Raw genomic sequence first — 288,358 nt, 5'->3', positions numbered from 1 at the left:
ACAACTCCACGAGATAGAAGAGCAAGGATTATACTACCCCATTTTTCAGAAGAGGAAGTTTAGTCTCAGAGAGGAAAAGTGGTTTGTCCTCAAAGGTCAAATGTATTGAGAAAGGATGCATGGAAGTTTCACAGGAAAGAACATTGTATTAGAAATTGAAAAACCTGCCAACAACTTGGTATATGACCTTGAATAATTATATTCCTTCATTTCCTCTTTTTAAAAAAATAGTATTTTTTTCCTAATTTCATGTAAAGACAATTTTTAACATTCATTTAAAATTTTTTCTTGATTTCCAAATTTTTTCCCTTCTTCCTCTCTCCCCTCCTTGAGACAGTAAGCAATTGGATATGTTATATATGTGCAATCATGTAAAATATGTCCATATTAGTCATGTCCTGTCATTTCATTTTAAGAAGTTCTCTTACCCTGACACATGATTAAGTCTTTGCTTCAAGTAGGAAGTAGCCTCTTTTAGGAGAAAGACTTGGATTTCAAATCAAGCAGATCTTGGCTGCTCTTTGTTGTGTGTGACAGGAAGTCAGTTCATCTATCATCTATCCAGGTTTGAGTTTGCTCATCTGAAAAATGAGGGAACTAGACTAGATTGGTGGTTCCCATTTAGTAGATCTCAAACCCATGATGATTCACACTAATGTTCTAAAGGGATTATATAGCAGTAAATAATTGCCCAATTATGTCATAATCATATTTTTCCTCTGTGACAGCAAGGTAGAGCAAATTTGAAGCATTATTTTAGACTTGTAAATTTTAATTTGGAATTTTTTGGGGGTAAAAGTTGTCATTATAGTTATTGTAAAAGATTGAGGAATCAATTTAAAAGATTATTATAAGTAGAATATTAATTCATCCTCAGAGTTCACAAAACTTTTTTTGTCAAAACAGGTTCACAGTACCAAAAAAATTGATGAAAATCACTGGGCTATATATGGACCCGTCCAGCTGCAAATCATAAAGTAATCTATTCATTAAATGCAATTCATGTCTCTACAAGGCAGCCCATTACATCCTAGACAAATTATAATTAGAAAATTCTTCCTTTTATTGAATCATAGTTTGCTTCCCTCTAACTTCTGCCATTGGTCCTACTTCAATTCTCTGGAGTTTATTAGTTTCAGCCAATTAAGACCTTTTTTGAATTATTTCTGTAATCTCAGCTATTAACTTTTTGTTAATTGTAAGTTTGATGAACGTCTCCTATGTCTTTTTGCAAATTACTGATTAAAAATAATTAAACAGTATAATTTTCTAACCTGTTAAAATGATGGGGTGTTAGCATTTTATTATTGTCATTGAGTTGTATTCAGCCCTTTTTGACTCCATTTGGGGTTTTCTTGGATATTAGAATGGTTTGCCATTTTTGTCTTCTGCTCATTTTCCAGATAAGAAAACTGAGACAAATAAGGATAAATGACTTGTCCAGAGTCACACAGCTGGTAAGTATCTGTGGCTGAATTTGAACCCATGAAGATGAGGCTCAGCCTGGGGATCTATCCACCGCTTCACTAAACTGTGGTTTTGCTGAATGGATTCTAAAGTCTCTTCTAGATCTTATGATCCTAAATTTCACAATTTATTTTGATCACTGGTATTTTATTATTCAGGGGTGATCCATTTCCTATAGAAAAAAAAAGATTTCATTAGTTATTCCCTCTTCTGGATTATTGATTTTAATTTACTCACTTATTTGTTTATTCATTCATTCATTTATTTGTGTTTTTAATCATTGATTTAGGAGAAGGAGGTTTGAGAAATAACTCCGATGCTTGGGATCCTCCCCTGAGAATCCTGGACAAGTAACTGAATTTTCTCCAAAAACTCCCTTTCCTCATCTTTAAAAAAGGGATAATAAGACTTTCATTATCTGTGCAGGGCTTGGGGATTGGGAGGCTTGCAAGCTTGCAAGGTCAGCTGTGAAGTTAAAGAGGGCCAGCCGCATTCTGTGTCAAGCTAACATTTATGCTTATCAAGCAAGAATCCCTAAGAGACCTAAGGTCAACAGGATCTGTCTGCTCTTGTGTAAATGTCAGGTAAAAGCTCAAAGGGGTTCACTTTAAAGGGTCTCGCGGCAAGGCTTAGTTGGGGCGGCTGCAGTGTGTGTGAGGAAGCTAATTTGTGTGCTTACTGGGAAAGGATTCCTGTGAGATGTCAGGCTACAAGCCTTCCCTTTCCTGTGCAAATGGCCAGTGTCAATCAGGAGGTCCACGGGGTGGCCACAGAGCCTGACCAAAGCGTTTTAGTTACTGGAATCCTCTTAATATCTCTACAAAGATCTGGGGCATTCAACATAACACGCAGATTTCCTTTGGTTATCTCCAGGTATATCTCCCCAGGGAAACCGGGGGCCAGTTTTCCTGCACAAGAAAGGGGAAGGGAGTTTCTGATTTGGATTTTAAACAGTAATTATGGATTAGCGATGGTGATGGGGGTGAGGGGAAGTGATTTAAAGGTGTGGTACAAATAATATCTGACATATAGGTTAGATTAGCTTTTTTCCTAAAAGCAGACCTTGAGACTTAATTGGCTCAGACTGTTGCTATAGTTTCCTGATGGCCCCAATACAAAACCGGTTCATGTGTAGGCAGGTTTCTGACTTGTGGCCCACCATGGCCCACACAGACAATGAAGCTCAATCGATATATCCTTGCTGAATAGCTTTCTCCTGCTATAACTGAGTAAACTTTGTTTTGTTAATTGTTAGAGAGTCTAGGAGGATCTTACTTTCTTCCATTTCCTAACCCAAAGCACCAGACTGGCCTGAATCAAACTAATTCTGGAAGGCTTTGTGAGGGAGGGATTAAGAGTTATAAATGTTATTTCCAGAGCTTTTTACTCAAGAGAGATGATGGATTCAGAATGCAGAATGACATCTTTTAAAAAAATCAACCAGTGAAAGAATTTGTTTTACTTAATTATACATATTTGTTAAAAATATTTTTCCCAATATGGGACAAGAAGAAGAAAAAATAGGTTTCTGTTTATTTAAAAATAAAATTTAATTTATAAAAAACCAAAGTTTATGTATTTAATGATATATATTACATACACATGTGTGTGTGTATGTGTGAGCATGTATGTGTGAATGTGTGTGTGTATTGAAGCAACTAAGTAGACAGAGATTTGGAAACCTGAGTTCAAATACAATCTCAGATATGTAATGGTGAGTAAGTCACTTAACTTCCATTTGCCTTGATTTTCTCATCTGTAAGATGAGGATAATAATAGCCCCTACCTCCCAAGGTTGTTGTAAGGATCAAATGAGATATCAATCAAACCTTAAAGCACTGCATAAATGCTATTATTATTGTTGTTGTTGTAATATATTAATAGATTTAAAGTTCTGTTGTTCAGAATCCATCTGAGCTTCACAACAAGATGTTATTATCTTCCCTTTATAGTTGGGAAAACTGAGGCAGACAAAGGTTAAATATTTGCCCAAGGTCACACACCTGTTAAGTGCCTCAGGCCATATTTGAACTTGGATCTTCCTGATTTTGGAGTCTCTCTTTATCCACTGTACTGATCATGGAATCACCAGAACCCCACTAATAAGTGTTTCAGGATTTCTTCCAGACCTTCATAGCTACCACATGGTATCTGGGGCAGCGATCATGTTCCGGGAATGCAATCCTCTCAAAGCATCTTGGCTGGCGTTCCCTTGTGTTTCTATTTTTCTCTCCCAGTTTACTCACTATTACCTACAAATGTGCTCATCTCTCTCCTATCCTGAAAAAAATCTTCACCTGATCCTTCCAGTTCTATTCATTATAGTGCTATTTCTCTTCTGCTCTTTGAAACTAAACTCCTCAAAAAAAATCTACAAATGGTTCCACCACTTTCTCTCCTCTCACTCTCTTCTTAATCCCTTACAATCTGGTCTCTGACTTTTATCATTTCACCAGAACTGTTCTCTCTGAAGTTATTAATGATCCGTTAGTTGCCAAATCCAGTGCCTTTTCTAAATCCTCATTCTCCTTGATCTCTCTTAGAAAGTGTGGGTTAAAGAGTAGACACCAACTTGCATTGGAAGAAGTTTCCTCATCTGAAATCACCATAAATCAATGAAAGCATAGGTCTAATCCCTTTGACAATGTGTCTACCTGTTTGTCCATCTTTTAATATTATCATTTACTATCAGTATGTTCAGGGACCCCTGCATTAAACTATCAATCACTATCAACAGGGATGAATCTTTAATGATGGAATTTCAATCACTTTGGCAAATCAGTGGAAGAAATATTTGTCATCACCAGTTCTGCCTCCACTAACCTTGGATGGCATCTCAATAAGCTATTCTTGGTATATCGTCACTCTTTGAATATGGAAACCTATGCAAACAGAAGCAGGGGGAAGACTTAAAAGACTGGTTATTAATTGCTTGACCACAGAGAAAATGAGATGACTCTGAAAGAGAAAAGTCTTGAAATAGATCCTAAGGAGAGCCGAGCCAGCGATTAAATTTTGCAATAAATAAATGGGAAACTGTTGGAGATAGCAACAAAGACCCAGTTAATTTTAAGTTGCCATTGAGGAATGTGTTGCCCTTGTAACTACAGCAGAGCATTATTAATAGGGTTGGTTGGAACAGTGTCAATTGGCTTGAGGCTCTCAGCTAAGGAATACTTTAGCTGTCAGTAACTTATGAGATCAGTTTTGATTAGGTTTTTTCCACACTCTATTGTTGTTAGAGTTTATTTCCCTTTGGTCTTTAGAAATGTCATCAGTCATCAGGTAAAGCAAAGGAGTGAACATCTGTCTTTCAGCTAGTCCTCTTTATTAAAATATATTCAAAATATAAATAGAATAATAAAATAAGTATATAATATATAAAATATAATATAATTATAATTAATGGAACAAAAAAGAAAAATGTTTTAGATCAGCCTTCTTGTATACTAATCTCAAATATTTAAATGGACTCCTGATCTCATTGATTTTTGGAAGGGCTTTCCAGTGGTGTAGATTGCACCTTTCCTATGTGTCTTTTTGTCAGACGATCCATCCAATGACAAGAACTTTCTTTGCATTCTTATGATGTCATCGGGGTACCAGTGGAATGCTCTCATTGTCTCCCTATCGTCCCTCAGCTTTGTCACATCACCAGAACATGTTTCCTTCCTATTGTACAACTCTTTGATGATATTTATAATCCTTTTATCGTTCGCAGCTCCTCATGAGCTATATGTTGCAGACTACTCAAATTAACAGTGTAAATGTTCATTGTTCTCTGCATAAAATGACTTTTTTAATTCTTTAGAGACTGTCATATTCCACATCTCCCTGCCATATAGCAAAATCAGTATAATGTTGGTGTTTTACAAAGGGTGTTTGCTTCCATGGGAAATTTGGAATCCCTAAAGGAACTTTGTAATTTTACAAAGTCAATATAGCTTATTTTCTTCTGAAAATAACCATGGTTCCCTCTGGTCACCCCCTCAATACCATCTGTCCATCACAGAACTACTGACAGATAAACTCTATAGATTGACACTATAAATGTATGACTGACTAATTGATATTTGATTTATCCACTTGGTCTTTCCTTTCTGGATGGTCAAGCCAAAGTTCTTTGAGAGATTCAGACCTCTTCTAGGTTCTAGGACTTGGTGCAACCATTACAGTCACTTTCACCAAGAGCATCTAGAAGACTTTTTACCATTCACAGGAAATCTTTCTTCAAATTTGGACTCTGTATAGGAAAACCTTGAGTGAGAATACAGCTCCCTCTCTAATGCCTGACCTGATTTTAATAGGATCATAGGGCTTAAGCCAGGGTCCTCAAACTTTTTAAATAGGGGGCCAGTTCACTGTTCCCTTAGACTGTTGGAGAGCTGGACTATAGTAAAAACAAAAACTTTATTTTGTGGGCTTTTAAATAAAGAAACTTCATAGCCTTGGGTGAGGGGGATAAACGTCCTCAGCTGCTGCATCTGGCCCACAGGCCGTAGCTTGAGGACCCTGGCTTAAGCCGTCATAACTAATTAACTAATTGTTTCAAATAATGTTGATAATTTTGAATTTTATTTTTTAGATTTTTAGATTTAGATTTTAGTTTGGCAATATGGGTAAAAAAAGAGTTAATAATAATGATGATATAACTACTATTTAAATAGCATCTACTATGTGCTATGTATTTTGGTAGATAACTTATAAATATTATCTTATGTGATCCTCACAATAACCTTGTGAAATAAAAGCTATTATAGTCCCCATTTTACAAGTGAAGCAAATAGCATATGAGTTGCTCAAAGTCTGTAGTAAATCTCTAAGAATGGATTTGACTTCTCTTCCTGACTCCAGACTCAGCACTAGCCTTTACACCACCTATGGAAGGAGGGAAGTGCCAGCTCTGCCATTTTTCTTCTTGTTTGCTCAAGCTAGTATTATTGATATTTTCTCAGGTCTTTAATTTCTTTGCAGGGATCTTTAAAAACTACTTACCTATTTTGTATGATTAAAACTAGATAGTATAATCTGTAATTCCATTTCATTGGGCACAAGCAAATTGTATTGAGCTGTAATACAATAAAAGGAGAGAGGGTACCATTCTCAGAGCTAGATGTATTTGCCTGCTCTTCCACCCAGGAATTCTTACTTTTTCCCCAGTACACCATATATGTACACCATATATGATTTTCTGAGAGGACATCTTTGAAAATCCACATGTTAAATACTGGTAAAGTTTAGTTTCTTCTTTTTTAATAAAAAATAAATAGGAATAGAAGTTCTAACATTTTGTTCCTGAACAGTGGATTTTGTGACCCCTGTGTTCAATATATCCTGCTCTAGTGGTCACTGTTCATATATATATATATATATGTATACATATATATATATATACACCTGCAAACCCTAACCTCTATAGCAAAGGTCATGAATGTGGGAGTCATGAAATTATGATTATCACTAAATTATTTTATATATCTATATATCTGGGATCATGTAAAAATTTCTCCAGTGAATGGAAAAAGCTTAAGCTCTGTTCTATAGGATGTAGTAGAAGGAAAGGATGATTGGAAGACATTTGAGAGCCATCACAGGATCTGGATCAGAGTAAACCCCAAATTTTCTAGGAAGGAATCTGGTTAGCTGCAGACTGGATACCTTCACCATTGTTTTTGACTCAGGCCAAAATCTGGAAAGTTTTATTGAAAAAAAAAGTCTTTGGAAATTGATAGAACACTTTATAAAAATCTGGGACCCAAGAGGGAGGTGCTTGGAAAAAACTCAGATGAATAATTGGTTACTTAAGTTCCAAAAAGAAGTTCTATAAATAAGAAAAAAATGTGTTCTCTTATAGACCCTAATGGAGAGGGATCATGCTTTGTAAGCTATGACATTGGACCTCTGAGAACAGAGCTTGGGTTAAGGAACATTTTCTAGCTCTGGCTAGAAACACGTCAGCTGGGTATGAAGGACTCTGGGAATAATCATAAGAGCACATAGGGAAAAATGTTTATGTTAATATTGGGATCTGGAAGTGGGTCGTCCAGTTATACCTGAGCTTTACACAGCAGGCTTCAAAATGCCAGCAGTCAATGAAAGGCGGCAGAAAAGAAAGAAGTTATCTGGCTTTCAACTAAGTCGGCATAATTAGCAAAAATGTGAAAAGTGACTTTAAACTGCATGAGTTTTATTTCAAAAGATCTAAGAAATAGACAGAAGCTCACAAATTGTTACTACATTTATCATGCTAGGACACCAGCTATCTGTACATATATAAGTATATGCATGCATATATATGTATAGTATAGGTATATTATATCCATATATGTATATATATGTGTGTATATTATATATATATTTACATATATAGTTTTTCAAAGGACCTGGGTTGCCTTTCTGAAAGCAAATAATTACTTTAATAGTTCTATGGTACAGAATTAAATAGATGCTTTTGCATCTATGCTCCCATGTGTATCTGTGTTTTGAATACATATTAGCTAGTGTATGGAGGGTTAATTTGTTTGGAGCAAATACTATATCTTTCAGTAGAGGCAAAGTGGGATTGTGTGAGTATTCTCTAAACACTTCTCATGTGTCCATATAGTTTATCATGAGTATTGAAATCATATTAGTGAGTAACTTCCAGGAAGCAGAATGAAAAAAAAAAAAAAAACTTTCATGAAATTAAAGCACAACAAGAGTGAACTTGTTTGGGAATTAGCAAATTTTAGCAGATTTATCTTTTTCATAGTTAAATGTAGAAAGATAAATTTTAGGCCCTAAATTAATTACAGTGAAAAGCTGCACGGATTTAGTAAATTTGTGCATTAGGAGGTGAGTTTTTCCATGAGAAGGACTTTTCTGCACTAAGAACAAAACATAGATACTAAAATCCTGCTTTCTAAGGGAAGAAGGGCCTGGTAAATATCTGTGTTCCTTCTAACCTCTTTCAATGATTGGCGGTATGATTTTATTAATTGGGATTCCTTACAGGTACAGTTTGGTGATACAAGGATTTGCTGGATTATATAGGGATGGAAGTTGGGTTTTTCTATGATAATTGGAACAATTTAATTATTTGGGGATTAAATTAATTCACTCTAGCATATTGAATGATTATCATTGATGAATGGAAGGGGGAACCCTCCGTGCAGATGTACTTCATATTGGATAGGATGGTAGTCTTTGTAGGGATTTCTGGAGGTATCTGCCATGGATTATCATACTGGAGAAAACTGGCATGGGTAATCCATATAAATAATTTGGATCTTTGGATTGATAATTCAGTGGAATTCAGAATGAGTTATTAATAGGATAATTATGAATTAATAGACGGAGGGTTGAAAGAAAATGCCAGGTACTATGGTAAGTAGTTTATAAATATTACGTCTTTATCTCCACTTTCTAATTGAGGAAACTGAGGTAGACAAAAGTTAAATGAGTGGTCTGTAGCTAGTAAGTGCCTGAGGGAAGAGTTTGAATTCAGGTGAGCTTGATTACAGGTTCAGCACTGACCAGTGAGCCACCAACAGCCCCTACCTAGGAGGGATTTTAGAGATAATCTAATACAACCCTACATTTTATAGCTAAGGATACTGACCTTTCATATTGCTTTTAAGTAGCAAGGCCACTATTCTAACCAAGGTTTATATCTATTTTTAATGGATTTAAATATGTTAATAATAAGTCCCTTGAGAGGAGACAGGGTGGGGGCAAAGATTGTTTCATTATTGTCTATATATTCCCAGTGATTTGCACAGTACCTGGCTCACAGTAGGTTTTTAATAAATCTTTGCTGGGCATTTATGAGTGTGGGGTACTCAGTAAAAACCACAAACTTTTAAACTTGTGTTCCCACTTTGGGCTTTTCTGTATCATATCTCCTAGACGGTCAAGGTCACAAATAATGAATGTAGGAATTAATTGTATAAAATTTAATTGTGTGAGAATCTTTACTGTCTACTTGCTTCAGAAGAGTGAAATATTTGGTACCTGGTAATGCCCTCAAGAATAATAAAGACGTTTGTAAGAGAGTTGAGTTTGGAGCATCAGTCAGGTCAGTCAACAAACTTAAAACACCTACTATGTGCCAGTTTTTATGCTAGGTTCTGTGTACACAAAAAGAGGCAAAAGACAGTCCCTACCCTCAAAGAGCTTACAATTTAATGGCGACAACAAGCAAACAAAAAACAGGAAATAAGTAAAAGAGGGAAGGTACAAGAATTAAAAGGCTCTGTTTAGGACATTAGGCTTATTAGTTTAATTCTTCACAATTCTTTCCAGAAGAGCATAAGAATTAGCCTAAAAGCGATTCATATTGTTGATACCCATTTGATCAAATTATACACAAAATGGAAGGAATTAGTGGCTCTTAGCCCTCCAGTTACCCATATTGTAAAGTTAAACCAAAGTCTAGTGTTTTCCTCATCTGCAAAAAGAGGTGATTGAACTAGATAATCTCTAAAGTCCCTTCTAGGTCTGAATCTATGTATGACCCTATGGATATTGAAAGTACTTTAATATATATTAACTTTGTTAATCCTTGGGAGAAAAGCAGAGCTGGCATTTTTATCCCCATGTGATACTTGAGTATCTTATCTGGTTTAATGCCCAGTTTAAAGGAAGATTTAGGAAAAGGTTCAAAGAGAGCAAAGAAAATGACTTAAGGATTGGAATGTAAAATATAGCTTTATAAAATAAATATATAGGTGTATGAAAAGCAGCATGGCATGGGGAGGGAGAGCCAACTTTAAAAATCAGAAAGAGCTAAATTCAAATCCTGACCCACATACTAAGTGTGTGACCATAAGCAACTCCAGCCTCACAGTGTCCCAGAAAACTATTAAAGAATATAAATTACAATTGAGTGACCAGCCTGCATTGGTGGAAGGAGTTGCCATATTAAGGATTCTTGTTAAACTCACATATCATATTGGATTATTTGCCATCTAGGGAGGGGGTGGAGGAAAGGGGGAAATTTGGAATAAAAGGTTTTACAAGAGTTAATCTTGAAGAATTATCCATGTATATGCTTTGAAAATAAAAAACTTTAATTTTAAAAAAGTAAAAAATCAAATCAAATCAAATACCTAGATTTAACACCCTCTAATTAATTTTATGACTATTTTCCCTCTTTCCTATCTACCTGTACACATTTTTTATCTCTTTACCTAATGCTTTCCTTTAACTACCATCTTTGACTATTTATCTTTTGACTTATTCTCTCCTTCTTTCTCTGTCTCTTTTCATCCTCTCTTTTTCCCTGCTCTCTCTCTCTCTCCCCCCCTCTCTCTCTCTCTCAGCTCATAATCTAAGAGAGATACAACAATCAAAGAAACAAATAAATGCAAATAAGATATATGAGGAATGTATTGGAGATAATCTGAGAGGGGAGGCACCCACTTAATTGGGAAAGATTTTTTGTAGAAGGCAGAATTTCAGTTAGGATTGAGGGAAGCCGGGAGGTGGAAATCAGGAGGAAGGGTATCCCAGACCTGGAAATAATGTATGGAAAACACTTTGTAAATTTTAAAGTGCTATTTAAGTGAAAGGATAATTACAAATACAAAACATAATACAAAAAAAAAGTGATATGAGGGAAGAGGAGTAGCATCCTCAAATTTATGTGAAGGAGAGGTATGAATATAAATCTTTATAAAGGTAGGTATCATGCATGATCCAAGACAATTTTAAAGGATTCATGATGAAAAATGCTATTCACCTCTTGAGTAAGAACTAATGGAGTCTGAATGCAGATCGAAGCATACTATTTTTCACATTCTGTATTTTTTGTGGGTTTTTTTGTTTGTGTTTTCTTAATATGTTTTGCATGATTGCACATGTATAACCCATATCAAATTGTTTACTATTTTAGGGAAGGAGGAGGAGAAAGAGGGAAGGAGAGAATTTGAAACTCAAAATTTTAAAAAAGTGTTAAAATTGTTTTTATATGTTATTGAAAAAATATTATTCAATTAAAAAATAAAGATGGGACATCAGTGTATCAGTGGTTTCCAGATAGGATTTCATGATCCCCTCAACTTCTATTTCCTTCTCTTTCCCCCAACGCTGCTCTGAAGTTCACTAGCAGTGTTTCCATTAAAGTGGGAAAGATTTTAGTTTCCTTGTTCTCACCTGACTCCAGTAGAAATGGCCACATTCTCTGCTTCTTAATCAATGTCTTCTCCCCAGAGTCATCAGAACAGGGCCAACAACCACTGACAGAGGAACAATAAGGAATTCTGCTTATCGCAGATAGACAAATTACTATCTATTGGAAATACAACATTCATAGAGGAACAGCTGGGGTTTTGGGTCCATTGAGAACTGAATAAAAAGAGATGGACTTAAAATTCACCTGGAGGGATAAAAGACTAATATATAAAGGGACTTGCTGATGGTGGGGACTGTGAAATGGGAGATATGTGATTGAGAGAGATTATAGAATCACCTTCCCTGGAGGTCCTTTTAAAATAGCATGGCTACTGATCAGTTCTGTCTGAAGACTAGAAACTTGGCAAGGTGACCTCTCAAAGTCCCTTTCAGCATTAGGATTTTATTATTCTAGTTGAAGCTATCCTTAGCTGCTGTTGTAATTGTTGCTATTTAAATGCTTTTTAAAAATCAGTATCTATGCTTAAAAAAAATCTGAATCTGAAAAAAAAAATTATTCCTGGATGTTTCGTTTTCATTTAAGATATTTTCTTCATTTTATTTTTGTGACTTAGGCTATTTTGCATGAAAACTGGATCTCAGTAGTTTCACAGTTCAACTGCTCCTGCTGTTTCTGCCTCAAGTCTTATTTCTTATCCATTTGTGACATGACGATTAGTTGCTGGGGATAAGTCTGTGAGTGTCAGGAACAGAGGAATTCACAATTTCAGGTGTGGGATGACTTTCAGCATTCTTTCTTGAGAGACATGCTGCCTATTCATCTGCTCCTGTAAAAGACAGATTTCATTTTGCAAATAATTTTCCAGATGTTGTCCCAAATAACCTCCAGGTTTTCGTTATATCCTTGCTTTTAAAATTGTAATTGTTCATTTGTTCATTCATTAAACGGAGCAACTACTGTTTGCACAGAATTGTGCTAGGCTCCAAGGGATGTGTAAAATTTAGATCACATTTAGATCTACGTCCTCCTGGAACTTAGAGCCCAGTGAGGGGGAAGACACCAATAGTACATAAGCAATATTCCCTAACAATTTTATAAGAGAGTTTCAAAACAAAGTTTTATAGGAAATTTAAGAGGGAGAGTTACTATTGACTAGAAAAGGAAAAATTTCCTGGAACAAGATGACATTTGAGTTGGACAATGATAGTGACAATGAGGATGACAGTTCACATTTATGTAGCACTCACTGTTTTCCAGGCACTGTTAAGTGGTTTACAATCTCTTTACATCATCCTTTTGAGATAGGGGCTATTATCACCCCGATTTTACAGATGAGAGAAACGAAGCAATGAACAGTTAAGTGACTTGCTCAGGGTCATACAGCTAGGAAAATTATGAGGCTAGATTTGACTAGAGACCTGGCACTCTATTGACTACGAGCCTAGGTGTTTTAGAGGCCAGTTAGGAATTAAATAGTTAAAGAAGAAAAGAAAAAAATATCATAGGAATAGAAAGAACATGCTCAAAGGTAGAGAAATAGGAGATCACAGGATATATTTGGGAAAGATTGTCCATGCTGACTGAAAGAAAATTCATAGAAGGGATTAATATGTGAAAAGGCTGGTTGGATAGAGTGGAACAGATTGTAGGGAGCTTAAAAACCAGAGAAAATTTGAGCTTTATTTGATCTTTATTCAGTAGGTAGTAGAAAATTAAAAATTGTTGAGTGATATGGGTAGGTCTATGTGTAAGGAAGATGATGCTGACATTAGTGTGAGGGACACATGGAAAGGGGAGGTAGAATAGTGAGGGGGGAAGACCAGAAAGTGAGTTATTATAATAGGTCATGCAAGTGGTAGTGAACATCTGTTTTATGCTGGTTGTAATGGGAATAAGGAGGCAGGAACAGATGCCAGAGATGTTGTAGAAATGGAATCAACAGGATTTCATAATGAATTGGATATGAGAGGGGAGAAGGAGGGAAGAGTTAAAGATAACTCCAAGGTTTTTAGCACGGGACATGGAGTGAATGATGGTTCCAAAGAGAAAAATAAGAGTCAGAAGGAAGAGAAAAATAGTAAGTTCGGTTTGAGACATGCTAAATGTGTAGGTTGTGACTTCAAGGTAGAGAGAACCTGCAGATGAGGGATAGAGAGCATTGTACCAGATGTACCAGATCTCATTAGCAATGAGCTCTAATGACTCAGTTTTGCTTTTTTGTTTGGTGATTGAATCACTTCACTCTAACCAACATCTTCCAAGTGTGTGCTATTAGTCACAATGAAAACTAGATGAGATGGTATGTCTCACAGGATCATATACTTCAAACTAGAAAGGATCTTAAAGTGTATTTTATGCAATTCTCTTCTCACTTTGTGTCAGAGGAAACTGAGGCTTAAAACAATGTAAGTGACTTACCTCAAATAATAAGGGAAGTCAGGATTTTAACCAGTCTTCTGACACTACTTCACCCTATTTGTCTCAGTTTCCCCATCTGTAAAATAAGCTGGAGAAGAAAATGGCAAACCAGTCCAGTATCTCTGCCAACAAAACCCCAAATGGGGTCATGAAGAATCAGACAGGACTGAAAAATGACTGACCACGCACACGAACACACTTCTGACTCCAACCCACTTGACCTCTGCAATCAACTCAAATGTATTCCCATAGACACAGGCCTTCAAAATATGGGAATCATTTGTGGAAAAAAAAAAAAAAGACAATTTGCTTTGTTGATTAGAAAAGTTTTGTTTATGGATAAGACCAGGTTGATGGATTGATTAGAAATTAAAAGGATGGCTTAAAAACTGAGACTCTGAAGTGGGCTTGATGGTGATAACAATCACTTTGTTTTATAGAGCTATGTACCTTTCTAAGGGGGAATAGAGGTAGAGATATCATTATTATGTACTCTCTCTGCCTCTCTCTTTATTAAAACCTGTGCCTTTTTTCCAGGTCTAACTCAGGTGCCACCTTCTAGGTTCATAGCTTTGGAACTGCGAGGAAACTTAGAGTTCACCTTCTAGTCCAATTCCCTCATTTTACAGATGAGGAAACTGAGTCCATAAGTAGCAGCACTAGAATTTGAATCCAGGTTCTCTGACTTCATTTGACACTTGTATTGGATATTGGAAATGAGTGATAGTAAAGAATTGAGAATTACCCCTGGGTTGTAAATCTGTGTGACTGGGAAAAAAGAAAAAGAAAAATAACACACACAAAAAGCACAACACAGTACCCTAGAATTTTAAATAGCAAATTTAAATTTTAACTTAGGCTAACAGAGTTATCATCTCACATATCAGTGATACTGAAATGAAAACTGTTCCTCTCATCTGAATTTTTTTTAATGGAGATGTTCAGTCTTGTTCAATGACTCATGACCCCATTTGGGGTTTCTTGGCAAAGATACTAGATGGCTTGTCATTTCCTTTTCCAGTTCATTTTACAGATAAGGAAACTGAGGCAAAAAGAGTTAAATGACTTGCCCCAAGCTCACACAGCTAGTGAGTGTCTGAGATTTGAACTCAGGAAGATGAATCTTCTTAACTCTACGCTTCACACTCTATCCACTGCGCCACCCAATATACCATAGAAAGACACAAATATGAAGCTTTGGGTGAATTCCACAGCTTTCCCTCCTCTCCTTCTAGTTCCTCATACAACCCTGGACATTTCCTATATATCATACCATAATTATCCCTTCTCACTAGTGCCTCGCCCTCTCAGATTACCTTCTATTGCCTCTGTTTATATTTTTTATGTACCTACTTATTTATGTATTGTCTCCTTAGGAAGCACATTAGAATGTGCTTCCTGTGGTGGGTACTATTTTCTCCCTTTGCATTCCCAGCACTTAGCACTGTGCCTAGAACAGTGCTGAATAAATGTTGACTAGCTGACTGACTCATTTGATTTCCAAGGAGCATGAGTAGGGATTATGGTAACACCTTCTTATATTCATAGTGCCTATTGTAATAATCTGTACTCAGTAAGTGCCTAATAAATGTTAGATGAATTAGTGAATTTGTTGAATTGCTTAAAGTCAAAAAACTAAGGACCAGAGCTAGAAAAGCCCCTTCCCCCCAAAACCTGACAATTCCAATTGCTGAATCTGTGCAATTGATACCTCTTTCAATCCTGTAAATTAATAAAAAGCATGAGTTTTAATAATTGGCAATTGGGCTTTTTGACAAAGAAAGTACTGGAGTTGCTGGAGTTACTGGCCACTGATCAGAATGGCCACATAAAAGGCCTTAAGAATTAAGTCTTAGGTATATGAACAACACACTTTTCCTGCAGCCTTTTTCATAGCTATAAAATTACATTTTTTCATCTCTGCAGACACTTGAGGAAGGTCAAAAACAAGGAAGGCTAAGGATAGAGATGAGTGGAGGGGGGAGGAACACCATCCCTCATTACACTAGAATTTTAAACAGCAAATCTAAATTTTAACTTGAGCTGGCAAAGTCACATTCTCACAGATTAGTGATGCAGAAACATATTCTTTGCTCCTGTCATCTTGAACTGCACACTGACACAATGGGGGTCTAGTGCAGTGGTTCTTCAAAAATCATAGAAAAGAAGGAAAGCAGAAGGATTGGGGGAATACCTCCTAGGTCTACTCCAGACCTTCTCACTAGGCAAGAAATTCAACTTAAAATATATTACTGCATTCTTACCGGATGCACTACACTGATTCTGGATGTTGTGGTAGATTTTTTTTTTTCCTATTTGGGATCTGTAATTTAGAGCTAAAGGACCTTGGATGCCATTCTCTTCAATGCTCTTATTTTATATAGATCAGGCCAAAAAAGTTAAATGATTTCCTCAAGATCACATGAGGAGTGAGAGAGGGGAGACTTGAACCCAGTTTAAAACCCTGAAGTTCATAATGGCCTTTTCTACTCTACCATACTGCTTTTTTTTAAATGATTTTGAATTATATTTTTTGCTTTTACATCATCTAAATTTTCTCCTGTATCCTCTCCCTTCTCTTCATCCAGAGAACCAGCCCATAACAAAGAATTTATTTTTAAAAGAAGTATTGCATGTGTCTATCTCAACAAATATTTATTAAGTGCCTACTAGGTATCAGACACTATTCTAAATGCTGGGAATACAAAGAAAGGCAAAAGATCCTGCTCTTGTGGAGCTTCAAAGATTAAATACATACAAGATATGTACAGGTTATTAATTGGAAATAACCCATAGAGGAAAGGCATTAACATTAAGAGAGATCAGGAAAAGTTTCATTAAAAAAGTAGAATTTTATCTGGGACTTGAAGGAAGCCAGGAGGCTTACAAAGGTGGCCTTAGTAAATGAACTGGACAACAGCAAGAGTCCAGCCCCTATGTACTGGCCCATCCTTGCTTATAATATGTCCAAGTGACTGTGAACATCATTAATGTTCTCTCCAGACTTGTAGCACCATCACATCTGACTGCATCCTCATCCAGAAAATAAATGTGCCTATGAGCCCTTTTTTTTTCTTCCAGGGCATCTCAGAATGCTATTAGCAATATTTATTAGCCTTCTTTATTGTTATAATTCAGCATCTTTATACCATCATTTGGGGAGCTGGGGCTCAGTAAATTACAAAGGTAATCCCAGATACTCTGCAGCAGAAGGAAAGGAGAAATTCACAGACCAGAACGATAGCCAAACAAGATCAGAGATTTTGTTCACTATTAAATTCATTCCTCTAGCCTTTCCTCTCACTTTCATTTCACTCTATTGTACTATTTCTTTTATCTGTTGAGTTAGCTGCATGCCCAATGTGCCAGTTGGGTTTAACAGCTGGGACAATTTTTTATGCTTTTTTAAACTGGGCAACAAGAAGCTGCTCTGTTCTCAAGCTGTATCCCTGTTCCTGGGAATGTAGAATCTCTTTAGTCAATTCAGACCACATCTGGAATGTTATGTGTTCAGTTCTGGGCACCACACTTCTGGAAGGACATTGGTAATCTGGAGTACATCCAGAGGAGGCAGCCAGGGAAGGGTCACAGATCATACAAATGAGGGATGATTGAAGGAAATGGAAATATTGTCCAGAGAAAAGAACACATTAGAAGGGGAGAACAGCAGCCATCCTCAAACATTTGAAAGGTTGTCATTTGGAAAAGGGATTAGAATTGTTTTCTTTGGCCACAGAGAAATGGGTGGAAATTGCAAGAGACAGTTAGAGGCTTGGTATAAAGAAACTAGCTTCCCAACAATTACAGTTATCCAAATATTGAATACATCATCTGGAAGCAATGAGTCCCCTTCACAAAAAGTTTACAAACAAAGGCTGAATGACTACCCACCGGATATGGTATATTGTAGATGGAATTCTTGGCCCAGTACACATAGGACTAGATGTTTCCTGGGGTGCCTTCTATTCCCAAAATTCTTTTACTCTATGGAAAATTAGAAAAAGAACTGGATTGGCTACTCGCTACCAGCAATACATGTAGGACAAAGTCCTGGAGATGGAAAGTCATGTTTGAGGAACAGAGAAGAAATCTGAAGTTGTAAGGTCACCATCACAACGTTCCATCCTACCTTAGCTTCTGCCCTCATACTTGGGAGTTTTCATGCATGCTGATATGTCCCATTTCCTCGTTCATCAACTTCGCCATCTCCCATGACCTTCATCTTTGGTCTACATCAGCAATAATAGATATGATCATACACATAATCTTACCATCAGCCATAACTGATCATGCTTCCCTGTGTTGATTCAAGCATTGGGAAAATGGTAACAAAGGGGAAGAGAAAGCAGTGAAAAAGGGAAAGAAGGAACAACAACAAGAGAAGACAGGAGTCTTTTTTTTATTTTAATACACATTGTTTTATGAATCATGTTGGGAGAGAAAAATCAGAACAAAAGGGAAAAACTTTGGGAGAGAAGAAAAAAAAAACAGAAAAAAGAAGTGAACATAGTATGTGTTGAGTTACATTCAGTCTCCATAGTTCTTTTTCTGAATACAGATGACATTTTCTGTCCAAACCCTATTGATTGCTTTGGGTCACTGAACTACTGAGAAGAACCAAGTCTTTCATAGTTGATCATCACACACTCTTGCTGTTATTGTGAATAATTTATTCCTGGTTTTGGTTATTTCGCTCAGCATCAGTTCATGTAAATGATTTCCAAGCCTTTCTAAAATCAGCTTATCATCTTTAATAGAACAATAACATTTCATTATTTGCATACACTACAACTTGTTCAGCCATTCCCCAATTGTTGGGCATCTTCTCATTTTCTACTTCTTTGTTACCACAAAGAGCTGCTATAAACATTTTTGCACATGTGGGTCCTTTTCCCTCCTTTATGATTTCCTCAGGATACAAATCCAGTAGTGCTGTGTCAAAGGGTATGCACAGTTTTGTAGCTCTTTGGGCATATTTCTAAATTGCTCTCCAGAATGGTTGAATCATGTCACAATTCTACCAACAATTAGTATTAGTCTCCCAGGTTTCCCACATCCTCTCCAACATTTATCATTACATTTTCCTGTTATCTTAGCCAATCTAAAAAGTGTGAGGTGATATCTCAGAGCTATTTTAATTTGAATATCTCTAATTAATAGTGATTTAGAACATTTTTAATATGAGCATAGATGACTTTAATTTCATCATTTGAAAATTGTCTATTCATATTCTTTAACCATTTATCAATTGAGGAATGACTTGTATCCTTATAAATTTGACACAGTTCTTTATATATTTTAAAAATAAGACCGTTAACAGAAACACTGACTGTAAAGACTTTTTTCCCAGCTTTTTAAATCTTGTTTCATTTGGCTTTGCTTGTGCAATAATTTTTTTATTGAAATCAAAGTTGCCCATTTTGCCTTTTATAATGTTCTCTAGCTCTTCTTTGGTCATAAATTTCTCCCCTTTTCAAAGATCTGATAGGATAACAAGGGATAATTTACCTATTTTGTTTATGGTACCATCCTTAATACCCAAATCATGTATTCATTTTGACCTTATTTTGGTATGGGATGTGAGATGTAGGTCTATGCCAAGTTTCTGACATATTATTTTCCAGTTTCCCCAACAATTTTTGTCAAATAGTTTGTTCTTATTCCAGAAGCTGGAGTTTGGGGATTATCAACTACTAGATTGCTATAGGACTTGATTATCATGTCCTATGTAGCTAATCTAATCTATTCCACTGATCCACCACTCTATTTCTTAGCCAATATCAAATGGTTTTGATGCCTGTTGATTTATAATATAGTTTTAGGTTTGGTACAGCTAAGCCACCATCCACTGTACTTTTTTTTCATTAATTCCCTTGATATTTTTGACCTTTTGTTCTTCCAGATGAATTTTGTTATGATTTTTTCTAGTTCTATAAAATACTTTTTTTTGGCATTTTGATTGGGATGGCACTGAACAAGTAGGCCAATTTAGGCAGAACTGTCATTTTTTTATTATATTAGTTTGGCCTACCCATGAGCAATTGATATTTTTCCAACTGTTTACATCTGATTTTATTTGTGTGAGCAGTGTTTTGTAATTGTGTTCATATAGTTCTTGGGTTTATTTTAGGTGATAGATCCCCCAAAATTTTATTTTGTCTATAATTATTTTAAATGAAATTTCTCTATCTCTTGCTGATGGGCTTTGTCAGTAATATTCAGAAATGCTGATGTTCTGTGTGGTTTTATTTTATATCCTATAATTTTGCTAAAGCTGTGAATTGTTTCCAGTAAGTTTTTGGATGATTTTCTAGGATTCTCTAAGTAGATCATCATATCATCTGCAAAGAGTCATAGTTTTATTTCCACATATTCTAATTCCTATAATTTCTTTTTCTTTTCTTATTGCTAAAGAAATCCAACATTTTTAGTACAATGTTGAATAATAATGGTGGTAATGGTCATCTTTATTTAATCCCTGATTTTATTGGGAATGCATCCAGCTTCTCTCCATTACAGATAATGCTTACTGGTGGTTTTACATAGATATTGCTATTATTTTTAAGGAAAGCTCCCTTTATCCATATGCTCTCTAGTATTTTTTAATTGGAATGGCTAATGTATTTTGTCAAAAGCTTTTTCTGTATCTATTGAGATTATCACATGATTTCTGTTGGTTTTGTTATTGATAAGGTTGATTATGGTAATAGTTTTCCTGATATTGAACCAGTCCTGCATTCCTGGTATAAATCCCACTTGGTCATAGTATATTATCCTGCTGATAAGTTGCTGTAATCTCTTTGCTAATATTTTATTTTAAAATTTTGCATCAATATTTGTTAGGGAACTAGGAGTGTCTTGAAGTAATTTGCACTTGCTAAGAATGAATGGGTCTACTTAAAATTACTAAAAGAGGAATCAACACCATTCCTACTACCCCCTACACCTAAAGTTCTGAATTTTTATTATCTATATGAAGAGATTCAGACCTTTGGAGCTGATTGTCTACTCTATGTTTTATGTGTCATCTTACTGTGTTTCATCCCCTAACACCATGGGATGAGTCTTTAGAAAAAATAGGAAGATAGGATTTACATAGATCATCATCATTTTCCTCTCACTCATGAACCAGGGACTCAGAACTATAAGAGATCCTGACCATCTGAGAGTCAGCAGCTTTGAAGGTCCACAGTGATGTTTTGTGTTTTGTCATCATAGCACCCCAAAGAATGGGTAATCCATTTTGATGAATAATTTCTCATCTTATGACTGGCAGATTTCCAGTTCTTTGATACCTGTGCTTCAAAGTCAACATCTATAAAGATAAAAATGCTCTTTTATTCCTATCTGTCCTTGTTCTTTCATCCCTAATTATCTCAGTCTTACTTCCCCACATGCCAAATCCTCCTCTGCCCTCCCATTCCATTATACTGTCTGGAAATCTTGATATATTGTTAACAAGCTCATCTTTATTCTAGTTCTCATTATTTCATTTCCTTTTCTCTCAATATGTTAGCAATAAAGTTGTCTCCTTCTAAAAAATGTCATCTCTGCTCCCTCTTTACTCTACTCATATCCCCTCCATCAAGGAGACAAGAGGAAGAGTGGGAACACTCCTTGATCTTCACTTCTTCTTCTATATGGTCCTTTTGTCACCATCATTCAGCTTTTTCTTTGAGTCTCTTTCCCTCCATCTTTATTACCTTGCCTAACTCTTATTCAGTGTTATTTATCTGCCTCCGGGTCATTTTCTCTCTTTTTCTGAATCAATCAACAATCAACAATAAACATTTAATAAGTGTTTACCATGTACCAGATACTGTACTAATAGTGGCCATGTAAAGAAAGACAAAAATGATCCCTGTTCTCAAGGACCTCACATTCAAATAGGGAGAGAAAATATAAATAAGCACATACAAGATACATACAGACTGAAGAGTAATCTCAGAAGGGAAGGTTCTAGCAGCTAAGAAGAGGTAAGGCATCTTATAGAAGATCAGATTTAAGCTGAATCTTGACTTCTAGAAGAAAAAGGTGAGGAGGGAGAGCATTCTAAGAACGGAGAGCTAAAACAAAGACATGGAAGCAAAATGTCATATGACAGAGAGGGAAGTAGAATTGAAGTCTCAAGGAGTTCAGTACATGGATTGTAATGTTCCATCCCACCTTATCCCTTCCTATGAATCTGGGGATTTTAACATACCTGTTGATGTTCCCTCAGATATCCTGGCTTCCCAACTCATCAGCCTTCTCAGTTCCCATGGCCTTGATATATTTTCCAAATCAACATCAATAAAGAGGAATGGTCATATACTTGATCCGACATCCCTCATAACTGTGCTGCCTCAGTGGCCCAGAAATTCCTCTTTACAACCATAGACTCCTTTTCTTGTCTCTCCTTCCTCAACCACACTCCTCCAAATCATTTATAAGGACTTCCATTCCCTCCACCCTTTCCTGTTTTCTCAGTCCAGCTTTTCTATCGACTCTATAGTTGATCAAATGCTATCAGCTGTCCTTGAGATTCCTTGCCCAATTGTCCTGTCATATCTCATCAATCCTAACCCTAAGTCCATCATATCTTTTTTTAATTTCTACTAATGTACTGTTGAATATTTCTGGGAAAAAAAGTCATGTAACCATGCTGAATGGGTTTGCATAATGATCTTATTATTAAATACTTCCTTAATTGACTATTATAATCTCCTAAGCAGCTATTCTCAAACTTCTCCTTTCTGTTCAGAGTTCCTATACAATTTCCTTCCCCATCTCTCCTACTTTTTTTTGTCATTTTGAATATTTATTTTTGATTGTTTTGTGGGTTATTCTTCCCATCAGTGATCTTTTACCTGCTAAATTCTATGCCTCCTCTTTTTTTTCCCATTCTTTAGCTTTCTGGTTCTCTCTGTTACTTAAATTTTTTTAAAAATAGTATTCTATTTTTCCAATTACATGTAAAAACAATTTTTAGCATTCATTTTTTATAAAATGTTGAATTCCAAGTTTTCTCCCTCCTTCTTTTCCTTCTCACCTAAGACAGTGAGCAATCTGATATAAATTATATATGTGCGATTACAAAAAAAAATTACATATTAGTCATACTGTGAAAGAAGATACAACAGTTTGTAAAAAAAAATTATATTTTGCAAATAGAAAAAAAACACAAGAAATAAAGTGGAAACAGTATGCTTCAGTTTGCAGTTAGACTCAGTAATTCTTTCTCTGGACACATAACATTTTCCATCATAAATCATTTGGAATTATCTTGGATCATTGTATTGCTGAAGAGATCTGCAACTTGAAATAGTATTAATTTCTGTTTACACACTCTCTTCCATTTGCTTTTTATGACAATATTTTTTCTTAGTTCTCCTACCTGTCTGATCTCTCTTTCACAGTCATCTTTGCTGGATTGTCCTCTGTCTTCAGGTTCCCAGGTACGGGCATCTGCCAAGGCTCTCCTCTGGGATCTTATTTCTTTTTCTAAACTCTTTTCCTTGGTCAACTCATCACTTCTCACACATTCTTTATTTAGATGACTCTCAAATCTAAACAGCCAGCCTCAATTCCTCTCTTGAACTTCAGTCCCAGTATATTATAATCTTGGGTTCCTCCATCAGGATGGATGATACTTAATGGATATCTTGTCCTGGATATTTCAAAGGCATCACAACTCAACATTTCCAAAACAGAATGGATTATATTTTCCTAAAAACTTATCCTTCTTACAAACGTCCCCATTCAGTTGCCTTTAGGTTTGCTACCTTCTCGTCATCCTTTTCCCTCAATTCTTATGTCAATCTTAGACTTGCTAAGTCTCTTCTATCCTGCTTCTATAACATTTCTTAATTTGTCCTCAAACAGTTTATATGCTAGTTCATGCTCTCATCATCTCTCACCTGGACTTTTGAAATAGTTACTTAATTGGTGTCCTTGCCCTAGATTTTCCTCACCTCATCCATCCTCCATGTAGCTGCCAAAGCATTATTCCTAAAATGTAGATCTGACCAAATTGCTTCCCATCTACCACCATATGCAAAAGACAAAAATAAATAAATAAGTAAAACCTTCAATGGCTCCCTATTAATTCTAGGAGAAAATATAAAATCCTTAGGCTAGCATTTAATCTCCACAGTGTGACTTCCATCTATATTTTTCAGTGATTCCATGTCATTTCCCTTTAAGCAGTATTCTTTCATCAATGCTGAGTGAAGTGAGCAGACCCAGGAGAATATTTTACACAGTAACAGCAACATCATGCGATGATCAGTTATGACAGACTTAGCTCTTGTCAGTAATACAGTGATAGGAGACAATTTCCAAAAAACTAATAATAGAAAATGATATCCATATCCAGAAAAAGAACTATGGAGTCTGACTGCAGATTGAAACATACCATTCTCATTTTTTTGTTTGTTTTTTCTTTCTCATGGTTTTTCCTTTTTGTTCTGATTCAAATATGGTTAATATGATTGTAAATGTATAATCTATATCAGAATGCTTGCCATCTTGAGGAAGGGAGGGAGAAAAAAATTTGGAACTCAAAATCTTATAAAAGTGAATGTTGAAAATTATTTTTACATGTAATTAAAAAAATAAAATATTGTTAAATGGAGAAAAACAAACACATTATTCATTCTAGTCAAACTGCTTTGCCTGGGGTTTTTACATTCATGATGTTCCATCTCCCACCACTACACCTTTGATGAATTTAATATCTGGAAGGTACTCCATCCTCAAATCTACTTTATAAATTTACTGCCCATATATGGTGAAAGTCTTAAATGTGGTGATTTTTAAACCAGTGGAGAATGGATTAAAAATCTTGATGCTTAGTTTGACTTGATGATAATGACTGAAAACGCTCTTTTGCAACTTTATGTGTAACATCCAAATAATTCCAACTCTTCTAAAGCACCCCATATTTTATCATTCACAGGGGAGGCATAGGGGAGACTTTAGAGCCATTTTAAGAATCCATTGTGTAATCCAAAATGAAAACATTCGAGGACTGGGGAGAGGGTATATAAGAAGAAAACAGATACGAATACACACACACACACACACGTATATAAAGATAATTTGGGGGAAGATAAAAAACACTGACTAGTAGAGAAATCAGGAAAAATCCCATGAAGGAGATAACACTTAAACCTCATTTTATGGATGAGAAATCAGAGGAATTAGATAACCTGTGGATGTTGAGATAGCTAGTATCAAAGCAGGGATTTAAATATAAATCTTCCTCATACCAAGTCTAGTTCACTATGCAAGAAACACTAATTAAGTCCTTACTCTGAAGTGAAGAGCTTGCTTGTAACTAGGGAGAGAAAATGACATAATCCTTGTCTTCAGAGAGTTTATAGTCTAATCACTATTTTTTTTTAAAATGAGAATTTCCTTTTATTCTTCCCCAAGGCACCACTACATCAAGGGGCTCTCAGGTTCAATGACCAACTATCTTGTTCTCAAAGTAGTCACTGGAAAGCCTGTGACTGTGGTCTGAGATGATTGCCCCAAATTTGATTAATTTTAATTCAGCTTTCAAATGGGAAAATTAAGACAAGATAATTACTTCAATACCTTGAGAAATAAATATGTGGATATTACCTCCATTTAAGCAGATCTAGAGATATTTCTTATGGAGGTCACTTTTCTGATACCAAACCTCTTTTCCACTTAGCTAGGTGAGTTTCTGTGAAGCTTCAGGGACTCTTAATCTACCTAAATTGAACACTTAGCTGAATTAGTTAGATACATTTAGTTTTTGCAAAGAAAGGGTGGAGAATTTTTGATACTCTAGGATCCTAAATACATAGTCTACCATAGCTCATGTTAACAGTAATAGTATTTTAAGGTTATAAAGAGTTTTCTTTACATATGACATCTCATTTGACTCTCACAACCATTCTGTGAATAGATGCTAGCTATTAACATCTTACATCCCCTTTTTTTTTAACAGGTGAGTTTGAATGACTTGAACTCAATTTACTAGCCACAAAAAGAGTCTGTGGCAAGATTTAAACTCAAGTTTTCTTATCTCTGAATGCCAAACTCTATGCAAATCACCAGTCACCTCCTTGTTGCCTGTGTGAGAAAATCTAACAAAATTCCTGTTTTGCTGGTGTAGCCTTCAAGAAATGAGGGACATTTTCATCCCACAATGCTGCAGATGAAAGTGGTAACTATTTTCTAATGTATTGCAAAGCTTCAGGGACTCCTACTCTACCTAAATTGAACACTTAGCTGAATTAGATATATTTAGTTAATGCAAGAAAGGGTAAAGATTTTTTGGTAATCTAGGATTCTAGAATGGAAAAAGAGCTTAAGAGTCATTTAATTTATATCCCTCATTTTACAGATAAGAAAACTGAGGTCCAGATTGACTTAAGCAAGGTCACATAGATTACAAGGAATAAAGCCAGTGTTTGAACCCAAATCGGTGACTCCAAAACCAGGACGCTTTCCACTATACCTTATTGAGGTGTCCTATAAGATGCCCTATGCCTCCTGTGTCCCTAAAAGGGCAGAATCAAGATTGTTATGAGAAATCTACAAAATGTTATGAAGATTTTAAAATTTTTCTTTATTGGATCTTATTTTGGAAGGTCAATCCTCCTGCAATATTTAGTTGAAGCCTATTTTCTATTAACATTCACTTCATCTAGCTGAAACCTGACTCCTGGAATGCTAATATGAAGGGAAGATTTTTTGACATTCCTTAGATAAGAAGCTGGAGGGGAGTTTTGAATTTATTTAGCAAACTATTTGCAAAGGAATTCGTCTGACACGACTTTGTGGGCATGTAAATCTCCCCTCTCAATCTGCTCATTGTGAACCCTTTAAATGTAGTTTAATCTGTAACCTAACTTAGTTTACCTATAGAATCATTTAAACTAGATATGTTTCCTTAAGGGAAATACGAGATAATGATTCTGTTTAACTAAATTTGTTCAATTTCTATGGCATTGACGGAAGCATGGGATTATCAATCTGTCTTGTAACTTTTATAGCCTAAAAGAATGTACAAGATTACATTTGTAAAAGAAATTATTTCTCTGTCTCTCTGATGTAATTTTGTCTATAAAAAGCCTTGTTAGAATCCTAATCTTTTTTCAGAGTTATTTCTCTGCCTCCTAAATTTGTGCTTAAATATAATAAATCCTAGGTTTTTGCCTCCATAATTTCTATGCGGGAAAGATTTACTTTATCAGCACATGAACTCAAAGAAGAGGTATTTCTCCACAACAGAACCCTACTTTTAAGAGGGACCATCTCCCCCATATTACTCCTAGTTCTAGCCAAATTCGGGAAGTCTGGAAATGTGTAAAAAGAAAGAAGAAAAGCTTTGCTAGTTCTAACTCTCACCCAGAGCTCATAACTCCATCAAACCAAATAGCAACGAAGCCCATCCAGCGTCGCCGGCTTGCCAGGGCCATCTGACAAGTGACCCACAAGCCCCCCGAGTGTGTTTGCAGTGGCTTATGCCAGGTCATGACATATTAACTGAGGATTTGCAGCACATGGGCTTGATTACCCCAGACGCAGTGTGGATTTAATGGGCTTGAGGACAGCTGGTGGCACACATGGCCTGCTTCTTCAGCAAAGCCAGAGAGGATCACTTAAAAGTCTGAAATTTACTGTGCAGGCGATCTCGGGGGGCTCCTGCAAACTCCTCCTGGCTCCAGTGACAGAGGTGGCAGGATGGGCCTTCTGAATGAAGGAAGACCAGAGCGAGCTGGGGACCTAGGAGAGGGAGCTGGGAAAAGCCAACTTCTAAGGACCGGCCCCCCAGCCACTCCTCTCGGACTTAGGGGCCCTCCTGCAAGCAGCTGGGACTTATAGACAGTCATGCAGGCAACCTAAAAGTCTGCTTTAGAGCAAAACACGTGAACTCTGCTTTTATCTTCCACCTTGTCACAAGGGGAGTTTTATAAATTCCACAAAATAGAATTTTATAAAGCAAAATGAATAAAGGAAATTTATAAGTAAGGGAGATATAGGTGCATGTGCACAGAGCCCAGATCTAGTGCACTTGGTTCACTTTTTCTATGTATGAACAAAGATCATAGATTTAGAGCTGGAAAAAACAAAGATTTTTAACCTTTTCTCTGTAATGAATCCCTTTGCTAGTCTGCTGAAATCTATAGAGGCCTTCCCAGAAAAATGTTTTAAAGAAGAATGCTTATAGGTTTTTTAAAAAGAAGAATGTTTTAAAATACATAGAATAAAAAGGACTGCAAAGGAAATCAATTATATTCAAACAAAACTGACAAAATATTTTTTAAAAATTTTTAAAAAGTTAGTGGATTTGGGATTAAGAACCCTGTTCTAATCCAGTCCCGTTCTACAAATGAAGAAATGGAGCCTTATCAAGTTAATATGAACTGCCTAACATTACACTTAATAATAACTAGCATTCATATAATGTTTTAAGGTTTGCAAAATGTTTTACAAATATTATTTCATTTGATATGTATGACATAATATAATATATAATAATAATAGCACCTAGTTCCCAAGATTGTTGTGAAGATCAAATGAAATAATATGCTATTATTACCTCCATTTTGATATTAATAATTTTGATAATTGGATAATAATAATAGCTAACATTATATAGTACCTACCATATGCCAGATACTACACTAAGTACTTTAGAATTATTATTACACTTGATCCTTATAACAGCCTTAGAAACAGATGCTATTATTACCCCAATTTTACAGTGATAATAACAATAATAATAATAGCTAACATTTATATAGTCCCTACTATGTGCCAGATACTGCACAAAATACTTTAGAGTTATTATTATACTTGATTCTTATAACAACCTTAGAAACAGATGCTATTATTACCTAATTTTACAGTGATAATAACAACAACAATAATAATAGCTAACATTTATATAATGCTTACAATGTGCCAGTCACTGTGCTAAGTATTTTACAAGTATTATTTCATTTGATCCTCACAACAATCCTGGGAAATCCTGCTATTATTATACCCATTTTATTAATAATAATAACTAATATTTATATAGTACCTACTATGTTCCAAACACTTTGTTAAGTGTTTTAAAATCAATGTTTTGCTTGATCCTCACAACAACCCTGGGAGGTGGGTGCTATTATTATTATCCCCATTTTAAAGATGAGAAAACAGAGAAATGACTTGCCTAAAGTGACACAGCTACTTGGTGCCAGAGCTGGGATTCAAATCCACCCCTTTCAATGCCAGATCTTATACATTTTCCACCATAAAACACCACCTTCCAGGTGACCTGAGTGTGGCTGTTGTATATAATAACAAATGAATTGGGCACGGAAGGGGGATGCAGCAGGAATGTGCCCTGCAGTAGTCCTAAGTATCTTCTTGACTTTTGGAAGCTTCCTAGCCATTTACAAGGCCCTGGAGCTAGCAGTCCAAAGGCAGGACCTGAAGCTAAAGGAACTTATACCACTTTCAATATCAAGAGAATCCCCACTGTATGGCTGGAGAAATCTTGACTCTTGAAGTCCTTCTCTGTGCCAACCAAATATGGCTATTGACTTAAGATGAAAAATAAAAATATGTTGATTAGGGAAAGACTTACATGAACTAATTCTGAATAAAGAAAATAAAACCAGAAAATAATATACATGATGGTTACAAAATATAAATAGAAAGAATACCAACCCCCCAAATAAAAAAATGAATGTTGTAAAATTTTAAATTAAAAATTTTGCCCACCACCCCAAAAAAAGGGAGATATTAGAAGACATCTCTTTTGTAGAGGTGGGGATCCATGGATGTGGAAATTATATATATTGTCAAGTGTTTTTTTTTATGTATTTATCAGTTTTTCTCTTTTTTTTTCTTTAAAGAATTCTATTTTTTGCCATCTAGAGGAGGGGATGGGACGAAGAGAGGGGAAAAAAATTGGAACACAAGAATTTTCAAGAGTGAATGTTGAAAATTATCTATGTATATATTTTGAAATAATATGGGATAGTTCTCTGGGAAGGGTTAGGGGAGAAATACAGAAGAACATTTAGGCAATGTAAAAACAATAGAAATTTTAAAAATGTATTTTAAAAAATGTGTTGATTAGTCCTAGGCATGTTTTGCCAAGACAGTCTCCACAGAACTGCAAACTGCAATACTCTTTTTGAGAAAGAAGCCCCAGCAGTGAAAGATGGTTCTAGCAGATGTCAGAGGCTCAGGGGAAAACTAACCCTCCGGTTTTGAGGAGAAACAGAAAGTGACAGCTTCAGAAGCAGAAAGGAGTGGCCCTTGTGGAAGCAGAGTGGAAACTTAATGAAGTAACAGCCAACTGGTAGAAGTCACAGCCAAGAGAAGTATTAAGAATGCAATCCTAAGAGTGTGAGTTGTCTGGGTAACGTTCCCTCTCTCCCTGATGGAGTAAGCATCTATAGATAGTCAAGTGTACTCTTTTGTAAATTGGGAATTTTCCCTTGCTATTTTGTCCTAATTAAAGGCTTTGCTATTTAATTTGCCGTTCTGGTTCTGTTGGTAGAGAATTCAATGGATAGAGTTTCAAGCTGCATTTTGCTAAACTGATTATCCACACCCTTGTCCCCAAATGCTCCTCAAGGAAATTGGGGTAGCAAGGAGTTTCAAAGTCATATGGGACCTATGCTGAATATACAGGATTCTCTGAGGTCTCCCATATGGAGAAGAGCCATGATGTATTTTTTTTTAAATATACTTATCACAAGGCAGTTTGGAGTGGGGAAAAATATAAAGCTTTCGAGGAGGAAGAGAAGTTGTAGAATTAGGGAATAATCAAGGGAGTAAAGTAAGGAGGAATTTGGATAAAGGATAATAGGATTTAGTCCTTGATATTCTTACATAGCTCTCAAAATATTGTTTATTCTGTCTCTTTTCCTGATAATAAAATTATCTAAAATTCAGATTGGTTTTGAGTTGTGGAAGAAAAAGAAGGGAAAGAAGGGGAAAAATGCACAGTAGGGTGAATTCGAAATAGAAGCTGCCTCTCAAAGTCTGAGTAACATCTGGTTGAACGATAGCTTAACAGAAGGCTTTTCCAGAGGCTGGGTTAGGGTGAACTCCCCAACATGCTTGGGATGTTTCCTTGCCATCCCCAAGTGGTTTAGCAGAAGGCTCCAGAGCCTTGGTCTTCGGCATGCAATCTGAGACAGCTGATTAGATCACCTTACATCAAGGTCCTTCTTCAATTCCTGTAGGGGACAGTAAACTTCACACAGAGAAAAACCAGAGACTGCCCTGCTCACCCTAGTCTTGTAAATGGGTGACATTATCAAGAGAGGGAAAACAAGAGAGACTGAAGATGGCTTCAGGTCATGAACACAAAGCAGATGTCCAATTGGGGAGAGGCAGATACCCCAGAACAACCCCTCACCTTCAAGGGGGTTTAACTTATGAGCCTGCTGACCTGGGAAGTGCTTTACAAGCTGACTGCATAAAGGATGGGCTTGGATAATCTCCGAAAACTGTCACTTGAATTTTATGTGTAATGTCTGCATTTCATTTCAACTTAGCCCTAGTTTTCCTGATCTGATCAAATAAGCAAAAATTATTTATCAAGCACCTGTTTTGTGCTAAGTATTATGTTAAATGTTGAGTATAAAAAGGGGGAGTATGATGATATAGTTATTAACATATTTATTAAATTTGGGTTAGAGAATAAAACTACGTTTGGAGGAGGCAAAAAAGTGCCTGTCCCAAGGAGCTTACATTCTAATATATGTATATATAGGACAAGAACTTAAAAAGTGCCCTCCTATGAGGGAGGGCACTCACAAAAGTGAGGAATCAAAAAAGGCTTCATTTGGAAAGTATAAGCTTATCCCTGAAGGAAACTAGAAATTCCATGACTGCTCCTTTGGCTCGCCTATTAATCTCTCACAGAAATCAGTGACAACCATACACTCGACTGAGGTTATAATAATAAAAATTAATAGCTAGCATTTATGTAGCCTTTTAAGATTTGCAAAGCAATTCACATGTATAATTAGCTTTAATCTAATTTCTCAAAGACAGAAGAACTGCTCATTTAACTGAGACTGGCCTCTGCAAGCTTCACTAAATCATCAGGACCACCATTTCTACTATAAAACGTATAATTTAAGCTGGAGACTCAGACCTCCTTGTGCCTGAATAACCATTTATGATCTCCTAGCTGCACTCTCCAATACTACTATCTCACTCTACTGCAGTTCTCCAGTGGATCTATAATCTCATCACTATTCCTTCCAACAATACCTGTCTATCTTGGGCAATTCTGTTCTATCCCTCCCATAAATTTGCTGTAGAGTATCCATCCAATGTGCAGAGGGTCTTCCTTTTATTCTCCTGCCATCATCTATCATTATATGGCTGGCTCATTTTTTTTAAATTTCCTAGTCATAGAATTCTTTGAGAATCCTACTTTCTTCAAAATTCAATTCAGGTGCCACCTTCTGCATAAGCTTATTCTGATGCCCTCATTTGTACGTGCTCTCCCCCCTTGCCATTACCTGAGCATATTCTATGACTTCTCTTAACCAGAGCTCTAGCTTTTCTCATCCTTCTTTATCCTGTCCATTTGTTAAGACTCAGTTCATGTCCTCTTTGCTTCTAAGAAATCTTTCCTGATCCTCTCAGTCAGAGGTGATCCTTCCCTTATCACAATTTATATAATATTTAGTATATAATACTCTTCTATTTTATATAATAGTTATGTGTTTATAAATCTGACAACTAATAGGCATTTACTGAGTGCCAACTATATACCAATCATTGTGCTATAGGCTGAGGCTATAAACACAAATATAAGACCATCCCTGACTTCAAGAAATTTATATTTTATATCAGGAAAACAAAATGTTCACAAATGAATGAATACCAGATATATGCAAAATAAACACAGACTCATTTTGGCAGGCCCTTGTAAGAGGAGGAGCAAAGTAGTGAAACCAAAAACAATAATAATCAGAAAAGGCCTCATGAAAAAGTTATTATTTAACCTTAACTTTAAAGGGAATGAGCAAGAGATTCCAAGTGATAGGACATAAGGAGACAGAGCATCCTGGGTATGGATTTCTCCAAATAAATTGCAAGCTCTTTGATTGAGACGAGGGACCCTATCTTTGTTTATTTTTGAGTATTCAATTATTAAATGTTTAATTGAATTGAATTGGTGACATACTAGGCTAGGGTCCCACTGAGAACAGAAATGGAATTGGAATACACTATCTCTGCCTTTCCATCCTACTGCTTTGTTAAATTCTCCAAAGAACCCATGATAGAGTTCAGCAGATATGAGAAGAGCTGAATCAAGGTATTGATCTAAGGCAGCAGTCCTCAAACATTTTGGTCTCAGAAGCCCTAAACAGTATCCTTTTAAAAATTATCAAGCACCCCCTTACACTAAATCATTTCATCCAAAAGAGTTTTAATTTATATCAGTTATCTCTCTTCATATTTACCATATCAGAAGTGAAAAATCAATAAAATGTTAAAATATGTATTAGTTGAAAATGACAATAATAAATTCATTCCATTAACATGATTTGCATATTTTTATGAAAATAATTTTCCAAAAGAAAAAATTTCAATGAGAAGAGAAGCATTATTTTACATATTTTTGCAAATATCTTTAGTGTCTCATTTAATAAAAGACAGCTAGATTCTCATATTTGTTTTTTCTAAGATACACTGTTTTGGTTGAAACAGATGGAGAAAATCTGACCTAACAAGAGAAAAAGGGAATATTTTGGCCAGCAAATAATGTATTTGTATTATTATTAAAATAGTTTTGGCCTTGAAGACCCTCCCAAAAGGTCTTGGAATCCCTAATAGTACTTCAGCTGTACTTTGAGAAACTGATCTAAGGAATGATAAATGGGAATGGGAGTAGGGTGGATTAGGGAAGGGTAGCAATGAGTGAGTTGATATCGCTTACACTCTCCAGCAATATCTCCAGAGTGACAATAACTCTATAAGAGCAGTGGGTATGGATGCCTTTCAGTCCCTGGGAAGAGACTGATGATTACTTTCCAGCAACAGTCACCATCTATCCGGCCAAATGCACAGCAACTCCCCAGCTGTTCTCTGAATATTATCCTTATATTACCTGGAATACAGTATTAGCAAGCAGTTGAAACATGAAGATATACAATTGTTTCTAAGTCCCTGTGCAGTAGAAGTTTAGGGGGAAATGGACAAAGGAATTCTTAGAAATTTTAAAATATCTACTTCTCTCAAAAATATCTTCTGATTTCAGCCTGTTTCTTCCTCTTTCATCCTTCATTTGAACTCTACTAACAAACATTAAGTATGTGTATATGCATATACAAGAAAGATCTGTAATTTGGGGGACAGGAATTTCAGATATGAGATTGCAACCAATTAATTGTCACCCACACAAATTAGTACAGTTGTTGTTTGAGAGAGACACAGAAGTTAAGGGATTTGCCCAAGTTCGGGTAGTTAATGTCAGAGGTATAATGGGAACCCAGCTCTTCTAGACCCTAAGCCTAGCTATCCATTATGCCATAGCTAAATCTTGGGTGTTTTTGCATAGAAACACATATGGACTTTTTGTGATTGCCAAATTATCAGCAAACGATGATATACAGCACGCGATTTTTCTAAATTCACATTTTACAAATTCAACTTTATATAAAGAATTCCGAAGGAAATCTACACTCCAAAAAAAAAATCCCCAAACACCCACCATTGTTAATTTTACTATACAGTAATGTGATCTCTTTCTCTCTGTGGCTTTCCACCCACTCCCCACCAAAAAAAAAAAAAAAAAAAAAAAAAAAAAGCACCGAAACCTTAAGTGAAAATAGAATGGATTTTTGCTCAAACCACCACAACTGTCATCACCGCCAGGGCAGAGAGGTCCACTTATGTAGGGTGATGAGTGTCTGTAATGAAATCTTGCAATGTTCACCCTTCTGAGTCAATTGTATAATTCTAAATATGTGGTCTCCTTTAGGATATCGTTTGCAAGAACCTATTTTTCCTTTCTTATGTATTCATGAAGGATGTCCTGTTTACATATATATAATCATTCTCATAAAAATTCTATAAAAATGGGAAAATAAGCATGTTAAATATTGATATTTTTAGGACAACTAATAGAGAAGGTTCCTCTGTGTATGTTTGCCTGTGTGCATACATGTGTGTGTATATGGGTTGGACACTATGGTCAGTGAAGTGGGCTCAGAATTGTATTTGAGGAGGAAAAGAAATAGATTACATTAGAATACATTGGAAAATTATACCACGCTTTTTTAATGACTCCAAGTTTTTTTCCTGAAACAAAGGTTCGTCTTTTAAAAATCAGTATTATCCCAATGGCTTTATAATGATTGGGAATTATAGTCTGTGAAGAATTAAATATGCAGATTATGAAAAGTAATGGAGAGGCTCAAGGTATGTATGAGTTGGCTTCTGTGTATTATAATCAAACAATATGCAGGACAAGTAATATAAGGGATGTATAATGAGAATAGGAGGATCACTTATTTCGTGAAAGCAAGGAATAACTAATGCAGGGGTCCTCAAACTTTTTAAATAGGGGGCCAGTTCACTGTTCCTCAGACTGTTGGAGGGCCGGACTATAATAAAAACAAAAACTCTGTTTTGTGGGCCTTTAGATAAAGAAACTTCATAGCCCTGGGCGAAGGGGATAATGTCCTCAGCTGCCCCATCTGGCCTGCTGGCCATAGTTTGAGGACCCCTGAACTAATGGATAGCCCATACACTCCCCACTGGGGGAGACAGACAGGCAGTCAGAGACAGAGACAGAGAGAGAGACAGAGATAGAGAGACAGACACAGAGAGAGACAGAGAGAAAGAGAGAGAAACAGACACAGAGAGAGACAGAGAGAAAGAGAGAGATAGAGAGAAACAGACACAGAGACAGAAAGAGACACACACAGAGAAAAACAGACACAGAGAGAGACAGAAAGAGACAGAGAGAGAGAGAAAAGCACATAGAGAGACAGAGAGAGAAAGAAAAACAGACAGAGACAGAGAGAGACAGAAAGAGACGGAGAGAAAGAGAAACAGAGAGAGAGAGGAGAGAGAGAGAGAGAGAGACAGAGAGAGACAGAGAGAGACAGAGAGAGAAACAGACACAGAGAGAGAGAGAGAGAGAGAGAGAGAAACAGACACACAGAGAGAGACAGAGAAAGACACAGAAAAACAGAGGCAGAGATACAGAGAGACTGAGAAGAGACAGAGAGCCAAACGAGAATAGATCCCTGTAGAAAATTTATGAGAGGACATAGAGAAAATCACATAGGAGTAAAGGACATGAATGGGTTACACCATTGGAGGGAGTAGTCACATTAAGAAGATCACAGATTTATCAAATATCAAAGTATGTTAATTGTTAACATCATTACTGAGTAACTGATAAAAGTATCTCTGGGGCTTTTAAAATTCTGCTTGAGTTAAAACACTTTGAAGATACAAATTATTCAAAACTATCTAAATCCAAGGAAATCTTGAGACTATGTATAGGATTTTTTTTTCATTTAACAATCATATCTCAATTAAACTATAATGAATCTCTGAGAGCATCATTATAAAACCAAAGAAATAGACATAATTACCATTGTATCTATACCTGTACAATCATGGCTATTCATATGGATATATAATACTTTATATAATTGAAATTCATTGATTGAGAGTGCATTCAAGATTGGGGACAGTGTTTTTCCAAATCCAAACCCAGAGGACTTAAATTGTCAAGTTTAATCTGAACCCATTTTCTATTCAAGAGAATTCACCTTAAATTCAATGTGCTTTCCATTGTTTATATGGAAAAGAGCACATTGATATGGGTGACATCACTTCTAAGAGTGAATAGTATATAGGTAATGACAAGAAAAACACAAGAAATGTTTAATATGCTTTATATTAAGTGTGTGTAGACCAAAATATTTGCTATTTATTTCTTCTTATTACTTCCAAGAGTTTCTATCAGCATCTAGTAATAATTCCTTCTAATGACAGACAAGACACTTGTGAGTCAATTGTGTACTACTATAAATATGTGATCTTCTATAGAATATCATTTGCAAAAATGTCTATTTTCCCTTCTTACATATTCATCAAGGATGTCCTGTTTATGTGTATAAATCATTCTGTAAAAATGGGAGAACAGTTATATAAATTAGTACTTACTGATAATTTTGTGAATAACCAATAAAGTACAATAGTATGTATATGAATACACATATATATGTATACACACATATGTGAACACATATAAATACAACAAATATTCACACATATGCACATTTATGTATGTAGATGTAGATGTGTATGCCCTAGCTATATAGCTGAAAATAAATGGATTGGCATAAGGAATAGTAACACTAAAAGGGCTTTTTGGGAGGACAAAAGAAGCTCTAGGTTTCTGCTAACTTCCCCTCTCTATCTGGAATCGTTCAGGTCCCCAAGTAAACATTTGTAATGATTGAATGTGCTGTCATGATTCAATATTTGTCAAGTGAATGATAAAGCTATCTCATAACATTGCTAGAATCAATTCCTTAAACAGAAAAGTATCTTTCTAACTGATCCCTAAATATTCTTGAAACAACTTAGATACTGTTACTGTAGAATGTGAATCTTTTGAAAATATAAATCAAGGATTCTTAATTTGGCTTTTATAGACCCTCAACACAGGGCTTGATTCCAGAGGGTTCATGAATTTGGGTAGGAAAAAATGCATCTTTATTTTCACTAACTGCTAATTGAAATTTGTCATTTCCCTTAATTATGAATTTTTCATAAAAAACAAAAGAATTATTTTGAGAAGTCCCTAAGTTTTGCCTTACTGCCCCAAAACAAAAATGCTTAAGAACCCCTAGTATAAATGAACATTTGTTATGAACATGAGAAAGCTATATTACTTGAGTATGATAGGATTGAGAATTATGGAATCTTTGGAGATTATCTAGTCTAGAAGTTCTTAATTTGGGGTCTGGCAGGAAAGGATAATGATAAATGTTGGAGGGGATATGGGAAATCGAACACTAATGCATTATTGGTGGAATTGAGAATTGATCTAACCAATTCTGGAGGGCAATTTGGAATTATGCTCAAAGGACTATCAAACTGTGCATACCCTTTTATTCAGCATTGTTTCTCCTAGGTCTGTATCCCAAAGAGATCATTAAAAAGGGAAAAGGACTCATATGTACAAAAGTGTTTGTAGCAGCCCTTGTTATAGTGGCAAGAAACTGGAAATTGAGTGGTCCCCATCAATTGGGGAATGGCTGAATAAGCTATGATGTATGAATGTTATGGAATATTATTGTTCTTACCAACAGGATGATTTTAGAGAGGCCTGGAGAGACTTACATGAACTGATGCTGAGTGAAATGAGCAGAACCAGGAGATCATTGTACATAACATTAATATTATATGATGATCAATTCTGATGAACATTATTCTTTCCAACAATGAGATGACTGAGGCCAGTTCCAATGATCTTGTGACAAAGAGAGCCATCTACCCCCAGAGAGAAGATTGTGGGAACTGAATGAGGATCACAACATAACATTCTCATTCTTTTTATTGTTGTTTATTTGCATTTTGCTTTCTTATTCATTTACTTTCCTTTTTGATCTGATTTTTTCTTGTTCAGCAAGAGAATTGTATAAATATGTTTACACACATTGGATTTAACATATATTTTAACATGTATAACATATATTGGATTGCTTGTCATCTAGGGAAGGGGTTGGGGGGGAAAGAGGGGAAAATTTGGAACACAAGGTTTTGTAAGGGTCAATGTTGAAAAATTATCTCTACATATGTTTTGAAAATAAAAAGCTTTAAAAATAAAAAATAAAAACTTTGTGTTTCAAATTTTTCTCCCTTCCTCCCTTACTTCCTCCCTCCCCAAGACAGTAAGCAATCAGATATAGATTAAATATGTGCAATTCTTTTAAACATATTTCCATATTTGTCATACTGTACGAGAGAAATCCGATCAAAATGGCAAAAAACCACAAGAAAGGAAAAACAATAACAACAAAAAGTGACAATACTATGCTTCGGTCCAGTCAGTCTCCATAGTTCAAAGAGAACATTTGTTGAAAAAAAATCTTGGTATATACAGATATTACATCATTTGCAAACATAACCCATACACACAGAACAGATTCATGGGCTGCAAAAAACCTTGAGTGGTCATTAAGCCCCTTCACCTAACTCCAAGGAGAATTAAATTTAAATGTGAGCCCTGTGTGAGACACTCAGATCCTTGAAGTTTAATACCACCATTTTGTTGGTAGGAGTACCTTACCAAAGATAGCAAGCCCTCCCTCTGCACCACAGTAGACAGTTTTGATGAATGGTTATGGCTGAAAATTTACCATGCTGTGAATAACTTGGTGATGAGTCTCTCTGAATCATTAGGCTGGTCTCCAGGTGACAGGCAGATAATCTGTCACTAGGTCCATTCTTGAAGCTTTTCCATCTCAGTAGGAGCTAACAGAACTTGCTCTCCTTCTAAATCCCAAGATCATTTCTATGACAAGATGAAGCATTGTAAAACTATACTCTCTAGGTTAATGTCCCCAGATGCCTTTATACTCAAGGATTGAGTGCACTGGTATTTCAGGTTCTAAAAGCAAGAGTATAGTTGAACACTCTTACTAATGATACTCATAAGCTCCCATTGGTTTGCTTCTCGTTAACAATCGGACAATAGGTACAATTAACCCTTAAGGACTAAATAAAAACAATAGTCACAAAACAGTCCCCTCATAAAATTGCCACATTTCTCCACAAATATACACAGTGTCCATGGAAAGAATATGCTCAAATTTGACTTGCAATAGTAGTGGTGGACACATGTAAGATGCAAAAGCAATTCACTGCTCCTAGAGCTACATGTTCCCCTTGTGTGTCGTACATCAGCTGAGTAAGTTGCTCAGGTAGGTTCCCAGGGTGTGTTCCTCTCCATTGCCAGAGTTAGGTCTCTTGAGTTCCTAGCTAGCTTTCTTCTCGTATTGCTTGAAGCTGCTTTATTCTGTCTCTGCATCCATTAGGAGTATATGCCTTTGATTCCTCACCTGTACTTTGAACTCTCTCAAACAAGGATCTCTTGTTTCCTGAATGCATTGTCTTTCTTTTGACAAAGACATTGCTACATGTTATGGACCCCAAAAAAGAGAAAGAATTCCTCCCTCCAACTTGCTCCCCCTTCCACGGATTTCCTCCACAGAGCTTTCTCCATAGCCCATAAACTGTCTTTTAAAAGACGCTAGGGGTATAACCATTTTCTGTCAGCCAATAGGACTGTTTCTTCTGATTCAATTGAAGAAAAATATTCATGCTTCATAAAGAGATCTAGTTTGGAAGTACCTTCATAGTTAATTTAACACTTCATTAACATCTTGTAATTACATTCAGAGCTTTCAGAGTGAGGAATTATCAAATTTCAACTCCCCTACACATTGAATTCTAGGATTACAGAGCTAGAGACAGATAGAACATCAAAGGAAATCTAGCCCAAGTCTTTTTTTGTTTGTTGTTTTTATACCTGAAGACACAGAAATCCAAGAAGATTTAAATTACTTGCCCAATGTCACATGGGTAATGCCAGAGGCTGGATTTGAATTCAGGTCCTGAGCCAGTGTTCTTTCAATAAACATATAAAACTGCATGTTATTCCCTAATATTTCAAGCATATATGTCTCATCTCATCAATAAAATTGTAAATAATTTAAAGGCAGAGGTCAGAGCCCTTGTGTTTTCTTGTTCCCCACCAGAATTTGACACACAAATGATTGCTGAATTAAATAGAATAGTCCAGAGTCATATTCTTAAGAACCTCAATTTGGGAACTGTCTAATGGTTAGTTCCCCTCCCTGCTGTGTCTAACTTCAGTTTCTTACCTTGAAGTATTTTAATCTTTCCTCTTACTCAGTCTTTTTAAGAAATTGAAGCTTAATAACTGTCTTTAAGTCTTGCCTCCCATTTCTTTTTATGTTTTCCTCAAAGGCCCTATTTTCCCCCTTTAATTATATTTGTTGCTTTCCCCTGGATCTTCTCCAAGTTCATCATGTTCCTTTTCATATGAGAAACCAAGAAGGGAATTCAATAAAAGTTGAACGAAGGTCAAATAGGAGAATTGCTTTTATATTATTATACTGACTTTCAATTAATTGACCTTTTAATTAATTAATTTAATCAATTAATTGATTGATTGACATTGATCCTATTATTGACTTTTATAATATTTCTGACTCAAGTTCAGTTATCATTTAGTTTGACCTCAAGACCTTGGAATGAAATTTGAGTCTTGTTTTTGACATTATCTGTGTTACCCCAGGCAAATCACTTTTTCCTTTGAGGGATCACTTTCCTCATCTGTAAAATGGGTAAGATATTCATTGCCACTTTTGTAGAATTGATCTCAGGATCAATTGAAATAATAGAGGCATCTAGTTGGTATAGTAGATAGAATGATAAACATTTCCCTAACTAATTTATATATTCAATTACATCCCAATTAAATTACCAAAATATTATTTTACTGAGTTAGAAAAAAATAACAATGTTATTAATTTGTTCTGAAAGAACAAAAGGTAAATATCAAAGGAACTAATTTTTTTAATGTAAAGGAAAGAGGTTTAGCAGTAATAGATCTTAAACTATTATAAGAGAGTGATTATCAAAACTATCTGCTACTGACTAAGAAATAAAAAGGTAGATCAGTGGAACAAAGTAGACATATAATTTACAGCTGCAAATGACTATAGCAACCTTGTATCTGATAAGTGTAAAGACTTAATTTTTGATATAAAAAATTCATTATTTGGAGAAAAGTGTTGGGAAAGCTGGAAAGCAGTCCAGCTGAAATTGGGAAGAGACTAATATCTTACACCTTTTACCAAGAGAAGATGCTGAACAAGACACTTAACTTCTGCCTGCCTCAATTTCCTCATCTGTAAAATGGGGATGATGGTACCTCCAGGCATGTTGTGAGGATAAAATGAAATAATGTTTGTAAAGCACTATGCAAATATTAAAATGTGTTTTGTTAGCTTTTATCATGTATACAGAGCACTTTGTAAGTTTTAAAGTGAGAAAAACTATTGCGATTTTCCTAGATTCAACATTGGAAGTTATAGTTATATCTTTCATTTCTATACTTTCCTCCTAATTTTATCATCTTGTTAATCTCCCACTCTATATCTTTCCAATATATCAAGGCCACTTTGAATTTGATTTCTTTTTTTTTTTTATTTTATTTAATAGCCTTTTATTTACAGGATATATGCATGGGTAACTTTACAGCATTAACAATTGCCAAACCTCTTGTTCCAATTTTTTACCTCTTACCCCCCCACCCTCTCCCCTAGATGGCAGGATGATCAGTAGATATTAAATATATTAAAATATAAATTAGATACACAATAAGTATACATGAACAAAACGTTATTTTGCTGTACAAAGAGAATCAGACTCTGAAATATTGTACAATTAGTTTGTGAAGGAAATCAAAAATACAGGTGTGCATAAATATAGGGATTGGGAATTCAATGTAATGGTTTTTTGTCATCTCCCAGATTTCTTTTTCTGGGCATAGCTGGTTCAGTTCATTACTGCTCCATTGGAAATGATTTGGTTGATCTCGTTGCTGAGGATGGCCTGGTCCATCAGAACTGGTCATCATATAGTATTGTTGTTGAAGTATATAATGATCTCCTGGTCCTGCTCATTTCACTCAGCATCAGTTCGTGTAAGTCTCTCCAGGCCTTTCTGAAATCATCCTGTGGGTCATTTCTTACAGAACAGTAATATTCCATAATATTCATATACCACAATTTATTCAGCCATTCTCCAACTGATGGACATCCATTCAGTTTCCAGTTTTTAGCCACTACAAAAAGGGCTGCCACAAACATTCGTGCACATACAGGTCCCTTTCCCTTCTTTATAATCTCTTTGGGATATAATCCCAGTAGTAACACTGCTGGATCAAAGAGTATGCACAGTTTGATATGAATTTGATTTCTATATAAGATGTCCCAAAAGCTTTAGTGCAGCTATTATAGTTTCCAACACTATTAAAAATGGTAACTGAATAAATATGTTCCACAGCACTTCAAGAAGGGATAGTTTGGGGGTCAGTAAGGAGAAGGATATTTGCTTACACATCCAGAATCCCTTCCTGGATTAATATATTTTCTTGATTGGGTAAAAGAGGTCTAGCCTTAGTCACCTATTGAGCATTCCTTCAGCTAAATTTGAGACCAGTTAAAGATCTTGGCTTTAAAAAGGAAAGGTTTCCTAATGCATCCAAGATCATCTCCAGTCATCCTGATCTATAACTTGCCACTAAACCAGATGATTCAAGGGATAAAGTGAGGTTGGTGCTTTGGCACAACCTGATGAGGTCCTGAGTGGTGGATGTGGTTGACAGAGAGACATTGGAGCATCGATACAATTGTTCCCTGGGGCAGGCAGAGAGAAGGCTCTGATGGAGATCAGTTTAACTCTGTGGAAGTTGTCCAGTCAGAAATCCAAGTAATATCAAATCCCTGAGGTCCATCCTCTGTGGAAGTCATGGGCAGCCTCACCTTGCTAAGTCCTGTCAGAAATCCCAGTCATGTCCCTGAGGTGCTACATCATTTTTAGGATTTAGGATTCCTGCCAACTAAGGACATACTCCATCCTCATAGGGTGTTTCCTTTCTCTTGGCTAATTGCAAGTTCCACTAAGGAACTTGCCCTTTCCATCATTAATTTTTAAAACCTCTTTACTTGCTATGTGTTCTCCCACTCTATTTCACATTGACCATCCTGGTATCTCTTGTATCTCTTCATTTTATCTGTAATAAATCTATTTTTTTTTTGCCAAAAAGAATGTCCATTGTAAATTCTTTACATGACCAAACCCCAACATTTGGTGTTTTTCCTAGAGCACATTACTTGGTACCATATTTGCTACATCAGTTACATCAAGCCTTCCCTCACTCAAATCTAATTCACTTATATGCTATGGTATCACCCCCTCGATGTCATGAGCCTCTTTGAAAATGTAAGGCAAACAATAACAAGTCCCAAAGTACATTTGAACTTACTTTAAACATAATACTTGAAAAGAAGAAAAGCAATAATATATTTATATGACACTCAAAATTTTGCAGAGTATCTTCTTCACAAGAACCTGGCCATTTTGAAATTATTATTATCCTCATTCTACAGATGAAGAAACTGTTTTTCAGAGATGTTATATGATTTGCCCAGGGTCACACAACCAATAAATCATAGTTTTAGGACTTGGAAGAAGTGTTACCCCCAATGCACTTTTCATAAAACCATACTGCTGCCCAAATATAATGCATCAGAAAGTGATAAGCTTAAGATAAGGAAGTATAATTAATTACTAGACCAAAAGTTCCATGAGAGCAGAGAGCATGTCTAGTATTATTGAGGTTGGGAAAGGGGACCCCCAAAATTGTGAGGTGTCTCAAAAAGAATTTGCTCATTTCCTAGTCAAGGAGCAAAGTTTGATTGTAATTGTAACGCCATTATAAGCAGGCTAAGTTCCAAAAGAAATCAGCAAAGTCCTAAGGGAGAAGAGACCCCTTTATCCAGCTTTCTATCATTGACATGCTAATTCTATGGCCCAGAGGAGTGGTCTCCGGAATTTGGTTATCACTGACCAGATTATCACTGACCAGATCATCAGTCAGCAATGTATTGAGGAGTGGTCTATTCAGAATCACACAGATTGTTGTTCTTAGTTTGGGAGTGTGGGAAGTACCTGAGGCAGACCCCAAACCAGAAGATTTAGCATTTGTTCACTTATTGTTAGAACAGAAGCCTCCCCACTAAAATGAGGGGACCACAAAATCATATTACATCATTATAATGTTATGTACTAAATAGGGAACAAGTACTATTGAATAAATGAACTAAAGTGTTCATAATCTGGTTTTTAAAAGATCAAAACATATTTGTAATTTTTCTTCTATATTCCCTCTGCAATAGGTGGGCTACTTTCCTCATACAAGTTGTCCACCAAAATTCTTACTGTAGTTTTAAGGTATGACAGCTTAAAGCTACACTAAGACTTTTGGGACTCACCTGTATGTAGTCAGACTTCACAGGTGAATTCCATCTATGAGACCCCTCAACTAGCTCAGAGCTTTGATAAAGATGGGACGGGAAAGAAGGAAAGAAAAGCACAAGAAACACAGACAAGACAAAGTGAAAAGCATCCAAACCTCAGGAGTATTGGTTTAAATGTTAGTGTTATTCAGAGACTGCCTGCTCATTTTACAAAACACAGGGAGGAGGGAAGATGTATTTGATATTCTTAAAAGCCACAAGTCAAGGAATGCAAATGTGCCCTCTTTGACAAAACCAAATGAAAAAAATTGTTGGGAATTCTTTGCATAGTCAAGTAGAACCAGTTTGTTTTTTTCCTCCACCTTTTAATGGCATATTTGCTTTCTAGAAATCACATATCCTTAAGCCCAGGAACATACATAGATCATTTTTAGCAGCAGCCGCAGCATATTGCATTACTACCGCAGTGTTCTTCCAAGGAAAAAATGCAAAATCCATCATACCAAGGACAGCTTCTACTAAGAGAGAGCTGAGAACTGGGAGAAAGGACTCTTAGGTTTAGAATAGGAAGGAATCCCAAGGAGTCTTTCTTTGACTTTGTAGAATCAGGAACCATAACAAGATTGGCTGTGTGCTTAGTTTCTTCAAAAAGATCAGGACTAGAAAAAGAAGGAGATGTTCCTTTGTTAACCAAAAAAAAAAAAAAAAAAAAGGTTCCTTAGTTTATCTGGGGACCAGATCTAAAGAGAAGATCTTTTTGTTTACCTGGACCCTGAATAACTTAAATTTGCATATTTTTTTGAGGGGAACCTCCAGAATTTATATTTGCTATTGTTTGGTAAGTTAAAAAAAATCCTAAATTTAAACTACGTACTTTTGTTGTACCTTTCTATAGAATTTTGCCTTTTCTTTCACAATTACAAGAAAATATAAGGCAGAAATTGGTTGGGTAGAATGAATTGTGCTGTTCTGAATCCCTGCAGAAATGCTTGTGTGTTAATAAGAAGAAGAAACTGGGTTTCAGGGAGCTGTCCAGGATATAGGCAATAATTAGCAGACCCAGAAATCAAACTTGGATTCTCTGATTCCAAATACAACACTCATTCCACTTGACCATCTGCATTGAAACTAACAAAAGGTAACATCTCCATTCACTGGGCATCTTTTGATGTTTGGTGATGGTAATCCTCTATATATCACATTTGATTTGTTGTTTGAGATAGTTCCTGTTATTATACATCGAGGATATGTCCTCCCTAGTCATAGGGTCCCTTTCTAGATCTGGAAGAGCCCCCAGAAGACATCTTAGTTCAGTTTCTTCATTTTACAGATAAAGAAAATGAAACTCAGATAAATTAAAAGTCTTATCCAAAGTCACCCAGATAGTAAACATCAGTAGTGGGATTTGAGTCCAGAATTAAAGAAAAATAAGTAAATTTTGATAGCTAGCTTTCTCTCCATAGTTCAAATAATAAATCAGGAGTTCACATTTATATTGCATAGTTGTATTGGAATAGAAACAATGACCATATCTTGAACATAACTGTTACTTTGAATAATACTGATGTGATTAAGAACAATTTCAACCCCAAATGAAGTTTTTGGAGTTCAACACCAAATGTTGAGGTTCAATCAAGTGAAGAATTCACAGTGGCCATGCTCCTTTGGCAAAAGGTAGATTTATTTAGGAGAAGGGGTTACAGGTAAAATGAAGGGATACAATAGACACCAGGAATAATAAATGTGAAATGAGTTGGGAGAGCATATAACAAATTAACAATGGAAAAAACAAGTTCTCTAGTAGAATACACAATCAAGAGAAAGGGAATATACCATGAGGTGGGAGTATGCCTTCAGCATAACATCAGATTAAATTGACAGAGGAGTTTAGCACCCTAAAAGAATTAGTTAGCTATATGAAGGAGAAAGATACCATGAGGCAAAATGGGAGAGGCAGAATGCTATGATGGGCTACAACTCTAAAAAGGATTTAGCAAAGAGGTTGACGGTCAAGGACAGATTTAAAAGAAAAATTTAACCTTAGTGGCTTGACATAACTCAGATTTCTAACTGAACATAGCATGAGTGGAGCTACTCATGATCTCCAGAGGGTAGGAATATAAGGTTAAACTGATCTCTATCAATGTTCTTCACTGCTTGACTCAGGGAGTAATATTGTCAATATTTCAGGCTTTCTCTGCTAATCTCACCTAGTTACTCCGGACCACACAATTTCCAAATCAAATACATGTGACTATTTTGTGGATTCATTATTCTGTGATGGAAATGGATAAAAGTTGTGTGCTGTGAATTCAAGGGGACACATCTCAGAAACAGTAACCTTACAGATCAAGTAAAGGAAAACATGGTGACCCAACTCTTACCTTACCTTATTTTCTCCTTTGCCCTCTTTGAGCTTTTGTAACTTGTCCTAGGTAATAGTTTCTGCCTAAAGCCTCTTGTCTCCACTATGGTTTGGTGGAGGAAAACCCTGTTTTTTTGGAGTCATATTATCTAAACTCAAATCCCCAAAATGCTATTTTCTACTTGTGTGATCTTGGACCTTGGTTTCATCCTATGTAAAGTGAGGGATTTGGACTAGTTAATCTTTAAGGTCTTAAATAAGAAGTTTGGGTTAAATAATATCTTAAAACCATCCTGGTTCTAACATTTTGTAGTTTCTTCAGTGAGTTCTTGACCAAAACAACATTCTTTCCCTGATGTGCATTTTCTTTGGCCCTAGGGGATTTTTGAAAGTATTGCTTCACACTCCATCTAGTGGTGTCTTTTTCCTATTCCTGGACTCTAGTTGAATGTCAGACCCCTGCATATTATTGTTATTGTTGTTACTATTAACAAAAATATCAGATTTTTAAATGAATAGATTGTCCACTTATTGCTAGTGCTTGGGTCATTGTGCCAGGGAAGGGCACAGGCTAGTCTAGATTACCTCTTGCCCATTTATGCCTGTTTTCCTTTACTTAACTCAACATTTGCATTTTCTTTTCTGCTTGTCAGCATGAAAAACTGTAATGTAGTGATGCCTTAAAGGTCAGCATGATACCTTCACAAAGACTGATGAGACTATTTTCTCAGAAGATGAATCTGTTGTGCTACATTTGATAGTGAACTTTGAGAGCAGATTTTCCTACCCTCTCTCTACCCCCTTCATTATCTGGAATAGCTCCCTTGTGTTCTCACCCATGACTGGCTCTCTCCATTTCCCCCCTCCTATATTTTTATGTTAAGCTTTTCTTATATCATGTTAGTAATTCCTAATTATCAATACTTGTGCCTGGGTACTGCTCTGACTTTTCTTTCTGTTTAGGATTTGATAAGCCTTAAGAGAGGCACTAGTGATACACTTGTAACAGGAGAGAAAGAAAGAAGGGGGGGAGGAGAACAGAGGAAGGAAGGAAGGAAGGAAGGAAGGAAGGAAGGAAGGAAGGAAGGAAGGAAGGAAGGAAGGAAGGAAGGAAGGAGGAAGGGAGGGAGGAAAGGAGAAAGGGAGGGAAGGAGGAAAGATGGAAGGAAGGGAAGGAGGAAGGAAGAGAGGGAGTGAGGAAAAAAGAAAAGGAGGGAAGGAGGAAGGGAGGGAGGAAGGAAGGGAGGGAGGGAGAGAGGAAGGGAGGGAAGATGGAAGGAAGGGAGGGAGGGAGGGAGGAAAGATGGAATGAAGGGAGGGAGGGAGGAGGGAAGGAAGAAAGGGAGGGAGGGAGGAAAGATGGAAGGAAGGAAGGAAGGAAGGAAGGAAGGAAGGAAGGAAGGAAGGAAGAAAGGAAGGAAGGAAAGAAGGAAGGAAAGAAGGAAGGAAGGAAGGAAGAAAGGAAGGAAGGAGGAAGGAAGGAAGGAAGGAAGGAAGGAAGGAAGGAAGGAAGGAAGGAAGGAAGTGTTGTATCCGGACTTGCTCTCTGGAGGATCTTGGTACCAGCCCTGAGTCCTTAGTCTTAGAAGAGGAGTGAAGATGTAGGACTCAAGTGGATGGTCAAACATGGAGTCCATTTATTCCAAATTTTCTCAGCCTTATACATCTTTAGTACCCTTATATAACCATAGCACAATGCTCATGTGGGACCACATAAACAACTTGCTATTGTATGTAGTTTACCACCTGGTATCACTCTTCCACCTGATATCACTCTGCTTCAGTCTCCACACAGATGGTCACCACCCCTTGACTTCTCAGGAAGGCTGAGAGCCCTTAGGGGAGATGGGGAGCCGAATCAGAAGTTGGCAGCAGGTTCCCTCTGGGCTGAAGGGTCTTATACCTTACCCAGAGTTCCCCCACTGTCTGTGACCCTCTACAAGAAGGGAAGGAAAGTAAAGAAAAAAGAAAGGGAGAGAAGAAACAGGATAAGGATGCTGAATCCAAGTAATCTGGAACATAATTTGTAGGTGGGTTGTTCTTTTTTTTTTTTTTTTTTTTTTTTTTTTTTGGTGAGCATCTTCTTTCCCACCCATAGTTCAATGTCTTCCCTACTCAAAAAAGGGAAGTTTATCCTTGTTTTTTTTCCTGTGAAGAAAGAGAAGTCCCACTGAGCCTCTTGGTATCTGACTGAGCCATAGGTAATTGGAAATTTTAGATCTAATTTTTGCCTTAATTGATATGCTATTTAAACCATGGTTAAATGTTAAAAATTGTTAAATTAATAAAAACAAAAAATAAAAATAAATTGTTAAATATTCTAGTGTTTGGATGCAGAATTAAGGGAGGAAAAGATGAGTGAAAAACCCATGAGGGAAATATATATACTACCATTTTACAAATATTTACAGTCTAGGGGCTCATTTTTTAAAAAAGAAAAAAATTAATTCATTTTATTTATCATAAATAAAAATTATAAATAAATTATTGATTATTTTAACAACTTCTCTGAGTAGAGGGAATACTTTCATTGGAATTATTTCTAAGATAAAAGAAGTCAGTAATCATTGAAAGTAGTTGGTTAAATGAGTAAGTTTATTTCTAGTGGTTATGGCTGAAGGAAACCATCTTCCAAAAAAGTAGGGAGCAAAGGGATTAGCTAGAATCAAAGTGATGCTCTAAAGGAGGAGTGAGTACCACGTACCCCTGCCCATACAGAAGTAGGGAAAGGGAAGTGACTGGTAGCTAGCTCTGCCTACCTGTTCATCAGTGGTCATCCAGTATTATGCAAAGTCAACTGTAAGTTAGACAAGATTGTCTATATCTTGGGCAGATACTGTATCAGAACCCACCTAAGTAATACATATATCTTGCACTTTCCCCTCAGCTAGTAACAAAAGCTACTTATAATTTTAGCTCTCTTATGCCTTAGCCAGTCGCAGACAATCCACTACTCTTATCTCTGAACTTACCCTTGGATACCATTTTAGAAAACAAAATTCAGTGTTATTGTTTAGAACTTAGGAGATATTTTCCCATAGAAATTATGCAATTAAAGACTATTAAGTTTATCAGTCAGTTAAAAAAAAAGCATAGTTAATTTTAATGTGGCTGAAAAATTGAATATTTGTAATGGAAATAATTGTGATACAAACAAGATATGAGAACCAAACAAAATATCAAACAAAATATTAAAATGATTAGTGAGTAGTCAGATATCTCTCTGATTATATATTTCCATGAGGATAGGAACCTAGAAGCCCAAAACTGGGATCTGAGCCAAATGTATCTCAGCCATTTCCAGTTTCCTTAAAAGATCTGTGGTTCCACTGATGTGTCTAATTTTCCATAAGACAGATTTTGTTTTCTTTTGTTTTTACGTTACAAACATTTACAGATCACCACTACTTCCTGAGAGTTCTTTTGTAATAAAGAAAAACAATTAATTAAAACCAATAATACATCATCTGAAAGTTGCCTACAATTTTCTATATCTATAGCACATCCCCACCTCTTTATTTTGTTTAACATAGGTGTATTCTCCCTCTCTCCCCTTCTGTCTGACTCTATTTGTCCCTCTCTATAACACATACACACAGACACACAGATACACACACACACACACACACACACACAGCATTGGGGAAAAAAGAAAAATAAACTTCTTGTAAGAAACATGGCTAAATAGAGCCATTAAGGGAAATTTTCACATGTACATATTTACACACACATGCATGTACGCACATGTGTATATATACACACATACATGTAACATGCATATGTTTTATCAGAAATGTTTTTAAAGTTAAGAAATAAAATTTTAGAATTTTAGAAGTTAAAATTTTAAATTTAGAGAAATTTAGAAATAAAATTAAAATATTCACATATATATGGGAGGAAAGAAAGAAAGAAAATAGAGTTCTATTAATTAAAAAATAAAAAAGGTGGAGGTGTGTGACATATAAAAGATTATAGGCAACTTTCAAATAATGCCATTGTATTACTGGTTTTAATTAATTGTTTTACTTTGTTATAAGAGTAGTCTCACGGAGTGGGGATGATCTGTAAATATTATACATACATAGATATACATACAAACACATATATAAACATACATATATATATACATATACATACATACATACACACACACATATATATATAAAGCTGTACTCTAAGTTCATCAGCTCTATCATGGATAGCATATTTTATCACCAATTCTGTGGAATCTTGAATGGTTATTATATTTATATTCCATTATAATCCATATATTTATTATTGTTCCTAAGGCACTTAGAGATCTTTGCTTTTACAATATTATTATCAGTTTACAAGTCCTCAAAATTACCCATTTTTGTTTTATTTTCACCAATAAACACAAAAACTTTTGAAAGAATTGGATTGTGATATGAAAGAAATTAGATTTAAATTAGCTTAGAAATCAGATTAAAATCCTTTTCAATTTTAGTAGATAATTTCATAAGCCGCTGTGGCCAAAACCAAAATCCACTAATGGTCAATCTTCTGGTGAGGAACTTCTCCAAATTTAGCTTTGAATACAGAAAGGATCCATTGGCAGGTCCATACTTTTATCCTTTCCAACTTAGTAGAATCTATCAGAAAGTGTGTTCATTGGCAGAGCCTTCAAAAACCCAAGGTCATAGCCTCCCAACATCAAAGCCTGCCTCTTTCTCTTTCTCTCTCTCTCTCTCTCTCTCTCTCTCTCTCTCTCTCTCTTTCTCTCTCTCTCTCTCTCTCTTCCCTCTCCCTCCCTCCCTCCCTCTACCTTCTCTTTTCTATAGTCTATCAGGGAGATAGCATGTACTTATATAAATATTTACAAAGTATATATAAACAAGAGGACATTTTTGCAGGGGAGATGCTGCAGATTAAGGGATTCAAGAAAGGCTTCATGTAAAAGGTAACATATAAAATGAGTCTGAGCTAACCTAGCCATGTAATGAAGAGGATGCTTCTTGCAGGACCATGGATTGATTCCCTTAATCCTTCTTCTGTATCCTAAAGATCATGTCACCTGAGGCTAAGAATATGGCTGGTGGATTATAAAATCATAGTTTTAGAACTGAAAGACACTTCAAAGCCATCTTCCCTTCATTCTGCAGATAAGGATTATGCTACATTCTCCACTCTCTAATGATTGGAATTCGCACATATCCATGTCTGTTCTCTTCTTGACCCATATTCCATGCCCAGTGGAGCTCCCAATTTCATATGGCAATTGAAAAGGAAAATTGTTGGTGACTAGATAACAATTAGACTGGATCTGTTAATTGGACCCAGGAGTTTGGGTGAGTCACTAGGAGAATTGTACCCATTTATTTGATACATTTACATTACGGCCTCTCTGTTTTACACACATGACAGTTCTTTTGTTTCTGTCTGGTTTATCCTTTTTCCTTACCTTAATCTCTTACAATTCCCTTCTTCCTTCAAGGTTCAGCTAAAATACTGCTTTTTACAACTCATTTCCCCAGATCCTCCAATGATTAATGCTCTTCTTTCCATACCACCTTGTATTATACTAATTTATTTTTACAGTATATACTTTGATATATGTATTTCTCCATGAGAATGTAAGCTCCTTGAGAATAGGTGTTGTTTCGTTTATTTTTTGTCAATGCTATAATACCTGGTACAGAGTAGGTACTTAATAACTGTTCCTTGATTGATTGGTTGGCAGACAGAAAAAAGAATAATTTCCTAATTTCTGATGATTTAGAGTAGTAGAATAGGAAGTGGTATCAAATTCAAATGTAAATAAAGGCCATGCATAAGGATCTCTGAAGACTATGTATTAATTTAAGTAAAGCATAAATTAATATTTACTAAGTCCTTTTTTTAAACTTTATTTTGTCACATATTTTCCAATTATATTTTAATTTGATTTGGGAGTGGACCATATATCAAGTGGGCTATATGTTTAGACTCCTAATCTAAGCAATTTAAAAATCTATCTTTAAAGTCTTATTTATGCTGTTGACAATAGGTGAGTTGACAATCTGCCTCCATGGACAAACTTGTCATCCTCCAGAAACTGAATCTAACCATTAATCTTTATTAAATACCACTTTCCAAATATATAATTCAGTTACAACTCTAGGTTCACTTATTTAAAATGTGAACATACCCTGCTGTTTGTGATTATGAAATAACTTATTTATTAAACAGAGGGCCTTGCCTTAGGATCATGAATGTTGGGAATGGATAATATGTGACATCTATGCTACAGGTTAAACAAGATTTTGATGCAAATTTCCTTTCTGGGCACCTAACCAATATAGTTTTTAATTCTAAATGGTTACAAGTGGGATTCAAGGCCAATCATGTAGACAATCATAATTGACAAATCAGATAGAAAATTATTCATTCAAGCTTTGCCATTTACCTTTAACTGAAATTCTATGCTTCAATTCCTGGGATAAGTGGGAACAGGAAAAAATGCAAATATGTATATTGTAATCATGTAAAATGTAGAACCCAGGTAAATGAGCCTAATTCTTCCCCTTCAAAAGCATATTGTCTAAGTACATGCATACTGCCTTCTTCATCAAATTAATGAACTCTGCAGTGTTGGATGAAGGAACAGAAAAATAAACTTTGATTAGGAAGAAAGAAAAGGAGGGGAAGTTACTTTATCATCCTCAATTAATTATGAAGGTCTGCAGCTGGTATCTAGCATAAGTTCAATTAATGGTTTTTGAGGAGGCTATTTCTTATAGGCACTGAAATTCCTGTCCACATATTATTTCAAGTTGAATATGCTCAGTTCATATATGTGGTTTGGTAATAGGAGAGGAAATGATCAAGACAGAGGTGCTATATACTCTGAATGAATGAACTCTGGATTCCTTGACTTAATTTATATATGTTCCACCATTAAGTGCCTCTATAAAAGAAATAGAACAGAGCATAAAAGAGTTTCCTTAAAAAAGAGAGAGAGAGAGATCAGATGGATTTACAGGTGAATTCTACCAAATATTTAAAAATTAATTAATTCCAATATTAAATAAATTATTTGGCATGATAGACAAAGGAGTCCTATCAAACCTTTTATGAAACAAATATATCTAATATAAATATAATACTAATATAAACATATCTGATACTTAAACCAGGAAGAACAAAAAACAGAAAGAAAATTATAGATCAATTTCACTAATGAATATGGATGCAAAAATGCTAAATAAAATACTAGCTAGGAGATTAAAGCAATACGTCACAAAGGTTATAAATTGTGACCAATTGGGAATTAGACCAGGAATGTAATGATGGTTTAACATAAGGAAAACTATTAGCATAATTGATTATATTAATAACAAAAGTATCAAAAATCATATGATTATATCAATAGATGCAAAAAAGCTTTTGATAAATCATAACACTCATTCCTATTAAAAACAACAACAACAACAACAACAACCAAACAAACAAACCCAACAACACTTGAAAGCACAGGTATGGATGAATTTTTACTTAAAATACTAAGAAGCATCTAATCTAAAACTATCAATGAGTATCATCTGTAACAGGGAAAAGCTAGAAACTTTCCCAATAAGATGAGAAGTGAAACAAGGATGCTCAATTATTGGATTAGAAATTTCAGCAATAGCAATAAGAAAGGAAAAAGGAAGGGGAAGAATCAAAATGATCAATGAGGTAATAAAACTCTCTCTTTTATAGACAACATGATGATATACCGGGAAAATACTAGATATTCACCTAAAAAGGTAGTTGTAACAATTAACTATTTTAGAAAAGTTACAGGATATAAAATAAATCCACATAAATATCAGCATTTCTATACATCATCAACAAAAGCCCCACAAGAGACAGTAATAGATGCCTATTTAAAATAATCATAGACAGCATAAAATACCTGAAGTATAACTGCTAAGATAAACTTAGGAACTACATGAAGATAATTATAAAACATTTTTATATAAATAAAGTCAGATTTAAATAATTAGAGAAAATTTAATTTGGTTTGGATAGGCAGAGTCAATATAATAAAATGACAATTCTGCTTAAACTAATCCACTTATTCAATGCCATCCCAATTAAATTATCAAAAAATTAATTTATTAAGCTAGGAAAAAAAACAACAAAATTCATTTGGAAAAATAAAAGGTCAGGAATATCAAAGAAATTAATGAAAAAATGTAAAAGAAGATCTATTAATGACATATCTTAAATTGTATTATAAGGTGGTAATTATTAAACCCATCTGGTACTGGCTAAGAAATAAAAAGGTAGATTAGTGGAACAGAATAGATAGACAATTTATAATACCAAATGACTATACTAACCTTTTGTTTGACAAATGTAAAGATTTAAGCTTTTGGGATAAAAATTCACTATTTGATAAAAATTGTGGGAAAATGGAAAGCAGTCTGGCAGAATTTAGATCTATGTCTTACATCATTTACCAAGATAAGGTCAAAATGGATGCATAATTTAGCTATAAAGGGAGATATCATAAGTAAATTACAAGATCATGTAACATATTACCTATGAGACATGGATAATAGGAGAAGAATTTGTGAATAATCAAGAGATAGAAAGCATTGTGAGATATAAAATGGATAATCTTGATACACTAAATTTGACAATTTTTGCACAGATGAAAAACCAATTTAGTCAAGATGAAAAGGAAAGCAGAAAATTGGGAACGGGGAATTAATAGGCAGTTTCTTGGGAAAAGATTTCATATCTCAAATATATAGAGAACTTTGTCAAATTTATAAGAATATGATTTATTCCCCAACTGATAAATGATCAAAGGAGGGAGTAGGCACTTTGGGAATGAACAAATTAAAGATATATGTCTATATATAGTCATATTAAAAAATACTCTAAATAATTAGTGATTAGAGAAATGTAAATTAAAACAGCTTTGCAATGTCTTACACCTAACAGATTGGCTAAAATGATAGAAAAGGAAAATGATAAATATTGGAGATGTGGAAAAATTGGGACTAATACACTGTTGGTGGAAATGTGAGCTGATCCAATCATTTTGGAGCTCAATATGGAATTATACTCAAAGAATTATAAAACTGCATATACCCTTTGACCTAGCAATGCCATTATTAGGTCTGTTGCCCAAGATGATCAGGAAAAAAGAAAAAGAACTAATATGGTCTAAGAACTAATAATAACTCTCTTTGTGATAGTGAAAAACTGAAAACTGAGGGGATGGCTATCAATTGGGGAAATGACTAAACAAATTGTGGTATATGATTGTGATGGAACACTACTGTGCTATAAGAAATGATGAAAAACGGGGCAGCTAGGAGGCCGTGGATAGAGCACCAGCCCTGAAGTCAGGAGGACCTGAATTCAAATCTGGTCTCAGACACTTAACACTTCCTAGCTGTGTGACCCTGGGCAAGTCACTTAACCCCAATTGCCTCAACAAAAAAAAAAAAAAAAAAAAAGGAAAGAAAGAGAGAAAAGAAAGAGAAAAAAGAAACAATGAGCAGATTCATTTTAGGAAAACATGGAAAGACATGCATGAAATAATGATGAGTGAAATGAGTAGAACCAAGAGAATGTTGCATATGGTAATAGCAACATTGTTCAAAGAATAACTGTGAAGAACTAAGCTATTCTGAATGTTGTAATTATTCAAATCAGCTACAAAGAATCTATGAAGGAAGATGCTATCCACTTCCAGAGGAAGAACTGATAACTAAAAGTACACATAGAATAATTTTATACATATTTATGCATATATATTTACATCTATATTTAAATATGTTTATATGTATTTATATACATATATGTTTAATATAGACAGATGTAGCTCTGTATAACTGTATCTGTGTTAAATAGTGGCTTTCTTGAGGACAGGGGAGGGGAAAGGGAAGGAAGGAAGGAGGGACAGAGTTCAGATCGTAAAATGTAACAAAGATTAATTTAATTTTAATCTACAAAATGCATTCCTATTGACAAAAATGGCTTGAAAATATCAATCTGAACTTATACAGAGTTGGATCTTCAAAGAAAAGAATGTCAATTTCCAAGATTTTTAATATCTAAGAAAGACCTGTATTCTTATCCTAAGGTACCCATATCCCAGGCAATGGAAGGTATGCTTTGAGCCTTCTAATATTGTAAGCTGTGCTGGTACCACCCTTGACAAATGCTGCCATGGTTAATCTATTCTTGTGCTCTCTTGGTCAAGTAGTTCACTCTCAGTCAAATGAACTACTCAGATCTCTGCCTGCCCCTGTACAAGTGAATGGAAAATAATGAATTCATTCCTAGGACCACTTGCATGTTGAATGCCTTAACTTTTCTACTGAGTTTCACTTGTAAAGACTTTAATTAGACCATATCTAAGACTATGTTTTCATATTATTATCAGGTTGGTGGTTCTATGTTTGTCAATAATAAGTATATATTAAATACATATTAGATAATAATAAATATACATTACAGACTCTCATGTTACAAAAGCTTCAAGGAGACTCTACCTCACTTTTCTGAATTTCTCATCTTAACCAAGCCTTTTTTAAACATTTACCATGTACTAGGTTCTGACTGGGTGCTAGAAATTCCTTGCCTCCTTCTTTCCTTTTTCTTCCTTTTTTCTTTTCTTCATTTAAACACCACAAATTTTTCTCCTTTATATGAGCTAGTTGCTATGTAGCAAAAATACTAACAGATGGCTCCCAGCCGTTGCTGATTATTTCTTCCACCAACCAAGTCATTTCAGCTTACAAAGATATTAAAAGTAGAATCACAAGACTTTACATTTGAAAGGGGCTTTAGAGATCATATACTCCTGGCTGCATAATATCTCCTAGGTAACCAAGACCAACACTGTAGTCATCAGCAAGCCATTCATAATATTACAGAAGAAAATTGTATTAAAAGGAGAAAGAAAATAAAACATAGACCCGTGAAATATGATGTAAAGGCAAATAGTCTTGGGCAAGTTATTTCATTTATAGGTGTGTTGCACTAAAATTGAATGGGATAACAGAGGCAATGTAGTTGAAAACAATCATTGTATAATACAGGAAGGGGAAAAGAAAGAGAAAAAGCATTTATGTAACACCTACTATGTTCCAGGCATTATGCTAATGCTAGTGCTTTTATAAATATTATCTCATTTGAGACTTATAACAACTCCAAAAAGTAGGTACTATATTGTCTCAATTTGATATTGAGGAAATGCCCAGGGTCGCATATCTATTGTCAGATTTTAATTCAGAATTTCCTTACTCCAGATCCAGCATTTTATCCTCATACCACCAGCTGCTCTTAAGAGGTAACTGAGATCCTCTCTCCCATAACATATTTTTTACAGAAAAGAAACTGAAGCCCTTTAGTCCAACCCCCTTATTTTAGAGATGAAAAGACTGAAGTCCTCAGAATTTAATTGACTTGGCCAAATTGAAAGAAATTGCAGTTATCAGGAATAAGTCAGGAAGACCTTTCTGAGTTCAAATACAGCTTCAGACATTAACTGTGTGAATCTAGGTAAGTCACTTAAGCCTGTTTGCCTCAATTTCCTCATCTATAAAACAAGCTGGAGAAGGAAATGGCAAACCCCTCCAGTAACTTTGCCAAGAAAATCCCACAAAGATTCATGAAGAATTGAACATGATTAAAAAACTACTGAACAACAATTATCAAGAGACAGGGTTTGAACACAGCTCTCTGATTCCACAGGCAGGACTCTTTACACTGTATCATATGTGGGTTTATTACCTCACCTGTAAAAGAAATGGATTAGACTAAAGAATTTATTTTTTGCTCCATGATCCCAAGTCTTTGAAATCATAGAGATGCTACCTATCTGAAGAAAGTATACAGCAGCACCCAGCAAATAATGTTCTGAGAGAAAGAGCCTTGAAAAGAGCATTGAGAAGAAAGAAGGAAGAAGAGAAGCAAGGGCTCTGTTCTTGTGCTGTCCCATGGTAATTGAAAAATGAAGGCTTTTACCTTTCATTTTTAGTGTCAGACTTTGGATAACTGAGGTAGCAATAGTGTCTGGACATCATCATTGTCCCCAAGCCCACTAAGGAAATATTTTCAACTCAATGAGAAAGTTTCCCAGACTTCACTCCATCTGCCTAAAACCGCAGATTGTCTAAAAGCAATAGATTCCTGGCCATCCCACAATACTTGAGGCAATTAGCACAATGACTCCTTCCAGCATTGTAAGTATCAAGATATGGCTTCTTGATGCACATCAAGGCCTTATTATTCATCAACTCTCTCCCGCTCCAATGGACAAAGGATTTCAGGTTTGGATTCTATTTTATTTCCCTGGAAATTTGGTGGTTTGGTTTGGCTTCTGGATATTGGGAGTATTTGCTGTTGATGAGTATTCTTGATTTTACTGTGCTATTCAATTTTAAGTAAATTATCTAGTTTAACCTACTGTTTAACTACTGAACTGGTGGAGTTGGCTCTAACACCAACAATCTCTTATTTCAGACTTGATTTTGAAACAAAATGAGGCACTTGCAAATCACTGAACGGTTAACAAAAGGGAGGTTACTTTGTCTTCCCAATACAAAATAAGGATATGGTAGCAATTTGTTTTTCTGAATTCAGGTCTCCTTTATTTCCATATGGAAACATAATAGGTCATGGTAACTCAGAAATCTACCAATATGAAGAGACGTCTACTAAATGTAGGTGCATCTTTTTTTTTTCTTTTTTTATTGTTAATGCTATTTGGTGATCAGAAAGTTAGATCAGGAAGAGGGACCAATTTAGGTCTAAGGGTGTCTCCTTTTTAGGGAAAACTATTATCCATTCTGGAGGGAAGAGGTGAGCCTAACCCCTGTTGTAGGGAAATGCTGATAGATATTAATTATATCATGCATGTGATGCCTTGTAATTGCTGATAAAAATGGCTTAATCTTTTAAGACATTCAGAGGGATGGAAGACTCTTGAATATTAATTTAAGTAAATTAGATTCAAACCTGGCCTTGAAGGTTTAGATGTATTAAATGGGTATTATGAAAAGTGTCTTTCAAGTATAAAATCTTAGAAGATTAGTATAAGGCAATAGCTAGGGTAGTTTTAACATTGTACTATGGAAGGGACATTTGAAAAGAAAGTCACCATGCTTTTTGGAGGAGCCCAGCAACCTAGAAATACAAGAGAAATAGAGAGCCACCATGATTACATATAGCTATGTGCTAGTCTAATGACTCCAAAATATAGGACACACAGTGGTAGACCCCAAGATGGGTGTAGACCTTGAAATCCCCAATGTCCATGAATTATCCTATAAATGAGTATCTTTGATTTCAAAGACGTGTATCATTAAGTCCTGAAGGTGAGTTTTCTCATGGCAGGTCCCACCCCTACACCCAAGTCCTATCTTCATTTACCAGTTGAAGTTAAAGGAGAAAGGAAATTCCTTTTCTCTATCCCTTTCCCTTCTGTTATTTTCCATAGTTCTCCCCAACTTTGTAGTCTACATAGTTTCTCATGCAAGGTGAGATGAAATCTCTGGGGTTTCCTCAACTTTCAGTGGCAGCTCCCTGAACTTCCCCAGCCTATGCTATAATCAAATGAAAATTGTAGCTAATTTTAGTTTCCTGGCAATAAACAAACCTGTAGAGCAAACCTTTTGAAATTTTAGCATAATCTCTAATTCCAGTTCTAGTCAGATTGCCTTTAGGGATCCTAACCAGAGGAACGATAATAAAAATGACAGCCTTTAAGTAACATACCTAATCTAGTTCTATCAGATTATGAAACAAGAACCAATTGAAGATCACATTGTTCCCATCACCAGTGGCAGAAATCCCAATTACCTAGAATTAGAGGCAGGAAGGAGTTGGCTGGAACATATATAGATTTTCATGGTTTTATTTACTGCATCTAGATTATTCTTTTAATCCAAGACTCATTTGGCTCCAAAGAGCAAACAGGAAAATGAAATAGAAATTGCAAAGAGGCAATTTTTAGTTTGAGGTGAGGAAAAAATTCCCAATAATTACAGCTGTTCAAAAGTGGAATGGGTTATCTGGAGGGGAGTAGTTTTTCTCTTCTAGAGTTCTTCAAGCAAAGTTTAGATGACCATTTAACAAAATTGTTTTAATGGGCACACAGAAACTAGGTAGTGCTAGAGCACTGGATCTGGAGTCAGGAAGGTCTAGTTCAAATCTAATTTCAGACACACACTAGCTGTGTGACCCCCTGATCAACCCTTAACCTCTGTTTTATTCTTTTAGGAACGACTCCAAAGTATGGGACACACAGTAGTAATAAACCCCAAATTAAGTCTAGACCTTGAAACCTCCAATGTCCATGAGCTATCATATAAATAAGCATTTTAATCACTAAGAGATGTGCATTGAATCCTAAATATGAACCTGTTCCAGGAGGGAAGAATTTATCCATGTAGTAGGGAAATGTTGATAGATTAGTCCTATCATGCATGTGATGTTTTGTGATTACTAATAAAATCTTAATCTTTTGAGAAAGAAATTCAAATGGATTGAAAACTCTTGAGTATTAATTTGAGTAAATTAGATTCCTCATCTATGAAACAGAGATGATAACTGTATCTACTTACCAGAGTAGTCGTGATAATGAAATCAGGTAATGTTAATAAAATACTTTACAAACCTTAAAATAATGTATACATACTAGCTAGCATTATTGTCGTTGTAGTAGTTGTTGCTACTGGACACCTCAGATGGCCTCTGGGGAACCTTACAATCCAGAGATGCTAGGATCCTGAAGTTTCTTCAGTTTCTCCCGTTTTTTGGCAAATCTCTGCAACCTAGAAAAGTAATAGTAATTGTTGTAGTAGCAGCAGTGGAAGGAGTGGTAGTAGATGGAAGAGGAGAAGAAGGAGGAAAAGGAGAAGAAAGAGAAAGGAAGAAGAAGAGAAGGCATACCAGTTGTTTTTATTATTCTGAATTCTAAGGAATTTTCTTAGATATATTGTTAGTATAGCAGATTAAATGAGAATAAAATGTTCTCAATGAGAAGTTCTATATTCTAATTTTAATTAAGTATCTCATTTTCCCTATCTGCTAAAGGAATGAAGAAGAATGATAATCAAGCTCACAGAGCTACAAAAAATATAATGTTGTTTAAAGGAAATATGTTGTAAACAGCGTCACACATGCAGACGTCTAGCAACAGGCTTCTGTTCTGCATACAGTACATTTCCCCTAAATTGTTCTCATTTTGAAGGTGCCTCAGAGATGGATAGTGTGGAGGCAACAGAGCCTTAGCAGATTAACATACATGGAGTGCCTCAAGTCATTCTAATGATGTGGTACAAACTGGACATTTTAAAAGAAAGTCACCCGAGTTTACTGAATCACCATCAGAGATATTAACAATGCATGAAGCCAGGAAGAAGACAGAGTTCTATGTTTAATCATGCTCCTTTCTGGGGATGGAGTTTCCAGAGACTACACCAGACTATGGAAGAATACACATTAGCCCACATGGGCTTGTTTTTTTTTTGTTTTTTGTTTTTTGTTTTGTTTTTTTTGCCAGTTGTCAGACAGGATTTAGAAGTCATTGCTACAGGGATCAAAGTAAATGAATGTTATCAGTCACACACAAAAAAGAAAAAAGTAAAATGATTTAATTAAGATCTACATATTCTCTGTCTCCAAACACAAATCCTTCCATTTTGTTGTTGTTGCTGCTACTGCTATCTTAAAATTTTTATCATTTATCTTTTATTAATTAGTTTGTTTATTGTTTACTACTATTATATTTTTCATTCATTTGTTTTGTTATTCATTTTATTATTTATTTATTTTAGCAGTTACAATAAATTTGAGTTCTAAGTTCTCTCTCCCTTATGTCCCTCCCCCATCTATTAAGAAGGCAAGAGATGTGATATTAATTATACATGTGAAATCATGCAAAACACATTGATATATTAGCCACCAAACAGATCTTTGCACTATACTAAGCTGCTTCTACTAATGTATATCTGATTGACTGAAATGTAGTCATTTCAATTAATCTAATTCAGCAAATATTTATTAAATATTCACTATGTTCAAGACATAATACTATATAGTGGAGAAAGAAAATAAAAGTCTTTGCCCTCAAGGAGATTATATTGTACTGGGGAGATACAACTTGTATACAGAGAAGCAAAAATAGGAAACATTTGCAATGTGTCAAGAAAAAGCAATGGAAGCATCCAGCATTTTGGATGGAGCCCCTTGTGGTGAATTTCTAGGGGGACATGGACTAGAGTTACCCCGGCATAGTTGGGGTACAGTGTACATTATTGGAGGAAACTCCCAATTACAGATGCACTTAAGTATTTGCAGATACAAAGTAATTCCAAGAGGTAGCATCCTAATAGTTGGGTATAATAGTGGTTTTAGATCTATAGTATCATGATTATTTGTAGTTGCTCAGTCATGTCCAATTCTTTGTGATCTCATTTGGAGTCTTCTTGGCAAAGAGTGGTTTGCCATTTTCTTCTCCAGCTCATTTTACAAATGAGTAAACTAAGACCAACAGAGTTAAATGTCTTAGGCTGAATTCGAACTTATCAGATGGGTCTTTCTGACTCCAGCCCAGCACTCTATCCACTGAGTCACCTATTATCAAGTCATCATATCAATCAGGAATTTACATGTTAATTCATTGATCTCCAATTAATTCAGAAATAGAAGGATGGTTAAAAGTCAGGTAGTCCAACCTCACAAGCTAAGACAAGAATTGTCCTCACAACATCCCAGACAAATACTGGTCTAGCCCAGTCATACACCTAGTGACCAGGAGCTCAATGGAATGACCATTCCATTATCGAACAGCTCCAATTAGCTTTTTCCTTATGTTAAAGTGAAATCTGCCTCATCGTTTCCAATCATTTGTTTTTTGTTCTGAACTCTATAGCAACTCAGAATAAATCTAACAACCTTCCAAATATTTGGAGATAGTTACTATATCACCTCATATCTTCCCTAGGCTTAAACATCCCCAGATCTTTCAATCATTCCTCATGGGATATAGTCATCTAACTAAGAATAACAGCTCTTTGTAGTTGGAAGACCTTAAAGATAATTAAATTTAAGTGACAGAGTGGATAGTGACTTGGAATCAGGAAGATCTGAGTTTGAATGTGTACTCAGATATTTTTGGGCTGGATTACTCCAGACAAATCATTTAATCTCTCTCTAGTTCAGTTTCCTTACCTGTACAATAAGATAACATCCCTTTCCCCCAATGTTGTTGAGAGAATACATGAGATGTGAAAAGCACTTTGCAACCCCAAAGCTAACAATTAAATCTAGCCCTCTCGTTTTATAGGTAAGGAAATTGGACCTCAGAGAATCTGAGATCATGCCAAAAGCACACAAGTAGGTAGAAAGAGAGCGGAGGTTAAAATCTGGATCTCCCAATGGCCAGTCCAGTGCTTTCTGTATTCTGTACCGTACCAATTATCTGTTTTCTGGTCACGCTCAAGTTTGTCTAGTGTGGAATGCCAATAACTGGAGTCAGTATTCTAGATATGATCTGACCACTGCAGAGTTCATGATACCATTAGCTCTGTTGATCTGGGCATTGTATTTTTGTGAATTTTATGTGTGACTGAATTAGCCCTTTTAGCAGCTGCATTTTGTTGTTCTTTTCCAATGAACTTGTGATCAACTGCATACTCTTGGCTGGATTTCACATTAATTGCCATCCAATCAGACCTCCTCCCACCTCAACCTATACTTGACTAATTTATAGCTATACATATATATATATATATATATATATATATATATATATATATATAAACTTAGGACTTTACATGCATATCTCATTTTATTACACTTTGTTTTATTAAGTTTCATAGGTACTCTGTTTTTGTTATTTTTAAACAAATTGAATGTTTGTGTCTAGCAAGTCTATCAGTGCCCATTTTTGCAAAAAGATGTGCTCCTGTTGTATTTCTGTGTCACAGTTTGATAATTTTCATAATATATCAATTTTAAAAAATTATTATTATGAGTGTTGTGGTGATCTGTGATCCTTGATCATTGATAATACTATTCTAATTGTTTTGGAGCACCACAAACACTATTAAGATGCAAGCTTAGGATAAATATTGTGTGTGTTCTGATGTTCCTCTTACTGGCTGTTCCCTGTCTCTCTCCTTCACGAGACTTCCTATTCCCTGAGACACAAAAATATTGAAATTAGATCAATTAATAGCACTACAATGATCTCTAAGTATTCAAATGAAAGGAAGAGCTTGTTAATGAGACAAATTTCATTGTTGTCTTATTTTAAGAAACTGTTATAGCCAACCCAATCTTCAGCAACCTCCACCCTGATCAGTTAGCAGCCATAAACATCAAACCAAGAACCTCTACCAGCAAAAAAATAAATAAATAAAAAATTTAAAAATATGACTTGTATATAAATGTTATGGGATATTATTGTTTTATAAGAAATGATTAGCAGGATGGTTTTGGAAAGGCCTGGAGAGACTTCCATGAATTGCTTCTAAGTAAAGTGAGCAGAACCAGGAAATTATTGTACACCGCAACAATATTATATGACGATCAATTATGCTGGGCCTGGCTCTTTTCAACAATGAGATGACTGAGGCCAGTTTCAATGATTTAGTGATAAGAGAGCCCTCTACACCCAGAGAAAGGACTGTAGGAACTGAATGTGGGTCATAACATATCATTCTCACTCTTTTTTGTTGTTATTTGCATTTTGTTTTCTTATTCATTTTCTTTCTTTTTTGATCTGATCTTTCTTGTGCAGCAAGAGAACTGTATGAATATGGTTACATATTTTGGATTTAATATATATTTTAGCTTTTATAATTATATATTGGATTACTTGCCATCTAGATGGGGGGCGGGGTGGGAAGAAGGGGAAAATTTGGAACACAAGGCTATGCAAGGATCAATGTTGAAAAATTATTCATGCATATGTTTTGAAAATAAAAAGCTTGAATAATAAAAATATGACTTGCTGATGGTTCAGATAATAATTAGAATGAGTAGCAATTTTTAAGCAATAAAGTATTTTTAAATTAAGGTATGTATACTTTTTTTTGACATAGTACTATTGCACATGTAATAGACTATAATATAGTATAAACATAACTTTTATATGTACTGGGAAACCAAAAAATTCATGTGACTTGCTTTATTGAGATATTTGCTTTATTGCACTGGTCCAAAACAGAACCCACAATATGCCTGAGGTATACCTGTACATGAATTGTCATTACATTTCATCATATGATTTCAGGCCATCATTTCAACCTGCTGAAGTGATTTTGCATTTTGATTAGGACATCCTGTATATTGACTTTGCCAGTGATGTGGTCATCTGAAAATCTGATAAGCATGCCTCCTATTCCATCCAATTTACTGATAAAATTGTTGAACAGAAGAGGATCAAGTGACTCCTGTGAAATGATTCTACAGACCTCCCTCGAGACTGGCATTAATCAAAAAAATTTTTGAAGATTTTATTAATAGGCTTATTCCCCAAAGACAGCATTATACTTCACATAGTGTAGATGCTTAATAAATATTTTTGACCAATAATAAGAAAAAAGTCCTATACACTAAAATATTTATAGCAGCAATTTTTTTTAAAATAATGAAGAATCAAAGTAAATACCCATCAACTAGGAAATGGCTAAACAAATAGTAGTACAAGAATAATAATGGAATATTCTTGTGTATAAAAAATAATGAATATAATGAATTCAGGAAGGCATTGAAAAGATTTGCACGAACAAATGCAAACTAAAGAAGAATCAGAAAACATATTCATAATAACAATAATGTAAATTAAAAGAACAATCACAAGGAAAAAACCAAAAACAAATATTGCAAAATTATAAAGAACAAATATGGCTTGAAAGAAAAGCTATGAGAAGATACTTCTGGCTCACTGTTTTGTAGAAGTGGGAAATACACAAGTGTTGTACTCTAATGGTCATCCTGGCATCTGGGGGAGGGGGTGGGGGGTAAGAGGTGAAAAATTGGAACAAGAGGTTTGGCAATTGTTAATGCTGTAAAGTTACCCATGTATATATCCTGTAAATAAAAGACTATTAAAAAAAAAAACTATAATCACCCTGCTATTGATATGTAAAAAAAAAAAAAAACAAGTGTTGTACATTACACATATTTTTAGATTTTTCAAAAAAATATACTTATTAGTTATGTTGATTTTTTTCTTCTTTTTGTCTTAAAATACTATTTGTTGTATAGAATGGTTATCTGGGATGGGGTAGTGAGTAAGAGGCAGAAATTGTAGTAATGTAAAAAAAGGCTATCAATAAAAATTTATTTAAAAAAAGCTTTTGATATGTTTTTTTTAACCTATAACTATGATGTTCAAGCAACAAATTTTCTTAGCTGTACTTTTACCTAGCATACATATTTCTAGTTTGAGAAAAGGATCTCATGAGACTTGATCAAATGTTTTACTGATATCATCAGACTTTGTGCTATTTCTCTTTTATATTTGTAAAGTAACTTTATTTTTAAAAGAAATTCTAGTATGTTAGAATGAATTATCTTTAGTGAACCCCAGAGAGGACTTCTCTCCTTTCTAAGTGATTCCAAACCAAATAATACCTTGAACCTCTGAAATAATACTACACATACTCAGCTCACCTTAAATGAAAATATCATTTTCTTCTTTTAGGATGATGATGGGGATGTCAAAAATGGAGGACTTGATTTCCAAAGCCAACTCTGCCATGCATATGACACACAGGACCAATGACCCTCCCTGCTCTTTAGTTTCTTCATATGAAAAATGAAAGTCATTCACTGTATCCTGGTCCATCATCAGTCATCTTGATTTTTATCTTGTCACTGGACTTCAATAACTGGAAAGAGGGAGGGAGACTAATGACTCTGCTTGACTTAAATCCAATTCACTCCAAAAATCAAGACATTACCCATCACAACATGATGTCATTGGTCTTCTTTGAAAACAAAAGGCAAACATCAACAAAAAAATCTTCAACTCAGCTGCTAAAACCTGACCTTGTGATTTCTGAAATTTCAATAGCTCTTAAGAGCTATTCAATAGAATGAAACAATATAGAATATTCAATCAATTAGCAATTATTAATAAATGCTTCCTACTATGTACTGCTCCCTTCTCTATGTAAGTTTATTATTCTCACAGCCTTTTTCCTTACCAATCGTCTTCTAGATATCCCCTTGATACTCTAGGAAGGACCCAGTTGAGATTTCTAGAGGCTTAGTGTTCAGAATTGCTGGGAGTTTTTGGCCCTAGCTTCTTCTAAGACCTTAATCTAGCACAGGTCTACTGATTTTCCCACTCTCTCAACTCTCAGTGATTAACCTTAAACCAAATTCCACTGAGCTCCTCTGCCTTAACTCCTAAACAGAAGTTGGCTACTTAATGATTTTCTTTTTTTATTATAAGATGCCTTATTTAGATTCTGGAACATATCCCTATGGCACATCTACCTCTGCTTATAAAATTTTTGACAAAGAAATATGTCACTGGAATTTGTTCTCTTTGTTAATAGAGATGTTACTGACATGAAAATTCTTTGGAAAATCTAAAGTAAAAATGTAAGATGGTATGATTATTGGAATATAATTGGAACTTTCAGTTGACAGTTACCATGTCTCCAATGGCAACAGGGAATTTAAACTTAGATAATATAAAAGAAAAAAAGTTTGGAAGTCTTTGCAAAAACTCCTAGTCTTTAGGCACTACTCTTATACAAAGCTCAGGTTGAAAGATCTAAATTGGATAGCAAAGGGCAGCTGGTTCGCGCAGTGGATAGAGCACCATCCATGAAATCAGGAGGACCTGAGTTCAAATCTCACCTCAGACACTTAATACTTCCTAGCTGTGTGACTCTGGGCAAGTTACTTAACCCCAATTGCCTCAACAAATAAATAAATAAATAAATGGATGGATGGCTGAATGAATGAATAAATAAATTGATTAGCAAGAGAGTACACAATTGGCAAGAGCAGTGAGAAAAAGGCTAGAAAACTTCAACCATAGTTCTCAAATTCACTGCCCTTCCTTATCCCCAGTAAAATGATACATTATCATAATAACTCTCTGCAGATTATATCATCAGATTCTGTGGGATCAACTATCATCTCTGCACAAGAGTGGGACATAGAAGCAAACCCTGTAATTTGTTAGGACAGGAATTCCCAGGTGAAGAACTCCCCTCTCCCAATGCAGGCCAGTGCCTTCTCTGCAGCCTATAATCTTAGAGAGTTGCCTATTGTTGTTGACATGACTCTTTGTAACCCCATTTGAGGTTTCCTTGACAAAAATACTGGAATGATTTGTCATTTCTTTCTCCAGCTCATTTTACAGATTAGAGAACTGAGCCAAACAGGGTTAAATGACATGCCCAGGGTCACACAGCCAATAATGTCTAAAGCAAGATTGGAACTCATTGAAGATGAGTCTTCCTGGCTCTAAATAACATACTCTCTGTATTGCACCATCTAACTTATGACAGAGGTATCAAAAAGACAGCCTGAAGGCTACATTACTCCCAAGTGTGGCTAGAATTAGATTAAAATATAATTAGGAAATATTTACCATAATAAAATTTAAAATACAGTAAAACACAGAAACATTAATATATGGTTTTCTAACTCAATATATGGCCTTTAGTAGTGCCCTATCTCTGAGTTTCTGGCCACATGATGTAGGAAAATGATTTAAATTCTCTGGGCATATTAAGCAGATGATCTATTCTAAATGGAGAATCCTATGATCATTTCTCACCTGGACCATTTTATCCTTTAATTGACCTCCTTGTTTCTTGTCTTTGTCCATTCCAATCCATCTTTCACTTATGCTTGGAGTAGAAATCTTTCCATCTGGAAGGGGGAGGGGAGATAAGAATAATTTGCTCCAAGAGCCATGAAGGCATCTGAAGCAGGTGTTGTGGATCTCTTAGATCTTGGTCAGACATCAAAAACGCCAACATCATTCACTGCCTCCGGGTCATTATCAGTTACCTTGATTTTGGTCTTGCCACTGGACTTCAATAACTGGAGGCTCTACGATTTTGCATAATTTTTCCTCACTTAAATCCAGTTCACTCAAAAGTGAAGACATCACCCATCACACCATGATGTCTTTGAAAACAAAAGACAAACATCAACAAAAAAGTTCCACTCAGCTGACCTTGTTATTTCTGTGTTCAAGAAATTCCAAGAGTTCCCAAGAGCTACTGAATAGGATGAAATATCAGCTCCTCGGGTTGAAATTTAAAATCTTTCCCAGTCTGGCTCCAGCCAACCCTTCTACATTAACTTCTTATTGCTCCTCTAGGCTCTGTGTTTAAGTCAAAAATCGTTCTATCTGCAATTCTGCAAATTTAACATTCCATCTCCTAACTCCCCACAGCTTTCCTCCTTTTCCTTCTTCATTTCTGCCTCATATAATCCTTGACTTACCAAAGTTCCTGTGAGAATTCTTTCCTCATCTGCCTAGTTTCTCCCTTTTCAAATGATTTTATATTTATTTATTTCTGTACATGATGTCCTCTGCCTAGTATAACATAACCTTGGAGGATCTTTCTTTTGATCTTTCCATCTTTAGTGCTTAGTATAGCGTCCTACAAATGGTAGAGACTGAATAAATGTTTGTTTAAATAAACCCTGAGCACTTCACTACCTGCCCCTTAACATTTTTGATACCAGATTATCAAGATAAGAGTGTAACAATGTACTGCCAAGTAAATGAGGCATGTCTTCTCAATTTCTTGTGAATACATGCTTCCCTCTGTAGGTAGAAAGTTCTCTAGGAACAAACTTTTCTGTTTTTCTTTAGTTAGTCTTCCTACCAAGGCCTAGAACAAACAGGTTAATGGAACTTAAGACTGTCAGAAGTATTTTGAAAAAGACCACTTTTCAGCATCTGTTCCTATTTATTTTAGTCAAAATTTAGTCAAAATAATCAAAAAGTCAAAAAGAATGCTATGGTTTCAATATGGACTAGGAATGAGTCACTTTTCTATTTGTAATAGATGTATAGCCAGTTATTGGAAAGGCCACCACACTGTCAGAGGCATATTAGACTTTGATCAATCAACATTTATTAAGCACCTACTATATGCCACATATTATGCTAAGTGTTCTGACTACAAAAAGAGAAAAGGATAGTATTTGCCTTCAAAGAACTCACAGTCTAGAAAGGGACTATACAAACAAATTTTAAATGGGATAAATAGAAATAATTAGCACAGGGAAAGCACTAGAATTAAGAGAGATTAGTAAAGGCTTCTTGTAGAAGGTGGGACTTTAGCTGGAACTTAAAGCCAGGGAGGTCAGTAGTAAGAGGAAAGGAGGGAAAGCACTACAGGTATGAGAGACAGCCAGAGAAAATGCCTCAAATCGAAAGCTAGGAAAGGAAGTGTCATTGGGTGTAATTGTTCTGCATCCTGCATCCTGGGCCACCATCTTGATTTTTATCTTGCCATTGGACTTCAATAACTGAGGGGAGGGAGGGAGGCTGATAACTTTGCCTGACTTAAATCCAATTTATTTAAAAGTCAAGACATTACCCATCACAACAAAATGTCATTGGTTTTCTTTGAAAATAAGACAAAACATCAATAAAAATCTTCAACTCAGCTGCTAAAACCTGACCTTGTGACTTCTGTGTTCAAGAAATTTCAATGGCCCCCAAGAGCTACTGAATAAAATGAAATATCAGCTCTGTATGGGGATAACGAGGTGACCTAGTGGATAGAGCACCAGCTCTGGAGTCAGAAGTTCAATTCTGACCTTAGACACTTACTAGCTTAAACCCAATTACCTCTCCCCTCAAAAGTTCTTTTGCATTTATGCTCCTCCATAAATTCCAGAATCAAGTCAAATGGAAAAAGAACCAAACAAACAAACAAACAAAAAAAACCAATGAGAAGTTATTTCAAAGACTGAGACCCAGAACACTTGACCTGGACTAATAATAACCATTATTTCCATGGTACCTGCTGAGTTCCAGGCACTATGTTGCTAAGTGCTACACAAATGTTATTCCCAAGAGAACTTAGGTTTGAATCCAGACCTTTATACCTATATGGCCTTGGGAAAGTCAACAGGCTTCAATTTCATTATATGTAAAGTAAGGAACTGGACAAGATGACTTCTGAGTTATCCTCTAGCTCTAAATCTGTCATCAGATCACTATACATGGCAACAACAACACTATAAGATGATAAGATCTGATGGACATGGCTCTCTTCAACAATGAGATGATTCAAACCAGTTCCACTTGTGCAATGATAAAGAGAGCCATCTACACCCAGAGAGAGGACTGTGGGAACTGAATGTGGATCACAACATAGCATTCTTACTCTGTTGTTGTTCACTTGCATTTTGTTTTCTTACTTATTTTTTTCTTTTTGATCAGATTTTTCTTGTGCAGCAAGATTATTGTATAAATATGTATACACATATTGGATTTAACATATATTTTAACATGTATAACAAAAAAAACAGAGTTGGTGGGGCTGGTTTCATCATGTGCCCAAAGTTAATAAAGAACTCAAGTTTTGTTTTTCCTCAGTCAGAATGACAGCAGAGACTGTTTTGCTTTTTTATTTGTATCCCCAGCATTTAGCAAAGGGCTTTGTACAGTGTAAGTCCTTAACAAATGCTTTATTCATTCATTCAGATCGAGAAAAGAAGCATTGATAGTAACCATGAAACATTCCAAGATCCAGAAGATGTCTTTCAGCATGTTGGTTGGAAACATGATGCAGGATTTATGAGAATTTGGATGAATCACAAAGGATTAGAAGCATTGATTTAAATCTCTATCATTGAAGGTGACAAATACATTGGTGCAATCTTGATACAAAAAAGTTTTCAAATACATAAGTGCAATAAATTCTCTTGTCACATTGACATATCCTTGGACCACATCATCAAACTCAACCTGAAACAGTGTAGTGGATTTAAATCAGGGGAAAGAAGATGGCAGCAGATTGGTTTGAGCTGGAATGTCCAAGCAGAATAGACTGGCTATGGCTAACTGGGGAGCTTGAACAGTGGTGGAAATAGATTTACCCTATAGTTAGCCAACTTCTAAATTTGCAAAATGACCTATTTTGCAGTGGCTTTGGAGATAAGCTTGATGTAGAGATTTGTGGTAAATTGTTGGTCTCCAGTCTGAAGTCAGGACTGTTTAGGTGTGAATATTGAGAAACCATTTGCTAAATTTGGAATTCTGAAAAAAGCAACTATGCATGATGATTGGTCTGGCCAGGGCTTATGGATAGCAGATGTGTAATTTCACTGAACAGCAGATGCTTTGAATGATATCAGATAATAGTATAACGGCATCCCTAATAAATATTCAGTCTGTTATATCAAGATTGATGTACAGAATGTAAAGAGATGACTAGAAATTTTAGCATAGAGGTGGGGTAGAGTTGGCATATGGAAAATCAGTTGGAAAGCAGTTGAGAACAAGGGAAAGAAATTTGAAACCAGAGCTTTCAGCAGAAAAAATAGTAGCATAGTTGGATGCTTATAATGCCAGGATGGATGTCAGTCAAACTAACCAACATATTTTTTATATGAAATAGGACCCAAGTATATCATTCTTTACTCTTCTCACTGGAGAACCAAATTATGGCTCTGCTATGGATGGATTTGTTTCTTTTATGTTTCAAAACTGGATTTAAAACTCATATTTGCTTGTTTGCTTTTTTAATTTGAAAAAGATCTATTTTGTACCAAGTAGTGTGGAGAAAAATTTTACTAGCTATTGCAGAGAAAGTGGCCTTTTCACCTGCCATAATCAAATAGAAAAGTCTGTTTAAAAAAAATGGAGAGGATAGGCAGACAAAAAATCTGGCTGTGATATCTTACTCTGGATTTCATGGAGATGACCTTAGATGATGAATGCTCATTTCATTCAGCATCAGTTCATGTAAGTCTCTCCAGGCCTCTCTGAAATTTTCCTGCTAATCATTTCTTACAGAATGATAATATTCCATAATATTCATATATCATAACTTATTCAGCCATTCTCCAATTGATGGGCATTCACTCAGTTGTCAGTTTCTAGCCACTACAAAGAGACCTGCCACAAACATTTTTGCACATGTGGGTCCTTTTCCCTCCTTTGAGATCTCTTTGGGATATAAGCTCAGTAAAGACACTTCTGGATCAAAGGGCATGCATAGTTTGATAATTCTTTGAGCATACTTCCAAATCACTCTCCAGAATGGTTAGATCCATTCACAACTCCACCAACAATGTATCAGTGTCCCAGTTTTCCCACATCCTCTCCAATATCCATCATTACCTTTCCTGTCATCCTAGCCAATCTGAGAAGTATGTAGTGATATCTCAGAGTCGTCTTAATTTGTATTTCTCTGATCAATAATGATTTACAGCATATTTTCATATGACTAGAAATGATTTTAATTTCTTTATTTGAAAATTGTTCATATCCTTTAACCATTAATCATTTGGAGAATTACTTGAATTATTTTTTTTATTATAGCTTTTTATTTACAAGATATATGCATGGGTAATTTTTCAGCATTGACAGTTGCAGATCCTTATGTTCCAACTTTTTCCCTCCTTTCTCCCACCTCCTCCCCCAGATGGCAGGTTGACCAATACATGTTAAATATGTTGAAGTATAAGTTAAATACAATATATGTATACATGTCCAAACAGTTATTTTGCTGTACAAAAAGAATTGGACTTTGAATAGTATATAATTAGCCTGTGAAGGAAATAAAAAATGCAGGTGGACAAAAATAGAAGGACTGGGAATTCTATATAATGGTTCATAGGCATCTCCCAGAGTTCTTTCACTGGGTATAGCTGGTTCAGTTCATTACTGGTCCATTGGAAATGATTCGGTTCATCTCATTATTGAAGAGGGCCACGTCCATCAGAATTGATCATCATATAGTATTGTTGTTGAAGTGTATAATGATCTCCTGCTCCTGCTCGTTTCACTCAGCATCAGTTCATATAAGTCTCTCCAGGCCTTTTTGAAATCATCCTGCTGATCATTTCTTACAGAACAATAATATTCCATAATATTCATATACCACAATTTATTCAGCCATTCTCCAGTTGATGGGCATCCACTCAGTTTCCAGTTTCTGGCCACTACAAACAGGGCTGCCACAAACATTCTTACACATACAGGTCCCTTTCCCTTCTTTAAAATCTCTTTGGGATATAAGCCCAGTAGTAACACTGCTGGGTCAAAGGGTATGCACAGTTTGATAGTTTTTTTGAGCATAGTTCTAAATTGCTCTCCAGAATGGCTGGATGTATTCACAACTCCACCAACAATGTTATCAGTGTCCCTGTTTTCCCACATCCCCTCCAACATTCTGCATTATTTTTCCCTGTCATTCTAGCCAATCTGACAGGTGTGTAATTGCTTGAATTCTTATAAATTTGAGTCAATTCTCTATGTATTTTAGAAATGAGACCTTTTTCAGAACCCTTAAATGTAAAAATGTTTTCAGGATTTATTGCTTCCCTTCTGATCTTGTCTGCATTAGTTTTGTTAGTACAAAAACTTTTTAACTTAATATAATCAGAATTATCTATTTGGTATTCAATAATGAGCTCCAGTTCTTTTTGGTCACAAATTCCTTCCTTCTCCACAGATCGGAGAGGTAAACTAGCCTATGTTCTTCTATTTGATTATATCATTCTTAATTTTGACCTTATTTTGGTATATGGTATTAGGTGTGGGTTTCTTCTTCTTTAGGGAAAAGTTTTAATGGGAAAGTAGAAACAGATATTTTTTGTGACTATCAGAGAAGCTGATTTCAGTTTAGTAAAGGCCAAACTTTCTAACAGACAGTTTGAGGGCCCTTTATCTTGTAACTTTATTTGAAAGCTATTTTTAGACCTACTACAATTCACTAAACTTAGCAATTTGCAATTCTATTTACCTAAAAATTAATTCAGTTATGAGACAACCTTTTTCAAAGTCTCTTACAATCTGTTCCAAAAAGAAAAAAAATCTACTAACAGCAAAGAAACAAACTCCTCATGACTAGGATAGTTTGATCAAAGCAAGCATGTTTAAAAGGTAGATAATTTTTTGTTTAAAATTCTGCTTCAGCAGACATACAATGATACTACAATAAAGGGAAGCAGATACTAGATTACTTTTGATCATATCTCTTTGGCATATTTGCAAGTAAAAATATGGTAAGGAAATTATTTCTGTCCTCATTGTTTGTTGTTCAGTCATATCTGATTCTTCGTGACTCCATTTGGGGTTTCCCTGGCAAAGATATTGGAGTGGTTTGCCATTTCCTGCTCCAGTTCATTTTACAGATGAGGAAACTGAGGCAAACAAGTTTTAGTGGCACAAAGCTAATAAATATGTGAGGACAGATTTAAACACAATAAGAAAAGTCTAATTCCAAGCCCTGCACTTTAGTGATATACCACCCACCTATTCTATTTCTGTCTTTGAACAGAACTAATTTGCCCATTTATGAACAAGTATCAAAGAATTTTTATCACCTCTGGCCAAAAATATCCAAAAATCTACTCAAATCTGCTACTAAACTATATTCTCTGAGGTGAGCAGGAAGCCTTTCTTATCTAAATTTTATTCCTCCTCCAGGTCTGGGATCTATTTCTACAACTGACATTTAATAAATGTTTCTGGATATCTATTGAATCTATTAAATTGAGGTTGTGTCAATAACTCAAGGATGCTCTTCTCTTTTTGCTGTCATGGTAAAACTTAGACACTAGGCTGTTTCAGGAGAATGGTTTTAGATGCATAAAGCAAGAATATTTGAGATTTCAAAAAAAATCAATTATATCAAAATACTGTTATCCAAACAATTTTTTAAAAATTCTCTGGTTGACTCTCAAGTTAAGAACCTGACTGAATTGTAGTTGTGATTGTCATGATACTTACATAGAAGCAACATGATATGATGGAAAGGCTTTGACCTTCCTGAGAGCCTGAATTTGTATCTTCCAATTATATAGTTTTGGGTAAAACCCTTAATTTCTTTTAAGTCTCATTGCTCTCAAATGCAAAGAGAGGAAAATAATTCTTCCACTATGCATAAGTGTTAAAGAGGGGAGAAGTTCTTATGAGGAAAGGATGCAAGGGAATTTTATATGAATGAGAACCATTTTTATCTTGTTCTATGACACAGGATTCCCTAATAAGGTCGGCCTGAGATTTTGGAAATAATTTAATTCATACCAAGTACTCTTGATTATAATTTAATTTATATCAAGTATTCTTTACCTATGTTATAAACATGAATAGAAAGCACCAATATAAAACTAAAGACTTGCACCAAGGGCCTATTCTTTAATATATTCTATATTCTCTAAGGATTTTTTTTCTTTTTTGCAAAGGCGTTAGCTAAATCATACGCCAATTTAAAGCCTTTCTTATCTAAATTTTAAAGTATGACTTTAGATAACCAGACAGTATGTGGTTAATGCACAGTCATAAAATATTTTTGAGGGTTCTCTGGTAGGAATGTGCCATAGGTATGAAATTATAATACATTAGTATTATAGATTTCTTTTCATTACTCTCTGCTATATTTCCTGGGACTAAGCTAAATAATTCTTATCCTGCTGACTATTTACATCCTCCAGATATTAGCAGACAGTCCCAAAGCTCTCCCTTAGTCATCATTTAGTCCAGCTGTATTTATTCAGCTCTTTTAATCTTTCTTCATAAATCAATGTGCTCTCCTTCATCATTTTTGTGTCTCTTCTTGCAACTCTGCTCCCATTTGTCTATACTTTGCTGGTAATTAGGTGTTCAGTGCTCAAAGCAGTATTTCAGGTCATTGTGAAATAGAAAAGGGTCCTTGATTGGAGTCAAGAGATGTAGCAGTGGGTTACAGTGGGAAAAAAAAAAACAAAACCCACCAGTGGTTCTCAAGTTGGAGAACCTAGATTCAAATACTGCCACTGCCGTGTACTATTTATGTGACCTTGGATAGAGCTCTCAACTTCCCTGTGCCTCAGTTTCCTCAGCTGTAAAATGAGGGAGTTACACTAGATGACTGCTAAGGTCATCTCTTTTAGTTCTAAGATCCTATGACTGGGGTTAAAATCCTAGCTCAAATTCTTTGTTATAAGGAATGGCTCTCTGGGAAGTGAATGAAGGATAGAAATAGGAGGAACCTAGGAGATTTAAAAACCAATGATATCAATAAAAAATCAATTTTTAAAAAAAGAAAAAAAAACCAGTTCATTTATTTACAATGCATGATTTCAGGAAAATAATTTCCTCTCCCTAAGCCTCAGTCTCCTCATCTGTAAAATCAAAGGATATGACTAGGTGATTTCTAAGGTACTTTCTAAGTCGGAATTCTATCATTCTTAAGGTATTGATGGAGATTCTGGGAAGATGGAGGAGTAGGTTGGTAAATTTCAAGCTCTCCAGATTTCCCCCATAAATAGAACAAATTTGCACTTCAGACAAACATACACGGGTGAAAAATCAAGAATTAACCTAGAAAGGAGATCTTCCTGATACAGATCCAAGATCCAAAGAAAGACCCTGCGCTGTGTGAAGCGCAAACACTTCTGCTCTACAGAAACACCAAGTAGGGAGCCCTGGGGTGAGCTGGAGGAGGTTGGAGCCTCGGTAGGAATCACAGAGACTTTTCCTTGCAGGACTGCTTATGGAATCTGGGTCTGAGTCTGGTAAGACAAGGGAATATCGGCTGATTAGGAACACCAGGCCCTGCTGTACTGCTGAGAGCGGCCCTGGGTAAGAAGGAACCAGCACCTGGTGAGTGCAGCCGAGGGGCACGGACGCTGCTGGCTACAGGCACTTGCTGGACAGTGTAAGCTTTTGATTTGGGGTTCCTGGACTGAGATGGGAGCTGAAATGAAGGCAGAGATACTATCTCCCCCACCCCAGGATTAGAGATGCTTACACTAATATCTTTTATTTAAAAAAAATTTTTTTAAAAAAGAGCCGGTGAAGAAGAAAAAAAACCCACCATAGAAACATACTAAAGGAAAAGAGAAGACCCGGGTTTATCTTCAGAGCAGCACACTGAAATAAAAAAAAAGCTTCCACCCCAAAGAATTATGTGAAATGGCTCACTTCCCAGAGAGAATTTATCGAAGAACTCAAAAAAGAATTTAGAAGTCAAACAAGAGATATTGAGGAAAAACTAAAAATAAATAAATAAAAGCCATCCAAGAAAAACAAAAATGTATGCTTTGAATAATGTATGAATGTATGAGTAAAAAGTTAACCATGTAGAAAAGGAGATACAGAGTCTCGAAGACAAAAATATAACTCTTTGAAAATTAGAATTGGGCAAGGGGAAGCCAGTGAAGCTACGAGAGGCCAAGAAATAGCAAAACAGATTATCAAAAATGAAAAAATAGAACAGAATGGGAAATATCTTATAAGAAAAATGACAGATCTAGAGAATAGATCAAGAAGAGAAAATAGAAGAATAATTGGATTGCAAGAAAATTTTGACCAAAAAAGGACCTTGACACAATAATGCAAAAAACAGTGCAAGAAAATTGTTCTAGAGGAATAGAACATGACGGGAAAATAGAAATAGAAAAAATCCATTGATTACCACTTAACGAGATCGTTTGTGGAAAACACATGGGAACATTATTGCCAAATTTTGAAACCCCCAGATCAAAGAGAATATTTTGCAAAGAAACAAACAAACAAACAAAAAACAATTCAAATACACTGGAGCTACAATCAGAATTATACAGGACTTATCAGCATCTACAATAAAAGATTGCAGGTCCTGGAATCATATCTACCAACAATCAAAAGAATTAGGCCTGTGTCCAAAAATATCATATCCAGCAAAATTATCTATAATATTGAAAGAGAAAAATGGATATTCAATGAACTTGCAGATTTTCAGGATTTCATATCAACCAAAACTAAATTTTATAGAAAATTTAACACTAAGAGCCAATATCAAAGAGCAATTTCAAGGAACTCAACACAAATAAATTGTTTATGGTTTTTTTTTTAACATGGGGAATTTATAACATATGTTTAAGATTGATTATCAACAACATGACAATTCAAAAGAAAGATTGGGGCAGAATTAAAATAAAAATAGTAATTATGTCATATAAATGTAGTACAGAGGAAGAATAGACAGAGAGGCATTAGAGGAGAAGAGGGGCTTATAGTTCTGAAAACCTACTCACTTGGGTAATAATGGGTTCAATAGGCAGCACTGCATATATACTATGAAGAGTGTAACACTATCTAAAATCTATAAAGAAATAAGGGAGAAGGGATGAGTGAGGGAAGAAGGAAAGAGTGAGGGAAGAAGACAAGGGAAGGATCTATGGGTGGGGGAGGTTAAGTAATAGTAAGGCAATTAGGAGTAGAATTAAAGCAAAGAGTCAGCAAGGATAGGAAAGATGTGTATGTATTTGTGGGGCTATACATAATGTGTATGTATAGATCTACATATATATATATATATCCTTTCTTAACTATAACTTGCTGGGGGTAGGGGGCGATGAAAGCGAGAAAAAAAAAATAGAGTAAAAAAGATAAGCAGCAGGGAACAAGAGAGTAAAGAAAAGATGGACTCATGAATATAATTTCTTCTACTAATTTAGATACTTTCTTGCACTGGTAATTTGTTGTTAAATATTTTGAATTCTCCCTAATGTTCTGCCGGACACATGAAAAATATTCTCTTTTGTTTTGTTTCATTTTGCTTTGTATTCCTTTTCTGTTTTTTTTTTTTTTAAATAAAATAAATTTGAGAGAAAAAAAAGGTGGAATGGTGTGCTGTTCTAAGAAGTGGTTTGCTAAGTCATTTTAATTTCCTCCACAGCCTACCCATGCTTTACACAAGCAAATGCTAACTCAACACTACTATGTTCCCCTATTATGATAGGGAAACAGCAGCAAGAAAAAATACACAAGATTAAAAAATAAAGCCTAAGAGGAAAGAAGCTATGTTCAGGTATGTTCTATGTAGAGCCAAGAAATGTCTTGGATACAATAGTATCCCCACTTATATACATTCACTGAGAGGAAGTGCATTCTCACTGATCTCACACTCAGAATTCTAAGTTCACTTGTCTCTCTAGGGCTCTTTTCCCATGATTCAAAAAAGTACAGAAAACTCAGGAATTTGACATGCAGATATATACAATCTGATCAGAGGCTCCTTATCATTGCTCTCTGGTACTAGTTTTACTTCCTGCAGAAGATCATAAGACCCCATCTCTAACAGGCTGTTCATCTTGCTTCAGAGTTCAGTGTCAGGGGCATATTAACTACCAAACTTGCCCCAGTATTCCCTTCTTCTCCTACATAAAGAGTCATCAGCAGGGTTCTAAGCTTCTAGATAGTCTCTGACTATCTCTGTCATACAGGCTTCCTCCTCTAACTCTAAACCTATACACAAACTGCCACAATTTCAAATTTAGAAACATTTTCTCTCTCTTGGACAGCTTCTCTCCCTGCCATTCACACCATCGTGTTATCTTTATCAATTCAATCTTCCTAACTCATTTACTCTTTGAAACTCTCAGAATTCATGCTCACCAGGATGTCAATAACCACATTTTCTCTAATAATAGAATCAGTGGTTCATCCTGCCCCCTTAAATAAGCCTGGGGCACCATTAGGTCCTGCAGCTTCCTAAACACAGCTGTTCTTCCTTGATGTTCTATCCCCCAAATCCCAACTCTAGGATGGTCAAAAATGACTTGAATAAATTATAGAAAGATTTTATTTATATAATAATGAATATATTTATCCTCTATTAATAGTCTATGATACTGGGGTAGAAAATACTCTAAGGCAGGATTATTGTATAATTATCATTTCCAACAGTAATTTTCTATATATTAAGTAGAACCATATTGAGAGTTAGGGGGTTACCAACTATTTTATTTTAAAAATAAATTCAGAAAAGATAAATTACTTTCTAAGTATCATATGGACAGAAAATATCTGAGATGCAATTTAAACACTTTGTCCTTCCTCCAAATCCAGGATCTATATACTTTATCACACCTCTAGTCCAACTCCTAAAATCTGGAAAAGTAAATCCCACCAAAGTACAAAGGGGAAGAAAGATTGAGTTTATGTAAGCATTACCACCATTTTACTAATCATTTATTTTATGATACATTTTACTATAGTAACCTCCCAAAATAGATAATAACACTAATTTTACAAATGGACTAACAGAAGTAAAGAAAGATCACGCCAAGGATGGCATCATAACACCTAAGATATGTACTATTGGCAATTGTTTCATGAGTGTCTCTAGTTTCCCCAACTGCATAATAGGTTCCTTGAGGAAAGAATCTTAATGTCCTACTGATACATTGTTGGTGGAATTGTGAACACATCCAGCCATTCTGGAGAACAATTTGGAACTATGCTCAAAAAGTTACCAAACTGTGCATACCCTTTGATCCAGCAGTGTTTCTACTGAGCTTGTATCCCAAAGAGATACTAAAGAAGGGAAAGGGACCTGTATGTGCCAAAATGTTTGTGGCAGCCCTGTTTATAGTGGCTAGAAGCTAGAAAATGAATGGATGCCCATCAGTTAGAGAATGGTTGAGTAAACTGTGGTATATGAATGTTATGGAATATGATTGTTCTGTAAGAAACAACCAGCAGGATGGATACAGAGAGGATTGGCGAGACTTACATGAACTGATGGTGAGTGAAATGAGCAGAACCAGGAGATCATTATATACCTCAACAACGATACTGTAGGAGGATGTATTCTGATGAAAGTGGATTTCTTCAACAAAGAGAAGATCTAACTCTGTTTCAATTGATCAAGGAGGGACAGAAGCAGCTACACCCAAAGAAAGAACACTGGGAAATGAATGTAAACTGTTTGCATTTTTGTTTTTCTTTCCGGGTTATTTATCCCTTCTGAATTCAATTCTCCCTGTGCAACAAGAGAACTGTTCTGTTCTGCACACATATATTATATCCAGGATATACTGTAACCTATTTAACATGTATAGGACTGCTTGCCATCTGGGGGAAGGGGTGGAGGGAGGGAGGGGAAAAATCGGAACAGAAGTGAGTGCAAGGGATAATGTTGTAAAAAATTACCCTGGCATGGGTTCTCTCAATAAAAAGTTATTAATAAAAAAAAAGAATCTTAATGTCTTTCTCCTTGCATTTTCCCACTGTGCCAAGTATAATGCTTGGAACATAGTAGGCAATTAATAAATATTTACTTAACTGCAGAATAAAGATTAACTCTGGTCAAACAGAAAATCACTGCTTCAACATTTTTGTTAGTTTCTATTAAGGGAAAACTTAAGGGGGAAAGTAGGTGGGATTGAAGAATAAAGTCAGTTCAAACTAAGCCCTTGGCAATAAGAAAGTACAAGTTCATAACCTTACTTTGATCAGCATTTCAGAGGGAGGAAGCTACAAATACTTGAGGGATCATTTCTTCCTCTGGATATAATGTTCTCACTTAACTCCCATTAACATTAACAGGCATAATGAGTCTGCAGCCAAGGGGAAATAGACCCTCTAGTGCTTAATGAACTCAAAATAAAACATTTCCTTTTATCTTAGACATCTATTAGGGTAATTTAAATAATGATATTCATTCATGGAGCACAATATCCTTTCATCCTATTAATATTGTCTTAAAGACTCCCATGAAACTCCACTAGCTACACTGGGACCATCATGATTCATTTTGGGAATGGAAGATGTATCTACTGATGAATTACTACATTTATGGGTCCAGTAACTTAAACAGATACAATAGTCTGTCTCCATTCTAATGGATGGTATTGGATGACCTTGAAATGATAATCTCACTACTAATCACAAAAATAACAATTGGGTGAGCTGAGACACAGACCTAATGAAAAGCAAAATAGTTGTTGTTTGTCCCTCATTTTTTTTTTTTAATTTAATAGCCTTTTATTTACAGGATATATACATGGGTAACTTTACAGCATTAACAATTGCCAAACCTCTTGTTCCAATTTTTCACCTCTTACCCCCCCCCCACCCCCTCCCCTAGATGGCAGGATGACCATTAGATGTTAAATATATTAAAATATAAATTAGATACACAATAAGTATACCTGACCAAAACGTTATTTTGCTGTAGAAAAAGAATCACACTCTGAAATATTGTACAATTAGCTTGTGAAGGAAATCAAAAATGCAGGTGTGCATAAATATAGGGATTGGGAATTCAATGTAATGGTTTTTAGTCATCTCCCAGAGTTCTTTTTCTGTGTCCCTCATTTTTGAAGAGCTCCATGACATTGGGGAATCATGATACCATGGCATGCAAGTAAATTGGTTTTAAGTGAGGGAGAGCTGTGCAAGGTTACCTGCCTCACTTTCCCCTCCAGAGCCATCTAGGTCCAGTGACAAGATACAGATCAGGATGACTGGAGATAATCCTAGATGAAATGGGAGATCTTGACCTTTCTAAACTAAGGTCTTCAACAGGTCTCAGTTTGACCTGAGCAAAGTAATTCATCATGATGCAGACTCACTCCCTCAAATAGGAGAGGCTATATTTAACCAATTGTGCTGAAAGGATATGAGAGAGACTTGTGATTTCCTTGGTAGATGGAACTCCTGGTGAGAAAATTCATTCTACCCAAACTGGTAGGCTTCTTGTCTGTAATTCATTATCTTAGAGAATTCATGGAGCACTGAGAAATAAAGTGACATTCCTAGGTCACATTTCCAGCTTGTATGTATCAAACAGAAGACAAACTCAGGTCTTCTTAGTTTTAAGGCCAGCTCTCAAACCATTATGTCATGCTAATTTTTCATTGTATCTGAAAAGCTCATTAAAAAATGAAATAATATGTTGATCATATCATAACTTCAAATTGAGTATTTGGAAAAATAAACTGAGGCAATGCTTTCTTGAGGGAATTTAGATATCTCTTTTCCTCAAAGGGAAAAATGTCTGAAGGACACAAAGATCAGTTCTCAAGATTTAAAGCCCCCTTTTCTATAAAGGGAAGAAAACCATGAGAAGATGACAGAGAAATTAAAGAAGGATTTTTATTTATCAGGGAAGAAAAAAAATAACATGTTCATGTGCTGAATAGGATGCCAGGTAATAGATGAGCATCTTTTAAACAAAGGAAGGTAAGAAATTTGTTGGAAAAGTGAATCAGTGGGCCCCATCCATAAGGTTGTGTGTATGTGTGTGTGTGAATGCAAATCTAGGTGTTAAAACTGTGACCCTTTGATACACAAGTCAGAATAAGCAGTCTATAATTCAAGGTTAATAAGATATCTCCAAAAATAGGATAATTCCAAGAGCCCTCTAACTAAAGTTAGGGAGTCTCTGGAAATAAGATTGTCTCCAAAACCCATAGAGTTTTTGAAGGCAGAGATGTCTCTTGAAGGTCCATCAACTACCAAATGACTCGGGGTCTTCTTCAAGGGTGGAATATTTAACTGGCTTCAGAATTGCTGATTTTCTGCACATTCAGCTGGGTTGACTCTCAGTCACCACAAAGGATTGTTGGTGTGTTGAATCGATACAGGCAGTCCTCATACAGTTCTTTAGCTTCTGTGGATAATTGGCGGGGGGGGGGGGGGGGGGGGGGGGGGGAGGGCTCAAACAAACCAAAATATTCATGTTCACAGAGTTTTCTACATGGAAGCCTTGAAACTACCAGAAAAACAGACCCTTTTAGAACATTTAAAAAAAAATTCTTGTGACTTTTGTATTCTCTTTTGGCCCAGAAGACATCCACAAACATAGAATAAGGAATGGAGACAGAGAGTAATGCATTTCTGCAATCTCCCATTCATAGCAGAATGAATAAGATAAGCTTGAGGTAGAGATAGGGACACAAATACTTGGATTCAGATCTTTTTCCTGGATCACCCCTGAATTTGCACTTAACTAAAATTTAGCAATATCATTCCACTGGACCTCCAAGTAGTAATCATGTCTCTTTCCCATTAATTAACTCCATCACCTCCTTGTGAGTATCTTCTTACCCATTTTCTGGAACCAAGAAATTTCAGAAAGATGTTTTTCTAGTCCAGATGGGAACAGTATAAGGGACTGCTATTCCCTGAAAGCAATTTTCTTGAATGATGTGGTACCCTGACTAGGGGAAAGGAATTCTTCCACATGTTAAACTTTGTATCAGATCTATAATTAAGAGTTGGTTTTTCTTTGACCTAGAGCAAATTCATTTAAGTTGGTGGAAAAGCATGATAACCGGGGGACAGCTGTAATGCACAGGTGAGTCACAAACAGCAGTTGTGACAGAGAGGAAGTGTGATTTCCTACTGCCCATACCTGCCAATAAATCCCTGGTTGCCTATATTAATTGTGTCTTTGCAAAAAGAGTTCCAGGCTAGCTCCCTGTATTTCCATTTTCTTTCTTTGACTATTAATACCACCAGTACTTACACCACAATTACCACCTTGGAGAAGACAAAATAGCACAGTAGATGGAATGCTTATTATGAACTCAAAAATCCTAAGTTCAAACACAGCCTTATGACCTCGGACAAAGCACTTAATGGCTCTGGCTCAGTTTCTTCATCTGTAAAATGCTATAAATTCTGTTTCTTTCTTCCATCCTGGGACCTTTTCACTCAAAATACCTATGAATGAAATCATAGGTTTTTAACTCTTGCCTTATACTATTATTTCGTTAAAAATGTTTATTGTTTTAAAAAAATGTGCTCTTTGTTCTTGAAATTTTCACAATTAATAGGTGTTGGGAAACATGCAAAGTTTTAAAAATAATAAAATAGAAAGGTTACAAAATAATAGCAAGTCTTAAGTCCCTAAAATAATAGTTAAGATAGCCTTTATTTTCAATTAAAAATATGATGGGGATAAAATGTAAAGTTGCAAGAGATTCCAGAGGCCATCTATTTTTGGAGGGAGGGGGGATTTTTCAACAAATTTAATTTAATTTATTTTCATTATTCTTTAAAGCTTTTTATTTTCAAAATATATGCATGGTTTTCAACATTTACCTTGCAAAACCTTGTGTTCCAAATTTTTTTCCTCCCTCCCTTCCCCCTGCTCCCTCCCCTGAAGAGCAAGTAATGGAATATATGTTAAACATGTGCAATTCTTCTATATATATTTCCACAATTATCACAAGGCACAAGAAAAATCAGATCAAAAAGGGAAAAATGAGAAAGAAAACAAAAAGCAAGAAGACAACGACAACAAAAAAGTGAAAAAACTATGTTGTGATCTACATTTAGTCTTCACAGTTCTTTCTCTGGGTGCATATGGCTCTCTCCATTACAAGTCCATTGAAATGAGACCATCTATTTTTATTCTCTCATTTTATCAATGAAGAAACTAAGGCTGAAGGAAGGTAAATGTCTTGCCCAAAATCACACAGATAGTAAATGTCACAAGTGCAATTTGAACCTAGGTACTCTGAGCCAGGGCTCTTTCCACTATCCCATACAATTCACTCTGCTCATTCATTTATTCCTTCTTCTTGTCAGTTAGCAGAGTACTAGTCCTCCACCCTTAGATTGCTAAACCAAGCCTTTACAATTCTCCCCTGAGTTAAATTCAGTTTGATAAGAATGTTGGTGCTCTCAACTGATAGGATCATGAAATCATAGATTTAGAGTTGGAAGGGACCTTAAAGTCATTAAGATCAACCCCTTCATTTTACAACTGAGAAAACTGAGACAGAAGCATTAAATGACCTGCCTATGGCCACCCAGCTAATGTTGGAGTCAAGTTTCAAATTCAAATTTTCCTGAGTCCAAACTACACTGAGACACTTAGTTTACTTGAAATACTAGAGTAGTATTATCTCGTTAGCCCAATAATAATCTTGAGAAATAGATATTATTATTGATCCTAAATGTTATTATTTATCCTAACTTATAAAGAGGTTAAATGACCCAAAGTTGCAAAGCTAGTGTCTAAAACAGGATTAGAACTCAAAATCTTCCAGACTCAGTCCACAGCTCTACATATATTGATTCTTGGTCTTACTTCTTGGTCTATTTGGGGCAGATACCATCTAATATTGAAAGAGTGCTTCCACAGACTTTAGAAAAGTTAAAAAATAATGGCAAAAGTTTTTAATTGTTGCCCTGGATCTAAAAGCTAAAAGGCCAAGTTAGTCCCCACCCCACCCTCCAACTTATGACAGCCACCTTCACTCAAGGCTGTTCCTTTCTTCCTAACCCAAGGGTGGCTAACCATGGTGAGAAGCCTCTTAAATAGTATCTTCTAGTAGAGCTTTCAGATAGGTCATATGGCATAGATACTCAATAAGTTCTAAAATCTCAAGATTCTATGTTATAATACATATACCTGACTTAGCCAAGTCTCTAGTAGTTCTGAATTTTAGCTACATTGATTCCCTGAACTGGGGAACACATCTCTAGCAGAGTAGTGGGATCCTTTATGGCAGATTTATGGAAAGGCATGAATACAAATCATAGAGAATGGAGGAGGCATTTACACAGATGTAAACACACTTAAGTAGAGAGATAGTATCTTTATCAATTAAAGGAGATAAGTCTAGGAGATCTCTAAAACAGAGATTGTCAGCTAGAGCATCAGTTCTAGAACCTATATCTTAGAATTCTAGGTGATATCTGTTGAGATTAGATGAGAATAGAGAATTTTTAGCAGGTAAAGTGCATGAAATATATGGTGGTGTAAAGGATAGAAAATGGACATCAGAGCCAGGAAGACATGGATTCAAGTCTTGCCTATGACACATAGTAGCTATGTGACCATAAGTTATTCCAACTTTTACAGCTATAGGCAATTCTATAATGTGAAGCCTAGACTTTAACAAAAAAGCAAGTAGAGGCAATTATCTAAGAGAGGTATTCCTTATCAACAGGATCATGGTAAATAGATATGTTTTATTGACACCATTTTCTGCTAGAAGTTAAGAGCTGGTGGAAGAAGGAAGAGAAAGGTGTTAATTCCTAGGTATACCTTCTTTCTGCTCCCCTACCAATCCCAATTGGTTGACATCTTAATGAAGAGGAACTAAGAGTTAGAAGAACTTCTGAGAAGAACAGATTCCTACAGCTTCACTACACCTAGAGAAAATGGCTTTCAAATAATCCAACCATTCTAGAGAGCAATCTAGAACTATGCTCAAAGAGCTATAAAACTGCACATACCCTTTGACCCAGAAGTGCCATTACGGAATCTGTATTCCAAGGAAATCATAAAAGAGGAAAAAGAATCCACATGTGCAAAAATGTTTATAGCAGCTCTTTTGTGCTATATATATATATATATATATATTATATAGTAGCAAAGAATTGGAAAATTAATAGATGTCCATCAATGGGGGAATGATTGAATAAGTTGTGGTTTATGGAGGTAATGGAATATTATTGTTCTATTAAAAATGATGAACAAGCTGATTTTAGAAAGCTTTACATGAACCGATGCTCAGCAAAACAAGCAGAACCAGGCATACATTGTACACAATAACAAGAATGTGCAATGATCAATTATGAAAGGCTTGGTTCTTCTCAGTGGTTCAGTTATCCAAAGCAATCCCAATAGATTTTGGACAAAAAATGCCATCTACATGCAGAAAAAGAACTAAGGAGACTGAATGTAAATCAGCACATGCTATGTTCTCTTCTTTTTTCTGTTTTTTTTTTTCCTCTCCCATGGTTTTTCCCTTTTGCTCTGATTTTTCTCTCCTAAAATGATTCATAAACAATGTGTATTAAAAAGAAAAAAAAATGGCTTTTAAATTTGGCTGCCTTGTTCCTCTCTAGCACTTAAGAAATAGTATGTTAGCTGGTTTATGAAACCCATTTTCCTCTAGCAATCTTTGATTAGAAAACATAAGCCATCTCAGCCAGGCTTTTATTTTACTATCTTGGTCTCCCTTTTCTAGAGCAGATCACTCCAAATATTAAGGAGAACAGTAGCAAGGACTAACTGACATGTCTCACCAAAAATATCTAGCTGAGACTAGCTTTTGTTTATAGGGCAAACAAAAGGTCCCTGCCCTTACTTTTGCTTCTAAGTTAAACAAAAATAAGGGTCCCTGCCCAGATAGAGGTCTTGGAGTTTGGGAATAAATTACATTCCTCAACAAGAATGTTCCAGGAGGGGTTTCTCTTTAAGATAACAGAAGAAAATGGCCTTTTGAACAGAGATGGGAATATTACAAATTAATATTAATAATCAAATGATACAGCATTAAAATTAATTCTCTTCTCTAAGAAGTTAGAAAGGGATGATTAGCAATAGTAGAGGAAATTTCTTTACCCAGAAATTCCCTACAGTAATGAAATAACAGTTGTAGTCCCTATCCTTAAAAGATCTATCTATCTATAGATATAAATAAACCAAGAATAAGGCCACTGTTTAATTATTATGTATCCATAACATATATAGGTTGTACATAATCTTCATGTGTTATGGATACATAATAATTAAAGTGACCTTATGCTTGGTTTATTTTTCATAAACTAATCCATGGGCAGAGAAAGAAGTTATGGGAAAAAGATACTGTTCTACCATGGTTTTGAAAGTTAAAACTCAGAACTAATGAGGTCAAGATCTGGGACCAAATTTTCCACAAGCCAACTAGCTTGATTCTATTTCATATTTGGTCATCTGTCTCACTGGCCACAAGGAGAAACCTGGCAAAAGTGTGGTTGAATTAGGGTACACCAATTATCAAAAGAAACCAGAGTCAAAGAACATTCATTAAAACATCCATGGATCAGTAGTGTCTTTGGTTATACTAACTTAATGCCTTAAAAATGGGAAGGGAATTGAACCTTTGAAGAACCAATCTTTTGCTTTAAGTATTATGTTACGCAAAGGAATCAGAAACAAAATCAGTACAAAAGTACTATAGATGTATGCCCTGTTCTCAGAAGATAATCAAGTTAACATTTTTTAAATTAAGAAAATGTAATAGGAGCATCATTATTTAATATTTAGATTTACTACTTCAAGTAAGGGTTTATCTATAAGGAACAAGAAAAAAAATCTCCAAAGGGTTAAATACACTTCGAATATTCAAAATTAGATGCCTAATTCCCACTCCCTGGTTTTCAGTTTAACAGGTTTTTTAAATAATTAAAGTATTATGAAATTTAAATAATAAAACAGCTCAACTGAACCTTCATTTATAACTAGTCATTAAAGTATTCAACTATCATCTTGGTTTTTTTCCCCATAAAAGGGGAATAATAAAGGCATATAGGCTAAAGACTTGTAATGTTTAAAAAAAGAGTTTTTTCCCTGTCAAGACTCCAGGGGAAAATTGAGTAGCAGAGAAGAAATTTTTCTTTGAATAATATCCTTGAAGAAATTGCATTTAGAAATTTTCTGGGATGTTATTTGTATCTTACCTATGAAATAAGAAATACTTTTTTTTTCTTTATAATAATACCCAAATTTTATTTATATATTTCCTTTCTTGTGCACAGTTCAAAGTGCTTTGTAACAACATCTGTATAATAGAATTAGAAGGAGAAAATCATTCACATTTTATAGCTATGGAAAAGCAGTTAAAACAAATTAGGTAACTAATCTTTAGAGCTGTCAACCATAAGGGACATATCTTGTACTATTTCATAAGGCTTATTATTCCTTAATATTTTAATCAATATCTTAGGCAATGGATTTGAGGAAAGGAATAGTATCTTTGGGGTTGATGACCCCCAAAGTCTAGGTAGGTTGAAACTATATGCAAAAATGACATATTAAAAAAGCATTCAGTCAAACCAATTTTGACAAATTAGAGAAATGGTCCATTGAAAACAAAACTCATTTCAATTGGGACAAGTATGATTTCTCCTATCTATAGATATAACTAAACCAAGAATAAGGTCACTGCTTAATTATTATGTAGCCATAACATATATAGGTTATATATAATCTTCATGTGTTATGGATACATAATAATTAAAGTGACCTTTAATTATTTAATTATCTAATTAATTTAAACTCACTACTACCTTGGACCCCTTCAGAGACTATGTCTTGGAGATTTTACCCCTTTCATTTCTGGAACATCTGCCTAAGGGCTCTGCTGCCCTCAATGGTAACTGCCCCACCTGGTCCATAATTTCAGGCAAGTCCCAGCTATGTGATTTTATTTCCTGCTCCACCTTTTTCTCCTACCATGCCTTGCTGCTGAGCACAAACTCTGGTACAAGCAGTACCCCTGCTTCAGCTAAAGAACCACGATCAAATTAATTCTATCACTGCTGCTGAAATGGATGTATTAAACAAACCCACATCACCCCAGTAAATTTCTGGACCAAGATGCTCTTCCCTGACAACTGTCCCCTTATATTGACTCTCTCTTCTAATAAAATGTAAGCTCCATAAATATGAGAACTATCTTTGATTTGTGTGTTTGTGTCCCTACCTCTTAGCACAATGCTTGAAGCTGCATAAGAAATGCTTTTTCAATCACAAGGGGCTCCAAATGCAATCTGTTTGTACAAATTATGCAGTATCAAAAAAATCATTCAGCATCTAAGGAGTAGAAGAAACTTCTGAGATCATTTTGTTCAACTCATAAGTGACCCAAAATCCTTTTTTACGACATCCCAGAAGTGGTCATCCCAGATCTTCTTCAAGACTTCTATTGAGGATGAACCCATTGCCCAACTTCTGGATAACTCAAATTGTTAGAAACTTTTCCCTTATATAGCAAGTAGGTGGCATAGTGGTAGAGCAAGGGATCTGGAGTCAAGAATGCCCGAGTTCAAATCTAATCTCAGACTTTATATGACCCTGGCCAAATCCTTCATCTCTATTTGTAAAATAGGAAAAACAATACCACCTACCCCCTGGAGTTTTGTGAGGATCAAATGAGATAATTTTTACAAAACATTTTGCAAATTTTCAGGTACTATATGAATTCTAGTTGTTATCATCATCATCATCATCATCATCATCATCATTCTTAAACCTGCCTCTTTATTTATTCCAACCATTGCTATTAGACCTGCCCCTTAGGGATAAGAAGAAGGAGTTTAATCACCATTCTATAGGACAACCCTCTCACTATTTGAAGATAATTACCATGTTTCCCCCCTGACTTTTCTTCTCCAAGCTGAACATCCTTGATCCTTTAAATCAGTTACTTATATGATTTGTCTTCCAGTCCACTCATCATTTTGGTTACTCTTATCAGTTTCTCTTATCCTTTCTAAAATTTGATGACCTAAACTGAATATAGTTCTGCAAATTGTCTTCTGGTAGAATTACCACCTTCCTCCTTATAGACATTATTTTTCTCAGTTAAAGTCTCCTACTACAACTGGCACCACCTCCAGTCATCCTGAATTGTATTTTGCCACTGGACCCAGATGATTCCAGAGGAGAAAATGAGGCTAATGAGTTTGCACAGCCCTCTCTCACTTAAATGTAATTCATTTTCATATGGTAGCATCACCTCCCTAATGTCAAGGTACTCTTTGAGAATGAAGAACAAACAATAACAACAACAATTTTTCTCAGTGTAGCAAATGATAACAATAACTTTTGTGCCTGCCATATCAATTACACTATTGACTTATAATGAGCTTCCAGTCTACTAACACCCTCATATCCTGCTCAAATTAATTGTCATCTAGCCATGAATCCTTCATCTTGTAATGGCAAAGTTCTATGCTTGGTTAAAAAATATCACTTTTTAATTTATTCCTATTAAATTTCATTCTATTAAATTCAACCCACCATCCTTTTTTTTAATTTAACTTGTAAAATTTAATTTTAATTTAAACTTTATTTTTTAATTAGCAAGCAGTTTAAAAATTAATCTGTCAAATGACTGAATTACTATAGTTGTCTGATTTATGGTAGGTTAAACTGGTCACTCAGGATTTTGCTCTTCACCATGTGACTACTTATTGGTTAATAGAGGTATGGACTCATGGCGACTCAGTCTCTTAATTTTGTTTTACTCACAAAAACATAGCCATCTTTAACACTCTTACTTAAAGTAGAAAAGAAAGAAACCACAGTGACAGAAGCAAAGCAGGGCCATAAACTCTCAGTTTCATGACAGCTCTGGGTGCTTCAGAAAAAACTGAAGTGGCTAGGGCCCTTGGGCCCTCAGAAAAATCTGAATTCAAGACACTTAGTATGTGATCCTGAACAAGTCATTTGAACTCTATTTGCCTTGGCTTTTTCAACTATTATATAGGGATAATAAAAGCTCATACCTCACAGGTTCATTTGAGAATTAAGATATTTGTAAAGTTCTGGCATAGAGTAAGCACTTAATAAATGCTTATTTCCTTCCCTCCTTCCTTTCTGCTGGATAAGAAAGGGCACAAGACCCTTTCCCCACTCAGTGGCAAACTGAAGTTTCTGCCTCCTTACTCAGATATGTCAGTCAGGAAAGAGGTCTTTTGAGTCCTTTTAGTGTCCTTTTGAATGTTGGTTGTTGCTCTTCATTCTTGAAGAGGATCACAATGACATCCTTATGTTAGAGTCGACTTACAGTGTGTCTGACTGTGGCTGATCAGACTAGTACAAGCTTAGAGTGCTCTGCTACAGATTGGATACCAATGGTCCATATGAACATTTGGGGTGACTTCTCTAATTTTGAGTATTTCACATTTCTTCTGGATTAATTCAATTCTACTTGCTCATAGAGTATAGCACCTTCCCTGATAAGGGTATGCCATACTAGGTGGTCCTATGCTAGTATCTCAACATCATAAAATAGATTCAAAAGTTCTTGAGAGACCTTGAGAGTGTCCTTGTGTTGCTTTTTCTGACCACATTGTGAGTGAGTTCTCCATGAAAACTTTTTTTGGGGGGCAAGCATACATTTGGCATTAGAATAATGTGGTCATCTCATGGAGTTGTGCTCTCTGCAGTAGAGTTGGAATGCTTGGCAGTTGAGTTCGAGAAAGGACCTCAATGTCCAGGACCTTCTCCTACCAGGTGATCTTCAGAATCTTCGTAACACAATTCAAATGGAAGTGATTCAGTTTCCTGGCATGGTGCTGGTATACTCTCCAGGGTTCACAGGCATACAACAACGGGGTCAGTGCAACAGCTCTATAGACCTTCAGTTTGGTAGTCAGTAAAATGCCTCTGCTCTCCTATACTTTCCTGTGGAGTTTCCCAAACACTGAGCTAGCTTTGGCAATGCATGTGTCAATCTTATTATCAATATGAACATTCCTGGAAAGTATACTGCCAAGGTAAGAGAACTTATCCACAGCATTCAGAACTCTACAATCTACTGTAATTGATGGTTTCGCCTATGGCTGATGGAAGACCTATGTTTTCTTGGTGTTAATTGTTAGACCAAAATTACCACAAACATCAGAGAAATGATCTGTACTTTGTTGCATCTCAGCTTCAGAGACTGCAATGAGCACACAATCATCTGCAAACAAAAAATCATGCACAATACTCCTTCACTTTAGTTTTGGCTTGTAGTTTTTCATGTTGAAGAAATTACCATCAGTGTGGTAGCTGACTTTGATTTCATGCTTGTTCTCATTGAAGGCATTTGACAACGTGGCTGAAAACATCATGGTAAAAAGCATGGGAACAAACACACAGCTTTATTTCATTCCACTGGTGACTGGGAAACCTCAAGAGCATTGCCCATTGTCTAAAATCCAGGGAAACACACATTCATGAAGTTGATGTATTATACCTTGGGCAACCGAATTTTGACATTATTTTCCATAAGTCCTCACAACTTATAGTATCAAAAGCCTTGCTCAGATCTACAAATGATGTATACAGATCTCTGTTCTGCTCCTGGAATTTCTTCTAGAGTTGTCAGGCAGTAAACACCATATTGACTATTCTTCAGCCCCTTCTGAAGCTGCACTGGCTCTCAAGTGGATGACTTTTTTTAGGTGGAGGTCAGCCTATTAAGGAGACTCTGGCAGGAATCTTGCCAGCAATGACTAAAAGAAAGAGATTTCCCACTGCCACTCATTATTATCACAAGGCAATCTATTCCCTTCACTTGTATAAAGATGGACAATGGAGGCAACCTTGAACTCCCAAGGCATAACTTCCTCTTAGAAAACTTCAGTCAGCTTTTATATGAGCAATGGATCACCCACCTTGTAAATCTCAGTTGAAACACAATCAGCATCTGGTCCTTTATCACACAAAAGTGACCTAATAGCCATCAAAACCTTTTCTTCAATTGGAATTTCAGCTAGGGAGTGATTGATTTCAAGTTGAGGTAAATAGTTAATAGCTTCAGCATTGATTTATGATGGTCTGTTGAGAACATATGGAAGTGTTCAGCTCATCCCTTCAGGATCATTTCTTTATCATTAGATGAGATGCACCATAGGTTTGTGGCCCATAAATAGCCTTTAGTTTATCATAAAAAAATGCTTTGGATTGTTTCTATCAGCATAAAATTGAATTTCATCTGCCTTTTTACTGAGTCAAGAATCCTGCATTTCTCTAAGTTTCAATAGTATTTTATTTTGATGGAATTGAATGTTACCTTCTTAGAGATGAATAGTTCCAGTGCACCTACTGGTAAACACTGTAGAGTTCTAATTTTTCACTTACCAGCTTCTGAATTTCCTCATGATCTTCATCAAACCAGTCTTTTTTTTTTTTTTTTTTTTGATTTTTTTTTAAAATTTAATAGCCTTTTATTTACAGGATATATGCATGGGTAACTTTACAGCATTAAAATTGCCAAACCTCTTGTTCCAATTTTTCACCTCTTACCCCCACTCTCTCCCTAGATGGCAGGATGACCAGTAGATGTTAAATATATAAAAATATAAATTAGATATACAATAAGTATACATGACCAAAACGTTATTTTGCTGTACAAAAAGAATCAGACTCTGAAATATTGTACAATTAGCTTGTGAAGGAAATCAAAAATGCAGGTGTGCATAAATATAGGGATTGGGAATTCAATGTAATGGTTTTTAGTCATTTCCCAGAGTTCTTTTTCTGGGCATAGCTGGTTCAGTTCATTACTGTTCCATTGGAAATGATTTGGTTGATCTCGTTGCTGAGGATGGCCTGGTCCATCAGAACTGGTCATCATATAGTATTGTTGTTGAAGTATATAATGATCTCCTGGTCCTGCTCATTTCACTCAGCATCAGTTCGTGTAAGTCTCTCCAGGCCTTTCTGAAATCATCCTGTTGGTCATTTCTTACAGAACAGTAATATTCCATAATATTCATATACCACAATTTATTCAGCCATTCTCCAATTGATGGGCATCCATTCAGTTTCCAGTTTTTAGCCACTACAAAAGGGCTGCCACAAACATTCGTGCACATACAGGTCCCTTTCCTTCTTTATAATCTCTTTGGGATATAATCCCAGTAGTAACACTGCTGGATCAAAGGGTATGCACAGTTTGATAACTTTTTGAGCATAATTCCAAACTACTCTCCAAAATGGTTGGATTCATTTGTGGGGAGCTGGCACTAATCTACAGCCACATAAGGCCAACTTTGAATAGGTTGGAATCTCCTAATCACATTATACCAAAGACTTCCTGAATAGGAATCTCCTAATCACATCCTAACTTTGAATAGGCAGATATCTAGGCATCCCCTAATCACATCATAGAGCTTCCTGCCACCAGAAACATCTGAGCAGCTCATCCTTGGGCGGGATACCAACCCTTTGTACTGTGTTTGTACAACCCTGCCTTCTTTTCTACTGTTATATATATCTGTACTATTGCACCCATTAAAATGAGGCTTGATCAGATGGATTTGACTTGCCTCCATTTTGCGTGTCCCCTCTCTCTTGCCCTTATCTCTCTTCTTCCAGGGTCCACACACTCTACCTGGCGGGCTCAGGCAAATGGCGCCCAAACATGGGGCCCAGAAATTTGGAGAAAGGAGTAGCCATTGCTAGATTGAACCTCTCAACAAGAAGACTGCACAGTCCCGGAGAATTTGAAGAATTTAGAGAATAAGGTCGCCATGGGTCCACCTGGCCCGAGGAACAGAGACCTGGGTATGGTAATTGGTTTCAATACCAAGAGGGGGAAGAAATTAGTGTATATGATACATTTATTGGGGGTTTCAAAGATTTATTAAGGACGTGTAGAGTAAATTTTAAGAAAAAAGAATATGTAAAATTTTTACGTTTTTAGAAGATGTCTGCCCATGGATCCCACAGGAAGGAACCATTGATGAGAAAAGGTGAAAAAGAGTTGGAGATTGCTTTAATGATTTTTATGTTAACAAAGTAATTCAGGACAATGCCTCTTAAAAGTTGCCCTTAAGCACACCAATTCTAGGCTCAAATTAGGCTCCCAAAAACAATGAAAAGGATTCTGTATGACCCTCCTCCCAAAGCTTCAATGGCTTTTCTTCAGCTTCCCCAAGTGAGAGCCTTTAGCTTTGCTGACTTGAAGGAAGTGGTTCTTCAGCTTCAATCAGGCCTACAGTGGACAATGATATTGATTGGGCATTTGGGAGAGTAAGTCTGTCTGAGTGCTTTTGGCGTACCCATCTGGTTCTGGTTCTGGTTCTGGTTATTCTGGTTCTGTTCTGGGTAAAGTTCTGAAATGGGTATTTTCTGGGACGCTGGAAAATATCCTTTGGGTATGTGTTATATGTTTAATGTTGTAACTGTGTGTTCTATGTTCTGTGTGATTTGTCTTGTTTTGTTGGTTGAAAAAATTTTAAGTACACCGTTGCAACTGTGCTTAGTAAAATGGAGCTCCATGTGTGTCTGTGTGTGTCTGTGTTAAAAGTTAGCAAGTTTGTAAAAGATAAGAATTCAGCCTCTGTGTTGCAGGCTTAGAAAATATCAAGAAGTTTGAAAAATCTCTCTCTCTCTCTCTCTCTCTCTCGTGTGTGTGTGTGTGTGTGTGTGTGTTTGTTTCTCTGGCTGACTGCAGTAGCCTGAGAAAAGGGAGAGAAGGGAAGAAATTAAAAAAATAAATAAATGAATGAATAAATGAATGAATGAATGAATAAATAAATGAATAAAATAAAAAAATAAATGAATAAAATAAAAGTAAATAAATAAATAAAATAAAATTTAAAAAAAGGATTTGAAAGTTTGGAAAGTTAAAAAAAATCTAGAAGAGCAGTGTGCTAACATTTAAAGAAAAGAAGTTTAAATGGAATATCTAGGCCTTCTCTGTGAAGGCAGAGAAAAGCACAAAGTCTTGTTTGCTGATGTAAAAGATTTGTTATGTTTTAAGAACAATGATTAAGGGATTTGGGAATTTGTTATTTGAAAATCTGCTTGTGATTTTAAAACTTTTAACCTGATGTACTAATTTTGTAAGTAAATGGAATTTGGATATTTTAAACAGACAGGAAAGTTTTTTTCCCCTTGAAACAGAGCCCGGCCCAAAGGAGCGTCTGAGTGTTCAGGTATATAGCTAGGGAGAAAGAGAAAACTGGAACTGGGTGGATTTGGGAAGAAAGTAAATAAAATTGATGGGCTAAATCTTGAAAAAGATCCCTATGTAGGACACTGAGTGGAGAACCTGAGAAGGTTTTTCCTAGGAGACAGGAGTGGGGGAAGGGAGTCCTCTCCTCTCTCTCCCCACAGTGCAGCAAACTGATTTAAAGGAACATGCTTACTTTTAGGTTACTTGATTGAATATTTGTTTCTTGATACATAAGTTTTCTTGGTTGAGGAATATGGTCATAAATGTGATCCATTCTTTGGTAAGAATATTTCTAAAAGTTAAATTACTAATTTTAAGAAACTTCTTGAATTCTTATAATGGAATTGGGTATTCTGTATAAGTTTGAATGTATTGGGTCATCCTGAGATTATTTAAAGGGCCTCTGAAAATTTTTTCTTTGTCCTTTTAGAAATATTTCTGTATTGGACAATATGTGATTTGGGATAATGTTCATTTATGTAACATCTACCTAGATATGATAATTTTTAAGTTGTGAACTTAGACAAAATTTCTTCCTGTTATTACTATAAGGTTATGATAAGTCTTTTAAGATTTATCAGAAATTTGATTAATGGAATTTGTTATTGCAAGTAAAATTTCTTGGAATTATAATTAGTTAATGCTATTTGGGAGTTTTAAAGCTCCACCCTCTGACAGTTACTGGGACAATTGATTGGAATAAAACTGGGTTAAGGCTATTTTATCCTATATGTGCTAAAGTTTGAGTTTTAACTGCTTATGTTATGTTATACTTTTTCCTCCTGTAACTGATCTCTATGATCAGAGCAATGGTCAATAGAAACTGTTAATTCACTTATGTCATACCTTGCTATTTTCAGTCTGGTTATATGTAATCATTGTATCCTAAATGCTTGGGCAACTAAGTATTTTGCCTGGTCATCTCTCTGTTACTGGATATTTGTGTTTTGTTTCTTCTTTTAAGATTTCTACATGATGAGAGGACAATTAACAGGGGACTATAAGACAGCAGCTGTTTGCCTGGTCTGTAAAGCAAACTCATCTCTTCACATAGGAAACAATTTATTTCGGCCTCCTCACATTTTGCAGCAGTCTGGTGAACTGAGTCTTTCCATCTGAGACTGATCTAAATTGGTCAAATTACAGATATTGGCTTGCTTTTGGAACCTTGATCAGCTTTGATTGTCAGCATGGCATACCCAGTCTGCATGGAATGAGAGCCTCTTATCACTTCACAGCCTGAAGCAGTAGTTTTTAAAATGAGACCATGGACTGGACCCTGCATCTACTGTACTTTGGACTGATATGAGGGACTTTGGGAATGTTTGATGACTGACTGACTGTTGAACCTTGCCTGGATCATCTATCACTCTGTGTTTAAAATTTTGGGATGGGATTTGTTAAAACTGTGTAATTATTGCTGTTATGTTTGAGGGATTTTTAGGAAATGCCACTTCCTTGGTTCTCTAAGGAAAAAGAATTAGATCTAGACACATGGAAATTAGTAGGAGAACAATTATGGGACTACTACAATGATAATGATACTGATTCAATTTCTAAAGAAACATTTTGTACATATAACATAATGCAATTGGCTTTAGGAAATTATATAAGTTATAGAATAAGGAAAAAGAAGAAAGTGCAGAAATGGGAGGACACTCACAAGTTAGGTGAAAAGGATGAAGAATTAGACAAGAATGGAGTTAAGTACAATTCTGATGAAATTAAGGAGTGTAGTGCTTTACAGCAGGAGCCATTAGGGCACTCTTCAACCCTTGACCTACCCCCTTCAATTAACCCTTCATGGGTGGAGGGAGAAGGAGAGAGAGGGGTAGTGACACAATCAGCACCATCTATAAAGCAGCTTATGACAAGATTACAAAAGACACTAGTTAAAGCTAAAAAAGAAGGACCGGATATATCTGATTTGATAAATGCATACCCTGTTATTGAAGAGTTTGATTCTTCAGGTCAAGCCAAGAGAAGATGTACTCCTTATTGATCTGGAAAAAAATCAAGGATTTGAAAAAGAGTTGTACTCTTTATGAGGCTACTACTTATGTTAAGTTGACATTAGAGAATTTGGCTTATGAAATTTTAACCTCTAGTGATTGGAAATCTATAGCAAGGACATATTTAGAACCTGGACAAAACTTGTTGTGGCTTTCAGAGTATAGTGAACTATGTAGGATGCAACCCCAATGAAATAGGCAAACTGGAGTTAATATACAAACCACCTTTGACCAACTACCAGGTAAAGGTCACAATGCAGACACTTCAGTACAGATTAATTACCCCATAGCAGCATATGAGCAAATTGCTGCTGCTGCTGCTATAAAAGCATGGGGCTCCCTCCCAGGAAAGCAAAATTGAGGGGAAGCCTTCATGAAAATAGAGCAAGGTTCAAATGAACCTTTTGCTGATTTTATGGAATGTCTGCAAACAGCTGTCATATGAACAATTGGAGAAAATGCAGCTACAGGATTATGGTAAGACAACTGGCTAAGGAAGAGGCTAATGAGGTTTGTAGAAGAATTATATGGGGATTACACAAAGATGCTCCTTTAGAGGAGTTCATAAGATGCTATGCTACAGTGGGCACAAATGCCTTTTATACCCAGTCTATAATGCAGAACATGGGAAGACAGGGTCCCTCTGGAAGCTCAATGTAGGCAGAGAGACAGAGTGAGAAGACAGGATTACTCTACTGAAAAGAAGGCTACCCCAGAGACCTCTAGAAAATGAACTAAGAACACTACATGTGACTATAGCTCCCAGTGTATCAATATCTGCTGCTTCCTCATGCACTCATTGCCACAGGACTTTAAGGGTTAAAATGGCAAAAATGGTATGTGTTGTCTTTTAATTCATGGATAAATTGGATATAAGTGTGGCAGAGTTACATGAAATTGTCAGCCTCACTCTCTCATTTAAAGCCACCGCTATCTGTTGGCAGGACAAAGTCAAGACAACTGGTGATGATTTGAGATACAGTGGATGACTCTGATGTCTTCAATGTCTAATAAAGCTCTAAGCACCTGTTTCACTTGTCTTTACGGCTATTGGAACAAATTGTTCTCATCTGTCCAAACTACCAGGGAAGTCTTTACATGCTTGGGATAGAGACCCCCTAACTCATCCTTTGGTTACCCTCAACCTGGTTTAACTCATCTGCCGAAATGGTTTACCAGGATGTGGCTGTTATTCATGCTAGTTTCTTGGAGCTAACTTGAAAGTTAGGTGGATCTGGTGGACAACAAAGGTGAAAAGCAGTCCTATAAAGGACTCAGCAGCCTTCACTGGAGGTACTAATCCTCCTTGAATATACTCTAAACTCTTTACTCAGACATGCCTGTCTTTTTGACTCTTTTAGTGCCTTTTTGAACATGCAGTTGTCCAGCTCAACAAGCAACAATACTTCTATTTACCATTCATTAGCTGACTGTAGGCAATTATGTACTCTCTAGTAAGCTTCAAAGAAGAAAGCAATACCTTTCTGTCCATATATTATCATGCATCTTCCAGAGCCACTGTATAGTCTCACCCATTCCATTACACTCTCCTCTCTGCTAAAAAAATTTTCCAACCTCAGCAAATTGGTCACAATACATTTTGAACATTACCCAGGTTCTCAATAAAAAACAATTTCTTGGCTCCCTGGTGTCATAATTATTGACTTTTTACTTGCTTCTCCAATGCCATAGACAAAAGTTTCTGAACCTAAAGTGGCACAGATCTTTGTACAGTTCCCACATAGGTCAAATTCACAATTTCTCCCAAATACCAAGTCATGTAGATTCAACTGAGAAGGAACTCTTTGCAAGGTTTATCAAAATTTACTGTTGATTTAGACTTCAACAAGTGCTTCTCTTGATATCATTTTTATTTTTTTTTTGGATCATAAATGATATTCTTTTTCAGTTACATGTAAAGATAGTTTTAAACATTCTTTTGTTTTCAAATATATAAGATTTTGACTTCCAATTTTTTTTCCTTCCCTCTCTTTCCCCTCCCCAGTAAGAAATCTGATATAGGTTATACAAGTGCAATCATGTTAAAAAAAAGTTTTCAAATTAGTAACATTATGAAAGAAGAAACAGAAACTTTTCCTTACAAAAAGGAAAAACTACCAAAAAAATTTTAAAAAGTGAAAATAGTATGGCTTGATCTGTATTCAGATTCCATAGTTCTTTGGATATGGATAGGATTTTCAATCTTGAGTGTTTTGGAATTGTCTTGGATATTGCTGAGAACAGGTAAGTCTCTTCTTGAAATTATCTTTCCCAAAACAAAGGCAAAAAAAGAGAAATAAACAAAACAAAACAAAAAAAAAAAACCCTAGAATAATCAGTTTTCTATTTCAGAAGAAGATCTAGTCACTATAAATCTTTTCTCTGAAAACCTTAAGCTTTCCCTGAAGGGATTTAGAATTTGAAATCAACCTTGGAGTCGCCCATTAACTTTCAGCTCAGCAACCAAACTGGTTGGGTACTTTCTCTGTGGAATGCTTCAGAGCAAGGTTGGGAAGGACACTACAGATTTTTTGCCTCAATTACTATCTAGCCTTAATCACTGAATGAGTACAACCTCAATCAAACTGAGACCTGATGAAGAGTTTAGCTTAAAAAGGCCAAGGTTTCCAGCCATTGCATCCAGGCCATCTCCAGTTGTCCTGATATGTATCTGGTCACTGAATCCAAATGACTCTGGAGGGGAAAGTGAGATAAGTGACCTTGCATAGCCAGCACTTCCTCACTTAAATCCAACTCACTTTTATTGTCATGGCATCATCTCTCTGATTTAATGGTCTTCTTCCAGAATGAAGGTTGTTAGCAACAACCCCTTCTACTAAATACCCTCTGTACTGGACTTACACTTAAGGAACAAGTTTAAAACCTGAATAACCTCAAGAAGAAAAGAACATAAAGTTTCCCTCTCAAAAAGAAACCATAAAATCTACAGCAAACCCAGAATTTGGGATTCTCCCCATGGGGAACTCCCCTAGAGCAGGACTTCTTAAACTTTTCTCACTCATAATCCTTTTATATCAGAGAAATTTTTACATGACCCCCAATAACTAGGTCCTGAATGGTGGTGTGGACAAAGAGAAACTAAAGAATTGATCCCTGAGGCAAGCAGGGAGAAGGCACTGATAAAGATCAGTTTAGCTCCATGATTTTACCCTGTGGGGAGATGTTCATTCTGAAATCCAAGTTATGTCAAATCCCTGAGACCCACCTCTGTAGGGGTTTTAGCAATCTGATCTTCCACACACTCTCAGAAATTCAATTCATGTCCCTGAGGTTAAATTTCCATGCTGCAACTCTCGTTTGGTCAGTCAGCCACAGCATTCTACCTTGTGATGTCTTTCTCCTTATCCCTCCTCCCTCGTGCCACATGATAACTCCCCTAACTCCACTATGCTTCTCATCCCCACTTCTCTCCTTTATAGCTAAGTCTTTCAGGGTGCTTTATTCTTTTCAGAAAAACTCCTTTCTATGGTCTAGGGTGAGAGCACCCTATTTCATATTTACCATTCTCGGTCTATCGTTTTTTCTTCATTTTGTCTTAAGAGAGTTTCCTGGAAAACATTAATCATCTAGCCAATATGAGTTAGAGGCAGGTATTAAACTCAGAACTTCTAATTCTAAGGCTAGCTTTCTATCCACAATACTATGTTGCCTCTCTTTCATAAGTATGCATATATGTGTAGATTAAATGATATACTTGCCACAAAAAAAAAAAAAAATACTACAGTGATTGATACATAGTGGGAGCTTATATAAATGCTTTATTCCCTTATTTTTACATACATATACACAAATATAGTCAATACATGCATGTAATACTTATGACCAAAATATAATGGATTGAACGTGAGTACTTAATCCCTATAGAAATTCTGGAGTTTGGGATTTCCTGCTCCAATTCAGAAGTGGATCACTAATTGGAGAACAAGTAAAGCCTCTAGGACAGTCTCAACTCATTTATTACTTTGGGTGATAATGATTCAGTCAATCAATAGATATTTATTAAGTACCTACTATATACTAGGCACTATATAAAGCAATAAGAATGCACCAAAAGGCAAAAACAGCACCTGCTTTCAGGGAACTCATAGTCTAATGGAAGAGATGATATACAGACAGTTATGTACAAACACTCTATGAACAGGCTCAATCTAAAATAATCATGAAAGAAGGTGATGGAATTAAGATTGAGAAAAAAATTTTGCAGAAAATGGGACTTTCAGAAAACTAGATTACCCTGCCATGGGTTCTGTCAATAAAAAGTTATTTAAACTAGAGAAACCAGAAGGTAGGGATGAGGATGAAGCAATTCCACAAAAGGGACAGTCAGTAAAAATGCTAAAATAGTTCAGATGTGAGGTGATAAAGGCTTATAACAGGGTGGTAGAAGTTTCAGAAGAGAAGGGGAATATGCTAGATATGTAATGAAAGTAAATCAACAGACATTGACAACAAATGAGATATAGGGGTTGAGGTGTAAAAGAGTGAGAAGTTAAGGATGACACCTAGGTTGTAAATATGGTGACTGGGAAGATGGGTAATCTCAACAGTAATAAAGAAGTAAGGAAGAAATGAGGGCTTTAGAAGAAAGATAATGGGTTCTGTTTTAGACTGGTTCAATATAAGTTGTCTGTGGGACATCTAGTTCAAAAATATAAACAGAAAGACAGATGACAAGGTAGAAATGAATATGTATGTATTTTTATTTATATATGTATATACACATCTAATAGGATTCCTTTCATTTCCAAATGAAAAAACTAAGATTCAGAAACATTAGTTGCTTAGGTCATACAAATGAGGTTTATGTGAAAAGGTATGCAAGAGTTCCTATGGACACAGATTCAATCTAAAAGGAATTTATTGAACCCCTTTTATGTATCAGATCCTATCCTATAAGATACTTAGCCTGGGGTACTATGCATGACATTTGGCCCTTAGCTGAGTTTGGTGGATCATAATAGGTATTACTAAAGAATTGTTACACTGTCATTGAATACAAAAGACTAGAACTAAGATCGGCAGCAATGTTAAAGGTCACTTTTAATGGGGTGATCAATTCCTCCATTTGTCCTATTTCGTATTCTGCCTTAAGGTTATGACTATCCCCTCTTAATGCTTGAGATAAAGATGTTATAGACATTCCTTAATGTCATTAGAATATCAGTAACCTCCATCTATGAGGCTATCCCCACCTAGGTATCTGCATTATGTCATTGTTAATGTTATTTCATATGAGGCTTACTGTCCCGATACTCAATACTCGGGGCTAGACCCTTTGAGATGATAGTCTCGTCTAGCCCTGGGATCCATTGGTCCCAGTATTTCTCTCCATTTAATAAACTATTGAATTGGTCTCTAATCTCTGTCTTGCTCAGTTTCTTTTAACATTACACAAGTATAGTGATATCTTCCACATTTGGGGAATTAGGGGCATAGCACCGCCTTGACTGGAAAATCTACATAAGAATTTTTGACCCTTTCTTCATACCAGAAAAGAAGTGAATTATGATGATGTTAAAACAGAAAATGTTGGTATTATATAATAATATGCATATATGTTCTGCATTTCTGAGTTTTTAAACTTTTCCTTTATCATCTGTTGATCTTTGCATGTCATCTGTGACTTCCACAAAACTCCTCCCAAACTCCCATTTAGTACAAATCTGTGATGGGGCAAAGATGTGGAAGGTATAATTCTACTCAGAAGCTGTTATAAGGAAGGTAGCCGTAAGATTGGTCAATCACTGTCTATCTGCTGGTATCAATAACCAAAAGAAATTATGTTTGGCAGAGACTATATAACAAATACTTGTGTAATGACATTACCACAACACATTTTTGATAGCTCTGCTTTGTCTTGGTAGTAAGTTGTTCATATGCCCCAGATAACGTGTCTTCACTAAATATGTTTTCTCTTATACCATTCCCAAATTAAAACACATCAAATGCAATCTAATTAGTCTATTCTGAAGCAATGTAATAATAGGTTTATTTTTAAAGATTGTTGAGGAAAATGGGGGGGGGAGAGGGGGAAGGGGAGATTGGGCAAGAATTAGCCGGAGTTTCCGGGAGAGAGAGGTGTCCCAATCAAGTGACACTAGTAGTAAGATCCATTTGATAGCAGGTTTACTTGCCTCAGAATTTTCTCTCCTTTGTGCTGGCAAACTCTAGGTCTTTCACCTGATTATTAACATCTGGGTGGATCTCATCACACACTTAGCCTACGGCTCAGGCAGGGAGTATAAAGGCAGGGAGTGTAATTGCGATTGGCCCCAGGCGGGATGTCTGAACCTTTGAATCCAATTATATTAACAATTCACACAATAATTAGCGAAAGTTTTGTTTGTTTTGTTTTCTAGTCTTAAAACACTAAAAACATAGGAATAGCAAAAATGAACGTCGTATTTGTACTCATTTGATCCTCAAAACAATCACATGAATTAGGTCATTCTTACTGCCAAGAGAGGTATTAGGAGCTTTTTTAACAGCAGCGCTTTTCCTCACTACTCCAAAGACTCTTCGAATATAGCATAAAAAGGAAAAGAGCATAGATTTAGAGTTGGAAGGAGTATTTAAAAATGTCGTCCAACTTCATTATTTTATGGTTGAGAATAGATGTCTCCAAAAATTGAAATCATACTACAAATATTGCTCATTCTTATTGCCTAACTAACGCAAATTTTCATTTGCAGAATAGACTTAAAAGCTGTCCTGTCTTTTCTCAAAAACTCATATAAGTTCCTAAATACCTTGAAGGAAACACAAGACATAACTTGTCTAATAAGAGCCATAATAGCAACCCTCTCTCTTCACTGTGTCATGGAAAGTGGGCCATATTTGGACTCATAAGAACCGAGTATAATTCTAGCCTTAGTACTAATTAGTTGTGTATTTGCCAAGGAACACTCTTCTCCAAATTTTAGTTTGCGTATTTGTATTTATTTTTAATTTATTTAATAGCCTTTTATTTACAGGTTATATGTATGGGTAACTTTACAGCATTGACAATTGCCAAACCTCTTGTTCCAATTTTTCACCTCTTACCCCCCACCCCCTCCCCCAGATGGCAGGATGACCAGTAGATGTTAAATACATTAAAATATAAATTAGATACACAATAAGTATACATGCCCAAACTGTTATTTTGCTGTACAAAAAGAATCAGACTCTGCAAAATAACGGTTTGGTCATGTATACTTATTGTGTATCTAATTTATATTTTAATATATTTAACATCTAATGGTCATCCTGCCATCTAGGGGAGGGGGTGGGGGGGGGTAAGAGGTGAAAAATTGGAACAAGGGGTTTGGCAATTGTCAATGCTGTAAAGTTACCCATGTATATATCCTGTAAATAAAAGGCTATTAAATAAAAAAAAAAAAGAATCAGACTCTGAAATATTGTACAATTAGCTTGTGAAGGAAATAAAAAATGCATGTGGGCAAAAATATAGAGATTTTGCGTATTTGTAGGATGAGTGAATGATAACCTCATAGGACTGTTTTTAAAAATGAATAGGAGCTGTAATTAAATCCCTGAAAAAAACTGCAAGTTGACCGAGTTTAGCCCAGGGATACTACCTGGCATACTTAGGTGCTTAATAAAATGCTTATTGGCTTGGGCTGTTTGTTGCTACTATAGCTCCTTCAAATGGACAGTTTTGCGGCAGATTTCTCTTAGCAATCAACAGCTGAATCCAACAAGGTCTTCCGCCCAGAGTGACAGTAGTGGGACTTCAAATCCCAGCAAGCGCAGTTCTCGAAGAGGCTCACGGCCCCGGCGTCTTCTCCAGAGGGCTAGTTCCACGTGGTATCACGTTCAGCATTCTGGGAGTTGTAGTCCCGCCCCTCTCAGCGAGCCCCCTTTTTTGAATGGGGACGGGGTAGCCTCGGAACTACAGCTCCTCGCGAGGAGCTAGAAGCCGGAGCTGCCTCAGGAGCCCTGGGAGGGGATGTTCTTGGTGGAGGCGGACCCGGCAGCCCGGTGCCCAGGGACAGCGGCTTAGGCATCCCGCCCCGGCCGTCCCCACCAGAGTCACCATGCACGCGGCCTGCGCCGTTGGCCTGGTGTTCGCCGGCTGTTGCAGTAACGTGATCTTCCTGGAGCTGCTGGCCAGGTGAGAGACCTCGGGCGAGGTAGATGGGCGCGGCCTGGGCGCTCGGGGAACAGGCGCGCGCGCCCCTGGCCGGCCGTTACATTCGGGGGGCCGGAGGGGGCAGGGGACGGGGAGAAGGGCCACGGGGGTAGAAGGGGATCCGGGGAGGGGACAGACGTAGGGGGGTCCGCAGAGGGGAAGAGGGGGCAGGCGGGGAGCCCGGAAAGCAAAAGGAGGGAAGGGGTGTCCCGGGAGGCAGATGAAGTTGGGGGGAGGGGAAGGGAAAAAGAGATGGGCGAAGCGGGGGTGGGGGGTAGGGATGGGAAGGAGGGGGGCAGAGGAAGCACTGTGGGTATCAGCCATTGAGAGTAAAGGAGGTTAATGGTAGGCACCCTCTTGAGGCTATCATCATCATCCCCATTACCACCACCCTGGGCATTTATAGATGGCTTTGAGGCTTGAAAAGCCCTCTAGCTTTGGCTCCTCTCTTGGTGCTGGCGACCACCTGGGGAAGTGGGTGCTGCCATAATCACAGCGCAGGAAACTTCGGTCGGGGTCCCGCGGGGCCATCCCCAAGAGTGGCTCACCATCCATTACATTGCCTCGCTTGGCCAGCTTCGTTTCCCAAATGGGGAGAAACCCCCAAAACCAGAGACCCGCCTTTTTAGAGTGGGAAGGGACCTCAGAAAGGCCGCTCGCCTTCATTTATCAGGTGTGAAAACTCAGACCCAGAGACTTGACATATAGTCAGTCCATAAGCATTTACAAAGTGTCACACACGCCAAAAAGGCAAAAACGGGAACCTCGTTAAAGAGTGTATATTTTAGTGGGAGAGGCAGTCTGCAAATAACAAAGTACATACATTGTATATACAGAGCAAATAGAAAGTAGTGTTAGAGGGAAGGAAGGGGTCGGGAAAGGTCAATTTCAGAAGGCATAATTTGAGCTGAATCTTTTTTTTTTTTTTAATAGCTTTTTATTTACAAGATATATGCATAAGTAATTTTTCAGCATTGACAATTGCGAAACCTTTTTTTCCGACTTTTCCCACTTCCCCCAGATAGCAGGTTGACTTGAGCTGAATCTTAAAGGAACTTAGAAACCCAAAAATGGAGATGAGGGAATATATTCCAGTTGTGAGGAACAGCCAGTGCAAAGTCATGGAGGTGGGAGATTGCAATCTCCTGTTGGAGGAATAGCATGTAGACCAGAGTATGGGTAGGGATGAGTCACTGTAAGAATGGGGGAGAAGAGGGAAAGAAAGGTGGGGATGTTAGAGCAGGGATTTGAATAGTTTCTTTGACTGGGAAAAGAACATGGGGAGTAGATAAGTGTCTGCTTGGTAGCCAGAAAGACCCGGATTCCAGTCTTGCTCTGACTCTGGAACATTGTGTAAATCACTTAACTTTTCAGGGCTCTAAGGAACTCTCTTAATAAGACTTTAAGTTGTAGAGGTGTTGAGTTTCTGTTAGGGAATTTCCTCAACCTAAAAAAGCTCCTATTTCAAAGTAGCCACAGGTATTGCCCTTTATCTTTGATTTCACTTCCAATCTTTGGTCCCTGGTATTTGGACTTTAGGAATTGTCAAAACTAGAAATAGACTCTCTTTGGTTGTATATATGTATATATGGCGGATTCTTTTGGCAGTGAAGCCTGTGGATGGATTTTCAGAATGATGAGTTGCTTGTTTCTCAGTCTGCAGTCCTGTACAGCCACCTCTTGACCATCTATTATTCAAAAACTTTACTTTTCCTTGTTAGTCCTAGAAATTTCTTTGGCTGGTCTATTGCTTTGATAGGCTTGTAATCGAATAGGTGGTCTACCCTAAGTAAATTCAGAGGAGTTTTTGCTTTGTTTTAATTCCTTCCAAGCTAGTTATGAACAAAATATTAGTATTGTATCATTAATTATTAATAGTTTAGACAGGGATGGATAAGAATCCTAGAAAAATATACTTGAAAGGGAGAGCAAAATATTGTGATTACTCAGTAGATCACTCAGTAGAAAGCAGAAAAGTTGTTTATTAAAAACCTCCGGACGATGAGCCTGCCCATTGAGAGATTAAAAAGAGAAGGGCTAAAGAAGTAGTAAAGATACATAGCTTTTATACAAGAGATTATATCACAAGTAAGAGAGCATTGAGAAGGGGAGAGGGAGGCATCTAATTGATTGTTGCTATTCAGAGAGATTGGAATGGAAGGTTTCTGTTTCCCCAAAATCTCCTGATTTCTAGGAAACAAAAAATCAGGCCTTCAGGCTTAAATATTGATAAATGTCAAATACTGATAAATGTCATCAGCTCAGATTAAGTAAATATGTTTATAGCTGAAGATGAGCCTGCACTTATTGTACAGGTCATAGGGAAAACACGGAAATAATGAAAATAAAATACAGAAAAAGAATTCATACATTTCTGTAAGTTCTTCACCTTATCTCTTTCTATTCCATACAATATGAATTGGCAAAAACTTCACTAGAGGCTCAGCCATAGGAGGGAGAATATGCAGGTATGCAGAGAATCAGTCCTGAGTATGTTATCAATTAGAATTAAATCCTACCTGGGATTGTATAGTGTTTAAGACTATGTGGGTGCATTTGATAAGTTCTTGAAAGGTTGCATATAAATTTAACAAGTCACATGAATTTACATGTATGAAGACAGCTCCTTTTCATTTTGTCCAGATCTCCAATTTCATTTGTAGGACAGAATAGAAATGAGGTCACTGAATGCTACATTAGGATCCCTGATTTAGAAAACCAAAGATTAGCATTATCTATGTTTTATTGTATTCCTATTTATTTTGTTTGCAATGGATGCTCAACATGGCTAGCCTTCAAAGAAAGGGCTGTTCTCTATTAATAAAGCAATAGCTCAAAAGAATATGTGCAAATTTAGAGATATCTCCACTCCAAATGTATATATAGATTATTATATCCATATGTACATTTGTACATATGAAAACATATATCACTACCTGTTAAGGTCTTCTGTGCTTGTATTGGTCTGATTAGCCACACATCCTGTTCCTTGACTCCAACATAATGTCATTTTGGTCCTTTTCAAAATTGAAGGACAAGAATTAATTATTTTGTTAAATATTTACATTTTAATATGGTTCTGGTTGTGTTTTAGGTTGGTTGTTGGAATTTGGTGTCTGTGCCCATTGCATCTGACTTGCAATTTTAAGGTTTTGGAAAATTGTCTTGAGAGATTAACCATTTTCCCAGAAAGGCTTCCTATACGCTATAACATTTTTGTCCCCTTATACTGATAACTTTTCTAAAGTGAATTGGCACACTTAAATTTTTATCTCTCTTTTTTTTTAATGTTAAGATTTTATAAGCGGGAACCATTTGTTGTGTTAAGAACATTGGACTAAATGCATGTCATTCCAGCTAGGATAAGTCATTTGACCCTTTGGGGATATTTCTCATTTGTGAAGTAAGGATATTGATCTCTCAAGACCCTTGAAGTTCCAATGCTATTTAAGAATATCTAAAGAACTTTGATTTCAATGGCTTCTTTTATTCTTGAGTTGAGAAACTGAAATAGCAGAGATTTGTTTAAAGATATAAAATCTCAGAGAATATAATTGTCAGTCCTTTAATACTTTGCAATTTAATTGATGCTTTTCATGAGTTGCAGAAGCTTAACAAATTTGTCACCTGCTAACTTGTTAATAGACCTCTTCAGATTTAGCTGGGCTAAATCTCACAATAAGCATACAATTATTAGGTCTTTACATGAAGAGTTTCTAGCTTGCTGAGATATACCAGAGCTTTAGTGTGTATATCTTAACCCAGGGTCTTAAGGTCAACAAAAGTGACATGATATAGATTAGGGTTCTAATTCAGTATTAACTAGCAATAAATATAATGCATGTGATACACATGTCAGCATCTTATGCTGCCAAGCCCAGTGACATCATATTTTCCTCTAGAACTTTGAGAATGGGAACTCCAGTTAATTGGTACTTACCTTGACTAGCAACTGCCACCACATTCCTTCGATTAATAGTTGTAGTCTGTGCAAGTGAAAATCCCTATTTACATAACACCATCCCCCTATCCATCTCAGTAACCCTCTTCCTGAATCCCATGTAGTTTTTCATTTGGGCCTTCAGAAACTCCATTTTATAACAAATTTCCTTTCATTTTTTAACTCTCATTCCGTCTTCTCAAACTTATAAATGTCTGGCTTCCCATAGAAGACTTAACATCTATGATGATCTTAGATGGCCAGATGTCATGACTAGCCATACCTTATCTTATGTTCTTCCATCCACACAAGGGTTTCATAATTGCACCACACTGCTACTTCTGAACTGTTTGGTTTATTATTTCATTATTTAAGTCATTTAAAAAAAAATGACTCATAAATAAAAGGCTTTTTTCCTTTAAAGGCTTGTGCAAAGAGGTTTTTGTTTTTTCTCATGTTATCCTCTAAGGTTTTTTGTGGGTTTTTTTGTTTGTTTGTTTGTTTTGTTTTTGTTTTTTTTGCAAGGCAGTTGGAGTTACACAGCTAGTAAGTATTAAGTGTCTGAGGCTGGATTTGAACTCGGATCCTCTTGAATCCAGGGCTGTGCTTCATCTACTTCACCATCTAGCTGCCTCTACTCCTCTTAAGTTTTGAGAAGCAGCATGATGTGAGTAGAACCTCCTTCAGAGCCCCCCAAACCTCTATGCCTCTGACCCCAGTGTAAATCACAGAGGGGGAGGGGACACCAAGCTTCTTTAAATAGAAAAGCAAAAACAACTTGCATCCTTAGGGGGAATTTTCTCATAAATAGTACTATATACCATGAAATCACAAGTTGAATCAAACTCTTTCACATCCCCAAGAAAGAATTAAACCAACCAAAAACTAATACATATGCACTTTGACAAACATAGTTGTGGCATCTTCAGGAAAAACGGGTGGATAGTTCTGAGAATTTTTATCAACAGATTTATTCTTCCAGACTAAATTATAAATTCTTAGAGGTTAAACATTTAGCCATATACTCCTTTTATAGTTCCATGATGTCTAGTACAGCATTGTATGTAGTACAGGGGCTCGGTTTAGTTGTGTTGCTGAAAACTAGTCTTAAATTACTTAAATTATTGGGGCTTTGCCCCAGGAACCAAATTCTCAATATCTTGTAGTAAACGAAGCATTTCTACAAAAATTTTAAAAAGAAGTATTCATAGAATCATTAACTAAAATTCTTCATCATCTTTTCCTTTTCTTTTTTTCCCTTTTTCCCCCTTTTATCTATTTCTTTAGTGTACTTCCTTTATAATAAAACAACATGAGTAAAAGCTTTTACTTTATATTAAAGGGAACTTTGGTTCATATTATTCACCATTTAATTGAGAACCCACCCACCAATGGATCTAATACTTGATATACTAATGTTGAAAGACTTGGGGCAAGTAATAAAATAAGTTATTTAACATGTGTCTTGCATTAAAAGGTATAAAACAATCCACACAAAGCATTCACAATCTATTTAGGAGACAAGTCATACACATATTAAACAATCAGAAAACAAGACCTCATTGATTATATGATAGTTGCACAGTACAGATAAATGCAGAAAGCCCTAGAAAAGAGACATCATTTCTGGCTTGGGGCAGGGAGAATCACAGAGGTGACACTTTGAAGTGCACTTTGAAGAACATATTGGGTATAGATACCAGAAAGTTAGCTGAGTTCATACCAGTTACCATTCTACTGGAGCAGGTTTTACAGTTGAGATTAATGAGCAAAAAAGGAGACTTAGATCAGGTGTTTTTTTTGTTTGTTGTTGTTGTTGATTTTGCTTTTGTTTTTCAAAGCAAGTGGGATTAAGCAATTTACCCAGGATCACACACCTAGTGTCAGGTGTCTGAGGCTGGATTTGAATTCAGGTCCTCAGAACTTCAAGCAAGGTCTGGTGCTCTAGATTAGGTATACTTAACATTATTAGGTCAATAGATCTCAAAAGAGTCAATGGATAAATTTTAGGGAGATGGGAATTCAGGAGAATTTTCAGGATGGGGAAACATGGGCATGTTTAGAGAGTGTGTGAACCCAAAAAAGGAGGGGGGAAATTCCATCTTTATTTCATTATGATTTGTTTCCTTTGTAATTCTGTATATTTAAAAAACATTTAAAAACAGTATTCTGAAAGGAGATCCATAGCTTTTTCCAGATTGTCAGAGCAGAAAAGTTAACTCTTGGTAAAGTACCTTCCAGACCTAAAATTTTTGATACCTCTGCCAGCAACTAGATTATGTTTCTCTTTCACTGTGAACCAAGAATTGGATATGATACTATTAAGGGATTTAAATTTACTCTTCTGGGTAGCTTAGAACCAGAGACATTGAGGGTGAATCAGATAAAGACTTTTTTCTCAATTTAAAATAAGAAATATGAGAACCATAACTTGCTTTCTGAAATCCTTATCTTAAAACTATAACAATTTGAGTTCTTAACTCATTTTGTCCAAGTACTTAAACTTCTAGTTTTTCACCCTATTTGGATGCCTTTCTAACAAAACTAATTGATATAGATTTGTTTGGGAATTTTAAAAATTATTTTTGTTAGTAATTCTTACTGAGGAACAAAATCCAGGAAAATATTGTCCTATAAGGAAAAGGAGGTGGGTTACCATTTTAAAGGTTTAAATATCAGTAAATCACCTTGTGCCCTTTGGAATTCAAAAGTTTTATGGAACAAAAATACTGACCCCCTCCTTCCCCCCAAGAGGTCAGTAACAAAAAGAAAGACCCTTTATTCACCAGAGTATAGCAGCCCTTTTTTGTACTAGAAAAGAACTGGAAACAAAATAGAGGCCTGTTGATTGAATAATAGTTAGATACATTTTATTTAATGTAATATTGCAGTGCTATTAAGATATAATGACTACTGAGAAGCACCTTAGATTTACATGAGCTGATGAAAAATGAAGTAAATAGAATCAGGAAAACAGTGACTACAATAGTATTAAAGGAAAGACCAATGACAGAAGAAGCAATGCTGTGAAATTTTAATGTCCAAATTTGGCTCCAAAGAAGAGATGTAAGAAGACATTTCAGCACTCTTTTGGCAGAGATAAGGAACCATGGGTGTGAAATGCTACATAATATCAGAAATTTTTTGATATATTGCTTGGCTTGGGGCATTTTTTTTAATTGTAAAATATTGTTTTCTGGGAGAGGATAGAGTAGGAATCATAGTAAGAAATGTAATTTATATAAAAGCAAAAGAAAATTATTTTTTAAAAATATTATAAAAGAAATTAACATTGCCAAGCGCAAATGTTTTATTTTAAGGTAAGGTGTTAGGATTTGTTTTAGAAATCATCTATTTCAATCCCCCACCTGGACCATAATGATCTCTATAAAGCTCATAAAGAGAACTTCTGTAAACTGAATCATATATGTGCTCAGGAAACTTGATATATAAAATAATCTTAGAAGTATTACTTTATAAAATAAAATATTCTTTTATTAAGCTAGAATCATCCTTGATTTATCTTTATCCACAATTTAAGCATCATAACTCAACTCTCAGATTCTCGAATAATCACATTTCTCTTTTGAAATGTTCATAGAATCATTGATTATGACTAAAATTCCTTATTCCCCTCTCTCTTACCTGGTGGTTTGTGTGTGTCCCTTAAAATATAAAACAACTTGTCTAAAATCCTTTGAAAAATTTCCTTCATGGCCCAACTACCTTTTAACTTGAGCATATGAATTATACAATTTCTTATTTTTATTATATTTTACAATATTCATTTCCTTCAATATATAATTTTACTTATCAGTTATAAATTATCAGTTTATAAAACTGATCATTTCCTCTCACTGCCTATATTATATCCTAGTGTATCTGTAGAATGATTTCTAGGATAGCTAGCAAAATCTGGGCAGTGAACTAGTGGTTTCTGGGGTGATAAGGTTTTTCAATGTGCCTTTCAGTTTGGCTGGGACAGGCTTCTTATTGGAGACAGTAGTCTGTTCTTCCATTTCTTTTGTGGTGATAATGAAAGAACAGGCTCTTCCTGTTCGTTGCTTGAGCTCCTTATCATAGTTGCTGTACCCATCAGTTGCCTGCATTTATGGGCTGTGTTCTTTGCATGAGTTGCAGTTTCACTTGACTCTTTGCATTTTATAATGATGAGTGGGTTGGGCAAGAGGACTTGAGAAATGTTATGTTCATAGACATAATGAAAAGAGTGAATATGAGAATAATGCAAAAGGTGGGATCAGACCAATTTCTTTCCCCTGAGGCAGTTGGGGTTAAGTGACTTGCCTAGGGTCACACAGCTAGAACCTGTTAAGTGTCTGAAACCCAATTTGAATTCAGGTCATCCTGACTTCAGGGTGGGTGTCTATCGATCGGACCAACTTAACAAAGTTAAAAGATTGAGACTTATTATTTTGATTTTGAAGATGTCTACCTAAGGGAGATTTGCATATCCCCATAAACACATAAAATTTTAGAATTTTGATTATGCCTTTTTGATGAACATGAGCATCAATAAGAGGATTCATGTATAGGAAGCACCACTGGGAACAATTGAATCATGTTATTTGGGAATAATTAAATATTGTCTGTTGTTAATATGAGCCAAACCCCTAGAATGGCTTAAAAAGAAAAAAAAAAAAACAAAACAGTTACATAGGTCAGAATTGTACAGTATAGAGAAAGACCAGAGCTGAGAATGAGACAGGGAGTGAATTTGAGTTCTTGAATCTGATTGTTCAGGTAGTGCTTCCCAAAGAGCTTCTTAGCCTTAAAGGTGAAAGGCATGGATAGACAATAGCAGGGTTGGAATGAGATTTGTGGAGAGGAAATTGTGTAGGCCCAGGAGAGAAGCATGGCCAAAATTCATGGACCTAAGAGCTAATTTTTGTAAGAGAGGAGAGTTCTAGAGAGTACTCAAGTTCTCAGGACAAATTTTTTAGTTCTAGGACTAAGCAGTATGTATAGTCAAGGAAAATCTACCATTTGGAAGAACAATTTGAAACTTCTACTTCACTTTGGTGATGTGTTATTTGGATTGTCTGGACTTAATGTAAAGGAGTTGTCCCTTCCTACCCCAAGAGTCAAATTCCCTTCCACAGGAGCCCAAGTATGGAATAAAGGCCAGCTAGAGAATGAAAGATTGGCACACAGATAAGCCCAAATACATTTCCCTTTTAGGGAGCCTTTTAGGTTAACCTTGTTAACCGTAGGGTAATGCTAATACTATGAGAAGGTGGGATTCAATGGAAAAAAGTAGAGTTGTCTTAAATATTTGTGGGATACACAATAAGTTTTATATATTCCGAAAGGTCAAAGAAAAACCACCTAACCTACGTGCACACACACACGTGCGCGCACACACACACACACACACACAGTTATTCTGAGTGCTTTTGTAGGAGTTTTTATCTGCTATTCTGATGTTTCCAAGGGAAACCTTTATGGGAGTAAAATGAGCAAAATCTGATGTTCTCCAAGGAATTCTGGGTGGGAGTATACACATAACATAAAAAAAGAGTACTCTGTAAGAACTCTCCACATTTTGCCTTGAGGTGGGATTCTGGACCATGGGGATTAAAAGTTTAAAAAGAAGCTAATCCTCAGGTAAATGTCCTTACCAAAATATGTTTTTTAAATAATTCTAATGAAGTTCTTACATGGAAGAACTTGAAGTGGATTGCTACCTGATAAATTGTATCCTGACAACTGTAGCAGTAATTTAAGCTTGTTTAGAATCACAACTTATCTAGTTCCCTAATGGACATATTTAAGAAATTTATCATAGAAAAGTAGGTAAGTCCTTAACTTCAAGGAGATTACAATCTAATGGAGAGATGTGTAAATAAGTACAGCTAAAGGAAGCTATGAGGTGAAAAAACAAAGACAAGTAGAATGGCTTAAATTTTTTTCTGTAAAATATGAGGTAAGGTTCTCACTATAAAAATGGGGATAGAGAGAGCCATGGGAGATTTGATTTGGAGAATCATAGAAATGTAGATTGTTGAAGAGGTAGGAAAGAAGAAAAATGTTTACAATATCTTGTAGCTAAGTTTAAAATGAATAAAACAATTTTAAAAAGTAAAATAAAATACTTTGTAGCTTGAGGAAGTCATGAGACACTTCTCACTTGTTACATACATCAGGAGTGTAAACTCCTGGTAGCAGTTGAACTCTAGTGGAGTGAAGAGTATCTGGGGCCTGAGCAACATAGGCAGCAGAAATTCTTGAGGCCTCTCTTTAAGGAATGGTATGGACTATTCAGTGTAGGAAATCCTTCCTAGCTCTTCCTAGAAAAGATCACCCACTCTGCTTCCTTATCTCTAGGATTATTTTTGTTTTTTGTTATCTCTCTGGGTTAGGCTAGGTATAAAAAAAGTATGTTTATATATTTATGTAGATACATATACATATGTAATATAAAAAGATCTTATTGGACTTAATTCTTTATCCTTTGTTTTCACTTAAATAGGAAAACAACCTGGTTATATGAGGATCCCAATGACTACATGTAGTCATTTTTATTAAAATGAACTTAGAATTATGACTAAAATTCATTACTCTCCCCTCCCCCCCCCCCTTACAGGGAATTCAGGGAATATATTGCATCAGATTGATGCTCACCTCATCAATTTGCTGGATTTTGTTAGGATAGAGTCTGTATAAAGGCTTCTTTTCTCCAAGTTATAGAAGACTGACATGAAAACATAGATAAAGGAGATAATGTTATACAAATTTATCCTCTGTATTCTGGAATCATCAAGCTGTCTTGTGCCATATAAATGACCCTGTTCTCAATTCACTTATTTTCTACCCCCCTTTCCTACCCACTATTCAGGAGGCATCCAGGATGTGGGAACATTGTGACATTTGCACAGTTTTTATTTATAGCCATGGAAGGCTTTATCTTTGAAGCTAACTTGGGAAGGAAGAAGCCTGCTATTCCAATAAGGTATGGAAATTAAATTTTTCTTATTTTGCTTTTATAAAATATGTGAAGGCATCTCTTGTAACTAAATGTAGAAAAGTCTGAAACTTCCTTAATTTGTGTCAAAGACATCTGTGAAATTGCCATTTTCCTGAACTTTGAAGAGTTTTGAAACTGTACAAAGTATTTAATAATGTGTAATATTTTTACAGCACTTTTAGATTTTAAAGCATCAGATACTTTGTGTTGTTTAAGCATCACAGTAACCTAGGTAGTACAAATATTATTATTTGTAATTTATGTATGAGGAAACTGAAGCACCAAGGAGACAAATGACTTTTCCATGCTAAGTCCAAAGTGACTTTGAACCTCTTTTGTTCAAGTTGCTCTTAATTTCAGGTTCAGCCCTCTTTCTACTACACTATACCACTCAGTCATCTACTCATCTGGCATTTCTTGAACATCTGCTAGTACTCATTAGTGTCCATCCAGGGGCTAAGCATGGAAGCTATGTAACTGTCCCTCTAAGAAGATGGGAAATGACCTTAATAAAGAAGGCTCAAAAAGCTGGAGACAGGAGAATACCAGGAGAGCCTTTCTGTACCCAACATCATTTTAGCTGTCTTAATGGAAATCCAGATTTCTGAGAGCAATAAGTGAGGATGTAGAGTGTTTTAGACATGAAGAATATAGCTAATGCAAAGTTACTGATGTAGACTGTTGTGTTCAAGGGACAGCAAGTAGACTTTTATAGCCAGGTTATAGAGTGTGTAGAAGAGAAGATTGGAAAGGTAGAAAGGATCCAAATTGTAAAGAGCTAAAGAGAAGACTTTATATTTGATCCTGGAGGTTACAGAATCACTAGAGTTTGATTAGTGACATAGTCATACTTACACTTTAGGAAGATCACTTTGTGATTGTGGTGGGAAGAAACTGGAGGTGCAGAGGCCAATGAGAAGGCTGCTGACCAATAGACCAATGTCTATGTGAAATATAAGATCCAAATGAGGGCAATAGTTATGTGAATGGAGAGTGGGTGATACAGGTTAGAAATGTTGGGAAGCTGATTGAATATGAAAGAGTGAGAGAAAGGAGTTAAAGATAACTTTGAATCTGCATGATTAGAAGAGCCTTTAAAAGGAATAAGCAAGTTTTAAAAGAAGGGGATATTTGGAAGGAAAGATAGTGAGCTTATTTTTGAACATGTTGACTTTGAAATTTCTTTGGGTCATTCAGTTCAAAATGTTGTAGGGAGTTGGTAATATCAGACTGCCATTCAGGAGAGAGACTAGATACATAGATCTAGGAATCATGTGGAGAGATGACAATTGAACCCATGAAGACTAAGAAGATCACCAAGTGAGAGAATATATAAATTAAAGAAAAGAGGATCCAGAACAGAGTTTGGGGATACACTGTCAATTAGTATGCCTCCTGTCTCCCCTTAGAACATATAGCAGCACCAATTTTAAAAAATTGTGATTAGTATAAGGTCAGCTTAACATTCTAATTTGCCTATTTTCAGATGAAGTTCGGTAGATTGGGATTTTTTACTTCCCTACTAAAAAGGAGGAAAAGCAGAAATTAAAAGTAGATAGGATTTATTTGGATAAATGGATAGCAAACTTAAGTTGAAACTTGTTTGAACTCCAGAGCAGTGACCAGAGCCACTAGTCCAAAATGTAAAATATTTACAAAACTTTGAATAAAGTAGGCCAAAGGGAAGAGGGTCATTTAAGGATTCAACAATTTATCTGAAAACTCACAGCCAGACCAAAATAGAAGGAAAATGCATTTAATTCTTAATGTTCTATATAGGGAGTTGTCACTAGATTAGTGTGTGTGTGTGTATTGTGTGTGTGTGTGTATTGTGTGTGTGTGTGTATTGTGTGTGTGTGTGTATTGTGTGTGTGTGTGTATTGTGTGTGTGTGTGTGTATTGTGTGTGTGTGTGTGTATTGTGTGTGTGTGTGTGTATTGTGTGTGTGTGTGTATTGTGTGTGTGTGTGTATTGTGTGTGTGTGTGTATTGTGTGTGTGTGTGTATTGTGTGTGTGTGTATTGTGTGTGTGTGTGTATTGTGTGTGTGTGTGTATTGTGTGTGTGTGTGTGTGAGACAGACAGAGACAGGGAAATGGGGAGAGAGAGGCAGAGGCAGAAGCAGAGAGATGGGGAGAGAAAGGCAGAGAGAGGGAAAGAAAAGATGCTTTTAAGATGATCACATTCAAGTCTGAAAGTTAAAATTTAGTTTGGTTGGGGTTACATAGAAATTTTCATGAACAATCCTTTTTGAACTTATGTTACTGATACTGTAGTCATCTTTTTTCTTTCCCTTTCCACTGCAAATTTGTGATGCTGAGGTAGAATGGCACTACCATTTAAGAAATGGCCATGTCTTATTCAACCCTGCCAACTAGCTAGGGATGACAGAACAAGAATGGAAGGATCTGGGATCTGGTGTCAGAAAACTTGGGATTTGAATCCCAGCACCAGCTCTCATAGTAGAGAGCTACTGAGCACTCAGGTACCTCAGTGAGCCTTAGCTTTCTCATTTGCAAAATGGAACAATAGTATTTACACTACCCACCTCAAACAGAAAGCACTTTTATCGTATTGTTAGAAAATGTTAATATTTTCTAATTCATTTGCCATGTGTTTTTTTTTTTTTTTTTTTTTTTAGCCTACAGTGCTTTTAATCCTGTGTATATGATATTCCTGTATATGTATCTATTTCCATTGGTTTTTCCCTCCAGTTTCTAAAATTTTTAACTAAGAAATATGTCATAGGAATGAATCTTCTTTGTGGATTTATATGAAAATATCCTGAGAGGTCTAAAATATAAATGTATCATTATTCTCAGTATAAAGTTGGAGTTTTAAATTCATGGTTGCCAAGGTTACCACTAACAATGGGAAATTTTGGCTAGACTGGTATAAAGAAAGAAGTATTTGAAATGTTTAATAAATGTCATCTTTTGCATTATTATACTTGTAATATTAATATTCTTTAAGTCTATAAAGGAATTAAGATTGGTAAAGGAAGAAAAGGGGACAAACAATTATTAAGTGCCTCTTGTGTACCAAGTTTTATGCTAAATGCTTTAGAAATATCAATATATTTGATTCTCACAGTAGTCCTGTGAGGTAGGTATTATTATTCCCATTTTACAATTGAGGAAACTGAGGCAGACATCAATTAAGTGATTTGACTGGGGTCACAGAATTAGTGTCTGAGGCCACATTTAACTGTCTTCTTCAGTTCAAACGAGAATATATTATCTTTCTATAGCACTGTGCTTTGGGATTACAAAAAAAAGCAAAAATACATTCCTTACTCTTGCCCTGGAGGGCACAAAGTACAAAAAATTGTACATCCAAATCTATCCAGTGTAAATGAAAGATAGTCTTAAAGGGAAAAGCACTAGTGGGATGGAGAGAGACTGGGAAGAGTCTTTTATAAAAGGTGGGATTTAAGCTGAATCATGAAGGCAACCAAGAGGTGGAGGTGAGGAGGGGAGACATATTAACATATGAATCAGCCCGAAGGCAGAGAGGTGAGAAAGGAGAGCATTCTATGCTTGTGGGACAATCAGTAAAAATCCCCTGAGCAGGCACATGGAGAATTTTGTTCAAGGAACTTCTAGGAGACCAATGTCATTTAATCACGGAGCATGTGGGGCAATATAAGAAAACTGGTAAGAGAGGAATGGTAGAATGAATGAAAAGTACGATTTTATTTTTGATCTTGGAAGTGATAAGAAGACAAGTTGTGAAATACTTTCAGTACCAAACAGAAGATTTTATCTTTGATCCTATAGGCAGCAGAATGTCACTGGAAAGGGGTTTAATGGAATGACATGTTCAGATCTGTGCTTTAGGGAAATCACTTTGGCAGCTGAAGGGAAGAAGAATGGGAGTAGGGAGAAATTTGAAGAAGGGAAATCAATCAAAAGGTTTTCTCAGTCGTCCAAGAGTGAAGTGATGAGTGCCTCCACCAGCTGTATGAGCTAAGGAGAAGGGAGAAGAGAACCATACACAACAGTGCAAGACTTGGCAACATATTGGTTACATGCACTGAGTGAAAGAATGGAGAAGAGGACATCATATAGGTTGGAAGCCTGAGTGACTGGGAGGATGGTGGTGTCCTTGGCAATAAGAAGAAAATTTAGAAGATGAGGGGGTAGAGAAGATGATGAGTTCTATTGACAGAACCAAAAAGATGTTATCATTAGATGATAATAGTAATGACTTTTATACCTATGTATATAATTTTTATAGCTTTTCTAGAAATATATCTTCTAAAATGATTGTTTTAAAAATAGTAGATTCTCTGTGATGTGCTGTTATATTTTTGTTGCAGGTACTATGCCATTATGGTGATGATGTTCTTCACTGTCAGTGTGGTGAATAATTATGCTCTAAATCTCAACATTGCCATGCCCCTGCATATGATATTTAGATCAGTAAGTGCTGTCTGGATCACTGAATTATATTTACTCTGGTTTTTAAAAAAAAAAAAAAAGTTTTAATGTTTTATGCTATAACATATATATATATATATATATATATATATATATATATATTACACATATATATATACTACAATATGAATAATATCTGATACAATAAAGCATAATAACAGTAGTTTTTCTTTGGCTACTGAGCTGGAACTGAGTTTGCAAGCAAAATAGGGTCTTTACCATATTATGAATACATGGTTGGTTATCTTAGTAGCAAGGCAAAGGGAAAGAAAAGGAGTTTTTTTTTTCTTTGCCTTTATTTCTTTTTTCTCATTGTTTTTCTTGAGTTAAATGTTCAAGTATTTAATCAAGTAAAATAAAATTATCTCTAAAAAAATTGATTTTCATCTTAACTTATAATAATTGATTTCATAAGAAAACTTAATGTTATCCCAGTCCTAATTTACTTATTTTTCTTTTATTAAGTTCAGAAGTTTTGGGGGTTTTTTAAATCTGTGATTTGAGGTAACTAAATGCACATAGCAGGTCCCATCTTTTGTCTCTCTTGTATATGAAATGTCTTTGTGGAATATATATCAACAGGGGCAAAGGCTTCAGAGAAGAGCTCTGAAAAATTGATTTGGTTAATGAGGACTGCGAAAGGATGTACAGTTTATAGTGGGAAGCATAGGCAAACTTGTATTGCCTGGAATCCTTTTGAGATAGTTTGCTATTCCCAAAAGTACTTTCCAATTATTGATTCCTATTTTTTGTAACCGGTATACTTCTTCATATGGTAGGCATGTAATAGATACCCCAGGGAACACTTTTTGATTGCTTATAATTTTTCAGAGAAGAGACATTTTGTGCTTGTCTTTTGAAAGTATATTTATTGAGTTTATTTGGTAGCATCATAAATTTTCCTAGTATCATTTCCCTTTTCCCTTCCAGAGATTCATATAAATAAATGTTTTTTAAATGGGAAAAAAAGGGGGAAAAACACATTGCAAAAGGCTGAAATATATTAAGGTATCACATTCATGACCTCTCTCTTCTGCAAAGGGGTGAGGTAGGTATGCCTTCTCATATCCCTTCTTTGGAGCTCTGCGCACTCTTTGTAATCTTACATTAATTAACTTTATATTTTCTTTTGTTCCAGTGTGTTTCTTACTGTATCGGTTCATATGACTTTTTATGCTTTATATTCGTAGTTGTCATTTCTTATAATCCAGTAATATTCTGTGGTAGCATGTATCATAATTTGTTTAGCTATTACTCAGTTCATTGACATTTACTTTGTTTCTAATTCTTTGTTATGACTGCTATAAAATTTTTGGTATGTATGGGGACTTTCTTCTTATCAGAGGCCTCAATGAGGCATAAAACTAGTAGGCATAGTTACCAATAACATTTTAGTTATTTTATTTGCACAATTCCAAATTGCTATCCAATGTGGTTGTACTGATTCACATCTCCACCCCCAAAGTCCCTACAACTTCCCTCCCCTAACATTAATTATTTCCATCTTTTGTTATCTTTGTCAATTTGTAGAACATGAGGTGAAACCTTGGGGATGAGGAGGTGGTGTTTTCATTTGCATTTCTCTTGATTATTAGTGCTTTATGGTATTTTTTCATATGACTATTAATAGCTTGCATGTTTTTTGCAAACTATTCATCTCCTTTGACCATTATCTATTGGAGAATGACTTTTGATCACATATATCTGTTAATTGTTTATAAGTCTTAGCTAAGAAACTTTCATCAGAAATTTGATGTAAAGACTTATCATCTTTCTTTCATTGATACTTGAAGCTTTTAAATTCTACATGTACTCCTAGCTTTTAAAAGTTTGATAGAAAAGAAAGATGAATTCTTTGTTAACCTGAGGCCTTTGAATTTCATTTATTTATGTTCTCCCTATCCTCTTGTACAAATGATTTATTACTTGTACTTTTCCACCACCATCTTTAGTAGAAGTACCATGACCTTCAGTAGTTACAATATTTCCAATAGTTGTTTACTTTGTGACTAAAACTGTTTTTGCCATGTTCCAGTAGTTGAGCCTCATTAATTTCATTTAACTTTCTAGCCCATTTTCTTTACATTTTGTAATTGAGTTTTGCTGCTTTCTGCCTTTAGTGTATTGACTTTGTTATTGTTCTTTCTTTATAGGGTTCTCTGATTGCCAATATGATTCTAGGCATTATCATTTTGAAGAAAAGGTAAGTAGCATTTCCCTTCCATATTTACAGGTGATAATATCATACAAAATTAACTAGATGTGCATTTTAAATTACTTTTCCATTGATTGCATTGAATTCCTTCTGAGTCATCTACATCCTCAAACTAAATTCCTCCAGTGATCAAGATTTCATATTTGTAAAGTAGCTGACTAGGGTCATAGATAAAATTTGAGGCCATTAAAACAGGTTCTTTGTGTCAAAGTAACTGGTCTTTATTGTTGCTGAACTTACGTTCTCAATTACATATCCTGTTCTGACCAACTTTATTTACTAATCTAGGTACATTTAATACTCATAATAAAATAAAGAAAAATTATGTGACTTACGGGCATACTTATTGTGTATCTAATTTATATTTTAATATATTTAACATCTACTGGTCATCCTGCCATCTAGGGGAGGGGGTGGGGGGGGGTAAGAGGTGAAAAATTGGAACAAGAGGTTTGGCAATTGTTAATGCTGTAAAATTACCCATGTATATATCATGTAAATAAAAGGCTATTAAATAAAAAAAAAGAAAAGAAAAATTATGTGACTTAAAGTGAAATTCCTAGTAAAGGCTAATTGTTGTTTGTTCTTTGTTCTTGAAGAGCAATGAAGTCATAAGGGTTATGTCTTGACTTGCTCATGAATTGGATATAACTGAGACAGAGCTGGGCAGTCATCAGCCTCACTTCTTCACTGGACTCTAGTAGCAAGACGGGGGCCCAGGATGAAGTGGGTGACCTTGGCCTTTCTAAATTAAGTTCTTTCCCAGGTCTCAATAGCAAATTATTAAATATTATAGAGATGCTTATTTAATAATGTATTTCAAGACTTCTTCAGGAAATATCCTTCTCATTGTGTGGACCGCAATTCCATCTTGACTTGATGGAAATCTTTCAATAGTAATTATTATTACTGGAAATTATATTGAAAATTAATGGAAATCTTTCTATAGTAATTTGGATTTAGCTCGGAAGATCCTTGACTTTTTAGATAATAAGTGTTTATGTCTTAGGGAGAAAGTAATCTTTCCCTGCAGGTCATTTTTTTCTAAGGCATAGTTACCAAATAAGTAGCATTCCAGTTGATTTCATTCTTTCTGAGTTGTTGCAATTTAGATAGTGATATATTACTCAAGCTTATTCTGAATGCAGGAATCCATCCACTTTTTGAGAAACTTAAGGATTTAAGAATTATCATATTGGACTTTTTTAAGATCTTATATTCTGAGTCTTTTAATTAATTGTGTGAGTATAAAGATAAAATAGGAAAAATTATTTGCAAAATCCTTCCTCTTACCTAAACACAATTTTATTGGGAAAAGTATTGATACATGGATAAATCATTCTTGTAGTTTTAAAAAATGAGAAAGTTGGCATGTGAGTCAGAAGATGTTGCTATCTCTTAATCATTCACCCCATTATAAAAAATTCTTTTGGCATCTTTCTCTTTCTGAAATATCTTATAAAATGATCCCTATCATTTTAAAGATTGTGTTCCCTCTACCATGGATGCCAACTCTGGGTTCTCAACATCATTTTCTTATGTTCTCTTCTGCTACTTCAATTAGCACATTAGGAAGTTCAGTTATTTCAGTAATTGTTAAATATCTCTACCATCTTCATTGTTTAATTAATTTGTTGATTGTTAATTGTTTAATTTTTAGCCTGACAGGCCAGGATTTTAAAGGGAGTTTGCTCAGAAATGCCTTTTTTTTGTTTACCTCTTCTCCAGCTATCCTGGGAAGAAGAAACAAATTATTTTCTAAGAGTTAAAATTGGTCATATAGGTCTGATAATCATTTTTTCTCCTTCACACCAAATGTGTTTCTTGCTAACATCAGTACCATACTTCCTAGATCCAGAAGAAGCAGGAGATTCAATTTAAGATTTGCTAATATGCTTTGGGAGACTTTAGAGCAGAATAGATTTGTTTAAAGTCCTACCAATTAGGATAGGTGCAAGAGGCACAAGTGTTTAAGAAATGTGTTTATGCATGCATTCCTGAATATGTTTATGTGGAATGCACTGGCAACTGATCCCCTCCTTTTTGTTACCTCTTTGTGAATTGTGCCTTTAGCAGTGGCACACTAGAAATACCTATTGGAAATTAATATGTGAAACCTTGAAGTACTCTTGTTCTTTGCACAGATACAGTATGTCCAAATATACTTCCATTGCTCTGGTGTCTATGGGGATTTTTATCTGTACTTTTATGTCTGCAAAACAAGTGGTAAGTACCTGTTTAGTAATGCTTTTTCCCTTTGGTGTAATGGATAGATGTCCAATCTTGAGTTCAAGAACCTTAGGCCTGGATCAAAGCATCTTCCCAAAACTTTTTCTTAATATTATGGATTGGGGCAGATCTACCAAGGATGTAATGATAAAATTCTTCCAAGTGTTTGTTCAATAAAAAGATATACCATTCTAAGATGAATGAATTGGATATGTTTGACTTAGAAATATTTCTATTACAATTGAAAATAATTGCCTCGTGATATATTTTTTAATTCCTATATCTCTTTCCCCCCCTCCATCCTTTTTCTTTCTTTTTTGTTTTGTTTTGTTTCCCAGGCATCCCAGTCCAGTTTGAGTGAGAATGAAGGATTTCAGGCATTTGCGTGGTGGCTACTAGGTTAGTACTATTAACTGTATAAAACAAATTTTGCCTTGGCAGTTTCATTTGCTGTTTTCTCCTTTAGGATAAGTCTCTAGCCAGATAGCTTTTGATAAGCAAATTATTCCAGGAAAGAGGGGGAAACAGCTGGGAGCAGTATAACATATTTCTGACCATTACCATCTAAGAAACAAGAAAGAAAATCTAAGAAAGAAGGAAAAGTTTCTCTATAGCAGCAACAGCAAGCATTTAGATAGGGCTCACCATGTGCCTTGAATGTATTGTACTTGACACTCTCCAAAATACTTTACACACACTTTACAAACACTCAGAGTTTATAATTAATTCTTTTCTCTTAAATCAAATAAAATAAGGAATTTAAGCCTTCTTTCATGCCCTCTAGATTCATCCTTCTCCCAAATTTTCCTTTTCCAGGCTAAGCAATCCCTAGTTCTTTGAACCAGTCTTTATGAGATAGCTTTAGGTCCTTTACCATTTCAGTCACCCAGATGAGCAAGCACTAATCTGATTCACAATTTCATATTACTTTGTTCAAGCTGCTCTTGGTTACTAATTTAGTGTGGGAGGGTTTATAAGTTCAGAGGGAGAGATAGGAAAAATTCCACTTTTCAGTGACATTTTTCAGTATCAAGTTTAACATGAACTTTTTTTTTTTTCCTTTTGAGGCAATTGGGGTTAAGTGACTTGCCAGGGTGACACAGCTAAGAAGTTTTAAGTGTCTGAGGCCAGATTTGAACTCGGATCTTCCTGATTTCTGGGCCTATACACTATCCACTGTACCATCTAGCTGCCTTTGGGCGTGATTCTTTCATGAAATGGAGATACTTTCTTGAAGTAGATCACTCTTTAAATTTTTAGGGGACCAATTCTTAAATTTCCTTTATTCTCTCCATGGATTGAGCCCCATTGGGCATTTTGGCATTCTCTTGGAGTTGCTGATTAAAAACCATTTAATTCTTTTCTGCCTCTGTAGTGGAACACAGGAAAAACATTACTTTTGATTATGACTGAGAAGTATTCAAGGACATGGCAAGATGATGAGAATAATTGGTATATATTACGCTTCCTATTTGTAGTTATTCCTTCTCTAAATCTACATGAAACAAGACTAGTGTTTTCCCTGGTAAGTCTCTTGAGTTTGGGAAACCTGTCTTTGCAAATCACACCCACTAGAAGTAATATTAACTTCATTCATTTCAGAAGAAGGAAAGAGGAAGATAAGAGAACTGGAGAGGAGAATGAGTGCTTTATAGGCTAGTGGGCTAGACTTTTATTTTATGGAAATTCTCAAATGGATCATAAGAGAGAAGCTTTGTGACTATCTAAAAGAAGAATGTAGATGGTTATTAAGTCTAAAACATTTCTTGAATCCCATTTCTTCCTTCTGTTTAGTTCAGTGCAGAAAATAAAATTATTGTACCTAGAGTGGGACTCTTTCCACTTCTCTGAATTCTTAGAAAGATACATGAGGTAATGTTTATAGGCAGTCTTCTTGTTGTTCAGATGAAAGATGCTGTTTTAGTGCTGTGCATTATTGTTATTATCTATCATTTCCCAGTTTCCACATTTAGCAATTAAGTACACTCAGCATTTCTCAAATCAGAAAAAAAAAATCTTCAGCTTGAAGGCAGTGATCTTGTATCTGATAAGGCTCTGCAACAGGTTTATGCAGTTTATCCTATTTTTAATTTTAATGTTCTTTTCTAATAAGTTTACAAGATGAAGATGTATAGTCTAATTGGTTACTATTCATTGAAAAAGACTCCTTAAGACAGGAGTCAAAGCTTTTAGGAGAAATCCATCATCCCCTTACCCTTTCTCTTTGGAGGAGATTATTTCAGGATTTTATACAATTTCAGATTGTAGCTGGAAGAAACCTAAATGTCCAAGTCTCCCAGGATCATGGTTAAATAATGGTATCATTAGTATGATAAAATATGAGGAATACAAAGGAATTGGGGAACTTTCCTGAAATAATGCAAAGCTAAAACAAACAAAAAACCCAAAAGCAAAACCAAAAGAATGCCATACACACTAACCATAACCATGGGAGAAAAATAAACGAAGGTAAAAGCACAAAGAATCCATTGACTTGGACTATTTGGAAAAGTATTATGATGCCATATGCATTTAAATAATTGATTTTAACGTAAGTGGTTATGAGCAAATTTGATTATATTGGTCTCATTACTAATGAGACATTTTTAAGAGAAGGCCATATTAACATAAAAAGCAATGTAATTAGATATGCTGAAGAATTACAAAATGTTCAATTTCTTGCAGGTATTTGCTATCAAAATAAGAGGACAGTTATATAGTTAGTGTTAACATACAAATCCATGCACTGAAGAGAAAAAAAAATTTAACAAAATTCTAAATATCACAGATGAAATATTTAAAAAAAACCTCTAATTCTGAGCCAGTGGAACCATATGGTTATAGATTATAATGGCATTATGAACTTCTGTGGCAATTTAGGCACCAGTGGATCTTGTATAGTTAACTGAAAGATTCTTTAAGACTTCACCTTTGGTTCCTCATTTTATGATGAAGGGACAGAAGCTTAGCTACAATTTTTGAAGGTAATATCAGAGAAAGCAGGATTATATTGGAAATGGCCAGACTGAAGATGAGGCATAAAGCTAGGACTGGAAGAAAATAATTCTACCTGTATTGTGTTTTGACAATTCACCTTTAAAAAAATATTCTTATCTCATTTACATTATTTTTAATTAAATCCAAAAATGCATCATCTGGATGGTGACAAATCACCTTAAAAATATTATTTCATTTACATTATTTTTAATTAAATCAGAAAATGCATCATCTAAGTGGGACTTTTTTTCCTTTTTCACATGAATTTATACATCTTAAACTAATTGCTCTTCTCAGCATCATTGTGTTTCCCTGTTTGCAGTCAGACTGGGAGGCACAGGTAATTGCAGTGACTTTGCCAGGTGACTGAGAAAATAGGTAGGATCTGAGTTTATGCACACTTGACTCCCATCCACTGCTTTAGACTGTTTATTAATTTGAAATGTAATTTATTTTAACTCCTAATACAAATTTGGTTTACTTTTTAGCTAAGAAATTATAGAGTCTACAGTTAGTTTTTAAGGGTCTGTTATATTCATTCTTTTATAAGAATAAGACCGAATGTCTTATGATTTCTGGAAACTAAATGTTCTGAGTTGTTGGCACTCTTGTTTGTTTTCCAGGGATTGCTGCCCTGACCTTTGCCCTTCTGATGTCAGCAAGGATGGGCATCTTTCAAGAGACACTCTATAAGCAATTTGGAAAACATTCCAAGGAGGCTCTGTTTTATAATGTAAGCAACTGCTGGACTTGTCGGGAGAGATTTCAGTGACTGAGTAGTATCCCTCACTAAGGGACACCTCAAATAAAACTAGAACTTCCATGTGGTTGATAGATCAGATCAGTTTGTTGAATTAATAAAGTATAGGAGGACCTCATAGATTGGAAGCTGTTACTAACAGTGTCATATCTGTCATGAGGTAAGGAAGTCTGCTTAACCTGCCTGGGCATCATGTTGATATTCATTAGAATCCCTGCTGACGATGTCAGTCAACTAGTCAATAAACATTTATTAAGCACTTATCTCAGCACTTGTGTACTGAGAACCACAACCATAGAATCTTTAGAGTGACCTTTTCCTCCAAAGCCAGCTTTTCAGTGCAGATGAAATCATACTAAAGTGAATGTTAAGAGCAGACCTAAAGGGGGAAAGAAGTCAGCTGACACAATAGAAAAAGGTGGCCAAGCAAAGCAAGGGGCAATGTGCAAAGAGCAATTTAATGGAATGAGGGCTTGCGGGGGCAGGGGGGGGGGAGGAAGGGGGAGGGCTTCATTTGGCGAGAGCCTCCTGCTGCCCTACCTGTCCATCTCCTATCTCCAAGCTTTTGGGCCCTTACTCTCTTTCCCAAGCCCTCACTTTGTAGATGGCTCTGACATTAGCTCTTTGGCTCGAAGTCATAGACAACCAGCTGGAGAGAGGCATTGAAGGCAGCTCCTGTCTTCTCTTAGATTTTCATTTCAGCCTTTATGAGGCCTCTTCTTTTACCCTTCTCCCTTTCTCTCACAATCTTCCACACCCCATGTTTGTCCTTGTCTCATTTCTGCTCCTTCCTGCATCCTGCCTCTATTCACTTTCTATAATTATAATTAGAGTTCATATTCAATCTTATACATGACATTTACACAAAGTAAACAAAGATAGTTATGGAGGCATGTGGTTATATGCACACATGAAATTATGTACGTGTATTTGTGTGCATTTATTTGAAAATGGGTTCTCATTAGAGGCAGCAGAGTTCTCTCAAAGCTAAGAAGACCTGAGTTCAAGTCCCACCTCTGACACATACTGACCATGTGACTCTGAGCAACTCACTTAACCTTTCAGTGCTCTAGAACAGACAACTCTCTATGGCTGTAAGTTGCATAGAAAGTGACACCTTATTGCTAATGGGACTTCACCCAGAGTTCCCTATACCAGTGACATCAGATGTCCAGTCCCTAATCCTGTGAATTCCTTTTTCCCATTTTAATGTCTTGTCTTTGGTGTCTTATTTTGTTTTATGCTCAAGGACTATGTCCTTTAGATGATGTAAAGTGTCTAGGAGTATCATGTAGACATAACTCACTTAATAAACATTAATTAGTCATTGCTTTCTGTATTGAAATTGTTACATCTGGACTGGTCTTGCATAAACAACAGCTCTCAAAATATTCTAGGAATTCATAGAAACATTTTGGTAATTATTGTCTTAAATCATTGCATTTTAATTCACCTCTATTTCTGTTTCTTCCCGTAGCATGCTTTGCCACTCCCTGGCTTCATCTTCCTGGCTTCTGATATCTATAATCATGCACTTCTTTTTAATAAATCTGGTGAGTTTGGGATTGAAATATTTTTAATATAAAAGATAACTGGCATTTTATGAGATAGGGTCTGGATTTTATTCCTTCCTCATTTTTTAATGGTACAAGCAAATATCTATACATTTCAGTACCTATACTGGTTTCTTTTTAATGATAGGATGGAGGCATGATGAAGCCAAATAATAAATTATAATGACCAGAAATAAATATTCTACATCACCTATGTATAATTTTTATCCTTTATATGATAAATTAGTAATACTCTCCTGATCAATATATTTTAACAATGCAGTTCCAGAGTAAGGCATCTGTGGCCAGGACATTGGAAGCAGGATTATATACAAAACAATATCTCAGGAACTTAGGTTGCTTGGCACAGAACCTAAGCATGATCACTTATAGGGTGAGGAAGGCAGAGAATTTAAGCATAAAGGAGAGTGTAGAGTTGGCCCCCCCAAAGGCTTGAGGGAAGAAAGGAGAATGCAGGATGGTATGAGAAGGAGCTGAGGGGTAGTGAGATTGAAGGTCATGGTGAAGAAGAGGTTAGGTATTGTAAAGGAGAAGAAAAGATGGAAAGTTTACTGTTGGATAAGGGAATTGGTATTCATGATATAGAAAGTGGAATACTTGAGGTAGGTGGAATAATAGAGTCTCATGGAAATTGAACGAAAAAATTAGGATATCTGAGGAAGTTTCGATGTCTGTTTTGAAGTTCTCTAATATGAGAGCAGGAGTTGGAGAAGAAGAGAAAGTGGGACCCGGGAGTAAGAAAAGGGATTGATTCATCATGGCCACCAGAATCTGGGTTGAGTGGTAAATTTGAATAGTATGACCCCCAGTGTGGAGAAAACTGCTGATTGTGGTACAGATAGAAATGGAAGAGGGAGAATGAGGCATATTACAATTCTTTCACCAGTGTGTAGCAGGCAGGGGGGCTCTGAATGACAATGTAACCAGTACTAGCAAGGATGGGCAGAAATACCATTATAAGGGAGCCAGATCTCAGTGAGGACCAGAATGTGGAAGGAAAAGGTTTTATCTGAGAGAGAGGCACATTTGTTATTATGTATCAAATGGAAGAGGTAGTGAGATCTGTAGTGAAATGTGGGAAGGAGGTGGGTGGAAGGGAATGGAAATGAAGAGCAGCAGCAGCTAGGGATGGGAATTAGGTCTGTATTTTAGCTTCCTGGGGTTCAGAATTACTGAATTGAGGAGAGGATGAGGGAAGAGGGAATGCTAACCATTGAGGAATGACTGTAGGCAGAATATCAGGGGCTGAGGGAAGCAGATGATGAGTCTTAACTCATTTTTTAATGGTACAAGCAAATGTGCACACATTTCAATACCTATACTGGTTTCTTTTTCATAATGATAGTATGGGGGTATGACAAAGCCAAATAATTATAATGACCAGAAATAATCTGCAGTTATCTTTGCAGGCAGTAATGTTGTATTCTTGTGAGGCCTCCAAGGCCTGCCTTTTAGAGAGCAGGAGCAAGCAGGTCATGCCAAGGCAGCAGGAGGAGATGGCCAAGGCTCCAGCTGGCCTAGGGCACTGGAGGGGGTTTGAGGAGCACAGGCCTGGTAGCTCACTGAGGGTAGGCTGGTCTGGGCTGTGGGTGGTCAAACCCTGCTACCCCTCTCCATGAAGGCCATTGGGGAGCATGTTTTATGAGTACCTGCATCCTGTCAAGACATACCCTTGCTCACCTTCCCTGTAGTCACTGCTTTTCATCTCACACACACAGTGTATATTCCAAATATACCGTCCTTACCACTGCTGTCCCACAGTATTCAAGTTTACAATCACACATATTGTTTTCCTGGTGTCCCTAAATATGTCCATGAAATTTTGGTTATTCCTTTTTTCAGTGTCTTGTCCTCCAGTGACTAAAGGTGGCAAGGTAGTTTTCTCCACATAGTTAGGAGGCTCTGTGATCATTGTAAAACAATTAGTCTAGTTCCTAGCACAGAGCAGGTGCCATATAAGTTGCCTGTTCCCTTCCCTTTTCCATGTAGATAATGATATCTATTTCACCTTTCCCTGTTAATCTCCCAGGAGATACATGCCAAACATTCAAGCTCCATTTCCCCTTTTTCCCCTGGGGAGGGTAAGGCCCAGAGCCCCCCTCCCATGTTCTAGTGAGAGACCATCTTGTCCTCCAGGGCAAGGTCCTGGGTCCTTCCCTCCAGGGTCACTCCCTGGATAAGGGCTTGTCTGCCATTTTCCATTAGCAAAGGCTTGTCTCGCCACTGTCTCCAGCCTTCTTTGTGCCGGCTCTTCCCTTTCACTTTCACTCAGAGGACTGACAAGTACAGAGTGGAGGCCCTGTCATTTTCTCTGCCTCTTTTTGGAGGCCTGGGGTGAAAAGTCTGCTGACATTTCATTCTGCTGGCAAAGGTCTTAGGAGCTTCCTACTATAGAACTGAAGCTATAGCATCCTATGCTATATGGGTGAACAAGATGTCTCGTCCATCGGAAGTACTTAGCAGTTAAATGAAACCCTTCCCAGCTTCTCAGTCATTACAGCTTTCCCATATTCGATCCAGTGAAAACAAATGGAGCTGTTTCCAAAAGACTAAAAGTCTCTTTCTGATTCCCTTGGAAAAAATGAGTGAACCACTAGCTTCTCCAGAACAGCCAGAATTAGTGGAAGAGTGAGCATCACTTAATGGAGGCAATTTTGTTGAGCAGGGAGTTAAGTGACTGCTCAGGTTCCTCATCCTCCCCACCAAACAATCCAGAACAGCGTGGCATAGGGAAGCTGTTAGGTGCCCTCAGTCTCCCTGGGTACATGCCTTCTGAACTTGGTATGAGTCTTAGGGATTCTACTGGACAGGAACTAATCCCCTTCATTCTTCCCTGCTACTGGCATCTACCAGATGTGTTGGTGAGGGGGACAGGGATAGGATAAGGAGGAGAGCCACATGTGCCTCAAACAGGAATGGGGTCAGCAGTTGTCCCAGGAACCTCAGCCTTCCATTCTGCCAACTTCCTACTGAACCCTCTTGCACTTTGTCTTCAGTTCCCCCTCTGAAATACTCCCTCTCTGCAACCACTATCTCTTCTTTCCTGTTCTCACCCTCGTCATGTACAGGCAGATTTCCATGCACTCCAGTGTCACAGAAACCAGCCCTCTTACTCTCTCCTATGTAGAACTGCAATTAGTCACTCTCATTTCCAGCCATACAAGTTGTAACACCTGCATCCCTCTTTCATTATTAGCCCTGCAACCAAATCTCCTGACACAAGTTCTGGTTTATAAGATAAATAGCAGGAGGTAGCTTAGCACAGACAAAAACTTTGAGGTGTCTTTGCATTAATATTAATTTGCATCAATTATATCAACTCAACGTGTCCTTGTTTTCACTTGTTAAGTAGGGAGCTCTTTTCAGATAAAAATAAGAATTTATTGGAATAGTATTATTTCTTATTTGATTGGAGGAATAGATTTAACAATTTGTTGGGGTGACATGCATTGAAACAGTTTGTGAAATAGGAGAGCAAAATTCTTACTCCTGATCCTCCTTCCATCATAACCTATAATGAGACGCCATAGGGAAAAAGCCTATATTCACCCTCCAGTCATTCTGTCTTCTTTTGGTCAAAACTGATGAAAGCTCATGAATGTCTTGTTCTCTTGTAATCCTTACAGAACTGTATCAGGTTCCTGTTGTCGGGGTGGCAATGCCCATCATGTGGTTCTACCTTCTCATGAACATCTTCACTCAGTATCCTTTAGTCTTTGTGGTGCTGCTGTTACCCCTTCTACCCCTTCCTTAGTCTGACAGGGAGGAAGTACCCACATCCTTTTATTCTCAGAACACCAGGACAGAGCATTCATTTCTTATCTTGATACCTTTTCTTCAAGAAACAAGGAGAAAAATGGCCCTTCCAGAAATCTCCTTGCTGAAAGATGATATTTCACTCTTTGTCAAAATAAGATGACAGAACAGAGATGCTAATTATAGAGATACAGTGAGCAAATAAATGGTGTGACAACTGATAAGAAATGTATTAAAGGCAAATAGTTGTATATCTAAAAGATGCAGTGAGTGAGAGATTTAAGGATTTATATGCTATGATGATCTGGTAATTTATAATTGTATGTTAAACATTCTACCACCTTAAGGGATGTCCTGAATTCCTGAAAAAGGAATTTCAAAATTATTTGAATAAATTTTAAACAATTTTAAAAGTTCATATTGAGGCAAACCAGTGAGGCTGACTTTGTTTGCTTTGTGGAAATCAGGCTCATAGTAATGGAGCATTGAGTTGAGTCATAAAATTAAAGAATAATGTCATAAACTCCTGAGGCATCTCAGGATGAAACTGAAGAATTTTCTCTTGAGATTTGGTTAAATGGCTAAAATCATCTGGAAAGGTTCAGAGTTAATAGAAAGTTTTTAGGCACAAATGAATTGGGAATGGCAGTTGGAATGGCAGGAATTCTGTGGGATAACCTGCTGAAAAGTCTCTCGGGCTACTGATTCTTAGACTTAAAAGCACCTTACAACAAAGCCGTGTACTGCAGCCTAATTCTCCTGACTATGAAAAACTCCCTTAACTTCTGTTCTTCAGGTATGTTTGCATCCGGGGAGTGTTCATCCTCACCACCGAGTGCACCTCCCTCACTGTGACACTTGTGGTGACCCTGCGCAAATTTGTCAGCCTCATCTTCTCCATCCTCTACTTCCAGAACCCTTTCACCCTCTGGCATTGGTTGGGTACCATGTTTGTCTTTGTGGGGACTTTGATGTACACCGAGGTATGGAATAGCCTGGGAGTATCCAGGAGACAGTCCCAGAAGGTGGACAAGAAGGACTGAGGTTCCTCTGGAATAGACTCTTCCAGACTTAGGAGGATGGTGTTGTCATGAAGTTCTGGCTACCATCCCACTTTCTTTATAGCTTACATACCCCAGCATAGATCCAAATACATAGCAGGGAATCCTCATATGTAGGGGGATTTTAGTATTCCTGATGTCTATGCTGACTATTATTTGCAGCTGCTGGCTGAATCCTCTATCCCCCAACTCAGAAATAGAAAAGGATCTCTTGTGCAGAGTATCCATTTGTATTTTTATTAAAGTGTTCGAGATATGTATTTATTAAATTCCAAGGATGTGAAGGAGCTAGTTTTATACCAGTGGTCTCAGACAGGATTTCCCTTTTCCCAGGAGCCAATAATAGTCCCAGTCCCACTCTATCACCAGCAATAGCAGACCGTGCAGACCCACCTAACATAATCACCTGAACCATCAAGTGGGTGATTAGCTGAGGAAGTAGTAACGTGGCTGGGAGCTGCAGTGAAACTGGAGCAGGTCAGGCGGCTGTGCCTCTTCTTCCCCACTAATAGTCTCTTTTGTTCTTACTGGCTCCCCCATCCATCCAGACGTAAAATAATGGTAACATACTTGTGGAATATCCTGCTTATAGCAGCCATGAAACAGTCCAGTTATAAGCACAGCTGTATTAGGACTCACTATGGTCCACAGTCAGTCTTTGTGCAAAAGTCATGAACTGAATACATTTGGTAAAGAGGGAGCTCTTTTATGTGAAGGCCGAGATGGCATCTTTGGGACTGTAGTGAACAAGTTTGCTTCGTGCTGGCGGGACCTGATCAGAACTTCCAGGATGAGGTCCATTCCCTGGGACCCAGGAGCATTAGTGGTCAGTCTCTTCTAAGGTGTCCAAAGGCCAGGGAGCATCAACGCTGCTCAGGAGCTTGGGTGAAGTACATGAAAACCAAAATCTGTCAGGCCACCAGTTAGATTTTAACTTTACATAAAATTACATCAGGTCAAATCATGATTGTATTAAAACCAAAATCTTATCACGAAGTATCAGCTGAATGTGGTACTTTTCTTTCAATTTTATGATATCTGTATCTTTTGTCTTTTGTTAGACAATTAAAAATGTATTTGCTTCTTTTTTGATCATTTCATAAATTGAATTTCCCTCTGAAAATTAATAGAATATCATTTTTGGTCGGATAAATTATTTGGTTTATTATTTTGTTTCCCAAATAAGAAATAGGAGATTTGTAGAAAGCAGTATTCCTTACATTTTTCTCAGGTCTCAGTTCCCTGCTAAAAGTGTCCCTCAAACAAATGTGATTTAATTCAAACATGTTGGTAGGGCCTTCTTTGTGCACAAAAGTGTTCTAGGCTCAGGGGTTACAAAAGAGAGCAGCCTCTGGTTCTCTAACGATGCACACAAAGGATTGGGATATAGAGCTCAAGAAAAGCAGGCAGAGCATGGTAAGATCAGACAAGGATGGGGGCGGAGCTCTGAGCAGGGCCTGGAAGAGAGCTCAGGCCTTGGGAGACGGAGAAGGAAGGAAGGAATACATTCCATGCAAGGACATGGCCTCTCTTGACTTTTCTTCTTTGAGGATATAGAAAAATAAACTCCAGTTTTTTTGTCAGATGCAGTATTATATGTGCCCCTTTTTCATAGAAAAGCCAGCGTAAGTTTCTGGGCAGCTGGATGGTACAATGGATAGAGTTTGAGCTCTGGACTCAAGCCCCGTGTCAAATGTGACCTCAGACACTTCCTAGCTATGTGATGTTGGGCAAGCCACCCAAGCCTGCTTGCCTCTCTTAAATGAGAAAGAAATGGCAAGCCACTCCAGTATTTTTGTCAAGAAAACCCAAAAGGGGGTCGGGAAGGGTCAGATATACCTGAATAAACTCAATAACTATAAGAAGTGAGTTTCCTGAACTATATCCAGACTATAGTTGCCTGTACTGTTCTCTGTGTTTACAGAATGGAGCCTAGTAGCAATATTGCAAGCTTTTGTGTTCAGAAATGTGGGGGTTACCTTCAGAAAGGTACTTAACTTTGCAAAATGTGTTTTCCTTGTGTAAAATGAAGATAGTTGTTTGCACACCTAGAAATTCTCAAGTGTTGAAACTGAATTGATTTTTTTTTCCCCCAAAACATATCCATGGATAATTTTTCAACATTGACCTTGCATAGCCTTGTGTTCCAAATTTTCCTTTCCTTCCCCCTTTCCCTCTCCTAATGGCAAGTAATCCAATATATGTTAAACACATTAAAATATATTGAACTGATTTTTAACATTAATATGCCAGTATTATTAATGGCAAAAGTGTTTTATCCAGGACACAGAATTAGATATGGATCAAATTCAAAGAGTTTGAAAAGACTATAATGAATCTGCTACATATTACTAAACATTCACTTAAAGAAAATCAAGAAATCATTTGTTAAGCCTCTTCCCTAGGAACTCCACTGATTCCATCACCATCCTGGGGCTGCTTTTATGCTTACGAAAGTAAAAATACAGGCTTGTGTTAAGCTTCATTTAAACATATATAAGGCACATTTGTTTTTAAACAATTAAATCCTTGTGATGGATATGAGACTTCATTTTTGGTACTCTGATTGTTTCCTTTGATCAGCATCTGGCATCTATTTATGGTAATAAGGATGTTACATATGTGTAGAACACTAGAACTTGTGAAGACAATGAAACAAGTCTACTAAACAGAAGGGAGATGGTACATTAGATTTCTTCTCTCTGGCGATTTAGATCAAGAAATCTATCAGGCAAGCAGTTCTGAGATCGTTCTCCCACGCTGTTTCATTACTCACTTATCCCCTTGGGTTTGGTAACCCACTCTTTACTGTTTTTAACCTTTATTAGAAAAAAGCCCAGGAACTAGGATGGCAAACATCAGTTCAATTTAATTTAATGAATTCAATTCAGCAAATATTTAGTGAGTGACTATCCCACCTATTGGAGCAAAAGACATTCCTTTTCTTCATGTAATATTGTGTCTTGACCTCAGTTGGACTTCAGATATGGGGGATTGCTGTTTACAAGATGGACTTTAGTGACAAAAGGTGTTTAAAACTCTGAAGCTAAAGCAAAGATAAGTGGAATTGATGTGAAACGTGTGTGCTTTCATTGTAGTCAATGATTTGGTTTTTTTCTCAATAGTATTTTATTTTCCCAATTATATGTAAAGAAAGTTTTCCACATTCATTTTTGTAAGACTTTTGTGTTCCAAATCTTCCCCTTCTCCCCTCCCCAGAACATCAAATAATTTGATGGAGGTTAAACATATACAATCCTTGTAAACATATTTCCATACTTGTCATTTTGTACAAGAAATGTAAGAACAAAGGGGCAAAACCAGAGAAGGAAAACAAAAAGGTGAAAATAGTATACTTTGATCTGCATTTGATCTCCATAGTGTGTTCTTTCTCTCTCTCTCTCTCTCTCTCTCTCTCTCTCAATGCGGGTGGCATTTTCCATCCCAAGTCTGTTGGATTGTTTTGGATCACTACATTGCAGCCAATAATTTGTAACAAGATGCTGCAGTGCTTCGTTTGGTCAATATTGAAAATTAATAGTAACTGATTTTTCCGAGATTTTTTTTTTTTTTTAAAGGACTTTGGTCAGTTTTTAAAAATATCTCTACTCTCTTGCCAATCTAGACTATTTCTTTTCTAAGGCTAGCTAGTCTCCTTGCCCCACTACCAACCTCCACTCTTCTCCGGTTGATTCATTCATGTGTTCTTTTCACCTAATAACCCACATAATCTATCAACAGTGTACCCAGTTACTCATTGAATTAGTGTATGTTTTCATTGGATATTCATTGTGTAACTGTGTATTACGTATGAGTAGATATAACTTTTGCAAAAGTAGATATGAGGGATATATGGATACATGCTTGTGTGAAACTGTGGGAAGAGTGAATGTCAATAAATACATATGTGGATATAGTTTGTCATTGGGGCTAAGTGCAATTGTAACTCCTCTTCCCTTCCCAAACTACTCATAAGTTCTGTACTGTTGCCGTTTGACAACAAATGACTGACTCCCCTATTCCTACCCAAACACTTCATATTTAATTACCTACCTCTCTTTGTCCAACAATGTCAGCTGGGCATAGGGATCAGAAACAGAATTCATTAGTTCCAATGCTAGAAATTTATCTATTAATATTGTATATTCAAAGATGAAGAGTTTGATATATTTAAAGAACTCTACTTAAAACTTGACCAGATGTGATTTTCCCCCCTTTTTGCATCATAAGAGAAAGCTGTGAAGAATTAATTTTTTTTTCATTTATTTGAAATATCTTCAGGATTTAAAAAAAAAAAAAAACTACTTGAATCTAATTGCTACTGTTTTCCTTTTGGGGGTTGGGGGTGGGGGCAAGGCAATTGATGGTTAAGTGACTTGCCCAGGGTCTCACAGCTAAGAAGTGTTAAGTGTCTGAGGATGGATTTGACCTCAGGTCCTCCTGACTTCAGGGGTGGTGCTCTATCCAATGCTGCACCTAGCTGCCCCATAGATAATTGCTTCTTGATGTAACTCATCATTAAATTGAGAACAGAAGTTTTTAGCACAAATATAAATTGAATTTCCTGCTGTTGGCAGATGTTAGCTATGACATGGATATATAGATGTGCATGTATGTGTGTGATCTACAAAATTTGTGAGTCACTGAATGTGGATAGAAAGAGCTGTAGATCTACAAATCTGTACCATTCAGTGTATTCCCAAATTCAGTGACTTAGATGGGCAGAATAACAAGCTGGAGCTGAGATTCTTCACATTCATTTCTTTCCCAGCACAATTAGCTTTGTGACTAGTTACTCAACATTTATTTGGCAGTTCACTCACGTGACATCATAGACCAGTATCGTGGACAAATTGCTTATGTTCTCTGTCAAGATTGGCATCCTGGTTTTCCAGAACTAGAACTGTTCTGATGGCTCTCAGTTATGTACTGGATATAGGATATGTCACATCCATGTTCTTGACTTTTTTTCTTTGCTGGTATTCTGACTTGCAAACAGATGGAAAGCAAATAGGAGACCCCACTCTTATCCTGCAAGAGAAGGGGGGGGGTGGCAAAATAATAATATGTAATTGAAGATAGCTGAAAGTAAATCTGTCAGTTTTTTTTTTTTTTTAACTATTCTGATAACCTGGTAGTAAAGTAGAACAATACACATATCCTGCATTTATTAATGCCTGGATAGAAGGGCAAATAGCAGCACTGAAGTTTCTTTATTGTTATTTAAGGAAATTGCCTTCCTATTGTCATATATTCATGATCTATTCCTGTTGGTTTCTATGGAGAGGTTGATAGATCTTATTGTTGACTGAGTGTACCTGTCGAATCTTAAGAGACAAATCATCCACAGTTGTTACACTGCTATTCACTTTATGCTTTTTCCTCTCAATAGTCTGCAAAATTTCCTTTGAAATTTCAAAAAATGAAAGAGATAAATCTTACCTGCATTATATATCAAGCTGAAAAGCTTTTCATTTAAATTTACTCCAAATAGATCTCTCTTTTAATGAACATTTCATTTGTTCAGCATTACTTCACCTCATAATCTCACCTGTCCTCCACCAAGTCATTTCAGTGTCCTATAAGGGCAGCTTTCTAGACTCCAATAGAGATTAAAGGTCTAGTCATGGTTTCATCTGTAAACAAATATAGTCACCCTGCTACTTCCAAGGGTCATTGGGAAGAGGAATAAAAGAACAACTTGAGCACTCTGCGGTCATATGGGTTTTACAAAGCAAACTGAAGGGCTACCAGAAAGGTGTTTTGAGTTTTTAAACTTTCATTATTCAAATTACTTGTTTGGTAAAGTGAGGCACTCTGCCATACAATGATATTTGCCAGCGTCCCACAAAGTATGAGGCCCTTGGCATCTAAGACAAATTTGGACTGATTTTATCTTACTGATATTGGATTTTGGGAACAATGAATGACTACTGCAACTCAAAGAAAAGGAATAATGATTGTTACAAAATGCAAAGGAATTTTAGTAAAGAGTTTAGTAAGTAACTAGGACTGTTCTTTTTTGTGTGATCCCCTTCATTCCTAAGAGCATAAATAGATCCTGAACCAAAAATAACAGACCTGAAAAGAGATTTACAAATAGTATGTGGTGGACACAGTAGATAGAATGCTGGGCCTGAAATCAGACTGACTTTTTTTTTTTTTAAATTTTTATTTTCCCTAATTACATGTAAAAAAAAAAAAATCCCCCTTTTCTCAGGTGGGTTTATACATGTACATTCATTTTAATTTTTTTTTTTTTTTTTTACATATTCTTATGAATCATGTTGGGAGAGAAAAAGCAGAACAAAAAGGAAAAATCATGAGAGGAAAAAAAAAGAAGGGGGAAAAAGCAAACATAGGATATGTTGCTTTATATTCAGTCTCTGTAGTTTTCTCTGGATGCAGACAATGTTTTCTATCCAGACTTTATTGGGATTGCCTTGGATCTCTAAACCACTGAAGAATCAAGCTGACAGACTTAATGAACTCAAGTCACGTCCTAGCTGTGAGACCCTAAGCAAGTCACCCACTCCTGTTGGCCTCAGTTTTCTCATCTCTAAAACAAGTTGCCACAAAATCTCCTAATGGGTTCATGAAGAGTTGGACACAATGTAAACAACTGAATAATGGTGGGAAGTGGAGGAACTGGGGTCGTTTGAGGTCTGTTCAAAAATCAGTTGACAACCAGAATGTTATGTGAACTGTATCATGAAACATTGACTTGGTCATCAATGTTTTGAATAGTGAAATAAAGATGAAACAATATTTTGTGAATAAAAACATTTTGCCAAACTGAGTTATTTGGTCATTATGTAGCTCAAATTCTTACTTTCTCAACTCGGCACACCCATAACATTTTTATTCTGAATTAGATAGCCATTATTTGCTGGGGAGGGAAAGGAGGGGTTCCATTTAATTAAATGTTCAATGAAATGATAATAAAAACATCTAAGAACTCAACTATATGTGAAAAACAATGGGATATTTAGTTTTAAACATATACACAGAGCAGAACTATTAGATGTTATTCCTCTTCCCACACCACATTACTCCTTTCATTTTTGATTCCTACATTGTCCCTTGAGCCATTCCCATTATTGGACTAAGGGAATGATGTTACTTTTTTTCAATATTTGCTTAAATGATTAACTTATACGTATTAACTATTGCTTTTCAAGAATATATGCAACTTTTAAATTTTCTTTTTTTCATACTTAGGGGTGAGCAGAGTGGGCTTTTGTTTCTTAATACAAACATTTGTAAGCAACTTTGTCATGCTTACGAACTGGATCAATCTCAAAACACTTCTCAGGCTATTTATATATCAATGTTTAAAAGATCAGTGGAACCTTTTGAAGTTTTCATTGGCTCACTGCAATCATCACTAAAACTTAAGAGACCCTGGTATCAGCTCTGCAAAATCAGCCCATCTTGACTATCTAAATCTGCAACCTGTTGCATTCAGGTAAATCTGATGATAAGGCACTTCTCTCTCGGGTTAACTACAGTCAGCATGCTCTATCAGGTGCACTAGCCACAGATACAGCAAATTAAAAGAAAAAGCAGATGAGTGATTTGGCACTTAATGTAGCATAATTAAAATTCATCTCTTTAAAATCACAGAGTAACTTTGTCAAAGGAAAGGGCATGACATGCTCAAACAGTCCTGAGTGTGTAATTACTAACAGGTGCAGTTTTTGGCTCTTTAGAAGATCCATCAGTCTGTGGAAGCATAATATCTTGGTAGTCATGGGGTTTGTCAACCACCGAGTAGTAATACATCCCGTGTTTGGAATTGCAGAGCTAAAAGTAAAAATGACCCTTGAGAAGAAATTGTAGTTCAGTTCTGAGAGCTTTTAGCAGATTATTTCATCAAACTCCACTACCCTTCATGTGTTGTCAATAACACACTGCAGAATACAGCAAGCATGACCACCAGACCAAGCAGAAACTGTAGTCAAAACCAATGGTCAATGTTATTAACGTTAAGACATTTCTTTTTTCTATGAGCAGTCTGTGAACTTTATTTTTTTTTTTTACAACTTAAGGGATTTTCAGTATATATATATATATATATATATATATATTTAAAGATCATGCTAAATTTGGAGAGACTCATTTAGTCAAAAGTGAGGTTCAGAAGATCAGAAAAAATAGGAACCTAGGGATAGAATGACTTGGCAATAAGACTTATTTGGGGTGAGACTTTTATGTCAGTCAGTGCTATCCCAATCATGAACCTGTGGTATTTGCATATTTATATTTCAATGATCTGTTAATTTTATCCCCATGGGTACATCTTCCAATAATGCATATTACAACCCCACCTTAGCTTTTAGGGCTGTTGTAGTGCCTCCCCAGTTGTCCCCCCCCCAAAAAAAAAAAAACAACCTCAAGTGACCACTCTATTCAGTATATGCCACTTTGCTTGGTTTCAGTTTTAGGGAACAAGATGTCTTCTAGGTTAAACTCATTACCTGTAACCTTGTCATCTGCTGCTAACTCAAGCCCTCACTGGCACATCTCCTCCCAATGCTTTCTTTTATAGAGGGTAGAAAATGGATTTGCTTAATTTACTCCAATCTACATTTGCTGTTCTCCCTGATTTCAACTCCATGGAACAAGATGCTCTCCTGCTGGGTGCCCCCTTCTCCCCTTCCCACTTTCCTGCCTGATTTTATGTGTTATATCCCCCAGTAAGTTGTAAGCTCCGTGAGGAACACTATATTTTTATTTAAAGTGACTGATGCATAATAGGGTCTTAATATCTGTTTATTGGATTGGTCAACTTTTTAAAGACGTCTTTCTTTGTGAATATTTGACATTGGGCACATTGACATGTCATTCTCCTTTGGTGGTTGTTCAATCATGAGCCTGAAATGGGGTTTTCTTGGTTAACATGGTGGACTGATTTACCATTTCCTTCCTTCTTCAGCTCATTTTACAGGTGAAGAACTGAGGCACACTGGATAAGTGACTTGCCAGTCATCACACAGCTAAGTGTCTGAAGCTGGATTGGAACTATGAATATGAATCTTCCTGATTTCAAGCCCAGTGCTCTTATTCACTTCATTATCTGTCTCAATTCTCCTTTAAACACTTAGCTTAAGTATAAATTGGTGCAAAGCCTACATTTATAATTAACAGAAGCAACAATAATCAGTTTTCTAATGCAAAATTAGGAAGCCGAGATTTCAAAGAAGAAAAAAAAATCCCTTTTAAAGGGAGAGAGGGGAGTGACACATTTTAATTGATTTAAACCTAAGAGGAGAAAAAGTTATCAAATGGGGGAAAAATGTTTGAGGGAAAGAGATTTAAACACTGACAATTCACTTCTGTTCTGCAACATAGCCTAAGATTTGAATTTTGTTACCTTCATTAAGCTAATTAATTCTCTTTAAAAATCATCTTTTTTCCCCCCTTCAATCAGTGTCAATGTCCAATTACAACATGTCAGCAACCAAAGTGTAATAACACAAATGTTTATGAAGGAAGGGTACTCTGGGACTGCCAAGATTAGTGATTCACTCCCTCTCTCAAATTTGCAATCACTTTTTTTCCAACTGTTCACAATTGCCTTGAGATAACTTTTTAAAAGGAGATGTCTAACTTTCCTTCTTCCTGCCAAACTTGGGCCATATAGTTCTTCTCTCCCTCATGGATATAATGATATATTAAGAAACTCCCTTGAGGGCTTTCTCCTACTCCATTAACCCAGATGCAAAGTCCTGTTAATTATTTAAAGAGATAATATTCTTAGATTAAAGAAAGCAGCAAATGCCATTTTCTAGTGATTAAATGTAAAAGCAGCTGACAATTGCCATTGGGTTATCTAGTGTTAAGAGCATCATTTTTTTTAATGGAACTGGAAAAGATTCTTCTTTGTTTCTCTGTAAAAATGTTTCCTTGTAGAGGGATTTAAATACTTTGATATGATTTTAGCTTTTTCCCTGATGCCTTTGATAGATTGTTTATTTTAGGCATCTATATAATGATTTATGACAATCCAAGAATTTTATGTACATTATCACACTTGATTTTCACGTTAGTTCAATATGATTACATTATATGTAAGAAGGTACTTAGGTTTCCTTGTAGAAGAAGAATGAAAGCTTCTCAAGGTCAGAGATTGTTTCCCCATTTTGCCTTTGTACTCCTGCTACTTTCCTAGTGCCCATAGGTTTATTATGATTGCCTTTTTGTCTGGATCTGGTCTGTCAAAATGCACTTTCTCTAGTTTCTGTTTGATTTTGAGATCATGTCTATGTCTAGTGTTCCTTGGTTTATCCTTACCAGGTACTGGTGAGAAAACTGAGTTTTGCTGCTTCCTTTCCCTGTGCCATTCTTGCCAATTAGCTCCTAAACTCAGTTTTTCTAAACTGAATGAAGGAATGCATGTATTATTAATAGGTAAATATAAAAAGCTTTTAAAATGACTAAACTTTTTTTTAAATCACGATTTCAAATGTACCCTTGAAAATTCAATGTCCTAAAACTTGAAAGTCCCCATTATCCAACCCTAATTATATCTCTAGTTTAGCAATCATTTAGTCCATCCCATTTATTTTAGAAAAGAGAAAATTAGAAATGACTACTCACATAGCATGAGATTCTCTCAAGAATTAAATCCTGATCAGCTCATACTACCACTATGAAACATTCTTACAGGGATTATAAAAGTCAAGCTCTTTAGAAAGACCAATATGGCTATACAGGGAAGTCATCAAACAGAACTCAGATTTTAAGAACAATAACTTTTAAATGGCACTTGCTATGTGTCAGTCATTGTGACTTAAGGGAAGCACTTTATTATTATTTCAATTACATTTGATCTTTACAATGACTTTCAGAGTTAGGTGTTATTATCCTCATTATACAGATGAGAAAACTGAGACAGACAGACAGACTTATCTGAGGTCATACAGCTAAGATGTGTCTGAGACTGGATTTGAACTTACTTAGGTCTTTCTAACTTCAAGTCCTATGCGCTACCCACTGGACCACATTTATAAAGGCATCTATGGTATGGTGGAGAAAATACTAGACAGTCAGGAAGAGTCGAGTTCAAATTGTGCCTTAGATACTTAGCTACCTTGGGCAAGTTCCTTAATCTATCTCTCTCTGCTTCAGTTTATTATAGCACCTGCCTAAGAGGACTGTTATGAAGCTCAAATGAAATATCATGTACAAAGTGCTTTGCAAATCTTCAAACCTTAGATAAATGCTAACTATTATTCTTACAGAAGGTAGCAAGGGGAGTTGCCACAGAGGATGATTTAAGCATGTTAGGAAGAACTCTGTCCTTGACTCTGCCCTGTTCAACATTTTTATCCTTGCCTTAGATGACAGAACAAGAATGATGTCCAACTCTACTAAGATGAAATTGATTAGTGAAAAATGTAAAGTCCTGCCGTGGGATTCAAAAAGGTATCTTCCCAGGAGATGTGACTAGATAAGCAATGACTCCCGTGAAAAGAGCTCTTGTTGGCAGTACAGTGGTTGGTTGTTACCCGTGGTACAATAATGTAAAGACCACCGATGTAGCCTGAAGAACCCATCTCATTGCTGATTCACAGCACTGTTGCAAACGCCTTTTCTTATACAAAATCCTATGTAAATGTTATTAAAATTGGAGTGTTTGGGGGGGGGGGGGAGAAAGGCATCTAGACTTTGGATTTCGTTACTGTGATGAACTATATCGCTGCAGATCAGTACATTTGTTTATTTGCTCTTTAGTCATATACACCTCTGTCTCCCCTTTTGGAGTTTTGTTAAAGATACTGGAGAAGTCTGGCATTTCCTTCCTTGAGGAAACTGCAGAAAACTGAGTTAAGTGACTTTTCCTGCATCAAACTGTTGTATGTTTCTAAGGCCAGATTTGAACTCTAATTCTTCTCACTCCTGGGCCATTGTACCACCTAGCCACCTGTAATTTATTGTCATAGTTGCCTATAACACTGACAGGTTAAGTGACTTGCCCATAGTCACATACAGAATGCATCAGAAGAGATCTGCCTGTGCTCACACTGCTGGAAAGTGTCAAGGCAGGGCCCATAATCAGGTCTTCTTCACTATCCACTGTTCTGGGAATTCTTGACCTGGAGATGGATAAGGGGACTTCATGAACTTGGATGAAAAAATGAAAAAAGAAAAGTTGCCAAAAAATTTTACAGCAAGTGTTTTTGATAAAATTCTCACTTCTCAAATATATTGAGAACTGAGTAAAATTTGTGAGAATTTGACTCATTATCCAATCAATAAATGATCAAAAAATATGAACAGGAAGTTTTCAGATGAAGAAATCAAAGCTGTCAATAGTTATATGAAAAAGGGCTCTAAATTACTACTAATTAGAGAAATTCAAATGTAAACAACTGAGGTACCACCACCTCACATCTATGAGATTGACTAATATGACAAAAATAGAAAATGATAAATGATAAGTGGGAAAATTGGGACACTAATGTGCTATTAGAGTTGTGAATTCAACCATTCTAGAGGATATTAAAAAAAAAAATTAGTGGTGTTTTATTTTTCCAATTACATGTAAAGATAGTTTTCAACATTTATTTTAGATTTTGATTTCCAAAATATTTTTCCTCCTTCCTTCCACTCCCTCCCCATCCCCAAGACAGCAAGCAATTTGATATAGATTATGCATGTACGTAATCTTTTTAAAACATATTGCTTATGATGTAAAAGAAAAATCAGACAAAAGGGAAAAATCATGAGGGAAAAAAGCAAATAAAAAAAGGTAAAAATAGTATGTTTTGATCAACATTCAGTCCCCATAGTTCTCTCTGAATGCAGATGGCTCTTTCTCTCACGAATCTATTGGAACTACCTTGAAACACCAAGTGTTGCTGAGAAGAGCTGGATTTTTAATAGTTGATCATCACACAGTATTGCTGCTACTGTATACAATGTTTTCCTGATTCTATTTATTTCACTTTGCATCAGTTCATACAAGTCTTTCTAGGTTTTTTGTCATCATTTCTTATTACACAATAGTATTCCATTACATTCATGTCTACAGCTTATTCAGCCATTTCCTAATTGATGGGCATTCTCTGTTTTCAATATTTTGTCACTATGAAAAGGGCTATGATAAATATTTTTGCACATGTAGGTCCTTTCCCCTTTTTTATGATCTCTTTGGGATATAGACATAGTAATGGGGTTGCTAAATCAAAGAGTATATACAAAATTTGGTTGCCCTTTCAGCATTGTTCTTAATTGCTTTCCAGAATGGCTGGATCAGTTCACACCACCAACAATAAATAATGTTCCAATTTTCCCATATCCTTTCTAACATTTATCATTTCCCTTCTTTTGTCATATTAGTCTGTTTTTTTCTAATCTTGGTTGTATTGGTTTTATTTTTTGCAAAATTTTTAAATAAAACTTAATTATGCCTCAAATTATTTATAATATATAAATATATAAAGTTATATAAATATATTAGCATATTTTAATATAATCAAAATTATCTTTTTACATTTTATAATGTTCTGTCTCTTTAGTCATGAACCTGTTCAACTTCTTTAAGAATTTGGATGCTATCTGACTTGGTTATATATGTTCAGTATTGATATTTCATTGTTTACAGTACCTTTTAGCAAGATATAGTTTTCTTCCTTATCTCTTTTAATTAGGTTTATTTTTGCTTTTCCTTTGTCTGAGATCAGGACCGCCACCTCTGCTTTTCAAAAAATTTAATCTGAAGCATAATAGATTTTGTTCCAGCTCCTTACCTTTATTGTATGTGTCTCTCTGCTTCAAATGTGTTTCTTGTAAACAATATACTGTAGGATGCAGGTTTTTGATCCACTCTGCTCTCTGCTTCCATTTTATGAAAGAGTTCATCATCACATTCACAGCTGTGATTACTAACCATGTATTCCCTTCCATCCTATTTTTCCTTGTTTGACCCTTCTCTTTCACCCTTCCCCTCCTTACTAATGTTTTACTTCAGAAACTACTGCCTTCCCTTTATCAGTCCCTTTACTTACTCTCCTCCCCATCCACTTTCCTCTCAGGTAAGACCAATTTCTATATACTGATTGTGGATATTAATCCTTTTTTGAGCCAATACTGATGAGCGTAAGGTTCAAGCAATACCTATCACCTATTTTTCCCTCCACTATTATAGATTTTTCCATATCTCTTCATGTGAAATAATTTACTCCATTCTACCTCTTCCTTCCTTCAGTACTCAATGCATTCCTCTTTCTCATCCTTCATTTTTTATATCATTTCCTTAAATTCACCTTATACCCTTTATATATATATATATATATATATATATATATATATATTCCTTTTAGATGTACTATTGGTGATGCAATTTTAAAAAATTACAAATATCTTTCCATGTAGGGAGGTAAACAGATCCATTGAATCCCTTGTTTCCTTTTTTTTTTTAGGCTTCTCTTGGGTCTTGATATTGGGGATCCCATTTTTTGTTCACGTCCTTCTACTTCATTGAATGACTTTTTTTCCCTTGAAGTATTTTGCTTAATTTTGCCACTTGGGTTATTTCTGGTTGTTGTCCTAAGCTCCTTTACCTTCTGGAATGTCATGACCTCTGATTCTCTAATGTTGCAGCTGACAAGTCCTATGTAATCCTGTATTAATGATCTTTAAAATTCAAAAGGAAATTTGGATTGGATTGGAGTCAATTTGCCCATAGTCTAAAAAAAAAAAAAACCAAAAATCTGTAAGTCCAAGCAGGGCTGAGTCCTTTCAAATAAGGGAGCTCCAGGCAAAAGCAAAAACTCCATGTGGAAAGATGGAGAGAGTGGGGCCCAATGGGAATTTTATTCCCTGAATTGTTCCAGTGGGAGAGAAGATAGGATACTTTGGGAAGAACCAGATCCTTTTTCAAGAAAGGGGAAGGGAGTAAAAAAGAACTACAACTGGCCAGTTTTGATCTGCAGCGACCTGTACTGGGGATAACAGGTGTTTAGTCATTTCCAGTTCTTCGTGACCCCATTTGAGGGCAGAGATACTGGAAGCATTGGCCATTTCCTTCTCCAGTTTATTTTACAGATGAGGTAATTAAATCAAGCAGGATTAGGTAGTGACTTGCCCAGCTAGTAAATGCCTAACTCTAGGTTTGAACTCAGGTCCTCTTGACCCTGGGTCTGGTTCTTTATCCACTGCAATATCTAACTACCCCAGTTAAAGTGGTAGCTCATTTTTGATAAAAAGTCAGTAGGGCCTTTTATGTTTGTTCAGAAAAAATTGGTTGTCTTCTGGGAGTACACATTCACTGCCTCGTGGAACAAAGGTAAGTGGTTCACTGTTAATGACACTTTTGAGAATTTGGAATAATGGATTTCTCAATCATTTTTCTAAACCAAATTGAAGAAAAAAATATTGCCCAACTACTAGCGAGCCCTTGCTCCCTTCCATGAAAAAAACAGCATTAAAAAGCCATCATGCAAATGTAAGCTTTACATATATGACTTTTTGGATCATAAAGGTTCCATCTGTTTTTGCCCCAGGCATCTCTATGCTGCAGAAACAAGACGTGACGGGAGAAAGTTGCTGAGTTGGTACATGTTTATTCCAATATTGAGAGACCAGAGAGAGAAATCAACAGCATCCTTGGAGAACTATGGTTTCAGGCATTCAAGTGGAACAGAACAATGGCTTAGAAATAGATGATGGAGAGGGAGAAGAAATGGGGGAAAGAAAGTCCTAGCTAAAATATCCTGGAATTGAGATCTTTCCCAATGTCTGACTTCCTTTCTGAGGTGAATAGCTACTCAATTTCAGAATAGGAACAGCTGGAAGGAACATTTCTGAGCATGTTTATCCATATCAATCAGTCACAAGCAGGTATTTGGTGTCTATTAATTTGTCTGGCAATTATTGCCCAGGGCTTGGATTCAAGAAGATTCACCTTCCCAAGTTCAAATCTGACCTGACACTTACTGACTGTGTGATTCTGTGCAAGTCACTTAACTGTTTTGTCTCAGCTTCCTCAGCAGCAAAATGAGCATCTACTTTCCAGGGTTGTTTTGAGGATTAAGTGAGATACTATTTCAAAGTATTTAGTAGGGCACCTAGTAAGTGTTTATTCCCTCCCTTCCCTCCTAGGGGCAATTAGGTAGTCAATGAAGTTTATTGATTGGTGGCTTACAGGTTATACTTGTGCTTCAGGATAATATCTTAATTTTAACCAGGGAAATTAATCAGGAAGCAATTGTAATAGTCCAGAGGTACTTAGGGCCTGAATTAGAGAATGATCATATGACAGAGAGAAGGGGATATAGGTAAGATGTTGTCAGAAAGATTTGGCCATCTATTGAACGTGAGGGGTGAGGAAGAGGGAGTAGTTGAGTGTCGAGAAGACTTGCCCTACTTGCTCTTGAGAAAACCTCCAAAGGATTTGACAGTGATATACTCCTTAAAACTACAATGGGAGAACAGATTTAAGAGAACCATTCCTTTGGTATACACTGGGTGGGGGTGTTTATGTCCCACAGCCCTTGGATTTGAGCTGAGTTTGTTTCACTCAATTCTAGATCTATCAGAGCATTATAGAAAACTGTGGTAATAAAGGATGTTGTTGAGGGAAAGAGTCATCTTGAGTCTGGGATGCCAGTAAGATTCGATTCCAGAATTCCAGGATTCAGTTGGTAAATAGGAACTTAGCAACTTGGGAGATAGACAAGGGCTACAAATAGAGAAAGAACTAATAGTTCTTATAGATGACAACCGTACCCATGGGCACTCCCTAAACCTACTGCTGGTGGGTGGGCAGGACCTCAATATGGTCGTGATTGTGAGAGATCAAGCCACATTTGTGATAGTTCCAGGCAACCAGTCCTGGTAGAGTGCAAAATTCTAAATAGTCACAGTTATTTATTATCTGCAAACTTCTATATTAAGCAAAACAAAGAGCAGGAGCCTTTTACAAATGCATCTAGGTCACCTTTGAAAACAACATGTATATAAAAATAAGAAGATGACTTGGTAGAATTTCTTTGGTGTTAGGTAATGCATTTAATTAAGGAATCAGAAGAACCCAAGAAAGTGTTCTGTAGGCAATAACACACACACACACACACACACACACACACACACACACACACTCAATAGCTATCAGGGAAACCAACCACCTTAATATGAGCAAATAGGAAAAAGCTCCCCAGTCCCTCATTTTTCAGCTTCCCATGGGATAAGTCCATGTGAATGTCCCCTAGGCACAACGAATTGAACATATTCACATTTACTTTCTCAAAGATCCTGCCCTATTCCTAATTTTCTTATGATGTCACCATCCTCCCAGTTACCAGGTCCAAAATTAGAAGTCATTTTTGACTTCTCCCTTAAACCACATGTCCAATTATCAACTAAATGTTTATCTCTATCCAAATCCTCTTTTCACTGAAAATACTCTAATTCAGATCCTGGACATTTCTTGCCATCTCATTGTAGCTCTTAGGATGCTATTATAACTGTTGTTCTTGCTTCCCCATCTCCCTATCTTCCAACACACCTGTATATTCTTGGTCCCCAGTACCTGGCTCTGATCATACTTCTTAAAAATCTTTAGTAGTACTGGGTCTGTATCCCAAAGAGATCTTAAAGGAGGGAAAGGGACCCGTATATGCAAAAATGTTTGTGACAGTCATTTTTGTAGTGGCTAGATACTGGAAACTGAGTGGATGCCCATCAGTTGGAGAATGGCTGATAAGTTATGGTATATGAATATTGTGGAATATTATTCTATAAGAAATGATGAGCAGGATGATTTCAGAGAGGCCTGGAGAGACTTACATGAACTGATACCAAGGGAAATGAACAGAACCAGGAAATCATTGTATATGGCAATAACAAGATTATGTGATGATCAACTATGATGGATTTGGCTCTTCTCAGCAATGCAATGATCCAAGGCAGTTCCAATAGACTTGAGGGGGAAAATGCCATCTGCATCTAGAGAGGGAACTGTGAAGACTAAATGTGGATTAAAGAATAATATTTTCACCTTTGTTTTTCTTTTACTTTGATTTGTACAACATGGCAAATATGGAAATGTGTTTAAAAGATTGGCACATATCTATATCTTATATCAGATTATTTGCTGTTTTGGGGAGGGGGGAAGTAGGGAGAAAAATTTAGAACACAGTCTTACAAAAATGAATGTTGAAAACTCTCTTTACATGTATTTAGAAAAATTTCTTTAGAAAGATACTATTGAAAATTTAAAAAAAAAAAAAAACCTGTAGTAGATTCCCAGTGCTAAATAAAGTATGAATTGATAATCTTGGAATCCAAGGATCTATGCTATTTGATCTCAATCTACCTTTCTCAGCTTTTCGCCTCTGTCTTCCTCCTCTAGTTAAACTAGACTCCTATCTTTCTTCCATTATCATCTGTGACTCTTTGCCATCCTCAAAACATGGAATAAATTTTGCCCTCATTTCAGTCGGTCTCTCTTCAAGTCTCTACTCATGAAATCTTACCTGATATTCTCAAATGAAGATGATCCTTCAATTTCTCAGAGCTCTTAGATCATTCCACTGCACTTATGTCTTCTTCACTTTTGTCACAGTTATTTGTGTACATCCTTCCCATTCAAATGTTGGAAGTTTCCTGACACTAAGTCTAAATTAAATCTATTTTTGTTTGCCTACCACACACCATAGTACCTTATATAACATAAATGATTTAATAAATGTTTTGTTTCATGACGTGATGAATTATCACTTGTAGGTGTTTAATTTTCAAAGAAGTAGGAGACTAGAAAAATCCATTTAATAATGCAACTATATTGAACACAATTTCATCATTTCTCTTTGATTATTCAGAAACACAGAATTATGGGAAATTAAAGGTCTGATTTCTACCCATGTATAATGTTTCCAATAAGTGGTCATCTAGCCCTGACTTAAAGACCTCCTGTGAAAGGGAAGTCACTACTTTACAAGGCAGTTCATTCCAATTTGAAACAACTCTGATAGGAAGTGTCTCCTTTATATTGGGCCCAACTCTGCTTTGTAAAGGTCCTTCAGAAGCTTGTTATGTCTTGAGGACATCATTATGAACATCCATTTTTATGATGTTGGTAAAATATGGAAAATGCTGTTTAACAGATGTTCAGTGGAAGGAATGTCATATTATTTTAACTGAAACAATTATCCACAAGCTGAATTCTTGAAATTCTTTGGTATTTGGCACTACTTGTATCATGAGAAAATGTAGCCAAGCATGAGATTTAAAATTACATTAGAATTAGTGTAATTTGGACCTCTGGGCCTAGCCTGATAGCTTTGTTAAGAAAGGGAATTTATCTTTACTACTTCAGATTGGCAACTGAAGTTGTTTGGCAAAAATTCTGCAACTGTTCGTGCACTGCTTGGGACGCTGAGATATTAAAGGATTTGCCCTCCCAGGATCACAAAGCTAGTCTGTGTCTTAAACTGAATTTGAACCTGGATCTTCTTGTTTGGAGGCCAGTACCATTACCATGTTTTCTGTATTACTCATTTGATTTAATGATAATAAACTAAGTCAAAATAATGGATCTGACTTAGAAGTTTGGTCAGTACTCATGAAGTTTAATCAAGATCCAGGGGAAAAATTAAAACATGTCATGAAAGCTTATGTACTGCTGATAGCATAATCTGTTTTACAAAGCCCAGAAGGATCCATGCCATTGAGCTGCAAATCTAAGTGAAACAGGAGACTAAATATTAAGTGGATAGTCTCCAATCAAGAATACAAAAAGAACAATTGATTGTGATTTAAAAACAACTTTTAGAAAACTTCTGGAAAAACAAAAGCCAATGGGCTCTCTGTAACTACTTAGATTTTCCCCCTGCTTCTAACAGTCATGAAGATTAACATAAGTTATAAAACCATTTCTACTAGACCACAATATTTAGCCAACGACAAGAAGTACCTAACCTGAAACTAAAGAGAGTAACATTATTTTCTTTGTTCCCTAATATCATTGACGTGATTCAAGGGAACAATAGATGCAACTTAAAATAAAAAATCAGATTGAAGAAATTCACATTCATGCTTTTTAAATGTAGACTTTTTAGGTAAAGGTGATTCCCTTTGAAAGAGACAGTTGGTGCCTTTTAGCCACAAATAAGGTGTAATTTCCCAATCCTTTCTTACCTTATACATACTATGATAATTCATGATGGAATATCTACCAATATTACAAAGTGGCAAGTGGAAAATTTTCAGGCTGGCCCCCAGGTTAGTACTAAAAATATTTTAAAATCACCATGAACATATCATCACATGGATCTTGGGAGATTTCTGCTCTCTGTGACATTTCAAAGCAAGAAACAGCTGGGAAAATCATTTATAGCTATGGAGAAAACTGAAATGTCATTTTTTGAAGCTAAAAATAAATCACATTTTTCTTTTGAAAAGACAGAAGCTATTCAAGAGAGTTATAAAGAGACTGATTGAGAGTACTAAAGGCCCATGGAGCATTCTTTTGTAGGCATCTGGTTGGGAAAGATAAAGTTAGAATCAGTAGCCAGGTTAGATAGAGGGCTTGCACGAGTGAAGCAATTTTTTCCTCTTGAAGGCAGACATTAAGCACTGGACTATTTTCGGCATTGTGGTATGGGAGGGAGGACAATTTTGGTGTTGACACCTGTCTCAGTGACGGGTTGGTGTCCGACGGGTCTTAATTTGCCCTTTTTATCAGGTACTTCAAGTGAAGATTTAGCTAATTGTTCTGTAAAAAATGAAAAAAATAAACATATTTTTGTAAGATGAAGAAAATTAGGGTTTTACTAGTCTGAGGGAATTCTAGATTCTTTCTAAGCAAACTGGGAAGCATAAACAAACACTAAACTAAATAGCAATGAGGACATGTGGAAGACAGTGTGTACACATAAGAATGGATTATTCTAGAGGGATTTAGGCTTTTGCTCAGAGATGGCCAAAGAGCCACTCTCCTTCAAAAGAAGATGTTAAGCTCCAATTCGTCTACCTTAGTTATGTTCCCTAGGGGCATCCAATGGAATGTACCAATGCCCAGATTAATTTTCTTTTCCCTCAACACCCTCCTCCCTCTAAACATTCTTCTAGAAACAAGTAATTTGATGCCCTTCTTTAGAAAAGCACCAGCCCAGTGAGTGATTCAGCAAGCAGCCATTTGTACAGGATAGGAAAGAGCACGGAACCCAGGTTCTCAGGGGTAGAAGCAGCCTTGGAGGCCATTCTAATACAACTTGTACCAGGACAACGATCCTCTTTGCAGCATCTTTAACAAGATGATGCTGATCCAGGCCTGGAAATCTCCAGGGATGGTGAATGTATCAGTTCCTGGGACAATCTCCCATTTCCACTTCTGAAAAGTTATAATTGCAAGGAGATTTCTCCTAATATCAATCCGAAATTTGCTTTGCTATAACTTCTTGTTCCTAGTTCTGTTTACGAAGGTATAAGGTCTGATGGGTCTTTTTAATTTGGAAAGTTATAAAAAGATTAGAGTTCTATCTCAGTGAGAGGTTAAAAGAAAGGGAGCAAGGACTTCTCCAAATTTCAATGGGAAGAGAAGAACATCCATGAGTAACTAGGTTAATTTCAATAGCATCCCTGCTGGTAACTGAATTCTTGCTTTGGACCCTGGCCCAGAGGACAGACCAGAGTAACTTTCTTTCTATAAGGATGTGTTATAAAAGCACTAATTGCCAACCAGAGGCAGCTGATGAAGAGAACATCTTCACATTGTAAGAAAAGGTGGGAGGGCCACCAGTGATCAAATAAATCTTGTTCAAGTATAGTTGAGCTAACACATATGGAGATGAGAAATTTACCACTGTGTTTAATCATAAGAATTTTGAGCAAAAATAATAAAAGACTGAAGAACCCACTTCTAGCAAATAGTAGCAAAGTACATCATCTGGGGACCACTTGGGCAGTTCCTGTAAACTACCAAAAGGTAACCATGGATATATAAAGAAAGAAAGAAACTGTTATGTAACACCTACTATGTGCCAGGCACTATTCTAATTGTTTTTTAAAATATATGTTATTTCATCTTCATAACCATCCTGGGAAATAGGTGATGTCATCATCTCCATTTTCCAGTTGAGAAAACTGAGCTTAGTGTCTTGCTCAGGGTCACACAGTTAAGAACTATCTATGGCTTGATTTGAACTCGGGTCTTCCTGATTCTAGATACAGTGCTCTGTGCTTTGGTGCTCTCTAGGAGCCTCTGTAAAGAAGAGGGCATTTTTCATCCTAAAGAATAACACGCTCTACTACTCTTCAGGTTATAATAGGAAAAAAAAAAAAATAAGGCTTCTTTGAAAAAGAAATGGAAGAAATGTTTTAGGGAGGAAAGAAAAAAAAAGTTTCAGAAGGGAAAGGGGAATCAGAAGGACAGGGAGGAGGAGAAAATAATAAAAAGAAACAATGGAGGGACTGGTTACTGAGCACTCCAAGCTAAGTCATTGTAGCAGGCAGGTACAAGGCTCTTCCTCAGAGGGCAGGATTGGAACTGTACAGGAGGATATTTCAGGGATTGTTGATGTCTATCCACAAATGCTATCAGGGTCTTACCAGTGAATGTTAGAGAAAAGATGGAACAAGCAGTGATTGGTAACTGCTAAAGCTGACAAATAGCTCTTTGTACACTTGGCAGAAATAAAACACGTCTGTTGTCTTCTTGGGGTCTATATCCCAAACACCATTTTCTGCTTTTCTTGTAATTCACATGCAGGCAAATGATCCCATCAAAGGATATCTGGAAAGTATTGCTATGGATGCAAAGTCCAAGTCAGGAACTGAAGATATCAGGGACATGGGTGGTGTTCTTATGATTGTCATTCAAATTTAAGGTAAGGGATTTAGAAGAGAAAATCAGAATGAGGATGCTGGGGTGGAAATTTCTCTAGAATAAAATTCTGAAGGATTCAAAAAAAATTAATGGAGAGGAAAAAAGGGGAAATGAAGAGACTAATTGGATGGAGTTCACTGACCAATTCAAAATTTTCAAAAAATGGAAGCAAAGGAAGATAAAACTTAAATAGAAAAGGGCTACAATCCTAGAAGAGTGTCAGGAGTACTAACACCCAGAAGGAAGGAGGTTTATGATGAATGCTTAAGACACTAAGAAAGGGGCTCTTAAAAAACAAAACAAAACATCTAATAAGATGTTGAAGGTGAGATGAAGATCAAGGAGGGGATAGAAGCATTGCAAGGGGGGAATGGGGACAATGGATGACTGTGAAAAAGCAGAGCTATCTGTTTTTATTTTACTTTTATTTTCTAAGTAAAATTATCTTTGGTCTGAGGAAGACAAAACAAAAATGGTTAATTGATAATCAAAACCTGAGCTATTTGGTATTTGTCACCAGGTGTGTACTGATGATGAATCAAAACACTAGGCTAACATCCTAGAATACTAAGACAAGTGTCAGAGATCTTTGAAAATGGTGGAAAATGAAAGAGAGTGTAGGAATGAAAAGAAGCCACAAGAAGAAGAAGAAAGAAGAGGAGGAGGAAGAAATAAAAAAGAAAAGGAAATTATAGGTCCTAAAGTCCTATATAGCTTTCTAGGTTATTTACACAGAGTACATACAAATGGGATTGCTGTGTATTTCAGGAATATCTTTAACAAAATATCTCATATTGTACTTACAAACTAAATGGTGAGAAGTGAGTTATGTGAAGACAAGTAAGCTTGTAGTACAGAAAATTCAGCATTGGTTGAATGACTGGATCCAAAGAGACCAGTAATTGATGAATTACTGACAAGGTAAACATCTAGAGTGAATTACCCGATGGATCTGTCTTTGGCCCTGTGCTTCTCAATATTTTTTATCAATGACATGAATGAAAGCATAGATGGCATTGCTTGTCAGATTTGCCAGTGACACAGAATTGGCTAAAATGTTGGATGAGACAATATCAGGATACTGAGAGATTTTAAAATGTTAAAATAATGTTCACGTTTAATAAAATTACATTTAATGAAGGTAAAGGTAAAGTTCTATACTTTCTTTCAAATAATAAAACCAAGAAGAGATGGAGGGAAATATCCTCCTAACAGTCCATGTGGGCTTTTTATTGAACTACAAATTCAATATCAATCTTAGGGCAATATGGCAGCTGAAAAAGTGAATTCAATTTCAGTCTGTATTAAGAGAGTCAATAATGTTCTGAACAAATAAAGTGATAGTCTTACTGTACCTGTCAGACCACAATTGAAATATGTTTTTCAGAGAGAACTGCATTTGCAGAAGGACATTGACAAGCTATAGAGCTATATAGACAAGCCTGTCCAAATGAGGCAACTAATATTGTGAGAAGGCCTCGAGATCATATCATAGGAAGTGTGATTGGGAAAACTAGAGAGGTTTGTTTAGAGAACTGACCACTGTGGGCAGTCCTGTGCTCGTACCCAATAGTGCGTCGGCCCCCTTCTCACATCTTCAGGTCGAGATTGAACTTCCTCCTTATCTCTGTCTCTCAGAATCTCTATCTTCCTTCAAAGCTTATCTCAGGCACCTACCTTCTGGGTTTGTCTTTCCTTGTAAATGGCACGTGCTCTCTGTCCCCCCATTTCTCCCTCTCTCTAGATCTCTGTCTCTATCCCCTCCCTTCTCTCTTTCTTCTTCTCCATCTTTCTTCCTCCTTTTCCTTTCCTTCTCTGTCTCTCTCTCCCTCTCTCTCTCTTTTTTCTGTCCATCTGTCACTTCTCAGCTTATCCTGTATTATAGTTATTTTTGCATATTACATCCACTACCACTTGAATGTGAGGTCCTTGAGGACAGGGGCTGTTTCATTCAGGGTTTTCCATCCTCAACACTTAGTATCACTCCTTGAACATAGTAGAAATTTAATTAATTATTAATTGTTGGATTGCATCTTGCCTCTAATATTTATTATCTGTGTGATCAAGAGTGAGTAACAGAACCTCTCTGAGCATCAATTTCCACATCCGTAAAATGGAGATAATAACACCTGCAGTACCTAGCTCTCAGAATACATCAAATGAGATAATATAAATAATAGGCTTTGTGAACCTTAAAGGACTATACAAACACCAACTCTAACCACTACTTTTACAGCCTGGAAAATGTTGCCAAGTACTTTCATCCTAGCCCAATCTTAGGCCTAGAACTCTTTCCCGAAATAATACAATCAATTAAGTCTTTTCTAATGCTCTTCAGTGCTCAATAGCCTCCTACTGTCTTCTAGAACACAGCCTTCCTCATACACAGGTGCAAGGCTTCCAAGTAGTCCACACAGGGGTGTCAGACTCATGGAGCCACTAAATAGTACATATAAGATTGCTGCCGGCCACATAGTTATTTAGAAAACCACATTCCTAAACTAAATTAACTATTTTATTTATTTTATTAACTATTTCCCAATGACATTTTAATCTGGTTTGGGCAACGCTGAGAGTCTTGCCAATGTCAGTGTTGAACACTTCTGTTCTATAAGTCTCTGATCTTTTCCATTTCTTATCCTAAATAATGTATGTATTTCATCATCTTTCCTATGTCCATCTTTGTATTAAAGTTCCCAATTATCAATGTGTATGTTGAATTGGTTTGGAGGCTTTTATAAAGTTCTTCATAGAAATTAACAACCTCTGGTTCCTTTAAAACAGATGGTTGCTGGCACACGGATATGACCATCAGGCAAAATGACCCAGTTTGTCCCATGATTCATATATCACGCCTTTGGGTACATAATGAAATCAACTCAAGCAAATCCTTTCTTTGCCACTACAAGGAGAACTTGTGATCTGTCTTTCCATTTAACCATGACTTCTTGATTCAATTCTACTTAATTCAAGAAATACTTGCTTGTATCTACTATATTCAAGAAAGTTCCTTCCCTCAAGGAGTATTTATTCTATTTTGGCCTTTTTATTTCCTTAATAGTAAGAATTCCAGTACAAACATGGTTAAAATCCTACAGCAGTTTATCAACTCAGTCATTGTACTGTGGTTAATATCTCAAGATGGCCTAAAAACCTGCATGATTCTTAGTACTTTCTTCCTCCTCCTTTTTCATCACTCTGCCACTGATCCTATCAAAGCAGAAAGGGAAAAGGAATCCATAGGATTCAGGGAAATTGTCTATTTTTCTTTGTTTCATGGGTCATCATGGCCAAATAATTCATTACCTGGTGACCAACTTACTGGTATCAGGCTTCTATGGGTGTGTTTGTTACCAGGTCTATATTCTAAGTTTTTCCAGAATAGTTGAGGATATTCCAAGGGCACACAGGCTTTAAGGACTTGAGATTATTTCCATGTCATGATGAATGAGGAAAAAGAACTTATGTGGAAGCATTTACTTAGTCTTTTATCAAATCGTTATTAAATGCTTTTTATGTGTTGAACTCTCCAGGTTAAGTTCTCAGGGAAATACAAAGATAAATAAGATACTACCTTTCCTTAAGCTTTAAGGAGCTTAAAATCTAATAAGAGTGGAAAGCCTACAATATATATGTGTATTTAAATATATGTAATACATATCTGAACATAAGGACATCAAATAAAAATTCATGTAAAATGTTTAAAATCACTATATATAAATAAAAGTACTGAGTACAATGAGATCAGATGAAGGACAAGCAATTTGACTAGAGGAATCAGAGAGCTCTTCAAGGAAGAGAAAGTATGAAAAGATGGGTAGAATATCACTGATCAGAGATGGTACAAGAAGAGCTCATCAGAAACATGGAAGCCAGGAATGGCAACGTGCCCAGATGGACTGGAGAGTAGTATACATGAGGGGAAATATAGGAGAAGGTTAGAAAGGTGGGTTATAGCTGGGTGATGGAAGACCTCAATGTTTGGATTTTATTTCCTATAGACAATGGAGAGCCCATTGGAGGTATTGGATCATGTAGGGACATAAACTAAGCTGTGCCTTTGATTGATCTGCTTGATCTTTAGCTCTTGCTGAATGTAAGCCTAGCAAATAATACCTCCAAAATAAATATCTATTCCCTGATTATTTAGCATAGTGACTGGCACATAGTAAGTACTTAAATGTTTATTGATTTAATAATTACCATCAGCATCAGATCCCTGATTTCTTATCTTTTTGGCTTTTGAAACATACTTTCATATTTCATGTCTTTCATTTGAAACATATTTGAGTTTTAAAAGTTCAAAGGAAAAAATATCATGTGAGATGTAATTCATACCTTTTGTTGCTTCTAGTGCAAGATAACCTTTTGATAGAGTTGTTTTTATAGGACTTTGGGAATCCAAAGTCATGTAAGTTGTCTCTTTAGGAAAATGAGCCAATGTTGTTAACGTAGGAGCTTTAGACAGAATGAATGAATCTCTGTAACTGAAAAATAAAAAAAAAAAGAAAAATTAATGCCCTGTTGTTGAATTAATTTATACATTAAATAAGCGTTCATTAGATACCTATTATATACCAGATACTATTAATCTGTGGATATACAGGAACAACATTGAAATAGTCAAAAAGCTTACATTCTATTAAGGGAAAGCAACATTTTCATTTGAAAGAAGAAGGACTAAACTTGAGACTTCATTGGTCTAAGGAACTTCCAGTTGGAAAGACGACACCCCCCTCCCCCCTTATCAACTAATGCAAGTCAGTACTTCATCTAAAAACTTATGGTCCAAACAGGATGATTTCAGAAAGGCTTGGAGAGACTTACACGAACTGATGCTGAGTGAAACGAGCAGGGCCAGGAGATCATTATATACTTCAACAACAATACTACATGATGACCAATTCTGATGGACCTGGCCCTCTTCAACAATGAGATGAACCAAATCAGTTCCAATGGAGCAGTGATGAACTGAACCAGCTACGCCCAGAGAAAGAACTCTGGGAGATGACTATGAACCACTACATAGAATTGCCAATCCCTCTATTTTTGTCCATCTGTATTTTTGATTTCCTTCACAGGCTAATTGTATAATATTTCAGAGTCCTATTCTTTTTGTACAGCAAAATAACCGTTTGGACATGTATACTTATTTTGTATTTAATTTATACTTTAATATATTTAACATGTATTGGTCATCCTGCCATCTGGGGAGGGGGTGGAGGGAAGGAGGGGAAAAGTTGGAACAAAAGGTTTGGCAATTGTCAATGCTGTAAAATTACCCATGCATATAACTTGTAAATACAAAGCTATTAAAAATTTTTAAAAATAAAATTAAAACTTATGGTCAGTGCCTGGGGCACTGATAGGTTAAGAGTGCTATTTATTTAGCCCATAGGTGTCAGAGGGAGAACTTGAACTCAGATCTTCCTGGTTTTAAGATGAGATCTCCAGCCATTAGGTCAGCACAGAAGTCCTATGCATGATTGTATCTAAGCAAATACAAAATAAATTCAAAATAAACACAAGTTAAATTTTTTTGAGAGAGGAGGCACCGAGAGCTCACAACTGGAACAATTAGAAAAACCCTGTATACCGGGTGGTGTTTGAGTAGTGCTTTTAAGGAAGCAAAGGATTCTAAGAGGCAAAAGGTTAGAAGTATATACATGCTTATTGAATAATGAACAGATGCATGTTTATTTGTTGGCAGGTGGGCAGTTCAGTAGATTGAGTAAGAATCCAGAAGCAGAAAGACCAGAGTTCAAATATGACCTTGAACTTCATTAGCTGTGTGATCCTAGACAAGTCATTTTGCCCTGTTTATTTCAGTTTCCTCATCTGTAAAATGAGCCAGAGAAGGAAATGTGAGCCACTTGGGTATCTTTGACAAGAAAACCCCAAATTAGATCATGAAGAGTCAGACATGACTAAAGAATAGTAACTGTGTTTACTTGGAACTGAAGAGAGAAAAATTAATACTCCTATGTTTAGGTACAAATCTGAGTTCTCATCACCTTAAAACTGGTTAACTTGAACAGAATCATGCCTTTGTTGTAGAAAGCATCCCTGTTGAGCTCCAGTTACCTAGGTATTGTAAGGCTTTTTTTTTTTTTTTTTTTTTAAATTAAGCCCCTGTTTGCATGATACTTTTGCTGGATTTTATGTAGAATTATATCACACCCTTCTCTGCCATCTAAGAAGTAAGATAGTCTATCTCCGAACACAGTAGCTAGTATAGAAACAAGTGAGGGGATCTAGCCTACCCTATACATGAGTGTATTTCCTTGTCCTAGGATCCAGATTTATCCACCTTCATTTAATTTCATGGAAGAGCTAAAATTTCAGGAGACTGAGGTAATTTGGTAGCCTATTGTGACCGGGAAAGAGCTTTGAGGTGAGAGAGGATAACCCGAAGAAGGATGGAGAGAATTCTGGAGAAGGAAATAAGAAAATGTGGCAGTCCAGGGCCTCCTGGTAAAGCTTTGGGGTTTAATACTAGATGGAATAATAGGACTCTAGAAGGGAGTCTACATAGGAGATAACATACCTTTAACTAATGGAAACAGAGCGTTTCGTTTCAAGTAAGACTAACACATTATAACCATTTTGCACCAAAAAGTTGGTCTTTCATTTCAAGAGGTGGATTGGCTATTTGGAACACAAGGTTTTGCAAAGGTGAATGTTGAAAACTATCTTTGCAGGTACTTGGAAAAATAAAATGCTATTAACTAAAAAAAAAAAAAAAATTAGTACTCAGTTGAATATTCCAGAAAAAAAGGTAGATTGGTGCAATTAAAAGAATATGGGATTAAGAGGTGCGCAGGTTCCACTCTTTTTTTTGTCACTTAATATCTGAGTGAGTGTGGACAAGTCTCTGTAAAATGATTTGGAAGTGGGGATGGAGGAGGGGGGTGGGGTGTTTGACTAGAACACTTTCCAAAGTTTCTTTTATTGTGGTGTGGGGCACTAGCTCAGCCTTGATGCCTTTGTATTTGAATTGTTAAGTCATAAATAAATATTAAACACTTTATAAAACTAGCTTTCTGATAAATGAGTCCTGTTCAGGGCCACTTTGAATGATCAGCCTGGCTACTTCTTCAAGAGCACAGAGAATGAAGGGTCAGCCTGTTGTCATGGAATGAATGTCAGACTCAGAATCAGGAGACATATGGCAAGTCTTCTTGTCAATAATGAGCCAATGTTTATGGTTCTGTGTACCAGGCATTGTGCTAAATGCTTTACAATTGTTATCTCTTTTCCACAACAACTCTTGGAAATAATACTGTTATCCCCATTTTATAGGTGAGGAACCAAAACAAACAGAGTAGGTGACTTATTAAGGGTCACACAGCTAAGCAGCATCTAAGGCTGAATTTGAATTCAGATTTTCTTGACTCCAGATCTAGTCTCTATTACATTCCCCCCCTAGCCACCTCCGCTGGGGATAATAACAGTATTTAACTCACAAATTTGTCCGGAAGACAAAATGTTATGAATTTTACACATCTTTTAATGCCATATAAATATTAGGATTGGGGGAGGGATCAAGTGAGGCAACCAAATCTCCATAACCCATTCCATTTTAATATTTTTTTTGTCAGTAGAGAATACTTCTAGTGAGTCCATTAACAAGTCAGAATTATGAACCAAGTGTGAAGGTGGTCTATACACGTCTATTGAATCAATAGTGCCCCAGATCCTCAGAGGGAATACTGAGGTTTTTCTGGGTTTTTTTCCTCCATCTTCTGGTCAGATCCCTACCTTCTATTTGCCATTCTCTTTTTCCTTTTTTTTCTGTACTTAATTTTTTCTTTCATCTGTCTCTTTCTTCCATGTGGCTTTTACATTACTAGCTAGCCTGTTCTTTGGGTTAGCAAACTGACTACATGTGTCGACTGTGTGGGGAGGACAAGAACCCTTACTGTGGCAGCAGGAATACACAGCAAAGTTGGAGACGGGTTCCTAGGTGCCTCCTTAAGGCTTCCTGAGGCTTCAATGCAATATATATAACGCAAAGACCCAAGCGGTCCAGGAGCAGAATTGGAGTGGAAAGAAATTTAGCTCCTCAACTTTGGTGGGAGTAAGGGTTGGGGTATTTTCCTTTGAAGAAGATGAAATGAGAAGCAAAAAGCTTGAAAACTTGGCTAAGGTAGTCTCACCATAACTCTTCCTCTACCAGAAGAGCAGCAGTATTAGTAGATAATTGCTGATTAGGAAACAAATTTGCAGCTTCCCAAGGCAGAGAGAAAGTACTAACTATGGAGATGGAATAGAGTTTAATGATGATGGTAAATTTGTAATATATTTCCCCAAAGAAACAAATGTCATAATCAGAGATTTGGGATTTTTTTGAGGGGGAGGGGGAATCTTTTTATGGATCATGGACCTTTTTTTTCCCTCAATATAAGGTCTAGAGCAGGGATTCTTAAAAATTTTCCACTCATGACCCTTTTTTGCCAAAGAAATTTTTATGAGACTCTAGGTATATATCACTCACGTATATAAAACTGGTATACAAATCATTTATTGATAATAAATCATAATTTTGTGACTTTCACATTCAGTTATATATGACTCCATATATATGTGAATCACAGTTTAAGAAGTTTTGATCTAGAGATCCCTTCTCAAAATAATGATTTTTTAGAGATAGAGGATCAAAAGGAAATCCATTTTAATGAAATACTGTCTTCAAAATTTTGAAAAATAGAAGTTCATGAACTCTAGGCTATAATGAGTATACATTTACAACATTGCTTGGAAAAAATTAATAACTTGTTCCAACTTGGGATTCCAGGAATACATCTCCCCTTGAAGATATGTTCCTGTACCTCCAGGTATGGGAAGACAAAAGGGAATTGGGTTTTTTATCCCAGGAGCTGAGTAGATACACATCAGCATCAGTAACTTGTTCCCTCAGTACATCTCTACATTTGCATGAGAGAAAGCAACCAATAGTATATTTGCATTAGAGGCCATTCACTCCCTGGAATTTAAATCTTTGGGATAAAAATCTGTTTTCCCCATGGGGTGGTTGAGGAATATAAGTCATTTGTACATTGATATTACTAAGACTTACATGTATGCTTCTTCTTCGGCAGATAGTTACAGATTTTCAAGTAAATACTCATCAGCATGAAAATCTGAAATCAATGGATAACTCCTAGACTGTGTGGGACTACAACCCACTTTCCAAGCTGGGAAACTTGTTGGGAAACCAATGGAATATTTAGAAACCGCATGCAAGTAATCTGTGGTAGCCAGCTGTTGGAATCTCCACTGCCTAGATCATATTTTAGGTTTAGATCAGAGAGATTATCACCCAGAACAGGAATATGCAAACTGGTTGAATATCTTCACTACACTAGACTCTGAACTCCCTTCTAGGTTTAAACCCCAACTCCACAAAGACAACACCCACTCTTGCCTCATCAATAGCCATTCCTCCCCTAGGAATGACGTCAATTGTATTTCAGCCTTGCAAAATCTTTCATTCTCTATGTTTTGAAGCATGAAATTGTTCATTAAAGACGAACTTTTTTTATTCAACCACACATAAAAATTCACAGATTTCACGGTCACATCTCTGAAGTGATGTTTCATAAATTTCAGTACACTAAAGGCAGAACAATCGACAAGTGAGAAGAACATTTCCACTGGATCTTTAAAATATATGTTTTGGTCCTTCATTTTGTAAAAGGAAGGGCCATGGTTTGAAACCCAGAAAATGGATCACGTTAACAAGCTATTTTTTTTCTTCCCCACAGTTATTTTCTCACTATATTACGGACAACATTAAATGAAAATGCCATAAAAGTCAAACACAAAAATGCAGTGAAGTGGAAAGGCACATTTATTGTCACATGTACAGGGTCAGACCTTTATAACTCATCACGGCTCCATGGTTACTGGAGTTTTATGCCTTACTTCTTGACTGGTTGGGACAGAGGATGGATACTCCCAGGGCAGCCTATTATGTATTCTTACTCTCCCGCTCTCTCACTCTATTCCCACCAGTTTACTCCTCTGCCGTACAAATACAGATCACTAACAAATCCACGGGGGCCTGCAGTTTCAACATTGTTACAGCATGCTAATTAACTAATTACCGTGGCAGGTTCCACCTTGTCTAGAAAATGTTCAGAGTTTTTAGAATTTAAAGAGAACAGATAGTTATTTTTCACCATCAGATTTGTGGAAGAGCAAGACACGAAATAAAGTGCCCTCTATTCAGAGACACTTATTTCACAGGCAAAACATCCCTTAGGTTCAGCATTTTTTAAACAATATATTCAGCAAAAATAATTCTCAACAATAGAAATAATGATTCCTATTTATAACGTTTAAGACGTCTCTTTTATTTATTAACACATAAATATTTTAATTTCTATATTTTGGTCTCCTCAAATAATTAAAAATTGTTACCTCCTGACATGACCGGATCAGAGAAGATGCAGGTCACTGATGTGACCTCCAGGGGGCAGTGCAGGATTGACAAAGACATCCTTACTACCTACTTCTTTGGCCTGTCATTTTAATGGGATAAATTGATTTCTCGGACTCAATTTTTTGCCAAAACAGAAAGTTTATAATTTATAAGCAAGTGATCTTGTTGATTTCAGAAAGCATGCTTTCCTTCCCTCTTTTCCATAAGATCAGCTGCTGATTTTTATTTGTTAAATGTCTTTTCTTTTTTAAACTTAAAACCAGGAGAGTGATGTATGATTAAATTCATGCATAATTTATATATTATATGCACAGGTATATATGTACATACACAGGCCTATTTTATTTAAATACAAACATGTTCACACCCATATACATATATGAACATAAACACACACATACATCCCAGCTAATAATTTCCCTACACGGAATGTTAGAGCTGGAAGAGACCTTCAAACAGCTCATTTTACACAAAATCAAGCAGGTCTGGAGATGAATTGGCTGAAGTCACAGATTAAGTTGGCAGAGCCCTAACGCTTCAATCCCAGAAATTCAACATGTAACCAAGCAAAAGTGGAATTTATGACATTTTCAATGAACGGTTGTCCAGACTCTACACAAAGACTTCCAATGGGAAGATGCAATACCTCCCGAGGAGGCTGCTCCATTTTTTGATAGTTTCAATTGTTGGGAAGTATTTCTTTTTAACTATCAAAATTAAATCTCCCTCTCTGCAACCTCTATCCATTATTCCTGATCCCGCATCTTAGGACCCAGCACAACAAGTTTAATCTCTTTTCTCCAGGATAAGCTTCCATGTACTTGAAGATAACAATGATGTTCCTTTTAAATCTTCCTTTTCTGATTAATTACTCTAAGTTCTTTCTCACCATGTTGGCCATGGTCTTTTTTGACTTGCTTTATGGTTGGTCTCTATATTTGTGTTTCCCAGAAGTTTGTGGGTTCCGAGAATTGAATATAAGAGTAAGGTAGACCTGGAGAACTATTATCTCCCTTTTTTCTGGATGTTTCTCTTAATATAGCATAGGATAACATAACATGATTGATTAGTAAGTAATATTGTTGACTCCTATTGAGCTTGTAATCAACTAAAAACCCCACTATCAATCTCCAATTAAATACCAGAATGGAAAACCTGAAAAATCAGGAAAAATTTAATAAAATTGAAAGCTAAAAAAATTGAATTAAAAATAAATCTAAGAACTGTTTTTATGAAAAAAATAAGCAAACTATTGGTTAATTTAATTTAAAAAATTTTTAAAGAAGAAATCCAAATCACTGGTATCAAAAATGAAAAGGGTAAATGAATTATGAAAGATGAAATTAAAACTACTATTAGGAATTATTCTTATTATCTCTCAGTAAAACTGATAGTTTAAGTGAAATGGTGAATATTTACAAACTACTTAGATAAACAGAAGAAAAACAGAGTACTTAAGTAACTCTATCTTAGAAAAAGACTTGAACAATCCATCAATAAGCTCCCCAAGAAAAAATTCCGAAGACCAGATCAATTCACAAAGTGAATTCTAACAATCCGTTAAAAAAAAAAAAATTGTTAAAGAACAATTAATTCTATCTGAAAGAAAAGAGGTAAAAAAAGAGTCCTACAGTTTTTTTTTATGACACAGATATGGTTTTGATATATGATCCAAGGAGAGCAAAAGCAGAAAGAAAACCAATTTCTTTAATGAATATTTCTGCAAAAACTTTTAAATATAACACTAGCAAGGAGATTATAGCAATATGTCACAAAGATCATATACTATTACCAGAGGGGATATATGCCAAGCCTAGTTGAATATTAGGAAAACTATCAATCTAACTTATTATATCAATAACAACAAAAACAAAAAAAATCATATGATTATATCAATAGATGCAGAAAAAGTCTTTGACAAAATACAATACCTATTCCTTTATTAAAAAAACAATAAAAATTATTAAAAAACCTTTCTTTAGATAATGATAGTATATATCTAAAACCAAGAGCAAGCATTATTTGTAATAGGCATAAACTTGAAGCCTTCTCAGTAAGATCAATAGTGAAACAAAGATGTTCATTACCGCTACTATTCAATATTGTACTAGAAATGCATTATTGCAATAAGACAAGAAAAAATTGAAAAATAAAAACAGGCAATGAGGAAATAAAACTCTTTGCAGATATGATGGTATACTTAGAGAACCCCAGAGAATCAACTAAAAAAACCTAGTTAAAACAATAGACAAGTTCAGCAAAGTTGTAGGATATAAACAAAACTACATAAATCACCAACATTTTTATATACTACCAACAAAACCCAGGAAGGGATAAAAAGAAATTCTATATAAAACAATTGCAGACAGTATAAAATTTTTGGGAGTCCATCTGCCAAAAATTATAAGAACCCAATGACAAAATCCTTTTCACACAAATTCAAATCTAAACAATTGGAGAAATTTTAATTGCTCATGGGCAGGCCGAGTCAATATAATAAAAATGACAATTCTACTTAAGTTTATTTATTCAGTATCACACCATTCAAACTATGAAATAATTACTTTATAGAAAGAAAAATTAGTATCAAAATTCATCTGAAAGAACAAAAGGTCGAAAATATAAAGGAAATCAATAAATCTTAAGGAAGCCAGACTAGTAGATTCAGATCATAAACTATTTTATAAAATGATAATCATCAAAACAATCTGGTACTTTCTAAGAAATAAAGTAGTAAATTAATGGAATAGATTATTGTATGCAACATACACTCACAAATGACCACAGTAATCTTATATTTGATAAGCCCAAAAATCTGTCTTTGGGGATGAGAATTCGTCATTTGATAAAAATCTCTGGAAAACTAGGCAGAAACCAACATTTCACATCTTATACCAAGAGAGAGGCAAAATGGATTTTGACATAGAGGTGATATCATAAGTAAGTTAGGGGAAATTTGACTGGACTGTCAGATCTATGGATAAAGGAAGAATTTATGACCAAAAAAGAGATAGAGAGAGTTACAGGAAGTAAAATAGATGATTTTGATTACATGAAATTAAGATTTTGTAAAAGCAAAACTAATACAGCTAAAATTAGAAGGAAAACAGGAAACGGGGTGGTGGATTTGCAACAAGTTTCTTTGATAAAGGCATAATTTCTCAGATATATAGGGAACTGAGCCATATTTACAAAAATAAGAGCCATTTTCCAGCTGATAAATGATTAAAAGATGTGACCAGGCAGTTTTCAGAAGAAGAAATCAAAGCTATCAAGTCATATGAAAAAATACTCTAAAAATCACTACTAATCAGAGAAATGCAAATTAAAACAATTCTGAGATACTATCTCATACCTTTCCATTGGTTAACATGACAGAAAAGGAAAATAAAAAATGCTGGAGGGGATGTGGAAAACATGGAACACTGATGCTCTGGAAAACAATTTGGAACTATACCAAAAAGGCTATAAAATTATGCATACCCCCTTGATCTGTCAATACCACTACAAAGTTTGTATCCCAAAGAGATTAAAGAAAAGGGAAAATGATTTACTTGTGCAAAAAATAGTTTAAAACATCATTTTTTTGATGTGGTGGCAAAGAATTAGAAATGAGGGGGTATCCATCAAGTGAGGAATAGCTGAATAACTTGTGGTATATATTTGACATGAAACACTATTGTGTTATAAGAAATGATTAGAAGGATGCTTAGATAAACAGATACAAAGTGAAGTAAGTAGAACCATGAGTACATTGTACACAGTAACAGGAATATTGTAAGGATGATCAACTGTGAAAGACTTGTCTATTCTGGTCAAACAATAATCCAAGATAATTTTAAAGGATATAAGATGAAAAAAACTCTCCACTTCCTGAGAGGGGTGAATTCTGCCAATTAAACATACTTTTATTATCTGCAGTATTTTATTTTGTTTGTGTTTCCTTTTGTAATATGTCAAATATGGAAATAAGTTTTACAAGACCTCACGTCTATAATCAAAATCAAATTGCCTGACTTCTCAAGATAGGGATAAAGGGGAAGGAAGAGAATTTGGAACACAAAACTTTTCAAAATAATTGTGAAATTTCATATGTAATTGGAAAATATTTAATGAAATGAAAATAACTTTAAAATAAAAAAATTTTTAAAATAGACTCTCCTAGTCAATTTTTAGAAACCAAGTATAGAACTTTGTTTATCCCTAATAAATTTAGTTTTATTTCATTCATATTAAAGCAGAGGAATTTGGATCAGGAAGATATGAGTCAATTTCCTTGATTATAAAATAGGGATAATAATAAGATCTAATTCCTAGGGTTGTCATGAGGATAAAATGATAATATTTGTAAAGTGCTCAGCACAGTGCCTGGCACAAAATAAATGCTTGCTGTCTACTTTCCTTCCTTCCTTTTTAGGATCTTTTTGCATTTGGACTGTCATCCAAGTATCAGTTATCCTTCTAGCTTCATCTTATATGCAAATTTGATCCAAGTAATTAATTTTAAATGTTCAACTTATAGAGATATGGACAAATGTCCGAGTCACTCTCCTTATTTTTAACCAAGTTGACATTAACTTACTAATGACTACTTTTTTAGGTCATCACATCATAAGTATAAAACTAGAGGAGACATTATTTGCTAGCTAGTCCAACCCCTTCATTTTACAGATGGGGAATTTAAGGTCTGGAGGTTAAATGTCTTTCTGAAGGACATATAGTTTATAGTCACAAAAGTACAATTTCAACTAAGTCTTTTGATTCAAAAAAAGAAAAAAATCACTTTCCTTTCCAGTGCCCTTTCTCCTTCTATTCATTTAATCAGTCCCCAAGTTTATATAATGGCATTTTCTATGTGCATTTATTCCCATTTCTTTCCAAGCTGTCCAGAAGCACACATGATAATCTGGTTAGACTAACAGAGTCTATGTCTCCAACATTTCTTGATCTGCCAGTCTAATTACACTATTAAAAGAAGGAAATGTATTAGACTGGCAAAATTTGTCTTTGAACAAGCTACATTGCCTTTTAGTAATCATGGCTTCTCTTTCTAAGTGCTCACAAACGTTCTCCTTAATATTTTTGAAATTTGTCAGAAATGGACAAACTCATGGATCTACAATTTATGACTTATCCCTTCTGGGGGAGATTGGGACACTTGCCTTGTTCGGATTCTTTGAAAATTTCCCATTTACCAAGATCCTTCAATGACAGGTTTGTGAACTTGGACAAAACCTTTAAATCACTATAAGTCTTCATCTATTAAAGGAAGGCATTGAGCCAAATAATGTCTAACATCCCTTCCAGAGTTATATCCACAGCTAAAAATCAATTAGTTCAACCAACTCAATTTTCAAGATCAGTTAACTTAGGCCTAGATGGGGTCAATCCCTTTAGCCAGGTGGCCAAAACTTAAAATTAGGTCTTCTAATTCCAGATCTAGGACTTTTCATCATATCCTATCAGCATATGTAAAAATAATTTTTAACATTTGCTTTTAAATATTTTGAGTTCTATTTTTTTCCTTTCACTTCTTTTCTTCCATTCTCCTTGGGAGGGGGCAAGCAATTTGATATATTATAGATGTGCAATCATGTCAACTTTTCTATATTAACCATATGACAGAAAAAAAAAGAAAAAGAAATAAAGTTTTAAAAGAGTCTTCTTTGATCTGCATTCAGATTCTTCCAGTTCTTTCCTAAAGGTGGATAGCATTTTTCACCATAAATCTTTTGGAATTGTCTTGAATCATTGCAGGGAATAGCAGGCACATAGCTAATCACCACATGATCTTGCTGTTACTCTGTATAACATTCCCCAGGTTCTACTGGGGAAATCTACCAGATTTTACTAAAAACATCCTGCTTTTCATTTCTTTATTTTTTCTCAATAGCATTTTTTTTCCCAAATACATGTAAATAGTTTTCAACATTCATTTTTGTAAGATTTTATGTTCCAAATTTTTCCCCTTCCTCCTTACTTCCCCGCTTCCCAAGACTGCAAGCAATCTAATATGGGTTTAACATATACAATCCTTTTAAACATATTTCCGTATTTGTCATGTTGTGCAAGAAAAATCAGAAAAAAAAAGGGGGAGGACCCACAAGAAAGAAAAAGCAAACAAAAAGGTAAAAATAATGTCCTGATCCACATTCAAACTCCATAATTCTCTCTCTGGATGAGGATGATATTTTCTATCCCAAGTCTATTAAAATTGTCTTGGATCACTATTGCTGAGAAGAGTTAAATCTATCATTTGATCATTATAGTTGATTATCATACAATCTTGCTGTTACTGGTTACAATGTTCTCTTCGTTCTCACTTCACTCAGCTTCAGTTCATGAAAATCCTTCCAGGCTTTTCTGAAATCAGTCTGCTCATTTCTTAATACAACAGTAATAATCTATTACATTCATATGCCATAATTTATTCACTTATTCCCCAATAGTTTGACATCCACTCAGTTTCTAGTTTCTTGTCATCATAAAAAGAGCCAATACAAATATTTTTATAAATATGGGTCCTTTTCCCTTTTTTATGATTTCTTTGTGATACAAACTTAGTGACACAGTTTAATCAAATGATATGCATACTTTAATAGCCCTTTGGCCATAGTTCCAAATAATACTATTTCCCTTCCTCCCTTTTATTCTATTCCTTTTAAGTTAAAAAAAAAAAAAACCCTCCTACATCCATGTTAGTCATGAGTCCCATATCCCACCAAGTTTCAGTGACAATTAGCAAGTAAAATATATTCCCTTACTTTAGGATTTCCATCCAGTTCATTCTGCTTAGTACTTATACTTAGTGCATTTGTTTACAGACACTTGAAGACATGGGTTTCTCTGGTTCTCTTTAGTATATACATACACAAATAAAATAAATAAAAGAACAGGCAAAGGAAGAATACAAACATTGAATGTATTCAGGTCTTTTGACTCCAAATAAAGTTCTCTTATTACTATGCTAGACTGCCTCTTATATGATTTAATCATGTTAAATCTCCAAACTAGTCAAAAGTGTAATCATTATTAATAGCATGGAGAAGGCATCTTATTTCCTCCAAGAAAACATTTCTGCTTACCTGATTCCTTCAGAAAAGCAAGGTGGAGGAGTAAGGTAACTATCCTCACTAAATATAGTTTTAGCCCACACCCTTGTAGGTGAAATTCTGTCAAGATTAGTGATGGCTGATAATGGAGTTGGTACTGGACCCCTGAAAAAATAACCAGAGAAATTAGAAAAATTCCAATGCATTAGAATTGTAACTTTTAATTCATGTCAATTCTAAAAACAATTAAAAGGGTAAGAAAAGATTAAAAGGCATAAAAATAAAACATAAATACTATTGTTATATACCCAAAAAAACAATAAGAAAATATTTGAGGTATGGCAATGTGCAATCACCTGTAAAAATGTTCTTCAGAATTCATTTTGGACTAGTATCTTTATATATCAATAATTAGTGGATTAAGCAAGATTGTAACACTAAGCAAAACTTTCTCATCCATTAAACTATCATATTCATACTAGAGTAGTTTTTTAATATTTGCTAAACATGGTATCTGTTAAATTGAAAAGACATTATCTAAGTAGCAACAGAATCTGGGGCATAGTGCTATGGATGGAAATAACAAAAACAAAGAACTCTGTTCTCAAGCCTACCTTGGAAGTAGGAGAAGAGGAGGTACAATATGGATAACAATAAGAACTAGCATTTCTACAGTGTTTTAATGTTTGTGAGATCCTTTGATAAATCTCATTTATCCTCATAGCAACCTCTGTGAAATAGTTTTACTATTATCCCCATTTTACAAATGGGCAAACGGAGGGAAATAAGGGTAAATGACTTTAATATATATTAAAAGAGTATAGGACTAGAAAAATTGTTGAGGTTAGAAAACTAATAGAGGAATCAGATGAGGCTTTACATAAGTGGCCTCCTGAGATGACCTTTCCAAAAAAAAAAATACAATGAGATAGCAATAATCCAGGCATGGGATCAGTTTGTTTGCATGAAAAGAGTCAGAGTGTGGAGAGTCAACTCTAGGAGTAGATTGTAATCCGGTTCGGTTATGACACAGAGTTCATGAGGGAAATAGTATGAAATAAGGCTGGAAAGGCTTTGAATGCCAAGGCAAGGCAAGCAGCATTTTGCTGTTTGATATCATTATCGTTAATAATAATAAAGTAGGCAACAAAGTAGTACAAGGTCCATCGGGTTCATTCCTAAATGAATAGGAAAAAAGAGATGGTCCAATTGACCTTAAGTCTAATGGTACAAAAATGGTACTCAATGTAGATATTTTCAAAGAACTAGGACTATGCAATTTTCTTAAGTAATAAAAATTCCTTTAATTCAGAAATTAGTAGTCCTGGAAGATGTTAGATAAGTAGTTCTTAATCACAAATTTCTTTATTTTAGAAGAATGATTAAATCTCTTCTCAGTTCTTCAAACCATCTCTGAATTCTTATTATATTCAAGTCTCTTCTACATAACTATTTTCTCTATATATAATCCAGGGACAAATTCTATTAAGCCAATTATTTCATATCATAGGTTCTCAAATATGCCCTCAAATCTCTTTGATCAAATTCATTTTAAAGATCTGCTCAAACAATACATGGAAATAATTGCAGAGCTGTCACTAGAAACCAGTTCCCTGGATTCCCAGTTGGCTGTTCTTGTATGTGCAATGTCCAGAAATCAGCATAGTGGGCTTGAGGAATGTTTCTCACTCCCGAAGAGCCAAGGAAAAAGGTCGCTAAGATATTCATAAGTCAGAAAAGTCCATGAATATCTTATACATGCAAACACATGGTGTGCAGACAAATTAAATGATTTTTGATGCTTGCAAAAACATTTAGATTTGGTATTTAATTTACCTTTAAAAGCAGCAAAGTATTGTGGCAATTTTATGATTGTTAACAGCATTAACTTTTCTCTCCCTTTTATCTACACTTCCACCCCCTAACACACACACTCCTCAACTAAAGTAGTGGTTCTCAAAATGTGGTTCAGAGAATTCTGGGGGGTCTCTGATACTTTTTCAGAGGGTGTACAAATTCAAAATTAGTTTTTATTTTTAATATGATATCTATAAGTGTAATCCACATAAACAAAAACTTTGGACAGATCCTCAATAATTTCTATTAATACAAAGATACTGAGAACAAAAGTCTGAGAGACATTGATCTAAAACACCAATTACTGAACATCTGGAAAAGAAAGTTCTCACCACCAAATCCTTGGCACTATCCAAATGGTTCAACATGAGAACTAGATGTGGTTTTATCAACTTAAAAAACATTAAAGAAGCTGCATTGCTGCCTGCTTTGCTAGTGCATCCTAACACTTACTGGTCCTTTCCATCCCACTGGATAGCTAAAATCTTCTATACGTGTTTTCTTCACCTAGTACAGATTGAGCATCCCAAAGAGCTGAGCAGCTAGGTGACCCAATAGATGGAGCACTGGCCTCAGACACTTCCTAGCTGTGGGACTCTGCCCGAGTTTCCTCATCAGTAAAATGAGTTGGAGAAGGAAATGGAAAACCATTCCAGTACCTGTCAAGGAAATCCAAATGCGGTCCCGGGGAATTGGACATTACTCAAACAATTGAACAAAGAACAAACCCCAAAGAACAGGACAGTTCTGCTTTTTTATCTTCAGTGCTCTGCAAATAACAAGTACTTGATGAATGCATTTTCATTCATTGCATTCTTTTATCCATGCATTCATATGCTTCAAACTTAAGGCAAATTATTTTCTTTATCCTGCCTCCAACCATTGTGTTTTTTGAATAGCGAATGAGGGCAGCATTATATGTTGGTTAAAGTCTTGCCCTTGTTTTAATACCTCTAGAATAGGGACTACCATTTTTGTCCTTCATGTTTTTCTAAGATTTTCTTTGGTCAAAAAAGTATAGAAAAAGAAAAAAATACAAATATTTCAAATCCATCTTCCACCCTAGTTATAAATATTGAATTCAATTTAAAGCTTAAACTTTCATCTTTAAATTCAAAGGCAGAGAACCACTCACTTATGTTAAGGACTCTGGCTTGTTAGTCCAAAAGAGACACTTGCTTTATATAAGACTAGCGGTGAGATCAGCAGATGCCAACCTGACAGTCCGTGAGGATTCCTTTGATGAGTTAGTGGAAGCGGAAGATGAAAATTAAATTCTCCTCAGACTGTGCTAACCTTTCATCGAGCATTGGTTTTTATTTTCCTTGCATGATACACCATCATCCAACTCCTTTCTCCCAAGAAGAACTCCCCCAAGACTGCCCAAAATACTAGGCTTCCCTCTATAGCATCTGTGTTCTTTTATCAGGTCTCTCCAGGCACTTCATCTACATTGAATCACTATCCAGGATTTCCCTGTTCACTGATGGCCATCTCATTTCAGTCAATTCACATTATTCCCATGTAAAGTACTACCCCCTTTCATTTATGGGCCCCTAATCATTTAGTTGCTGTCAGGAAGCAGAAAAAAAAAAAAAAAAAAAAAAAAGATGAGAGTTAGAAAAGTAGCTTGAGACTATTCTGAGGACCTGAGAGAAAATTGGTCTGCAGATAAATACCTCAAGACAACCTATTTGGAAGTGATGTGGGAAAGATTCCTTTCTAGATTCCCACCCCCTCCTAGTTAATAATGTAAATTACCCTTTGACTCACAAATCCTGGTCCCTTTAAATTCCAATAGAAGATCCGGACCTGTCCCAGCCCCACCCGGATATGAGCCAACTTTGGGGATACACCAAAAAGCCCCTTGAGCTAAGTCTCCTAGTATAAAAGGGCCACGCTGGGAACCCCTCTTTGCAGAGATTCCAAACATGCCAGCCATGTGAGGACCCTCTGTCCACTGGACCTTCTGTCCAGTGCCCTCCTTATCTCTACCTTCACCTATCTCCTACTTCTAAACTCAATAATAAACCTCTTTTATCAATCTAGCTCTTGGGCTAATAAATGCTTTTATTGGGAACTTGTGCCGCTGCTAGACCTCATTTACCACCGTATCCACTGTTAAATGCAATGGAGTCTCTAATGGTCAGGCTCTAGCCACGAGGAGAAAGGTCACTGAATTGGGGTGAGTTTGGAGAATGTCTCTGCCCACGGCTGCTGATCCCTGGACAGGGTTGAGCGTTCTCTCCTTCAGGTCTTGCTCTCCCAGCAAGATTTGGGGGTTTAGATGAGCTGTCCCGCCCTCAAGTTCCTAAGCGGAGTTGCCAGAGGAGCCCTCGCCATTCGGTACTCACCACGCTGGGTAAGATGGCATTTCTTTCTCCCCCACCCTCGCTCCGGCCTTTCCTCCCCCTCTTCCATGGAGTGGGGAATGTAGAACTTGAGGCCTGTTTCAGACTCTCCCATGTGGCTTGGCAACCTGCCGTTTAAATGCTCCCATCCTGTCCCCTTCTTGGGGTTACTGTACAGTGGGGAGATTGGAGACTCAATCTTAATCTTCTCAAATCTCTGGAAAAGTTTTAAACTTTTAAAACAGAACTTTGCTGGCAATCTGGACAAGTGAGCCGTGCCCCTCCCAGACCCTTACTACCTGGCTCCTAAAGCTGCAGCTTCCAGCCCTTGGGAAGCATGCTCAGCCCATAAATTTTAAATGGGACTTGCTTTCCCTGATTTGGTCATCCTGTGTTAGAGCAATGCCCCTCCCAGCACAGTCTTTTAACTGTAGAAGCCTCAGAATTATGCTTTTGCATGGAGGCTGTCTACAAAGACAGGGGATTTTAAACTGCTCTCAGTTTTTTTTCTTAGCCTCAGGGCACTACTTAAAACCTTTTCTCTGCTGCTTGTGGAAAGATAACCTCGGTAAACCAGGCTAGGTCTGTCTCTCTCACTTTCCTACCTAACCTTATAGGTGGGAACTCTTGCTCCTAATTTTCTCAGTCCCAAAACCTTTTGCTCTTAGCACACTCTGTTCTATTTTCTGGATTGGCGTTCTATGTCCCTGCCAACAATTAAAAGGTTTTTTTCTGGGCTCCAACCCTGGCCAGGTTGTAGCTTCAAGAAAGACCTTTGGAATGATGGCTGGGGAATAAAATCAGGCTGAGGCAAATGAAATTCTTTAGAAGATGGCTTTTTTTTTTTTTTTCTTTTCTCCCCTCATTCCTTGACTGCAGCAAGAAATGAGTTAATGGGAGAAAATGAAGCCATTTAAGAATTCCGTGAACGCCTTTAGGAAAGAAGTCTGTCTTTCCTGTCGGTGCTTTTCTCAAGCTCTCTAGACTTGGACCCTGTTTTCCCTCCCCCATTCCTTGAGACACTATGGCTCAGGGAACCCGGGGGCTATAGAATATGCATAACTGTCTAGAGTTAAGTGAGGAGCTATTGAAATGGAGATCACACCCACTCCTACACCACACCCACTCCTAGCACACTTCTCCGCTACCTTGATGATGGCCCTCTTAGGAGGTTTCCACTGAGGCAAGCCCACCACATCACCCTTCTATAACGGGGGGCAGCTCAAAGTCCCGGGCTAATTTGAACTTGCTGGCAGACTCCTGGAGTCTTGAGGAAATTAGTCGCCTACGAGACGTTGTAGGGACGAAATCCTGGTTTTTCTTTGGCAAACGACCTTCTAGGAGGCCCTTTGTGACACCTTCTAGAGACGTCTATGAAGGTTACGTTATAGAATGGGGAAGTCTTCGGGTTTTGCAATGAATTGGCTTCCCTCCCCCATCCCTGGAGATTTTAAGCTGTCTCAATGCAGAGAAACACTGGGCTTGAGAAAAATGCCTTAATCTCAACACCTGAATTCTGAATAGATTAGCTGAATTCCAATCTCTCTCCAGACAAGTCCATCCTTTAAGGTGCTTTTTTTCTTTCTAATACTGGGACTGATTAACACTTGTGCCCCCAAGCAAAAGCGGAGAGCCAAAACACACCCAGCACACTTGTCTCTTTTAAAGCTGAAAAACTCAACCTAATGAAACCTAGGACCCACCCACCTCCTCAACTTTTTCTGGGTCCAAAATTTGATGTTTCTTCCACTCTGCTGCCAATAGCTGTTTGTTGGTTTCCCTTTACCTCCAACCTGAGACTCTCAGCTCTTTTCTTCTCAGGGCAACTTCTGCCTCCTAAAAAAAACACTCGGAGTGAAGCAGAAGCAGAAGCGCCTCTTAAATACAAATTTCTCCCAGCTTAGGCCTGTAGGTGCCCTGGAAACTGTCCGAGGAGACCCCAGTCTCTGTCCTGAGTTCAAGCGGGAGGAACATTGGAGAAACTGCATCACACCACAGGGGCTGAATTGGTCCCCAGCATCCTGCTCCCAGGTAGGGAATTGGGGTCTGGCCCTGTTTCCCCTTTTATCCCAGGACAATCCCAACACCTCAGGGGCCGGTAAACTGGGTTGGCAGTGCTGAGATACTTTATATTCCCTCTGACCCCTTCTACCCCTCCCCCATAAGAATGGGGAAAGTGGGGGGGGGAGGCGAAGGTTCAGGATCTTTGCTTATTGAGAAACCAACTCTTTTTAAAGAAAGGCAGCACAGTTAAAAGATTTCTAAGAGCTTAAGTTGCATTCTTATCTTGACTAGATATCAAGGCCTCCTGCCTACCCTGACTTCTTAGTCCACACCCTTTAATACCAACCTCAGGAGAAATTAACTTTCCTGGAAATTAGGAGTGAAAGGGCTAAACTCCAGGCTACTTAACACTTTTACTATTGACAAATAATCTTTTGCTCCCAGTATTTTCTCCTACTTCTCCTTGTTAGATGGGCCATCAGCATTCTTATAGGCAGCCCACAGAAGGGACCTGATGCATTTCCTGCTGCATCTCCACCCTGGATGACACCCCGGTTTTAACCTGCTCCCAAGATCTGGGCTTCAAACTTTGGATTCTCAACTGCCCTTCAGCCTGGAATACATGGAACCAACTGACTGGGAACAACTGACCGGGACAAACACCCCTTAGATGCCCTGCTGCCATCCCCAAATCCCACACCTCATACCTCACCTCCTGGCATGAACCCCCAAATCCCTACGATCCTTGCCAGCTCGAAGCAGTTAAGAGGAGATCAGCGCCCCTTTTCCCACATGCCTTTGGAGGTGACGGCTTGAGGAAGGGATGAAGAAGGGACCCCTGAACTTGGAAAATCTTCAATTCTGTCACAATAACAGACTTTGCCCCATGTCTTTTTCCTTAAATGAATTTAAGTTCCAACTGCTTGAGGGGGGAATGATGTGGGAAAGATTCCTTTCTAGATTCCCACCCCCTCCTAGTTAATAATGTAAATTACCCTTTAACTCACAAATCCTGGTCCCTTTGAATTCCAATAGAAGATCTGGACCTGTCCCAGTCCCATCCGGATCTGAGCCAACTTTAGGACTACACCCAAAAGCCCCTTGAGCTAAGTCTCCTAGTATAAAAGGGCCACGCTGGGAACCCCTCTTTACAGAGATTCCAAACATGCCAGCCATGTGAGGACCCTCTGTCCACTGGACCCTTTGTCCAGTGCCCTCCTTGTCTCTACCTTCACCTATCTCCTACTTCTAGACTCAATAATAAACCTCTTTTGTCAATCTAGCTTTTGGGCCAATAAATCCTTTTATTGGGAACTTGTGCCGCTACTAGACCTCATTTACCACCGTATCCTTGTGCCGAATCCAAGGGGGTTGCAGGGGAGCTCTGTTTGACTCCCTGTACCCCAAACCTGCCACTAGACCTCAACTAAACCCTAATTTCATTTAGGTACCCCAAATCTAGACCTCAACAGAAGCAGATCAATGACATAACTACTATTTAATATGGGAGGCTGTGGGGATAGGGAGGAATGACTTCTGTGTATGTTGGCCATCAGTTCATTTATTACTCTTTCCAGTGAGGGATATAGTTGAGAAACTAAATTATAAAATTGTTGGAGGATATTGAGAAAATTATATATTTGTTTGCATTATGCCTGACTGAACTGTGAATTTTGTTCTTTTTTTTTCCAGTATGAGTTAGAGAAGGGTCAGTAGTCAGGAGGAAGCCCTAATTTGAGGCATTAGAAGCTATAGAAGAGGAGACAGATAGCAGAGATTCGCCCTCACCCCTTTCCCACGGTGTTTGAGAGAAGCAGAATGAAGGAGAATAGGAAGGTAAGAGGCGGTGCTTTGGGCAGAGCCCACTAATGGAATTGAATCAAGTCAAGCAGGTACTTGGATCTGCTGGGTACTGGGAAGGGGTTCTCTACTGGCTAGACTCTGATGGGGAAAAAAAGATGGGGAAAAAGCAGAATCTTCCTCCTGTGTGAAGCTTACTGCCCACTGAGGGAGGGAAAGGCTCTCAGCGGCTTCCTGCTTTGCCCTCCGACTCCAGAGGGAGGAGGAGCAGAAGGAAAGGCTTTGTATCTGCTTTACAGCAAGCTGAACCAATGCACTGTTTTGTTAAGAAATGATTGGAGAAAATGGATCAGGCAGTGGAGGGACCATACTACCTGAGAACACTGCAGCTTGAGAAAAGGAGAGTCCCTCAAGGTTTTGTCCATTTTACCCTTGGAAAGGGGAAACCCCCTTATGGGCCAGAGAGAAAAGACTGGCGTCTGTTGGCAGATTTCAGACTTAAAGGATCTGAGCTTAATGCTACTTCTGCAGCTCCAGAGTAACACGAAGCGACTCGGTCCAGCAGGAAGAAAAAAGCTCAGGAGGGGACTACAGGATGAGGACTTGCAGATCAGAGTTGTGCTCTGTTCACGTGGCTTATGGCTAGATTTCTGTGTGTGTCCACTCTTTCCTATAGACAATTTTTGCATGAATAGAAAGAAGACCGCCTCCCAGGCTTATGGATGGATGGTTATATTTTGTTATTTTTGATTTTATTTTTTATTGACTATATCAATAATATTCTCCCTGTTATTTTCTCATTTAAAAAAAGTTTCATGTTTAAGAGTCAATGTTCTAATTGCTCGATTTATATAACTGTAGAATAAACTTTTGGGAGTTCAAGAACTACAGTGGTAACTAGTAGGAATGTCTTTATACACACACACACACACACACACACGTTACCCCTAAAGATTGTGAAAGTTGTAATAAGATGGTGGCCATGCTCAACAACCTTCTCAGAAACTCTCCTCTCCTAAACCTATCAACATAAATGCAAAGCAGGGTGAGTGAGCTAACTAAAAAACATAGGAAGAGGGTTTTTATTTTATTTAACTTTTATTTTATTTAAATGCCATTTAGAATCATCTCCACAATTCCATTGCCAGCATGAGCTCCATGCTTCAGCTATTACTCCCCTTCCTTCCTTTGATTTTAAGCTTCTATATAATACTACAACACAACTTTGACTGTTAGTCTATAAAGCTGGGCAGAATAAATCATTTGGGAATGATATTTAGCCAACAGTGAGGTACAAGTTTATGACTAGTCTTTTATGAAAGAAGCTAACATGGAATATCTGCCATGTAGCAAAATCCCATAACTTAAGGCTTCTGTAGTTACTGGCCAGTAATCCTTTTAGACTATGGTCTGGTGGATGTTGCATGTTCACTAGGGAAGGCAGGAATTTTCTAATGGTCCTCTCTGCTCCTTTCCCGGCTTGGGGAATCATGAATTTTAGTCCTTGTCCCAGTGCTACTACTGAAATCAAGTGAACTTGAATAAAATCTACTATCTCGGAACCTTACAGTTGAAAAGGACATCAGAGATTATCACTATAATAAAATCAAAAGAGCAATGGTTTGGGGGATCAAAGGACCCAGGCCAAAATTCTGGTTTTGCCAATTATTAGCTGTATGATTTTGGGTTACACTTCCAAACTTTGAGCAGTGATGTCTTTGGACTAAACTCTCAGTCTCTTTAGACTCTAAAATTATGTTGCTATCCAGCTTCTTGACCCTGCAGAATCCCCTTCCACTACTTCCCAGGTAGATGTTCATTCTATTTCTGTAGAAATAAGGACCTCCTTTACTTCATTAAATGACCTTTTCATGGAGGTTGTTCAGCCATTTTTCAGTCATTCCAACTCTCCACGATCCCATTTGGAATTTTCCTGGCAAAGATACTGGCGTGGTTTGCTATTTCCATCTCCATCTCATTTTGCAGATATGGACACAGAGGCAAAGAGGGTTAAGTGACTTGTTCAGGGTCACACAGCTAATAAGTGCCTGAGGCTGGATTTGAACTGGAAGACGAGTCTCTGATTTCAGTCCTGGAACTCTATTCACCATGCCATTTCTCTGTCTGAGCTTTTCCATAGTTTTAGTGAACAGAAAATCATTTCTTATAGTTCATTGAAATCTGTCTCTTTACAGCTTATTTCTGCACTCTGTAGCAGTGCAGAAAAAAAGTTTATATAGTATATTTCTCACTTCAGAGCGTGAGCAAGCTGAGAGTAAGCATTGTCTTGTTTTTCTCTTTATATTCCCAGCACTTTGGCACATAGTAAGCACTTATGAAATGTTTTTTTCATTGATTCATTCTTTTCTTCCTCTTTTTTATACATTCTCTTTCTTTTTTTCTCCCTTTTTTCCTTTCTTCTTTTCTCCTTCCTTCCTTCTCTTCTTCAGACAACACAGACTCAGTTCCTTCAATTAATTGTTCATCATAAAAAATAGTCATTAGAATTTGGTATTTTAATGTTCATAATGTGTTTTCTCAATAATCTTGAGAAAGAGAGTAAAAGTATTACTATTCCTATTTTTAGATGAAAAACAATTCATAGAAAGCTTACATAGATGGCCTTGATCACATAGCTAGTAAATTATAACTTGTTCTTTTGATTCCAAGTCCAATGCTCTTAATACTGTATTTGCTGATAAGACTCTCCAACTGGATCCTCCTACTTACTTTGGCTACCTTAAGGGATGGTACCACTTACTTCAACCACTCTATATTGAAGGCATGACCTGAATTCACTTTGTACCAGAACAGGGAAGTGCAGCAAGCTCTCTAAAAAGCCTCTGCTGATATAGGGAACATGTCTGGTCTCTGGCAATTATTCAATGACCTTTTGGGCAACAATGTCAGCGTTAAGGCATCTTATCTGATTTATTCCTCCAAATCAGCTCAGCGAAGCATGATTATGTAATGGGACCAGCTTTATCCAATCTGCTTTGTAGCCATGTGAATGCATACAACAATTTAGTGCACTGCTATTTGAATAAATTATGGGCACATAAAAGGTGAGATTCAAGTTTTTAAAAAAAAAGAGTTGAAAATTAAGTGAACTTAAAGTTAGTTTTCAGCTACTTTCTGTGTTGACTCCACTAACTCTGCTGACTCCACTAACTCTACTAAAAAAAGTTTTTTTATTGGTCTTTTGGTTTTATTTTTAATCACCAAATTTCCTGTTGTATTTTTCCCTCTTCCCATTCCAAGAGTGCATCCTATATGATTAAAAAAAAAAATCCTTTCATTTTAATTAAAACAATGATTTAAAAAAAGACAAAGAAAAAAATTAACTGTTCATAAACTTGGGGCACACTTTCTCACTAGTACACACAGGAGAGAAGGGGAAGGGAGAAGGGGAAAGGGAGGAAGAGGGAGAAGGAAAGGGAAAGGGAGAAGAGGGAGAGGGAGAGGGGAGGGAGAAAGGAGGGAGAGGGAGAGGGAAAGGAAGAAAGGAGAGAAGAAATGGAGAGGGAGAGGGGAGAAAGGGAGAGGAAGAAGGGGAAGAGGAAGAGGAGAGGGGGAGGAGGAAGAAAGGGAGGGAAGGGGAGGAAGAGGGGAAGGAAGAGGGGGAGAGAGACAGGCAGACAGACAGAGAGAGACAGAGACAAAGAGAGAGACAGAGACAGAAGGAGGGAAGGAGGGAGAAAGGAAGGGAGTGAAAGTTTCTTGTTTCTGTGAGCTACTTTTTAGTGAATTTTTTTCCTTCCAAATATGCAGGTCTCACATTTATCTTTGTTTTTTGTCCTTTTCAATGGGCAAAACTGTCAAAATCTGAAGAGGTTTTGCTTTACATTAGAATATTATGGGATGTTAAAGTTGGAAGGAACCTGAGTGATCATTTGATATTATCTCCCTATTTTATGGAGGAAACTGAGGTCCACAGTGCTAAAGATAATGAAGGTCTTGCAGCAAATTAGTGACAAAGTAGAGTCTGTCACTGTCTCCTGAATCCCAGCCTATTATGCACATTCTGTTATATTATTCTATGGAGTCATTTGATCGTTGAAAAAGAATTTATTAATGCCTACTATGTGCCCAGCTATGCTAGGTGCTGGGGCTAGAAAGAAAAAAATGAAGTTGTTCTTGCCTCAAGGAGAATATATTCTATTTGGGGAAACAAAATGAACACAGATCAGCAAATGTGTGTACATGGATGCATATATGCACATGCACATGTGTACATGCTCAGGGCCCAAGTATAGATGCAATATATGTACATACACACACACATTATATATATATTCATATATATACACATACATATGCATGCTTATTCATATACACACAGAAGGCACCAGCAGTTTGGGGGAGGGTGATCATGACAGGACTCCTGGATGACATGATATTTGAGCTGACCGTTGAAAAAAGCTAGGGATTGTGTGAATTTGCAGAAGTGAGAGACTGTATATTCCAGGCAAGACATTTCCTTCTTCAAGGTCTGAAGTTAAGAAACAGTCTTAGATCCCTATGTATTGTGGCTAGAGCTCTAATCCTATAGCTATATAATCTACTGCTTCTGCTTATTTCAAATTGCATGGAAAATTAATATTTCTTCCCTTGCTTGTACATTTTCATCTGTTCCCCTGCTACAATCTATTCTTATTAATCATTGATACCACATGAGGAGATAACTACATCTTCCTCTTTAAATAGTTCTGTTGTGTTAAATGGATTTTAAAATGTTTATGAAGAAAAAGAATCTGGCCTTGTTATGAAGCCTCTAGGCGAAAGCCAAGTTTAAAAAAAATTATAGAAGCTGCACAATTCATCAGACAAAAAAAAAAAAAAAAAACAAAACCCTATCAGCATTGATACAGAGAGAAGAGGTAGCATTCTGTGATTCTGTATAGGTGAGAGACTTGAATAGAATCATGGTTGCCAAGGAAACCTTTTCTTGATTCAAGGAGATTACCAAGGGGTTTGATACTAAACTCAAGGAATCACACTGGAATTTTTTTCCTCCTTTCTATTTTTTTTCCATTAGGAGGAGAATAAGTGAGCAAGACTGAAAAAGCATTTTAGAACTGGTTCTAAAAGCCACGAGTATCAGAAAGCCCATACTATTCAACAGGGAAAGGACAGATGGAAAATGAACTCGAGAGTCAAATGAATCCTTCCCTTTCAATGAGCTGAAACGGTGGGCACATGAATTTAACAGTATTGTGATGTCAAAAGTCAGAGCAGGGCAGAACAGGTTAAAATTATGCAGAGCAGACATGAAGCCGGAAGCATCTAGATACCAGAAGAGTGAGAGCAAATATTTCTCCTGAAAATAAAAAGAACAAGGGGAGGACAAAGCAATCCCTTACAATCGTTCTCTCAGTTACTAATACCCGAAGTGAGCCTATCCCCCCCTAGTTAAAAGGAGATACCCCACTATTCATTTAGTTGTAGTTATCCAAATTGTAGACATAAAGACATGAAGGGAATGTAATAATAGCTAATATTTATAGAGTATCTATTGTGCATTAGGTGCTTTACAAAGATCATTTTATTTGATCCTCACAATAGTCCCAGGTGCTGTTATTATTCTCATTTTATAGGTGAGTAGGGCTAAGGCTGAAAGGTGACCTGCCCAGGGTCACACATATATAGGCAGGATTTGAACTCACCTCTTCTTTATTCCAAATTTAGTGCTCTTAACCCTTGTACTACCTACCTGCAGAATATCTGAATTGGTATTCTTTATTCCATTACATGGCCAACTCACTCACCTGTTTTTCCTCCATTTCCTCCATTATATCCCTCATGCTACTTATTACATATGGGACGGCATTAGAGGTTTGCTACAAATCTTAAGCTGACATGTTAAGAAAAAGCAAAACAACCTCCTTTTGTCATCACTACTTTAGCAAGCAAAAAAAACCAAGTGAAATAAAGGTCAAGAAACCTAAGGAAAAACGACAAAAGGAGCATTCTGCCATCTGAGGTCTACACAAAGAGATGGTCAGAAGCCTGCATGGAAAGTCCAGCCTCGCAGCAGAGCTCACAGAAGCACTGAAGCTCAAGCCTCTCCCCAACTACAGCTGTATTCTTTGCATATTTTGTGTTTCAGAGGTTGCCTGGAAGTAATAGATTTGATTGAACTTTTTAGGCAACTAAATCCAATTCATTGATTTTCTAATTCTGGAAAGTGGGGTTGTACAGAGAATAAAGAAGAATATGGAAATTTGGTTTTCTCCTGTTAACTGAAAAAGACTCTTTTCTTCTTTAAAGAATAATGGAGCTTGTTAAACTAAACTTCATAGACAAAATTGTAACCTATTATATCTATCTCTATCATTCTTTTATAAAAGCATATTTGTTATATTACAGAATAGTGAGAAATTTTAAAAAGGAATATGGCTGTATGAAAATTGGAGTGATTTGACAATATAATGTCCTGTAGAGAGATTTTTCATTTTTTTTAATGGTAATTTAAGGGAGAAATGATATAAATGAACACTGAAAATTCAAAAAAATGACAAAAATGTATAGATTGAAAACTTACTTGCTACAAAATTATACTTTACCTTTGAAACAGGATAGTGTAATCTGGAGGAATCTTTCCCATTAGGGCCTGCCGAGCTGAATCACGACGTTTCTGCATAGAAATGATTTCCTAGGCAAAAAGTATGATCACAATTATATTCATATTTTTAAAAGCACATGCATATCTTTTGACCCAGTATTCTACTAGGCCCACCATCAAGGAGATCAAAGAAAGAAGAAAAAGATGCATGATGTGAATGAATGGAAGGAGACACAGGCCATTAGAGGAAGAACAAGAATTAAGAAGAGGAGGAAATGGGAAGGAAAAAAAAATAATAAAAGAATTCCTCAAGTCAATTATACTTACTAAGGATTTACAAAGATATATGAGGCATTTTTGTGCCAAGATGTGCCAAGGAATATATAATAGACCAGATAAGGTGGATCAAAATGAGAAATATATACTCACAAAACAGGAATGCCTTTGTGCCCCCAAAGTTTCCTATAAAGGCCTAAGTCTCATTTTCTCTTGTTGAAATCCTACCCATCCTCACAAATCCTCCTCAGATGCTACTTTCTTTGTGAAGCCTTCCCTAATCTCCTTAGTAAGGACTTATCTTTTCCTCTTGGGAATTTGCATTATAGCCTTTTCTAATGCACTTAAGTGCTATTCCCATATTTAATTTATTGTTATCAGTACACTTCCCTTATTATATTGCAAGCTCCTTTAAAGAACTTCCTTTAAATTTCCTTCAATATTCTGAATAGAGTAGAATCTTTCACAAATATTTTTGAATGAATGGTCAGTAAGCATATGTATGAGCTATAATCATAAATGTATTAAAGGACTCCCATAAGCCTCAGGGAAAAATTGTGTTAATTCAATTTTAAAAGCATTTACAAGTGTGTGATATGTGCAAAGAACTGGGAATAGAAAAGATGGCGAGGAATAAAGTCTTTGTTCTCCCAAAATGTACAAGCTGGTATGAGATGAGGTGTGTTCACACATAAGTATGATACAAAGTAGAATGTGATACGGGTATTTGATAGATGGTGCTAAAAGAATATTTGAAGAGGATAAAATAATTTTTACTTGAGAGGAACTGGAGAGCAAAAGAAAGGTAGGGTCAGGGAAAACGTAGGTATTAACTAATAATGGAAATGCAAAGAACAAAAGATGAAGTGTGATCAGACTTAAATACAATCTGGAAAGGTATCAGGGACATGAGTTTGGAGCAATTATGAAGGAAAGGAGGGAAATGATTTGAAAAAGAATTATTTGATTGTTTGAAAGTAATCATACTCTTACTTATTCCTGAGAAAGATACCCCAGGACAAGAGAACAGCATGTGATGAGGAAAATTAACTGATTAAATGATTTTGCTCTTTACTACAGAGCTGGTCTCTAAAAACAATTCCCAAAGTTCTACTATTTCTTTAAATCAATTTCTGTCATCATAGAAAGGAAAATTTTCAAGCAATCAAACTGTAAGAAAAAGTCAAGTGCTGTTATTTCTATCTTTCTGTACCATTTAAAGCACTACTTTTCAATAGAAGTAAGTAACTTGGTAAAAGTTGACTTAGGCCCTACAATCTGTGCCAAAAATAAATACAACCAGTTATGTCAGAAAAGTCATAACTTAGTGCATTGCTGAAACCTCAGTATTTTCTCTCCAGTCTTTTTTTTTTTTTTTCAAGTTGCTCTTAGGCAGTTCTTAACAAGGGATGTTAGTTCTATTGTTTTGTAGCACCATCTGCACATCACCTCTGAGTTCTTAGATAAAAATCTCTCTTTTAGGGACAATAATAATATGTGATTATGCCCCATGAGGACTTGTAGCTTTAGACACCATTGAATCTGTAAGTTTAAAAAAGAAAAAAAGGCCAGGCAAAAACAAGGCAACAGCAAAGTGTGACACATTCCCTGGCAGGTGTGGGTCATAGAATTTTTCAGGATAGCTTCAGCACATGGGAGGAGATTTTACCAATGCTATATTTTATTTCACTTTTACTAAATATATCCATGGGTTCCTGTTGATCACATTCTTTCAGCCAGTCACACCTCAGTGCCCTAGTATATAATGCTACCCCATACAGATAGTATTTTCCACCCCCACCAAATACAACCAAAAAAAACCCCTCATAAAATCAGAGAATTAGGTTGTAAGATTTGTTCTCATTACTTAATAAGTAGTCTTTCAAACTGGCTACCTCTGTGCAGAGCAGAGCAAGGACCTAACAGTGGGCTAACAGTCTCCAAGACAGGAGAAGGATGGACCAAAGTCAGAGCAGACTTTGTCCCTTCTTCCCAGCAATGGTCCTAGCAACATGCTAGGATCTGAGATTGGGAGCCATACCTTGCTGGGACACATTACACAGTCACCTCCATTGGAGATAAGGAGAACTGTCACCATGGAGACATGGAGATCAGCTGTGCTACATCCTGATGTTACAAGTTTGAATTTTTGATTCTGACGGCAACTAATAAAAGGAGAATTTGCTATGTTCGCTGAGCAATGACTTTGAATTGTATAATTCTGTGCCAGTGGCCCAAAGGTGTTCATCAAGGCTACTTACTTACTCTCCTGATTCAAGATTATGGTTTGCCCTTCATCTTAATTTTGGCTGTCCCCAAATGTTTTCCAAACGAGGTCCTTATTGGGCCTCCTTGCAAGAATCCACAGAAGGATTGTGCTGGAATGTGGGAAACTCTCCATTCCTATCACATGAGAAGTCCAAGTCTCCCCTGAAGTTGACTAGAGTGTGATATTCCATTGCTAGGTGCCAGTTAGTTGCTGTTCATAGACATATTAAGGAAAAGAGGGTTCATTCTCCAAAATTATGTTTTGAAAGTACATGAAATCTGTGTGCAATGAATATCTCTCTTTTTGCAAATGGTTTAATAACACGATATGGAAAAATACATTCGGAAAAGAGAGGTGCAATGGGGTCCTGAATGCAGAGCTCAGCCACGTTTTGGGGCTGAAACCCTCTGGTATGAGAAATAGATTATGCAAGAGTACCTGTCCCTTTGACATATCTGAATGCACTTCTTCAAACCCTATATCAACAGCTTTGGGAAGAATCCAAACAAATACTCTGATACTTTGCAGAAATCCAAACCTGCAAAACGTGACCAGTGCAGAAACCACAGGGAAACACATGAGTTTAACCAGGATTCCTATAAGAAATGAGCTTTCAAAGAAATTGTAACTTTCGGGTAATGGATGAGAAACAAATCAGAGATGTTCTTTGCATGGAAAAGTGACTCAGCTGCAGGAGCCCAGTCTGAGGCTCCAGAGTGAAGGAACTGGGAGGACTTCAAGAGCTGGAGACAGTGACCAAAGAGCTCATTCCAAAAGCTGGAGACAGGGTAGATCAAAGAACTCAGGAGAACCCAGTGTTAACTCTGTCTCTTATTTCTAGGTCTCTGTTTCAGTGTCACTGCCTTGATAATGGTATGGGGGCTGCTGAAAAACTTCAGATAAGTTTTATTTAAGGAAATGCTTCTTATTCAGTAAAAATCGGTTAACAGAGAAGGAAATGCTACATGGTCTTCCCAGGACAAGGCCCAGATGGGGATCCTGGGAATTCTACATGGGAGAAGACATTCAGGAGTTATACATATGTGCTGTCCTCTGAACCTCTTTGTGAATTTTTTTTTTTTTTAAACTACATGGGGATGGGAAAATCCTCTTAAGTTATAAAAATCGTGGCATTCTTTGGGGAAGTAGTGTCAAACTCAAATAGAAACCGATTCTTGCTGAGACATATTGACTTAGAAAATCACAAATTGGCATTATTTATGTTGTATTATATTTTAAATTTTCTTAAATGTTTATTTCCCTATTACATCTTAATTTGGTTGAAGCTTCTGGAGTTTTTGAGTCCACAACTGTGCCTTGAGTTTGAAGCTTCTGCCTTAGAGTACTCAAATCAGTGACTCTAACATTAAGGAGGTATGGACCACTGTTATCAAAGAATCGCAGGATTGCTGAGTGCCTTAGAAATCTTTGGGAATTTCCCATATGATACCAGGCTAAGAATACTCATCTTATGGTCAAATGGCCTGAGTTTGGATCATGGCTCCAACACTTACTAACTGTGACTCTGGGCAAGTCATTCACCATTTATAAGCCTCAGTTTCCTCATCTGCAAAATGTAAAAAGCCATAATATAATTGTGAATTATGACATTGAGAAAACAGATATGTAGAAAGGTAGACTTGTGCAAGGTTACACAGTGCTGTAGTGTTAGAACTGGAACTGGAAAATATTAAACAAGTATCTTATTAACAGTTTTTTTTTTTGTAAAAAAAATCTGAAGTTCTTTGATGTTCTATACCAATCCTTTATCAAGAAAAACTTTAGGACAGCGTTCAGCCTGTGCAAGTGCACACTGTAGAGGCTGCAATCTCTTTTCCCACTCAAGGCTTCCTGAATGTTTATATTAATCTGATTTCACCTATGTGACAATGTTAAGAGGGAGAGCAAGATCAGGGCTCCATTTTCCTCCCTATCCCCCCTCCGAAAGCCACCAGATTCCATCACAGAACAGTTGTTTTCAGTGAGTGGGAAGGTTCTCTGGACAGATTACACTACACTAAAAATCTAATGCTTTATCCTAGAAAGGAAGAGACTGAGGAATCTTCAAATGTATCAGGGAAAAACACAAGCTCTGACCGGTCCTATATAATCCAACAAGTTCTCAACTATGATTGTGGAGGACTGTGACCCTCAGCACCAATGAACAGTGTCTGGAGCTCTGGTCACAGGCTCTTGTGCCATCTGCAAGCACTTACCTTCTCTTGTACACTGGCCAAATTTGGTGTTTTATTCCACAATACAACACGACTTCTGAAGATCCATGATTTCATCAGAGTATTAGATACTCTTTTTCACCAATCAGGTAAACAAGTCCTCCTCTTTATCAATAATAGATTGCCTTCGGGATGTGCCATAATTACTTTTTCATTACTGCATTGTCAACCTTCTGATCATAGAGACAAGCATTTTGAAGTTGGCCCTTGATATTCGGGCTGTTGAGTGGCCAGGACTAAAGAGTTTTAACCTGACTGATAAGGGCCACCTGCTAGAATTTGGGATTCCCTGATCTACCTGTGAGTGTTACCTTCTATACCATGATGAGGCATTAGAGCAGGACATCAGTGGAAGAGCATTTTATGATAATTATCAAAAAATGCATTTGAAAAGGGAAAGTGACACTGCCCTACAATTTTAACTCTCAATCAAGGTTGACACTTAATACTAACTCATATTGGCTAACTAATTTATGACCACAAGAAATAGGTCAGACCCCCTCAGGCAATTTTCTTTTCTTTTCAAATTCATAGACTATTCTCATTATAATGGTTTATGTTACTTGAACCCCAAAGTAAATCTTTGGATTTTGAAAAATCAACATTATATGTATAAAATAGAAAAACAAACTAAGAAGATATTTGAAAAAATATGGGGGCTTTAGTGAATTAAAAGTTGAGTGTGTGGGAGGGTAATAGTATGATATGTTAATTAAGAATTCACATTAACAGAGGCATAGTGTCCAGCACACATGATAGACAGTTGTACTTGGTCCTGGTCAGATCACACTCAAGAATATTCTGTTCAGTTTGGGGTACCCCATTTAAAGAGGTATAATGATCAATAGGCAAGCATCTAAAGGAAGGCAGTGAGGATGGTGAATGTTCTCAATATCACGCCACACACACAAGAGAATTATGCTTAATCTAGAGGAAAGGAGACTTAGAGCAGATACGATAGCTGCCAAATATTTGAGGAGCTGAAATGATGAAGGATTAGAATTATTCTTTTGGTGTCAGAGCATAGAATCAAGGGTGGAAATTGTAAAGAGATAAATTTATGCTTGATAGAAAGAAAAAAAATTCATAACTCTCATAACATACTGGGAATTTCCCCCTTACTAAATGTGTTCCAGAAAAGGATCATGGTCACCTCCCAAGGGATTTGTAGAATGGATTCTTGGTAGATGAGTTGAGAACTTGAGTTCCTTCCAACTTTGAAATTCTGTGACTCTATTTTATGTTTTATAAACTGCTTTACAAATGTTATTTCATTTGGTTCTCACAACTGCCCTGGACAGTTATTATCCTTATTTTAAAGTTGAGGAAACAAGTTCAAGTTAAATGAGTCAGCCAAGGTCAGAGGGCTACTTAAATGGAGAGCTAGGACTCATGTCTCTGAACACCTTAGGTCAATGTTTTATTTTTTCCTATTGCATGGAAAAACTTCCACTGCACTGGGAAAATATAGTAAATTATCACTAAATAAAAAAGTAACTTTTCTCAGAACATTTTTTGGATACCACTTATTTCATTGTAGCTTTTTAAAAATAAATGCTTAATGCATCCATTCTTGCTGGTACTAAAGTACCTGATCTAGGATAATAAGTGATGTGTTTTTAACATCTATATGTAATTTTAATTTTAACATCTATATATAATGCTATATGTATATCACAAGAATCACATACAACATAACATATATGTCTTGCACCATACATATCACACATGGCATATTGCTATGATAACATGTCATACATATAAATAAGTCTTCTAAAATATAAGATTGCACCCCCTTTTCCTACACTTGGTACTATTGAGGTATCAGATTTGGTACAGAGGAACAAATTCTGGATTAGAAGTAGCTAACCATGATTTGTACTTGGCTCTACCACTAAATAGCTCTGCAGCCTTGAGCAAGATACTACCTCAGTCTCCTCATCTGTAAAATAAGGCTAGACAAAATCAAATGTAAGGTCCTTTGACTCTTTAACATCCTATAAATCTAAGTGGGTACTGGAAGACAAAGAAAAGTCAAATGCCTTCAAATTGGCATAAACAAGAGCAGTCTTTAGGGGAAATCTGCTACTTTTTCAGAGCACTAAATCTCCTTTTAAGATAACATATTACCAGTGTTCAATTTCACCTTTGCTCCATCTTTCCTACTCTTACCGCTGGTATTTCTTCTGCTGAAAGTTTGGCTGATATGCTAATAACATAATTTCTGTCTGTGGAGTCCAGAAATTCCGAGAAAAGAGCATTCGAAGAAAGGTGCCAGAAATATTCTTCATTGTCTGGTGATTTCCTGTCAAGCATCTCCTTCTTAATATCTGGCAGGGAAAGGATAAAGTTAAAAATAGATTTTCTCTAAAGTAGAATATAGTTCTAGCTAAATAAGAGACACTCAATAAATATACATATGTTGAATTGAATTAAAATATTCCAAAATATTAGCTAAAACTAACCCCCTTGATCTAATTGAAAAAAAATCACTATTATTTCTCTTTTGGAAAAATTCTTCCTTTGGAAAATTGAAAATAAAAGTAATAAACACAATGTTAAGAACCATATCTAAAATAGAAAGAAATGATAAAAATAGAATGATAAAAAATAGAAAGGAATGACAAAGTTATTGTTAAACAAATTTATTGAATAATATGCTAATTTCCTCTCAAAGGCTGGTGTACCTAGAGACCTAGAGTATCCAGAATTTAAATTGTCATTATTATCAAACTGCTGAGGGCAATTTAAATACCTTTAAACTGTTTGATGGGTAGGTCTTCTAGGTTATGAATATTCATGAAGACCCATACAGGAACACATCAAAACTTCTAGGATTATTATGATAACACAGAAAAGGAAATCAAATCCATTTAATAGACTTTATTTGGGCCAAAATAGGATTTTTTTCCAATATTTCTTTTACTATCTTTCTCTCACCAAGTATCTCCATTATAATGTAAACAATTGTGATGATGCAATAAATGCATGTCTGCTGCTTGGCCCAGGGAGGTTTAGTTGCTTGCTCTCCCATTTTTCCAATGGAGGAGAGATCCCTTTCAAATCTGAACTTAAATAAAACTGGGTTCAGTACTGAGGGAAGCCAGGTTGTCTAGAAAGAATTCAAGCTTTTCCTCTATTCCCACTCCTATATTTAACTCACAAACCCCAGTGAGAACCATTTAAAGTTTGGGTTTGGCTCACATTTAGGACCCCCCCTTAAAGGAATTAGAATAACACTTTGTGTACAATATAGATGAATAAATAAATTAAACAAAAAGCATTAATTGTTTACTATGCACAAAGTATGACAGTAAACACTAAAGAATAGAAAAAAAAAATCTAGATAGTTCATGGAGCTAACATTCTAACAAGGAGGGGCTGCTCACATAGGAACTTTTAACTTCAAGTGAGATAGAAAGGCCCAGTAGACCCTTTAGGATGCAGCAACAAATCAGATAAGGACGGCTATTTCCTCTACACACAATTACTGTTTAAGACAAAAGAATCACATGTGCCCCCCCATAAAGACTTTCAACAGGCAGCAAAAGTATTATATATACTATATATATAATATAATATATATATATATATATATATATTATACACACACACATATATATATAAATGGTATTATTCCATTCCTAGAGGCTGATATTTGAAATATCAAAACATGAAACACTCTGTGGGTCTGTTCAATCAACAAGGAATCAACTTTACTTTAGTTCTGCTCAGTTTCCTCCCAGCCCATGAATCTGCTAGCTGGGTCTGATGTGACCGTGATTATCTTCAAGAAATCTATTGATGACCAAGAATTCCTCCCAAAGTGTAGCAAATAACAATTAAATCCCTAGAAGCTCCCAAATTCTGTGGCAGAATGGATAAAACACACGGACCCTGGAGTGGAAAGACTAATTCCAGTCCTACCTTTCCCATTTACAACGTGCATATGGCCTTGGGAATATAACCCTGTCCCAGTCTTTAACCTGATCTGTGAAACAGGTGATTGGTACAGAATACCCCGGAGGTCTCTTCCTATTATGATCCTGGGGTAACCTCCAAGATGGGAAATGTCCCACCTGGGTTTGATGTTCAGGAACAGGATCACATGGGTTGGCCAATTGTCCACAGTGCTGTCAGGCGCTGTCTACGGTGACAGTGCTCTCAGCCGCCATTTCTGTGGGGGTGAGAGAGGCCTCCCATTCTTCTCCCAAGCCCTCACAGGAAAACACAGAAAGGGACTCTTACTCCCTTCACTTTCTGAAGAGAGCATGGAAGCACAAGCCAGAAGGAAGATTCCCTTCTTTCCAGTCTACTGATGCTCCCTGAAGCAATTTAACCATTTCTCTACCCATAACACCAAAGGCTACTTTCAGCCATTCCAGAGAGGGGATCCTTCAACAATGAGCCATTCATATCCCTGGAAGTTTCCAGGGAAGCTTAATAATCTGGTATGGAAGAACTATGTAGACTTATCTCTTGTATGCTCAATATGATATACTCCATTCTAATTAATCCCTGCTACAATGACATGACAGTACCAATGTAGGTATGGTTCAGACAATGACGTCTCTTTAATAGTTCTCCAGTAATTAAAACATTTCCAGTGAAAATCATGGCAGCTTTGAGAATGTTAATGCCATGTTGACCATATTGGCTCAGATACCTCCTTTGATAATTTTAAAATATTTTCCAGTATCTCAAGTATCTCAAAGAACAAAAATTCCATCTTTCAAAAAGACTGAACTTATAATGTTATAACTCTGAGACAGAGCTTCCTGATACAATTCCAGTAAGTGTCTGAATTAAAATCAACCTTGAGGCAACATTTTAAAAATAAATTGCTTTGCAGTTCATAAGAACCAAGTTCTCCAGAAAATATGGGGTAGTTAAACTTATTTAAATACCTATTATGAAGTATTAAATGAATTTAATGATGCATAGTAGATTTTAAAGTTGTTTCATGGATTAATATCATTGCCAAATGCAAAACTATATTAATGAAGTTTCCAGAGTACTGAAAACCACAATTCAATTGAATTCTAAATTGCTGAAACATTTAAGCTGTTTCAAAGCCAAGTGTGTCAGAATGGCAAGAAAAGAAGTCTTGTCTCTTTCTTTCCTGTGATATTTTTATTCCATATTTTAACAGAACATAGATTTTGCAACAAACAAAAGGTAAACTACACAGAAAAAAAATTATATTTCTTTTTTGCCCCATTTTTGTCCCTCAAGTATTATAAGTATCTCATTACTTGGAGGACAGAAGAAATGAAAAATCCCAGAATTTCTATATTCATGTGGTATAGATAGACATATTTACAGATATAAATGAAGCTATATCTAAAAGGGAGACTCTCATTAGATTTTTAAATAAATAATTTCTGCACAGCTGATTATATCAATTATGCAGACAATACAATTGAATCATTAAGCTGGCCAAAAACATGAGACTGCCCAACTATTTTTCAATATGGTATTTTTCATCATTTAAAAATAGTCTTTGAGAAATAAGAAAAAAATCAAACTGTATTCTATCTATGGTTTTTTTGTTGTTGTTTAGAAAGTGGTTTTTTTTAAATAGCTTTTTATTTACAAGATATATGCATGGTAATTTTTCAGCATTGACAATTGCAAAACCTTTTGTTCTAATTTTTCCCCTTCTTCCCCCTAACCCCTCCCCCAGATGGCAGGTTGACCAATACATGTTAAATATGTTAAAATATATGTTAAATGCAACATATGTATACATGTCCATACAGTTATTTTGTTGTACAAAAAGAATAGGACTTTGAAATAGTGTACAATTAACCTGTCTAGGAAATAAAAAATGTAGGCGGACAAAAATAGAGAGATTGGGAATTCTATGTAGTGGTTCATAATCATTTCCCAGAGTTCTTTTCACTGGGTGTAGCTGGTTCAATTCTGTCTATGTTTGATGTTTTAATGAACCACTTGGGAACGAAATAAATTTGAAATGTTTTCCTTTACAGGTGGCAATACCCAAATTATCACAGAATTATTTTTCATCTTATCAGAAGAGTTTTTTAACTGCCTCCTTCCTGCCTTTCCAATATTCTTATTTCTTCCCCTCTATGTATTTTATGATCTAATATAATTGGACTCCTTACTCTTCTTCACCCAAGGCAGTTCATCTCTTGGTTTCATGTATTTTCACTGGCTGCCTCCCATGCAGGGATTTCTCCTGCCCTTTGTTTCAGCTTCCTTCTCAGCTAAAATCTTACCTTCTGAGGAGAGGGACTGTTTTTCCTTTTCTTTGCATTCCCAACACTTATCATAGTGCATTGACTTGACCCTTTGCTTTTATCAGTCTTTTTTCTTTGAATTTTCAAAGTAATGCACATATAACCCAAAACATGCAACATACATAAATGCTGTACAAAGAGGATCGAATACTAAGACTGAGATATACAGGGGTAACTACTGAGTTTACAGACCAAAGAGATCAAGGAAAGAGGAAAGGACTCATAAGGTACAAAAATATTAGTAACTGCTCTTTTTGTTTTGTATAGCAAAGGACTAGAAAAAGGCAAGGGGGACATAAATCCGCTAAGGAATGACTGAACAGGTGGTCTATGAATTTAATGGAATATTATTGTGCTATAAGAAATGGCAAAGGGATGATTTCAGAGATAGTTGTTTGTCCTTCATTCTCAAAGAGCACCAATGGCATCAGGAGGGAGATATCTTGACTGCAATTGACTTGGATGGTCATTCAAGTCCTGTGGCAAGACACAGATCAGGATGACAAGGGACAGTTCTGGATGCAGTGGGAGACTTTGGACTTTTTGAGCTAAAGGCTTTCTAAGGTCTCAGTTTGTCTGAGGCAAATCCCATTCAGTAATTAAAGGCAAGGTAAGAACTGAGGCAAAAGATGGTTTAGTTTGCCTCACCTGGGCAAAACTCTGCCAGAACAGAAATAATTACAATTTACACTGACTCAGAGCCACCAAAACCCAAACAATAAGCAAATGAGGTTTGGGCTGGGACAGTTTCAGAGGAACTGCACAAACTGATGCAAAGTGAAGTGAACAGAGCATGAATAATTTATAAATTACTACAACAATGTAAACAATTTCATAAGATTTAAGACCTCTAATCAATGCTATGACGTACATTTATGAGAGCCAATGATGCAGCAAGCTACACAACTCCTGAGAGAACATGAAGAACAAGACATACATTTTTAAACATGGCCAGGATATAGATTAGTTTTGTGTGATTATGAATAACTGTTATGAAAGTTTTGTTTCTCTTTTATTCAGTGGAGAGGGGGTTGGAGGAAAGAGGCAGATCAGTAATAATGCTAAGAAGATAAGAGTATCATGGAAGTGTTTAAAAGAAAATGTTGACAGAAGAATTGAGGGACAAGCACAAGGAAACATAGGCAAACCAGATAGTTTTGAAAATAATATGTTAAATTTATTACACTGCCTTTAAGAAAAGAAGCTATATATAACAGAAATTCACAGATTTGGTTTTAGTCATTTTTTTTTTTGTTTTACTTTGCATATGAAAATGCTCCCCCTGCCTTTTGGTGTTAAGTGCAGAATAAAATAAAAATATCAAAAAGATATATGTATCTGTCAATAAAAAGTTATTATAATAAAAAACCAACAAACAAAACAAAACAAAAAGATATATGTAGATAACAATGAAAAAAGAAGCTTACCAATATGAGACTAACATGTAAAAAATCCAGATCTCCCCAGATTTAATCATTACATTTTAAAAACTGAAAGGTTAAAGAACTTCCTTTCTATTAGAGATTAAAAAAGAAAAATAAAATTGATCAGCATTACCACAAAACACTCAATCCCTGAGAGCCATCACAAAGTATTATAGACAGCACCTCTACATGGACAGCAACCACCATCAAAGGAGCTTTTCATTCTGTAATTCTAAATTCTAAATGCAACTAGAAAAATAATCTGTTAATATAGCAATCGCATCGATCTATTACAATGATATAAATTTTACATATCAACTCGCAAATTTTTACCATATGTGTATATGTATATGTATATATATATATATATATATATATATATATATATATATATACAATATAATCTAGAGTTGTAATCACATCATGTTGCAAAAATAATGCCAAATTATCTCTTATAATAGATGTGTTCCATGTCAGAAAACAGGATGGCAGGTGTAAATGTGCATAATATACACATGGGGCTATGCATTGGGGTTTCAAAGGAGCCAAAAAGACCCCCTTCCTCTCATTTCTCTCTCCCACTGGAACATTATTCCCCAATTTTTTTCTGCCATTAGAATTATTCATTTGTTAGAATAAGTAGCTTAAAATGTACAAAATAGAACGTTCCAATTATATAATGGAATTGACCTTTTTTGCTTTCATTAACTAACTGACACTTTGGATTTTGGAGGGCAGATAAATTTCAAAGGAAGACAAATAAAATAGGAAAGGGGTTGAGAGAAGGGAATCAAGAAAAAGCAGGCGGAAGATCAGAACGTGGATATCGAGCTACTGGAAAGACTCTTCTTCAAAGTATGTTTGAAGTTTTGGTTCACTGCCTCCACCTCTTCCATCAAGTTCTGTCACTTAATTGACAAACATTCAGAAAAAAAGTTGTTTGCTTTTTAAATACAGCTTCATAGGCCATTTCTTCCAAAAGAGTCTCTTTTCAATCTTGGCTTAATTCTTCTTTTTTATTTTTTTCTTTCCTAACTTTTTTTTCTGTCATTTGAATAAGAAGGTCCTTGAATCTGGCAGTTTTATGGAAGTCAGTCTTTGTTTCAATAAGTCCACAAGAGATAGAACATGAAATTCCTCTCCTCCCCCCCACCCCAATGCCAGTGAATCCCAACCCAAGCCATATTGTATATATTACAGTCAGTTTAATAAAAAAAAAAAATCTATAACTCAGAAGTGTGGAATGTAAATGTGCTTAATTTCAATTTAATATCTATATTTTCACCTTGGCTCTCTAAATTACAAGTATTTCACTGTTCCCTATGTTCTCATCAATATTCCTTGGTAACTTGCAATCTTCTTCCTATACTCTTCCAGTTTTTGGTCATCTTGTTTCCTCTGTACACAGTGCCAAAGATTCTAATAGGAATTCAAGAGAAGACTCTCCTATCTGTTACCTGCTTTGACCAATGAAGACCAAGATCCTTAATTTCCCAATCTAAATTAGTTTGAGATGATAATATAGGGACTCAATTATGAATTTAGAAAATTGAGAATTTGCTTTAAAAAAGGTATATGTCCTTTTCATTTAAAAAAGTAGCTTTTATTTATGTAATAAAGTCACAGACACATATTTACACAGTGGGGATTTCTGTTAAATAACAGATTGGCTTTCCTTATATCAGACCTTGAAAGTCAAGGTTTCCTGAAAAGCCCAGTGGATGGGGCCATGGACTTGAAAGTCAGGAGGCCAGGGCCTGAGTCCCACCGCAAACATTCACTCATTGTATGTGCAAACCACTTTTCCTCTTAAAGACTCAAAGACAGTGATGTCACCAGTAAAATGAAGATGATGATGATGATGATACTTGTTTATGTACTTCACAAGGCTGTTGTGGGCCACTCACAAATTTTAAAGCATTCTATAAATGTGAATGCTTCTTTTCTTGCTAGGAAAAGCGAATTCTGGAGCTAAAGCTCTCTCTAAATTGCATCTTAAGCAAGATTAAGTTGGTTCTTCAGGATGCAATGAATAATAAGGAAAGAAACAATTTAGAGTAAGTTTTCTCAAAATTGTATCTGTTATCTGGAATAGGATATCAATGATTTTAAACAAGAATGAGTTGGTTCTTCTGGACTGTGATGAATAACAAGGAAAGAAACAATTCAGAGTAAGTTTTTTCATCTATAAAATTATACCTAACATGTTAGATTGGCATTCTTTGAATCCATCAATCACTAAGATAATTAATTCTGAAAAAGGTGATATGCTTTGTATATACATACTGTGTGTATGGTACTATGGACATAAGTACAGAATTTAGGACAGCTCATCAGGTATCCTCCACTTACCTGCCCAGGTGCTTTTCCTAAAGTCTGGGTCTCGAGGTGCCATCCCCTACTCAATAAGGTCCACTGTGGCTCCCTCTTACTTCCAAGATCAAAATATAAAGTCTTGTTTGGCATCTATTATAAAGTACACCTATCTATAGATATACCACATTCATAATAAATCTGTCCACTATATCGTAGATATAGTATATGGTATGGATATATAGCAGATATGACTATCTACTCTCTACTATGTACTACTATGTACTACTGTAGATATATTTACAGATACAGTATATCTCTCTATCTACTAGATATAGTTAATATATTTATACTATATACTTCATCTATCCTATATACTAGATATATTTACTATAGATGTAGTATACTATATATTCCAGATATACCATATATATTATATGGATATATACTATAGATATGATCTATCTATCTATATATAGCTATCATATCTTACATGTATACTATATACAGTTATACCATATAATATATAGATAAATATTGTCTATCTATCTACTATATAGTATATCTTATAGTTTACTATACATATATATATCTAACATATAGTAGATAGATATGCTATATCTATCTATCTATCTGTCTGTCTGTCTATCTATCATCTATCCAGTCAATCCTCAACTTTCACAAGGTTATTGTTTCTATAAAATGGAGCAAAAGTAAAAACTTGAATGTTGAAACATCGAATCTATGGGAAATAAGGGATAAAGTTCCTTTGACCATTAAAGACTAATTTTTTACTAGATATTGCTGAATATACACTTTTGTGCATATTTTTAATAATAAAACCATTGTTACTATGTTAGGAAAAGTGCATATTATCAGAATTAATGTTTGTTATGTTTATTATATGCATATTTACCTACTATCTATGTATTTTATAGTAAGTCTGCCTATCTAAAGTAAATATATCTACTTTATAGATTTATATAGTACTATATGTATAGTAGTATATATGTTGTGAATATATATATATACACATATATATGTGTGTGTATAAACACACGTGTGTGTACACATACACACAATGTAGGGTGTTCAGGGAAGACCAGTACCTCTGGTGTGAGGGCTGCTGAACTCTTTTTAGGGCTGCTCGACCACCTTTGGTGTCTATCTGATTTACCCAACTTTCACCTGTGTCTCCAAAATATTATTGCCTATGCAGCAGTCACATATCTTGGCAGGTGGGCTAAACCAGACTGAGGGTAACTGAGGGGTCTCAAACCCAATGATGAGTTGGGAGGCCATCTACGTCAAGCATAAACTTCCCCTGGTGGAACAAGTGGATGATAACAATTTGTTCCAGTGCCTATAAGGCAGCTAAAGCAGGCTCTGTGCAGTGCTTAGAGTTTGTTTGGACATGGCTCTTTACTACCCAAGACCTTTTCATCACCAACTTTGTCTTCTGTTTCCTTAAGCACCATAAAACTTCATGGATATCCCATCATGGCAAACATGGACATTTGATAGACTATGTCATTGTAAGGAGAAGAAATGCTGTATATAAGAGTGATGAAAGCAACTGCACAGTGCTGGACCAATCACAGACTTATCCTCTCCCAGCTAAATATTCTCATTCAGCAGCAGCAGGGGCCCCAAGGCAAGACAACTACCCAAAGACAATGTCAACAGGTGAGAGGGCTTCTCCAACTATAAACAAGTTTGTTAGATAACTCAGAGGGAAACTTGAATCAACGCATTGTGGCAACGGTGGAATAGAAAAGTGAATGCTCTCTGTAAAAGATTTGGCGGATAAAACTGCCCTTTATTCATCTTGACCAGAACTCTCACAGACATCAAGATCAATTTGACTACAGTAATTAGAAAATTCAGAAGTAGCTGAATGAAAATGAAAAACAAGAACTGCATGGTGTTTACCATCAGGATAGTTCATCCATCTCTATGAGGAAAGTGTTTATTTCCATTAAAAGCAAAGTACAAAAATGTTTGTGGCAGCCCTTTTTGTGGTGGCAAGGAACTGGAAACTGAGTGGATGCCCATCAGTTGGGGAATGACCAAATAAGTTATGGTATATGAATGTTATGGAATATTATTGTTCTGTAAGAAATGATCAGGAGGATGATTTCAGAGAGGCCTGGAGAGACTTACATGAGCTGATGCTGAGTGAAATGAGCAGAACCAAGAGAACATCGTACATGGCAACAACAATATTAGTATATGATGATCAATTCTGATGCCCGTGGTTCTGTTCAACAATGAGGTGATTTCAATAGACTTGTGATGGAGAGAGCCATCTGCATCCAGAGAGAGAACTATGGGGACTGAATGTGAAAAACAACATAATATTTTCACCTTTTTTATTGTTGTTTGCTTGCTTTTTATTTTCTTTCTCATTTTTTTCCTTTTTGATCTGATATTTCTTGTGCAGCATGATAAATGTGGAAATATGTATAGAGAAGAACTGTATGTGCTTAACATATATTGGATTACTTGTTGTCTAGGGGAGAGGGTGGGGGTAAGGAAAGGTGAAAAATTTGGGAAACAACGTTTTGCAAGGAGTGAATGTTGAAAACTATCTTTGTATATATTTTGAAAATAAAAAAAATATTATTTAAAAAAAGTAAAGTAAAATAGAGAGATGCAACATTCTTGGCTCAGTATGAAGGTGGATTCAGTTTTATGCTGATGGTAGCAATTCAAAGTGTTTTTATGATGCCCTAAAGGCTACTTATGGGTTAAAAATCTATGACACATCTCAGCTACTAAGTACTGATGTAGCCACATTGTTTAGTGATAAAAACATGATTCTGGGGAAATGGGCTGAACATTTAAGCCATGCTGTTCTCAACAGAGCGTCATTAATCATCAATCAGTGCTTCCAAGTGAAGAAGTTTTGAATTTATTAAATTTATAAATTTACAAAAAACCTGGTACTAATTCTATTCCAGCTGAGATTTACAAGGCAGGGGATCCATTGTTCATATAAAAACTGACTGAAATATTTCAGGTTGAATGACAAATGAATAGACAATATCTTTTTATATTAGTTGAAAAGTATTTATAATATCACATGATTAAATTAAAAAAAATATTGGAGCAAGATTAAGAAGGTGGATTAGAAGCAACCCAGATGAACTCTCTCAACATTCCCATCCAAGTAACTTTAAAATAAAATTTCAAATAAAATTTCAGAGCAGCAGAGCCAACAAAAGGTCCAAGTGGCACATTTTTCTTGATCTTTCATCCCAGCTTTTTATCTGACATGAAGATATATTTAGTAGCTCCTTTTGTGGTCATAAAGAATTAGAAATCAAGGGAATTTTCATCAATTGGGGAATGGCTTAAGGTACATGACCATGACAGAATTCTCTTATGCTATGGAAAATAACAAGGTGAAGTGGTTTTATAAAAAAAGGGCAAGACTTATATGAACTGATACAAAGTGAAGTGAGGAGAACTGGGAGATCACGTGCATAGAAAAAGCAATATTATAATGATCAATGTGAAAGATTTGGCTACTCCAATTAATAAAATGACATGTATGAAAAAAGACTATCTATCTGCAGAAAAAGAACTGATGCATTCTGAGTGCAAATTGAAGCGTAATTTTCTCACTTTGTTTTTCTTGCTTTTCTTTTTAAAATATGACTAATGTGGAAATAAGTTTTGCATGATTTCACATGTATAATTGATATCATATTTCTTGTCTTCTCAGCAAGTGAAGAAGGAGACTAGAGGAAAGGAAAGAATTTGGAACTCAAATTTTAAAAACAAAAAGTTATGTTTAAAATAAATAATTAAAAATTAGATGTAGAGAAATCACATAAAGAAGCTCCAGTCCATCTCTGAGAAGAATGAATGCTCACAGAATCATCTCTACCAAAATCTAAAACTAAGTTTTCCTAGGAGCGTCTCAGCTCAGCGGTCCTTGAAAAAGACCCAACTCCTATTGTGACTTCCTTTCCTTAGTTAATTCCTATCTAGCCTTTATAGAACTCATTTTGTATGTATTTGTCTGCATGTTCCCTCATGTAGCTAGGTGGTACAATGGGTAGAAAGCCAGGCATGGAGTCAGAAAAAACTGAGTTCAAATCCAACCTCTGACACTTCCTAACTGTGTGACTCTGGGCAAGTCACTTAACCCTGTTTGCCTCAGTTTCCTCATCTGTAAAATGAGCAGAAGGAAATGGCAAACCAGTATCTCAGCCAAGAAAACCCCCAATGGGGTCACAAAGAGTGGGGCTGAACAATAAAATCTCCTTCATTAGACTGTAAGCTCCTTGAAGTCAGGGGCTGCCTTTTGTCTGATTTTGCATTCCCAGTGCTTATCACAGTGCCCAGCACACATAGATAATAAATGTTTATTGATTGATTCCTAACACACATAAATCTGAACTTATAAAGCACAATTAAAAGGCAACTCAATTCAATTCAATCCAACATTTATTAAGCGTCTGTACCCCAGGTACTTAATGACAAGATGAAAAATAGATCTTGTCCTCAAGGAGCTTATATTCCAGTAAGAAGAAACAATATGTACACAGCAAAGTAAATACAGAATAAATAAAAGATATTTTTTTTCTTGGAATGAGGTTAGCTTTGACAATTAAAGGAGTCAGGAAAAGCCTAAAGAGGTGATGCTAGAACTAAAATTCTGAAGGGGATTAGGAATTGAAAAATAAAAAAGGAATTTGGAAAAAAAATTGAAAAAAAACAAGGAAGTGCATTCCAAAGGGAAGATGGAATATTACAGGGGAACAATGTCAAATAGGGCAATTTGGCCGGATCTTAGTGAGCACTTGAGGAATGATCAGGGGCATCACTGGTGTGGTTTTAGTATGAGTAGGGAGGAATGGAGGGATTTGGAGGGGTTTGAGAGAAGTGTGTGGCTGTAGCAATGAAAACTGGGAAACTGATGGGATACAGGGGATGGAGAGACAGCAAAGAATGAAGGATAAGCTCCATGCTGGATCTAGTGAATGACTGAAAATGTGGTGCTGCTATCAGTAGGCAGTATGAGACTAGAATTTAGGGGTGAGATAGGGCTGGATATGGAGATTTGGAGGCATCTGTACAGAGGCCATTACTGACTATATGGGAACTGGTGAGTTCACCAAAGGAGAAATACGTGGAGAAATTTTGGTGAGAAGTAGCTGAAGAAGTGGCCAAGCAAATTAAATGTCATAAAAACAGTAAACTGGACAGGGGAAAAGGAGGTGAATCTTTGCAACAAGTTTCTCTAATAAAGGCATCATTTGCAAGGACTTGATTCAAATTTATAAGAATAAGAACTTGCTAATTATTGTTCCAGATCATTCCTCCCTTTTCTGGCTAAACTCCTTGAGAAGGGCAAGTCCAACTTCCATTCCTCTCATTCTCTTCACTCCATCGTCTTGCAGGCCATTGTCCAACCAAGAGTGGTCTCTTCAAAAGTTTCCATTGGTTTCTTAATTGCCAAGTTTAACAGCCTTCTCTCAATACTTCTACTTCATGACCTTTTTGTCGCCATGGTCTCTCTCTTCTCCCTGATGCACTCTTCTCTCCAGGTTTCCTCAGCACTGTTTTTACCATGGATCTCCTACCATATGGCTCCCCTTTAGTTTTCTTTGCTGATTCTTCATTCAGGTGGCGTCTATTAATGATGGATGTCTCCCTGATTCTGTCCTAGACCCGCTTCTCTTTTCTACATGATTTCACATGGTGATCTTCTCAGTTCCCATAGATTTAATTATCACCCCTTTGCTGATGATTCTCACATCTACTTATCTAGCTTTAACCTATCATTTTGACTTTGAGTCTTACATCTTCAACTTCCTACTGGACATTTTAAACTAGATACCCCATAATTATCTTAAACTCCACATATCCAAAACCAACTCATTATCTTCCTTTCTCAGACCCCCAAATCTGCCCTTCTTCCTATTTTCACTGTTACTATCAATGATACCATCCTCTTCCTAGTCCCCAATTTAGGTATCACCCACGAGTCCTCATTCTCATATTCTCCCCTTCCGTATCCAATGTTTCTAAGCCTTGTTGATTTTATTTTTGTATCATCTCTGGCTCATGTCCCCTTCTCTTCTCTGATACTACCATCAACTCTAGGGCAGGGTTTCATCATTTTATATCTAAAGTTCTGCAACATAGCCTGCTATTTGGTCTCCCTGGCGTATTTTCTGACTACAGTTCATCTTTCAGTTGAGTGTCAAAGTGATCTTCCTAAAGTACAGATCTATGTTAATCCCCCTTCTCACTCCTCCCCCCATCAATAAATTCTAGTGATTCCCTATCACCTCCAGGATCAAATATAAAATCTCCTGTTTGGCAGATTAATAATCTGGGCACCATCCTCCCCTCACCCCACCCCACTTTTCTAGCCTTCTTAGACTTTATTTGTCTCCATAGACTTTGAGATCCAGTGCCAATGGCTCCCTTACTTTTTCTTAAACAAAACACTTCATCTTCCCCAAAATGCAGTTTCTGCTCATTTTCCACTGTCTTTCATGCATCTAATTCTTTCTCTTTTTAACTTCACTCCCTAGCTCTCCTTGCTTCTTCCTTCCAGTCCACACTAAAATCCCATATTCCAAAAGAAGCCTTTCCTGATTTTCCCTTACTGCTAGGGTCTTTTCTCTGTTATCTTTAAATTATGCTCTATATAATTTGTTCACACATAGTTATTTATATGTTGAGATTGGCTTTTCTCTTTATTAGTTTTCCAAGGGCTTCACATATTGCCTGGCACATTTTGTTGTTATTGTTGTTTATTTGTTTTCAGTCATGTCTAACTCTCCATGACCCCTTTTGGAGTTTCTTTGGTGAAAATAATGAAGTGATTTGCCATTTCCTTCCTCAGTTCATTCTGCAGATGAGCAAGTGGAGGCAAACAGGGTTAGTGATTTGCCCAAAATCACACATCTAGGAAGTGTCTGAAGCTAAATTTGAACTCAGATCTTCCTGACTGTAGGTCCAGAGCTCTATTCACTGTTTGTCCTGGCTTCTCCACCTGACATACACTAGCTACTTAAAAGTTACTGACTGACTGATTTCCCAAATGATAAATGGTTAAAGGATACAAAAAAGCAGTTCTCAAGAAAAAAATTAAACTATCTATGGCCATAAGAAAAAAATGTTCCAAATCAGTAATAATTAGAAAAATGCAAAATAAAACAACTATACGATTCCATCTCACACTATCAGTTTGGTAACATAAATAAGAAAGGAAAATAACAAATGTTGAAATAGCTATGGGAAAACAGACACATTGATGCACTGTTGATGAAGCTGTGAATTGGTTCAAATATAGTGTAAAGCACTATGGAATTATGTGCCAAATGAAATTAAACTATACATATCTTTTGATCTAGTAATACCTCTAAGAGAGAAAAAAGTAAATATTTATAGTACTTTTTGTGGAGGCAAACAAATGGAAACTGAGGGACTGCCATCAATTGGGGAATTACTGAATAATAGGCATATGAATGTAATGGAGTACTCTTATAGGAAATGAAAAATGAGATAGTTTCAGAGAAACCTGAGAAGACTTGTGTTGATAAATGCAGAGTAAAATGCATAAAACTAGGAGAACAATATACTTCAACATAGGAAAAATGAACAAAGGCATGTGAATGTTATTGATGCATTGCTCAATCATGATTTTGGAGGACCAGTGATGATGAATGCTACTCATTTTCTGAAAGAAAGGTATTAATATATAGAATGAGACAAACATTGTAGACATGACCAGTGCAGTGTATGGAGGGTCCAGGAGTAATACCTCTGGTTCAGGGGCTGCTGAGCTCTTTTCAGGGCAGCTCATCCACCCTTATTGTCCACCTCCACCAAACTCTCACTTGTGGCTCCCAGAAGTTATATACAGCAGGACCTTGGCCAGCCCCTGGTAAACTCTCTCAGCAGACAAGTTAAACTTTGAGGGTAACTGATAGCTCTCAAATTCATCAGTGAGTTAGGGAGATGTTTATTCCAAGCATGTGAAGGCTTTCCCTGGCAGAAGGGGCAGACAAAAACTGTCTGTTCCATAAACCATCAAAGTAGATGAAACAAGTGTTATGGAATTCTTAGAGCTTGGTCAGACATGGAAGACGCCAAGGTTATCCACTGTACTCTAGGCCTTTGCTGGTTGTCTTGACTTTTGATGACTTTGTCCGGACTTTGATGACTCATGAAGAAGGAATAAGGCTGATGACATGCAGCTGCTATCTTACTTAAACCTAATTCACCCACATGTCAATCTGTACCTCAATAGGGTCATTGATTCTCTTCAAAAATAAGGGCTGAACAGTAATAGACATGGCCAGTATAGGAATTCATTTTGCTTGATTATGCTTATTAGAAGAGATTTTTAAAAATCTTTTTTTTTCTTTCCAGGAGTAAAAGAGGCAAGAAAGAAAAAAAAAAATAAAGCTTGCTAATTTAAAAAAATGAAATTTAAATTTAAAAAGATGTCTCCATTAAGGTACTCTCCTGAGAGTGAAGGGGGGGAAATGGAGTAGATGGTTTGAGAACAGAGGTTTTACAATAAAAACTTTAGGGATATTAGGGGAGTCATTGAGGTAAGAGTAAAGGGATTGGTGGGCAGAAATGAGAGCACAATTAAGATGAGACAATTTTGTAGTGGACTCCATTAGTTGCCTTCCACTACCTTTCAGTATCACAAGAGCAAGAAGGTTATGGGGGGGAGGGGCTTAAAACAAGAATGGAGTTTTAAAAGGGATCAATAGCAAAAAGATTAAATTTTGGGAAACAATTTAAAATTATTTGGAGCCATCTGATGAAGTGAGTTTTGTTTTGTTTTGTTTTGTTTTTACTCAAAAACAAGGTATGACTATAAAGGAATAATATTAATTTTCTTGTGTGGCTGATAAACTTGGTTCTAAAGGAACTTTCAAAACAAAACTTCCAAAAATGCTTTTAATTTATTTTTCTCAAATGGTTACAGTAAACATGTAGCTTCTTAAAATGACTGTTTTGCAAATGATGTGTCATTCAGATGTATGTTTTGATAATTAGTTTAAAATTTTCAGTCTCATTATTTTATACCTTTCATAAAATCAGCCAGTTAACAAGCATTTATTAAGCACTTATTAGCACTAAAAATACAAAGAAAGGTAAAAACACAGGCCCTATGCTCATTCCAGTGGGAGAGGTAACTTGTACCTAATTGGATATATATATCTAAATGTATATATATAATATATTCAAACTAGATACAAACAAAAACATGTATACATATACATACATATGTACATGTGTGTATGTATCTCAGAAAGTTATTTCACAAGGGAAAGAACTAGCAATAGAACCAGGAAAAAGCTCCAGCAGAAATTAGGATTTGAAGATGAGGAAGAAGGGCACTTCATACATGGAAAGATAGTGCAAAGACACAGGTAGGAAATGGGTGTCATATGGGAAGAGCAGCAGTTAAGTCAGTGTCTCTGGTTTGTAGAATGACTTGAGAGGAGAAACTGTAGAAAGACTGGGAAGGTAGGGAGGGGCAAGTTATGGAGGGCTTTATTTATTTTTTTGCAGTAAGTTTGTTAATTTTTAATACACATTGCTTTATGAATCATGTTGGGAGAGAAAAAGCAGAGCACAAGGGAAAAACCATGGGAGAGAGAAAAAAAAAAAAACAGAAAAAGAAATGAACATAGCATGTGTTGATTTACACTCAGTCTCCTTTTTCTGGATGCAAACGGCATTTTCTGTCCAAAGTCTATTGGGATTGCTTTGGATCACTGAACCACTGAGAAGAACCAATCCTTTCATAATTGATCATCACACATTCTTGCTGTTATTGTGTGCAATGTGTTCCTGATTCTGCTTGTTTTGCTCAGCATTAGTTCGTGTAAATCTTTCCTGGTCTTTCTATAATCCGCTTTGTGGAGGGCTTTAAAAGTCAAACAGAGCACCTTTCATTTGGCCCCGGAGGTAATGGGGAGCCCCTGGAGTGGCTGGACTAGAAGCAAGAGGCAACGTGACCAGACCTGCCAGACCCAATCGATAACTATGGCAGCGGAGACCGACTGGAGGCCAACCGGAAGCCCCTACATGAATGATGAGGGGCTGTATCAGGCGTGGCTGTGTGACACCAAGAAACAGCTCTGTATGAGAGGCTGGGAAGGCAGACTGTAAGGAGCCCGAGAAGAACAATCACGAAGATAGGAGAAGCCAAAGCAGAGCTGTGAAGTGAACAAGGCTGTAGAGAAGTCAGGAAAGAAGAAGACTGAGGCCTTTGCTTTGGAGAAAGCAGTGTGGGCTGGATGATGAAGCCAGAAGCTGGACCACAGAGAGCTGAGGCAGACTGGACATGGCCTTCTCAAGGCGGTTAGCCACAAAATGGAGAAGAGACATGGGATGAGAGCTATTGGGAATGGATGAGGGAAAAAGACGAGTGTTTGGAGCAGGAACAAATCAGCCGGGGCAGCAGAAATTGAAGATTACACAGTACAGTTGTGATAGAGGGAGCAGTTTTCTGGAGGGAGAATGGAACGTAATCAAGAGGGCACGAAGAAAGGTTTGCCTTGGCAAGGAGAAGGACCATGTATTCATGAGAGATGTGTGGGAGCCGTGGGAGAAGACATCTAAGTGATATAGTATAAGGAGAGTAGAGAAGGAAGCTCTAGGTGAATAGTCTGTTTTTTTTTTTTTTCTTCAGCAAGACCAGAAGAGAGGGTTGGAGGAAGAGGTAGCATTTTGTTGAAGAAAAATGAAACTGTTTGGAATAGCTGCTATGGTATTTGAAACAGCAAATTGATTAGGGAGGTATAAAAAGAACTGCTTTTTTTCAGAGATGGAAGAGAGAAAATCGAGTACTTATTTGCATCATAAAATGACTCACAGCAGGAAATATTTTTAATAGTAAAATCTTCTAGTATATTTAAAATATGATTTAATTTACATGCAAATTGTCAGTAACATTACATTTCACATAAACTTGGGCAATTCTATAATGTATTTTAGGGTATGGTGTAGGACTCATCAATAGCATCACCAAGCTAAAGATTTTATTTATGCATATATGACTGTAGTCAGTCAAGAAGTATTTTTTCCAATTTGCATCCCCATTGCTTAGGACAGCGCCTGGCACAAAGTAAGCACTTAACAAATGCTTGTTGACTAGTATAGCACACCTTAGACACAGGACTTTTAAAAGAAAACATTCTCCCTCAGAATCACTCTCTCTCTCGGCAGCTTCAACCCCACCATCAGGCTATGTTGCCATCCCAGCCCAACCAGCTGCCAAGGGCAAAATTCACCCAAATGGCCAATGGTCTTCCCTGGGTGATACCACATATCTCCCAGCCTGATGCTGTGTCCCACACTCAACAAAGATTTACCGAATAATTTAACCACTGGTGTGATTGATGTTTTTCCCCACATCAAGTTGGCTGATATATGTATTAACTTCAACATTTTTGGCATCATAGAGTCAGTCTCAGATCCCTAACTAAAGAGAGGAGAGAGGTGTTGAGGATGAGGTGTTTGATCACACAATAGCTTTAAATGAAAACTAAAAGAAAAAAATCTCAAAGAAAAATGCTTCCTTAGCTTCCATTCTGCACATCTCTGCTTAATTTCAGTTTCTTTCATTGAAACCAGAGTGGTTCTTGGGGAAGGAACACTCAGCCTTAGGAACTTTATGACTCTCTGACAACATCAGGGTCATGGAGAGTCATCAATGTTGCTGTGGCAGATCTTAGTGATCCAGTTCAAAAGAGAATTTCCTCAATGATTTCTTCTCTAAAGAACAGAAGAAAGTGTCTCTGGGGGCTAAGAGAAGTCCTTCTTGCCTATGGCCTGCTTTCAGTGGCTCCAAGACAGGTTTGTTGGGAAGTCTGGCAAGCCAGGGTAGGGTCCTCGGCTGCTAGACCTGTTTTTCTATTATAAACTGATTAGCCAGAAGATATCTGTGACAGGATCACAGATTTGGAGTTGGAAGGAGCCTTCACAGGGGCTACTGAATGCAACCCTTTAATTTTATGGATGAAAAAACTGAAGTAAATGTCACTGAAGCATCCTGAAGTCCGAGGGGAGGGGACTTGAGTTTTTAGGGTCCCTCCAACTACACTGTTTCATGCTGACAGAAGGCCTCCCCACGTTCCCATTCTGCTTGGGAGCTGCCTCTGCTTTCATTACTCAGTGTTGTGAATGCACCCTTCTTTGGGGGGTCTCACTCCTTGAGCTGATAGCTGGTTTGGGGTGGGGGCACCTCATCCTGAACAAGTGTCTCAGCTTTGGGCTTCTCCTCTTTGGTTTGTGGCTTGGCAGAAGATGCACTGTCTTTAGGAGACGATGCTGGAGAGCGCTTCCTTGGTCTGGCTGCTCCCCTTGCAATTAGCTTGTGCCTCTTTGGCTGGGGACAAGATCTCATTCTCTGAGGGTTTGGCCAAGGTCTCTCTGGTCTCACATTTTCTCCTTTGCATAAACCTGCCCCCCTTTTCACTGGTTGTTCCTTTATAACTAAACTGTCTCCATAACTCTGACAAAATTGTTTTGTTCCAGAGGAATCTGCCTTTATGGACTCATCCCTCCCGGGCTCGTTGATGGTTGATCATTGGGATCTCACTGGTCCCTGACTGGGATAAGCTTTCAGGTTCTCTCTCTTTGGGGATAGCCCCCTTTTTAGGCATTCTCACCTTTGGAATGAGCTCATTTTTAGCAAGCTTAGCAGAAACTTTTTTGCTGGAATGAAGGGCTTTTGGATTTTTATCTTCCTGTTCAGGAGGGACTTCTTCCCCCTCATGATTCAGCTTGGGGCCTTCAGGTGGGCTCGGGTCAGTGAGTCCCAGCAATTTTGTAGGATTTTGCTTGTTTGGGGCTCTTGACTCCAAACTTGCCTTTTTCAGCTGGGCTGGCCCTTTGGCTGTCTCTTTTTTGAGAGAGGATTTTTTGGCTTTCCCCTGCTGATCCGACTCCTGATTTGGAGGCTTGTCTGTAATCCTCTTATTGAAGGTCAACTCTCGTTGAGCTTTTTTTTCTTTCTTCTGTCGGTGGGCTTGAGGCTGATCTGGACCTTGAGGAGGGGAGAGGTGAGGGAGCTTAACCTTATGGTCCTCTTCTCCTACAGTCAAGTTGGGGCTGGGGTGCAATTGTGGTTCAGGATGGGGAGGACTGATGGGAGGAAGTTTGATCTCACCAATTTTCTCTTCTTGAGTTTTCAGGGAATTATCAGGGGGAGTTGAGTGTGTGTTCTGTGAAGGATTGGAACTGAGAGGGCTGATGGGAGGAAGCTTGATCTCCCCTTCCTGCGATGGTTGGGGCTTGGGAGGAGTTATGTTTTGGTCGACCATTTGTCCCAGTGAAGATTCCCTGTTGGGTGAATGGGACTTACTAGGAGCTTCCAGTCTGGGGGATGGCCTCCTACTTTGCAGAGGAGCTAGTGTTCGGGGCTGTGGCAGCCTGGTAGGAGCCCACCTATTTGGAGGGAGCAATGAGCTTGGAGCATCCTTTTCCTGAGTCTCTTTTTGACCTCTTGGCAGATCTTCAGGGTAAGGTGTATCAACTCGAATGGCTTCTGTCTCGTGGGTTCCTTCTTTGAAAGGCAACTGAGGCTCTTGGGGAGATGAGCCAAGGGGCTGTGTTGATTCAGGGTGGGAAGAACGAACATGAGGGACCTCATCCGGTTCCTCATTTTGGACAGTTTGAGTGCTAAGTGGTAGATTTGGTTCAGGCTCTTTTGGAAGTTCAAAATTGGAAGGAGGTTCGTCACTTATGACTTCCTTATTCTGAGGGGTCTGAGAACTGGAGGGAGATGAGTGGGACTTCTTCAGGGGCTCAGAATGATTGGAAGGAACTTTGGTCTCACCTGATTCCTCATCCTGGTCTGGCCGAGAGCTCTGAGATGGCTCTTGGTGAGACATGCTCTGGCTTTGAGAGGAGCCTGTTGTATGGGCTAATGGTTCCTTATTAAGACTATTCCTGTTAGAATTGATATCTAAATTTTCAACTCCTGTTCCATTAGTATGTTTCTGACTTATAGGTAAATCTGTGGGCTCAGGATTATCAGCTTCCTTGTCTTGGGCTGGCTGGGAAACATGAGGTAGATCTGGGCTGGAATGTTGAGAAGCATTTTGATTGATAGAAGGGACTTTTAGTTTATGAGTTTCTCCCTCCTCATTTTCAGGCATCTTTTCATGAATCTGCACCCCAAAGGGAAATTCTGTTAAAACACCTTCTGCTTCCAGTTTTGCCAAGCGTCTTGGGGATGGAATTAGGAATGATGGCATCCCATTGAGAGTCCTCCTGCTGGAGGATGGGCCTGCTTTAATATAAACAGAAGTTAACTAAAAACAAAGTCATAGAAACAGACCATAATTACAGAAAATCTAATAGTAGAGAGAATCATTCTTACAAGTAATATACTTAGGTTCTTAAAAAAATAGAACCACGCTATTAGAAACATAGGTCAGCTAGCCATTGCTTCTTAAAAGTATTCAAAATCTAGAATTCTCTTTTCTGGGAAATTGTATACAAATCCATTTTAACTGAGAAAATTGATATTGAATGCAAAAAACCAATGATGCCGATTTACGTATGCAAATGTTATATAGTTTCAAAAGTGATCAAGAAAATTTTCCTAGGGATTTTAAAAGGATAAAATTTCACATGATTTTACCACCTTAAATGGGAGGCAGGGAAGCAGTCAGCACTGAATGTGTTGACCTGCAGGTACCATAAGATATATATGTGATTTGGAAGAAGTCTTGTAACAGAAAGCATAGGTGTTCAAGTCCTAAACAAAGGTCCTTCAATCATCATGGAATCCACTTTTTGATTCAAAGAGAAAAGTCTGATAATCAAGAGTCTCTCCAGATTCAAACCAAATGTACTATGGAAAACTCTGACAAAGTGATTGCCTCATAGTTATTCTTGGAGATTATTCCTATTAAGACTAAGTTACTAAAATCATAACCAAATTAGGGAAAAATCATTTTTTCTATACATTTTGTATAGAATCTAATACATTTTGTAACTTCTTTATCTAGAGATGTTTATTCAACAGCTGATAGTACTGAGACTGATCTAACCTAGAAATCCCAAAGTAAACCACAATTCCAGCCTTACCCTCAAATGACTTAGCACTAGAACTAACTCTTTTAGAACCCTCCAAAGCAATGAAAAACATTGGTTACATTGGCCTCATACACTGGGGTTCTGTCTCTCTGTCTCTCTTTCACTCTGTTTATTTCTTTATATATATATAATGTTATATATTATAATATATATTATACATATGTAAACAGACATATATAATATATATTTATATCCAGATATATAATATATGACAAAAGTAGAACAGTTGTAGCTGACATATTACTGTCAATTAAATTCTAATGGTAGAAGGGAAAGAGGAATTACTATTTTATGTTTGATTTTTATCAAAAGGGAAATAAATTGCTGACAAAGAAATGACAGTGTCCATTCCCTTTTAAAAGTTTTTATATAGAAAGAGAAAAATCTGGGGATAGTCTAATATTGAATATTGAGAAAATATTCTTCAAAAGTTTCAGAGAAGGGATTGCTAAAATCCACTGACCTAAAATTCTACTGGGCAAGACGTCTCCAAAAGGAAGAGAAACTATCAAGAATTAAATTCTGAAGAACAGAAATTAAAGAAAAGAAAAGGTAGATCTATCTAAAAAAACCAATATGGCCACATAGGGATATCACTTGGGGATAACAATTTTGCTAAGTTAAATTATTGGAATGATTTACATAGACCCAAGCGAGGGAGTAAGAGAATGAGAGTAGGTAAAAGGAATGTATTCACCCTAAAGTGAATTGAAGAAATGGCAACTGAGATAGAGGCAAAGCAGTCCAAAAGGAAAAAAAAACCCTCATCCTAGGCTTTTTCAGTCTTTCTGGGCATGTCTGTAGGAGCTGAAAGAGCTCCTGGTGTTATGGGCTAAAAAAGAACTAATATCTTTTTCCTATGTGTGGAAGAGATCTCATAACACCTTCGTGTCATCTGTGAATCAGAAATTGGCAGCCAAAAGCACAAAGGAAGGAACCTTTTAAGACCCTGTTCTTTCCTAGTCTAAAGAACTTATGAGGACATATTTAAATAAAATCCTTTCATTTTACAAATGAGAAAATTGAGGACTATAGAAGTTAAATGCACAGCTGAGACATTTAAGGGGTCCAGATTATGTCAATAATTTACCTCAGATTCTTCTTTTTTTGTTGAAAGAAAGAAAAAGAAAGGGAGGGAGAGAGAAGAAGGGAGGGAGGGAAAGAGAGGGAGAGAGAGGGGGGGGAGGGAGGAAGGAAGGAAGGGAGGGAAGAAGGAAGGGAGGGAGGAAGGAAGGAAGGAAGAAAGGAAGGAAGGAAGGAAAGAAGGAAGGAAGAAAAAGAAAGAAACAAAGAAAGAGAAAGAAGAGAGGAAGAAAAGAAATTAGGAAGAAAGAGAGGAAGAGAGGAAGAAGAGGGAGAGGAAGAAGAGAAGGAGGAAGAGAGGAAAGAAGGAAGGAAAAGTAGTCATTAATGGGTCAAATTTGAGTTGAAGGGACCTTTCTAGTAGAGAGACTCAGAAATCTGCCCTTGACCCTGTATTTACTAACAGTTTTTACCAGTAATTTAGATTAAGGGAATGGAAAATAAACAAACAAACAACCAACTAGATGCTGATCTGTTATCAGTAATACATGAAAACTCAGAGAGAATGGGAAGGGTTGTGAAGGAGTGAAGAAGGGTAGATACTGGCTTGACTTTTTTTTTTTTTTTAAAAAAAGGAAGATAGTATCTAAAAAAATCTAAATTAATAAAATTGATTATGATTTCTGCCAAGATTTCAGGATGTATTATTAAAGGAATGCCTAGGGATAATTTAGAAAAGAAAATAGTGATCTCCAAAAGCCAATATAGGTTCACCACAAACAAGTCGTGTCAAGGTAACTTAATTTCCTTTCTATTAGGGAAATTAGACTGGTGAATCAAGGAAATGAAGTAGCTATACTATGTCTAGATCTCAGCAAAAAAAAAAAAAAAAAAATGACAGTTTCTTTTGCTATGTTTTTATTTTTTATTTTTATTTTTTGCTGAGGCAATCGGGATTAAGTGGTTAAGTGACATGCTATGCTTTTGGGTAACTTGTAGAGACATAAAATAGAATATAGTTAGATGGATTTTAAATTATTTGAATGATTACATTCATAGAATATAGGCATTGTTTGGTGCAGTGGTGCAAGCCTACAATCCCAGCTCCTGCAGATCCTGACACTGGCAACAAAATGGGGAGTTTCTTAGGAGTTAGGAAAGTAACAAATTGCTTAAGGAAGCATGAAAACTGTCCCAGGTCAGAAACATTGCATGTCAAAGCTCCTGTACCAATATGCAGCGGGATCCCACCCATAAGTAACCCCCAGCACTTCCAACTTGGTGAAGAAAGAAAGGCAGCGTTGTTTAAAAAAAAGAAGGAAGGAAGGAAGGAAAGGAGAGAGGAAAGAAGGAAGGAAACATGTAGTTTCATTAATATTAGAGTCAAATTTGATTTAAAGAGAGCTTTCTAGTAGAGAAATCAGGGATCTGCCCTCAGCACTGTATTCACTAACATTAATTACTATTGGTTACTATTTTTTACCAGTGGTTTAAATTAAATCATCAATGTCTAGCAAGGCAAATTTGCAGATTACATAAAGCGAGAGACAGGCTAACACAATGAAAAACATCATCATCCAGGCTCCAAAAAATATCTCAACAGGCTAAAATAACAGATCAAATTTAGTGAAATAAGATGTGATAAAGATAAAGTTCTATACCTGGATTCCTGGGTTTTCAAGTAAACACTAGAAAAGCAAGTTGGACAATAGTTTGTGGGGGCGAGGGGGAAGTGGAAGGAGACGCTATTAAATTGCCAACTCAATATAAGTCAGTTATAAAACTAAATAACATGGAAGGGGCAGCTAGATGGTGCAGTGGACAGAGCACCAGCCCTGAAGTCAGGAGGACATGAGTTCAAATTTGGTCTTAGACACTTAACACTTCCCAGCTGTGTGACCCTGGGCAAGTCACTTAAACCCAATTGTCTCAGCAAAAAAATAAAATAAACAACATGGAACCCCTAATGCTCTCCTCAACTACATTTTAAAAGCTGCAGCATCTATAGTGGGGAAAACAACAATCCAACTGTAAAGCAATTTGGTCACAACCCTCAGAATTACTTTATTTCCTTTTAAGTGCTACAATTTAGAAAGTACATTGATAAGCTAAAGAGAAGACTGTGTATGAATACACAGATAGATGATAGATAATTATCTATCATCTAACCATGTATCTATTTATCTATTTAAATGTACCTGAGCTTAACTGTAACTTGCTTGGGTGAAGTAGGGGAGATAAAAGGGGAAAAAAAGAATAAAGTACAAAGTACATAGCAGAGAACAAAAGAATAACCTATAAGGAAGCAGAGGCAAACAATCATGAATATCTTTTCTATTATTATGTAAGCATTCTTGAAATGGAAATTTATTTTTATATTTGAATTCTTCCTGATGTTCTGTAGAGCACATGACAATGTTTTGTTTTTGTTTTTTATTTGCCTTTTTCTGTTTTTCTTTTTCTATTTTCTTTGAGATTTCAAAGGAAGCTAGCCAGGACAATTTAGAGGACTGGATACTATGTCTTTCTGGGATCAATTGAAAGAAGTTGAATCTCGATTCTTTTTGTACAGCAAAATAACTGTTTGGACCTATATACTTATATTGTATTTAATTTATACTTTAACATATTTAATATGTATTGGTCAACCTGCCATCTGGGGGAGGGGGTGGGGGGGAAGGAGGGGAAAAATTGGAACAAAAGGTTTGGCAATTGTCAGTGCTGTAAAATTACCCATGCATGTAACTTGTAAATAAAAAGCTATAATTAAAAAAAAAAAAGAAAGAAATAAGTGGAACTATTAAAATATAGCAGTAGCACTAGTATTAGAGGGGAGGACATAATTGTTTTCAAATATCTTAATACATAAATAGGATTGAATTTACTTTGATTTGGACCCAAAGAATAAAACTAGATGAAAGGGAAGGTGAGAAATTGCTTCAGGGAAGATTTTGGCTTTCTTGAAGGAAAACTTTCTAACAATCAAAATTGTCTACAAGTGGAACAGGAAATGCCTTGGAAGGCATGCTTTGGGAGTAGTGGGTTTGTACTCTAGAGGCTGCATATTGGGGATATTGTAAATATGACTGGTATTTAGGCATAGATTAGATTATGGTCTCTGATATTCTTTCCAGTTTGAAGTTTTTAAACCATTATGGGCTTAAGAACAATCCCTAAATACATCTGATCTGATCCTTTATTCTTAGCATTGGGAAAAAGTGGGTAACTGCCCCATAAACTGGAGATAATGTCAATTAGCTTTCTCATTAGCTTCCTAGCATAAAGTCTTACAGATAAAGAAAATCCTAGAGATCATTTAATTTATAAGCTGTCAATTTTTTAAGGGAAAAACTCTTCTTGTAAGATTCTTAGAAGAAAACCTCTCAATGTCCTCAAACAAGTGTTTAAAAGTATATATCACAGGCAAATTATCATCTACACTGCGAAGAGAGATTCCACCTTGGGAGTTCTCCACATTTAAATCATAGCTCCTGACTCACTCTCCCCCCAAGAAATTCTAAGAGTATATAATTTTGAGAAGTCACAATATATTTTATAAAATTTCTTCAATTTCTTCAATCAATGTCAGATTTTACACCAACCTTGTCTGTATTGCTTTATATATTTTATTCATTTATTTAATCAATACAAATCAATACAATACAACACAATAGAAAGATCAAATAATCATTGTTTATTATCTTCAGAAGGCCCTTGTTATGGTGCATAAATGTGGTTTAAACTAGTAGGACTTTGAGGAACTACTATTAATTAGCCTTCTCCCATAAGGAAGGCAGGAAAAAACAAAAAACAAAAAACTTGTTCCTGAAGATTGAAATAGGAGAGAGAAAGACAAGAGAAGGGAAGCATGGTAGCAACAAGTTTTGAGTTGGAAGAGAATTGGCCAAATGGGGATAATGACTAAATAGAGTAGGTCCAAGGGGATCCTCTGTGCTTTAACAAAGTTAAGTGTTTTCAACCTGAATATCTTTTATTTCCCAAGCTAGATAGATATGCATTATTTATAGCACTTAACATATTTTAATGAGTAAAGTCTTTAGACTCATTCTTCTATTTTGGCTAAATATGTACTAGAACATTCAGTTCATGATATATCATTTTCTGACCTAGTCCAAAATCTTTAGCTGGCCCATTTCCATTCTCTGGCTTATTATTTTGTAGTAACCCAGCAACATTAAATCAATTCTTTGATTGGTTTTGAGTTCTGAATTATATCTTAAATTTATAATTTTATTTAGAAAGATATTATCCTCATATTGAGCATCTGAGTCAGTAGTTTAAAAGTTAAGTTGGAACCATGAATTCTGCCAACCCAGAGTAAAAGGAAATAGAGAAATAAATAGAATATATATGTGTGTATATATATATATATAATGAAAGACCATTTTAATACATTAAAATTAGTATGTGCAGCATCAGAAAGCACATATTTAATTCAGTTATTTTTGTAATAAATTTTTTAGGCCTTTGTACTATGGAAACTTTGGTTAGTTCAAGGATCCTAGACCAGGTGAGCAAAAAAGAAAGAAAAGTCTGTTTTTATGATGTAAGTGTTTAAATGATCTGAAAGTTTGCCATTCTACTCTATTTTCAATTATTATTTTATCCATGACCAAAGGCATGTGATCAAAATCTTGGTTTTCTCCACTTAGACTAGGAGGAATACCCAGTTTAAAAAAACTCAGAAATTTCTGACTACTCCCACTGAATAAAAACAAAACAAAACAGGAATCAGCTTCATTATTCATTATAAATTATTGATGTTAAATAATTATTGCTGACATTTATACAAAGTATTTTATACATATTATCTCAACTGATTCTCACAACACCCCTGTGAGGTAGGTAATACAAGAATAATTAACTTCATTTTTACAGATATGGAAACTGAGTCTTAATGATCATCTTGTCCAACCACCTTTGTTTTTTAAAGAAGAGGAGCAATCTGGGGACCAGAGATATTAAGAGATATACAATTATAATTTGTCCATTAATTTAACTTGTCTTCTCTTTCAATCATGACAGTGTCCTAGGGCTGACATTCTGGGCCTCCAAGCAAAAAACACAGACAGGGGCCTTTTACCTTTTGTTAACTGAAAAATACAGAAATCACAGTTGAAAGGATGTCTCCTTTCCAAGGTTCTCTGAAATGTAGAGGCTATCCACCTAAGGAGGAATGACAAGGTAGCAGCCTGGGCTACCTCCTGCCTCAAACCCCACCCTTTTCTTGATGATTTTTCCCATGGTCTACAAATAGACTAGAGCTGTGTGACTAATTAATTCTTCACAAGCTAAGCAGGCATTTCCTATAAATTTAGAAGGTTTACTGAGAGGTGATACAAGAATCATAGGACTATACAATTTTAGAAATGGAAGGGACTTAAAGATTATCCAACACCTTAATTTTACAGATAGGGAAACTGAGGCCCAGAGATGTGAAATGATTTGCTCTCTCAGTGGGCAAAGTGAAATATGATCCCAGACCTTCTGACTCCTGATCCCGTTTTTACCACACCACATTATGCATAAATATCTTAAAGAGTTTTAATAGTCCCTGATAATATTTTGTAAATAGCTTTATTAAGCAGCATGTCAAGGCTACTTTCCACTATACCCTGAAATTGTCTGATTTTTAGGCAGGTCAGATGTGGCAGATTAAGAAGAAGGGGATGGTAGAAGGGGAAGGAAACATGACCAGATTATTGAGCAATGCCAGTGTATTCAGGGAACTACCTGTATTGTCAAGGAATCTGATTCCCTTTGAAGCTCACTTCTAAATAAAGGGTTTAGCTGACTGGGCAACAATTCACCTATCCTCTGCTGCACTGTTCATCATAATTCTCATTGTGTTTCATGAGTTCTTTTATAGTAAGGAGGTAGACTAAAGTTAAAGTCAAACTTCCTTAGAACTAATGACTTAAATAGCATAAATGCTGGGAAAACATGACCACAACTCAAGAAGCAACTGGGAAGAGTGGCTAACTTTTCAGAAGTTAATTGATCTGCCCAGAGTCACTTGAGTCATGGGGATTTTCCAATGTACAATCCTAAAAATATAGAAACTGACTTGGACCTGAATATTTCTCTTAGAGAACTATATACAATTAATTATATTTTTTGGGGAAAAAAATAATAAATTAGTATCAGCACATGAATAATACAGTTTGAAATGATTTTTATAGTACCTGAAGTGCTAGGTGTAGACTTGGCAAGTTGTTCAGACAAACCAAGGTATTCTCTAATGAGCTTACACAGTTTCTGGTATGCAATATTCATATCATCTACCAGTAAAAGAAAAAATATATTTTAAGCAAAAAACACATACAAATTGTAAATTCTTAATTATTAATGGTAATAGACAAATAAGATGAATATATTTCACAAATTTCAACCAAATCTTCCACCAAATCTTCACCTGAGCTATTATTAAATAATGATTGATAATAATTAAGTCTACGTTTTATGAGGAAAAATACATCTATTATATGAGGACCAGTCTAATTATCTTCCTAAAGACACATCACTAGTTTGGCAGAGGGTTAATGAATTTAGGGGCCATGGCATATCATACTTTTACATAGTTGATTTCCACTTTGATAAGTCAAAAACATCTGTCACATTTGTCCCCTTCTCTATTCATATGGTCTCCACTCAAGTTCAAGCCATTGCTTTTTTTCCTCACTAATATTCTCATAAATTATTAAGAGAGAATCCAAATGATTCTCCCTGCTCAAGTCCAATTCAATCTGTCTCCTAGCTATCATTCATTTGGCTGATAAAGCAATTTTTTTAAAGTACAGGTATGACCATTTCTCTTTTTTGCTCAATAAACTCCAGTGGCTCCTAATTACCTCTAAGATCAAGTAAAAACTCTTATGTTTGTCATTTAGAGCTCTTTATAAACCGACTCCATCCTGTCTTCTTATACATTACTCTTCACTCCTCACTAAAGCCAAACTGGGCTTTTTGCTATTTCTGACAAATTACCATTTGTAATTACTACTACTAATAATAATAATTATAACATTACTATGTTCCATTTCTAGCTATGATGAAAGCTAGCATGTATATAACATTTTGAAGTTTGCAAAGCATTTGACATAAATCATCTCATTTGATCTTTACAACCACCCTGGGAGGGAGGTACTATTATTATCCCCATTTTACAAATGAGAAAACAGAGGCAAATGGAGATTAAACAGCTTGCTCAGGGTCACACAGCCACAGTATCTCAGACCGGATTTGAACTCAGGTCTTTCTGATCCCACAGAGGCCAGCACTCTATCCATTAGACAATCCATCTCCCTTTTGAATACTTTGCATGATGTCTGTCCCTCTTACCCTCCATACCTCCAGCTTCAAAAATGCCCTCAAATCTCCTCCCACAGGATGCCCTTGCTGATCCCTCTAAGCACCCAGTGCCTCCTCCTTAAAATTTCTCATCTTGACTATGTACATTCTCATGTACCCTTTTTCACATTGAGAGAATAAAAACTCTTTAAGAACTCAGATTATCTCATATTTATCTTTATAGCCTATTGCACACCATACATGGCAAATATGAGGTACTTAATAAATAAATATGCCTGCTAATTGACGGCTTGTTCTAGACACATACTGTGAATTTCCTTTGACAGCATTTCCCAAATAATACAAGGCTTTACATCTCGTGTTCAATTCTGGGTCTTGCCTGTTTTCTGTCTTCAGCGCTTACCCAAGAAATTATGGGCTGATGGGATAACTCAAGGGGCTTCCTGTCCAAATGAGCGCCTGCACAGTCTAAGCTGCAAGCTTCTTTCACACGCTTGGTTTTTTCTGCAAGACCAATTCCTAGACAGTCCCATATTCAGTGCCATTAGCACAGTGTCATCTACAACTAGTCATAGGCAATCTCTCTTTTTTGGAGAATATGCAAGACATCCTTTCTTATATTTCACTATTACCATAGACAAGTGTATGTCTCTTTTTTCCAGAAATCTACATTCAAATGCAGGCTCAGACTCTGGGCAAGTCACTTAATTTATATCTGCCTCAATTTCCCCAACTGTCAAGTAGGGATAATAATAGCATCCACCTCCCAGGATTATTCTGAAGATCAAATGAAACAGTATTTGTAAAGCACTTAGTACAGTGTGTGGCACATAGTAAGTGGCTAATAAATGCTCATTCCATTCTCTTTTCCTTCCTTTCCCCTGTTTTATACTTTAATATTCATGATCAAAGCATAATTGAATAAAATTCTCTCTGCATTTGCATCTAGTAAGGAACCACATACAAATATCTGCATGGGACACATTTTATGGGAAAACAGCTTTCCGCCTGCATTTTGCTCTACCAAATCACTTTCTTTTCTTTTTCTTTTTTCTTTTTAAACATCAATAAACAATAAACAGTTGGATTTTATTTTCTATAACTCTCAGTCAATGACACAATTGTGAAGACAGACTTATTTAGATAATAGTTTATAAAAATGTGCTAGTTTTTATATTTGTCATCAAGGATAGCCTTAATATACAAATAGAACATTCTTATGAATAGAACAAAAAGATTTTTATATAAATAAGAAAGTAAGCAAATAGGTTACAATTTCTACTTGGAGAGCCATTTTTGCAATCTGTGATTTCACTTATTCTTTTGAAAATTCTTTGATATTATAGTTCTTGAAAACTTACATTCTTGAGTTTGAAAAACTCAGGAGTTTTTTCCTCTGATGGATCTTAAAAATCGTTCTTAGCATCTTTAAAATTATGTCACTTTCAGCAAGAAAGATAGATATACACATATATGTATGAAACCTCTCTCTGTGTATATATATATATATATAGTACATATATATAAAACCTCTGTGTGTATATATATATATATATATATATATACATACATATACACATATATACACACACACACACACACACACACACATATATATGTATAACCAAATACAGGCTCTCTTCCTGACTTCATTCTTTTGACTGTTATTTCTACTTCTATTTTAAGGAAATGTGGTAGTTCCACTATCATCAACAAAGAGAATTTATCTTTACAGAAATGATGGAAAATATGTTCCATTTCATATTGAGCTGTAGTCCTCCTTTCAATTTCATCTATAAAATCTTTCTAGGATGAACTGATTTAGTTTGATCTAATCTAAAGCCAAGTTTCCCCTCCACATTTGCTTGATTTTCCACTTTTTATTTTAGTAAGGAAACTCTGCTTAGCAATTCAGCATTCTCTGTTATGTTTTGCAAAATGACTTGTATTCCAAACTGATGTTACTGTTAGTTGTCACTTCTTTCTTTTTGGAGTTAGGAAAAGCTGTGTTTAAATCCTGCTGCACTTAGCAGTGACCACAGTCAAATCACTTAACCTTAATTTACTGATCTATACAGTGAGGGAAATATCAGTAGCTCTTATCTTATAGGGTTGTTATGAGTCTTAATGAAATAACATATGCAAAGAGCTATAAAGATTTCTACTGTTAAAGAGATCAAGTGCCAACTGAGGCAGATTTAGTTTCTTTTATCCTCCTCATTGGGATGATTATTTCACATATCTTTCTCTGAAATGATGAGAATAGTGTCAATACTATTATTTTTTTGTTGTCATTGGGGAGTAGTTTCATTCATGTCTGATTCTTCACAACCTTATTTGAATTCTTCCAGTCTCAATTTCCTGATGGTTTTACAGATCAGGAAACTGAGGCAAACTGGATCCAATGACTTGTTCAGGGTCACACAGCTAGAACATGTCTGAGGTCAGATTTGAACTCATGAAGATGAGTCCTCTTGACTCCAGACCCTGAGCTTTATCCACTGAGCCATCTCATTGTCCTCTTTCTCAGCAGAGATTTAAGCAAGCAACTACAACTATTTTATTTATGTGCAGTATCTTATCATATTTATTCTTTGTTTAAGAAATCTGACTTTTGTGTTAATCATTTAATAATCTGACTTAAAACAGGCAATTCTAAAATGACTTGCAAGTCAGTAATCAATCATTTCTTATCTCTTAGGAAATAAGGTTAGCTTTTTTTATAATGTTGTTTGATGTTTTCACTATATTTAGTGTCCTCTCTCTTCTTAAATGAAGCATTCATTATATATAGGTATGAAGCTTTTGAGTAATATATTTTCACTACACTTTAATTTTTCAATAGATCTATGTCTTTGATATCTTTTATCTCTTCATCCCTAATCATATTATGCAAAATATTTTTCCCCACTCTCCCCTATACTCACTGGAGATCAAAGTACATGTGGACTTATTTGTGCTTTGCTATCCCCTGCCATGAATGTTGGTTGGAAAAAGGCCACTTATCCTCAGGGTGGTTCTTTTGCTTTATATGAGTCACAGTTACTATTGGGTAGCTAAAAGTCCTCTGAAATGTTGATTCATAATACTGTTCAGTGTATGATGAAACCAAACTGGATGCCTTGATTTGTCTCTGTGAGAAAACCCCGTGAGCTGTCCTTTCAGTTAGCTAGAACTACTTCATGTCTTCTAGTCTCATTTACAACAAAAGTGTCATTATGACTATGGTTCACATTTTCCAGTGGTGTCTCATCTCATTTTTTATTTGACAAAGACTCAAATTTAGATTACTAAGAGTTAAATTAATATTGGTAGCTGTTTGTATATAGTACTCATTATATAAGCTAATTTCATAAATCTGCTTTGTGGATATGGCCCCCAAAATTCTTAGCCTCATGCTCACCTTACTGATAATGTATTTCTCCATATTTAGCTAGGCTAGTTCATAGACAACTATTCCATTATCAGAACTGTACTTTAAAGCCTTTTCTTGCTTGCTGGAAACATACAGATGTTATACTTTTGGGGACATGATCTTTGTGAACCCAGAGTCAAGTCCATACCAAAATGAAGCAACAGAACAAGAGTCTTCTGGAGGTTTCACCCTTTCACATATACTACCTGAATTTGTTGATTTCAAAACATCTCAATGATGTTAGAAATGCATTACTATTATTCAGTGTAACACAGAATATTTATGCCTTTCCCTAAGAATTTTCCTGACATATAACTTTTAAGTCATTTGTTTCCCAATTCCAAAATAAAAGTTACAACTTTTTTCATGAAAGTTACTTACCTGTATTGATTAATGCATCAAAGTAACCAGGATAATCTTGATTTATTTCAATATAATAATCAACTCTAGAGACAGAAAATTCAATCTCTGAACGACTGAAGAGCCCCATTCTCCGCAAATTCCCCTCATATTTTTCTTTGTTCATTGGCACTAGCAGGATATATCGAGGCTCAAAGTAGGAATGTTTCAAACTTCTCACACCCTTTGAGATGAAAGAGAAAATGAATGAAATTGAAGACAAGGATAGACAATTCACCTGAGGAAATAACTGAATGAAATGTCTTCAGATAATGCTAAAATATTTTTTATTTTATTTTATTTTGTCAGCATGAAGTGAGCTGTTCCTCACAGAACATATCAAACGATGTTGAACCAAATGAGACTACCTAAGTGCACTCCACACAAACAGACAGTTAAATCATTGTCAGGATGACTGAACTTGCTCTTCAAAACTTGCTTTGGGAATGTGTAAAACTCTGTCAATAAATGCCAATGATATTATAATGGAGATCAACCACAACAGTTGTGAGGAATCTGAGACATGCTCTTATTTGAATAGCATTTTGACAAGTGATAATGCTTGTGAATGTCAGGGGTGGGGAGAAGAAGGTTCAATCCTTTATTTCTGGTAGCAGTGTTGGGGAGGAAGAGATTTTTTTCTACTATACGTTGTAAGCTTGTTCCCGTATCTGCTGGCCAGCGATATGGGCCAATAAAATGTTAAGATTAAAATAGATTTCCTACATGTCATTTTTAATACTGGGCAAGATCGGGATGGGGGAGTGGTAAAGGAGTAAACAGTGGTAAAAGCAACAAATACCAAGGAGGGGGGGAAGGCAAATTCAGGGGGAAGAGGGGCACTTGTACTGCCAAAACTCAAATTATACTCTATAATGTTACTAAAACTGATAAAATATTTTTAAAAATTAGGAATAAAGGTTCAATAGAATAGACCAGATAATCAAGATCTATAACCAAGTACATAGTACATAGTACATAGCATTTGATAAACTCAACATAAAATGCTATAACTGAAAAAGAATTAGTAAACAAAGACTGTTGGGTAAATTGGCTAATATTTTTACAAAACATAGGAAATGATTACTATCTTATATCATTCTTACTTTAAAACATCAAAGATTCATGTCTTTATCAGGCTAGGCATTTCTTCAACCACAGATGATTAAAATGGTTTTTAAGCACTGATATGGCATTTATCATCGTATCCCAGACCTAAAATATTACTGCTTCTATAATCTAAATGTTTCTAACCTTGGTAGGACTGACAAAACTTGAGCTCTGCTGTCAAACCCTTTGATGACTCAAGATCACTACCACACAACCATCAGGCATAAAGTAGGACTTTTATGGTCATATCACATAGCCCAATAAAACCAAAATGGATTATGTATCTGTAAAAATTTAGTGGATAATGGAAGGCTATCGATTCTCAACTGTAGTTTGGTGAAAAATTCTTGGCCATCCATGACTTGTTAGAAAAGACAAGGGTTCAAATAGATGAATTTGACTGTATATGTATGTATATATACATACGTCTATGTGTATATGTGTTTGTGGGTGGTTGTGGGAAAAAAGAAATGCATTTGTAATAAAAAGCAGCAAATTGGGAAAAAACTCCTAAAAGCATCTCTGAAAAGTCTTGATGTATAATATCTGCAGTGAAAAGACAAATCCAGAACCATTCTCATGGAATTACTATGATTGTAGAAACAGGAAAAAGATATGTTTACATAAAAATATTCCTAGAAGCATCATTTCTAATAAGAAAAAAATTTAAAACATAATTTCTATGTATAACAATTGTGAAATGACTAAACAAATTAAAATATAGAGTGATATTTAAATATTATTACATGATTAAAATGGTTATGAAGACTATACAAAAAAAAAATAGGGCGTGAAGTCAGGAAGAAATGGGTTAAATCTCAGGCAGGAAATGTACCTGAACCTTGGTAATTCCCTTCACTTTTTTGGGCTGACTCAATTTCCTTAGCTGTAAATTGAGAAGAGTTGGACTCAATGGGTTTTAAGTTCATTGTCAGCTCTACAGCTATGGTCCTAAGTGATACAGAGTGAAGAAAGCACAACCCAAAGAAAAAGATAAGCACTACAATTATTATCAGCAATTATTATTGCTGACTACAAAGTCAGCAATATCAAAACAAAATTCAGATAAAAGAATGAGAAAATTTCAGAAGGGATCATGAAAAGAAATGGGATGGTCTAATTGTCTCTCAATTAAAAGTTAGTATGTGTACAATTTGTAAATAACAGAAGGTTATGGTTACATATTACTTATTTGTCATTACTTATTTTGTCATATTGTGTTTTTCCTTTTTTCTTCTTGTTTATATATTTTAATATATGCACTTGTCAATAGAAGTCATAATATCTTAAATTAAAAGAATGGTTCAGTCTGTTAAATTTAACAGTGACTTGATCAAAATTATTCAGTGAGCTTCATTATTCCTAAAACCATTGTATGATTATATTATATGATTATATGATTCAAGTTTACTTAAACCATTCTGAGCACTTTTGCATTACGACCAACAATCCACATTTTTATAGTTAACAGGTAATTCTATATGATTGTCCCATACAACTATAGATTTTTTTTTTATATGGTCTACTATTTACAAAACTGGACTTGGACTTCCTCTAGTCTAAATGAATGCAAAAGTCCTTTATGGTTATAAATTCTCTTATTTAGTTCAAAATTTATATTTAATGCTTAGGGAAAAAATAAAATGCTTAAAAATTGTATTTAATGCTTAGAGAAAAAAATAAAATCCTTAAAAAAAAAAAACAACTGAACTTCTTAAAGACTTATACCAAAAGCAATTTGTAAAATAATCTGCTACTAAAGAAAAATCCTTGTATAAAGATTCAAGTCAGACAAATAGACCTTAACCCTCCCTATGATCATGGATTCCAATAAAACATGAAATTAGACAAAATAGGAAATAGTTAATTCCATTGGGAAATTGAAGCCACTGGGGCTCAGGTACTAGCTCATATTGTGGCTCAGAAAATGAATCAGAAGTTCATAAGCCAAATAACATTGCAGTCGGGTGTCTGGATGGTAAGATGGGCTTTGGTTATACTAAGAATATTACTGTGAAATTACATTGGTCAGGGAAATGTGATATGAGGTTTATCTTTATTTGATTGAGGGAGCAGGAATGAGCTCTCCCCACACAAAATTAAACAAAAAAAATATGTAATAGTCATAAAGAAAAGAAAGGAATTTGTCAGAGAAACATTCAAATTGGGGAAAGGCTACTCTGGTCTTGTTAAATTGCTGTTATATTTGTACATTGTTGATCCAGGAGAATATGCAATCTTTAAGATCATTTTATTTTATACTTTCTTGTAGTATCCATGACTGGCTGGTTAGAGTAGTAATTCAATAAATGTTTGTTGCTTGATTGGATGAAAAAAAAAAAAAAGAAAGAAAAGTATTTACCTCAATTTCCAAATGAACACAGCTTGCCAGGCCATCTCTTGCAATGCCTTCTATTGTATCCCTACTTAGTCCATAATTATGCTTGTTATGTTGATATGTCAAAATAAATTTTCCCTGAAATTCAAAAAAGAAATCATTTGGGGGTGGGAATTTCTTTTATGAAGAATTCCAATATGAACACAATGTACCTCTAATTTCTGGTATTAGGCCCCACAAGCAATTCAGAAATTAAGAATTCTGTTATACTAATAACAATAAGAATTTTTAAAAATCCATATCATTAAATCATAGTAATATTAAATGTCATTTATTCCAAATCACATTTTAAGCATGAATCTACTCTCCCAACATTGCCAATACGTGCTAATAAGGTTATTAAGCTAAAATATGCTTCTCTACAACTTTATTCACAAGTCCCATTTCTGGTCTTTGTTGTTAAACAAAACATGTCTAAGTCATTTTTCATAAATAAGTCCTTTAAATTTTTAAGAATAGAATTGATGGAATCTGAGTGAATATCAAAGCATAATATTTTCACTTTTCAGAGAGAGAGGAAAAGAGAGGAAGAAAGAGAAGAAATTTGAAACTCATTTTTTAAAATGAATGTTAAAAATTTATATGTAATTGGACAAAATACTATTTATTTATTTATTATTATTGCTGAGACAATTGGGGTTAAGTGACTTGCCCAGGGCCACAGAGCTAAGAAGTGTTAAGTGTCTGGGACCAGATTTGAACTCAGGTCCTCCTGACTTCAGGGCTAGTGTTTTATCCACTGTGTCACCTAGCTGCCCCTAAAATACTATTTTTAAAAAAGAAAAAAAGCAATTAAAATATTTTCTTCTATAAAAAACTCCAAATACTTAAGAATAGCATTTACATTTCCCTTGTCCTTCCCTCTTCAGGCAAATATTTTTAGTTCTTTTCCCAGTAATTCTCCTCTGGCCCAGCTTTAAGAGTCTTGACTATTTTGGTTACCTTTTTTGAATTTGAATGTCTGTTCTGATACCCAGAAATAACTACAATGTTCAGAATGGAGTTAAGACAAAGGACATTTCAACATTCAAACAAGATCATTCATGTGAATGTTTCCCCCAGAGATGCAAACTCTAACCCCATCCGTGGTTGCCCCATCCGTGTCCTCTTGAGTTTTTGCCATAGGGAGTTCCCCAAATGTGTTCACCTTTCTCACTTTTCTTCTGACATTAGTGAGAAAACCAAGAGAGAACACAAACTGTTTAACAATCATGTTCATTGAGCAATAAGCATACATATACACATAAAGGTATGTTTACTCACTCATTGAGATACCTGTCAATTTATATACCAAAGGCGAGGTAATGTGATTTATTAATCCACTTTGTTTTTTACAGTGTGAGTGATTAAATTAGCCTTTTCCGAATTATTAACTTAACTGAAGAAAATCTGTAGTGTGTTCTGGGGATCAATATAATTATTGCAATGTCATCTGTGAATCTGAACTGTTTCATCACAGAGAGAATCCTTCTTCAGAATCTGTGGGACATCTCCAAGAGACTGGCAATGCTTCCTCTTCTGCCTCACTTGAACTCAACATTCAGTGGATTATTAGATTCAATGCTCTCAATAATAGCCATTCTTTGAAACTTCAAGGTTATAAGAATGTGGCTGTTTCTCATGTTGTGATGCAGGAATACAATTTCATAGAAAAAAGTAAGCTATAAAAAACTGTAGTGCAAGGTGAGGAATGTTTCCCTTCAGTCTCACTTTCCCAAAGCTACACATGATTCCTTTATTCTTACTCTTGGGACAACTTCAAAATTATACAATTACTTTGGAGGAGCATGAAAGCAAATGGATCATTTGTAGCAACTAGAGATTTATAATCTATATTTAGATTTATTTGTATGATAAATAAGTTTGCAGTGATCTATATTTGCTTTAAATACCTATTTGGAGCAAATATAGATTGAATTATAATAATTAATTGTAAGTATATTGCATGAATAACAAAGTTGTAGGTTACCAAAAATAAAGAGTATAGTCTCTGGAGACTCATTCTGCATATGGATATAAAGTCATGTTCATAAAGATAAGTGCACAGTGTGTAATTACTGATAGCTGGAATGATAGAACTGCCAAAATAGACATGAAATCTCATGTGAGCAAGATTGCACTGAGTCTACCTGAGGCCGTTTTATGAGCAAGGGCTTTTACCTGGCTGGGAATTTGGGTCACGTAAGGAATAAAAAAATACTTTAAATGTGTTGTCTAAGGACTCTCTTCCCCTAGGTAAACTCTACAACAGTTAAGCTCTCTTATTAAGATCTGCATCTCTGGAAATATAAGGATATGAAAGAACACAGATCAAGTAGACTGACTTCTGTCTAATAACTTCTATAGGCCTGTGAGATTCTGTATTAACAGAATAGAAAGACGCCCTCTCTGACCATATAACCAAAGTCTTATGCATGGATTAATACATAAGCATTAAATTATGTCTGGTAGAATTTATTTACACTGAAGCCATAAAGACCAACTAGTACCAGGTATAACAGCTGTAGAGAAACAATAGCAGTGTTTTCTTGATGTATTAAGAATAATTTTTCCTAAAACATGAGAAGCATTCAAATAATAATAAATTCATCATTGCAAACAAGATTACTTGATTCTGGAACATTCAAAATTCTTACCAAGCATCGCATTTCCTCAAAAACTTCCTGAGAAACAAAATGATAATCAACTCGGTCCCCTTCACCAAAGTAGGGAAGTCTTGTGGTGTGACAGGCGCTGAAAGATAGAAAACAAATAATTGCATTAAATTAAAATGTGATGAAAAAGAATGATTAAAAGCATTTTTTTTTGGGGAAAATCAAAGTTGCACTTAAAAAATGATTAAGTTGGTTCTATATAAACAGATTACTCTTATTATGCATTAAGGAAATTGTTAGCCCTTGCCATCATCACACCTTATGGAATAACACCATAGAATTATAAAATTACAAGAGCCTGTTTGAAGACCTTGGAATCTTGGGCAAGCTACCTATGTTTCATCTTAGGTAAAACAGAAATAACCTGTATTTTATCTATCTAAGAAGATTGAGATATTTCTATTCTGTACACTTCTCAGTCAGTTGACATTTTTGGGGATCCCAGCCCTTTGGGAGCGTGGTAAATTCTTAGGATCCTAAGGATTTTGAGTTGGATAAAGTCCTGGGAGGTCATTTAGTTAAACCTTCTCATATTAGATGAGGAAACATCTCATCCACGAGGAAGCATCTCCCCTTCCTACAAAAAACTTATCTTTGACCTTGCTACTTTTCAGTTATTGCCCTATGTCTTACATTCATTTTAATGCATTTTAATAGCAATTATCTAGGAAGAGTGGTTTCATTCATTGCTTCCGTGTTCTTCAAGTGTTCCTCAAATCCCTTCACATTCTGCCACCCAAGCCTAAGGACTCCACCAAAGTCTTTATCCAACTCTTTCTTGTTTCTTTTCATTTTTCTATACTGTTAATCCCGTCTCCTAACTCCCAACTCCTCCTCCTCTTGATAGTTCCTTCTCCTTTGGCCTCTTTGACATAGTACTCTCAAGATTTCCTTCTACCACTCCTTCTTCTTGGTCTCTCTCTTCCTTATCCTTCTCCTGTACCATCAATGAAACCCTGCCACCAATTATTAACTATAGTAATAATACTTGAATAATGCCTTATGTTTTTTCAACACATTTCAAATATACTTTCCTGTTAAATCCTGATTTCAAACTTCTCAAGTAGACAAGGTATGTATTATTTCTATTTTGTCTATGATGAAGCTTAAATATAACTTGCCCCACAGCTAGTCCAACCCAGCCCTAGAATTCAGAACTCATGACTCATATACTATATTATACTGCTTCTTTCATTACCGTGTTCTCTGGGGATCCTCAATTAATGCTAACATCATATTATGCAAAAAAGGAAATTTAAAAGGTAAATCTTCTGGGTGGAAAAACAACATCTAAAATACATTCCAAATCCAAATATTTTCCATTATTAACAATGCTGTTCCCTTCCATTAGTGCAGATAATCAAGAGACTATAAAAGTTGTTTTTAATATTTAAAATTTATTTTAATATTTAATATTACATTTGGATTATAAACCCAAGACATCAAGGAAACTCTAAATAGAGGTAGTCGCACTACCTTGGTAAAAGGATCTCAATCAATCCACAAGAATTTACTAATCATCTACCATGCTACATGGCAGGCTTTGTACTAGGTGCTAATCCTTTCTTAGGTCAGTAGGGGCATCTGAATCAGTGGAGCAGGAATCACTTTTTTGACCTACTCTTCTGTGATCTTTCCACACTGCTGGAACAACTAATTGGACAGGAAATTTTATAGAATTTCTTACAGAGAAAACATAATTTGAATTAGCAGCATTTTGCAGAGCTAAGAATGTGCTCAGGAAATGTTCATTGATTTTATCATGATTTATAGCTTCTACCCAGACAAAGAAAACAATGCTCTCATTAGCACAGTGGTAGCTGACAACACCTACATTTACTGTAATGATACCTTATGAACTCTATTCTTGGTTCATGAAAAAGGGCCCAGTCCAACTGGTAAATATCTGAAGCTGTTGCCCAATTGTCATTTGTAGAAACATTATAGAGTGGATAGAAAGGAAACAAGCATTGACCGAGTGCCCACTGTGGGCCAGGTCCTGTGCAAGGGCTTTACAAATATTATCTCTTTTGATCCTCACAACAACTCTGGGAAGTAAGTGCTCTGATTAATCACTTTTATGCTATAAATGAGGGAACTGAGGCAGGCAGAGTTTAAATGGCTCGCCCAGGTCATACAGCTTCTGAGTTTTTGAGGCTGGATTTTAATTCTTCTCTTCTTGACTCCAGGCTCTCAATCCTTTGTACCACCAGATACCTCTGGGTAAACCTAAATGTAAACACCTCAGAAAACAAATGTGTAATAGAGAAAACACTGAAATGTTGCCAGAACTTCAACTGGTGACACCAAACACTTACATGGACATTTTTATAATTTAAAATTTTCCCCCTAGGAAGAAATACTGTTTTTCCTATGTTCCTTAACAAGTCACAGTAAATTGCTATAAAATGGGTCAAGTTCTATTTTGTTTTATTCGCCAGATAAGCAAAGATAAATGTTAAATTCTCACTGCTGTAACAACAGTCTTACCCCAAGGGGAGAGGAACATTCTATCACATCTCAAAGGATGCTAACAAACTGAAGGGTGTCCAGCTATGAGAGAAGACATTGGTGAGGTACTTTGAAACCTTGGTGAGGTTACAGGAACTAAACTCTGTTTAAGTGATTAAGCAAATGATACTTAGTTTCTACAAAGAACTGGCTTCTTCCAGAACAGTTCATTGGTAAGGAAGACAGGTTTTGGTTACCCATCTACATATTTGGAGAGTTATTACTTTAAATAGTTTCACTGATTGCCACTAGAGAGCCTAAAACAAAATATAAGTGTCAGATATTAAGGGATTTTGTACTCCAGGGTAAAAATTCTCCAGTGCGGTGAAAATGGTGGCCCCAGAGAATTGTGCTGTTCCAGAACATCACCAAAGACAAACCAATTAAGACAGCAGGCCATTAAAATTAATGCTGTGTTATAGACAGAGGGAAAAAGCTAAGCATTTTAAAAATGGAAAACGTCATTAGAAGGTTATACAAAATTAAACTGAGCTTTCATTTATACAGAAAGGCAAATATGAATAGCTAGAATTTATATTCCTCTTTAAGATTTATGAAGTGCTCTCATTTCATCCTTCCAACAATCCTATGAGTGAGGTGCTATTATTAATCCCCATTTCCCAGACAAAGAAACTGAGGATGAATGAGATTAAGTGGCTTGTAGGCCACATAACAAGTAAGTGTCCAAGACAGGTTTTGAACTTAGGTCCTCCTGACTCCAAGGCCACCTATTCCCCCCCCCCCCCAAGCTTGCTGTGGTTTAGGTGCCCATTTGGATTTTCTTGGCAAAGATACTGGAGTGGTTTGCCATCGCCTTCTCATTTTACAGGTGAAGGAACTAAGGCAGAGTTCAATGACTTGGCCAGGGTCTTCCTGATTCCAGGGCTGGCATTCTATTCACCGTGCCACTCAGCTGCCCTTGCCACTAGCTTCTAGGTACTAATGAACAAGTTGCTCATCTATGATTTTAGTCAGGCAGATGGGTTTTAATCACTGATTAAACACTTACTATGTGCCAGGTACTGCGTAAGCACAAGGATAAAAAGAAAAGCAAAAAGAGGGTCCTTACCCTCAAGGAGCCAACATTCTAATGGGGAAGACAGAACACAAATTACTGTAATATAAGATATTTACAATGTGAATAAAAGGTAAATTCAGAGGGAAAACAATGGGGAGTTAAAGAGAAACTAGAAAAAGCTCCTAAACAAGACAGAATTTGAGATGAAATTTCTTTTCTTTTTCTTTTTTTTAAAATTTATTTTCTTTTTATTTTTTAAAGCTTTTTATTTTCAAAATACATGCATAGATAGCTGTCAACACTCACCCCTGCAAAACCTTGTCTTCCAATTTTTTTCTCCCTTTCTCTAAGACCCTCTCCTCTAGACAGCAAGTAACCCAATATATGTTAAATACGTGGAATTGGCTTGGATTTTCAAGGAAGCTGGGGGACCACCACTGAAAAAGGATGCCATGTATGAAGAGCAGCAAGCAGGATGATGCTGATGGATCTACCCGAAGAGGAGTAGAATGGAAGAAGACAGGAAAGGAAGGAAGGGGCTCTAACTTCTAAACGTTTCCTGGGGAGTCACTGAAGTGTAGTGATTGGGGCAAGGGAGGGAGGATGTGGTCAGACCTGTGCTTTAGCAAAATCACTTTGAGACTAAGTGGGGATGGATGGGGAGAGGGAAGCTCAGGGCCAGAGCAGGTGTCCATGGTTATGCAGCTGGGAAGTGTCTGGCCCAGATCTCGAACTTTATTCTGTCCCTGAGGTCCCTCCTGAACTGCATGCCTTACTGAAAGGTGATGGGGAACATCTTCATGTCTCCACTCCCTTCAGGAGACTGGACACTGGAGATGGAGAAGCCATCCAGCATTTACCAATATGCCCTTAGCATAGCGCCCTGCACATAGCCCAAGATCACTAACTGTGTGACTGATGGCTAAGTGAAAGTGGATGGTACCCTAATAGGCCAGGATGGTCAGTCCAATGGCATAAGGGCCCAAAGAAAGGAAGGATTCATAAATGGTATCTGGGTTCACCTCCAGTAACTGCTTTTGTCTAGAAAGTTCTCAGAATTGGAGTTCAGGACCAAAAAGACAGAGTAATACTTGGAAAGTGGACATCTTTGCCATTTTCTCTTTGGAATTATGCCAGACAATCATTTAAACTGGTCAAGAAGCTCGATTAGTTTTATTCTCTGAAGTTTTATTCTCACATTGTAATCTAATTTCTGTAGAATATAATAGTTAATTTATTAGTTGGTTCTGGGTATTTGAATTATTCTCCTCCTCAGAATATTTCATAGTATTTGTGTTGGGAGTTTAAGTGAAAGAGATGACTTTAAAAATCTAAATAAAATGGGCCTATTCAAAATACTATTTGCATTGTCTGGACATGATTAGTTTAAGAAAAAAATGGGAAAAAAGTATTAGAAAACCATTTGCATTATGCTTTTCTTTGCTTATCTTTTGTTGAATTCCATTTCTAATTTACTGCCATAGATTGCTAGTCTAAAAATCAATCTCTTTCTCATCCATGCAAATAAAGGGAATAACTCAAAGAAACATGAACCACAGTCCCAATTTGACGTCTTATTCTCAGAGCCTTTCAAGAGAGCTTAGAGGACATTTAGGATGGCTCTGGGTTGGTGTAACTTTTTCGAACTTTTATTTTGTTCTGTCATCAGGCAAAGTGTGAGCTTCTGAAAATCCCAACGCTGATATGAGGGAGCCGGGAAAAAAGCCCACCCTCCTTTCTTTTTCCTTTGTTGTAAAACACACCACTCAGAGGAAAGACACAAGTGAAGATCAAGGACAGAAAGAGAGGCTGTTCAGTGTATGTTGAGAGCAGAAGAGACTAATAGAGGGCTGTCACTAGTGCGAGTTTATCCAGCGAAGCAAACCCGAACATCACAACATTGTGATTAATACTGACACAGTGTGTTGCGACAAAATGAATCTGCCTTCAAACACCATCATGTTGCATTAAAAAGCAAAGAATATTCAGGCTCTGGAGAATTATTCTGGGCTGACTCTGAATTAAGTCATGCATCTGAAAAGTTACTGCCAAAAATGCTCCGTGGTGGAAGAAAGCTCTGCAAAGGAGCTGATATGCCTTCTACTTAACAGCTGCGCGATGTCACTGAGCCACATGGAGCACCGGCTTCTGACTGCGGGGGGTGGGGAGGAGGTGGGGGGAGGGATGAGGGGGGTACAAAAGTAAATTTTCGGCTTCTCGCTGCTTTGGGGGAGTCTTTTTTTTTTCTTTTCTTTTTTTCCCCCTGAGGCAATTGGGGTTAAGTGACTTGCCCAGGGTCACACAGCTTGCGGAGTTTCTCTTTTTGACGACAATTCAACAATGGTCCCCATTTCCGAGTGGAATGGTCCAAGAATGGTGAGAGGCGCCCAGTCATTACAAGACCACTTAAGCACGACCCACCGGCTTTGCGTTCAGCTTGTAATATTAACAATTTATGCATGAGGAGCAGTGTCTTCCCTCACTATTGTCCCCAATTAATATTTATTGTGGTTCCTATAATAACTACTTCTGCAAATGTCTGCACGTCAGGGTTATTAGAGAGAATATACTCTGCACAGTGTTATGGTTGTATATATGGTTGTATAAAATCCAAACTCAACGTTTGTCAAGTCTTCCTGGTCTCACAAGCCAATCAACAAACTTACCCGTATCTGAAGAAAGCACTGAACTGCCGGCAGAGTCGGTGAGCAAGTTCGCGTTTCCCTCCAGACTGTGGGCCAACTAACACCAACATGGGATAAGGAGCGTCAAGGCTGGGCAAGGTGCTGTAACAACGCAGAACCAGACACGTTTATGCTCAGTTATAGGCTACCTAGCTAGGGTATACCAAATGTACAGATTAAAACCAAGAAGGGGAGAGAAAAAAAAGTTTTTAAAACACCCCCCATGTGCCAGGCACTTTTTACAAATTCTGCAGGATAGAGACTATTTTTTTTCTCCATTTTATAGGAAACTGGAAAGCAGAGATGATTCCCACAATCAGTTAAATATCTGAGGCCACATTAGAACTCAGGTCTTCCTGCCTCCAGATGCAGCACCTGGTCCTGTGTTACCAGCTGCCTCTGTAATGATTATTTTTTACTTGCATAAATTGTATAACTACAGTGATCCTTTCAGAAAACTAAGGGATTGCCATATATAATATTCAGATCAAAGATGCTCACAAAGAAAAAACCCAAATATATGTGTTAAAACAAGAAAATGTTGAACTTTAGTTTACTTGGGGTCTTTAGTGATGTAGCTAGGGACTGGATCTGTGATCTCCTCAACTTAAGAGAACTCTTAGGTGGGAAAACTCCCTCCAACAATGCAAGTCAGAACCTCCTCTGAAACTTATAATCACAGAGTTTCCTAGGGCCCAAAGAAGCCACTGGCTTGTCCCAGGTCATAAAATCAGCAGGTGTCCCAGGTGGAACTTGAATTCAGGTTGATATGACTCCAAGACTATCTCTCTGTCCACTGATGGCTCCAAGGCTCTCTCTCTCTATCCACTGTACCCCCTAGCTACCTCTCTCACACTGACTTCTAAGTGGAATCTTGTGCCTTTTCTTTCCAGTAATAACCTACCAGGCATTTTATTTGCATTTTGCTGGTATGAAAGTAAAGTTTAATAAATTAAAATTGATTACTGATTTAGATTTAACATGATAAACTACCAGAAAATTATAGTTTATAAACATTAAATTCATCAATCAAAGAATAAAAAAGAATTAAATTTCATTAATGGATACAATATGTGCCTTCCTAATTGAACACTGGCATACTGAAAAATGTAATTTTAAAAATTGGTTGTTACCTTAAGTATTAAGCCATATGTTCACTTATTTGAAAATATATTAGCTCCAAAGAAAATTAAAAGGTTTACTTGAAAGATAATAGTAAATATAAATGGACATGACTTTCAGGAGAAAGAGTGTTTAAAGAGACAAACAAAAGGGAAGCCTAGTTATGGTATGGAGGTATAATAATCAAAAACTAGATGATTTTTTCCCACCATTTACCACTGGTAGCTATTTGGTGATGTTTCTATTTTCTACCCATGCTAAAATTAGAACTCCTGAAAGCAAAGCAGCTATTTCTGATAGAGAATAACATCAGTCTTTGTCCAAGGGTAGATCAGAAATAATCAGTCACTTGATTAACCAACTGCTGCAGCAAATTTTGTTTTACACTTTTTTTTTTATATGAAGATAGCCAGAAGCATGAGACAATTAGCATCTCTTAGTGGAAAAAAACAAACAAACCATGAAATCATAAATGTTCTTCTATTAGGTCAAATTTACTTTCCCAGAAATACTCGAAATGATAAAACATTTTGCATAAAGGAATGCAATAATTACATTTTACAATATTTGACTAGGCTATCAAACTGTACAAAAATTATGTGCTTTGTTGAAAACTAAAACATTTTTACTCTTACTAGGTCCCCAAGAACACAAAATAATGGAGTAAATTCTATATGAAGATCTGACATTTTAGAACTATTTATTCCAAAAAGTATTTTTAAAAAAAATTTCTTTGGATATTGATCGAATTTTTGCATCCTATTTTTGTATCACAAATGGTCATCTGCCCCAACAGGCTGTTTAAAAAGAAGAAACTATTGCAAATCTCTCTCAAAGCTTAAAGGTGGTAGACCAAAGTCATTTTTCAATTCAGCCAAGATGGATTTCTAAGCCTCTTTTTTAAGCTGTGCACAAATGTTAGCTTTTCCCTTAGGCTGAGTCTAAAACAGATATAAATGTGAATTATTATTGTGACCAGAGAACTATCCTAAAGATTTTTGTTAGTTTAAAAATTCTTTGATAGAGGTATTTAGATGTTCATTTAGATGTTAATGAACACTTCTCAATGGTATCATAAACTAACTCAATTCTCTCAGTGAAGATGAGGCCCTAAGTTGGAATCCTGCCTGGTGCAATCCACTTTACTGCTTCATGGCTATAGCCATCTGCAAGCTTTGTTTCCAAAATTAGAAGCCACTTTACAAATTTGTACTGTTGGTTATAAAGGAGCTCAGGATGATCTTTATTGGAGAAGCAGGACAAGCACAGTCCTTTCTAAACAAACTAAGGTGAACCATTTTCTAACAGAGGAAAAATGGCACTACCAAAGAGAACAGCATCAGTCTTGGGCTGCTTTGCTGAGCTTGAGTTCCAGCTGTGGTCCCAAGTGGGGACCTTGGCTAAATGCACCTACCTGTCAAAGATCCTCTGTGGCTGCATCATGCTGTATGCAACGTGGGTCAGATGATCTTGAGCGGCAACTACTTCAGGGGGAGGGTTATACTTATTTACTGCTTCAACCTGTTTCCAGAATTAGGAAAGGGTAAGGGAAGGAAAGTAGATGATGTCACCTATATATTTCTATAGAGAGAGGAGAAAGCTTTTTCCTAATTAAAATTTCCAGTTCCTCATGGTTAGCTTATTAAAGACAGCTCAACCAATTCAGCTCCCAAGAATAAATGAATAAACTCCTGAGATAAATGAATACAAAATTACAAGCAGAAATTGAGTAGTTCTTTATTTACTCATTTATAACTTATGGTTGGGGAGAGGAAACAAACAAAGCTTTAATGTTATAATCATATGTGAAAGATTTTGAAAACGCAAGCTTTATAGTGAAAGGAAGGAACACATTAAATTTATAGTTATAACTATCAATGTAGCCTATTTTTCTAATCTTAGTAAAGAAGAATAATGAAGGATTTTGATAATTTTTTCTTTAAACTTCCTTTTTATTAATCCATGTGCAAAGAATTATTTAAAAATTTAAAATCAGAATTACAGAGTATTAAAAGTTAGGAGGGCCTTTGCAATTTATCTATTACTAAAGGGAAAGGCACAAATTTTAGATTAAATAATGACATACCCTATATTTTAATATGGAGATAAAATGCACCAAAACTAATAGCTATAATTAATATTTTATTTAAGTATTAGAAATTTTTTTTAAAAATTCTATATGAAATCAAAAAGGGAAATTTATCAACAAAATAGATTAATTCAAATAATTGACAACTATCAAGCATTTATTAGGTGACAAGTCAGGGAGATTTAAAACAAAGCATCATGGAGGATTAGACTTTGATATTTGGGTAGGGATATCATGGGTGGAAGAGGGAAGAATAACATTCCAGAAGCATGGAGATCTGAGTATGTCTGCTCAGAGAGGAGAGAATGGTACATTTGATTTCAAGTAGTGCAATCTGTTTAAATGGGTGAAGGAAAAGAATAGGAAATAGGAAATTCTAAATACTGTTGGAAAAGTAAGGTACCCTTAATGTGAGGACCTTGCAGACCAGACAAAGGAGGCTGTACTTTGCTCAACAGGAGCCACTGAATATTTTTGAGCAAAGGAATTATATGATACATATGAAAAAAGTTATTCTGATAATTGGATAAAGGATGGATTAGAAGGGAATTCACTAGAGGCTGGAAGAGCAATTGGGATCTGTTCCAAGAGTCTAGAAAGGTATTAAAGAAAACCTGCATTAAGGAGATAATGAAAACAAGAAGGGAGTAAGATGCATAAGATATTGCAAAAGTGGGACTTAAAGAACTTGATCATTGATCTCACAGGAGAGTCAAGACAAAAGAAAGAATGAAAAATAGCCCTGTGGTTTTATGACAAGCTAACTTTGGGACATGCTGAATGTGAGATTCCATTAGAACCTACATGAAAGGGGCCTTATAGAGCACATGGAGATGGGATCTAGGTAAAAGATCTAGGTCAAGAAATATAGATTGCAATAGAGGTCACAGGGAATGGATGAGACTGGAAATGGAGGGCAAAAAGAAGGCTAAGGCTGGACCCTTATAGAAGGATCATTTACAGAAAGAGAAAGAAAAGCAAAAATCTCTCAAAGTAAAGCAGAAGAATACTAAATATAAAGGTGTGATTAACAGTGATGAAACTGCAGAGAGATCAAAGGAGATGAGACCTTTATAAAATGCCAATGAATTTGACAATCAGAGGACCACTGACTTACCCTTGAAAAGTTTTGGTAAAGTGGTAGAATTGGATGCCATGTTAGAAGAGGAGAACAGAAGGTGAGAATGGAAACATGGAGTATAAGGCATTTTTATCTAAGAGATTATTAGTGGAGAGATAGGATGGTAAATGAAAGAGTCAAGGGAAGGCTTGTTTAGGATTGAGACAAACTGCATGTTTGTGAACAAGTAGGAAAGAGGAGAATGAAGAATATCAAGAAAGAGAAGCATTTGTAGAAAAAGTCTCTGGAACCAAAGCTAAACATTGGAAAGGGAGGAGAGAATATGATTAGGGGAATGGTTGAAGATATTGGCCCAATTAGGGAATAAATATATCACTTTTGTGACCAAAAGGAAGGAAAAGTAATGGGAATTATTAAGGAGTTATGAGGAATGGAGGAGAGGAGATAATAGAGTTAAGGGAATTTACATAAAAACAGCCTCAGTATTCTCTGAAATAAGAAGCTAGATGATCTCCCATAATTTGGGATGGAGTGGGTATAAAAGGAGTTAAAGAAAAATATTGGATGATAGGTATGAAGAATGAAATAGATCATTGATGAAAGTATAGTATTAGGATTGGAGCGCAGCAAGAATCCCATTGAGATTATATGCCAAAAATTATCAGTGAAATATTAGGTAAAATCAGCTTGAATTTGTGACTTTCTCCCACAAAACTCAGTAGCAGCTGAAGCAGGAATAAAGGAATAGGACTTTGGGGACTGAACAGGAGCAATGTTTCACAGGTAAAGAATTCTAGGAAGCCGAGGATTAAAGGGATTCTAGGATCACTAGATTCTTATTGCTACCCCTAAAATCCTTGGATTTCTTCACTTTCAGTCATTTTTGGTAGTTAAACCTTACAGTGATAGATCACTGTGTTAAGGCAACATGATTTAATTTTGTTCAATTGTTTAATTTATTTTTTTTATTTTAAAAGTTCTATTAATATCATAATTGCCGGGCTTCCAGGTTTGTTTCATGCACCATCTTCTACTGGAATACTTTCTTTATCTTTCTAGTTGTGAGTGCTTTCTCTCCAAACTATCATAGATAAACTTATCCATTCACATGCTATATCTCTTGAAAGGAATACAATCTTCTTGAAGGCAAGGGATGCTTTGCATTTTATCTCTACATCCCTGGAATCTTGTATAGCATCTTGCATATATTAGGAAATTTTAAAATCCTTGTGGGATTGGACTGGATGGAACCACCAAAGGTTGAGTCCATAACTTTTAGTTTTGGTGGCTGAGAAGATGGTAGTACCCTCCATTAGAAATGTGAGAGTGTGGACAGTTTTAGAGGGAAAGATGAGTTCAATTTTGAATATGTTGGACTGGAGGCTTAGGAATGATATTTAGATGGTGATGCTCAGCAGGCAGTTAAAAACATGGCACTGGTGCTTTGGGACGAAAGATAGCTTTGGGAGCCAGAAATAGAGAGGAGAAAACTTGAAGACATGGAAGTGAGTTCTCTGAGTTAAGAGATAAAAGAAGATGAAAAGAATCTCCACACTTAGAGGGCAAGAGGAGAAAGATGAACCTGAAAAGACCAAAAAATGGTCACAAACAAGTAGAGAAACCAAAAAAAGATAACACACAATTAAAAAAGGCAAAAAGGGACAAATCCTGGGATATGTACTTGGCCTTGTACTATTTGACATTTTTATCAGAGACTCGGGGAAAGACATAAATGGTATATATGTTAAATCTATAAATGACATCAAACCAGGAGGAAACAGTAACACAGGGGATGACACAATCCAAAATGATCTTGATAGGCTTAAGCTGACTTTAATAATATTAAGTTCAGTTGTAATAAATGTAAATTCTTGCACCTGGGTACAAAAAAATCAACTTCACAAATATAAAATGAGAGAGATATTACTATACAACAGCTGTTCTGGAGGAAAAAAATCTAGTGGTTGTAGTGGCCTATGAGCTTCCTATGGATAAGCAATGCAATGCAATGTGGTGATCCCCCAAAATGCAGTCTTTGGGTGCATTAAGAAGGATATAGTCTCAAGGAATAGGGAAGTGATACTTTCAGAATTCTATCAGAACTTGTCCAGAGTGTGATGTTCAATTCTGAGCACCAGAGTTTAAGAAAGCGAATTAAAAAGCAAATATAGCTTCTAGAGAGAGAGAATCATGATATGAAGGGCCTAGAGTCCATGCTCTATATGGATTCTATATATCCATATGAGGATTATTGGAGAAACTGGGCATAGTCAATCTTGAAAAGAGAAGACTAGGGGAGAATATGACAGGAGGGAACAAAAGGTAGATATCAGACTTGCTCCAGAGGGTGGAATCATGAACCATCAGAGGAAGTTGTAAAAGATCTAATTTTGGTTTAATTTCAGGAAAATTCTCCTATGATTTAGAGCTGTCTGAGAATGGAATGGGCTGCACTGAAAGGCAACTGGGGGGAGGAAGGCAGGCAGCTAGGTGGCCCAGTGGTTAGAGCACCAATCCTGGACTCAGGAGGACCTGAGTTCAAATGTGACCTCAGATGCTTGACACTTCCTAGCTGTGTGACCCTGGGCAAGTCACTTAACCCCAATTGCTTTGCAAAAAAAGAAAGGCAAAGGATTCTTCCTTCTTGGAGGCTCTAAGTAGAAGCTGAATGACTCCTTGTTGGGCATGTTATTGTTGGGATTTTTTTCATGCATAAATTGACATTATATGGCTCCCAAGATCCCTCCTGATTCTCAAGTTCTATAATTCTATAAATTATATATCAGACTGTAAGGACAGTACCTTTTCTTCCACTTTAATCTTCCTCCGATCTAATTCTGTTAGTCTAGGTAACGTGTAAAGGACAAAGAGCCAATAGTCAGATTTCTCCTGTTAAGAAAATGAGGGAGAATTCTCAGTTACTTTCTCACTTAAACAAACCCCAGAATCCTCTGCTGACTTTGCTGACCCTTCAACCTTTCCTTCATTCCACCAAAGTCATTCAATCATGTTATCTCTCTCCATTGTCTTCTAACTCAGTGGTTCTCCAATTGTGGTCCAGAAAATCCTGGGAGTCTCAAACCCTTTCAGAGGATCTACATATTCAAAATTATTTTTATTTGTAACACGGGAAATATCTATAAATATTACCCACATCAACAAAAACTCTTTGGAGAGGTCTTAATGATTTTTAATAGTATAAAAATATTGAGAACAAAAGTTTGAGAACCACTATTCTAAGACAGTCAATCAAGTATCTTCTGTGCTCTCTCTCACCCACACACTACTGACATATACAAGCTTGTGAATGCACATATTTCTCTGTACAAGGGACCATCATGGGAAAAACCCAGTTGCTTGGGCAAGTCAGTATTTGAATGAGTATATGAAAAGCTCACCTCAAAATGGTAATGTGGGGATGCAAACAATTAAAAAGAAGTAACTGTGTGTGTGTTTGTGCAAGTGGCTGTCAGAGGGAATTTGTGACAGGAATGTATACAAGCTCTTAGTGAGACTTAAACCTCAAACCCTATTAATATCTGTTCAATAGTAGTTGACACTATTCTCATATAACAGTGATTTTGTTTAGGGCAAAAATTTGGCGTTGTCTATTCCCCCCCTTTTTAAAAAAGATAATGGTAGATAAAACATTGACATTTTATAAAACATTGGTTAAGAATAAGTGAATCTGTATACCTAGGTAGGACAGACAGAAGATAAGTGACTAAATAGATTTACAAAAGTGAAAAGATGACCAAGTGAACAAACATAGTAACTGAAAAAAGGATAAGGGAAGGGGGGTAAGGGATACATTATTTACTTTGTACTAATTTCACAGCAAATAAAATGCTATAAGCACAGAGGCCTATTATTGTAGATTCTTTTCCTTATTATTACAATAAGTTCTTTCTAAACCATTGAATTCTTGGCCAATCCAAAGAATCATTCATCTACAACATCAATAGCTTCTCTAGAAAATCTTTAATAACACTCAGGGTGAGAAACAAACAATCCCCAAAACATCAAGTTCCATATTCAGTACTGGACTCTGCTTTCAGTGGAAGTTACATGATCTTAAGATTTTAGGCAGCAAAGATTTGGGGAAGGTATGAAATTATCTATACTATGAAAAAGAGAGGGACAGTGAGGTGGGGTAACAAATAAAATGTCAGGCCTGGAGTCATTTATCAGCTGTGTGATACTGGGCAAGCCACTTAACCGTATTTGCCTCAGTTTTCTCATCTGTAAAATGAGCTAGAGAAAGAAATGGCAACCTACTCCAGTGTTCTTGCCAAGAAATGCCCAGATGAAATCACAAAGAGGTGGACATGACTAAAAAACAATTAAACTGACAAGAAAAAGGTGATGAAATAGAGAAAATAATTCCGGTTTTAATAACAAACAGTTTGAAAGTTATTTGTCACTCAAACTTCCTAAATATTCCTGAGATGGGGTGATAAAGATGGATATATTTATATTTCTCTATATTTTTTACGAAAAGTTCTGTTTAGAGATAATTGATTCAATCAAAACTCATTTAATTTCCTTCTAGTATCTTTGCATCTTACCTGAAGAGGGTTTTTTAAAAGATTGAGCACCCGGAGAAGTGGCAGATTTTCAATGTGTTTTATTTCACTCAACTCTGCAATCTGTTTAATCATAGAAACACAATATTAGCACAAAAGTAAATAATGGAAACAAAAAAAATTGAAGGCACCATTAAGGTCTTTACAATTTAGCATACTACAAACATTACTCTGTTGTTTGTTTGAAATGTGTAAGGCTAGGAAAAATACATACATTAGCTTCTACAAAATGGGAACTCTCATCCAGAAGCACACTTGTTTTTTTTTTTAAACTCTTTTGGGCAATGAATAGCCAAATATGGGTTCTGATATTCTATACCTTATTCATATTGATTTTGAGTTAGAAATCAAATAAAGTGAACAGATTAGGAAACATTCCAAACAAAAAACTTATGGGGCTTCTTAGACCGCTCCCAATCTATTAGAATTATTTATGTTGGTTGCAATTTACTCACCCACAACTTTATCAGATAAATATAAATAGGTTTGTGAGAAAGCATTTTAAAAATCAAAATAAAAGATGACATAATTTTGATAATGTGCAGAGACTCCAAGCCAAATCTTTTACAATCTCTTTTAAGCTCTCAGGAGACAACAGAAATATTGTTCCTAGAAAATGTTTCTCATTCAAAAGTTCACAAGTAGTGAAAAAAAGGCTACTTAGTCAACAGGTGTCATCAATTCTCCTTCCATATTGTTTCATCAGTTGAATGCAAAGAGACTTCTATTTCTATTGCCTGTAGTTAATATTGCTACGATTTTTCTTTTACATATGGTTAGTGATGCTTCCCCAAAGCCCATAACTGCCTTTTCTTTTTTCTTATTTTTCCCACTGGCACTTTTCCAAATGTGACAGGAGCTCTCCAACAGTGCAGCAAAGGAAGACTGCATTATGAAGCAGCTTAGGCAAACAAAATCTCTGCTGCCCAGCAGCAAAATAACCAAAATTCAAAATTTTAAACCCCTAAATGGGAAGAACATTCGCATATATGTTTTGTTATGTATTTCACATAGGTGAAAGAAGTATCACTTGAATTTTTAGTAGGTCAGTCCATTAAAAGGGTTAAAATTCCCTTCTTTTTTTAATACTGTAGCATTCTGCAGGATAAGAACATGGCACTCATAATGTTCAGCTTCCTGAGCCTGAACACAGAAAAATGTACTGTTGTTTCTCATTTCTGAACACATGTCACACAAGTCAATTTGAGTAGAGAGCTTTTGATTGTAGTATTAAAAAAAAAAAAAAAAAAAAAAAAAAAAGGAGCCGTGTACCCTGAGGAGCTTGTTAGTGAAGGCTGAAGTAAATGGAAATTACTACTCTATTACTGGGGTATCTAGAATTCTTAATAAAAATTCTAAGAAGCTCAGCAGTTTCTGGTCAGCACACAAAGATAAGAGAAGGGAAATGTCAATTTCTGGGGAAAGCTCCTAGGTCATTAGAATAGACTTCATATAGAGATGTGAAGGATGTGTCAACCAATAAACCAATCAGTTGGTTAGACTGTAGAATGTATATTTCTACACAATTGATTATTGTCAAGGTCGTTCATATCACAACTCATGGATACAGATCTGGAAGGGCTTTTAAACTTTATCTTAGCTTTGTTTTACAGATCAGGAAATTGGGAGCCAAATGGATGACAAGCAAGGTCCAAATTCTACTTCTCTGATTCCAAATATGGGCTCTCACCAACCTCTCTCAACCTACTTTGTGTGAGAAGGAAAGAGCTGGACTTTGGTTCAGCTTTTTCCACTAATTATCTGTGTGATCTCAGGAAGTCACTTCACTTTTAGCCTTAGTTTCTCCCTCTTTAAAAAAAAAAAAAAGATCATTTAGACAAACTCTAAGATTGCTTATTATTTTAAAATTCTATGAAATTAGTATTCCATTTACTTACTGGGCTTTAGAATCTTACAATAAAACTATGATTACTGTGAATAAATCAGCCTACATGACTTTATGAACCTTCCTCTGTCTTGTTTAAAAATACTGTGATTTTTATTAACAGAGACAGTTTTGGTCAAAAGTCAAGCTGGTGCTTTACTAAGAAGCTGGAGTATTTTTCAAATAGAAAAAAAGAAAATATTTAGAATTAATATTTAGAGGGTGGTTGGCAAGGAAACTATCACTTGGAAAAAATAATCCATGTGTTCTTTTCCATTGCAGAGGCTATTAGGACTGGGTGGCAATGTCCTGTTAGGCACAGAGATTCAAAGGAAATGAGATCTTATGTTTCATTGGGTACATCCTGGTGAACAAAGATAACAGATAAATACAAAGTACACAATTGATTTTCCAAGAAGGCGCACTTAGAGCACCTTAATCATAAGATCTAAGTGGAAAGGTAGGGTTCATTGATTAACTGGAAATACCACTTTTGCAAGAGTTGAGCCTTAAGGTCACAGTAGAAAGCAGTGGGTCTGATTAAACACTAGTTGGGGCAAAAGGAACAAAAAAGAAGGGACTATGCAGGTGCAATATTGGGGGAAAGACATTTTAAACCTCCTGCAAGGAGGGATTTCTATGCCTAAAAGGGGGCTTATAAACTAATGATTAGTTATTTATACATACACAAAAGGGAAAAAGGTCACATGCCAATTGAGGGCCAGATCATTCACATATAATGGGCCAAGGCAAGGAGGCACAAATCCCCTATAGGGATTTGTGGAAAGGGTCTAGGAATTTTGGCATTTCCTCAGGTGTCCATAAAGTTAAGTTCTTCCAGAAGAACAGAGATAATGAAGAGGAAAAGAGAGAGCTGATAATTTTGGAAAGGCAAAATAAGACCATTCCTTGTCCTTACATGACAGGTCAACTGACTAGTTATGACAGAAAATCAAATGCTGAAGGAAAGCTGCCAATTAGTCTATCAACAAGTATTTAGAAAGCACCATATAGGCACTATCAAAGACATTTGATATTCATCTGAAGTCCCAAGAGTTTTCCCCAAACTGCTTATGCATGAGGAAGATTCTGACCATAAAATAAAAATATTAAGGCAAAGTTAGACTGGAGGGAAAGAATTAGGGAGGTAAATGACTAAAACTGTCAAAATTAGTGATATGCATTAATATGCACTGTGAAGAGGCAGGTTTAGTTAAGAAAGACAAAAACTGGGAACTGACTTCCATAAAAAATGTGGGTTCAGCAGATACCCTAGGCAGGCCAGGGGTCAGATCCAAAGAAATTAACATGTTACAGGAAAGTAGGATAGCATGGCAAGACATCAGAGTTAGGGAGTATCATTTAATCCTAAACCAAGAACAAAGTCATCGGTTACCAGCCTTGCTTTATGTTTTATGCTGTGTGCAGGCAGGCTTACACTTACAAGTGTTATCTGTACTCTCTAAGACATCAGATGCCTAGAGATAAAGGGAATCCTGGCCCTGACTGGAATTTAGACAGAAATTTGAGTACTAATTCATAATATCATTTCTTCTCCTAGTTGGGGTGTTCTCACCTTTCTTTGAGGCCCTGATGTTTCAAGAGAGCTGACTTGCAGACTTTTGTGAAAGAATCTTTGCCACAGAAGTCCTACATCATTCTTTCATAAAGTAAGTACACCACCCATTTTATCAGAATATAATAAAATGACAGCTTATATAGTTCTTAAGAATTTTAAATAAATTCTTTAATTAGTATTCTATAACAATAAGATAATTATTGCAAAAAGCAATATTATCTCATCTATTCCTCAACAGCCTTGGGTCTTAGGTACTAGAGTTATGTCCATTTGACAGATAAGGAAACTGAAACAGACAAGGTTATATCACTTGCCAAGACACACAACTAATAGGTGTCTGAGGCAGAATTTGAATTCAGAGCTTCCTGATTCTTAAGAGCTCTATTCACACTAGTACCTAGTGACCTAGAAAATAAATTTTCCATATGCTGTCTTGAAGAATTCGTCCTGTCCCTGATCAGTCACTATATAAAGAAAAGTGATGTTTTGGATATAAGAAGGATTTTGGAAGAAGGATTTAAGAAGGTCAGCATAGAATCTCAGATAAAACCTTGATAAATCTTGCAACATCAAAAAAGCCTTTACTGGTGATAGGAGCACAAGCCTCCAGGGCAATAATGTATCCCATTATTGGCGGAAATGTATCCCACTTATGGCAGAAAGAACCCTGGATTTGGAATCAAAGGAGCTTATTTCAAATCCTACTTCTTGCTCTTAGTAACTCAGAAGATTCCAAACAAATTGCTTATTTTTTCTGGGTTTCATTTTCTTCCTCTGGGAAATCAGAGGGTTGGACCAAATAATTTCTCAGTTTTAGTGTCTCACATTCCCTTCCAGCCCTGTGACCTTACAGATATATCTTCTGTAGAATGGGGCCACAGTTTGCCAGAGGGACAACACCATCAGATAGAGTGGAAAATGGGAGACCAGCTCCATGGTGTCAGTTGACCTAATTTCCAAAAGGCATATCTGCTTCCTTGAGCTTCCAGATAAGGAGGCTATTGTTGATCATGTATAGACCATTGTCCCCACTGGTAAAACTCAGGGAGGGCAAGGGTCTTATGTGAGACTTTAAGCAAACAGCTATTGCATCCAAGTGTGGGAGATGTTATTATAGGTGAAGGAAGTGTGATCTAGCAAAGAAAACTACCTAGATGCTAACTTGGAAGCTTGTGAGGCAAGATCACTCTGGCGAGCTTGGTGGCCATGGACTAAATAACTAAAATATAAAATTAGGACTTAGGCTGGATTCTTTCTTGCTTTTGGGAAGATGGAATTTACTACAGAATTTCTGAAGGAACACCCATGAATCAGACAATAGAAATAAGAAAAAGAACTACAGAACATTTGGAATTCAGTAACAAACATATGGCTCTCAGGCATGATGCTGAGGATTCATGAAGGCTGCCAGACTGGACTTGGTGGTCCAGACCTTGAGATACTGGCTCATTCTGAATGTCCCCATCCTCCAGGAGAAAGTACTCCTGTGAGAGGATATCGACAGTAAAAGAACCTGGTAACAAATCAAAGAGGGCCCTTTAAATCCCCAGGTCCAGTGGTGGCCAAAAGAACACTACTCTTTGTTTTGTTTTTCTTTTTCTTTTTGTTTTTAATAAATTTTATTGTTATATTTTACTTCTATATCGCCTACAATTCCCCATGTACTCCTCTTCCTCTCCTTCCCAGAAAGCCATCCTTTTTAAATAAAGAATAATAGAAGAAAGCTGTTCCACATAATTAACAAATGTACTGAAAAAGTTTAACACTATATCCAGCATTCCAAAATCAGTCTTCCACCTCTGCAATAAAGGTGAGGGAGAAGGGGAGGATAACATTAGTTTTCAATGGGACCATTATGACATCTCTGAAATCATCAGTAACTTTCATTTGTTTAACAGTGATTCTTTTTCTTTCAATTCCTGAATGGCAAACTTGATTTAAAATTGTATTCTCTTGTGAGGAAAAACTAGCTATATTCCTATATTAAAGAATACCCTTTTGAGGAGGGTGACAAGAGCAGGTTTCCAAGAAGCATTTGAATGTAAGTAGGGAGTGTATCTGTCTACAGAACTTAAGAGCTTTCAAACTGTGACTAAGAATTCCCTTATTTTAGAAGCAAATTCAGATCAATGTACAAACAAAAAAGATTTTAATATCTACAATTTGATCTAAGATGGAAAATATTCTCTTCCTTCCCTGGTAGCATTGGAACTTTTGCTTATTCTAAACCCATGAATAATGAAGGGTTGTAGATTAGAACTGAAGGGCATAAGTATAAGTGAATGGATACATGTTTACATAGCACTACATCTGGCTTTATACAGCACTGACACTTTCTACCAAAACCGACTATATCCTTAAACTACATCAGAAGGAAGCTTTGGATTTCTCTCAAGATACAAAGTCCCCAACATGAACAAAATTATTTCTTAAGCCATATTATAGGACAAATCAGCCAAGTCTACTAATTTAATACTTTATGCTTTGAAATATGTTTCATTAAAAATAAAGTGTCACCTGGGCAAGTCACAACTTCAATTGCTCCAGCATAAATAAATAAATAAATAGTCATTAGAAACAACTTGTATAATTTGTGAAGAACTGTGAATTAAATGTGGTGTGGGGATTTGAATAAATGTTTCTATTTCATTATGTAGTTAGAACATCCTATTGCATTAAAATTTTTATATTAAAATCTATTCTATTTACAAGTCTGCATTCTTCTCCCACCCCCCACCCCAGCTACAATACACCCCATCAACTTAGGAAAATAAAACAACAAAATTTGTTACAAACATATATAGTTAAGGAAAACAATTACCATAATAGCCATGCTGCTATATTTAACACAAAATAAAAGACTTCACTTTTTCGGACTTTGCATTCTTCCTTTTAAATACTATTGATGACAGCCTCCTCTCAGGCTTCCTGGGGTACCATTATTTTCTTAGAGCCAACATTTCAAAACTGCCAAATGCCAGCCATCCATCCTTCTATCCAAAATGTGGAGGCAGAGGATCTATGAACTACTGGATCAGAATGTCTGGATGTGGTCTTGAGAGAAAAATATGATGTAATAGACAACCTTTGAGACATGACTATGAAGAATATTGTGCTAATTCTGACAGTCAGTCAATAAACATTTATAAAGCACCCTATGCAAGGCACTGTGCTAAGCTCTAGGGATACAAAGAAAGATAAAAGGCAAGGAGTTCATAATCATCAATGTTATCTTAAGAAAAAAAAAACTGTTACCTTATTATCCTCTAGGTTGATGATTTCCAGAAGGTCATGATTTTCTATTCCTTGTAAACTACTGATTTTATTACCCGATAAATCCAAGTTCTGTAGTACTTTGAGGTTCTCCAAACAAGTAATTTCCTGGATCTGGTTATTGCTCTAAAATTAATCAAACACACTTTTAATTTTAGTTAAATTTAATGTTTAGTTAACTTTTAATTTAGTTAATTTTAGTTTAGTTATTGACAACAAATACTGTTATCCTGAGTGACTATTTTTTTCATTTTTAATATTGTTCAAAATCTGGTAAGAAGTGGTAAATTATTCTTCTACATTCCTTCATATAAAAAGATGGATAAATAAGTAAATATTCAAATACTTAATATTCAAATGGATCTTATCATTTTGGGAATTTCTTTCAATGGTATAGATCACAAATATACCATCTGGGGCAATTCTTGCCCATATGAAGTTGCCCACAATGACTGTGCCTGCTCAATATGTCAGAAAGAATAGATGAACAAATCTAATTAGGTGTTAAGTCCCAATTTATACTATCTTCATTTCCAGAAAGGAAAAATGAATGTTATTCTCCTCTTTAATTGAAAGAAAAAAATCATACTCTGAAAAACTAAATAAATGACTACATATTTCAAAGCTTTTTTTATTAGAAATGGAAATCTGATGCAATTCTTTAGGCAAAAGACCTCTTGAATGTCAGCAGCTTTACACAATTACCCCATTCTCAAAAACTTGCTCAAGAATAAGCATTTACTTTTATTAGAAGGTCAGTTATTCATGTACAGATATTCTTTCTGACAATGAAGATGGAAAAGAAAGCATACAAAGCAAATTTTGCCATCTTGTCTAATCCTCACCTTTCTCTGTACTCATAATCACAAATAATAATAGCAATATCTTTTTTGAATAAATTTTATAATAGTGCTACCACTCTTTCCAGGAAGAGAGATGATTGTCATCAGAATTATCTTTGTTGCTTCTTGAATAATCTTTAGTTCTGTGCCTTACACTAACAAAATATACTTCCAATTTAATAAACTAAAACTGTCATCTCAGCATCATCACCCATTAATGTCATTTTCTGTATAATTATTTAACATTTTTTTCCTTTTAATAAACACTTAAAATTCAAGAAATGAACATTATGGTATTGACCTGGCTGAACATCTCTAACATTTTTCCTGACTTGTACATTTTTAATTAGGCTATTAATAGCTACATTCACCTACTATTTCTCGTAAGGATTTATTTTAATAGAGTACAGTAAAAGAAAAAAAGTTCTAAAATTGCTGATCTTTCAAATCCTGGAAACAAAAAAAATATGATTTTGTAAGTAGCTCCCAAATGCCATTTTGAAGATATAAAATTCCTAAGAGTTCTCTTCAGTAAGCAGAACTCATTATTTATTTTTAAGTCAAGAAGACATTTTAAAAATATATCCCATCTTCCTTTTTCTATAGTCAAAACCAAATTCATCACTCCTTAGAGATTAAGGATTTGAATAGTGTAAAAAATATAATGGGGATAGAAATAAGAGCTAAAGCTATGGAGAAAGAAAAAAAAAACTGAACATATTTAACATGCCTATTTACTACAATTAATTATATGAACATCTTTGTAGTAAAAATAGACATCTCTGTAGTTAACAAAAACCCAGACCATGCAGTTTATCAATTTTGTACCTACTTTTTTTCCAATGAAATTTGAAATGTTTTAATTACTTTTAAGAATTCATAATAATAACTAATATTCATTTGGCACATTAAGATGTGAAAAGTCCTTTACATAGTTTATTTCACTTCATCCTTATAGCAACCCTATGAGGTATGTCCTATTATTATCCTCATTTTGCAGATAAAGAAACTGAGGCTGAGAAAAGTTAGGAGACTTGGCTAGGATCATTCAGGCTAGCTAGTAAATATTAGAGGCAGAATTAAAACTTGAGTTTGATTAACTTAAGATTTATCACTTAATCCCCCCATGCCAAGCTTCCCTCCAATGAATTCATAATTACAATACCTTTGTTTGATATCTGACAAATGGTGAAACTGAGATCTAGAGAGGTTTGTAGGCACATACTACAAAAAATATCCCCATGCCATTAATACATCATTATCAAACCCTAGAATAAGGTCTGAAATCTCTGTTAAAATGCAATTGCAAATCAAAGGGTTTGTAGTAATTTTAATTAACTGCTCTTATTACATCCCTTCACATAGCATAGGGGAACCAATTTAAAATATTAGCTGGGCTATACCTAAAGTCACAAAACAAATTAATAAATGCCTATCTCATGAAATTCCAAGCTGGTTTCTGCTAGTTACAAGAAGAAATTCTCAAGAAATAATACATCAAGATGTAAACTCAAAAGAGATAAACCATTTCCTTAAAATAATGAAAGTAGAAATACATATAAACTCTACTAATCTAAATAAGAAAATAGGTTTTACTTCAGGGAAACTGAATTTTAAAGTTGGAATTCATTGTCATTTCTTGAGATAAATTTACATTTCAGTTTACAGTAAAAGCAGATGCCAGAGAATTAATAATTGCTTTTGATAATGAATGTTTTTCTTTATTCTTCTTATTAATGATAAAAATAAATCTCTTTTAATGGGGTTTAAAATGAAGTAATTGGTTGTGTTTAAATTGTAAAGAAAGTAAGCAAACATAGAGTCTAGAATATGTGTATAATTTCATTTTGGTATGACAGTAAAAAAAATAGAAAAGAAAATTTGTTCTCAAATGATTAAAATAAAATTGAAAGGCATCATATTCCATGTTTTCACCAATTCATCTTTGTGGTATGAAAGGGCAATTCAACCTAATCATTTATTGACAAAAGATAGAATGAATGTACTACTTTTCCTAAAAGATAGTTAAGAAAAAAACATCAATATGGATTTCTTAGTATTTAGAACACACTCTTAAATATGATAGTGCCATGAGTATTATTCTTAATAATGGATTTAATCATTCTAAATTCATACCACTTGAAGTTAATGGGAGCTCCAAGCATAAATGCCCCTGTAGCAAGGATATGATCCCCCGAGAAATAAAAACCCATTGTAAATTCTGCCAATAGTAGTCCAAATTATTATCTTTCTAGATAAATCATTTTTATTTATCACTCAAATTTTCTCCTAACTAAGTGAGTTCATTAACATGGTGGAACAGACAGAATATATGACCTAAAGTCAAGTGAATTGGATCTTGATCCCTGTAATCAACTTACTCTGTAGCCTCAGGCAAATTCCTATATCTCTCTTTGCTTCAATTGTACCATCTATAATCTGATTTCAGTACCTTGCACCAGCCTTCCTCACTGTGTATGTTGAATCTCAAAAATGCACTTTAAACACTTTAAAAGAAGAATAAAATCAACATTAAATTCTCTATATTAAAGAGGGTAAGAACATAAAATTCTCCAAACTTAAAAAGACACAAATAATACAAAATTTCATTTAAAAGACCAATTTAAACTAATTTTCTACCTCAGCAAAATTTTCACCTAAGATATGACCAGAAAACAAATTTTGCTAGTTTGAAATTCATTACCAACTTCCCCATCCAGTGGTTACTGTAGTAAACAATAGTGAAACAAAGACAAAGAGTAGGAAGAAGAAACCAGGGACTTGAACAATCTATCAATTTTATCATCATTCCCCAAATACCTAGTAGAAGTTATTTCAGAAACACTATATGTGTATAGAGAGGTAATAATGTTGCAGATTTTTTCCCATAAAAGAATTTCTATTTTTGTTGGGCCAAATCACTTAACCTCTCTCAGCCTCAGTTTCTTCAACTGTAAAATGAGCCAAGTGGCCTAAATTACTTTTAAGGTCCTTTTCTTCTCTAAATCTATGATAATATGAAACTTCTCACTACATGTCCCTTTTTTCACCAAAAACAAAATATTACTAATTAAGCTTAATAATTCCCGCTCACAATTTCTCACTGATTCTACCCTGGGAAAACAAAATGTATCATGTATTAATTACCTGAAACATGGTATATAGGAAATTATGGGATTAAAAATCCTAAGTTTTTTTCATTGCTTCTTTTAAATTCTAAAATTGATTTATAAGTGTTACTAGTATCATTGTTCATTTTTCAAAGTATTTTTGGAAGTTTATATGAATGCCATTTTTCCAATACAGAAATGCCCAACATGCTTTAAAAATTAATTCAAAATATTTGTGTATCAAAATAGGTAATCTTTAATTATCACTTAACCAATATATAAAACAGATACCATCTGTGCAAAAAGGCATATTATTTTTTTAAAAAGCAAAATAAAACTTTAATGTTTTCCCATTTTGTGAGCCAATGAACATATTAATAATTTTTTTAAATTCCAAGAAATAAACATTCATATGCTCACTAATTATTTTAATATTGTTATATTTTTTAGAAGAACAAGACTTTTGTTAGACTTACCAGACAGAGTATTTTGATTGGTAAAGAGCACAAGCCAGTCATTTTAGTGATTGCATTATTTGCCAAACTGAGATGAGTTAGATTTTCACAATTCTCTAGTCCTTTGATATCCTTTATTTCATTATCTGTATAACAGGGGCTATATTTAAGGAAAATATTTTTAAAAGCCTTATATTTATAAAAGAAAGTCAATGTTAAGTTATCATCATAGGAATCATTTACTATTTAAAATTTTTAAAATAAAGCAAGAGACAGTAGAGAATGGATGAATTCTATGCAAAGTATATTTTAAAATGAATAAATAGAACTAGCATTTAGTAGAAAGCAGATTTTGATTACTTAAGCTACATTTACATTAGAATGTGGTTTATTTAATTAGAAGAGAAAGAAATATCACAATACCACATTGCTACCTTCCTAACAAAGGATTTTTCTTTGGTTAATTTAATAGTCTATTTGAGGATGTTATTAGTGCTTTCTCACAGAGCCTCTGAGCTCAGGAGAGGACTTACCCTGCAGGCTACCTCTAGATTAGTTTAGTTACAACTAGCATATTAAGTGACATTCTCAGTCTTCTTGAAGGGGCAATAAGAAATTTGTTCCACTTTTGTATCCTCTAAATAAGTATTAAAAGGTCTATGATAACAGATGATACAAAGGTAAACCTTTCATTGAGGAACAATCCAACTTTTCTTTGACTAGCACATGTGCTTTACCTTCAAAAGTGCTCAGATCTCCTTTCACTCTAAAAACAAAAACAAAAGCTTCCTAATCCCAGATACAATCTTGCTTTTCCTCCTCCTTTCCTATTAAACTTCTCAAACAAGTGGTCCTTACCCATTGATTCCATTTCCTCACCACCCAACACCCTCTAATTTCTTGCATTTTATTTTATTCCTTTTTTCCATGCTTTATTGAAACTGATCACTAAGAAGTCACCTATTGAAGCCCAAGTCCCTTTTCTCTTTGTTTTTGACCTCTCCTTAGCACATTTCAGTTTTAACTATCCATGACTTAAAACTCTCCTTCCTCTGGCTCTTACCTCTTTGAGAACTTTTAGGTTTTCTTGACTGAAAATTCTTTTTCCATCTGCCCTCTCATTATAAGTATATCTAAGCCTACCTCCCATTACTGTAAACTCGACATTTCTCAAGTTGAGTTTGTCTTTTCCCACTCCCCAAACCCTCTATTCCTTCCAACCTTTCTATTTCTATTTCTCAGTTACCTAAATTCTAAGCATTATAGTCATATAAAACAGAGCTTAAACTTTTTCCACTCATGTAAATCTCTTTTTATTTGAGAATTTTTTATATAACCCTGGTGCATAAGTACACAAAATAGGTATATAAATCAAACATCTATTAATAATAAATTATAATTTCATGACCCCCACTTTCAAGTATGAAACTCCATATGAGGTCACGGACCACCGTTTAAGAAGCTAGGATCTAAAAAACTTAAAAGCCACTTAGTTCAAGTTATTCCAAAAGCTCCAATGTCTTTCAGCATTTGAGATCCCATTTTCTTAGTCCCATCCCTTAGGTCTTCTTAGGATCTTAGTTTAGGTCCCATATCTTAGTGCAATAAAGATATTCCACAAAACACCCCATCCTGTTACTCCACAACAAAAATTTTCCCTTCCTAAATAGGTATACTTATGCATTGTTGGTAGAGTTGTGAACTGCTTCAATCATTTGGAATTAAGCCCAAAGGGCTATAAAACTGCACATACCCTTTGATCCAGCAATATTACTATTAGATCTTTATCTCAAAAAGATAAAGGAAAAGGATATATATACAAATATGTGCAGCAGCTCTTTTTTGTGATGGCAGAGTTGAGGAGATACTCATCAATAAGGTCATGTCTGAACAAGTTGTGGTAGTATATATGATTGTGATGGAGAGAATTTGGAATTCAAAATTTTAAAAAATTAATATTAAATATATACATATATGTGAGTGTATTATAAAGACATTTTCCACTCCTGACAGGCTGGCCTCAAATTCATTAAACATTTATTGATGTTTATTATATATTATGTTTTTTATATATATATATATATATATATATATATATATATATGTTATATATCACAAATATATGAAACTGTAATCCAAAGTAGTACATGGAATATTCATTAAAGACATACAGAACACAAAGTAGTTCAGTTTACTTGACATATAGAATAAAAGAAGAGAGGGCTAAGATTGGATAAGGATGGAAAGGTAAAGCACACCTTGTGATGAATGAGGGAGGCTGAACTTCCCTGAGGGAGAACTAGGGAGCTACTTAAGATTTTGAGCAAAGAAATGATTAGACTAGAACTATGCATATGGAAGACTAGCCTGATACAGATATAAAGGATTGATTAAAAGGGTGAGAAGTGGGGTTAGAAAGACTGTGATTGAGTCATTTCAGGGTTTTTCCTGGTAAAGATCCTGGTTTCCCATTTCTTTCTCCAGCTCATTTTACAGATGAAAAAATAAGGCAGACAGAGTAAAGTGATTTGTCTAGGATCACAGAGTTTATAAGTTTCTGAGGCCAGATTTGAACTCAGGAAGAGCAGTGTTCCAGACTCCAGACCCAGCACATTATTATTTATTCACATTATTAGTTCACTAGGGACTCTACTAGTTTAGCCCTTCCATCACCTTGGGAAGACAAGCAATATGAAATCAATTATCAAGTCATATAAAATATATTTTCACATTAGCCATGTTGCAAAAAACAAAGAAAGAAAATTTCAAAAGTGAAAAAGTATGCTTCAAACTGTATTCAGAATTCTCTAGAGATGGATAACATTTTTCATTATGAGTCTTTCAGAATTGTCTCATTGTATTGATCAGACTATCTAAGTCTTTCTCAGTGATCATCATTTTAGTATTGCTATTAGTATATATAACAATCTGATTATGCTCACTTCATTTTGCATCGGTTCATATAAATGGCAGCAATAGAATTGTTTAAATCTCTATTTTCACATACAAAATCAATTTTAAAACTAATACAAGTATAGAGATGAATTTGTACTCTAACAAGAAATCACAATTCAAAACATAGTGTCCAGTCCTGTAGTTGAAACAGAAATAAATACGTAAACATAAGAAGTATGATTCACAGCTTTCCCAATATCATTTTCACAAATCTTGATTTAAACTTTTATTCTTTTAAAAAGCATACCTTCTTTCAACATTTTAATTTTTAAATGTTTTAATAGGCTGATATGTTATTCCTATATCTTTAGCAAGAGTACTACTGTACCACCAACATATATAAAAAATACTAAACTTGAAAAATCTCTTATCAAAAATATTTCCTTTATCTACTCCAAAGGATACTATCCAGTATTAATTTACTGAGCCCGGAGTATGCATACAAATCATTCATTTCTGGAATTTTGTTGTTTGAAAAATCCACCTTCTGAAAAAAATGACAGATCAATTTGCCGTAAGTTGTTTATCCTTTCATCTTTTTACAATAGCACAGCAGAAGAAAAAGATGTTTACATAAAAAATGAATAGGGATGATTTTACTTAAGCTTAATGGTATTACAAAGGTAAATTTTGTTAATCTTTATTAATATTAAATTATAAATTTAAAAATAAATTTTATTCATTAATGAAAAAATTCTGCATACCAAAACTTGGCAAACATCTCTTAAATGATACTTATCACATAAATTATCCTACTCTGAAGAACATGTAACTTCCATGGAACTCTGACCATTGACATAGGCAATATTATAACATATATGCAATCAAATCAAATTCCTCTGTGTTTAAAATTTATATTAATTTTTTATTCATCTTTCGGGATTCTACTTCATTTTGTATCTATTTAACAGCATTTCACTTATTTTCTCTGGATGTTCCTAAATTCAATTCTTTTAATTTATATGAATATCTTTATTTTCTTTTTCTTTGCTCCTTTCTATCCCCATGTCAATTAATTTCTCCAAATATTAAAAATGAGGAGAATTCAGCTTTAATCCATTCTTTAAGCTATATTCCTTTCACTTTATGAGCATTTCTCATAACTAGTCTTTTCTAGACTATGAATTCATTCCCAAATAATTGGTAAGTGATTGACTAGAAAACATTATCTAATACTCAGAGACTTTTATTTTCCCTTAATTTATCTTTTATTCTTTTCCCTCTCTTTCTATGTGTCTATTCAGCATGTGTATTAAATGTATTTTTTGTAAATAAAGTTTTAAGGTTTTAAGTACATAGTATTAAAGCACTATGATATGCATCAGAGCCTAGCCGTAATTCTCATGAAGCCCAGGGCCAGAAGAAGCTAATCCATCAAAAAATACAAATAAACAAGTATTTTCTAAGTGGCTGCCGGGTACACATGCAAGACACCATGTTAGATCCTTTGGGGGGGTACAAAGACGTGAAATATACAATTTCTAATCTTAAGAAACATAGTTTACATAAATGCATAATCATTTGAAAACATTAAATATGAAGAAAGGAGGGCATACCAAGTAGGTGGAACAATGGGAACAAGTCATGTCCTCATTCCGTAGGATGATGAGGATTATATGAGCAATAATCTAGCCCCTCTTGGAGTTGGGGAGCTTCTGTAGGACCCAATGTTTTTAATCTTGTTAATACCCCTAAAATTTAGAGACTTCATGGTGGTAGGATAGGAATTGAATGTTTTGGAGGAAGAGATTAGAGTGGGTACCTCCAGTAGTATGTGATTCTAAGGAGGCTTCCCAAGGGGTGAAGGACTATTTCAGGAGGAAAAAACATCTGCCAGAGACTAGGAGAATTGACAATGGTGTTAACAGTGGAGGCTGCAAACTGCCTAATCAGAGTGCCTAGGGGTTCTGTAGGAGAACATAATGTGGCTTTTGGGTATAAGGGAATAACAATCTAGTGTATTCATCTTACAAAAAAAATAAACATTATTTTAAAAGAAAAAATAATAAGACTGATAATAACTGAGTGATTCCTAAGCAAGAAATCAATAAGAATGTTATTCTGCCATGATACTATAATATGAATGAATGAATGTTATAGTAGAATGAATTTGAAATAGATTTCCATGTTTTTGCAAGTCTTATTAAAGAGCTTTAGCTCTAAAACTTAGACTTAATTTTTTTTACAATGTAACCCTGGGAAATAGACAGTAACAGTGTATGTCCATGTTAAACAAACATGTGAATTCACATAATGCATATAAATTCACATAAATGATTGGCCACACAAAATTCAAAAGCATAGAAACATTTTTTATTGACAAATGGAGTCATGGATAGAATGGTAATCACATAATCTCTAGTATATCAAGTTGCTTTGTAAAATGCCTAATACAGTTTATGCTGTAGGGATGCAAAAGTATATTTAGGGATATGGACAGAATTGAAATTACTATGTAATAATAATAACTAACACCTATATAACACTTTCTGGTTTACAAATTGCTTTACACATATTATCTCCTTTATATACACAAGTTTAAATGAAAAATTTATGTAAAAATAAGAGTCAATGCTAATTTTAAAAATTGAGTTACATGAAGAAGGTGTTTGGAACTATGAGGAAAATTTCTATGCTAAGTAGGTTTTCTAGAACTCAATGCTGATATGCAATTGTTTCTGCTCTGATTTTAAAATACATAATAATAATTTCTAGATTTTAGAGAAAGGAAGAACTTATTTTTTTCAGGAGTGTCTTATATCATCCTATTACTTTTTAGCAGACTTTTCTAAAAAGGCTGTCAGTTTGACAGGCTAGCCTATATCTTTATTTCTTCAAAATAAAATACATAATATTCTACTTTTTCCTTTTACTTCAAAAATCTAATTAATAGCCATACTATACACTATGGCACACTATTCCAGATATATAAAGGTTAAACATGATTAGTCACTCCAAAAACTTTCACTTGGTCTCTACTAAAATCTGAACCTCTCAAAGTAAATGACTTGTGTCTCTCCTGCATTGTTTTAACTGCTTAATTTAGTATACAAATCTACTAGGTAATTTAATATATTTATTTAGCACAATTATAAATTCTACCTTAAGGTTCTTAGGTGGCTTGAAACCGAAGAATGTAGTCAACTCATTGTGAGAAGCATTGAGTTCTATGAGATAAGGCATGAAACCAACACAGGACAAATCTATGCAGGGAAAAAAGAACACAGAATAAGCTAAACCAATGAAATAAATAAAATTAGGCAAAAACAATTAACAAAAACATATATTAACAACATATATTACAATAATATTCATGATGCCCCCTCTCTTGAATGATTCAAATATGTTTTAAAATGTACATACTTCACATAAGGCAACACTCTTTAACTTTCTCTTCCACCCAGTCTTTGACTAGAACAACTAAAAATAGTAAATGAATTGGTTTAGATCTCATTTTGTTCTCCTCTAAATCATTTAATAATACACAGAGGCGTTAATAAGTAGTATTTTACTACTTGTGAAGAGCAGCAGGAAGAAAATGGATGAAAAACAGTACTTCCAGATAATTTACCAAATAACCAGCCTTTAAACAATCAAGTTAGATGATCATAAAAAAATAGAAATTATGCAACCTCTGTATTTTTTTAAAAATTGTTTATAAATACATGAGAATTAATCACTGAATCCTAAATTTTGTGAATTTTAAAAGATTACTTTAATAAATTCCATAATTCTACTTTAGTTTCTATTTTGTTAAAATAGCTAAATTATTCAAGGCAATTCCAATAGATTTGGGATGAAAAATGACATCCACATTCTGAGAGAGTTACAGAAACTGAATGTGGATCAAAACATAGCATTTTCACCTTTTGTTTGTTTTGTTTTTTTCTTTCTCATGGTTTTTTCCCTTTTTGGTCTGATTTTTCTTCACTTGACAAATGTGAAAATATGTTTGAAAGGACTGTTCACATTTAACCTACTTCAGACTGCTTTCTGTCTTGGGGAGGGAGGAGGTGAGAAAAAAAGAAAGAAAAATTTAGTACACAAAATTTTACAAAAATAAATGTTGAAATGAGGTGATTCAAGGCAATTCCAATAGACTAATGATAGAGTCATCCACATCCAGAAATAAAATTATGGAGTTTGAATATGCATAGGATTTTCACTTTTTTGTTGTTTGTTTGCTTGCTTTTTTTCTTTCTCTTTTTTTTTTTCATTTGATCTGATTTTTCTTGTGCAGGATGATAAATATGAAAAGATGTTTTGAAGAATTGTACATGTTTAACCTATATTGGATTACTTGCTGTCTAAGGGAGGGGAGTAGGAGGAAGAGAGTAAGAAAAATTTGGAACACAAGATTTTGTAAGGGCATATGTTGAAAATCATCCTTGTATGTATTGTGAAAAATAAAAAGCTATCATTTTAAAAACAAAAATTTAAAAAAATGAATGTTGAAAACTATCTTTACACATATTTGGAAAAACTAACTACTACTGAATAAAAAAAAATATTCACCTAAACTTTATATGTGGTCACAAACCAGCAAAATTCTGTATTTTTCCACTGGAGTCATGTGTAACTTTAAAAAATAAAGTACAAAGTATAAAATTTGCTCATGAGAACATTCTTATCTTCATTTATAATACAAAATTTAAATGGATTCAACATCATTGGCAATATGATTTAGTCAAAAGAACAATGTGAATCAAATGACATGTATTCTATGCTCCAATTTCCTCACATGGGCAAGGTTCACAAGCACTTATTATTATTATTTATTATAGGATTCAGAATTTAAGGAAGAGACCTGAGAGAGCATCAAATCCAAGCCAGTATTTTTCAAAGAGATCCTATTCATTAAAGCTTCTTCTTCTTCCTCCTCTTCCTCCTCCTCCTCTCTTCTCCTTCCTATTCATTATTGTCATTATCATCAGCATAATTGATGCCTTGGCAAGTAGTCCTTCTACTTTATTATGTGAGATGGTGATGAAAAAGGAGATAGTAGTGGAAAATAAATAGCTGATATGAGATAAGGAAGAAAGGAGAAGGAGCTCTTGTCAAATTCCCTCAAAGTTTTCAGTAAAATATGATTTTTAAAAATAAGATCTGGTCTCTAGACCAGATACTATTTTGTGGCCATGTGACTAAGAGAAAATCATTTGATCTCTCAGGGTGTTTGCTTCATAAACTGTAAAATCAAATGCTTGGATTTTGGTAGCTGCTATATTGCTATAAGATCTAAGTTTCATCTCTTAATGGTTCACAGACCAAATCAGATAAACCAATTCTGATGTACAAAATTTGCTAAAGGAAAAAGTTTCCAGTGGTTCTAAGAATCTGGGCAAGTTACTAAAGCTTTACAATGCTGTTTCTCCATTTATAAACTGAAAAGATTTTAAGTTTTCTCCTTGTTCTAAATCTATGATCCTATTACTTCACTGAATGCAAAAACATATTTCTTATCTATGTGTATCCAAATTTCACTGACCCATTAAAAATTTCAGAAGCTGTGACTTTGAAAACATTTATCATTATTTTGTTTCTAAGTTACAAAATAAAGCACCAGCTTAAAGGTACTTCCTGACATGTCATCAAAATTCCTGCAAATGCTTAAAAAAAAATCATGACATATACTCATCTAAAGACTTATATTGCCTATTATTTTATTTCAAAATGGTAGAATGAATAATAAATCACACCTAAACTCTAATTTGTTTCTCCTAACTAATATGAATGAATTAATGCAGCATTTGTTAAGTGCTTATTATAGGGAAGATATTGCCTTATGCAGTGGGGATACAAATAGAACAATGAGATACTCACTCTCCATGTAACAACATATGGAGATTTTCGATTGCAAATCACATAGAAATGTCCTATGGTCTTTAGGGAGCAGATGGCCATAAAAATATACAGATGTGAGGTTATTTATAATATATTCTCATTAAAATGTTTCAGAGTAACTTTAAGAAAAAAATCCAAAAGAAATCAGAAAAATTCCTGGATTTGTCTTGGCACATATTCTTCCAAATATTTTATTTTGCCTACAGTTATTTTATTTTATTTTGCTGAGGTAATTGGGTTAGTGCCTTGCCCAGGGTCACACAGCTAGGAAGTGTTAAGTGTCTGAGAACAGGTTTGAACTCAGGTCCTCCTGATTTCAGGACTGGTGCTCTACCACTGCACCACCGAGCTGCCCCCTACAGTTATTTTAAGTGCAATTTCTCTTTCTATCTCTTGCTGCTGGGTTTTGTCAGTAATATGTAGAAATGCTAATCATTTGTATGAATTTATTTCATATCCTACAACTTTGCTAAAGCTGTTAATTGCTTCAAGTAGGTTTTTGGATGATTTTTCTAGGATTCTCTAAGTATATCATCATATCATCTGCAAAGAATGATAGTTTTATCTCCTCATTGCCTATCCTAATTCCTTTAATTTCTTTTTCTTTTCTTACTGGTAAGGCCAACATTTCTAGTACAATATTGAAAAATAGTGGTGATCATGGGCATCTTTGTTTTATCTTGATCTTAATAGGAATGTGTCCAGCTTCTTTCCATTACAAATAATGCTTGCTGTTGGTTTTAGATAGATATTGCTTATTATTTTAAGGAAAACTCCCGTTATCCCTATGCTTGCTTAGTGTTTTTAATAGGAATGGGTGCTGTATTTTGTCAAAAGCTTTTTCCACATTTATTGAGATTATCATATGATTTCTGTTGGTTTTGTTATTGATGTGGTTAATTATGGAAATAGTTTTCCTGATATTGAATAGTCCTGCACTCATGGTATAAATCCCAGTTGGTCGTAGTGTATTATCTTGCTGATAAGTTGTTATAATTTCTTTGCTAATATTTTATTTAAAAGTTTTGCATCAATATTCATTAGGGACATTGGTCTATAATTTTCTTTCTCTATTTTGGCTCTTCCAGGTTTTGGTATCAGTACCACATTTGTGCCACAGAAGGAATTTGGCAGGAATCCTTCTTGACCTATTTTTTTTCCAAAAGTTTCATAGTATTAGAATTAATTGTTCTTTAAATGTCTCGTAGAATTCACTTGTAAATCTATCTGGTCCTGGAGATTTTTTCTGGGTAAGTTCATTGATGGCTTGTTCAATTTCTTCTCCTAAAATGGAATTATTTAAGTAATTTATTTCTTCTTCGGTTAATCTGGACAATTTATATTTTTGTAAATATCAATCCGCTGAGATTTTTAATCAATAAAAAGAAAGCACTTGTTTTAATTATGGGAAAACAACAAAAGTGAGGGAAAGAACCTAAGAGGATAAGTAAGCTAAAAAGGAGAAAGAAGCAAGTTTTCCATTATCAAAGTAAGAAATAGTGAGGGAACTGGGTTGTTGTTTCTTATATGGAAATAGTGAAAGATCTGCATTGGTAGATGAAGACACAGTCCCATAGTCAAGAAGACCAGCATTCAGGTCCTAGCTGGGAAATTGTGACCAAGCATAGTCATTTAACCTTTGTGTCCTAGGCAGCATTCTAAAATTATACATTTTGGAAGAGTTACTGATTTTTATGAGTGAACTAAGTTCTATTCCAAGTGCACCCTACTACACTGAAATAAAAGGTTTAAACAAGGATGAAAGATAACAATTTTAGAACTACTCAAGAGAAAGTACTCTGTTGAAGTCCCAGACCAGTGCCTTATAGGAGTCCTTCAAGGTTATATCATTAGAGTGCCATCTCTAAAGATTCTACAAAGCTAGAAAAGTCTCAGGCATGGCCCAAGGAAGGGATGTACATCTTTCGTCCAAAGATCAGACTTGTGTAACTTCTTAGAGGTTCCTTTTTGGTGGTGTGATGATGACATTTCCAGTCACAGCAACTCATAAAGAGAGTCTACTAAAAAGTAGTTGTCAATGACATGCATTGATGGATCACAGAATTGCAGAATTTGAAAGTTGGAAGAGGGATTTTAAAGGTCATATAGCCCAACCCATACAAATATTAGAAAGAAAAAACCCCAACACTTTATCTCCTAGGGAAGACAAGGAATGTACAGAATGTACAAGATAGTAGAATTAGCAACCAAGATCGAGGAGAAAGGGCTTGGGTGTGTGTGGGGGGGGGGGGAATGAAGAAAGAAGAAGCAGCAGCATTTAAAGATCACTTTAATAAAAATGGAAAGAGTAGCACAATGTGCTTTTTCTACATATACAAAATGTATATATATAAATACATGAAATACAGAAAAAAAAAGAAAAGTTCAAGATGAAGTTGAAAAAAATAATAATAAACAGAAAGGGGAGTAATTTACACATACTCAAAAAAAATCCATTTCTAGTGTTCAAATAATAAATTTCAATAGCCATCCAGAAAAAAATGGAAATATGAAAGAGAAACAAATTAAGATAGAGAACCATTAACGATAAAGGGAACATAAAAGTAATATATAATCTTTATTGAAGATTAGAGAAAAGTAGCAAAGGAAAACAGAATGCTTAAACCCTAGGGCATAATCAACTTCATAAAAGAAATAATGCTTCAAAAATTTCACCTGAATCTCTGATGAGTAAACACAATTCTTCGGTATCACAAAAATACTATGGCATTATCCTTTTTGTATATTTATAAGCCTTTCTCTTTTGTTTTGAGGCAGTGAAACCGTATCGGAATTGATTCATAACATCACTAAAATGAACTTTTATGATATTAACTACATAATATGTTCTTTAACTCTCTGTAACTCAGTGATCTTCACAGGAGTTTATTATAATAATTGTTACATACCATTAATTTTATTGTGTGACAGGTCCAAGTTCTCTAGGTGAACATACCCACAAAGAATGGAAACATCTATTAAATCAGAGTTCTGGGAGAAAAAAAAGTAAAAAAGACTTTAATATCATTTTAGTATGGTAGTCTCCTTAGAATATGTGGGAAATAGAGATGACACAAAGCAATCAGGCATACCATTCAAGTAGATGTTGAAAGTGAGACAACAAATCTAACAAGAAATAAAATGTAAATTCAAGATCCTACCAATAAGGGATCTTCAAAAGAAGAAAAGAAACATTCAAATAATTGTGTGAAGAAAATGACCACTAACTGAATCAGAATAAAAACAATGAAGGGCTGTGAGCCAAGAAGTCACTTGTTCCTGCCAAAGACAGCTAAAGCAACTGCGTTATTAGGAAAATTCTTAGCATAAAACAAATGCATGAAAAAAGCCAAAATAATAGCAAATAATAAGCCAGAAATGAGCGTAATGAACAATGATAAAACACAAGTCCTACAATACTTTACCCCAACCCAGATTTCATTGTCTCTGCACATGAGACTCCAACTCCTATATCCCAGACTTGACTGTCTCCCATGTCTAGAAGGTGCTCACTCCTGACCTCAGAGACCTTCTTCTTCCCTTCATATACAACTTAACCATCTTCTTTCTGCAGAAAAGACTCTCCTGATTCCACTCCTCCCAAATACTAATGCCCTCCTAAACTTTTTTCTACTTAACTACTTTGTTTATATGTTTATTTGTTGGCTTTATGCTCATATACTGCGTATATATTTTTTAAATGTGCTTGTTAAATTTCCCATTAGGATAGAAGCTCAGCAAGGGTAAGGATGATTTTGTTCTTACTATTAATACTCCCAATACCTAGCACATTGCTTGACACATTGTAGATGCATATGAAATATTCCTTGGTTCATTTTATACTTAATCTAGCAACATTTAATAACAATGCATAACATTTATACATGGTTACTATTAAAGCTCTTTCACATGTACTATTTCATTTGATCCAATAATTCTACGAGCTAGGCAAGGTACAGTGATATGTGTAGTACAGTGTAGAAGAAAGAGCCCTGATCCAGGCTAAAAACTTGGGTTCTAATTCTTATCTGTGCTACAAACTCAGTGTGTGATGTTGGCTAAATCACTTAATCTCACTGGGCGTCAGCACTGGATTTCTGAGTTATCTTCCAGTTCTAAGACCTTACGACCAATACCTTTCCTACTTCCAAGAGATGTAAGGGACGAATAGAACTTCTGAACACACTACTCAGAAAAGACACAGGAATCTGGGGTCCTTGATGTGATGGCAAATGTGGTCAGAGAAAAAACTAGTTAGGAGTCATTAACCAGAATGGCCAAATATAGGCACTTCTGTATTCAAATATAGATATGGAAGGCACTTCTGATCCCACCCTAGTCTGTCCCCTTCCCCACCACATTCACTCCTTCGCAAAAGTGGGAGGTCTATGAGTGTAGCACATTGCACATGTTGTAAGCTTTCCAAAGGCAGAACCTGTCTTTTGCTTCTCTTTTTGTATCTCCCAACACTTAGTACAGTACCTGCCACATAGTAGGCAAGTGTTTATTGAATAATTAATAGTCAGATTTTTGTGATATGTTGATTAGTTTGGCTAATTTTTTTTCTTTTTTTGTCCTTGAAAAACATCATTTTTACATGGGATGGTTCTCTGGGGAAAGAGGAAATTTTGCTGATGTAAAAAAAAAGGCATCAAAAATTTATTAAAAAGGGATAGAATGGATGAAAATGAGATACATTAAAGAAGCCAAACATAGAAAAGATAGAATATTAAGAAAAATAAGTCAAATAATATCCTATAAGAAAGAAATCTAGTGGCAAAATGAGTTTTATTTGGCTAAAATAAGTAGAAAGAATTGTTTTTGTTTTGTTTTGTTTATCACAGACTAATTTAAGATAGAGCACTGTATACATAGGTAAAGCATTGATTGAAAGGGGTTTGAATCCGAATATAATAGCTTCTTTATTATCTCCATACTATATCTAATGCTATATATATGCATAGCAGGATCAATACATGTTATGGATGGATTCATTTTTTAAATGTTTTAAATAATAATTGTGATATATGCAAGCCTTGGTATTATCAAAGGACATGCCAGGAGATTGAATTGTAGGTAAATCTGCCTTTTAATGCTGCATTAAGTCTTCTCAAATGAGGCTTAAGATGGAATAACCTTAAAATGAACGCCACCGTGTAACAGAATCATAAGCTGTGGCAATGTTCCAACTTGAACAAATACATTGTTCAGTTAACAAAGTATCCCAAGGTTTATAGCTCTAAGAAAGCTTAGAGATCCTATACCTCAACTTTATTTTACAGATTAGGAAACTAAAACCCAGGATATTAACTTAATTTGAAAAAAAAATCAAAACTTGAAGTATTCTGATTATTCTTCATTATTCTCATAATGATTAAATCAAATCCTGTTATTACTTTTAAATATGAGTGATATTCAAAAAATTACTGAATAACAAAAGTTAAATTTTCTCTAAAAATCTGTATCACTGCAGTATTCAGGGACCTAGGGGAAAATTGGATCTCCTTGATACACTTAGAAATAACCAACTCAACACAAAATGTGTATTTTAATTTGGTTTCAAAGATAAATTTTGGCCATAGAATCAGTATTTTTTAGTTGTAATTATGTCACACTGCTCTTGGCCTATTATTGGTGGAGTAAGTTATCCCCATGTTGCCACACCAACAGCAGGTATAAGTACAGGGAGCAAATTATATGCTCCTAACTGAAGTTTTCTATCCCTGAAGAAGGGTGCTTCAGAGATATTGGGCTTGCATTAATAATTATGATGAAAAGACTCAAGTAGGAAAGCATTAATAGTAAAGGAATTTGAGAACTTGAAAACCAAGTGGGCATCCCCAGAAGTCTGGTATCTATATGAATAGCTATTAAATATCAATTTCTATCAAAATGAAATGATTTGGGACTTGGAGTGGTGTCTAGTCACACACAAATCAATGAATATCAGAGAAAACTTAAGAAAACAACAGATATAATGTCTTAGATGTACACACACAGACAATCATTGGGGTTCTATTATACTCACAGGCAATGATAAGTTAAGGTAAACTTGCTCAGTACCAGGACCTGAGCGGCCCAATTTAGAGAGAGCTTCTGCCACTGGTTCTTCTCTGAGAACTCCATCAAACTCATTCTAAAAAGGAAAAGAAATAATAAATAAGGAAGCCAGAAAGATAAATATATAATATGAAAGCACTTAGCTGATCATGTCTAGCACCAATGTTATATATCCAATAGTAAGTACCAAAATTGTATCATTACACAAGAAAATTTGTTATTTTTATTCTTGAAGACATGTAAATAGCATGTGTTCGTATATACTGATGCAATGACTATCTCGATTGCCACAAAATTTGCAGATATTGACTGTCTTCAAACATGAATATATACTTACGTTGGACTAAGAACATGTGTCTGGTGTTTTTGTTGAAGAAAGGAGTCTTGAATGTACATATTTCATTGGTTTTTTTTCTCTAGAATCAAATGCTTTGTATCCTTTTTCAAAAATATTATTAGATCTGGACATGTTTCAAATAGAAGATAGTGTAATAATTCCAAAGTGTCATGGATGAGCATTTTCCAGCTATTACCTAAAACCTGGTCCTGGAGATGACAATTAAGGCTGTCCTGTAGCAATGCAGTATTTACTAAGATTTCAAAATCTTACATTGTGTGTCAGCCCAACAACACAAGTCTGTCTGTCTCCTGCAATTCACCAAGACCAAAACCATTACCCATCTCTAGGTTATTGACTTGAACCTAGAAAAATCTAGTATCTTTTCCACTTAACCTAGTAATCTGCTAACAAAATTATCTGCTCCAGTACTAGAGTCATATTTAGACATATGCTATTGCAGGATTTATCTTTTCCATAAAGTCTCCCAATAATCTTATAGTAGGACTTAAAATTCTCATACTTTAATTTTCCCCCACCCATACAATTTCATCTATGGCATCTACAATTTATATTTATGTGATTTTTAGTCAATTAGTGAATGAGGAAGCAAAGACTGAGAAAGAGAGATGATGTTAATTTATTAACACAATACAATACCAAATTCAATTCAATTTAGCAAAATGTTATTAAAGTTTCTACTGAATGGAGCATGCCTGTGGTAGGCACTGAAAACTAAGTGTCAGGATTAGTATAAAGGAAAGTATTTAATTCTAAAACTACTAAAATCTTCTAATAGTTTCTAGACCCCCCCAGGAATGCAACTATTACATAATCATCATCACTTTCACTATTCCATTAGTTTCAATCATGAGACTAAAATTTGGGGTGGGGGGAATTGACCAAAAACCCCAAAGGGCTTCTTCTTTAAAATTTTTATTCAGAAATGTAAATGTATTGATTCTTTAGCTTTGAAATAGTCAAAATAAAATTTAAAATTATGGAATATTTATAATTTAATCAGCTCTATATCAGAATCAGAATAGCAAAGGAATCTCTACATACAAATCAAATGGCTCAAAAATGAATATGAAGTGAAAGTCAAACTTTCTACTGTTTGTTAATAGCATGCAGAAGGCAGATTAACAATGGTTCTAATGAACCCCATAGAGGAAAAGCAGATGTTAATTAGAAGAATAATAAAGTAAACTACTGATTCATTTGTGAATTCCTCTGGGGTGGACTTTGATGGAAACCACACAAACATCTCAAAGTTTCAAAACAATGTGGCAGTTTTGGAGATATCTATCACATTTAAGAACAATAGAGAGAAATCACTAAGAAAAAGAAAGACTAGAAAAAAGTTACTAATCTAACAATACAGACTTCAAATACACGGGGGTAGATAGAAAAGGAGGACAGAAAAAATTGGGTGGTTATCCTTGAATGGACACAAAAGGGAAGCGTACAAATGGATTGAAAAAAACAGTAAAGGAGAGACTGAAGTTTAGGTTATGGGAGTAAAATGAGGTGATGGTAAAAGGGGATAACAAAAGCAGGGATGTTAACTGTGAGAATAGAGAAGTAAATAGAAAAGCAAAATGCCAGAAAAAAGAAATAATGCAGCAGAAGGCAACAAAAAGTTTCATGAAAGTAGGGGCAGAATTAAGGGAATAAGATTTCTTGGGGATCTGAAATAGAGAAGAAATAATACATCTGTTAAAGATAAGGGGAAAAACTGAAGAGAAGGGAATGAAGTAATGGGGGGGGGGGTCTAATGGAACTCTTCCAAAGTAGGTGAATGACCATTGGTTGGGATTGTTATAGGGAAACACCAATACAGAAATGATACTCTACCAGTCTGCCAAAGTTTTGTGATAGACAGCTAAGGATAAGAGGACGATCTTAAAAGGATTGACAGGAAGACAGAGAAGCATGGGGAATGGGTAATGATTAAAAAGGAGAGTTGAAATAATGTGAAAAGCAGCACCCATCTTGTAATGTGATTCCCTTAAAACCCCCTTGAACCTGTAGAACACATCCTCGGAATTCCCAAGATGCATGAAAATTCCTTTGCTGAAGGTTAAAATGTAAAAGCAAAGCCTTAAGCCTTATCAGTCATTTATACTCCAGTGTAAATGGCCCTATTCCCGACTTCCCCAGAGAGTCCCCCAAAGCTTAGGGGGCATTCAAAGGGGGAGGGTAACGAGAATATTCCAGTTTTGCTTCTGGCTGGCCTAAATGAAAACACTAAGGCAGGAGGGAGTAGTGGTGATTCACAGGGAGAATGGAGAAACATAGAGTACCTTGGTATTGACCGGAAAGGTGCTACTGAAGTGACCATCCAAGTCCGAAGAGGAGGCCCAAGCTCAGGATGCCTAGGGGACTGCACTGGGGGAAGGGCAGCAGTGGGGAGCCTCTGGCCAAGGAGGAATTGTGGGAACAGTAGAGGCAGGGAGCTTCTGGCTTTAGAGAGGTGAGGGATGTATTTGACTTTGGGGGGGGTACCGTGTGCAGGAGAGGGGACATATTTGTTCTGGAAGGGGCCATGGAAGTAGGTGGGGACAGCAGGAGGGAAGCGCAGCTGACCCCGGGGGGAGCTAGGTAGGCACATCTGGCCGTAGAGAGGGTGCGTGAAAGAAGGAAGCAGAAGAGAGCATTTAACCATGATGACACGGGGATGACGCTGGGAACAGGTGCACACGACCACGGAGAGGACACATGCCTGTGGGAAGGAGGGGAAACCAGAGAAGTACCTTTAGCCACGGACAGGGCACGTGGGGACGAGGAGCCAGAGTGGCCATAGGATATGGGGGCGGGGGGCAGGGGGGTCCATCGCCCACTGAGAGCACGTTGGGGAGGGGCGAGGAAGAGGGAACCAGAGGGGCACAAACAGCCCCGGAGCGGGCCCGAGAGAGGGAAGAACTAGAGGGGGGCAGGTAGCCATAGAATGCGGGGGGCAGGGGGATGCCGCGTGTGACCAGAGAGTGCGGAGGGGGGGAGCAGAGGCGCACGTGTCCGCTGAGAACACAGGGGAACCGGCCGGAGGGAAGGGAACCAGAGGGGCACAAACAGCCCCGGAGCGGGCACGTGGGGCAGGGAAGCAGGGGCACACAGGGCTCAGGGGCAGGGGCCTCGAGGGGCGCTGTACCAGAGACCCACAGGGAAGAGGGACAGCCAGAGGAGGCACCTCTGGGCGCTCCTGCTTCGGGGGAACGCTCACCTCCACCACGGGCATCTCCTCTTCAGACTGGGATGATTCCTCCTCACCCTCCTCGTTGTCCTCGGCTTCCTCGACTTCGTCGTCGTCGAAGCCTAAGCGAAACGAAGGATCATTGCGGAAGAGCTGCTGGAGGAAGAAGGAGACGCTGGAGTAGCCGCTTGGCAGCTTTTGCCCCAAAGGGAAACTGGTAGTCGTTGAAGAGTGATTTAATCTCAGCTCCTGGGACGACATGATTCAGGCTGGTGAGAAAGGCTCCCCACGGGAGTCCCAGGGATGGAGAAACGTGTCACCGGGATGCGGTCCCGGAGGCGGCCATCTTGTTTGGTCCCGGTTGCCTTGGAAACCGCGGGGTTAGCGATGGAAGCCGCAGGGGGATTGTGGGGCTTGTAGTTTGATTCTCCTCCATCGACTTCTATCCTCCTTTCTCTCTTTCCATCAACTCTTTGCTTCTTTCTCTGTTTCATTAAATCCTGTATGGGTGCTTGTGTCTTTGTTTCTTGGTTTCTACATATTTCTCTTGTTTTCTGTCACTGTTTTCTAATTATTCTGTCTCTGACTCTCTGACTCTGTCTCTCTCTCTCTCTGTCTCTCTGTCTCTCTGTCTCTCTCTGTCTCTCTCTCTC

At 36.0% G+C, this 288,358-nt stretch overlaps 2 protein-coding genes across 5 annotated transcripts; one reads left to right on the top strand and one right to left on the bottom strand.

Annotated features, from left to right (window-relative positions):
- Positions 1–109,627: 109,627 nt before the first annotated feature.
- On the top strand, positions 109,628–140,734 carry SLC35B4 (solute carrier family 35 member B4). 2 transcript variants are annotated; one of them, XM_003771625.4, is made up of 10 exons: positions 109,628–109,972; positions 120,787–120,900; positions 125,235–125,337; positions 127,509–127,558; positions 129,715–129,796; positions 130,138–130,198; positions 133,420–133,529; positions 135,034–135,109; positions 138,757–138,832; positions 139,683–140,734. In XM_003771625.4, the coding sequence occupies exons 1-10, from the start codon at positions 109,896–109,898 to the stop codon at positions 139,927–139,929; spliced, it is 996 nt and encodes a 331-aa protein (XP_003771673.1). In that variant the 5' UTR covers positions 109,628–109,895; the 3' UTR covers positions 139,930–140,734. The 2 variants fall into 2 exon arrangements, with proteins under 2 accessions (XP_003771673.1, XP_031794948.1); XM_031939088.1 differs by lacking the exon at positions 109,628–109,972 and adding an exon at positions 110,329–110,663.
- A 3,942-nt stretch (positions 140,735–144,676) lies between these two features.
- Positions 144,677–288,075, bottom strand: LRGUK (leucine rich repeats and guanylate kinase domain containing). Of its 3 annotated transcripts, none has more exons than XM_031939086.1 (20): positions 287,736–288,075; positions 284,144–284,251; positions 281,025–281,106; positions 275,374–275,474; positions 272,677–272,758; positions 269,338–269,462; positions 264,892–265,035; positions 258,155–258,235; positions 256,389–256,475; positions 251,831–251,937; positions 249,277–249,396; positions 243,064–243,160; positions 240,392–240,505; positions 236,902–237,103; positions 231,980–232,075; positions 201,812–201,969; positions 194,862–194,950; positions 180,317–180,448; positions 167,123–167,271; positions 144,677–144,978 (listed from the first exon to the last, which is right to left on the bottom strand). In XM_031939086.1, the coding sequence occupies exons 1-20, from the start codon at positions 287,964–287,966 to the stop codon at positions 144,974–144,976; spliced, it is 2,310 nt and encodes a 769-aa protein (XP_031794946.1). In that variant the 5' UTR covers positions 287,967–288,075; the 3' UTR covers positions 144,677–144,973. The 3 variants fall into 3 exon arrangements, with proteins under 3 accessions (XP_031794946.1, XP_031794945.1, XP_031794947.1); XM_031939085.1 differs by lacking the exon at positions 144,677–144,978 and adding an exon at positions 159,890–160,672 and having other exon boundaries at positions 287,736–288,074; XM_031939087.1 differs by lacking the exons at positions 144,677–144,978; positions 167,123–167,271 and having other exon boundaries at positions 201,786–201,969.
- Positions 288,076–288,358: the final 283 nt, after the last annotated feature.

Source organism: Sarcophilus harrisii, chromosome 5 (genome assembly GCF_902635505.1).
Source record: "Sarcophilus harrisii chromosome 5, mSarHar1.11, whole genome shotgun sequence".
In the NCBI taxonomy this organism is placed as follows: Eukaryota; Metazoa; Chordata; class Mammalia; order Dasyuromorphia; family Dasyuridae; genus Sarcophilus; species Sarcophilus harrisii.
The sequence above is the reverse complement of the archived record's forward strand: the minus strand, read 5'-3'. Positions and strand labels throughout refer to the sequence as shown.

Bases quoted from the DNA above. Each gene is read 5' to 3' on its own strand.
- SLC35B4 (XM_003771625.4), top strand. From the start codon at position 109,896: ATGCACGCGGCCTGCGCCGTTGGCCTGGTGTTCGCCGGCTGTTGCAGT. The intron at 120,901-125,234 runs GTATGGAAATTA...TTTTTGTTGCAG, and splicing joins AAGCCTGCTATTCCAATAAG to GTACTATGCCATTATGGTGA. The intron at 125,338-127,508 runs GTAAGTGCTGTC...CTTTCTTTATAG, and splicing joins TGCATATGATATTTAGATCA to GGTTCTCTGATTGCCAATAT.
- LRGUK (XM_031939085.1), bottom strand. From the start codon at position 287,966: ATGTCGTCCCAGGAGCTGAGATTAAATCACTCTTCAACGACTACCAGT. The intron at 284,252-287,735 runs GTGAGCGTTCCC...TTTCCTTTTTAG, and splicing joins AGGAGATGCCCGTGGTGGAG to AATGAGTTTGATGGAGTTCT. The intron at 232,076-236,901 runs GTAAGTAACTTT...TTTTACTGGTAG, and splicing joins TGATGCATTAATCAATACAG to ATGATATGAATATTGCATAC.